This window comes from Sciurus carolinensis, chromosome 17 (assembly GCF_902686445.1).
Source record: "Sciurus carolinensis chromosome 17, mSciCar1.2, whole genome shotgun sequence".
NCBI classification, from domain to species: domain Eukaryota; kingdom Metazoa; phylum Chordata; class Mammalia; order Rodentia; family Sciuridae; genus Sciurus; species Sciurus carolinensis.
In genome coordinates, this window is record NC_062229.1 from 15,500,360 (window position 1) to 15,776,233 (window position 275,874).

Below are 275,874 nucleotides of genomic sequence, written 5' to 3' on the forward strand. Positions count from 1 at the left end.
GGTGGGGTCTGCCATCAGGACCCTCCTCCTCTGCCAGCGACCTTGCTGGTGGTCAGACACCCCCTACCCAAATGGCCACAGCCACCTGAAAGGAAATGACATGTGCAGAGGCAGCGGCGGTGGTTATGAGTGTGAGCTCGGTGCCAGCCTGACCGGCTTGAACCCCGACTCCACCACCTCTCAGCCTCAGTTTCCCCCTCTGCAAAGTGGGGCGATGGCCGTCTCACCTCCCAGGAGGAAAATGCAGTAAGATAATACTATGCTGGCTTCTTGTCACTGTGACAAGATACCTGAGAACTTCAGCTGGCGGGAGAAAAGGTTTCCTTGGGCTCATGGTTTCAGAGGCTCAGTCCATGGTCAACTGACTGCATTGCTTTGGGCCTGGGCTGAGGCGGAACCTGGAGGTAGACGGGCGGCAGGGCAGCCAGGGAGCAGGGGGGGCGGGAGCGAGAGAAGAGCTGGGGCAGGCAGGTCTCCACGGAGACCCCCGGGACCTTCCCTGCCCCAGGTCCTCCCATCACCTCCACTTAGCAAGGGCCACCTCAGTGGACCAACCTGTTGATCAGAGACCAGCGCCCACGATCCAGTCACGCCACGAGCCCCCTCCGAGCTAGTTGCTTAGGGCCCAGGTTCCCAGGCCCGAGTCTGGGGGACAGTCCAGGTCCAGAAAACCACAAACACCTAGGAAAGACAGCGCCTGCGGGACCCAGGTCCCCACCCAAGGCCACACACCCCCAGGGCCGCCTCCGCCAACTCACTCCCACGTGTAAAATGGAGGTGAGAGAAGGTCCTCTGCCTCAAAGGACTGGCACCAAACGAAAGGCCGCAGTGGGTGGGAAGTTCTGCCCTTGCCGGCCACTCGGCTGGGGAGTGCTGAGTGGTGGGCTGGGCCCGCTGGGTCTGAGCATAATGGAGGTGGGGTCTCCCAGAAGCAGAGCTGGAGAGGAGAAGGGACCTGGAGGGAACAGGGGTGATGCAGGGAAGGGAGGGAGCCATCCCTCAACAGTGAGTGGCCAACAGGGCTGTCGACCTGCCTGGAACTTGCCAGTCTTAACCCCAGGGAAGCAGCAACAAGAACCAAGCTGTTTGAGGTTCTGAAGGGCCTCCAACTGCGAAGGATGGAGGACCCAAACTGAACCAACTAATGCAAACGAGCATGTATTGCCTCATGAATGGGAAAGCTGGGGGCATATGTCCTTCAGGAACGGCTGGATCCAGGAGCTCAAGCAGTGTCCTCCAGGTGGATTCCCTCTCTGCCTCAACTCTACCAGCAGCCCTCGCTGTGCAATGCTGTTATCCCAGCAGCAGAATGTGTACCACACCGGCTTCAGCAGAAAGCCCCAGGCTTGAATCTCATTGGCTTAGCTCTGGACACATGTCCACCCAGAACCAATCCCTAGGGCCAGAAGGATGGAATGTGCTGCCCGGCCAGGACCCTAACCCCTCCTCCCGTAAATAACCCCCTGGCCTTATCTCCCTGCAAGGAACTCTCCTCCCTCCACACTGCCCTGCCCAGCTCTGCCCTGCCCAGCTCTGCCCTGCCCAGCTCTGCCCTGCCCAGCTCTGCCCAGCAGGAAGTTCCACAGGCACATTGGCGGAGTGCAGTCCCCATCATCAACGCCGGGGCCTGTGCGGAACACACTTGGGCTCTGCCTGCACGTGTGGTGAGGTTTGCCTGGGGGAGGCAGTGTCCCGAGGCTCTGTCCTCAGGTCAGGGAGAGCTGTGGGGTCAGGCAATGAGGGACAGTTGACGGGACACTAGTACAGCTAGCTCAGCTCAGCTCATGCTTGGTTGCAGGAGGTCAGGGAGGGGGCACAGGGCTGATGTGCCCACCGTGGGAGCCAACCTCAAGAGAGAGAGGCTGAGGCCAGACTCTGCATCTGCTTTCATCTGACTGATAAACCATTCGAGATCTACATCTAATTCACAACTTAGATTCAGCTGGACATGTGGCTTCTTGGAATAAAAGATGTTTCCCAGCCTCCTTTACAGCTAAATATTGCCGTGTAACCAAGTTCTAGCTAAAGGGTAGAAGTAGTTTTTGAGGAAAAGGGGATTTCTACTTTCTGCTATTGGGATGTAGATGCAATGGCAGGAACTCCAGCAGTCACTTTGACATCTCACTCCCTTGAGAATAGAGGCCTGGAGTGGTGGGGCAACACGTAGACGCAACCTGAGTCCTGCATACCACAGGAGACCCGACCCCTCGGGCCTAATCGGTGTTTTGATCGCTTCCTATCTACCTCCTTCTCTAAAGAGCATGAGATGTGGAAACATAACTGCCAACACCATGCAGAAGAGAACGTCCCTTTATTAGTCACGGAGACTCAGGAGCCTGCCCACCAGGAGGAAGCCACGGAGCACGCCCGGGAGAGAGCAAGAAAGGCCTGTGGCTTTTGTGTCACAAGGCTGAGCCAAACCCTGTGGTTGACAAGTCAAGGGCGATTCACAGGCTAGGGGCAGGGTTGGGGGGTGAGGACCAGGCGGGAAGCCACTGTTCCAGCTGAGGGGGGTGGAGTCTTCCCTGCCGCGGGGTTGGGGTGGGGGCGGCGGACTTGATCCAAGAAGGAAAGTCCACACTTTCTCCAGCGGAGTTTCAGCCCCTCATAGAACCAGCTTTAGTCATCTCGAATGTAAGAGAGAAATGGACTTCTTTCCTGTTCAGGATGCTCCCTCCACCGTCGGTCCTCCTGATCACCTGGTTTGGCCTCTGTGGATTCAACCCACTAAGGATCAAAACGATCAGGCACTGGGGAGGCTGAGGAGGAGGATCAAGAGTTCAAAGCCAGCCTCAGCAACTTAGCTAGGCCCTAAGCAACTCAGTGAGAACCTGTCTCTAAATAAAAATTTTTAAAAAGGGCTGGGGATGTGGCTCAGTGGTTAAGTGGCCCTGAGTTCAATCCCCAGTACCAAAAATAAAAAAAAAAAAAAAAGGAAAGAAAGAAAGAAAGAAAAACCAGGCGGGAGACTGTGCCGGGCAGGTACGGACTTCCTGGTCACAGGGAGGTGTAACGACTATTTGCACAGCACCTACAGTGCACTGAGTATCACGAATCATCACAGCTGATTGAAACCCTGCAGGAGGATAGGCCTAGGTTCTGTGCCAATTGTATTTTTTTCCAGCACCAGGGATGGAACCCAGGGCTACACATGCTAGGCAAGGGCTATACCACCAACCTGCATCCTGAGGCCCGTTTATTTCATATTGAGACAGGTCTCGCTAAGTTGCCCAAGCTGGCCTCCACTTGTGATCCTCCTGCCTCTGCCTCCTGAGTTGCTGGGATTTCAGGCGGGTACCACTGCACCTGGCTTGGTGGCTGCATTCTGTGGGTCTCTGGTGAGAGCAACACACCACACAGAACACAGGGCATACTAACGGCTCACGCCACAAGCCAGGAAGCACAGAGACTAGAGACCAGGCCCATGATTCCCTCCAGAGCATGCCCCCAATGGCCTAGAGAACTCCCTCCAAGCCCCTCTTCCTGAAAGTTCTGCCACCTCCACATAACAGCAGCATGGAGACCGAACTGTCAACACATGGCCCTTTGGGACACAGCATCCACACTCACCCCACGGCAGGAACCTACAGCATAAGCCCAGAGTTGGCAGCTTCCTGAGTATGTGGATTATGGGCAGGAGCCACGCCCAGTCTCAGGTGCAAACCCCACCCCCGCCAGTGTTTCCAGTTTGAGGTTGGTTGCGTCTGCGATGCAGAACTTGTGGACACAGCAGGATGCCTGCAGAGACAGAGACCCACACAGAGATCACAGGATTTGGCTCCCACGGTCATGGGGCCAAGAACCCTGGAGATCGGCGGCCTGCAAGCTGGGGATCAGGAAAGCCAGGTGAACGGCAGTCCCCAGACCCTGGAGCGGGGAGCAGGAGGGGCAGAGAGAAGTGTCCCCGTGGATCCAAGACACAAGAGGGCCGACCTCTCTGGCCAGGCCAGAGGGATGGATGCCCCCGCTCCAGCAGAGAGAGGGAATTTCAACTCCCTGGACCTCTGTTCCTCGCTGGACCTCAGTGGACTGACAGTGTGCACACACATTGGGCCAGCTCCTCCGCCTGGGTTTCTCCTCTTCTGCTTCAGACAGAGACGCTCATCTTGGATTTAGGGCACACCTGGTCAATCCAGGATAATCCCATCTCAAGATCCTCAACTCAATTACATCTGCAAACCCCCTTTTTCCAAATAAGGTCACATTCACAGGTTCTGGGGGTGAGGACATCTACCTATCTTTTCTTCTATTTTTTTTAATCTCAAAATTTTGAGACAAGGTCGTGGTCAGTTGCTGAGGCTGGCCTCAAACTTGTGGTCCTCCTGCCTCAGCCTCCTGAGTAGCTGGAATTACAGCTATGTGCCACCACATAGCTTCTACCTTTTTTTCTGGTCACCATTCAAATACTATATGGATTAATGTGAATAGAGCAAATCTTGGTGACAGAGTGAGGTTGACAATATTTATGATTTCCATACATTAAAAAATATAGCACACATACACAAATGTTAAGCTGGGGGTGGCGGCTTGCACCTATAGTCTCAGCTACTTCGGAGGCTGAAGCAGGAGGTTTGGAAGTTTGAGGCCAGCCTGGGCAACATGGTGAGATCCTGTCTCCAAGAACCAAAAATTCAAACGAAACAAAACAAAACCCCAAAATACATTGGTGGACTCTCAGGGGGAACAGTCATGGGAGCCAGAAGTTGGAGGGGGCAGTTCTCATGGCCTATCTTTGTATATCTATTGAATTAAAATAAATTTCATTGAGGTATAAATGACAAGTTGGCAAGCGAGGATATTTAAAGCCCACGTGAATCAAAACTTGTCATCCTTTCTTTCCTTCTCTCTTTCTTCTTTTTTTTAATCTTATTTGAGACGGGCTGTCGCTGTGAGCTGGGACTGCAGGTGCCTGCCACCGTGCCCGGAAGCTTTTTGTTTCAAAACTTAGTGTGTACGCCCTTGTGGAACCACCATGGAATCAAGAACCAGCACTTTGTCACCCGGAAAGCTTCCCAGTACCTCTGTGTCACCCCTCCCGTACCCTAAACCCCAGGCAACCACGAATCTGCTTTCTGTCATCATAGATCACGTTGCATTTTCTAGAAATTCATATAAATGGAATCACAGAGTGGTTTCCTTGTTATTTTATGTTTTTGCTGAGGACAAAACCCAGGGCCTCGTGCCTGCTAGGCAAGCACTCTACCACCGAGCACAGACACCCCGGCCCCGGTGTGGGATCTTTGGCGTCTGGCTTTTTCCAGCGAGGAGAGCGATTCTGAGATTCACCCGCGTGGTTGTACGCATGCGCGCGCGGCTCATTCTTTCTTCTCATTCTGTTCCGCTGTGTGAATGGACCACCTTTTGTCCATCTCTTGCTGATGGACTTTGGGGGTGTTTCCTGTATTAAAAATACAGCGGCCGTGAACCATGAGGTGCTACTCTTTGAGTAAATATGATTTAAAAAAAAAAAATTCCTCTTGGACTGGATCACATGGGAAGTGTGCATGTGACTTTTTAAAGAAACTGCCAAACTGTCTTCCAAACGGAAGGCGAGTCACCGCCGCCCCCCGCACTCTCTGGGCTCCCGTTGCTCCGTCTCGCCAAGACTTGCTTCGCTGTCTTCCTTCCAACCATTGCCTGGGTATGGCTGGTGTCTCCTGGAGGCTTTATCTGCACTTTCTTGATGACAATGTTGGGCATCTTTTCATGTGTTTATCAGCTATTTATAGGTCTCTCTTCCCACATGGACACAATACTAAGTAAAAAGTCAATGAGCAGCTGGGCATGGGGGCACCTGCCAGCCCCCAAGGCTCTGGAGGCTGAGGCAGGAGGATCCTGAGTTCAAAGGCAGTCTCAGCAATTTAATGAGGCCCTGTCGCTAAACAAAAAAAGAAAAAGAAAAGGAAAAACAGGCTGGGGATGAGGCTCAGTGGCTAAGCACGCTGGGTTCAATCCCTGATACCAAAAAAAAAAAAAAAAGAAAGAAAGAAAGAAAGAAAGAAAGAAAGAAAGAAAGAAAGAAAGTCCATGATGCCTCCATTATGATTGTTATTATTTTAAAAAAATTAACACATGTTGGCATGGATGTGGAGAAATCGGGGCCACTGTGCAGAGTTGGCAGGAAGGTTTTGGACGTTTACCACCATTCTATGAGAGATGATAAAATATTTTGCTCCCATGTATTAAGATCCCTCTTTTTAATCTTTTTTCGTTGTAGACGGACACAGTACCTTTATTTATTTATCGTGTGGTGCTGAGGATGGAACCCAGCCGCCCGGCCCAGGTGGGCTCTCGGGCTTGCTCGGTGGCCAGCAGCAGCTCAGCGAGGCGGGCGCTCCTCTCCAGCTGCGGCGGCGCGTCGGGGCTGCGGGGAAGCTCGCCTCCTCGGCTGCCATCCCATCCCTGAGGGGATGCCCGCGTCGCCGGCTCCACTCCACGCAGCAGAGGCTCCCGCCTCCCTCCCTTCTCAAACATGCTCCTCTGGGTATTTGGGGGCTTTGGGTTTTGTTCCAATGATGGTATCAAACCCAGGGCCGCGTGCGTGCGAGGCGAGGGCTCTGCGCTGAGCCACGTCCCCATCGTGCTTTTCCGTGTCTTCTTAAGCGGCTCAGGCTGGCCTCGAACTTGCTTCCGCCCGTGAATAGCTGGGATCGCAGGCCTGCGCCGCCAACCCCATAACCCGGATGTCGGCGTTTTAAAATAGAGCGTGTGGACAGGGAAACTGAGGTCTAGCGGGGCCACGCAGAGACAAGCGGGGTTCGCACTGACAAGCGGGGATGGTTCTGGAGTCATCCGTCTGTTTGGGGAAAGTGCTGTCCAGGCTTCACCTGCCTGAGGGAGAGGAAGGGCCCAGACTGAAAGCACCACACAGAGGAAAGAGAACTATGAATTGTCCTCACTGCTAACTGCGAGGAAGGCTGATGGGCACTGATATTCCAGATGAAAATGGAGATTCTATCACGATTTCTTTCTCTCTTTCTTTTTAATTTGTTTTTGTTGTTCTGGTTGATTGAACCCAGGGATGCTGTACCACCAAGCTTCATCTTCTCAAGCCCTTCGAGATAGGGCCTTACTACGTAGCTGAGGCTGGCCTCAAACTTGCAATCCTCCTATCCCAGCCTCCCCAGTCACTAGGATTACAGGCATGTGACACCATGCCTGGCCTATTACTATTTTTTTCCAAACAGGAGGACCCATAATAGGGAAGAAGTGGGCAGCTGGGGATGTGACTCAGTGACAGAGTACTTGCGTGGCATTCACGGGTCTGGGTTCAAACCCCCATTTGGATGGGTGGGGAAATCAGTGGTCTCCGATGTCGGGTGTGGGGAAAAAATTTTAATTTCTAGTTCCATTTACTTGTCTCGTCCTGTCTCAAGCCTGTTTTCCATGTATGGTTTGTGATTCATTTGCTGTCAAGTGTGGTCTAAATGCACATGTGTGCCTGTGTAATCTGTAAACCAATACACATGTGCGTTAAGGGGGGGCGTGGAGAACTGTCTCCTGGAATGTGATGCACACTCAGAACAAGGGGGTCCTCCGTGATAAACTTCTGTGCTCTGTTGTCTCTGAAAAGCAGGGAGAGAAATGAGAGAGAAGGAGGCTCCCCAGGGACGGTAACCTTCAGCGTAGGGAACCACGTCTGCACAAGAGGCCGGCATGGACAGCAAGCCTAGCATTGGAGAGCACAGACCCTTGTGAGAAAGGTCTAAAGACTTACAGCTCTTAAGCTGTAAACAAAATAAGCAAAAAAAAAAAAAAAAAAACTGACTAAAATGCGCTCTGTTGTGCTGCCCCGGTAGCAATAAGCACACTTAGCACCCAGATCTTGATTTCTAAATACTATTCTCCAATGGAAGGAGTTGGGTGTCCTTGGTTGATTCCAGGTATGTTGCCTGTCTAGTAAGGGCCCGGCTTCGTGGTTCACAGATGGTACCATCTTGCCGTGGTAGAAAGTTTAGAGAAGCTCCCTCTGGCTCATTTTATAAGGATACCGACAAAGTTCATTTTCTGTTGCTATAACAGAATAATTTAGATTAGATAGTTTATAAAGAAAAAAGGTTCATTTTAGCTCACAGTTTTGGAGTTGGGAATTTTGGAGTTGGGCAGTTTCATCTGCTCAGCCTCTGATGAGGACCACGTGTGAAATCAATTCACGACTGAAAATGGAAAGAAAGGACTGTGAGAGTAGAAGAGAGAATAAGGGGGCCAAACTTCTGCAACAGCTAACCCATTCCTGAGGGAAAAACATTCATCATCTAGGAAAGTGGATCCCCTGTCATCTCAGATCCTCCTGGAGGCCCCAGGGCTGTGGCTGCAGAGGAAGGAGCCTCCACATGAGTGGGAATAAACTATATTCACGCTAGAGCAGGCTTGATCACCTCCAAAGGCCCCACCTGACACCATCATCTTGGGGACAGGATTTCTTTCCTTTTCTTTCTTTGCTGGAGACGAACCCACCGCCTCTTGCATGCTGATCAAGTGCTGCACCCTGAGCCCAGGGGTTAGGATTTCATCAGATGAAGTTTGGGGGTGGGGACACAAACATCTGTACCACAGGAAGAGCTATTGATTTGCCTGTGTGTGTGTGTGTGTGTGTGTGTGTGTGTGTGTGTGTCTGTGTGTTTTGTACTGGGTATTGAACCCAGAGATGTTTTTACCACTGAGCTAAATCCCCAGTCCTATTTACTTACTTATTTATTCATTGCTGAGGGTTTTCCTGTTGCCAGGATGGCCTTGAACGTGTGACTCTCCTAGCTAAGCCGCCCTAGTCGCTGGGATTACAGGTGTGCACCACCAGGTCCAGTTCAGAGCTAAGCTCTTGCCCTCTCCTGGGTGTGACCACCCCCACAGGATGGAGCCTCCATAGGAAGAGGGGACGCGAGGACACCCGCACTCTCTCCTAGATAATGCTGTGGGTGCCTGGGTCTTAGTAATTCCTCCTGGTCTTCCCCAGGCCCTAAGAAGCTGCCGAGGGGCTTCAGCTTGGCCCCTGGTCGGGGGTGTGCAGAGCGCATGCGCAGGGCCTCACCTGATGGTGGAGAAGAGGCGGGAAGATGGGGGAGAGGACGGTGGGGTGGAGCCTGGGGCGCGGGCCCTCTCGCGCCTGGAGCTCAGCTAACTTCTAAATTAGACTGTGTTGGGGGACCTAATGACGGTGTGTGGAGGAAGGAAGATGGAACGTGTATTTTTTTTAACTTTTAATTTTGAGATAATTTTAGACTTACAGAAACTTGCAAAAATAATAGAGACTTCTTGTATACTCTTCATCCAGCGTAAACATGGGGTGTCCCGTTATTAAAACCAGGACATAAATGTCACATAATACTGTTAACTGCTCGCTCTATTTTAATTTCACTGTGTTTGGCACCGGGGTTCATTTTTCTGGTCTAGGATCTCATCGGGGACATCATACACACGCCATCCTGGTCTCTCCAGTCAATGTGCTTTTTCAGAGTGTCCTTGTCCTCTGTGGCAGTAACTGTTTTGACAGTCTTTGTGTTTGTTTCCTATGGCCACCATAGCAAATTGCCACAGACTGGATGGCTCGCGACAACAGAAATGTATTCTCTCTCAGTTCTGGAGGCCAAAAGTCTGAAATCGAGGTGTTTGGCTGGCTCTGTCCTTGCAGAGACTCTATGAAAGAACCCATTCCATGCCTTCCCCCGCCCCGGGATTCTGGTATTAGTCAGCTTTCTGTTAGTATCACAAAACACCTGAAACAATCAACTTATAAAGGGAAAGGGTCTGTCTTGGCTCACAGTGTAGGAGGTTCCAGTCCTGAATTAATTAATTAAATAATTAATTGGCTCCATTGTTTTGGGCTGGCGGTGAGCCAGTGCCTCATGCTGGGACCTAAAACATCCTCCCATCCAGGAAGCGAAAGACAGAAAGGGGCTGGGCCCAGAGCGCCCTTCAAGGGCTCAACCCCAGTGACTAAGGGCCCCCGGTAGGGCCCACCTCTTTCCTTGGTGCACCGTGAGCACACGCGGTAGAGTCACGGCTGCACATTCTCATATTCCCGCCGCTCCCTGCAGTACCACCCCAGGATGGCGCCTTGGTGTGCCTGCACTCCGAGACCCTCGGCGGTCTCTGCCTTTGTTGTTAGATGGCCATTTCCCCATATTTGTGTTGATGTCTATTATGTTCTTCTTATAAAGACACCAGTCACTGGGGTATAAGAAAGTACCCACAGGACACTCAACCTGCTTGCTTTCTGTAGGCTGGGTGTCAGCTCAGTGGTAGACCAAGTCCCCGGGTTCCATTCCCCCTGGGTCTTTGTGACTAATTCAATCAACAGAGTTTCTTTCTTTCTTTCTTTTTCTTTCTCTCTCTCTCTTTTCCTTCCTTCCTTTCTTTTTCTTTCCTACCTTCCTTCCCTCATTCATTCCTTCTTTCCTCCTTTCCTCTTCTATTTTCTTTTTGCAAAACTGATAGGACCAGGATTTATTCACGTGTGAAAGACAGAAACAGAAGTTTCGCAGGGGCAAGAGGGAACCCCGTGGGGATTGCCCACAAGATGGAATTTCTGAGCCCAGGTCATCAGAGGTGATCTGCATTCCTTCTTGTTCCCCCTCATGGAACCAAGTTGCCATGCTGTCAGGAAGCCCAAGACAACTGGAGAGGCCACCCTATTACAGTGGCAGCCCCAGCTGAGATCCCTGCCAAAAGCCAGCAGGTAAGTGACTCTGGTCACCACAACTGACTGGCTGTAACTGTGTAACAAATGCAGACTGAGGACCACCCAGCTGAATGCTTGGCCCTGGGTCAACCCTCGGGACCACGAGAGGTAATTATGACAAATGATTTCATAGGGTCCTCAACCTGCAATGGTTTGAGGTATGATTTCCTACTGAGTGGCAGTGAGAGAGTGACAGACAGACAGAAGGAAATACATTTCAGTTTTGAATTTGGTCTCTGCTTAGACCGTCGATATGTGATGCAGTCTTCTTCCGTAGTGCTGGGCAGTGGCAGTGGCCTGAGCTTCCAGGCAGCATGTGGTCAGGAGGGGAAGTGCGCTCCACAGAGTACTGACTGCTAAGCTGGGATGTTCCACAGGTTAGTTGTGTGAAGTGCATTATGGTTTGGATCTGGAGTGTCCTTCAAAGGCCCAGGTGTTGAAGGCTTGGTTGCCAGCCTGAGGTGCTGCTGTGAGATAGCAGAACCATTCGGTAATGGAGTCCAATGGGAGGAAGTTAGGTCATCGGGGTCATGCCCTTGAATGGGATATTGGGACCCCAACTCCTTCCTCTCTCTCCCTTTGCTTCCCAGCAACCTAAAATGAGAAACTTCCTTGGGCAGTGTTCCTACCATGACATACTGTGCTGCAACAGGCCCCAAACTACAGGGCCAAGTGACCATGGACTGAAACTTCTGAAGCTATGACCCACTATAAAGCTTTTTTCCTTCTAAGTTGTTTATCTCATGTATTTTGTCACAGCAGCAGAAAGTTGCCTAACGCAAAGTGCATTTTCCACTTGCAGTATGTTCAGTTTATGATGGGTTTATCTGGACCTTACCCCAGTGTAAATTGAGGAGCATTTGTACTGTTGTTTTACACCACAGTAAATTTGGGGCTGTTTGTACAGCAATGAGAGGTGATATGAAGTCTCTTTCACTGGGGTGAGTGGAGGTGGGGCTCTGGAAAGGGATGAGGGCAATCCCTGCTTGGATTCCTCAGTCCAGGTAAGCAGGTTATTGGTCAAGAGGACTCGAGATTGCCAGGAGGCAAGCAGTTTGGCTGTAGTGTTGGGAAGTCACTTAGCATATGTTGGTAAATGCTCAGGGGACCAAGGACCTAGGGTCTGCAGGAGGGATGGGAATCTCTTTGTAAAGACATATTGTGATATTGAGGGACTGGTTGTGGCTCAGTGGTAGAGTGCTTGCCTAGCATGTGTGAGGCACTGGGTTTGATTCTCAGCACCACATATGAATACACGAGTAAAATAAAGGTCTATCAACATCTTAAAAGGAGTTTTAAAAAGACATTGTGATATTGAATAAGAAACTGTGATTCTTATCTAGGTTTCCTGGGACACAGCAACTAAAACCCTTGGAATCTTTGAAGTGATAAATGTCTTTTAGAAGATAATGAGATAATCTTAGGGGACTAGTTGCTGGGAAAACCAAACAGGTGATCAGAGAATAGAACTTTCAGTTCCACCCCCAACTTTGGTAGAAAGAAGAAGGCCTTAAATTCAAGTTCATCACTGATGACCAATGAATTAATCCATCATGCCTACGTAGTGAAATCTCCATAAAACCCTACAAGGACAGAATTTGGAGATACCACATATAGAGGTGCTGGGAAAGTGGCTTACCCTAAAGAGGAGTAGGAACTCTGCACCCCTTCCCTCATCTCTTGCTGTTTTCATCCATTTTTTTTCTCTTGCTGTAACAGAATACCTGAGACTTGATAGCTTATGAAGAGTAGAAGTTCATTTCAGATACAGTTCTGGAATACTGGGAAATCCAAGATTGAGGATTACCTCTTGTGATAACCTTATTCTTGTGTCATAACATGGCAGAATTCATCACATGGGAAGGATGCAGGGAAAGAGATGGAGGGGGAGAGGGGAAAGAGAGAGAAGAAAAGGGTCAAAATGATCCTTTTATTAGAGACAACTGTCAGAATAATGAACCCCCTCCTGTAGTAATGACAAGTAGGGTTTGTATCTGGAATGTTCCCCAAAGTCTCATGTTGAAAAAACAATCCCTTTCAGCATGAAAGGTTCAGAGGTGAGGTTTTTAGGCAATGTTCAGCTCCCGAGGGCTCTGACCTCCTCAGTAGATTCATCTATTTGATTACGTGATAACTGAATTCATTCAATGACAACTGAATGAACTACTGGGAAGTGGGACATAGTTGGAGCAAGTGGATCACTGGGGGCTTTCCCTGGAAAGATTTATTCTCTGCCCTCCTCCATCTTCCTCCCTCCCTCCCTCCCTCCTTACCAGTTGCCATGAGCAAAGATAAATCTTCCCTCCTTTAAGTTTTCCTGCTGTGTATTTTGGTCACAATGTTAAAAGTTCACTAACACAGACATTTATTCACTCCCGAGAGCAGAGCCCTTACGAGCTCATCACTTCTTGAAGGTCCCATCTCTCTGTTGTCCCACTCTGAAGGTCCCACTCCGTTGTCTGGTGGTTAAGTTTCCAACACATGAACTTTGGGGGACACATACAAACTATGGCACTTGTCATACATATGTCTTCCAGCTGATTTTTCCTGGGTTATATCCTCTTATAATAAACCCATCAAGTAAGTAAAGCCCTTTCCTGAGGAAGAGGCTGCGGGAACCTCGGTAAAGGGCTTTATTTACTATGATGGACTCATTGGTCAGAAGCATAGGTAACAAAATATCTGGCAGTTAGCATCTGAGATGGGGGGCAGCCTTGTGGGGCTGAGCCCTCCACCTGTGGGATCTAATGCTATCTCTAGGCAGAACATGCCAGAATTAAGTTCAGAGAATCAAAGAACGACTTGGTATATGCTCTGTTTGCATATGGTTCCAATGCTTCCAAGGCCTCATGTGTTGAGATTTAATCCCCATTGTAAGGTGTTCAAAGGGAGGTAGCTTAATCTGATAATGGTGTTTAGAGATGGGGTCTTAGGAGGAGATGAGGATTAGATTAGTTCATTAGGGTGGAGCCACCATGATTGAATATGGTGACCTTAGAAGAATAGAGAGACTAAAACACACATATGCACATATGTGATATCTGGTATGAAGACCCTACCAACAAGAAGGCCATTGCCAGATGCTGGTCCTTGAACCTCCAAAACTGTGAGCTTCATAAGCCTCTTTTCTTCATAAAGTTGTCAGTCTTCAGACATTTCCTTATAGTAATGTAAAATAGACTAAAAGGTGTGTGAGAACCACCATATCCCCCCCACCATATTTGGAATTAGAAGTAAAGTATTGACGGTGATGTGAGTATAGAAAGAAAAATAGTCTTGTTTTTCCCATATACATATATCCAACAGACCTGGCCCAAAATGGTGTCCCCCAGCCTCCTTGATCTGAAAATGGCACCACCATTTTGCTAAATATTTCACCCAGTTGCTAAGCCATCTTTAACACCTTTTTTCTCTCCCCAACCCTCATATCCATATATGAGCACAACCCCTTGGCTCTGAATGTGGCTACTTTCCTCCATCTTCACTGCAAGGACCTAAATCCAAGCCCACCTGCCTTTTCCTGCCATTTGATTTTTGCAGGGCTGGGATGGAACCCAGTGCCTCACACATGCTAAGCAAGCACTTTACTGCTGTGCTACATCCCCAGTGCTATCCTGCCTTTTTAAAAAAATTTTGAGACAGGGTCTCATTAAGTTACCCAGGTTGGCCTTGAACTTGTGATCCTCCTGCTTCAGCCCTCTGAGTCACTAAGATTAGAGGTTTGTGCCCCTGCGCCCAGATTTTTGCCACCTGTTTATTTTGAAAGCATTTTAGATTTACAGAATATTTGCAAAGTCGGAGCAGAATTTTGGTATACCCTTTGCTGTTCCAGAACATCCTTGTCCTAGTGAATGAGGATCTGCCCCGAGGTGCTGTGAGACCAAAGGAAGAGGCAGACAGACACAGGATGGAAGAGTGCCTTTTACTGAGCACTAACTGACAGAAGTGTGTCGGGGAGCAAGACCCGTTGAATCCCTGACATTTAGATCAGGAAGAGGGGCATGTTTATGGTTTAGGACAAAAGTGACTTCCTCCTGGCTAGAAAGTACCTGGTTTATCTTAAGTTGATACTGAAGAGTCAGGTGCATCCCTGGAGCCAGGCCCAGCCGTAAAGCTGTGCACGCCACAAAGATGGTTTGGTCTGTTTGAGTTTCCTGGAAACTGCAGGAAACACTGACGAGGGTTATGCTGGGGCAATCATGGGCGGCTACAGCTCAAGCTGGCTGCGGTCAGGTCAAGCTGTCCATGTGTTCACCCACCTGCCCACTCATTAACGTCCAGCACAACCATGACACATTCGTGACAACTAAGAGATTAACAAGTATTGGTATAATCCTATTCACTAAACCACAGGCTTACCTTGAATGTCACCAATTTTCCCTCCGACGACCTCTTTTCTGGTTCAGAATTTCATCCAGAATGTCATGTAGCTGTCGCATCTCTTTAGCCCCCTTCAACTGGTGGTGGCTTTTGGCTCTTTTATAATTCAGTATAACTTTAATGCTCTGGAAGTTACTGCTCAGGTATTTTATAGAATGATCCTCAACACAGGACAAACATCTGGTGTTTTCTCATGACTGAATTGATGCTATCAATTTTGGAGATAATATCAGACAGGTAAAAGGTCCTCCTAAGCTGGCACAGTGGTGCCTGCCTGCAGTCCCAGCAACTTGAGAGGCTGAAGGAGGAGGATCACATGAGCCCAGGGGCTTGGGGACAGCCTGAGCAATAGAGAGAGACCTTGTCTCTCTAGAAAGAGAAAGAAAGGAAGGGAGGGAGAGAGGGATGGAGGGAGAGGAGGAAAAAGAAGGAAAGAAGAGGGAAGAAAGCCCCCTTCATGAGATGGTATTGGAGGGTCCCTGACATCAAAGACTTATCACTGCTGATTGTGACGTTGGACACTTGATTAAGGTGCTGTCTGCCAGGTCTCCCCCCTTCTACATAGTATTCCTCAGAAGTGGGTGACTAATTTTAGTCTATATACAAGGGGGCAAATTAAGAATTAATAAAGAATTGGTGGACATATGTTAATTAATATTTTGAAAGAGGTACTTTGAGAGGATAGGCAAAGTCCTGTCTCCTTAAAGTTTTGTCCACTGTTTGTCCACAAGTGGGCCTTGGCTGCTGCTATGATTACTGCAGTGTTTGTCTAATGATGATTTTCTTTTTTTTTTTTCCCTCTTCCTGTCTCCCTTCCTTTCTTTCTTTTACAAATTTTTTGGGTTTTTTTTTGCAGTGCTGGGGATTGGAACCTAGGGCCTTGTGCTTTCGAGGCAAGCGCTCTACCAACTGAGCTATATCCCCAGTCTTTTACAAATGTTTTGAGACAGAGCCTTGCTACACTGCCCCGGCTGGGTCCGAATTGCTGGGTTCTGACCTCTGGAGTCCCTGGGAATATAGGTGCCCACCAGGGTGCCAAGCTATAATAATAATCTTCTATTTTCATCATTCCTTGTCAATTTACTAACTGGACATCTTCTTTAAGGAAGATTGGTCCCTCCTCTCCTATTTATGTATTCAATCAAGTATTTATATCACTAAGAACTCATGGGTATTAAGTTCTTGGGTCACAATGATCTTTTCAATCTCATATTAGTTTCCATTGTCTTCCACTAAAAACCTCCAAGAGGTTTCCTCATATGCTTAAGAGTAAAATCTAAACGTACCTACAAGCCCCTAAACTCCCTAGCTCTAGTGCTTCATCCATCCCCCCACCCGTTTTTTTCCCCTTACTGGTGACTTAGCCTAAGTCATATGTTCGTATTCTGAGATGGGGTCTCACTAAGTTGTCCAGGCTGGTCTCAAACTTGTGATCCTTCTGCATCAGTTTCCTGAGTAGCTGAGGTTATAGACTTGGGTCACTGTACCTGGATCTTGCTTTGTTTATTTATTTATATTTTTGAGATCTTCTGCTTCTTCTAGTGCTGGTGATGGAAACCAAGGCTAAGCATGCCCTCGACCTCTGAGCAACGTCCCCAGCCTCCCTGTTCATTCTTGTCCTGACCCAACTAGAATCACGAGGCACAGAACAATTCAAAGACAGACCTGTACCTACCACAGTGGTTCCCAAGATTATACTGCCGACTTAGGTTGTGTAAGTACACTCTATGGTCTTTGCACAAAGATGAAATCACCTAATGACAAATTTCTCAGAACATGTCCCTGTGGTTAAGTGGCACTACTGTGGTTTCACTGTGGTCTCTCCATCGCACCACCTTCAACCCCCGAAACTGTGTCTTTGCTTAAATATTCCTCCTCACCTTCACAGGGCTCCTTTCCAACTGCCCTTCCCAAGCCTCCCTTTTCCCTCTGCTCTTTGTAACCCGGAATTCAATAACAAATATTGATTCCTTGTTGACCATCTGTCTTTCTCATTATAGTCCCACCTCTTAGCATACTGTAAATGCGCAATAAATACTTATCATATAAATGAATGGACTAGACTGGAAGAAAAGGGAGAGAGAGGTCCACCGGCTTCCTCTCTGAATGTAATAACAACAGCTGGCACCTGTAGTATATATGTATATGCCAGGTCTTCAGGAGGGCTACACTTTAAGCTTCAGTTTCATGTGTAAAATAAAAATAAAGGATCTATTTCCAAGACTGTTGCAAAGATTAAATGAGTTAATGCACCCGACGATGATACAGGAAGCAGGCAAAAATTATGCTTAACCTTGTCAGTATAATAGGCATAACAGGGGGCTACCTCACAGAATCCTTATGAACTCAGAACCATTTATGGCCCATGTAAAACCATACTTGATTGATGCTATGTATCATTATCATCATCATCATCATCATCATTACCATCATCCCACCAGCCCGCTCCTCTATAAGATGCTTTGATAGAATGCCATCTTTTTATTTTATTTTATTTTTGTAATCCCTTTTCTCGCGCTTGCTTAACCGTCTGGGGATGCTGGTCAGTCTTCACCCACCCGAACTGGGCGATCAGCACAGACCTGGGCCGGCCCTCCAGAACCACAGTTTCCCATCGCTCCGCCTACGGACCTGGACCGCCTGCGGTCTCCATGGAAACCCATCAGCCACAGGAGGGCGTGACAATGCCGAGACAGACAGAATTTTCACCTATCGAGTTTAAGTTTTCTGGAGGAGGAGAACAAAGGGGCCTATGATTGGTTGATCCTTGAGGGAGGGCGGGAACAAGGCGACGGGTAGTGGGAGCTGTTGCTACTTCTACCAATCATGAGCCGAGACGACTTTGATGGACAGGCGTAGCGGGAAAAGGCCCCGAATACGGGCTTTCACCCAACCGGCGGGCCGCCGTCCGGAGAGAGGGCCAATGAGGAGGCGGCGGGGGTGGGGCGAAGGGGCCGGTTGCTCCGGAAGTGGAGGGAGGGGGTGAAAATGGCGCCCAGCTCGAAATCGGAGCGGAACAGCGGGGCCGGGAGCGGCGGCGGTGGCCCCGGGGGAGCCGGAGGAAAGCGGGCAGCGGGGCGGCGGCGGGAGCACGTCCTCAAGCAGCTGGAGCGGGTCAAGGTGAGGCCTGGAACCTGAGGAGTGCGCCGGAGGGTGTGGAGGAGGGACGAGGGAGGCGGAGGGAAGGAGGGAGGGCGTTCGCGGGGTGAGGGGTTGGGGGCGGGGCACCGGGGAGGGGGTTTGAGGGAGGGGGATGGGCGGGGCCCCGGGGAGAGGGCTTGGGTAGAGGGGCTGAGGTGGGGTTCAGATGGAGGAGGCTGGGGCGGATCACGGCACTAGGGCTTGGATGGAGGGAGCTGGAGGCCATCCTTGGGGAGGGGGCTTGAAGCGAGGGGACCCTAGAGGCCTCAGGAGGATTCAAGAGGAAGGGAATAGGTCAGGTTTAGACCCACTTTCCAAAGCCTTGCTACCCTGGCCGCTCAGTAGCGGAGCTTTCTCGCCCCCTTTGCAGACCCCCTGCAGCCGGCTTTGGGCTTCCTCCTGGTGTTCCTCTCTCTGCCCCAGCCCCGACCATTCCCGAGCTGGGAGTTTCTGTACCTGGGTCGGCCTCCCGCACTGAATGAGGGGGAGCCTCATAGATAGGGCCAGGTCTCTGAAGGCTGAGAGCTGGACCCTGTCTGCCCCATCAGACTGGAAACTCCCAGAGCTGTGGCATATTTCCCCATCAGGTTGGGAGTTCTGGGAGCGCAGAAATGTGAATCTCCTGTCGGGTGGACAGCAGAGGGACTGCACCTTCCATGAAGCTGGGGGCCTTGTGAGGGCAGGACTATGTCTCCCCCTTTTGACTGGGAGCTCCTTGAGCAGGGACAATCTCCGCCCTCAGCCTGGGAGCTCCCTGGGCAGGGCTGTGGCTCCGCCCTGAGCCTGGAAGCTCCCTGGGCAGGGATTGTGCCTTTCCTATCAGTCTGGGGCCCGCTGACACTGCTGTTTCCGCCGTCAGACTGAGGTCTCCTTGAGGGCAGTCAGGAGCTCTCCAGACAGAGCTGTCTCCCATCAGATCGGAGCAAGGGTAGCAAGACTGAGGGTGCTAATTCCCCCGCTGGCCAGCTTGTGACTGTCAGTCGCATCAGTCCCTACCTTGGTGATGTTTTGGGGATGCAGGTTTGGTTGAAGTGCTGATTGATAAGGGGAGACTGGGCATTGGTTGCAGGTTAGTCTTACCCTGCTAGGTGCATGATCGGGTCCCAGCCTAGGCTAGGACTGTCCTGAAAGGTCCCCTTGTAGACTGGTGGGTTGGGGACAGGTGGAGGGCATGGTCCTCATCCCAGCCTCCTTGGTGGTGGAGGACACCACCTGGGCAGCTTTCAGGAAGGGATCCAGGTGGCCCAGTGTGGGCCAGGGTGACTGGAAGAAGCTTCCTGCGGGAAGTGATGCTGGATTTGGGCAGGAAGGACCCTGAGACCGAAGAAGTGTAGAGCTGGGAGGTGCGAGTGAAAGCCACCTGGTCTCAGTGTCCCGTCTGTCCCAGGGCTTGGCTACCCTTGACTGTTAGGGAGGGCGGGGAGTGGGCTGTGTGGCTGGGTGGGTGGTCCCTGCAGGTGCTGCTTGCTTCTGTGCCTTGGGTGAGGAGTACACCCAAGGGGGTACAGGTGACTTCAGTAAGATGATGGCTGAAGAGCTCTGGCTGCCCCTTCCCCAGATCAGTGGGCAGCTCTCCCCTCGCCTTTTCCGGAAGCTTCCACCCCGGGTCTGTGTGTCCCTCAAGAACATTGTGGATGAGGATTTTCTCTATGCAGGGTGAGACTGGGGTTGGACGGGGAGGCAGTGGGATAGGGGAGGTGGGCTCTCGCTGACCTGGCTACCGTGTCCCCTTTCCCCCACAGACACATTTTCCTGGGCTTTTCCAAGTGTGGCCGCTATGTCCTCTCGTACACCAGCAGCAGCGGGGACGACGACTTCTCCTTCTATATCTACCACCTCTACTGGTGGGAGTTCAACGTCCACAGCAAGCTCAAGCTGGTAGGGCCAGCCCGCCTCCACGAGGCTCTAGCCCCAGACTGGCCCCTCAAGCCCCTCTGAGCCTGAAGCACCATGTGCGAAACTCCACTGTGTTGGGTTGAACCACACGAAGTTGCCATTTTTGTGGTTCAAAATGGGTGGACAGTAGTTTCATTTGGTTCAGCTTAGCATGTAAAGCCACCCAGGTAGGAGGAGTTAGCTTTATTAGGGCCACCAGGCTGCCACCCTTGACCCCTCACCCCTGCCCCAGGTGGGTGCCTCTACCTCAGTTAATATGTGAGCCTTACCCAGGGGACTGGGGCTCGAAGCTGTATGTCTGGCCTGCTTCACTTGGTGGGGCTCCTGTCGGCCACAGTCTGTCCTGGGCCTGGCCTCTCTGTTTGCCCCACTTGGGAGGGGAGATGTCCCAACCTGTCCTCAGGGAAGGCTGGGGGACACAGGCCCGGGGCTGTTTTGGAACTCCTGCCGGCTCCACCCTGACCCTCATTCCGGCCCAGCAGTGTGTGACCCTGGGCCCAGGCCCTTCTGACCCCCTGATCCTGAAAATGTTACTCAGGTCCGGCAGGTGCGACTCTTCCAGGACGAGGAGATCTATAGCGACCTGTACCTAACTGTGTGCGAGTGGCCCAGTGATGCCTCCAAGGTCATCGTCTTTGGCTTCAAGTGAGATCTGGGGCTGAACTGGGGAGGCCCGGTGGGGAGGGCTGCAGCAGCCTCCAGGCCTGGGCCAGGGGCTGAGAGCGTGTTGGCCCCCAGCACGCGCTCTGCCAATGGCATGCTCATGAACATGATGATGATGAGTGACGAGAACCACCGCGACATCTACATCAGCACCGTGGCCGTGCCACCACGGGGCCGCTGTGCTGCCTGCCAGGACGCCAGCCGGGCCCACCCAGGTGGGGACGGGGTCCTGGGGAGTGTTGGGGCACCGCCCCGTCTCCTGGGCCTGGAGTGAGCCGCGGCCTGTGTTCCTGCAGGGGACCCGAGCGCGCAGTGCCTGCGGCACGGCTTCATGCTGCACACCAAGTACCAGGTGGTCTACCCTTTCCCCACCTTCCAGCCCGCCTTCCAGCTCAAGAAGGACCAGGTGGTGCTGCTCAACACCAGCTACTCCCTGGTGGCCTGTGCCGTCTCTGTCCACTCTGCAGGTAGGTCCCTGGAGCCTAGCGACGGGCGTGCCCTAGGCCCTGGGATGATTTCTGCTCACTGCCCGGCAGCACCACGAGGCTGGTCCCATTCCTGCCTGGTGCAGATGAGGAGACCGAGGCTCAGAGAAGTGAAGTGTTTCCTCCAAGCTCACAGCCAGGAAGGAGGAATGCTGGGATCCAAACCCATCTTCCCCACAGCACTGTCCACTGGAATTTTCCACAGGGCTAGGATGTCCACGGTCACCTCCAGTAACCTCGTGGAACTGAGGGGTTTTTAAATACCTTCATTTGATTTATTTATTTTCATGCGGTGCTGAGGATGGACGCCAGGGCCTCGTGTGTGGGGCAAGTACCGTGCTGCTGAGCTGAGCTGAGCTGCGCCCCCAGCCCCTGAGGTCTCGATTTTCTTTAGTGTTTGCCATTTAGGTTTCAGCAGCGGGACGTGTCTGGCAGTCACCCTGCTGGACGGTGTGGTGCTGTTGTTTCTTAAAGAGAGATGTCAGGACCGGGGCACGGCCCAGCACTGCCTGGCCGGACACGGCACTCGCTTCCGTCCCTAGCACTGCCTGAAAGGAAGAGAGATGCCCGTGAAATGTAGTAACCTGTCACTTGACAGGCCGCGTCTGGGCGGTGTGCTGTTGGGTGATTTCATACCACGTGGACATTATGGTATCTACCTCGCAGACCCAGGCTGACCAGGTGCACCACGTGAGTCAGGAGTGGTTGGTGGACAGACAGTTGTCTTGTATCTTGGTATCAGAGAAATTCCAGTGAGAAATCTCAAGGTGTCCTGTGACAGAGGGACACTTATGAAGTGGGATAAAGCCATTGGCTGGCAGTGGTGCCCTGGTCAGGCCCCGGGGGTTGTGTGGCAATGGACTGACCCTGCAGGTCTGCCCCACACCCAGGTCGCCCCCCTGGGAGATGCTCACCAGTGTGTGAGGGGCATCCTGTGGAGCACCTTGGGAGCCCCCGTGCCCATCCACAGAGCAGGTCAGGGCCGTGGGGAAACAGGCAGCAGGGAGGTCTAGCCCTTACCACTTGGTGTAAATGAAAAATACGTTTTAATTTTGGAAGAACCCAGTCAAATTAAACCATCCCCATTTAAATACCATTAAAATGGTTGTTCCCGGGGAGGGAGGGGAAGAGGCAGGATCAGATGGATGGAACTAAGTCTGCAAGCAAGGAAGGAGGGGCACTTGTGCCCTAGACACCCAGGGGTCTCCCAGCCAGCATCGGGCAGACCTGCCACTAGCCAACGCCTGATGGTGGGCCCTCTGCCCTCGCAGCTGTGGGTCCTGATCTCTGCCAGCCCAGGGGGCTGCCAGGAAGGCTGCTCCTGAGGGCACTCTCCTCAGCCACTTCCCGCTTCCCCTGACTGTCGTCTCCCACGTGCCAGTGCTGTGGTGGACAGGGCTGCGCTCGGGTTATCTCACTGCGTGGCCTGGGACATTCCTCCCCTCACCTCCATCTGGGGAATGCAGGCCCCCTTTCCCAGGTTGTGCTGGGTCCCCAGAGGCCTTGTGCAGGGCCCAGCCGTGGTGCTGGGTGAACGGCTGAGTTCTCTGCTGAGCACCCCGCCCCTCAGGGGAGCCGGGCTCCAGGCAGGTGGGGGCTTGGCGGCCTGCTCCAGCCTTCTAGGTAGTCGGCTTTTCCTCCCTGTGGGCAGTGCTCTCCCAAGGTCAGGGGCTCTGCAAGGCTGAGCCAGGCATGTCGTGCACAGCAGCAACGAGAGCTGTGTGAGGCGGGCGCACCTGCGGCTGGTCTCTGAGCAGGAGCCCTAGGGTCAGGTTAGGAGTGGGCTGAGCTTCAGCTCCTTTACTGCCTGCCCCCACTTCCCGTTGCAGGCGATAGCAGCTTCTGCCAGATCCTCTACGATCACACCGCCTCCCCCCGGGCCCCGCCCGCCCCCCCTGGGCCCCGGAGCCCAGAGGTGTCACCCACCTTCCCCAGCCTCTGCCCTGAGACAGCCCCCAGCCGGCCCTCTGGGGCCCCTGAGCCCTCCCCTGCCATTGCCAAAGCCAAGGAGTTTGTGGCTGACATCTTCCGCAGGGCCAAGGAGGCCAAGGGCGGGCCCTCCGAGGAAGCCCGGCCGCCCCCCTGCCCAGGGCCCTCCGCCCCCCGCTGCCGCCCGGCCCCTGATCCCCCAGCCCCATGCGGGGAGGCAGTGCCTAGGGACAGCCCCCCTGCTGCGGAGGCCCCTGCCTCTGAGCCAGGCTACGTCAACTACACCAAGTTGTACTACGTGCTGGAATCCGGAGAAGGTGCCGAGCCAGAGGATGGTGAGCCAGGAGCCACCTGCAGACAGGGCCCGGGGGGGCCTGGGAGGACCCTCAGTGTCCCACCACCCTTAACCCCACCTCCTGCCTCCCCAGAGTTTGAGGATGACAAGATCTCCCTGCCCTTCGTGGTGACTGATCTCCGAGGCCGCAACCTACGGCCCATGCGGGAGCGGACCGCTGTCCAGGTGGGCGCTGGGCAGTGGGCAGACTGTGGGTGGCCTCCAAGAGTTGGCACCGTCATACCCCTGCTGTCCACCCGCTGCCCCCAGGGCCAGTACCTGACGGTGGAGCAGCTCACGCTGGACTTTGAGTACGTCATCAACGAGGTCATTCGCCATGATGCCACCTGGGGCCACCAGTTCTGCTCTTTCAGTGACTATGACATAGTCATTCTGGAGGTGGGTCTAGGCAGGGTGGACCGAGGCCTCTCCTGCTCTGAGGAGGTGACCCTCAATAGCTGTCACTGTCTATTCTCCAGGTCTGCCCAGAAACCAACCAGGTCCTCATCAATATTGGCCTGCTGCTCCTGGCCTTCCCCTCGCCCACTGAGGAGGGCCAGCTCCGGTGAGTAGGCGGGGACCTCCCCTGACCCGAGAAGGCCATGCCCAGCCCCTTCCCTGCAGGGGTGTGGGCATGGGAGGCCGCCATCCTTCGGGCAAACCCCTAGGTCGCCCATTTTATTAGTGCCCATTGGCTCCACCTCCTTGTCCTCCGCCTCTCCCTTCCATCCCGCTGCAGACCAAAGACTTACCACACCAGCCTCAAGGTGGCATGGGACCTCAACACAGGCATCTTTGAGACAGTCAGTGTGGGCGACCTCACTGAGGTCAAAGGGCAGACCAGGTAAGGTGGAGCTGGTGTGGGGGCGGGGCTGGGGGGACAGCCAGGGCCACAAGAGCCACTCACCCCCTTGCTCTCAGTGGCAGTGTCTGGAGCTCGTACCGCAAGAGCTGTGTGGACATGGTCATGAAGTGGCTGGTGCCCGAGAGCAGCGGCCGCTACGTTAACAGGATGACCAACGAGGCGCTGCACAAAGGTGGGCTCGGGACCTGCGGACGTGCTTGCTGGCCTGGTCGCCCGCCCTCAGAGGCCCTGTCTGAGTGGACGTGCAGCCGGACCCTCCAGCGGACCTTGTGGAATTGGGGCGTGGGGAGGGCTGCCGGGCCAGGCCCAGCCTAAGGACCTCACAGTGCCTGGGCTGGGCAGCTGGAGCGCTGGATGGCTGGAGCCGGCCTTGTGGAGCCAGGGCCCTGCTGGGGTGGTGGCTCACGGCTGTCTCCACCCCTCAGGGTGCTCACTGAAGGTCCTGGCCGACAGCGAGCGATACACGTGGATCGTGCTGTGAGGGCCGGCCTGCCCTGGACACTGACTCCAACTACCTCCGCGGCCTGGGAGCTGGCCGCCTTCCGGGCTGGTCTCTTCCTGGCCGGCCGCCGACCGGCACTAGTGTTAGGCTGCGGGAAGGGGGCTGGGCGGGGCAGCCCCTGGTGGCCTGAGAGTCTGGACGCTCTTTTATTTATGCCTATTTAAGTTGGGAAGGGGCAGAGGGAGGGAGCCCCTGCCCCACCAGCCTCAAGCGCCCACCTTCACCCCGAGCTGGGCCAGCCTGGCTCCTCGTGCATCTGCCCCTTTTCTTGGCTGCAGGGTGGACCTGCCCACCCGAGGCTGCCCCCAGAGCGGGACCCTGCGAGCCGCCCCACTTGTTCTCTTCATGTAGTAAATGCTTTATTTCTGAACCTGGCTGAGCCCCGTTACTGAGCTGGGCCTGCGGGAGCCCCGCGCACACCCCACCGAGGTGCCCGAGTCAGCAGCAGGCAAATATCACAGCGGAATTTATTGTGTTTTAAGAAAGACTACAAAAGGTAGAAAACAGCTCGGCACACTAAACTACCACACGCGTGGACACTTTCACCGCCGGGAGAGGGGAGGCCCCTGGGCACAGGGAGTGGCAGGGCCACCCCAAAAGCTGTAGCACGCGGAGCACACAAAATAGTGATTTTTATACAATAGGTCAGGTTTTCCTATTTTTTTCTTTTTGTTTGTTTTTTTGCCATAAACATCTATCTCACAGGTTGAAAACACTGAGAAAACTCGAACAGATAAGGCCATGATGGTTGGAAAAAAACCAACAAGTTACCAACTCCGCTCAGGCGGCTCACAAATCGCACAATAGTCATGGGGGGCGGGGTCCACGGCACGGAGGAGAAGCGAGTCTCCAGGAGAAGGTTCCTTACAAACCGGCGGCACAGAGGGCGCAGGGCGCAGGGCCTCGGATCTGTGGAGCACCCAGCCTGGCTGGGCGGGCGCGGCGCTTCCCGGCCCTGCGGCAGCCCGCTGCTCTTCTTTGGAAGCTGGAAGCCGCGGCCCCTGCCACCTTCGCAGTGGCCCTCTCTTGGGGCTGCGGGGTGAAGGAGGGCCCAGCTCTGGAGAAGATGCGACACCCACAGCTTTAATTGCACTTATACCAAGAAGGGGGAAGCAGTGGGGTTGCTGGGGGCGGGGTGTCCCGGGGCTGCTGCTGACAGTGGGGGTCCCCAGGTGCCGCCCACCTGCGCCTGCCCCGGGCTCGGCTGGGCCCAGGACAGGCTGTGCAAAGCCAGCGAGCAGAATAAGTTAACAGTTCCATAGGAGAGGGGGCCTGCCTGCCTGCCCCCTGGGGTGGCGGGAGGGCGGGGCTGGGGGGACTTGCTGCGACCTTGGATGGCGGGGCGGGAGGCAGGGGCCGAGCTGGCTGCCCTGTGGGGCACCTGGGCACGCGGCGGGTTCCTTAAGGCACGTCTTTTGTGTCAGAGTTTGCAGCTGCGGCTCCGCCCAGCCCTGTGATTGTGCCGGCCCCACGCGGGGGCAGGGCCCCCTTGCCTTCCCTGTCTCGAGGCCCCCTCCTGCCCTGGCCGGGGCGGAGGGGTGACAGCGAAGCCACAGAAGCTGAGGGACCCTGGCGTGGAGGAACGGAGGGGGCGGGCGGGGCGGGGAGGCTGCGGGCTTAGCTGGAGGGCAGCGCCTGCACGAAGAGGCCGCGCGCATCCGTCCGCGCCAGCTTGGCCGGCGGCTCCAGGGCCTCGGGGCCCAGAGCTGGCGACTCGCCGCCAGCCGCCAGGGAGATGTCCTGCGGCAGCTCGTCCTCGCTCTCCTCCTCCTCTTCCTCCTCTTCGTCTGGGGCACACGGATCAGGCCTGGCTCAGCGCGGGGTGTTGGCGCCCCCGCAGGCTCCTCCACCCCAGCCTCCCTGCCCACAGCCTCCGGACGCGGGCCCTGAATGGGGACATGCCTTGCCTACCTTTGTCCGGGTCCAGGGGGTTCAGCGAGGTGGCCAGGTTGGCAAACTAGAGGGAGGCGAGAAGAGAGAGTGAGGGTTCCACCACCTGGAACTGGGCCCACACTCTCAGTGTCCAGTGGTGCGCACCTCGCCCATGACGGCGATCGGGGTCTCGCCCTTGGCCTGGGCCACGCGGTGCTCGATCAGGTAGTACATGTACTCATCGTAGAGCAGCCGGATAAGGTGGAAGGAGCCGAAGCTGGCGGCGCTGCGCAGGGTCAGGTCCCGGATCACCATGGAGCTAGAGGTGGCAACCGAGAAGCCCTAAGGCCCGGCTCAGCCGCTTGCCCCATTTCCCCTCCGCAATGCACCCAGGCACCGAGCAAGTGTCTGTAGGCTGTTCATCACTGAGGGCGGAGGCTTCTCTAGTCCCACCCCCATCCAGCAGCTGGACTCTCTGGTCCCATCCAATCCAAGCAGGAGGAATCTTCCGGGGCCCCACCATTGGTCCGACCAGTGGCATCCTGGGGTGTGGCCCCGCCGGCCCCGCCCCACCCCGGCACTCACCTGTAGAAGGACCACTTGAGGAGGAAGAGCTTGGCGGCCTTGGGGAAGCCAGCGCTGCCCTGGTAGGGCTTGAGAACCTGGCTCACGACGCCATCCAGCCAGGCTGCCCACTGCTCCAGCGAGTTCTGCTGCTGCAGCGTCACCTTGAAGTCCTGCTCCAGACGCTGCACCACGCGGTCCTCGCAGCGGCACACCCACGAGGCCTGCTCCTGGGGCACAGCGGGGAGCCGGCAGCACGCAAGGCTCAGCCTCGCCACCTGAGGCCCCCTCCCCCTGGGCTGCCCCGCGCTGCGCCGCCCGGCGCTCACCTGTACGTTGGCGAAGTCCACGCGGTTGAGGTCGCTCAGCATCTGGTTGATCTGCGCTGTGTTCTGCAGCACGGCGCGCGCCGCCTGCGCCAAGTGGTTGAGCGAAGTGTAGCGCCTCAGCGTCTGCGCGAAGGCGCCGGCCGCTGCCACCTGCGTGCGGGCCGGTGGGGCTTGTGGCTTCCGCAGAACCCACCCTCTCCAGCCCCCGCCTCACCCGCTGCCACGCCCGAACGTCCTCGGCTTCCCTTTCCTTAACAAAGGAAAGGTGTGCCTTAGGGCGTCCACCTACTTTTGTGGACCAAAAAATCGACTTATTGTATCTGATCAGCACTATTACTATATTGCTATTCCTTTTCCCCCCTTTTTGTACTAGAGATTGAACCCAGGGACACTCTACCACTCAGCTGCATTCCCCAGCGCCCCGTCCCACCCGCCCTTTAAATCTTCTAAGTTGGCCAGCCTGGCCTGGAAGGTGCAATTCTCTTCCTCAGCCTCTGGTGCAGCTGGCGTTACAGGCGTACCCCAGGGTCCCCAGCCAGCCCACTGTTACCACGTTTAATGGAAGGACACAAAGGATCATGTAGAGGGCACCGCCAGAGAGGGCATGCACTTCTTGCTAAACTTTATTTTTGTTTCAGTTATCATTCCCCTGACTTCAGCTCCAGGAGAGCAGGGTACGTGTCCATATTGTTCTGTGCTGTCCTAGCACTGAGAACCAAGTTGGGCACACAAGTGCTCAACAAATGCATGCTGAATGAACGAAGGCATGAGTCCCGTCAGTTCCTCTGAAGAGCTTCCTGCCATCCCCTTCCACCTGGCAGACCCTCCCCACCCCGACCAGCCCACTAGGGGCGATTCTGCAGATACACAGCTCAGGGCTGGGATGTCCCTCACGGCTGAGGTGAGCGCTGCCTGGCATGCCCAGGTCCTGGGTTTGATGCACAGCACTGCAGGGCGGGGTGTAACAGGGACGCGCAGGCCCAGAGCATGCACACCGGCTGAGGCCTCGCACCTCGCGGTGAGCGGGCAGTGCAGGCGCTCCCGGCTCCCCTACAGACACTGCCTTTCGCAAGTCGCTTTATTCCGAACACCGAAAATGCTTTCTGACCAGGTTGTCTGAAGATGACTACTGCAAATTTGCATCTGGCTTTTAATTTTTTAAACTTTACTTTTCTTGCCACCCAGGGGTGCTCTATCTCTGAGCCACAGCCCCAGCCCTTTTTATTTTTTATTTTGAGACAGAGTCTTACTAAGTTTCCGAGGCGGGCCTTGAACTTGTGAGGCTCCTGCCTCAGTCCCCCCAGTCACTGCCATGACGGGGTGCGCCACGGAGCCTGGCTTGGTTTTTATTGTGTTAATAAGCTATTAAGTACAAAACGGCTACACCGGGTCACGCTTCAGAGGCAGGCACGGGGAAGCTGCTCCTTAAAGACAACACTCGAGTCCTCCCTGACACCCCAGGGTCCCCGAGGGCATCCCCGTCCTCCCCAGGACAAGGGTGGGGACAAATCTTCAGCCCCCTGGAGCCCAGGAGCGACAGGACGCGCGGCCGCCCCGCCCTGCGCCTCACCTTCACCCGCAGCATCTCCTCGGGGATGTTCACCATGGCATGGGTGAGCCAGCTCTCCAGGCTCTTGGCAAAGTTCCGGATCGCTTGGGTCAAGGCACCTGTGGGCAGCGGGTGGGCGCTGGTCAGGGGCGGCGGGGTGCGTGGGGGGCAGGCGGGGCGGCGGCGCACTCACTGGGGATGGGCCGCAGCACGTCGGGGATGAGGATCTCCACCAGGCCCTGGTACAGCACGTTGTCACAGTGCTGGGTCCACTGCAGCACAGGCTCGAACTTGGAGAGGAGCACCAGGCTGGCCTTGGGCAGCCGCTTCTCAGCCTCGTCGTGCCTGCGGGCGCCCACCCCGCCCAGGTCACACGGGGGTCCCAGGTCCTGCCCCCAGGAGGACAGAGCACCAGCCGCTGCTGAGGGAGCTGGAGGCACTCCCTGCCTCCTGCGGATCCAGGGCCGCGCTGGCACAAGCCACGGGGAGACGGGGCCAGGGGCTCCTGTGCCCTGCACACTGGGGTCTCCTCCAGGGCGGAGGCGGTGGGGACAAGGGCACGGTACCTACAAACTGCAAGGGCCACACTCTCCTTTCCCCCGCCCAAGGACTCACACGGCCAGTGCGGGCGCCTCGCTGGGCTGGCTGAGGTTGTGTCTCCAGAAGGTCTTCCACAGCGTCTCCACCAGCGTGAACTGCAGGTTCACCATGACGTCGACGATGGCCTGCGGCAGGCGGATGCTCAGGGGCCAGGGGGCCGCGCGGTCCTCCCGCCCACCCACGTGCTCCTCCAGCTGCCCTACCTCACAGTGTTCCCGGTACAGGACCTGGAAGGCCTTGATGTCCCCTGGCCCCACGCCCTCGGGCAGGACCTTGCCCTGCAGGTCAAGCTCGGCGAAGTCAGGGAGGCTCCGAGAGGCATCTAGGGGCGCAAAACAAGGCCTTTAGCCTGTTGCCTCCCCAACCTTCCCTGGTGTCCTACTGGGTTGCCACAATTTCCCAAAGTAGGGGTCCCCGTGCACAAGGGACAAGCAGCTCAGGAGGGCCAGCACCTCGCCCGGGTCTCAGGCCGGGAAGCTGGAGCGCCGCAGCCTCACTGCACACAACGTCCCGCTTGTCTGCTCAGGGGCGTCCCTGGGTCAGCCCTGGGGACCTGGCAGTGAGTCCAGGCAGTCTCCTGTCCCCACCCAACCACAAGGATGCCGCCCAGAGCCTGAGGGCCCCGGAGGGGGCTGTTCCTGGAGAATCGCTCCAGACGCCCCTGGCTTGACCCGCTGCCCCGCTCGTGCATCTACGTGACAGCAGGTGTCTGGGCCTCGTGGACAAGTGAGCACCAGAAGGCAGCCGCCACGTGGTCCCTGTCACGGAGGCAGAGCTGGCACGCACTGGACTCGTAGGCTTTGGTACCGCAGGCCCGTCTCCTTCGTGAGAGGCCCCGCAGCTGCAGGAGAGCTGGGTAGGTGGGCACCCCTTCGCTCGCGGGGCTGGGGTGCAGGGAGCCCACCCGCGGAGTCCACAGACCGACCGACCCTTCAGGGGGACCCTCTGAGCTGCGGCGGCTGCTGGCCTGGGATCTGCAGTCCCTTGCAGCATGAGGGGTGGCAGAGACACAGGGAGGGGACTCTACCCTGGAGAAAGTTTCTGGGGACCAGCCACCTGTAACCCAGGCACAGAGACTGAGGTCTTCTCAAACCCGGGCGAGTAGGCGGCTTGGGGCTGCCCGCCTGGCGGGGAGAAGGCGCAGCGCAGAGCCCAGCCGGCCGGGAGCCCTCACCCAGGAACTGCTGGTACTGCTGCACCTGCGCGCTGATGTCCGGCAGCCCCGCGGCCTGCTGCGGCCCCACGGCCACACCGTTGGTCATGCCCTCCACCTTTTGGATGGGCTTGAGCCTGCGGGAGAGGTGGCAGGTGGGCTGGCTGCGGGCCAGCGGCTGGGCGGGGCGACGTCCCAGCGCCCCATCCTCCTACCTCTGCTTCTGGGAGAAGGGCTGGCCCCGCATGGCCATGTGCTGCTGGTCCTCCATCAGCCGCAGCAGGGGCGAGCTGGCCTTGATGCGCAGGCCGTAGTAGTGGTACTTGGAGTTGCCCCTGGGGGGAGGTGGGGGTGGGGATGGGCGGGCTCCGCAGGCCAGGCTGGCCACCTGGAGCCCCAGGCCAGCCGTGCTCCCCGTCAGGGTCGGGGAGCTCAGTGGTATGTCCCATTGAGCCGGGGCGCTGCGCGGGGCAGCTCGGGCTGTGGGTGCTGGCAGAGGCCTGCACCTGCGGAGGCCTCTGGGGACAGGGTCAGGGTCTGGGTCTGTGGGCGCCTGGCCCTAGCAGCACATACCCCGCCAGCCCTGCCCTGTGGATGGGGAAGCCCAGGCCTGGCGAGGGTCAGCGCTTTGCAGGGTTATGCGGGACTGATGGGTGTGTCAGTAAGCGCGAACTGGAACCTGAGCTGGGGCCTGAGCTCAGGGATGCCCCCACTCCTTCCCGAGTGGCTGCACCAACTCATGGGCCCCCTGAAGGGCCGACTATGCAATCCCCTCGTCATCAAGGAAGCTGTTTCAGACAGATCAGAAACGAGAAGCAAGGGGCAGGAATGGCATGTCGGAGGCGCCTCAGGCCGAGGGGACGACAAACGGGGAAGGAGGAGGGGCCGGGGACGGCAGGGCCAAGGCCGCAGTCTGTGTTAAGGGGCCAGGGCATCTTTATTTACTTAGCCACAGTACTAGGGACTGAATCCAGAAGCCTCATGCTCACGAGGCAGGCCCTACCACTGGGTCACAGCTCCAGCCCTTGCAGTTTTCATTTTGAGACAGGGTCTTGCTAAGTTGCCCAGGTTGGCCTTGAATTTGTGATCCTCCTGCCTCAGTCTTCTGAGGAGCTGGGAGTACAGTAGGGAAGTGGGGAAAAGTGCATAGGGCCGAGGGCAGAGCCTGTACAAAGGCCCTGGGGTAGGAGCAAGGGACTGTCAAAGGAGCTGTGAGGACAGTGGCACAGGTGTGGAGTGAGGGCATGACAGGGAAGCTGAGGCCTGGCACCACTGGGGCTGGGGTGGTCTTGTGGGCTGGGGTGTGTGCTCGCAGCCCAGGGACTGCCGGGGACGGGCAGGCAACCCCACCTGGTGCCAAGCCGCCGGGTGCGCAGCCCCATGAAGACAGAGCGGATGAGTTTGCCGAAGGAGGCGGCGTTGACGGGCTCCAGCTTCTGCTCCTGGCAGTGCAGCAGGTAGTGGCAGTAGAGGGTGCTCCGGGGCAGGCTCACGCCCTCTGCAGTCTCATAGTTGTCCAGGAGCCACTGGACCTGGGTGGGAGGGGACAGAGCGCCCAAGGATCACCCTGCTTCTCTGGGCTCAGGCTGAGCACTCCACGCCCGCTGCCCAGCCTGCCCCACCTCCCGGGGACGTGTCCCACCAGGGACCCTGGCTCGGCGCTGACCGGCACAGTGCCGCTGGCCACGCGGAGTCACTGAAATACAAATTCATGTTGATTTAGGTGGACGGGAGAAGAGCCGCTCTCCCAAGGTCACGAGGCACGGCTCCATCTGTCGGAGTCTCCCCAGGACCACACTATGGGATGGAAGAGGACGCGGGTGGGGCTCGGGTCGCAGAGGGGCGGGCAAGGGGCCACGCGGGAGGGCTCCAGCCGTCCCACGTGCTGCTGCTTTTCTCTTTTCTCTTTTGGGGTGCAGGAGTTGGACCCCAGGGCCCTGCGCATGCCAGATCACGCGCTCCCACCGAGTTCCCCCGCAGCCCAGCACCCTATCTTGGTTGAGGTGGTCTCCCAAAATCTAAGGCTGTGATAAGAGGCAGGCCGGGCCACGCACAGAGCACCCCCCATCTGTCACCTGGTGCCCAGGTTTGAACCGCAGGTGAGGACCACTAGGTGGTCCAGACAACTGGGTGGGTCACAGCCAGTATTTTAAATAGTAAACTTGAAAAAACAAAAAGAAAAGTGGATTAGCAGTCAGGCTGCCTCCTGCATCTGTGCATGCTGGGGACCTGGGGACCGAGCCTGGATGCCGCCGTCACGCGGCAGTGCCGCCCTGGGGGGTTCTGCACAGCTTCTCCCCCTCACTTCCGTCCTCACTGTCAGCTACCTCAGAATGGATGACGCTTCTTTGGGGACTGTCCCAAAGGCCTCACGCATATCACCTGAGTCCCAGAGAGGCTGAGGAACTTGTCAGAGGTCACACAGTGAGGACTCCACTCCAAGGTGGAGTATCTGGTGGCCCGCGACCCCTGCCAGGGACCGGCTGCCAATGCCCACTGCCCGCCACCTCTGCCCGGGGCACTCACCGTGGCTGGCGAGGCACGGGTGGTGTGGGAGTAGGACTGGCTGGCACTGCCCAGCATGTAGCCGCCTTGGATCACGTAGGTGCCTGCTCCGCCGCCGCCGCTGCTGCCGCCGCTGCTGCCACCCCCTCCGCCGCCGCCTCCCCCGCTGCCTCCACCGCCGCCGCCGCTGCCGTTGCTGGCCCCACCCCCGCTGCTGGTGGAGCTGGCGACCACCTGGCTGCCGGACACGTACATGGGCACGGAGCCGCTGCTGGCCACCGTCTGGGAGGTGGCCGGTGTGCTGACCTGGGTGGCCGTGCCTGCAGCCTCGTAGTAGCTGGTGCCCGCTGGCTGCGTGTACAGCGGGGTCTCGGGGTAGGGGTAGGTGCTGGAGCGGCTGGGAGAGGCAGAGGTGGTGGGGGTGAGGGTCAAGGGGACGAGAGCTGGGTGGCCGAGGGGCACAGTCCTGTGGGGAGGGGAGGAGGTCCCAGGCGGGGGCCAGGAAGCAGCAGCCCCTGCGCAGCCCACCTTCCCCTAGTACCCACGGGAGCGGCCAAGTGCCTTATGGGCAGGTTTTCCTGGAACCATTGAGGCGGCCTTAAAAGTAAGAAAACTGGGCTAAAGGGTTTGGTCACCTGCGACACGCTTCCCTCTACCAAAAATACCCCAAAAAAATTGTAACCCTGGGCTGGATTCCCAGTACCTTAATATACGTCTAACTGAGTGCCTACTGTACGCTGGGGCGGTTCCAGCAATGCCCTCAGATCAGATTCCCGAGGGCGGGCACAGGGAGGTGAGGGGTCCAGCTCTTGACCAGGGAGGCCCACATGTACCTCACAGAGGGACACCAAGAGCTCTTGGCCAGAGCAGGAGCCCTTCTCTCCCGAGGCTGGAGCACCCCCAGTTTACCCTCCACAGGGCCAGGGCCCAGCCAAGGGTCCCATGCAACACATGTTCCAGAAATGCCGTGTCAGGGCCAGGCAGCAGCGCCGTGGGCCGTGGAGCTGGCCTAGAATGTGGGGCGCCCTGGGTTCCATCCCCAGCACCACATGCACACAAAACGCTGCTCTGGGAGATGTTTGCTGAGTGAAGGGATGAATCAATGTCTCTGGCAAAGCCAGGGATGGAAGCCCAGGGGCTGCTGCTTTGACTAGGGTGGGGATCCAAGCTGGCAGAGGGCTGGGAACCTGGAAACAGTCTGCCAGGAGGGAGAGACAAAAGACACAACCGAAAGGCAGAACTTCACGAAGCAGAGCAGACAGCGACCACGACCTCCATGAGAGATGCGGGACAGCCATGGAGGGAGAGCAAAGGAAAGGCGCTGCCAGGAGGAGCCAGGCCAGGTGCAGTGCTCCCTCTGCTCCCACCCCTAGGTGGTCCTTGGGGCAGTCCTCCTCCAGGGAATGCCCTATCTGCCCCTACCAGCTGGGGTCAATTGCACAGTGAAGACACTTAGCAGCACTGGAAGCAAATTGATGGCAATTCAGGTGCCAGGACCATACTCCTCAGGGTCAGTTAGAGCGTCACGACCCAAGGACAGAGTCACTCTCGGAGTTAATCCAATCCCAGCACTGTGTCCACAAGGACAGGTGGCAAGGACGAAAGAAAAAATCAGACAAATGCAAAGAACACCAAATGGAAATTCTAGAAACTGAAACCGCAGCAGCAAACTAGTCGTGGAATTATTCCTTGGAGGATGGGAGGGGGATGGCGTGTGGAGGGTCTCCAGCGGGGAGGCTCGGCCCACCTGAGGCTGCTCTGGGACAAGACACTGGCCTCGGAGTGGCTGCACGTGGGGGTGTGAACACCAGCCCCTGTGCAGTACCAGGTGGAGACCACCTGCATGTTGGCCACGTGGGAACCGGTGGCATCTGCACGGAGGAGTGTCATGCAGTGGCTGAAGAAGTTGACAGGGACCCATGTGGACAAACAGGGGGACAGCCAAGGGGTTACACGGCTGGGGGAAGAAATGAGGGGCAGAACATGCCGCCTTTGTTTCTGACAAAGGAAAGACCAGTTTCTATTCCTGGGGTTATCTCTGGGAGGAAACAAAGAAACAGGTGTAGACACCCCTCTGGGCAGGTGGGGGCGCTCAGGAGTGGAAGTCATTCTCAGTGTAAACATTACCTATCGTGTAGAAACTTTTTACCTGGAACACCTGTGTGTGCACATACACCACCTAAAAGCCAGGCTGGTCGAGCTCCGAGCTGTGCTGGTGGCTTTCACAACCTTGGCTCTGGGCATTCCTGGGGCCACTGGCTGCCCAGTGGGGCGGGGGACCCAGCTAGCTGTCACCTAGGGCCCTGTGTCCTTGACAGACCAAAGCCCTGCCCGGCCGCCCTGGGCCCGGGCCCACTTACATGGCACTGGCCGTGTAGCTGGCGTCCCCGCCCTCCACATACTGCACCTGGCTGGAGTACACATGTGGCACCGGGACCTGCTGGAGCTGCTGCACCTGGGCAGGAGGAAGGCATGCAGGGTCAGGGGTCGGCCCAGTCACCTCTGGGAAGGTGCACATCTGGGTTCTCTAATCAGCACACCCAGAGGCTCGGGGGCTACAGCCTTGGCCAGGGCTGGGAATCAGGAAGAGCGGTATCAGGCGGAGACGCCAAGATTCTCTGCTTCTGCTGGGGACAGCAAAGGAGGGGCCTGTGGATGGGCAACAGAGGGCATCCCAGGCAGGGTCCTACATGGGCCTGAGGTGGGCCCTTGGGGCTGAACCAATCATCGGGACAAGGTGTGGTGAAAGCCGGAGCTTGGGACCGCACACGCCGCCTCAGGAGCGGGCCTAGAAGGGGCACAGGTGCAGGGGGCGGAGCCTGGGGCCGGTTTGCGTGACAGAAGCCGCCCTGACTGGAGAGCGCCTTAGGGGCGGGGCTTCGGCGTCCCACCTCCACCCCAACCCTGGTCACAGGGATGGAACCTAGGCCCTGGGACTGGCTCTGGCGGGTCAGAGGCGGGCCCTCAGACCGACCTGCAGGACGGAGGTGGGGTCTACAGGGCTTGAGGGGCCTGGCGGGCAGCCGGGCTGGGTGCCCCCGCCCCCCGCTGCCCCCCGCCCGAGCGTCCGCCACCTACTTTGAGGGCCGTGGCGGCCGTGCTGAACACTAGCACCTGGGGGATTCTCTGGATCCTGACCCTCTGGTCGGGGCTGGCTCGGGCCGAGAGCCCGGGCAGGGGCTCCAGGACCACTTTCTGCTGCGGCAGGAGCAGGTGCGGGGGCAGCACGCCCACCAGCTCCACCCACTGCTCGACGCCCGGCTCGTAATGGGGCAGCGGCGGCTCGGGGCTGCCTAGCTGCGGGGCCTCGCCGCTGCACACCGGTGGGAGCAGCGGCGGCTCCGGGGCCAGCGCGCCCCGCCCGAGCCCTGGCGTGGGCGGCCGGGGTGGCGGCTCTGGCTGCGGCGTGGGCCGGGGCTCTCGCTGCTCTGCCTTCCTAGCGGGAAACTGACTGTCTGAGCTCTGGAGGACAAACAGAGATACTGGGGGGTCACTGGGGACGGCCGCGGGCCGGGCTCCAGGCCTCGCTGCCCACAGGCTGCTGTGCGCACACAGGCGGGGACCCAGGCGGAGATCCCGCCCAGTGCCTCGGGGAGGGCGGGGAGGAACCGACCCAGGCCAGGCCAGAAAGAAGCGGCATTCGAATCCAGATCTCTCAGCAAAACCTGGGCCCTGAGCGCTCAGGGGCCGGGAAAGGGGAGGATTCAGGACGGGATCCGCAGCCCAAAGGCAGAGGTGAAGCCTGGAGCGGGACTTGGGGCCCGGGAGGCTCCAACCATCTCTGCCCTTGAGAACCCCAGGGGCTCCATTCCCCGCCCCTCACGCGGGACCAGCCCTCTCTGCCCCTGGGGTACACGGGGAGACACACACCTCTTGAGCCACATGGACTGGCTGAAGCCCCTGCACGGTCAACTGCTGCACAGGGCCGGCCTTCGGTGCCTGTGGGGTGGCCTGGACCACGGACCTCTGGAAAAGGGAGGGAAGGGGAAGGTAACCACGCAGTGATGGCGCCAGCAGTCCTGTGCAAGCACCCATGCTCTGCGCAAGCACCCATGAACCTTCCAGCCTCACAGCAGCCACCTGAGGAAAAACGCCACCATTCTCCAGCCAAGGAAAAGCAACTTTTTGTTGCTAGGCCCAGCATCAAGGGCCTTCCAGGCTCACCAGGCCTCGACTCTGGGCATCCAATTACAGGCCCCAGAAGCAAGGCCCAGCAAGGTGAGGGTGCCAGGAAGTGGCATGACCTCCCGTTGAACCTGGGACTGACTGGGGCGGGGTCTCTGCTCTTCTCTCCTGCAGGCTCCTTCAGGAGCACAAAGACCTCGCAGGTGACAGCAAGGTTTATCTTTGTTGCCTACACACCAGACACCAGCTGTCCTTACGATGGCACAGTGGCTGATGGGGGCTGGGCCTTGAACCCGGGTTTGGAGGTTTACAGGGGCTCTGGCACTGGGCAGGAAAAAAATCCGTAAATCCTCTGGATGGGCTTTCTGCTTTTCTCTGGAGCTTATGGCTTCCATCTGTTTTTTTTTTTCTGGTTTTGTTTTGCTTTGGTTTTATGAGACAGGGTCTCCCTATGTGGCCCAGACTGGCCTAGAACTCCTGAGCTCAAATGATCCTCCTTCCTCAGCCTCCCAAGCATCATATACAGGTAGAAACCACTGTGCCCGGCTTCATCTGGTTTATGAGGGGCCAGGAACCCCCCAAGTTGAGCAATCACAGCCAGATGGCAGATGGCCCTTGTGGCTGTGGCTGGCAGCTGGGAGCCCAGTCTGCCCCTGGAAGGCCGGGCATGGGTCTGGATACTAGGGCCTGCCTGAGGCCTGGGGAATGCGCTAGGACTCAGCCTCAGGACTTCCTCCAGGCAAACAGGCTCACAGCTCACACGGGCCAAAGTGAATCGTTCAAGCTGCCCTGCCCGAGGCGCCTTCCACGGGTCTGCATTCCACCCTCAGGACCCCCGCCCCCAACACTGCATCTGGAGAGGTGGCGCTGCTCATCAAAGGCTCAGGCTGCAGGGCTGAATGGCCAGAGGCACAGCCATGGGTGGCTGCAGAGGCCAGCTGGCAGGGACCCCTTGCCCTGGCTGCTGCCTGCTTTGGCCAGGCACCTCTTGGGTGACGGAGACACTCTGCTGGACACCATGAACCTGCAGCTGCTGGGGCACTGTGCCTGTGGGGGCCCCAGCTGTCTTGCTGGCGGAGCTATTGGCTTGCACCGGCGACCGCTGCAAGGGAAAGAGACAGGGGTGATGTCAGTAAGCTCAGGGCATCTCTGGGGAACCGGGCCCTCACACCCTCTCAGGAGGGCTCTCTCAGAGGGCAGCAGCGGGTGGTGTCAAGTCAACCACCTAGGCTGGGAACAGGCTGTACTAAACGCGTCCAAATGCTTGCATCCCGCGTCGGCCCTGGGCACCCCCAGGAGACGGTTTGGATCAGAGGTGCTGGTGAGGGACCCACCCTCCCTAGTGAGGAAGGCTGGGACACTAGCCTTGGCTCAGGAGCCACCTGCTGCCTCCATCATCAGAGGAGTTGCAGCCCTGAGATGAGAAAGAGTAGGCTGGGGAGGTCTGGGCTGGGCTACGGGGACAACCCGGAGGACAGCACCTCCGAGGCTCTCCCGGGTCACAGTCACGACGGCAGCATCTACAGATCATGTGCTGGCTCCCACCAGGTGCCGCTCGGAGACTGTGTACTCACCAGAATCCCACAGCATCCCTGCCTCCCAGCTGAGGCAGAGGGAAAGGACGTGCCCAGGGCCAACAGATGGGGGCTACAAAGCCCCTCTCTGTGTTGGGCCATGCTGTGCCATGCTTCCCACAGCAGCTGACGGGCAGTGGGTTGCTCTTCCCCCACCACCTGCAGTACTAGGGACTGAACCCAGAGACTAACACTGAGCTACAGCCCCAGCGCTTTCCATTTTTTATTTCAAGACAGGGCCCCGCTAAGTTGCTGAGGTTGGCCTTGAACTTGTGATCCCCCTGTCAGTCTCCCCAGCCACTGGAATCACAGGTGTGCACCACCATGCCTGGCTGCTCATCTCTTTCACACACAGACAAGCTTGGGCTGGGAAGGCTCCAAGCCCTGCTGAGAGGCCCGGCAGCGTCAACGGCGGAGACAGGCCCGGGCCCTGAGCTCGAGGCTGACGCCTGTGCTCCAGGCCTCCTGCCTGCCTCCAGCACCCTCGCCGATGTTTGTGGGTCCCCACAATCCCGTGTGGTTTCAAGTTCTCAGGAAGGGGCTCCACCCACCCTGCAGATGCCACTTTTGTGTCCTCTAATGCCATTCCCTGAGCTGCACCTGCAAAGGTCACCTCAACCCAGGGAGGATGGCACCCCCTCCTCCCACAGTAAGAGCCCACGGCAGCTCGGCTCAGCCGCAGGGCCAGTTCAGAAGTGGGGAGGACAGGAGCGCTCCAGAGGAAGGAGCAGCACCCGGCAGGGAACCCTGAGTGTCCTATGGGGGTACACGACTGAAGCAGGGAGACAGGACAAGGGACAGTGTCCTAAGGGGTGACCACCTACCTCCGGGGGTGAGTGCACCTGCTGGGTACCGTGGACTGTCAGCGAGACCTGGCCACCCTTGCTGCCTGGCGCTGTGCTCTGCACCACCAGACGCTGCGTGGGGAGAGCCTACAGCCAGGGAAAGAGGAGGACCCATCACCCACGACAGCCCGGGTGGCTTTACAGAGCACCTGTGAGGTGGCAGATGATGACGTACGTGCTCTGTGCCCATCAGCTTAGGGAACCACCCAACAGCCCTAGCGTAGCAGTTATTGTCCCACTTCAAGGGGGTGACACTGAGGTTCAGGAAGGCGCAAGTGCTCATCTGAGGTGGTAGATCAGGAAGCAGCAGGGTTGGAGCCTGGCCCCGGGGAGCCCGGCCGCACGGGCCATGCCAAGTGTGTTCCCATCCTTAGGCTCTGATCGTACTGGCCGGGCTGCCGCTCAGTGGTAGAGCGCTCGCCCTGCACGGGCGGGGCCCTGGATCCCATCCCAGCACCGCCCCCTGCAAATATGCGACTGTACTCTGAGCTGATCAACTGGAGATGGGGTGAGCCCTTGTCCGCCAAACGCGCCTTCTGTAGGACCGACACCCTCCCGCTGCTGGCCTGGGGCTTCCGGCTCTAGGATGCCGGGGCTGCCTACTGGCCCGCCACCCCTCGCCAACCTCACTTCTCCATTAAGACGACTCAGGCAGCTGCTCCCTGAGCGTCCCTGACAAAGGGTCTCATGCTGTGGACGCTGCCACTGGGGCCAGGAGGTGGGGAGCCTCAGAATAGGGCCTGTCCCTCCACCCCGGCGAGGACTGATCCCAGAAGGCTGCAGGGTTGGTTTTCCACCCCGGGGAGGCTTACCTGCTGGGGCACCTGGATACTGGTGAGCTGGAGGGGTGACACGTGGCCCGACTTGGCCTGCACACTGGTCTGGACCAGCAGCCGCTGCAGGGGCAGAGCACAAGGAGCTAAGCAGGCTGGCTTCCCGGGGAGGCCCGGCCTGGGCGGCTGGAGGGCGGTGGACATGCACATCTTGATAAGAGCAGGTGAGCAGATGGCCCGGGAGGGAAGGCGCCACCCCAGAGATCCCGACCTACACGGCCCCCACCAGGCCTGTCCCCCGTCCTACCTGCTGGCTGCCCTGCACCTGCTGAACCACCTGAGTGGGGACGCCGGTCTGGCTGGCCGTGGAGCCTGGGCTGGCCTCTGACACCGTCTCGCTGGCCCGCATGGCGCCCTCTGTGGGAGGGGCACCCAGTGAGCCTACGTCGGCTGGAGGGCACCACACAGGCTGGAGCCAGTCCCGCAAGGCCGGCTTCCCCAGGAGTCCCTGACGGTGCCCACGGGCAGGGACTGCACAGGACCCAGGGAGCAGCCCCCTCAACCCTCCTTATCCAGACAGGGTGACAGAGGAGCCCTGATGCCATGGAAGTGGCGGGCGGGCCTGCTCCCCGCAGGTAGGACCTGCACACAGGGCACGCACTGACCACCCTCCACCTGGCAGTTCCAGAAGGACCACGGTGCTAGACCCAGCGAGATTCCCAGCTTCCAGGAAAGAAGGCTGCTTAGCGTGGCAGCCACTGCCAGGTGCCCCTCCCAGCCTCCCTGACCTCAAGGGACTGGAGGGGGCAGCAAGGGGCTCGGAGCTGCACAGAGGGTACTCACGCTGACAGGCAGCTAAGAAGAGGCAATCATAGAACATGGTGCCCGCCTGCCCGCTCCCCTGCCCCCTGCCTGTCTGTCCAGGGATGCCCGCTGGGCCCTCCTCCCTCCTGGCCTGCCTCTGTAGGAAGAGCAGGCAGCTTTATACCCACAACCTTGGAGAGCTAATCCCCCGAGGGACGAGGGACCAGGGACGCAGACTCCCGCATGCCCTCTTGGATACGGTCCCCTCCCTGTGGGTGCCTGAGAAGGGCCTTCATGGGGCGGGGGCAGCGTCTGGGGCAGGACGGAGGCTGGTACCCAGCGATGCTATCAGGCAGGAACGGGTCAGATTTCATGCACATCTTGCTGGGTGATTAGCAGGGGCTGTAGGGGGCAGGGAGGAAGAGTGTCCCTGAGAGGCCCTGGCCAGGAGACCCTCACCTGTCCTGCCCTGCCTGTGTGGCCTGGCCTGCCCCAGCAGCTCCAGAGGCTGAGGGCAGATGAGGACGGAGGTATGCCGGCCTCACTCCACTGTGATGCCAGGAGTCAAGGCCCCAGCCCCACCTTCCTGGGGGGCGTGCCTGCAGGGTTCAGAGGTCACCCATCCCCCAACAGGACTGGGGGCCTCAGCCTCAGACACGCATATGCTTCTGCTCTACCTCGCACCACACGGGCTCTCCCCGCAGCTGGAGCCCAGAAGTGCTCTCCCTACCTGTCTCCATAAAGGAACAGAAACAGGGAGGGAAGTGGCTTGCTCAAGGTCACCCAGCTGGGAACTGGCAGGCCAGGACAGGCCTCCCTTTGTGCCCACAGGAACCTCACACTATATGCAGAACCCAGAGTCACTGGTTCTGCCTGGGCGAGGCACCGAGGGTGGTGGTGTGCAGACTCGGACACAGGGACATCTCAAGGTTCAGAGCACCCCAGGGTGGGGCTGGTGGGGCTCATGCTCCAAAGTGGGGAGCTGGTCCTCACTGTGGGGGAACAAAAGAGACTGTCCGGGCCACAGCAGGAGGGCTGTCGCATGCAGATTCAAGGACCGCAAGGCCAGGGCCAAGGCAGAGAACACGAGTGTGTCTGTTGGGGGCGAGGGCTGCCAGATGTTGGGAGAAGCCTCCCTGTGGCCACGCGGTGTGACCGGCATTTGGACAATCCCAGCCCTGCTTGGACAGCTGCCTGTGTGGCCAAGTCCAGGGGCATGGATTACTATTTGGCTGGAATCTTCCCTTGCATCTGCTTTAGGCTTCTCTGAGCTGTGCAGGAGGCCTTTACCAAGCGGCCATCCGAGAGAAACCCGAGACAGCCCTGAGTCACGTGAAGGGCCTGGCACACCTGGATGTCCATGCGGCACAGTGTGGGCAGTAAAGAGGGTGGCTGGCCCCAGGGGCGGATCCTGGAGTGGGACTGTGTCTGGGACCTGCTGAGATCACTGGGCATCTGCCCCAGGAAGCAGTCCTGTTTATATCCTGAGTCTGGGGTGGCCCACAGTGCTGGGACCCTCCGCACCCACTGCTGGCCCGGCAAGTAGGCACAATGCGACGCGCCATGAAATATGGAGGGTGAGTCTGGGCTCAGACGTGGGGCTTCCTGTGTGCAGTGCCTGTCCGCCTGTGGCCAGGGCTCGGCCTCCACCTCTGTCTCACCCTTGCTGTGTTTTGGGGAGGGGAAGCTGAGAGGGGAAGTGGGTTGGGGGGCACACTGGGCCTGTGATCTCCACTCTGAGGCCCCTGCTGTCTCGAGCCAGGAAGTGGCAGTCGATTTCCTGTCTGTGAATCTGACGAGGGGCTGCCCCTTACTCCGGGCCCACGCTTCCCCTCTGGACCTCCTCCACCTTACCTGCCTGCACTGAGCAAGCGGGCGGCACGGGGAAGACCACAGAAGTTCGGAGGCTTGCTTCTCAGCGGGGCAGGCTGGACCCCTGGGGCCCACTTCCCCATCAACAGCCAGCGCCAGCTGGCCCCATCCCTCCCGTCCTTCTGCTCCCGGGGATGACTTCACACAGGGGCTCGGGTAGTGGGCAGCTCTGGACTCTGCTCTCATGTCAGCTTCCCTCTGTCCCCTGCTCTGGACACACCCCTTCCAGGACACAAGGAACGCCAGTGTGAGAGCAGCAGGGAAGAGGGGCTGCCCCACCACTTCAGGCAGGCCTGGGGGCTTCCAGAGCCCACGGCACCCCCTCAGCCTCGGGACTGGGTCTGGCTTGATTCTGGCACCGGGGATTGAACCCAGGGGTGCTTGACCACTGAGCCACATTTTTTGAGACAGGGTCTTGCTAAAGCTGCTGAGGATCTCACTAAGTTGCAGAGGCTGGCCTTAAACTTTTGATCATCCCGCCTCAGGCTCCCAAGTAACAGGGGTTGCAGGTGTGCACAGCCACACCTGCCTCAGATTTTAGGTGAAAGTCTGGTGGCAACTGAGGACGGGGATCATGGACCCGTATTGTTCCAGCCCAGGGAAACCTGAGCTTCCTCCCCTCACCCCCAGAGTCACCTCAGCTGGGCTGGCCAGGCCGAGCTGGACAAGCTGCTGCTGGCGCAGCTCTTGCTTGTGGCTAGCCGACGTCCGGGTCTGGGTCCAGGACCTCCCCACCTGCCCGCCGTGACCTCCCGGGGCTCCCGGGCAGTGCTGACTGCTCCCGGCTCTGGAGCAGCCCCGGGCGGGTGTCAGCTTCCCCTCCTGCCCAGGGGCTGGCTCATGTGGCCCAGGCCACTCTGAGATGGGATGCTAAGCTGGGAGGTCCCTGCTGGGGACTGGGGAGTGGCTGAGGGCAGGGTGGCAGCCAACTCCTCTTCCTCGGGACACAGGGAGGAGGCATGGCCTGGCGACCTTGCTGGGCCAGGCTCACTCCTGTGAAGGAGATTCCCGAGCACTGCCCCACCACCGAGCGAGCCTGGGAGGGCCACAGGCTGGTTCCCTGCTTTCTGCCCCCATGGGTGTGCAGTGCCCCAGAGCATGTCACTCAGGTGGCAGGGGTGGAGGCCACCTCCCCTAGCCTCACAGCCAGTGAACGTCTCACCTGGGTCTGTCTGACGGGAAGACCACATAGTGACCATGACCTTGAAGTACGGGGGCCTCCCTGGGGGATTGCCAAGAAGAGCTGGACACTGAGGCCAAGAGCAAGGACTTGCAGTGTTCTGGGGGAGGGGAGGCCAGGACAGGGGCGTTCTGGGCCCGAGGCCACTGCCTCCTCCAGACCTTCCACTGTGGAGATCCCAAACTGTCAGGAAAGACCCTCAGCCGGGAGGACCCAGCCAGCCAGACGCCCGAGGGCTGAGCGGCTCTGGGACACGGCGAGGACTCCTGCCTGCTCCTGGCCACCCAGGGGCTGGGGGGCTGTGATGGCTACGCTAGGTGTCCTCCGCTCACAAAGACTTAGGGACGAGACCTGCCCCGGGATAACGGGAATGGTCGACGTCATCGTTCCCCTCACTTGGAAAGGCAGTGAGTGGCAAGAGGAATGAGGGGAAACGAGAAGGGTCGGGGGCTTCGGGTTAGTGACCCCAAGGAGCGAGCCCCAGGCCAGGGTTCGGGCTGAGTGCGCAGGTGGAGGCATTGCCGGCCAGGGGCAGACTGGGCCTGGTCTGCAGGGCTGCGGAAAGGCCAGCGGGGCTGGAGCAGGCGTGCCAGGGGACAGGTGGCAACAGGCGGGCTGGGTGGGGGGCAGGCCAGGCAATGGGTTTGGCTTCTACTAGCAAGGGCACGGATCACGTGGCACTTTTAAAGTCCCTTGGTGGGGAAGATTTGGAGGACAAGGGGTCAGGTCTCCAAGGGCTGAGAAATCCCATAATTATGGTTTCTCAAAAGAGCACCCTAGCCAGGAGCAGTGGCGCACGCCTGTAATCCCAGGGGCTTGGGAGGCTGAGGCAGGAGGATCATGAATTTAAGGCCAGCCTCAGCAACTTAGCGAGGCCCTAGGCAACTCAGTGAGAGCCTGTCTCTAAATAAAACACAAAACAGGGCTGGGGACGTGGCTCAGTGGCTCAGTGGCTAAGTGCCCCTGAGTTTGATCCCTGGTACAAAAAATAAAATAAATTAAAAAGCATCCTGGGGACCACCAGGTCCTTTTTCAGTCCAGAAAGGATGGGGCAGTTGTGACTCAGGGTCTCACAGAGACCCCTCACCCACGGAGCACATCTAGAAACTGCCGGTCCAGCCTGTGGCTGGGGCCTGCCACCGTGCCCACTGCCCACTGCTGCTGTGAGGTAGGCAAGACGGACACCAAGCCCTCAACCGCCAGACGAGCAGAACCTGCCAACGTTCCTGGGAGCAACACCCCGGTAGGGGGCAGCGGGCGGCGGCCCATGCGGGACGACAGCCCTGAAGCTGAGCTCGGGATGAGGATGGAAGAAAAATGGAAGCAACACCCAGAAAAAGCTGAAGATGAGACCCCCCTGCTGAGTGCTGGCTGGGGCCTCCTCCCGGGCTCGGCCTGGGGAGGTCCGGGAAGGAACCAGGGAGGGCGGCAGAGCCTGCGGACAGCGTGACCCAAGTTCCTGCTCCTCTCCTCCAAGTCCACAGGTGGGATGGGGGATAGGGGCTCTCGGTCACACTCGGCCACTTGGCCACACTGACTGGACCAACAGCCCTGCTCAGCCCCTGGAGCCTCTCCTTAGGGAGGGGAGGTGACACGAGGACCTGCTCTGGGCCAGCCCCCCCATGAGCACCCTACAGAAGCCACGATGACCCCTTTGCAGGTGAGGTGACGGAGGCAGAGAGGCGGGGGGCTGGCGAGCGCTGGCTTCCCACAGGAGTGCCGGGGTCCCCTCCTCCAGCAGCTGACTCAGGATGGGAGGTGGCAGACTGGGATCAGCGCTCTCCTGCCCGACAGCCCCTCTCCCCAGGGCTGGGTGCACCCGGCCTCCATGCCCAGGAGGCGAGGCCCGGACTCCTCCCAGGGCTCCCTGGTCCAGGCGCAGGAGCAAACTTACCGGAGACGGTGACCACGATGTACTGCTGGGACGCAGGGGACGGGGTGGGCGCGCCAGTTTGCTGCGAGGGTGTTGGGGCGGCGGGGAGCTCCGTCACGTACTGCTTCTGGCTGCCCGGTGGCTGCGCCTGGGGCTGGGGGCTCTGCAGCTCGGTGACATACTGGGGCTGGGGGGCGGCCGAGGCAGTGGGTGTCTGGGGGGGCTGGGCCGCTGCCGGGGGTGGCGGTGGCTGGGGCTGGGGCGGGGCCTGGGGTGGCTGGGATGCTTGTGGGGCTGCCTGGAGCTCGGTAACGTACGCCGGTGTTGCCATGCCAACAGTGGGAAAATGAGAATAAATAAGGCTTTTTTTTTTCTCTTCCTTGGGAAGAAAGAAGGAGGGGAAGAGAGAAAAAAAAAAGGAGGAGGAAAAACAAGAATTAATCCGCAGCAGGGACAGCTCCTGGCTCCCTAGAGATGCAGCGAGTTCGTCACTAACTTAATTAAATCCTGAGGCTGGCGGCCAGACAGAAGGGACCCTCGACAGCGGGGGCGCTGGGTGGACAGGCCGGACCTTGACCCGAGTTCCTCCACGCACCCTGGCCCGCATCCTGCTTTCCAGCCCCGGGCACCTGCTGGACCCCACATGTCCATGTCAGGTCAGGCTCCCTAACCAGGGAGAGCCGAGGCCGTCTGGTGGCTCTGTGTGCCCGCTCAGACGCGACAGTGCAGCTCTCACGGGGTAGGACCAGCAAGTCCCAGTGGCTGCCCCCATCCTTCCTTCTTCCCCTGTTCTGGGCATCTTTTAGGGGCTCCTGCTAGCTGGACACTGCTGGGAGCTTCCCTTATGTTGTTTCATTTTTAACATTGCAACAACCATGTCTGGGTTTAGGTTCAGTCTGCTAGATGAGTTGCTGAAGTTCAGAGAGGGTAAGGCACTTGCCCTGGGCCACACAGTAGGGGTGACAGGGCTGGGTTTGAAGCAGAATATTCTGAGCGCTAAGCTGGTAAGTCATGGAAACTCACCATGCTGTCTCTGGGCCAGCCGGTGCCAGTCCTATGTCCCCGACATTTGGGACTGGGATTCTCAGCTGAGTCTTATTCCCAGTTTGGTGTCAGACATGGGAAAATGTTCAAGTCCAAAATGTGCCCCCTGAGCTGCTTGTGGCCACGGAGGCCTTAGGGCCCTCTGCCCAGGGGCAGTTATGGATCTCTGAGCTCAAGCCGGGTGCAAGTGCCCTTCTGAGGCTGGGGGCGAGCAGGAGGCGCAGGCAGAGCAGTCCCTGCAGGCCTCAAAAGCGGGCAGGATTGGCCAGGCAGCAGAGGCAGCTTTTCTGGCTGCTAAAGGTCACGGGCCCTCTTCTGGGTGCTGGGCCAGGCCTGGCCTCTCTCCTGCTCAGCCCCACCTCAGTAGGGAAGGGCAGAAGGCTCAGGGGTCCCATCTCCAGCCCCTGAGTGTTTGAGGGACAGCGAACAAATGGTCAACAGGAGAGGCTGGAGCCGGCACCTTCAAGTGCAGCAACTCACAGCGTCTGAAACCACACGGCTCTTCTGCAGTGACCTCTAGCACCTACGTGCCATGCAGCATCTGTAGGTAGCCTGCCAGCTGCAGGGTGACCAGAGTGGGATGTCCTAGGGGACAGAGCAAGCAAAACAAGAGCCACTGTGTACCGCCCGGCAGCCCTGGTCGGGGACGGGTCATGCCCATTGTGCAAAATAGAGGCTGGGTGGACTGCCGGGGCCTCCCGGCGGAGCTGCCGGGGAGCTGAAGCAGGTCTCTGATCCCAGAAGGCGCCCGAGCTGCCAGCCAGGTGCGGCGTCTTCCTGTTTCTCCCCCAGATACCTAAGCACCAGCCTCAGAGCCCACGCCACCTGCCGAGGCCCAGTCAGAGCAGAAGCACGGGGAGCCGCCCGAGCGCCCACAGGAGGCAAGTGGGCAGCGGAGACCCTGTTCTGCCTGCAGCCCGTCCTCCCTGTCCCAGGACCTCGGTGCTGCACGTCTGATGCCAAATTCAGCAAGTGTCCAATAAGGCAGGGAGAACCGAGCCCTGCAGCCGGCGGGACGAGCAATGGACTGCAGCCACTTCCTGGCTGTGCGGCCTGGGGGAAAGGCCTCCGCTTCCCCACCTACGAAACGGGAGAGCAGCAGGCCTAACCATGCAGGGCTAACTGGCAAGGGTCGGGGCGTGTGGGCGATGGCTGGCCAAGGGTCTGGCACATCAGACGGGCCCTGAGGCCCGGGGATGCAGCTCAGTGGTCAAGCGCTTACCTAGCACGTGCCAGGCCCTGGGTTCCACCAGGAGGGAGGGAAAGAGGGAGGGAGGCAGGGAAAGCGCCTGGGAAATGGCCCCTGGTGTTTCCTGGTGGTTTTGCTGCTGGGATGGAACCAGGGCTGCATGCGTGCTAGGCGAGCGCCTACCACCGAGTCAAGTCCCAGCCCATTTTCCTTTCTCATTTAATTTCGAGACAGGCTGCCCTGAACTTGCAATCCTCCTGCCCAGCTTCCAGAGGAGCTGGGGTTACAGGTGAGCTCCACGGCCCAGCCTGGCCCTTTCACAGGCACAAGGAAAGACAAGATGCCTCCGGCCACCTCCCCTCCTGTGGCCAGAGCTCTGCGCTCAGGCCACTCCGGCAGAGCCCTGGAGACAGCTTCTCTGCTGGCCTGGTCATTCTTGGACGAGGGCAGAGATGGGTGGAACGGCCCCCATTCAGACAGTGGGAGCTATCTTGGGCTTTCCTGCCCAGTGGGGCAGAGGGCAGCCAGCCCTGTCTCCCCTGCCAGGCCCTGGGCAGCAGGAAAGCCCGCCTGCAGAGGAGAGGCGGCCGCCTGCCACACACGGTGAGCTGAGGGAGGGCAGGGGTTGGAGGAAGGTACTTTTCCTGGTGTCACAGGCTGCCCTCTGGGGCTCCTCGCACCAGGGGGCCCAAATCTGGCCCAGCCCAGGCACGGGGGTCACAGGAGCCCATCAGCCCGTCTGCCTGGTGTCACACCCACTTGACGTGAGCCCTGGCGCTGTTTCAACTCAGACGTTCACTAACATTCTTCTGGAGCCCAGTGTGTCCATCTGTCACCTGGGGATGATGGGACTGCCTGAGTCACAGTGCCACAGCAAGGATCCAATGAGATCGGCTCGCCCCCCAGGGAGCACAAATAAGTGACAGGTGCTATTACCATTATTACGAGCTCAACAAATATTCAGGCCTGGTGGGGACAGAAGTAGGAGGAGGCAGAAACAACCCTCGAGCTCTTGGGGGGCACAGGGTAAGCCAACTGTACCATTCATCAGTATCCCCTGGGGACCTGGTTACAATGCAGATTCCTGGGCACCACCACCCAGTCTGAGATGGCTCTGGAATCTGTCTTAGCTGGCCACCCCAGATGCTTCTAGGGCAAGTGGTCCTGGGGTCACTCTTAAACCCTGGTCTAGGCTTCCCCAGCCCTAGGAAAGATGGCACGCTCCCACGAGGAAAGGGCTTTAAAAGCTCCACACCTGCTGGCGCCTTTTCCTCCTAAGGACACAAAACCTGCAGGCCTCCTCCCTGGAGAGGCACTGATGAGGGCTGAGAGCCTGCGTCCCTACAGAGTGATCCATCAGACACATCTACAGAGCATGTGGCATTCCCCATACATGTGAGCATCCTTATGACACGTGGCACATCAAACACAGGAACTGCTAAGCAACCTGCTCCTTGGCAATGAATCTGCCAATAAAAGCATCAGTGGCTGCACCTCCCTCAAAACTAATAGCCGATTTTTGGAGAATATCTGAACCAATTACTTTAGATCATACAAACTTCTATAAAGGGCCAGACAGCAAATATTTTGACTTCTGGGGGCAGAGAGCATCTGTTGCAACTACTCAACTCTGCCTCTGTGTGCAAAGTCTCCGTAAACAATTGGTAAACAAACGAGCAGGCAGTGTGCCAATAGAACTTTATTTCTAGCCATTGAGATTTTTAATTTCATACAATTTTTGTGTCATGAAATATTCATGTCACAAAATATTCTTCTTTGGATCTTTCCCAGTCATTTAAAAATATAAAAATCAAATCCCAGCACCACAGAAAAACAAAAAATAAAAAATAAATAAGTAACAATTTTTAAATGTAAAGATGACTCTTAGCTCACCAGCCAAACAAAACCAGGCACCAGGTCCCAGTGTGCTGAGCCCTGTTACAGGTGCCAGATGCTAACCAAGTGGCATGCATCATGGTTACCTTTGTAGAGTGGCTTCAAGAATGAATCTGCAGGGGGTGGGACAATAAATGTAATGATGCACGCCTTCCTTGTCCTCTATATCTAATTAGTTTACTGTCAATCATTTCCCCAAAACACATGCTAAAGTTGGGTACGTATCTCAACCCCATCAACACTGTGCCACCTGGAGTTGCTGTCACTTTTGACTGGACCCCTGAAATTCCTGTCCTTGCTTTTGCCTCTATAGTCTTCAGGATCCCTTGAAAACACAATTCCTATTATGTCCTACTTCTGCTCAAAAGCTGCCAAAGCTCCATGTCATAGGGAATAAATAAAATCCAGAGTCCTTCCCATGACCTATAGGGCCCTGAAGGATCTGGTCCCTCCTGTTCCTGTTTTTTCAGTCCAGATGTGCCAGCCACACTGATTCTTGGTCCAAGAATATTCTGGACTCCTTCCTGCCTCAGGGCCTTTGCATCACCTCTTCTTTCTGACTAGCTTTCCCACACTCCCCTCTACCTCTGGTTCTTTCTTATAATTTAGGTCTCAGCTCATATGTCACTTCCTCTGCTCTCAGCAGCCCCTGGACTCTGCCAGGAACTCTCGAGCACACGCCCCATTTGCCTTTCTTCCTGGCACTCTGTTTCCTGTTTGTTTATTTTCTTACTCACGGCTCCTCTTTCCTCCACAGTTGGAAAGGTGAGCTCCCCGAGGGTGGAGACCTTGCCGTGCCCATCCTCCTCCCAAGCCCCTAGGGCACTGGTGGGCACACACTGGGGACTCGACTCTTGGAGAGTGCGTGGTGCGGAGGACAGAACACAGGGCCTCACACATGCCAGCAAGCACCCAACCACTGAGCTGCACCACCAGCACCCAGGGGCTCAACTCTTACTGTCCCATGAGTACAGACACCCCAGCTAGGAACACAGTGCACACGGGAGAAACCTCTTTGCCCAGCAGGACCTCGCTCTGTGCAGCTGCTCTCTGACGGCCAGCTCTGGCGGGGCTGTGGCCACCCCTGCCCCAAGCGGCAGGGCATGTGATGGAAGAAGGGGCCACAGCACCTCCAGACACCCTCCCAGGCCCCCACCTGAGCCACACTCCCACACCCCCTGCTCACTCAGCCTGGAACGCCCGAGACAGAGTCTGAGCCCAGGCCCAGGCCCAGGGAGAAGTTTCCCTCCGGCTACTCTTCCAAGGCCAGAGAAAGGCCACCGAAGAGCACGGGGAGTAACACTGTCCTGCCAGAAGTCAGAGTCCTCGTGTCCAGCTTTCTGGAGCCCTCATCGCACAGCCGGCCAGTCAGTCAGCCTTCAAAGCCACTGTGCTCTCCCTCAATTCAACATGACAAAAATAAATACCAACGGTTAATTCTGAGGGCTGGGCAGGAAGTGACAATCATCATAATGACAGCAGAGCCCAACAGTCCGGGCGATCACTACGCACTCGATGCTCAACGTGTATCAGATTATGGGATCCACAGCACAGCAATGTGAGGTTGAAATGATCACTGCCCCTAGCTCAGAGGAGAGAAAACTAAGGCCCAGAGAAGTTAAGCAAACTCGCCAAGAGCACGCCGCTAGAAACGGATGGTTTCAAGGACAAGTAAACCAAGTCAAGCCCATTTGGCTAGGTCCTGAGTTAAACGACCTAGGCTCAGGCCCGTCACCAATCAAAATCACTGGTATGGAGAGAAGGTTGCGACATATCGGTACCATCACTGTGCAAAGACGGGTTTCCTAGGAGATGCTCACAATCCTTCTCAGCAACTTGGTATTTCTAGGGTTTTACTGAAAATTAATCTCTATCTCTCTTAACTTTCTTTCTCTCTTTCTTTTTTAAGGGAATTAATCTTCTGGCCACCACCAGATGTGAACACTTATGGCTACACAACGTCTTAACTTTCAAAAAGCCTTGCCTCTCCTCTCCGAGGGGGCCTAAGCCAAATAAAGCCCCTGAAGAAGTGAGACCCCTACCCACCCACCAGCAGAATCTCAAATACTGGGGGAATGCCTGAAATGATTCTTTTTCTTGGAGTTTACTGACTGATTTAAAAGAAAAGGGCTGCAGTCTGCACACCAACCTCAAGTTCAAAAGCAAGACAGAGAATAAGCAAAACAGACTTGGCCTGGCTGGCTACTTAGAGAAAAAAAAATCTTTCCCAGGTTGGCGGATCTTCTTGCCCCAAAAAGCAGTTGCAAAGATTCTCCTCTAACAAATGTGGACTGCTTCCCCTTCCCTCTGACCGCTGCGCCTGCTCCTGGCCACGTGGCTCTGGAGGCTGGTACCTCCTCATGACATGTGACCCTGTTGATACAAACTTGACACAAAAACATGTGTCTGGCCAAGAGAAGTGGCTTAAGGAATCTAAGAAACTTCCTCTGCCGCCATTTGCCTCCCATATCCAGAAGGGAACACGTTGATGGGTACGGCAGCTAGGAAAAGTCCCATCTCCAGGAACGAGGTCCCCAGACCAGGGGCCACCCCAGAACTAAGACAGCAGCTGAGAGAGAAGCAGCAAAGTTTCAGTTCCTCTAAACCCCTCACAACCCCTCTTCCCTGCCATGGGCTTCGATTTCTGCAAACTAAATCCTCCAGATTAAAACCAAATCTACTCCTGGCCCACAACTTCTCCATGAAACTGTCACCTCCTCACTCCTGCCAGAGAGAAAAAGGCAGGTGGACGAGTGTAGGGCAGTGTCGAAATCAAGACCAGCCAACAGTTAATCTGTCCGACCATATTCAGAAACAGCAGACAGAGGTAGAGGTTCAAGGGTGAGCTGTAAAGAAATTCCTGGAAGGAACTGGAAGTCCCTGTGATGTAGAAAAGGGGAGAGAGTAGTGATTCTCCCCATTTCATAGGTTGTAAAACTGAGGCCTCAAATGGGGCAGGCACTTGTCCAAGTTCGGAATCCAGGGGATAACTACGGGGCTCGAAAGGGACGCGGCACAGGCTGCCTCACATTGCTTCTGAGATCCGGACAACCCGGGCGGTGGCTGCCCCACCCGGTTCCCGAGGGTGGGGGGCCGTCCGGCCCCGCCCACCCACCTTCGCCCCGCCTCATCCCTCTCTTGCTCCGATTGGTCCGACTTCTCTAGGCCCGCCCCTTCGCACCTCCCGACATATAAAAGCCCCCCGCCCGGGCCGGTCGACCTCCACTCGCCGCGGGCCTGCGAGCGCCCGCCCCTCGCAGGGGACGGGCCGCGGGGCTGGGGGGCGGGTGGTGTCGCCCCAGCCGGGCCCAGGCCCCCTCCCCCACGGTCCCGACAGTCGCCGCCGCCATTTTGACCGCCTGCCCCTTCCCCCTGGACTGTGATAACAGCGACACCCGCCGCCCGGGCCCCACCGCCTGCCCTGGCCCGGCCAGCCACCCGGGGCTGTCCCGGTTACCTCGGCTTCTCCCCACTTCTGTCCGCGGAAAGGCTTTTCGGAGGTCTCAGAGGCGATGTTGGGAGGGGGACGGAACGTGCCAGGGTCCCCAGGCCGCGCTGGGGGGGGTGGGGGTGGGGGTCGACCGGGCGGTTGTTGTTGTTGACTCGCGTTGCCGGGTTGCTTGGTCGCCACGACTACCGTGGCTATGGCGCCTCCGTTTCCCTCACCGGGGCAACTGTTGCTACCCACCCTACTTACGTCACGCGCAGGGGCCGGGCCCAGAGTGATTGGCGGTGCCGGGAGAAGTGATTGGACGGCACCAGGGCCTTCCGATAAGCTATTGGTCCCTAGCCACGCTATTCAACGCCCTCTCGACTTCCCGGCACTCTGATTTATCAATATGAATGTCCCTCAAAGGAAAGTGAACCCTTAAAGGCAGCGGAGCCCGTCACTCCCGCAAGGAAGCAGCGGGCTAAGAATAAAGGGGTGGGATCTCTGAAGCCGGGATTGGTTTGAGGCTATAAAACCTGCCTTCTGGTTCGACTAGAAGGATGTCGATCTAGCCCAAAGGTTTGCCGCGCTCTCTGGTTGGAAGTCGTGCGCGTGCGCGACACGCAAGGCCGGTTGGGAGTTGTAGTCCTCTCACGAACTTCAAATGACTTACCAAATAAAAAAGCCTAGAAAGGAAAGATTTCCTTCGCACTTCTCCCTCTCACAGTGGGCCAGTTTCTGGCCTCTCGCACTGACGTCAAGGGCGGAACGCAGTGACGCACGCGGCCCCACTGTGACGTCAGCGGCGGAGGCTGGGCTCGGGGTTCGATGACATCACGGCGCTCTTTCCCCACTGTCCGCCGCCCTAAGAGGGTGGCGTGGAAGTGGACAGTGCAGGCGGGCTTCGAGCTCAGGTCCCAGACACCGAGCGACACAGTCCTCTGCAGCCTCCCCGCCCCACCGGGCCGGGAAAGGTCACGCTGGCCAGGCGACCGCGGCTATCTCCGCCGCTCAGGCGGCGCGGCCGCCCTGGGAAAGGTCTCCCGAAGGCGGGGGACTTAATTAGCTGATCCCGCCGCGGACGATAAGCAAAGGTCAGCGGGCAGCCGCTCCCCGAGAAGCTCGGGTCGCCCGAAGGGCTCCACGCACGCAGCCCGGCCGCCGGGACAGGGCGCCTCAGGGCCCCCGGAGACCGGCGGGTGCAGCGGGAGGAGAGGCTGAGACCGGAGCCCGGGCGGGGGCGAGCGCCCACGCGCAGACCTCCGTCGGAGGGTGCACGATGTCCTAAGGCAGTAGTTTTTAAATATCAAAATTAATTGGGAAAATAATCCGTGATGAGCAAAATATCAAAATGTTAAATAAAGGCAGGATCCTTCGGCGCTGGGATTAGGGATGTGAGTCTCGCAAGCGCAGCATCAGATCTTGTCTTTGACTTTTTTGTTTTAAATCACCGGCGCTGGGGATCGAACCCACACCCTCCCGTGTGCGAGGCAGGCTCTCCACCACGGAGTTACATACCCCGAGTCCTTGCATTCACAATTTTTCTAAATGAGTAGATTATAGCTGCTCTTACCACAGGAGGGAAAAATGGGTAACTTCGTGAGATGATGAATATGTTAATTTGTTCCTGTATAGTAACCATTTTCGTATATACTGTCTATGAATCTTAGGCCGTTTTTTTGGCTTGGTTTTCTTGCTGAGGAGGTGTTTTGTTTCGGTTTTGTTTGTTTTTGTAGAACTCTGGATTGAATCCAGGGTTGCTCTACCACCTAACTACAACCGCTTTTTATCAACTACATCCACTTTGTATTTCACTTTGAGACAGGGTTTCACTAAGTTACCCAGGCCCGTCTCGAACTTGCAATCCCCCTTCCTCAGCTTCCTGAGTAGGTGGGATTGATTAGTGGGTACCTTTGTATCTTATAACATCATGTTGGGTGTTAAACATACTCAATAAAATGTATGTAGGTATGTATGTATTTATTTTTGGGTACCAGGGATTGAACTCGGGCACTCCACCACTGAGCCACCTCCCCAGCCCCATTTTGTATTTTATTTAGAGACAGGGTCTCACTCAGTTGCTTAGCGCCTCAACATTGCTGAGGCTGGCTTTGAACCCATCATCCTCCCCTCTCAGCCTCCCAAGCTGCTGGGATTGCAGGCCTGCACCACCACGCCCTGCAAAATTTGTTTTTACAATATTTTAATTCTTATTTTTTTTTTTGGTGCTGGAGATTGAACCCAAGACTCACACTACCTTTCTACCACTGAACTACATTTCACTCCCAAGCCAAATGGTTTTTTATCTATTTTGATCATCATAATATTTAGTTTTGCATTTATTCGTGTTCTTTTAACATTATTTTGATGACTCGGTTGTTTGGCACCTCCTTGAATTTTATACCCTCATCCCCCTGGAGGCAGAGGAGGGAGGACAAAAAAGCTGAGAGCTTGGAGATTGTAAGCCCAGCGCTGCTGTGTGACATTGAGAAAGTGGCTCCACCTCTCTGAGTCTGTTTCCTATACCAGCCAACATTCTGTGTCCTGGGCGCAAAGCCCCGGGGTTGTAAAAGTGGAGAAAACAGAGAAGTCTGTTGACTTTGCACTCTAGTAAGAGAGACATGATAAGCAATGAGATTAATAAATAAAGCAGGTCCACATTGGCTTCAAAAACAGCATAAGAAGGTGGAGGGGAAAAAAAAAAAAAGGATGCAGCCATTGCCAGTAACCTCGGGGTGAGCCTGAGTGGTAAGAAAAGCGAACCCCACAAAACCCAGGTGGACGGAATTGCAGAGAGGCTCCGGGTGGGAACATCTGGCAATGAGATCAGAGTTAACACTGGCCAGGTAATTTCACGGGAAACCTCCAACAACCCAGCAAAGTGAAACATTCCCCCACCTGACAGATGAGCAAATGGAGGCTCAGGAGAGGGGAAGTAGCTCCCCCCAGGATCCCCTGGCTGGAGGCGGCAGAGCCCGGGCGGCCCATCTCCCTTCTTGGGACTTTCCAGTGCCCTGGGTGTGACCCTAAATAGGAGAGAAAAAGCAGCAGTAGCCCCAGTCTTCCTGGAAGTGCCAGCTGAGCCTTATCCTTGTCAGGTCCCCCAAGAATCAGCAACTCCTCCAGGAAGGAGGCACCCAGGAATAAACCCTGGTTGGCGACAATTCACTCAGTCCTCGCAGCTGCTGCTGTGAGACAGTTCAGGTCCCACGACCAGCCGTGGGATCTTTGTTGTCAGGGAGGGAGCCTAGAAGACCTGTTTTCACATCCCATCCCTCCTGAACCCTAGGACGGGCACAGCCAAGCCCCAAGAGCATTTCTTCCAACCAAAAGATTCCAGAGGTAGCACATGCCTATAATCCCAGCTGCTCCAGAACCTGAAGCAGGAGGATTACAAGTTTGAGGTCAGCCTGGGCAACTTAGCAAGATCCTGTCTCAAAATCAAAACTATAAAGGGCTGGGAATGTAGCTCAGTGGTGGAGCGCTTCCCTAGGAGGTGCAACGCCCTGGTGCGGGGAGGGGGCGGGAGAGGAGAAAAGATTCCATCTAAGTCCATGGCAGGGAATGCCCAAGGGGAGCTCCAGATAATCTTTGTCTCTGATAGCGATTGCATTAGTACAGAAATGTGAAAACCACTGAACTCTCCATCCCTCCATTTCAAAGTCAAAGAGCTAGGCATGAGTGGACACAGTGTCATATGCCTGTAATCCAAGTGACTCAGGAGGCTGAGGCAGGAGGATCACAAGTTCAAGGCCAGCCTCAGCAACTTATTGAGGTCCAAGCAACTCAGTGAGACCCTGTCTCAAAATTTAGAAAAAGGTCTGGGGATAAAGACCTCTGCGTTAAAACAAAACAAAAAACCAGCCCCGGTGACATGCACCTGTGGTCCCTGCTTGCTCAGGAAGGTGAGGCAGAAGGATCATTTAAGTTCACAAATTGAAAACCAATCCCAGCAACATAACAAGATTACCTTAAAATCAAGAACTAAATAAATAGTAGTTTAAAAATACACTTGCACTAGCCAAGTAATCCAACTCGGGAGGCTGAGGCAGGAGGTTTGCAAGTTCGAGGCCAGCCTCAGCAATGTAGTGAGGCCCTAAGCAACTTAGTGAGCTCGGTCTCAAAAAATAAAAAGGGCTGGGGATGTGGCTCAGTGCTTGAAGCACCTCTAGGCTCAATCCCCGCTGTGCCACAAACACACACTTGCCTTGTCATGCCATTGGAAATGCCTCTCCACCAATTCCCTCCTGGAAACACTGGTAAATAAAAGTAAGGATTTCAGTGTGGTGTTGTCTTCCCTGGACATAGGCACCAAAACCTTTGCTCAAGGAGAGTGCCGGCTTAAAGAAGAAATGGAAGGAAAGGGAGAATTAGAGAATCACCATGTTTGCAACAGCAGTGAGCCACTGATTTGAGCAGCCTTCACCTGTGGCTCTAAAAGATCAGGTAGGAAGATATGGAGGACAAGGGAGCAGTGTGCTCAGGGCACGGGGAGTGGCCGGCAGGGGGGCTTGCTGGGTACAGGAGCAGACTGTCCCCAGCATTCGCTGAGGTGAGTCTCCATGTCACTCCAGAAGGACCAGCGAGCCTGGCGGGCCTCCTGCTATGATCCAAGGGAAGTTCACAGCTTCCCCAAGGACATGTCTGTCCCAGAGCGACGCCCATCGGTCTGTCACTCTAACCTCCAGATTACGGGAAATGGAGGGGGGAGAGGAATCAGTTAAAGGACAACATCAGGAAGCAGCAGACAAATCCAGAAGGTGGGGCGGCACACAGGACTGTTGTCCCAGTCTCTCCAACAAGTCACGGGAAAGACAGTGGGGACAGGTGACACCATGGATATTTTGGGTCAAATCACTCTTTGTGGCCTGGGTTGTCCTGCCTGCTGTTCCACGTTGAGTCAGTGGCCCCCCCCACCCGCCCCAGCTGTGACAAACAAAGATGTCCTGGAGGTCAAATTCGTCCCCAGTCGAGAACCCGGGCCCTAGCTGGTTGCAATGACCCAGCCTGTAATCCCAGCAGCTCCGGAGGCTGAGGCGGGAGGATCAAGAATTTAAAGCCAGCCTCAGCAACTCAATGAGGCCCTGAGCAATTCAGTGAGACTCTGTCTCTAAATAAAATATAAAAAAAGGGCCGGGGATGTGGCTCAGTGTTTGAGTGCCCCTGGGGTCAATCTCGGGTACTATAAAAAAATAAAAAAAAATAATAAAAAGCACAGCTACTGAAGAAAGAGGATCATGCATTCCAGGCCAGCCTGGGTACATAGTATGACCAGGTCTCAAAAAAATTTCTGCGCGGTGTGGGCAGGGGCTGGGATATAGCTTGGGGGCAGCGCCCTGGCCTGGCGTGCCCGAGGCTCTGGGTTCCGTCCTCAGAAGCGGGAACAGAATGGCAGAGCAGACAAGTGACAGCCACACACTGCATGTGGCTCTTCAAAACAATGGCAACCTGGTTCCCTAAGCCGGTGACGAGGGAGAGGTCTCCACGCGCTTGTGCTCAGGGAGGAGGGACATTTAAAACAACCACTCCTGTTCAGGTGAGTCCTTAGGCAGGAACCCCACACTCAGGGGTTACATGAATCCACGCGACCTTCCTTTCCGGGACGATTCGTCAGAGAAGACAGCCTTTCTGCTTGTTATACATGAAGTGCAGTGAATATTTGTCAAGCTGGTTCTTTTTATGAATTTTTTTTAGTTGTCGATGGAGCTGCATTTTACTTATTTACATGCGGTGCTGCGGATCGAACCCAGGCGCGTGCTAGGCAAGCGCTCCACCACCCAGCCACACCCCAGCCCTCAAGCTGGCTCTTCTAACAAACTTGTCAAATTATGGACAAGATCAGTAGCATACAGACATATCCCTGTCGGTAGGATGTGTCAGAGGACGCCTGCCCAAACATAACCACAAACAGAGACTTGATGAGAGGAGGCTGTCTTAGCGTTGGCCAGAGGTGGCGTATCTGCGGGCGCAGCTACTTGGGAGGCTGAGACAGGAGGATCCCTTGAGCCCAGGAGTTTGAGGCTGGCCTGAGATAGGAAGGCCCTATCTCAAAAATCAAACGAACAAAAGACCTACTGGAGGAACTTCTTCATTCTACCTGAAGGAAGAGCTGGAGCAGAAAGGGATGATGCATAGAGATTTAAAATCAGGAAGAGAACCTGAGAGGCGTTTCCTAAGTGGCTGGGCTTGGAGGGGAAATGCTCGCTGCATTTGCTAGCTCCAGGAACACGCCTCGGTCTGTGTTTTATTTCTGCCTTTCTGCAGAGAAGCAACTTTTTTTGACAAATATTTTTAGTTGTAGATGGACACAATCGATACCTTTATTTATTTACTTTTATGCAGTGCTGAAAATCCAGCCCAGGGCCTCCTCACACGTGCTAGGCAAGCACTCTACCACTGAGCCACAACCCCAGACTGGAGAGGCAACTCTATTTTCTTTTTTCTATAATAAGCTCATTTATTATCTCAGAGCAGTCTAAAGGGAGGACAGGTCTGAGGTTCTGTGGACATCGCACCTACCAGATCGGCTCCCCATCTCTGCTGTCCCATCCCAGTGTCTCATCGGCCTCTCTGTAGTTGCAAGAGCTCCATCTATCACATCTAAACAGGTTTCTTCCTAGAGCTCCTCCTCCTCCTTTTTCTGTTTTTTTTTCTTTTCTAAACTTATTATAAACTATTTCAAACATATAGATAAGAATAAATGACTTAGGTTTGTAAAATCTTAACATTATGCCATATTTGCTTCATACCTTTTTAATCCTATAAGTTTTTTTTTCTTTTATTGGTGTATTATAGTTATACATAATAGTTGGGTTCATTTCAAGAAACTCATGCATGTATGGAATTAAATTTGCTCCCTTTCAGTCTCCGACGCCCCGCCTTTCCCTTCTCTCCTCCCACCCCCTCTTCTCCTACCTCAGCTCTACTGGTCTTCTTTTCACTGATTTAATTTATTTATTTGATTGTATTTATCAATTTATTTTGGTACTGGGGATTGAACCCAGGGTGCTTCTTCACTGAATTTCATCCCCAGTTTTTTAAAAATTTATTTATGTTTTCGAGACAGGGTCTCACTAAGTTGGTTAGGAAGCAGCTTTTTTGCAGGAAGTTAAAGGAAGTAATAATTGTTCTGTCAAAAAAAAAAAAGCAACAACACAAAAACACAATGTCTCACTCAGCTAAACAGATACACACAAGATCTATTACACAATGCGATCGGGATCACGCTAATTACAGCATTCCCCTACAAACATCAGAAATGCTACATCCCAGCCGAGGAGTGGGGCTCAGTGGTAGAGCCCTTGCCTACACACCCGCCCTGGATTCATCAGGAAAAAAACCAAAAAAACTGGTGATGATGATAATGATGATAATAATGCATCATATTGTTGAAGGCTCTCTGTGCAGGAACTTGCATTAATGAGCTGGCAAAGATCGGGGAAGGGGGGCCGTGGCTGTGGCTCAGCGGTAGAGCACTTACCTAGCACGTGTGAGGCATGGGGTTCGAGTCTCAGCACCACATAGAAATAAGTGAATAAAAGTGAATAAGTCTATCAACATCTAAAAAAATTTTTTTAAAAGATTGGGAAAGGGAAGGGGTCTGAGACCTTAAATGGAAGGGTGAATGTGAACCAGGTGTGGCTTTGCCTGGACGAACAGGTGTGCTGGAGTTGGGAGGAAGCTGGGGAGTTGGGGAGACTTGAGCTCATTGGTATTTGAGGGGCACTATCAGATTGCAATAGGTTGTGGACCAAACAGGAAGTCAAGAATAGAGATGAGATGTCTTTGGGTCAGAAAATCAGACTTTAAAATCTGTACTGTTCAATATGGTCGTGGTTAGCCCTATGTGGCTATTAAAATTACAAGCGGGCTGGGGCGTAACTCAGTGGTAGAGCACTGGCCAGGCATGTGTGAGGCCCTGGGTTCCATCCCCAGCACCCCAAAAACAAATAAACTACAAGTAACTAGAATGAAAATTAGCAGTTTGGTTCTTCACTTACATTCAGTAGCCAAATACAGCTAGTAACTACAGAATTTGAAAAAACTGATAGAAGACATTTCCATCATCTGAGAGGAAGTTGTACTGGCCTATTGCTCTAAAACAAGTCTAAAAACAAATTTCAGGCTGGGCATGGAGGCACGCACCTGTAATCCCTGCTACTCTGGAGGCTGAGGCAAGAGGATCACAAGTTTGAGGCCAGCCTCAGCCACTTAGAAAGACCCTGTCTCAAAATAAAATTAAAAAGGTTGGGGAGGCAGCTCAGTGATGGAGCACTTGCTTAGCATGGGTAAGGCCCGGGATCCATCCCCAGTATAGGAGAAAAAGCAAGAAAGAAGAAAAGGAGATTTTGGCAGAATGAAACTAAATCCCTATCTCTCACCCTGCACGAAACTCAACTCAAAATGGATCAAGGACCTCGGAATCAGACCAGAGACCCTTCATCTTATAGAAGAAAAAGTAGGTCCAAATCTTCAACATGTTGGCGTAGGATCAGACTTCCTTAACAGGACTCCCATAGCACAAGAAATAAAAGCAAGAATCAATAACTGGGATAGATTCAAACTAAAAAGCTTTCTCTCAGCAAAGGAAACTATCAGCAATGCGAAGAAAGAGCCTACACAGTGGGAGAAAATCTTTGCTACTCATACTTCAGATAGAGCACGAATTTCCAGAATATATAAAGAACTCAAAAAACTCTACACCAAGAATACAAATAACCCAATCAACAAATGGGCTAAGGAAATGAACAGACACTTCACAGAAGAAGATCTATAAGCAATCAACAGATATATGAAAAAAGGTTCAACATCTCTAGTATTAAGAGAAATGCAAATCAAAACTATCCTAAGATTCCATCTGACCCCAATTAGAATGGCAATTATCAAGAATACAAGCAACAATAGGCATTGGTGAGGATGTGGGGAGAAAGGTACACTCATACATTGCTGGTGGGGCTGCAAATTAGTGCAGCCACTCTGGAAAGCAGTGTGGAGATTCCTTAGAAAACTTGGAATGGACTCACCATTTGACCCAGCTATCCCACTCCTCGGCCTATACCCAAAGGACCTAAAATCAGCATACTACAGAGATGCAGCCACATCAATGTTCATAGCTGCTCAGTTCACAATAGCCAGATTGTGGAACCAACTTAGATATCCTTCAATTGATGAATGGATAAAAGAGACTGTGGTATATATATACAATGGAATATTACTCAGTCATAAAGAATAATAAAATTATGGCATTTGCAGGCAAATGGATGAAATTGGAGAATATCATGCTAAGTGAGATAAGCCAATCTCAAAAAACCAAAGGATGAATGATCTCGCTGATAAGCGGATGATGACACATAATGGGGGTTAGAGGGGGGCAAGAATGGAGGAAGGAGGGATTGTATAGAGGGAAAAGAGGGGTGGGAGGGGTGGGGGGGAGGAAAAAATAACAGAATGAATCAAACACCATTACCCTATGTAAATGTATGATTACGCAAATGGTATGCCTTTACTCCATGTACAAACAGAGAAACAACATGTATCCCATTTGTTTACAATTTAAAAATAAAAAGGAGATTTTGGAGACCCAGGGAAATTTGAGCATGCACCTACTGTGAGAAGCACAATGTAAGATGCAAAATGTGGCACTGCAATTATGTAGGAAAACATCCTGATTTTTCAGGGACGCGTGCTGTGGTATTTCAAAGGGAAAACTCCCACCCATAAGGTTGAGATGAGATAGCACGTGCATAAATCACTGGGCACGAAACCGAGTGTGTCTCGAGTCCTCAGTGAGGGCCAACAGTCATTTTGAAAGAAGTTTGGAAAAACTGAAAAGAAAGACTTCCAGCTCATTTCATCCTCCGTTGACAAGTGTCCTTAGTGTATAAAGAACTCCCAAAACTCAGGAAGAAAAAGATCTACCACCCCAAGGAATGCGAACCAGGGAAGGTACTAGAGAGTAACGAGAAAATCGCAAATGCTCCAAACCACGGGCGCTCTTGCCCTGCCAGCCTGCAGCAGGGGAAATGCAGGTTTTCTCTACTCGAGACCCTATTTTTCACCTGTCATGTTGGCAAAAATCCAAAGTTTGATACACATTCGGTTAGTAAGGCTATCAGGAAACGACTCTTACCCATTTCTGGAGGAAATATGAATTGATTTAACCCTTGGAGGGGAAATTTTGATGATATATGCAAAAATCATAAATGTGCACAATCTCTGAGTCAGAAGTCCCACTTTGGAGTTTATGCACAAAGGCACTTGCCTATGTGTGAAATGATGTTTGAACAAACGTCTCATTGTGGTGTTAGCCTGAAAGGAAGGAGCAAAAGTGGGTAGGAAGAAAAAGTCTCCAAGAGCGGCAGCAGCTATGGGCATCCACATGGAAGATGATTTTGCAACTGCAGAAAGAATCTACAAGGATGCGTGAAGATGGTGTTGCTGGGGGAAGTGGGATGCAGAGGAATGGGGGAAGAACGCTGCCTTCCACCGGGCGCGGCTCCGGAGGCTGAGGCAGGAGGATCGTGAGTTCAAAGCCAGCCTCAGCAACTTATTTCCCAATACCCCCTCCCAGTCCCCCCCAAAAGAAGGATGTTTTTCAGTGAATTTCTGGCACATGCTACCACATGTGTGAATTTTCTTTCTTTCTTTTTTTTTTCTGTACCAGGGATTGAACCTAGGGACACTTAACCACTGTGCCATATCCCAGCCCTATTTTGTATTTTATTTAGAGACAGCGTCTCGCTGAGTTGCCTAGGGCCTTGCTAAGTTGCTGAGGCTGGCCTTGAACTCTCTCGATCCTCCTGCCTCAGCCTCCTGAGCCGCCGCGATGACAGGTGTGTGCCACCGTGCCTGGCTTGCACGGATGAATTCTAACAACATTTTGCTCAGGGAAGCACGTCAGATGCAAAGGGATAAGTATTGTGTGGCTCCAGTTCCCTCAGGTACGCAGGTAGGGAAACCCACAGACGTGGAAAGCGGGGAGCCAGGGCCTAATAAGAACGGCGTTTCGGTGTCTTCTTGCTCTCTCTCTACTTGCTCGTCTTTGCTTTTGCTTCTACTTGCTGCCGCTGTTGCTGCCGCCAGAGACGGGACCCCGTGCTCCCCACATCCCAGCCCTTACTTTATTTCTTGGTTGGTCATTTTAGATGGAAACTCTGGAGCTGCGGGTGTGGCTCGGCGGGAGAGCGCTTGCTCAGCATGCGCAGGCCTGGGTTGGGTTCCGTCCCCAGCTCGGGTGGGAGACCATGTGCATGCCACAGCATCGGCCTTCCACGCCTCAACTCCCGAGGCTCCGCGTGAGTAGCCACGGCCCGGGATTCCCTGTCCTTCTGAAATTGCTGAATGTATGTGTGTGTGTGTTGTGGACACGCCCGGCCCTGCTCTGACTCTTACAAGGACACCTGTCATTGGATTTAGGACCCACCTGGCAATCCAGGATGACCCCGTCTTAAGGTCATTAATGCACTGCCAGGATTCTTTTCTGCAGTGAGGCCACATTCGGGCTGGGGATGTGGCTGCTGGCAGAGCACCTGCCGGGCAGGGCCCGGGGATGAGGGTGGCGACTACCTTTGTCAGGTCACCATTCAACCCGCCGCACCTGCCGGGAGCTGGGCAGGGTGCTCAGCACTTTGTATAATTTCACAAAACCTACCCAGCAGCCCCGCTGGGTGCAGCATTATCTCCATCTTCCCACTGAACTCAGGTGTACGGCTTTGCCCAAGGTCACACAGGAACTAGGATTCTATGTGAGGCTCAAGCGAGGCCAGACGTCTGGCTTCGTCAGTCAGGTCAGACAGCAAGTGCGTGCGTCCCTCCCCGGCCCCCCCAGGCACCCGCCATACGCAGGAAGGGCACAAGGGCACACCCCCGAGGAGTCACCGCAGGAAAGGCAGAGACCAAGAGCGAATTATTCATCAGCCCTTTAGAAGCAGTACAATCAGACGCGACCCAGGCCTTCTGGAACATGGCCCTTGCCCTCGACACCCACACAGGGCGACCCAGGCCGGGAATTTGTAACGGAGAAAAGGACACAGGGACAAAGTTCTAATCCAGAGGGAATGTGTCCACTAGAATTGACACTTGAGCAGCACTGACCCAGGCTGAAGGGTATTGGAAGAATCTGATGGACTCGTTGAACCTTTCCTGTTGCGTAGACGAGGAAACCAAGACACAGAGAGGCCAAGCGGCTTTCCCAAGCTCACACAGCCGGAAAGGGGCAGAGCTGGAATTCAAACCTAGGCCTGCCTGTCCCCAGACCTCCTCCTATTGTTGTCAGATCTTAAATTGAGATAAAACTGATGTGACATAAAATAAACTGTGGGCTGGAGATGGAAACCTTGCACATGCTAAGCACATGCTAAGCACATGCTCTACCTGAGTCACGTCCCTAGCCCAGGATGAACCACTTAGAAGCACGCAGCTCAACAGTCCTCAGTACACACATGGGTTGTTCAGCTACCCCTCTATCTAGTTCCAAAACATTCTCATCATCCTCCAAAGAGACCCCAGAGCCATTGGCAGGCACTCCCTATTCCCCCACCCTGCCCCCGGTGCTCACAAGTCCTCTCCGCCTCTGGATTTGCCTCTCCTGGACGTTTCTATAAATGGAGTCATGTAATATGTGGCCTCCGTGTCTGGCTGCTCTCTCTCAGCATCCGTTTTGAGGTCGGCTCACGTTGTAGCTTGGCTCAGTACTGTCGGCCCTCGGGGCTTCTGCAGACACCAAGAGCCACAGCTACTCAAGTCCCCGCTCCAGAAGGGTGAGAACTCATATAACTCATGTGCATTCTCCCACAGATTCAAAAACCTCTGTAAATCACTTAGAACACCAAACACAATGTCGATGCTCCCTACACCATTGTTATATTGCACCGTTTAGAGGGTCATGATTAGGAAGAGTTTGCATGTTCAGTGCATACGCGGGTGTGTGTGCGTGTGTGCGTGCGCAGGTGTGTCTGCGCGTGTGTGCGTGCTGTGGGGATGGAACCCAGTGCCTGCTAAGTAAGCACTTTACAATGGGCTACGCCCCAGTCCTGCTTATTATATTATGACCACGCAGGGTCTCACTAGGTTGCTGCGGTTGTGATCCTCCCGCCTCCGCCTGTGATCCCCGAGTAGCTGGGAGCATAGCCTTGTGCCACTGTACCCAGCCACAGGCAATGTTTTTTTAAAAGAGTATTTTCCACCTGCAGTTGGTTGAATTCAGGTTCAGAGGGCCCAACTATTTTTTTTTTTTTTTTTTTTTAGGGCTGAATCGATCCCCTTATGTGGTACCACGGTTTGGATGCAGAGTTTCAGTGTGGTAAGTTCTGAAGATGGTGGTGGTGATGAGCAACGGGGTGCGAATACACTTGGTGCCACTGCACTGCACATTTAAAGTGTGTCCGGGTGGCAAAGCTGATGTTTCCTGTTTTACGCACCGTGGCTGGATGTCCGTGGGACTCGGGGATCTCGTCGTCGCTCTCGCTTGCTGGTTTTGCAGTGCCAAGGGTGGAACCCAGGGCCTGTGCGTGCCAGGCAGTTGCTCTGCCGCCGAGGCACAGCCCCAGCCCCATGTGCTGTGATTTACCAGGCCCTCCAGAAGATTCTGAGGTTCACTCAAGCTTGAGGATGTTACTACAGGGCTGGGGATGTAGCTCGGTGGTGCAGCCTCGCCTAGCACGCACGATACCCTGGGTTCCCTCCCAGCGCCGCAAAAAAAAAAAAAAAAGATCTTGTCTCCCTCTGGAGGATGACTGAGCTCAGCCACATCACACTGTCCCTGGCAAAAGGTTATCACTTAGCGGGGCAAACGGGAAAGGTCGTGTTGCGGGGGCCGTGCCTGCCTTCCTCTGCTGGGGGAGATAAAGGAGGTCACTCAGCTGCCCCCAGGCAGGGTGGGAGAGCCACGGTGTATAAATGGGGGGCCAGGAAGCAGCAGAGGTGCTGATCCACGCTTGCGTCCGAGGCACCGTCTCTGTTCAGCATGGCCAAGGTTACGCTGCTGCTGCTGGCGGTGTGGGTGCTGGCTGGGCAGCTGTGGCTGGGGTCCGAGGCCCGGGCAGCACCCTACGGAGTGAAGCTTTGTGGCCGTGAATTCATCCGGGCGGTCATCTTCACCTGCGGAGGCTCCCGGTGGAGACGGTCAGGCTTCCCGGCCCACGAAGCCACGGGTGAGGCTGGGAGGAAGCACAGGGAGGAGGGAAGAGATGGCCAGGCGGGTCCACAGAGCCGGGAGAGAGAGGCTGGGATGAGAGGCCCCAGGAAGTGGACCCCTTCCTCCCGCATTCAGCTGGGAAGCCCCGCCCGGCCTTGAAGCAGTGGCCAGGGTCTCAGGGATTGGCAGAGCCACAGAGCAGGGAAGCCGGACCACCAGTGCCCAGAGGCTATCCAACCAGTGCTAAGCAAGGCTGCAGGGGACCTGAGTCCAGTTGGGCAGGGAGGGTGAGCCGTGGGGTGTGCGTAGAGCTGGATTCTGCAGGTGAACGCGCAGGTGACCCCCCCACAGTATCTGCTTCCCCTCGGGAGATACGGGCCAGGAATCTTGAGGAATTGTGAAATGGTGTAATTAAGTCAAAACAGATAAGAGCGCAGTCTAAGCAGGGTAGCGGGCCGAGTCAGGCATTCAGCAGGAGGGAGGCTCAGGAGAGCTAGTTCCACAAGAGGCAAAAGAACCGACGTGCAGCTGATGGTGGCAGGGGCGGGGGGGTGGACGGATGTGTGGATGATGGACAGATGGATGATGGATAGATGGATGGGTGTGTGCATGGACCCAGAAGGCACATGGACTGGGTTCAAATGGTAGTTTTATGACCTAGTAACTGTGTTTTCTTGGGCAAGTCATGCTTCATTGCCTCTGAAAAGTGGGGGTGACAATGACAACACCCACCTCATGTAGTTGTCACTGAGAGGAAAAACCCACGGAAGCACTTACAACAGTGACTGGTGCTCAGTAAATGATCGGTGCTATTTTAAGTGCTTATCATGAGCCCAATATCATTGTAAGTTTTCACTGGTATTGTCTTCACTGCATATGAAACTCGAGAAAACAGGAGTTATTTTCCCCACTTGGTTGATAAGGAAACAGAAGCTCTCAAAAGTAAGTTCACCTGGTGACAACTATAACTTGGAGAGGCTATCTCCCAAAGCATGCTCTTAGACATCATGTCTTGGATAAATAAAGAGTAAGAGGAAATAAATGACAGGAAAGCCAAGCTTAGTAAGGTCGAATGATCTGATCTGCCCATTAAAGGCAGAGTAAGAACACCAACCCAGGATGGAGTGGAATCAAAACTTTGAACCACAAGGCAGAATCACAAGAACAGAGAAGAAGCCGAGTCAGTCAGTGGCCAGCATTCTGGGTAGAGTAGCAGCTGAGTCCTGACCCACAACTCTCTCCATCTTTCATAGGGGAGGCCTTCCTGGATGCAGACGCTGATGCAGACAGCCTGGCAGGACAGCTGGACGAAGCTGTGGGCTCCAGTGAGTGGCTGGCCCTCACCAAATCGCCCCAGGCCTTCTATGGTGGCCAACCCAGCTGGCAGGGGACCTCTAGGGTCAGCCGAGACGTCCTAGCTGGCCTCTCCAGCAACTGCTGCAGGTGGGGCTGCAGCAAAACCGACATTAGCAGCCTCTGCTAGACTAGCAGCTGTGCAGCCGGGGGACCCCAGAGCCGTGCCCCAGCCTGCCAGCCACTCCACCCGACTGGGCACCTGTCTTGCTAGTCTCTCACATGTCACATTCATCTTCAAGTCACACAGGCCAGGTGCCGTGGGCTCAGCCAGTCCTCTCACCCCCACCCATCCAACCAACCTACCTTGACCTGGCCCTAGGCCAGCTCAGCTCCTACCTGGCCACAGGGGACCCTGACTTGACATCAACCATGCCTCTGCCTGACCCACACAGTCCCTTGCTACAAACCGTGTTCTTGCTCTATCCAAACTGGTCACAGGGAGACCCTTGCCCGCCGCATGGTCCCAACTGTGGTGGCTGATCCCTGGCCGACCCAAACGACAGCACCAAGCAAACTTTGCAGGCCCCCTCTTCTCTGCCTTACACCCCTGCCCCTGCCCGTGCTTCACGGCTGCGGACCCTGGGGATGGTGGCAGGGTTGCACCCTGGGTTCCCTGACAATCTGCGATGGGAGTGCGCATCAGAACCTTTCACAACCCAATAATAAAGTTCAAAGGACGTGCAGAGTGTGTGCGTGGTATTGTTGGAGGTGGGAAGTGGGGGGCAGGCTTCCGGGTAGCTGGGTATCGCCCCCTGATCCCCCTAGACGCCCCCGGCCACCTCCTCATCCCAGTCTCCAGCCCCAGCCAGCTCAGCCCGGGACTTTCCGCGGGGGCGGGGGACGGGGCGGGACCGAGTCGAGGTGCGGGGGCGGGGCAGGGCTTCGGATGCTGGGCGGGGCTTCGCGACCCCGCCCCCGGCCGTGCGGGAGGCGCAGGGGAGAGCCGACCAGCAGGAGTGCAGGGCCAGGCAGGGCTGGCGGCACAGGGGTCCTGGGGGTCATGCGGGGGGCCGGGGCTGCTCGCTTCTGGCCTGGGCCAAAGCTCGAGCTGCAGCTTTTGCTGTTCCTGCTGATCCCCCGAGCTCGTCCCCAGGGTGAGTCGTGGGCGGGCTCGCGCCGCGCGCGGTCGGGCGCTGCGCTCGCCCTCGCCCTCCGAGCGCGCGTCTCCAGGGCGCATTAGGGGAATGGCGAACGCGGGCGGAGAAGCTGGGGAGAGGCGGCCGCGCGGTGGGAAGCAGAGCCGGGGCGCGGGGGTGGAAGCTCCGGGGGTGATGTGACAACAGGATGTGGCTGGCAGAGAGGAGGAGGAGACGCTTGCCCAAAGCCTGGGCAGGGGTGCCCGGCGCCCCCTGCCTTCACCCATTTCTGTTAGCAACCCCTGAACGCCTGCTGGCCCTTGTTCAAGGTCCCGGAAAGTCCAGCTTGTGGGGTGTTCAGGCGAGAGGGCCATTTGACCCCTTCCTCGGGACCCTCTGCCTCCCTCTCCAGGCAGCCCTGGGCCACTGCAGTGCCACGGAGTTGAACCATTGGGGAACTTGAACTGCTCGTGGGAACCTCTTGGGGACCTGGGAGCCCCCTCTGTGCTGCACCTTCAGAGCCAGAAATAGTGAGTACCCTGGGGTTGTCTGGGGAAACTGAGGCATTGAATGTGGCCACTCAGATCCTAGCCTGCTCTGGTCGAGAAGATTCGGAGTTCTGCTCCCCCATCCCCAATCCTCCCCACTCTCAAGCCCTCCTAATTCCAGATCCTCCCCTTATTTTCTTCTGCTCGACCTTGTACTAGTAACTTTCTTTCTCTGGTGCCTCCCTTTCCTCCCCCTTTAAAGTGGTAGTAAAAGTGGAACATGCTCCCAGGATTCTGAGGAGTGAGGCATAGGGCAAGGAGAAAAGGCTTCAAGTTTTGAAGCTGGGCTTATTGCTGTGTGACCTCAGGGAAGTAACTTGACCTCTCTGGGCATACACACAGTTCAATCTGGTGCTCTGGATTGCAGCAGTGAAAGAGGTAGATCCAAAGCCCAACGTTCAGGGGGCCCAGAGTTAAAGGAAGAGACCTGTGTTCCTTCCTGATAAGTCACATCTGCAAACTCATAATTTCAACTGGGCTAAGTGAGGGAAAAGTAAGGAAGAGTAAGGGCCCTGGAAGTTGGGAACAAGATGCACATAACAAAGCTATTGCCAAGCATACAATTCAGAGGCATTTAGTATACGCTCAGCGTGAGCCGCCAGCCCTGTGCGGCTACAGAACTTCTCCCTGACACCAATGGCAAACCCCAGCTCACCCGTCCCCCTCCGTCCAGCCCCTGGCGGCCATCCATGGACTTTCTGTCTGTCTGGATTTAACGCTGGAAGGTTTGGTGTAAGTGGATCATGGGACACGTGGCCTGGGAGTGTGCCTCCCCCCCCCCCCCGCCCCCGCCTCGTGTGTTGGTGATGTGCTGTGTGTGACATGCCATGCGGTCCCTTCATTGTCTCCCTGGCTGACCAGCATGCCCGAGCGTGTGCGTGTGTGTGTGAGTGCGTGTGTGTGTGTGCGTGTCCCACAGTTGGCGATCTGGTTGTTCCACCTTCGCTCTTGCGAATCCCAGTGCTGCTGAGTGCTCGTGCTGAGTTCTCCCTGTTCCCGGAGAGGAGCGGCTGGCCGTGAGTGCTGTCTGACTTGGCCTCAGCACCTGGGCCGTTTTGCATCCCGGCCAGCAATGGAGGAGGGTTCCGTTCTCCACACCCTCACCCACACTGGTCGCTTTGGAGTTTTCCTTCTTGTTTTGTCTTCTTGACGGAGGCCTCGTTTTGAACCTGTGAAATCCCAACCTCCGGGTGTCCTCAGCCTCTCTCTTCTTCCACGCTCGCACGTCTGACCCCTCAGCCAGCCTGGCAGCTCCACCTTCCCTGTTATCCGTGATCCTGCGATTCTTCCCACTTCCTCAGCACCCAACCTGATCTGGCCTTGTCACTAGCCAGGACTGAGCTATCAGGTGTCTGCTGGCCCCTGGTTTCCATGCCAAACCCCACACTCTTAACACTTGGGTCAGGGCACACCTCTCCTCTGCTCAGGAACACTCTATGGCTCCCACCCCATTCAGAGTAAAAGCCAAGTCCTCCCTTCGGCCCCTGCACAATATGCCCCATCACTTCCCTGCCCTCTCCGCCTCCCCCTCCCACTGTTGCTTGCCCCCCCCCCCCAGCCACACAGGCCTTTCTGCGGTGGCTCAGACGCACCAGCCATTGTCTACACCCGGTCTGAGTGCTCTTTACATGGCTCCATTGTCTATGTATGTTTCTCTTCCATTTCTTCTCCTGGAATATCAGCTCCAGAGGGCAGGTCCTGTCTTTTCGGTCTTAGTTCCAGTCTGCTTCTAGAACTGGGCTATGTCCGCTGTCTGAATGGTTGCATAGACCTGAGTGTGCATGTATCCAGTAGGTGCTCAATAACATAATAAGTAATGCTCCATAACATGCACAGATGTTCCTCCCATTGTATTTTCAACCCATTGTAAGTTGAAAGTGTTGTAAGTCACAGAGCATCGAGCAGGGCTGGGGTGCAGCTCAGTGGCGATTGCCAGCCTCAGGTGACAACCCCCAGGTTCGGTGGCCAGCTCAGAGCACCCCCCTGGGCCTGCACTTGGGCAGGAGCACCCGATGCAAAGCCTATTTTATAAGTAAATGTCAAACGTCTCGTGTAATGTATTGAATACTTCACTGACACTGAAAAGCAAAGGAGTTGTTCTGTATTGCCAGCCCAGGAAAATATCAAGATCTAAAACGAAATTTCGCGTGTGGTGCTGGGAGGGAAGCTGGGGCCCTGCCCGTGGCAAGCAAGGGCTCCGCCTCTGAGCTCCGCCCCAGACTTCGGAATCTGACATGTGGTTTCTCCCGAGTGCCGGTCACTGCTGCACCACCGAAAGTTGGAAAAATCACCAGCGGAGCCATCATAATGGGGGACCCTCTCGATTGTGTCCCCACCACCATTTAGTCTCACTTGTTATCTTATTTGTTCCCTTCCACGCTCGGCCCTCTCAGCATGCACTGTGGTCGCCTTCGTTGTGCAGGTGAGGAACGCAGGCACAGAGAAGGGACGCTCCATCCTCTGGATCACACAGCTCTGAAGCGTCAGGCACGGCGACTCTGAACCCGGCAGAGCCTGGCCGGACCGAGGACCCTTATCCCGGGACTCTGGGTCCAGGCCAGCGCCCAGCTCATGAGCACGTCTCTCCTCACAGTCATCCCAACAGAACCCAGACCGTGGCGGTGCCAGCAGGGCAGAGCTGGGTGACAGTCCCTCGCGAGCAGTTCACCGTGTCTGACGAAGTCCTCGTCTGGGGGACCAAGGCAGGCCAGCGCCTCTGGCCCCCCATCTTCGTAAACCTGGAGACCCGAAGTAACCTGGCGGGCGGGTGGGGTGCTCTGGAGGGGGCGGGTGGTCCCGGAGCCGCCTGCTCACGGCACTGGCGGCCCCTCCCCAGTGAAGCCCAGCGCGCCCCGGCTGCGTCCCGAGGTGGACTTCTCGGAGGATGAGCCCCTGGAGGCCACGGTGCAGTGGGAGCCACCCAGGTGGCCATCTCATAAGGTCCTCATCTGCCGGTTCTACTATCGCAGATGCCAGGAGAGGGCCTGGATCCTGGTGAGTGCGGGGACCCCCTGCCCTGCCCCGCCCGCAGCGAGTCCTGGGGCGTGGCTCCAGATCAGAGCCCCTGCCCGCTCACGAGGCACCCGCCCGGCTCCCGAGCGCCCCTGCAGATGCCCGCACAGCATCTTCCTCCCTCCATCCTCTGCAGCCTGCCCTCCTCTTCCAGCGACGCTGTGTTAGGAGTTGGAAGTCGTCTGGACAGGGTGTAGTCTGCAGGGGGATGTGTCGCTCTGGGCCAGTACCGAGCTGCTCCGTAAGGGGACCCGAACATCCTCAGATTTCCGTCTCTGCCGGGTCCTGAAACTGATCCTCTGATGATAGCCAGGGACGGTGGTATAGGTTTTAGGCAGTTGCAGGCCAGAGACCACTCGGAGTATTTTAGGAACTCAAACCTTCCCTAACCTTTTCTGGGAATGAATAAAAGTCCCGGAATGGCTTCAGGTAACCTTAAAATAAGAACATAGCAGACATTTAGAGAACATCCACAGTGTGTCTGCCCGGCCCTGGGTTCTCTATGAACGCGAGGGCGTCAGATTCTTCAGTGAGCTTTTTGAGGTTGCTGGCTTTGACAGCCACCCATTTTCCAGACAAGCGCCACAGCCTGGTTCTCAATCAAGACTCAGAAATAACTGATACAAGCCTGGCATGGTGCCAGCAGTTCCAGCTACTTGGGAGGCTGAAGTCAGAGGATGACTTGAGCCAGAAGTTCAAGGCCATCTTGGGCGACGTAGTAGAACCCAGTCTCAAGAAAAAAAAAAAAAAGATAGATCGATATCCATTTTATACTTCTCTTTACATAGAGAAGTGAAGCAACTTCCCCAAAGTCACACAGCAGGAAAGTGGAAGACAGGTCCAGAGTGAGGAGACCCCAGAAGGAGTGAAGGTACCCATCCAAGCCCCTGAAGAGCACAACCTGGAAGTTGTCTGTCATTTTCTTTCATATTTCAGTGGCCAAGAACATTGTCCCATGGTGGCACCTGACTGCAAAGGAGGCTGGGAAATGTCCCTATCCCTGGCAGCCATGTTCCCAAATAATACTCTGGGTTCTGTTCCCAAAGGAAGAAAGGGGGAATAGACTTTGGGAATATTCAACTGCCTTAGCCACAGCCTTAGACACAAAGCATCAGGACAGCTGGGCATGGTGTGGTAAGCACGTGGAGTCCCGGCCTCTCGGAGGCTGAGGCAGGAGGATCACTGGGGCCCAGGAGTTCCAGGCCAGTTGGGGAAGCATAGCAAGAACCAGTCTCCTAAAAAAACAAAAACAAACAAACAAAAAAAAACAGAACAAGACCACCACAATAAAGGGCAGAGTTGTTTTCTTTGCAATTATTCATGCAGTTTAGAGCAGGTCGAGATGCAGACTCTGGCCCCTGACTACCTGGTTACAAACTTCAGCTCCTGCTCGTGCTAGCTCTGTGACCTTGGGAAAGTCACTTTCCCCCGCTGGGCCTCAATCTCCTCACCTGTAAAATCGGGATGATACTAGAACTTCCCACCTCCCACTACAGCTGGCTCCTAGAATGGCCAGCTTCCCTCTCTCTGCTTGGGACAGAGTGTCAGTTTTAAAACTGAAAGCCCTGAGTTCTAGAACCCGTTCAGTGCTGGGCAAGCCAGGATGGTTGGTCACTCTGCTGACATGTAAGTTCAAGCAAGTGTCCTCAACTCAGTCCGGGGCCCCACTTCTCCCCCGTCTTGCTCCCAGCTGGAGCCAGAGCTGAAGACCGTACCGCTGAGCCCGGTCGAGATCCCAGACCTGGAGCTAGCCACCGGCTACGAGGTGTCCGGCCGCTGCCGGGTGGACGAAGAAGAGGATCTGTGGGGCGAGAGGAGCCCGGCTCTGTCCTTCCAGACGCTGCCCTCTGGTGAGGAGGCCCCGCTTGCTCTGGGCCTGTGCCCTTGCCCTCGGAAGGTCTAGCCAGTGCTGCCCCTTTCCATCGTTCCCCTCCTCATCCTTACCAGCTCCAAAAGACGTGTGGGTGTCAGGGACCGTCTGCGGGTCGCCGAGCAGACAGGAGCTCCTTCTTCTGTGGAAGGTAAGCTGTGGGGTCGAGTGGCATTTCTCTGCAGGTGTCGGGAAACCCCAAGTAACAGGGACAGGAACAGACCGTTGACTCTGCTGCCCTCTTGAGGTTGCTTCAGGGATTCAGGGTGAGGAGGCTCAGAGGTCCTGGCCCAGCGCTGGGCAGGGAACTCGCCTCCGCCTCTGAGGGACCGGACACCTGGCCGGGTACATGGGTCTGAAGGTGAGGCTGGAGCTCAGCTCTGCAAGGAATAGCGCGGTGTGCCAAGGACTCCGCCGCTGGCATCAGACAGGGGTTGTGAGATTGCAGAAAAGGGCAAGAGAGTTGCTTCGGATCTGTCGAGCACCTACCGTGTGCCCAGCATTGAAAGACCCTGGATCTCGGAAAGTGTGGCAAGGAAAACAAGGCCTGTCACACAATCTAATAGCATTAATTTTAGGGCTGTGGGTGTAGCTCATGTGGAGGGCTTGCCTAGCATGCACAAGGCCCTGGATTCAATCCCCAGCGATGCACGCTGGCACAATTAATCATACATAACACTGTGTCCTACTCCACACTTATTTACTTAGTGCAGTGTAGGGATCAAACCCAGGGCCTCGCGCATACTAGGCAAGCACTCTACCACTGAGCCACACCCCAGCCCCACACTTAAAATTTTTTTTTTAGTTGTAGATTGACCTGATAGTTTCGTTTATTTGTTTTTATGAGGTGCTGAGAATCCAACCTAGTGCCTCACGCATGCTAGACAAGTGCTCCACCACTGAGCCACAGCTCCAGGCCACCCATACTTATTTATATTAACCAACTTTACGGATGAGAAAAATGAGACACAGAGAGGTTGCCCCAGCCACACAGCTATAAGTGGCAGAGCTGAGATTCACTGGTTTTCACACAGGGATTATTAGCTCCATTCTCTTCATTTTATAGTACAAATTTGTATCCCTTTACTATACCAAACTGAAATATGTAGATAACATAATTCATGTATTCATATATTTTAAAATACACGTAAGAGGGCTGGGGATATAGCTCAGTTGGTAGAGTGCTTGCCTTGCAAGCATAAAGCCCTGGGTTCAATCCCCAGACTGCAAAAATAAACAAACAAACAAACAAATAAATAAATAAATACACACAAGAGACCAGATGCAGTGACACATGTCTGTAATCCCTGTGACTCAGGAGACTGAGGCAGGAGGATTGCAAGCCTCAGCAACTTAGAGGGGCCCAAAGCAACTTAGTGAGACCCTGTCTCAAAGTCAAAAAATTTTTTAAAAGGCTAAGGATGTGGCTTAGTGGTAAAGCACCCTGGGTTCAATCCCAGTTCATTCCCCAATATGTTTGTATGTATGTGAATACATATACATACATACATACATGCACACAACAAGAAAATCTTAAAATCGTAGCATTAAGCAGAAAATGAAGAAGAAATAAAGTTACAACATAAATGGCAAAAAAGATTCAGTTCACCAGGATTACATAAAAAGACTTAATCTCTACATACCTAATAACATGGCTTTGAAATACATAAAGCAGATATTGGCAGAACTGTAGGAGACGTGTGCATCCATCTTCATTGTGAGAGATTTGGATACATTCTTCTCAGTGATTTCATGAGAAGATTGAAAACAAGCTAAGATCTAGATTTGAACATATGCTTAACCAGCTTAACCTAATGGATTTATGGACAAAGCATCAGAACACACATTCTTTTCATGCACACACGGAATATTTACCAAAGTCAACCATGTGCTGGGCCATAGAGCAGTTTCCAGGTACTTTAGATGGGCAAGGTGGTTGAAACCCTGAATTAGATCCTCAGGCCTGGAAAAAAAAAAGTCTGGTTTTTGAAACTGTTAAATTATTAGGTTTTCTCTCTAATTTTACAGTGGGGCTAACATTAAAATGTCTCAAGGGGCATAGGACAATTTTGTTTTTGTTTTTCAGGACAGTGTAGCATCCCTGACTATTGTCCATCAAATACCAAACATCGAAGCAACCAAAACTTTGCACTTATTTACCCAAAGCCCCCTGGAGGGCACCATCCCCCTTAGATATACATAACTATCCCTGTGGACCAACAGTGGAAAAATTTGAAATCCCTTAGAAATGTAGAGCACACAGAATAGGGACTCAGGCACAAAATTTAAAGGGCTACCCAAGAACTCACTATTCGAGATAAGTAATACATTAATGCAATATCTTAAAAAATCATATCAGCAAACTAGAGTGCAAGGATCAGGTATCCCTCTTTGTAAATATAGTTTGATTGTCACTGGAACCGAGAATAAGGTGAGGAAATCAAGGCAGTTCACACAAGTGGAGGACTGGATCCTGTCTTTATTGATTTTTGCAGTGCTGGGATTGAACCCAAGACAATGTTCATGGAAATGTTCTATCACAAGCCACCTCCCCAGCCTACATCCTGTCTTTATGTAAAATCTTGATATTTTATCAGTCTTGAATTTTTTGCATTAATTTTGACTTATTTAAATACCATATTCAAGTATTATTTATGCCAGTCACTGGGTTTTTGGTATCCCCCACAACTTAAATTTCATACCCAAATCCAGAGTCTCTTACCTCTCCTCGTCCTGGCCCTGAAACCTCATCCATATCCCACCTCTACAGTGAGTCCCTCTGAGACTCAGTCTCCTCATCTGAGAAATGGAGCTGACAATCCTTGCTTCACTGGCTAGTTTGTCAGGTAACCTCACAAAAAGGCATAGTAGGTGCTTAATAAGCGAGGAGATTTAACCCCTTCTCCTCCTTCTCCCTCAGGCCCCCAGGCCTTGTGTGCAGGTGAGCTACAGACTGTGGTTCTGGGTTGGAGAGAAGATTCTGATTCAGGAAGGGATCCCCTGTTGCAAGTCCTCCGTTCCACCCTGGGCAGAGTGGGCAGGGGTATCGGCTGTCAACGCCACCAGCTGGGAGACACTCACTAACTTCTCTCTGGTCTGCTTGGGTAAGGATTACGAACTTCTCAGAGCCTTGTTGGCAGGGACTTCTGGACTTCCTGAGTAGGCGACCAACACATCTCCTCCCCACCCTCCAGCTCCAGACTCTGCCCCCCCGAGATGTGGTGGTCAGCGGCATCACTGGGAGCACAGAGCTGCTGGTGACCTGGCAACCAGGGAACGGAGAACCGTTGGAGTACGTGGTCGACTGGGCTCAAGATGGGGACCCTCTAGAAGACCTCAATTGGGTCCGGCTCTCCCCTGGGAACCTTAGTGCTTTCTTACCAGGTGAGGCCCCAGGACACCTTGGTTCCCATCTGCATTAATCCATTTTCTGTTGTTTTGACAAAATACCTGAGGTTTGGTACTTATAAAGAGAGGAGAGGTTGTTTATCTCACAGTTTTGGAGACCTGTGAGCATGGCAAGCATCTGCTGCTTCTAGTGAGGGCCTTCTGGCTGCATTACAACATGGAAGATGGCATCATGATGGGAGTATGTGAGAGGAAGAGATCACAGGAAGCCAGAGAGGGTTCAAATTAGGTAGAGAACAAAGACGAAATACAGTTGTTTCATGTGGAAAAATATTTACTAGGATGATGTAAAAATAGTTAATCTGTAAGTACCTCATAACATGACTTCAAAATACATAAAGCAAAACTTGAGAGAACTGCAGGAGACATGTATGAATCTACAACCATGTGGGAGATTTTAACACACCATTCTTGGTAATTTCCTCTTGATAAAGAATGGTCAGGCTCACTCCTTTCTTTTTTTTTCTAGTGTGGGGATGGAACCGAGGGTCTTGTGAAAGTAGACAAACGGTCTACTACTGAACTACACGCTTAGCCCAGACTTATTCTTTTATAACTTACTCTCATGGGGACTACCAGGGTCTCATGAGGATGACCTTAATCTTTTCCAAGGGTAGCACCCCTAGAGACCTAACCATCCGCCACCAGGCCCCACCTCCTAATGGCTCCACCGTCTCAATACCACAGAACCACCATACTAAGGACCAAGCTTCCAACACACGAACAGCTGAGGGGTCACACTTAAATCGTATCCAAACCATAGCACCACCCCAGCTGTTGAAGGAAAGTTGACTGGTGGGTGGACTTGCCGGAGAGAGAGAGTGACGGTTAAAGTGCTAGTAATTCATGCCACAGGCCAGGCTTTGGTACAGGCACTGAACTCAGCCCTGCAGTTGATGAACAGGGGCATGTGCTCTAAGCATTTAATCATTCAAACTTCCTTTTAAAGTTGTTTCTCTTATTATTGTGCTCAGTTTACAGATGAAGAAACAGGCCCAGGGAGGTCAGGCAACATGCCCAAGGCTACACAGCACATAGTGGAAGAGCCACTGTGTGACCCAGATAGTCAGGCTCCTGACGCCAAGCCCTGAGCCATCATGCTGAGACATTTTCCTCTCAGCAATGTCCCCGCCCTCATGGAACTGGCATTCCTGTGGGGTGGGCAGCTCCCCCCACACACAACAAGAAAACACAAGCATTGATTTGGTATAATCAAGGCAAAAAGTAAAACAGGGTAGAGGGTGGAGAGGAAACAGCTATTTTGGAAAGACATGTTAGAAGAGACCCCCCTGGGGAAGTGGCATTTAAGCTGAGGAAAGAGGGAAGTGAGGGAAGGAGACATGCGGATGTTTGAGGGATGTTTGTACAGGGAACAGCCTGTACAAAGGCCCTGAGGCAGGAATGCACCTAGTGGGTTGAAGGGACAGCAAGGAGGCAGAGTGAATGAGGAGAATTGAGGAGGTCATGTGGCAGATTATGCAGAGCCTTTAGGGAAGACTTTGCTTTGGGGCTGAGTGAGTGGGAGCCATAGAGGGTTCTGAACAGAGGAGGGATGTGCCCTAACTCAAGTGCTGACAGGCACCCTCTGGCTGCTGTGGGGGGAAGAGACTATGGGGCGGGAAGAGCAGGAGCTGAAGGTTCCTCAGGGAAATGATGGGACTGGGCCAGGTGGGGGCCAGGGTTGGGGAGAAGCAGGCAGGTTCAGGTTAGGGGGTCCTGGTTAGCAGGGTCTGGGGGACTGTTTCAGTGGGTGGCATCTGAGATGCCCGTCCATGGTCACCGGAGTGGAGCCTTTCGTGGGGTCCAGCAGTGAGTTCTAGACGAGCTTGGTATTGGGAGCCTGTCTGTGGGACGAAGCACACAGGGAGAGCACGAGGAGGCAGTGAGTGAGAGATTCAGGATGGAGTCCCCAAGCCTCCGAGTGTGTATGAACAAAAAGGAAGGAGCCAGGGCTGGGGAGATAGCTCAGTCAGTAGAGTGCATGCCTTGCATGCACAAGGCCCTGGGTTCGATCCCCAGCACAACAAAAAAAAAAAAAAAAAAAAAAAAAAAAAAAAAAGGAAGGAGCCCCGATTCTGGAACGTTCCCAGTTGGGGAAGGCTATTCAAGCAGTAGGTTTTGAGGCAGGAGCTCAGGAGCATCGCAGGAGAGGCGCTGCGGGTGCCCCGCTCCTGTCGCTGCCTTGGAGCCCTCAGTCCGGGGCCTCCCCAGCCGCCTGCACGCGGATTTCCTGGCCGAGGCCTCTTTCAGGTCACTGACCCAGGACGTGCTGGGAAAGAAGACCCCTCAAGGGCTGGGGCTGGGGCTCAGAGGCAGAGCGCTTGCCTGGCACGTGTGAGGCACTGGGTTCCATCCTCAGCATTGCCTAAAATTAAATTAATTAAAAGTTAATCGGGGGGGCGGGGAATAAAAAAAAGTTAATTAAATAAAGGTTAAAAAAAAAAAAGGACCCCTGGAGAGCAGCTTTGCACCAGCGCCCGCTGCGCCCTCCCGCGGCCCCGGCGGCAGCGTGCTCTCTGCTGCCCCCAGAGGTTTCCCGCGGGACTGAACGCGGTTGTCCACCTTGGGAACGTCTGTCTTCTCTTCCCTCCGGTGGCTCGGGATCCGACCCCGGGCAGAGAACCTTCACCCTCGGTCGGCGGCTGCCTTCCGTCCCCACCTCCCTTCTCACGGCCTTGCTGGTTTTTTCCGGGTTGCCTTCCGCATAAATTACCCCCGAATCCTCATCCCAGGGTGTCCTGGGACCCAGTGAAGACACCTCCCCAGTGGAAAGCCAAGAGGGAGGGGAAGCCGATTCCAAATGACATTTTGTCCCTTTGCCACCCAGGGACCTTCAAAGGAGGGGTCCCCTATCGAGTCACAGTGACGGCGGTCTCTCCCGGGGGCTTGGCCCCTGCCCCCTCCGTCTGGGGTTTCCGAGAGGAACTAGGTAAGAAATGAGCCTGGGGGTGGGAGGGGGTCCGGGGACCCCGGCAGGTCTTGCTCCACCGAATTTCTCCCCAGCACCCCTAGCAGGGCCAACGATTTGGCGACTCCAGGACGACCCCCCAGGGACTCCCGCCGTCGCTTGGGGAGAGGTCCCGAGACTCCAGCTCCAGGGCCACCTAACTCACTACACGCTGTGTGCGAGAAGCGGCGCCAGCCCCTCCGTCTGCATCAATGGTGAGCCCGCCTGCCCCTGCCCCTCACGGTCCCTTGGCTCCCCCTCTCCCGAGGGGACGTGATGTCACTAGTTCCTTAGGGGACAATAACCCTCTTGGCTATCAATGTAATGACCTCTCATGGGCCATTAAAAATGAAGACTCCGATCTATATTTATTGACATTGAAAGATACCCATCATATTTTATTAAGTGGAAAAGATGAAAGGGTTATGAAACTCTGTGATATGGGTAAAATAAACCAGTATTGAAGCCAGGTGTGGTGGCACCTGCTTATAATCCCAGAGACTTGGGAGGCTGAGGCAGGAGGATCACAAGTGTGAGGTCAGCTTGGGCAACTCAGTGCGACCCTGTCTCCAAATGAAAAATAAGAACTGGGACAGGGACTCCGTGTTGGCATCCCTGGGTTCAGTCCCCAGCACTGCAGGGAAACAGTGGACAATAACTGGCCCCTCAAACTTGTGACTGGTGTTTGTGACGTGTGTGTTTTCACTGGGTGATTGAGTTTGGACACCTTTCTACATCAATATCTCTTGATCCCTGTTCGCGTCTCCTCTAACAAACCAAAAAGGCTGCTTCCTCTACTTCCTCTTTGGTTGAACAAATAAAAAAGGACTTTTTTTTTTTTTTTTTTTGTACTAGAGGTTGAATCCAGGGGCGCTTAACCACTGAGCCTCATCCCCAGCCCTTTTATTTTTGTTTTGAGAGAGGGTCTCACTAAGTTGCTCAGGGCCTCCTTAAATTGCCAATGTTGACCTCTCACTTGCAATCCTCCTGCCTCAGCCTTCTGAGCCATTGGGATTATAGGCATGTGCCACCATGTCCAGTGACAATTCATTTTGTTTAAAAAGTAAATAAAAGTAGTTCTGGGAGGTCCGAATGTCTCCCGTAGTGTTTGGGGTTGTCGTCTTTCCACTGGGTTCCATACAGCTAGCTGAGGGATGAGATGCTCGTTCACTCTTTTTTTTCTTTGGTGGTGCTGAGGATTGAACCCAGGGCCTTGGGCATGCAAGGTAGGCACCCTACCAACTGAGCTACAGCCCCAGCCCTGCTTGTTCATTCTTTTGTTTATTCAAATGTGTCGCTTTTTGAATGCTTGCTATGTGCTAGGTGCTGACAAAGCCACCAGGAATGTGGCCTTTATGGAGTCCACATTTTTTTTTCAGTTGCCCAGGCTGACCTTGCGCTCCTGGGCCCAGGGGATCCTCCTGCCCTGGCATCTCATCCCGAGTAGCTGGGACTACAGGTGCACCCCACTGTGCCCTTGATTGTTTCTTTTTCTTTTTTCGATTGTACTGGGGATCATGCCTGAAGCATGCTAGGCAAGCAGTGTACCACTGAGCGAATGGGGTCCCACTGACATAGACAAGCCAAATAATATGGAAACAGTGCAGGGGAGGGGTGGTGCAGGGGGCATGGTTTTGGCAAATAGGGAACTACAGTTGGGGGTGTGGTGAACTGGAGGTCCTGGAGGCGGGGTGCAATCAGTCGGTCTGGGGGTCCTGGTGGCAGCGAGCAGTCAGTCAGAGGTGAGGGCCCTGGAGGCAGGGAGTGATCTGTTGGGCTGAGGGATCCTGGAGGCGGGGCCCAGTCAGTCTGGCCAGGGCGCCTGGCTGTTATCTCAAAATCAGGGAGCACGATTTTAAATGGAGGTGTGTTCAGGGAAGACCTCCCTGAGGAGGTGACAATTGAGCAAAGACCTGAAAGAGATGAGGAGGGAGCCACGTGGGTATCTGAGGGACAGTGTCACTGACAGAGGAAAGAACATGTGCCAAGGTCCTGAGACAGAACTGCCACCTCCCCAACCTCTCTGGTCGTGTTCTTCAGTCAGCAGCAGCACCCGGCTCATCACTCTGCCCGACCTTCACTGCAGTCCCTGTGAGCTGTGGGTGACCGCCTCCACCATTGCAGGACAGGGCCCACCTGGCCCCAGCCTCTGGCTTCACCTACCAGGTGGGGGGCCTGGGGTGGAACTCTGGGCTCCCTTTGAAGGCGGGGGACACTGGAGTCATTCCTTGGACTTCAGGGGGTGGACAGCCTTCTGCCTGATGGGGAGGATTATTGTGCGGGGTGCCGGAAGCCCAGCCTGGTGCATGGCAGGCAGGCGCTCGGCCCCTGAGCCACACGGTGCCCTGGAGGCTTTTCCATTCTGCCAAGTGCTGCCTGACTTCTCAGGCAGGGTGTCTCCCCGGGCTTCACCCCACCCCTGACCTTGACCCAGCATGCTGCGAGCTGCACCCCACCCCAAGATTCCTGCATCCGCAACCTCTGCCACCTGTGGGCCCTCCCGCCCCCAGCCCCCAGCCCCCAACCCCGCCTGGTCCTTGAACCCTGCTTCCCTCCTCCTTGGTCGCTCCTCCCCGCCGCTAGATAACACGGTGCGGTGGAAAGTTCTGCCGGGTGTCCTGGCCCTGTGGGGACTGCTCCTGATGGGCTGCGGCCTGAGCCTCGCCGTGGCTGGAAGGTGAGCTGCCAGGCCCAGGGCTCTCTGCCCGGCGCGCGGGGTGGGCAGACGCGGGGCACTTCCTGCAACTCGGACGCTGTGTCTGACCACATGACCTCCCTGCCCCGATTCCTCCCTGCTCACCAGGTGCCTCCACCTGCAACACAAGGTGTTGCCCCGCTGGGTCTGGGAGAAGGTTCCAGATCCTGCCAACAGCAACTCTGGGTGGACCCAGGTAGAGGTGAGCGCGGAGGCCGACTGTGCCAGGGGCCGCGGAGTACCCTGGTCATCCCGGGCACCCCAGAGATGCAGGGGCATCGCAAGTTCAAAGCCAGCCTCTGAGACCCTGAGTCCAAGTCAAAGGGCTGGACACAGCTGCGCTCGAGTGGCCCTGGGTTCCATCCCTAGCACAGGTCCTCTCCTGGGAGGCCTCTGGGGAACGAGGGGTTCCTGGGGCAGCGAGTGGGGGGGAGGGGAAAGGAGGGAGGGTCTCAGTCTGGTCTCTTCCCAGGAGGTGTGCCGGGCCCCTCCTCTGACTGACTCACCCATCCTGAAGATAGAGGAGATGGAGCCGCCGCCATTTCCGGAGCCCCCCCAGGTCTCCACCCCACTTCACTCTGGGTATGAGAAACATTTCCTGCCCACACCAGAGGAACTGGGCCTTCTGAGGCCCCCCAGGCAAGATCTGGTCTGAACCTTGCCCCGAGCTGGGGGCCTCAGGACAGGCTAGAAGGGTGCTCATGGATGCTGCTCCCAGCCCTGGGATAGCCCTCCTGACAGATGAAGACACCGAGGCTCAGAGAGGCTGAGGCACTTGCTGAGGACACCCACTGAGGTTGAAGGACCCCTTCAGAGAAGGACCCCGCCCCAGTAGGGAATGGATGAAATCCGAGAGTGACAGCTACCTCTGGAAATGTCCTGCTAGAACAGAAGTGCATCGGGGCCCAATCCCAGCTCCTAGCTCCCTTGCAGCTAGGTCAGCCATGGGCTGAGTTCTTGACAACAGCATGCGGGCAGAAGGAACCTGAGCAGAAGTGACCTGTGCCAACATCAGTGTGGGTGAGCCTTCAAACATTGGTGGAGGCTCTTCTCTGCGCCTGCTCCCTTTTCTGTGAGTTGGCACATACACTTGCTTGGGCCATACCCCAGGGGAAGGTGAGGAAAGAAATGGAAAGGAAACTGAATCCCTGAGTAACTGTGTGGATCAGAGCCTGAATCCCTGAGGGACCGCATGGATCAGCGCCAAAATAAACTTTTATGTTTTAATAGCTACTGCAGCTTGAGGTATTTTTGTTACAGACTGACTCTGTGCTCTCACTGATTCATAGGAGAATTAAGCCCTCAATTTCCCACCAGGGAATGATGAAGTGATTTCTTTGCTAACAGCGCACACCTTTGAGCTGTCTGAATGCTTTAATGTTTTATTTTCAAGTATAAAGGCTTTGTCACAGGAGGGAGCCAGGGTCACAGGCAGTGGGCAAGGTGGATGTGCAGGCCAGCTGGCTCCCATGTGCCACAACCGGTCTTCTGGTGCCCTGTCTGTGCCTGGAACTCTCTGCTGGATGCCAGGAGGTGAGGTAGCTGTGAGAGGAGCTGGGCACGGGCAGAGGGACGCGGGCTCACATCACCGCGCAGCACTGGCACGTCTTCTGCTTGGGGCCACTCGCCTCTTCACCCTCGGTCGGGGCGGCTGGCTCAGGCTGCCGGGCAGGTGCATAGGTGGGCGCGGGGTGGGCACTGGGGTTGGCGCTGGGCCTCTCCCGCTGGAGCAGAGGCTGGTTCTCGGTGGGCTGCTCTGGGGCTGGGGTCTCTGTCAGGAGGGGTGTGGCGTCCCCTGGGGGTCCCTGGCTCTCAGCAGGGGCTCGGAGCTGCACTGCTTCCTCCTCCAGGGGTCCTTCTTGCTTCTCCAGGGGCTGCAGGCCCTCCTCTGGCATTGGCTCCTGCTTGACCCCAAGGGTAGCCCCGGCCTCGCTCACCTCCCCCTCAGACCCAGTCCTTTCCCCTGACTCTCTCTGCTCTCTTGAACTCAGTTCTTCCTCAGACCCTTGGGTCTTCTGGACCCCTAAGGCTTCCTCACCTCCCTTCCTCTCTGCCTCTGAGGCTTCACCTCCCTTCCTCTCTGCCTCCAAGGTTTCCTCACCTCCTTTCCTCTCTGCCCCCGAGGCTTCCTCACCTCCTTTCCTCTCTGCCCCCGAGGCTTCCTCACCTCCTTTCCTCTCTGCCCCCGAGGCTTCCTCACCTCCTTTCCTCTCTGCCTCCGAGGCTTCCTCACCTCCTTTCCTCTCTGCCCCCGAGGCTTCCTCACCTCCTTTCCTCTCTGCCTCCGAGGCTTCCTCACCTCCTTTCCTCTCTGCCTCCGAGGCTTCCTCACCTCCTTTCCTCTCTGCCCCTGAGGCTTCCTCGCCTCCCTTCCTCTCTGCCCCCAAGGCTTCCTCACCTCTTTCCCTCTCTGCTTCTGATGCCTCCTCACCTCCTTTTCCCTCTACTCTCAGTGCTTCCTCAACTTCCTTCTCTGTTCCTTGCTTTTCTTCACCTCTTTCCTCCTCTGTCCCCAGAGGTCCCTCAACCTCTTTTCTCTCCGCTCCTGATGGGTCCTCCACGCTCTCCTCTGCCTCTGGCTCTTCCCCACCCCTTTCCTTCTCTGCCCTCCAAGACCCCGGACTTTCTTTGCTCTCAACGCTCACGGGCTCCCCAGCCCCCTCCTCTCCCGTCTCTACCTTTCCCTCGCCTCCTCTCTCCTCGGGCTGCTGTGGCGCCTTGCCTCCGTTCCTGGCCGCCTCCCTCCCTGTCCCGGGCTTTGCCTCACTGTCCTGGGCCCCTGCCCCCAGGGAGTCCTCTGCGCTCCTCCGCACCTCTGCCTCCCGGGCCTGGGCGCCTCCCCCCTCCCTCCCGCTCACCGCTGGCCCCTCCAGCCCCTCCATCAGCAGCTCCTCCCAGTCCTCGCTGAGAGCCGCTCTTTCCACCCAGATGAAGGACCCCTCTTCTCCTCCAGGGCCCCCCTGCCCCTCACCCTCAGGGCTGCCCCTGGGAGCACCTTCTCCTTCTCTGGAAGCTTCTCCCTGCAGTCGCTCCTGGAGCCCTGGCGAGCTGGGCCGTGCAGCCTCTGGGCCGGGGCCCCCCAGCCCCTCCCAGACCACCTCCACCACACCCCTGTCCTCCTTCACCCAGGCCGGGAGCTTGGTGCCGCCAGTCCCCCGCCTGTCCCCAATGGCTTCCAGCACCACCTCCTCCACCTTGGCCTCCAGCTCCAGGCCCGAGGTCCCCATGGCACTGTCCTCCGTGGCTCTCAGGCCCTCCCACACCACCTCCACCACACCCGCGCCTTTGGCCTCAACCACAGCCTCCTCGGCTGCCACCGCCCCCAGGACCAACTCTGGCTCCAGGGTGGGGCTGCGTCCAGGGTAGGGACCATTGGCTTCTGAGGAGGACACCACTGCCCCAGGGACCTGCCTCTGGGGTGGCAGAACCCCGGCAGCCTCCTCCTTGGGCTCAGAGGGGGACTCTGGGGATCCGCCCACTAGTCCGGAGGGCAGGGAAGCTCTCTTGTCCAGATCAGACTGGCCTGCGAGTGGGGCAGCAGAGGAGAGGGGAGGGGGGCAGTCAGGTGAGGAAGACCAAGAGGACCCTCGTCCTCATCCCTTTCAGGCCATGTGATCTGGGAGTGACCCAACACCCACCTGCAGGACCTGCATCCATGGTGGGTTGGGAGAGAGGACGACGATCCTGCGGGGATGGCAGAGACCAGGTCAGGTTGGCGCCCAGCCCCACCTCCAGCCTCCCTGCATGCCAGGGCCCATCGCTGCTCAAACACCTTCCGCGGCTCCCCATTGTCCTCGGGACCCAACTCCACGCTGCACCTCAGCCTTCCCCGCCTGTCTTATCTCCCACTGTTCCACGGCCTTACACACAACAGGCGCTCAATCAATCCTGCGCTCGTAAGATGCTCTCTACTAGGGGCCTGCTCTGCCAGCTGCTGGGGTTACAGGCCACAATGAACTTGCAAGCCTTTTGTTATTGGAACTCATTCCAGCAAAGGAAAGCAGGTGAAAACCACGAACACATTTATAATGCCAGCAAGACAGAAGGGCCGTGGAGAAGGACAGTCAGGAAGAGGAGCGAGGGAGTGGTTGGGAGGTGCTGAGGTGCCTCCTGGAGATGTGAAATGCAGAAGCGTCTCTTGAAGGAGGTGACAGAACAGAGACATGAAGGGTGTGATGAACCAGCCAGGAGTCAAGAGGTGGGAAAGGCATTCCAGGCAGAGGAAATAGCAAGTGCAAAGGCCCTGGGGCCACCACGAGCTAGGCAAGTTAAAGGAATAGAAGAGAGGGTCAATGTGACTGGGAAGAATGAAGGAAGGATTGAAAGGAGGAAGACAGGCTCGGGCAGGAAACCGCTCTGCAGGCTGCGGAGGCCAAGCTCCAAGGATGTCCTCAGTGTCTCGCCCTATCTTCCTCTTCCCTCAGGCCTTCCGACAGGCTATTCCCTCTGCCTGTGCTCCCCCCTCTTTTTACATTCAGCTTAGGTGTCACCTCTCCGGGCCACCTTTGAACTTCCTTAGTTCTTGCAGTGCTGAGGCTGGAACCCCAGGGCTCCACCCCCAGTCCCTACGGGCAGTCTTCCCTGTACTGCCCCCCTCAGGTGTCCCCTCTCACAGACTCTTGGTACCCATCTCCCCACTGGGACGGTGAGCTCCCTGAGGCCCAGAACCAAACCTGCATATCTCTACAAAGAAGCTCTAGCTGATACCAACCCCAACGAGAGCTCCCCCCAGTTAACAGGTCTCCTCTCGCTCAGCATCCAGTAAGCTCCTGGAGCTAAGGGAAGACAGGGAGGGGCGGCGTTTGTGGAAAACCCACGGCCCTCTGTGGACAGCTGTGAATATTGCCGAATCTTCTGGACTTCAAGTAAAACCCGGAGAGCCCGAATTTTTTTCTTTTCTCCCCATACTGGGGATGAAACACAGGGCTCTGGGCATGCTAGGCACCTGCTCTGCTACTGTGTCACACGCCCAGCCCTTTTTCTTTTGAGACAATCACAATATCTCTGGTGACCCTTTCACACTTCCAAGGCCAGATCTCAGGGATATCTGCCACATTTTCTGACAACATTGCTCAACAGGGCCATCTTAGAAAGCATCATTTAAAACTTCCCTGTGCCTGCCACCCATGCTAAGATCTCCTGGACGCCCCAGCAGCTCTGCAGTGGTGTGCTGATGCCATTCCCACTTTTGAGATGGGGACACCCAGGCAGGGAAACCTACTTGCCTACACCCTCAGAGCAAAGAAGTAGCAGGAGGCGGCTTCCGAGGTGGCCTGGTGCTAAGCAGCCTCCTGCTTTCTGCTCTGGGCACGCCCCCTCCCCTAGCAACGGCTCCCTTGGTTCCTCACCTGTCTGCGCCAGGTGGGCCTACCCGAGGGTTTGTGCTGGGCACCTGTGGACGCACTTTGCAACAGCTGCAGCTGACTCTGGAGTCTGAGGGAGAGAAGGCGGCTGCTGGGAGCTGGGTCCTCGCAACTTGCCCCCTTGCCCAGTGATCCAGAGGGCCCGGAGCGGCGGGTCTCAAAGCGAGGTGCGGGGTGCGAGGGTGGGGGACACTCACGTGAACAAGCTGTCTTCCAGGTTCCTGATGCGCGCCTGAGCCTGACCTTCCGGCGACTGGGGGTCCTTGGAGTCAGGGTCCTCGGGCTGCTCTGGCCCTTCCGCGGCCCCATCCATTAGCCAACGCTCCCGGAGAGATTTCCTCTGGGCATGGGAAGGGAGCCCTGGGCTGACCCAGACTACCCTACCGCAGGGAGAGTCCCCTCCTGGCCTCTCCCCGGGGTTCAGTAGATTTCTTACTGCCCCCCAGTCACCCAGATGGGACACACATCAGGCTGGGATACATGCTCAGGCTGACCCCCAACACCGCCGGATGGAACAAACACCGCACTGCCAGCGATGGCTTTTCCAGCTGGAACACACACCCCTCGGCAGCCCCCCTTAGCCCCCACCACCCTGCCAAAACCGGGCAGACGCTCCCAAAGGTGAAACCAATGTCCTTCCCTATCGGCCCCTCCCTACCCCTAAGCTGGACGGTGGCTCCCCTGGTGTCCCCCACACTAGGACAAAGACCTCCTCGGTTCCCACGCTCTTCCCAGGGTGGGACAGCGGTCCCCATGACCACCTCGCCCCACCCCTCTCAGGCTGGGACCAACGCCTCCCTCTGCCCCCCGCCCCCAAACTGGCCAGAGGGTCCTGTTGCCCGGCACACCGACTCGCACTGACACCCCGCGCTTCCTGCCCCAGGCCCGGCCAGCGCCCCAACCTTGAGCCGCTCCACGCGGAGTTTCTCCTCCTCCAGTTCCCGGCGCGCCGCGCGGATCTCCTCCTGCAGCCGCCGCTTTTCCTGCGCACAGAGGACCCGGAGCTGCCCGCCTGCCGGGCGGGGCCGGGTGGGGCCTCCGCCCCCCTCCGCGCGCCTCCCCAGGGGCTCCCCGCTCCGGGGCTCCCAGCCCGCGGGGCGGCCCAGCGCGGTGGGCACGGCGGGGAGGGGGCGCGCGCTGACTCAGCAGCCGACCGAGGGGCGGAGGGAGGGCGGGGCGGGGGCGGGGCCGGCCGCGCCCGGGATGCTGCGGAAGCCTCGCCCGCGCCCAATGGGGGTCGGGGGACGGGGGGCACCGGGGGCGGGGCCTTGGGAGGGGAATCCGAGGCGGTTCAGAGCCGGGGGGTCCGAGACACCGCGTCCGTAGGGACGGGGCTGGGGTCCAAATGCCGGATCCAAGGGAGGGTGCTCGTGAGATGGGCGTCCGAAATGGGGGTGCCTCCATGGGGTCAGAGAGACGGGTGAGGAGGTGGGGGAATCGGATGAGGTGCCAAGGTGGGGTCGGAGAATGGGGGTGAAGACGGGTGGTCAGAGACATGGGACGGGGGGATGCAGAAGTGGGCTACAGAAAGTTGGGTTCTAGGCGATGGGGTAGAATGAGAGACCGGCTAGGACCGGCGTGATGTAGGTGCAGGGGCAGGGGGAGCCCTGAGATGGGGATCCATGAGGAAAGACCCCAAGGACGCGGGTGTCAGCCATGGGGTCGTCTGGGAAGCCCGGATTCGGGAAGGAGGCTCCGGAGGCAGGTCCTGGGTTGGCAGTGACTAGACCAGGGAGCTGGGGAGGGGAGGGGGCTGAGGGTTTAGGCGGGGCACCCCGGGCAGGGCCGGACTTGCTCCTGGGGAGCAAGGGGATGATTTGGGGGTTCCCAGGGCGCAGGACCAAACCTCTGGGAGGGCGTCACTTACCGCGATGACCTCTAGCCGCTGCCGATAGAGGGAGCTCTCGGCCATGGGCCTGTGGGGAGAGGGCAGGGGCTTGGGATGGGGCTCTCAGGGCCCTCAATTCCTCAGCGAGCAACCCTATTAAACTCCCCTATCGGCCAAGAACCTTGCGTCCCTGACAGGAAAGCCCAGAGTTTTGCCTCTATTTCCCTTTTGCACCTGGGAGGAGCCAGGGCAGAAGACAAGGGAGGGTCTTGTGAGGGGGTCAGAACAGAGAACATGACTGGTCTCCTAGGTCCAAGATTGTCTCCCTTGGCCTCAGTTTTCTCATCTGTGAAATAGGCGTGAATAGCCTAACTACCTTCATTCATACAGGGAAGCGCATAAGATATAATGCTCCAGAAAATAGCAGCATAGTTTATTATTCATCATAATTTAAATAAGCCCCACGATCAATACTATTTATGCCTGATTATAATAACTATTCGTGCTCTGTCCTAAAGAAATTCTCAAGTCCTTCCAGACCCCCTTGCGAATCCCACACCCTGTCTGGACCTCACCTCCTACCCAGGATCCCTTACCCGCTGGTAGGTGAGGAAATCTGGGGAGAGAAATGGCCATCCCACCATTGCCATGGTAACTCCTGGGCTGCCTCCTCCACCTGCCAATCCCCTCTGTGGGACAAGGGTCACTGGGTCACCCTGCCTAGTGCTGGACTCTGAGCTTCAAGGAGTGGTTTAAGGTTTAACCTGAGTTTCCCCCAGCACCCCTGCTTCCCAGCCTCCTCCTTGGTTTCTTCTGGAAGCTGGAAGCTGACGGGTACTCAAGGCCATTAGGAGCCAGTCATTGTCACATCAGCCTTTCATCATCATGGACATGCATCCAGGGCTGATTTTGGTGCTACATTGGCCACACTTCATCAGACAATATCTAGTGCTGTCCCCAACACTAGCCAGGGGTGGGTGCAGACAGATCCTCAAACATTTATTAATTTGAATACCAACCTTACTAGGGGACCCTTATAGCCTCACTTCCAAGCTCCAGCTGGGACTTCCCAGACCTTCACTGGCTACACCATAAAAGCATAATGGCACTTGCTATATATAGTGCCCTGAGTGCCCTGTGGGGCTTCCGCTGGGCTCCCACAGCCACCTCCGCCCGCACCTCCTGGCCTGATCATGATTCTCTGGCTCTCGTCCACTAGCTGAGCTGACATTCCAACTAAGAACAGAAGCAGCCAACCGTTGGTGAGCACGTCCCATGTGCTCGGTGCTGTTTTAATGCCTCGCCTGTAGCACCCTGTTGAATCCTCCCAATGGAGGCAATAGTGTTATTGTCCCCATGTTACAGACAGGGAAACTGAGGCTCTGAGAAGTGTCGGAAACACTCGTTCAAGGTCATGGAGTCAGGAGAACTTGAGGCACTCACGCCCCAAACGCTGGATCCTGGGAGTGGGGTCCAGGAACCTTCCATTTTGCAGCTAGGAGGCAAGAGGTAAGCCTGGGGGGTCCTGATTTCCGCTGGGGCAGGGGACTGAAGTCATGCTTTTTAGGGTATCCCTAAGGAAGCCCAGACTCCCTGCTTATAGGTTTGTCCCTGGGGGAGGGCTGAAGTCCACCCTCTGCTGTCCTACCCCCAAGATGTAATCTCCCTTGCTGGGGGGAATCAGATTCCCATTGCTAGGCAACCAGGTTTGTAGTTGGTGAATAATGCAGTGGGAGACCCAGAAGGGTGAGGAATGGAATTGGGGTCCCTAGCAGGGGAAGCCCCCTTTCTAGACCTCTTCACAAACCCTGGAACCCCTCTACGATCTAAATGAAAAAGCCTTCACATCTCAAATATTAAAATACTCCACACCACACCCTTTGGTATCGTTTGTCTCTAACTATGAGATGAGATCACCATTGGTGGCCCTGGCCAGCCTGTTGTCACCAGGAACAGTTGGTGGCCATTTCATCAAGCAGATCATCATTTCGATTTTGTAACTGTCTTTCAGAGTTTGGGACCTGTTCGTTTCTCCTGCTGGATCTCAGGCATTTCCTCTCATGCTGAACATTTGAAGGGGGGTGATTTCAGGGGCCAGTATGAAAGTAGGGGACCCCAGCATCCCCACCCCCCATCCTGGCAGTAGCCCCACCCCCAAGCTGCACTTTGGGCTCTTGGCCTGCCAGCAGGAAACCCCTGAAGAAGGTGTCAGGGGTTGGGGAGGGGGCGTCCACCTCCCCCACCACAGTCTCTGGGGCGGGGGTACCTAGGAGCCTCTGAGGCTGCCCGCCTGTCAGATGGGGCTCCAGGCTCCCAGGCAAGGCCAGCGGCGCCTGCCCCCAGCTCCTTCCAAGCCCAGCCCACCAGCCCCCGTGGCCCCAGACACTTACATGGGTGTGGCCGGAGACCACGCCTGGCTCTGCAGGGCCATCTCTGCCCAGAAGCCGGCTCCCCAGTCTCTGAGTTCCAGACCCACTACCGGCTTGCCTGAAGGTGCCCTGGAGGCTGACCGGGCTGGCGGGAGGGGTGCAGGGTGGCTGGCGGAGAGCTGGTCCAGCAGGTTCGGGCCGGGAGGCTGGAGGTGCACCGGCGAGGGGGGCTGGGGGCGCGGGCAGTTCTGGGGAGGTACTATCAGCTATCGGATAAATTATTTACCAGCCACTGGCCTCCTTGCCGCACCGGGCTGCCTCTCGGCAAATGCTGTCACACGTGTGGCCAGGCAAGTGGGCGACAGTGGCAGCTGCTGACCTCCACCCTCCAGCGAATGGTGCCTTTGGCATGGCACGCGAATGTCACTCATGGCATGCACACTAAGTGCGGGGCTCCCATCTAGGACCCTGGCTCCACTAGCGGAGGAAGGGACCTCTGCTCAGCCGGGGATTCTGGAGACCCTAGGCTCAGCACCAGGACATCCCGGAGGCTGGGGTGACCAGGGTAACCATCCACAACTTGCCCCATTGTCTAGACCTCAGTTTCCCCATGTGTGAATCCGTTCAGGTGGCCCCCAGGACCCCAGAGACCCCTTAGGTATAGTTACAGGAGCCGAGTGGTGACAAGCAAGGTGTACAGAACTTCCTACCCAAACCTCCAGGGGCCCCTGTTTTACACTGACATCCCATTCTTAAAGGGCCAGCACCCTCTTTCTCAGCTGACCGCACATTCCACGTAACCATGCTCCTGGGGAAGTAATTTCCGGTATGGGGCAGGGGCCCCTCTGCTCTGCTGCAGCCCTCAGTGCTTCCCCTATCACAGCCCAGGTCGTACTTCACAATTCTGACCTTAACCCTGATAAGGAAGGCTCTTGCCTGCCATGGGCCCCACACTTTGGAGGAGATTCCACTAGGGACTCTTCCCATGGAGCAAAGGGAAGGCACTTCCCAAATCTTGCACCTTCCTCTCCTGGACCCTCCTTTATGGGGTCAAGGGTCAGCTGCTCACAGAGGGGTGTGGAAGAGCTTGGGCACTAGCATGAAGTGTCCCTAGGTGCATGCACAAGGCTCCCTTGCTATGCTGGATAGTTGGGGGTTGGGAAAGAGGGTAGCTGGCTGAGGGCTGAGATCTCCTGCGTCCCACATTCTAGTGCAAAACTTCCAGGAATCTAAAACATTTTAGGTTGAACCCAGTTTTCTAGGCCATTCTAGATCATTCTAGATCAACTCCAGCCCTCATCTAGATTTTGATAAGAAAAAGATACATATTTTCTTTCTTTTTCATGGCACTGGGGATTGAATCCCCAGGCTGGCCTGGAACTCCTGGGCTTCAAGTGATTTTCTTGCCTCAGCCTCCCAAGTAGCTGGGACTAAAGGTCTGTGCCACTGGGTCTGATTTAAATTATTATTTATTTTTGTCTGTTTTTGAGACAGGGTCTCCCTATGTCGCCCTTGCCTCAGCCTCCCGAGTGGTTGACATTACAGGTGTGCACCACCCCAAGTGGCTGAATCATTTTTTAGTCATGGTAAAGCACACATGACAACACTTACCACGAGGGGCATTTAGCACATTCACAAAGGTATGCACCTCTCCCTAACTCCAGAACATTCTTAAAAGGAAACCCCACCTCCATTAGCAGTCACTCCTCATTTCCCCTCCTTCCGGCCTTGACGGCCACCAGTCTGCCTTGTCTCTATGGACTGGCCCCTTCTGGACATTTCGTATAAATGGAGTCCTACACACTGTGGCCCTTGGTGTCTGACGCATCACGTTTTCTCAGTTTGTCCATGTTGTAGCCTGAGGCACTGCTTCATTTCTTTCTTTTTAAAATATTTTTCTAGTTGTTGATGGATCTTTATTTGATTTATTTATTTTCATGTGGTGCTGAGGATGGAGCCCGGTGCCTCACACGTACCAGGCAAGTGCTCTACCACTGAGCCACAGCCGCAGCCCCTTCATTTCTTTCTGTTTTTTTTTTCCCCCGGTACTGGGGATCGAACCCAGGGCCTCGTGCTGCAAGGTAAGCACTCTACCGACTGAGCTATCTCCCCAGTCCTTCATTTCTTTTTATGGTTGAAAAATATTCTGATGTATGCACAGACCCATTCTGTCATTCATTCACCTGTTTTTGGACATTTGGGTTATTTCCACCAGAGAACATATTTTATCTGATTGCAGTTTGATTCTATAGCTGTTAAATAGATGCGTGGCGTGTCTTCTTACCTTTGTGCTCTCGTCCCCAGTACTACTTTGGGGGCAGTTGTGCTGGGCAGTATTGTCCGTCTTCCAAACTTAAGTGTGACTTCCAAGTTTGATGTATTTCCTGTTCCCAGCAGTGGGCTAGGCACCTCATAAGCATCATTAAATGATTCTTTTTTTTAAAAAAATATTTTTAGTTGTAGATAGACACAACACTTTTGTTTTATTTATTGACTTCTTATGTGGTGCTGAGAATCGAACCCAACACCTCACACATGATAGGCAAGCGCTCTGCCCCTGAGTCACAACCCCCACCCCTAAATGATGATTCTTAAACAACTCACGTACCAGACACTATTCCAGGCGTGGGAGCGGTGGGTATGGAGGTGTGTAGAACAAACAGAAAATTCTGTACTGCTGCTCACTTCCTGGTGTGGGGAGGGAGACAGATAACCTACAAATATACAAAGAAATAAAGATGGCTGGCGATAACTTCACTTGAGGAGGAGGTGTTTTCTGTTTTTGTTTCTGGTGTTCTGTTTGGTCTTGGGTTTTGTGGGGCTGGGGGTGAATTGGTAGGCCTCACCCTTGCTGGGCCTCCGCTCTGCCGAGTTACAGCCCAGCCTCCAGGGTGAGTTCTTGAGAACAGGGCTGGGGTGATAAGGGGGAAGAGCTGCTGTTGCAGGTGGGTCCTCAGGGACCAGTTCTCTGAAGAGGTGACATTTGAGCCGAATACCAGGAGTCAGTCATGGGATGAATCATTCCAAGCCGAGGGAAAGAGTGCCCAGACTCTGTGGTGGGAATTCCCATTGAGGGGTTTGAGGGAAGCAGGAGGGTTGGAAGGACATGACCCAGGGGACAGTCAGAAGATGAGATCTGAGCAGTGGGCAGGGCTTTCCAGCCCACGGTAGGGAAATTGGGTTTTTATTCTGTTTGGTGGGAGCATTTGGAGGGAGAGCCTGGACAAGGGTGGAGACGAGTGGACGAATTCAGACTATGTCTGAAGGGAGAGCCAAGGGATTTGCTGACAGATTGGGGGGGTGGAGGCCACCTCCTAGGGCCCCCGCTGAGGAGCTGCAGGTGCAGCCGCCCCCGCACAGTGTGGGAGTGGGGTCGGGTCTAAAACTCAGTGGGAGCATTCCAAGAAATCCAACAGACTGCTGGACGTGAGTCCCAGCCCAGGAGAAAACCCTGGCGGAAGAAGACATCAGCCCAGAGTTTTTTAGGGTCTGAGTTCTAGCAGAAAAGAGTTTGTGTATTCAAAAACAGTAAGAGTGAGAACTTAATGAAGAGACCGTTTACAAAGGTAACCCACGGAGGCCCCGTGGGGCCCGGGCTTGGCAACACCCAGTAGGTTGGCCCTGGAGAGAGCCATGTGGAGCTGCTACTTGGATGTAGCCAGTGGCAGGACCGGGCAGGAGATACACATCCTGAGCTTGCTCTTCTCTCTCCCTTCTATTGAAGCCAGAGGGGAAGAAGCTGGTCAGCCCGCGTGGAACAGACGTCTGTGAAGGGATGCCTGTCAAGGAGGAGGAAACCAGGAGAGGCCAGTGTCCCTTAAGATGAAGAAGGGCATTGGGAAGAGCTAGCAACCAGGCCTGCCACGGAGGTCAGAGGGCTGCAGGCCAAGAGCCGGCTTAGCACCGCCAGAGGAGGAACCATGAAGGGACAAAGCGAAGAGGGCACCGTAGAGACTATTTATTTTGAAAACACATAGCTTTAGTCTCCAACACCTCCCCAGTGAGTTAGGCACTGCCGACCCCATTTTACAGATAAGAACACCAAGCACCTCAGAGAAGGTTCACACCTTGCTCAGGTTACAGGAGGGACAGAAGCCAGGTTGGCTGATTCTAATTAGGCCAGCAGGGTCAGATGGTCAGAGGGAGGAGGCTGGGATTAAGGAGAGGGAAGAGGAACAGGGTGGAAAAAAGGAGGGGCAGGCAGGAATAGGGTGATACAATAGTTGGATTATTGGGGGTTTCTGAGGCTAGAAAGTCCTCCCCATTTTCTTTAGGTAACTTTCTCTTGGATCACCCCAGAATAGTGTGTGTGTGTGTGTGTGTGTGTGTGTGTGTATGTGTGTGTGTGTGTATGTGTGTGTGTGTTGGGGATGGGGTTCTGTTGAAAGTCTGCTTCCATCAGGGGAAGAGTGGAAAATGTCCCTGCAGGTGGGTGGCACACGCGCCGGGGTCTACGATCCTGCCCTTGAGTGACAATATTTGCTCCAGTCAAAGGGAGCTGCTCCCTCGTGCTAGACTGAACGCCGCCAAAGCCCAGGGTGACCGTCTTTCAACAGCAACCGCTCCCGGGCTCCCTGGGAGCGCCGTCTCTCTCCCTGGTTCCTGAGTGTAGGAATGATCTTGGTTGCCCACGCCTCCCGGCCTTCTCGGGGCGGGGAAGGGAAGCCGTTTCTGGGCTTGGCGAGGGGAACAGCGCATCGTTAGGAACCTTGCTGAGGCTAGACCCTGGGAGGGAGCAAGCGGACCGCCAGGCGGTTTCTGGCGCCCCCTCGGGCCAGAGCTGGGCGCCGCAAGGGTGGAACGTAAAGGGAGGGCCCAGAGGCCAGGGGCGTCGCGGGCCGCCAGCAGACACTTTCCGGGCAAGGATGACCATCGGGGGGGACACCCCCACAAGACGACTCCTGTCCTAGAGGCCCAACCGGCTTTCTGCCGGGGACGTGGGACGAAAAAGGTGCCAACGTGTGAGAAGCAAGAGAACCCGGCACGCAGAATGATCCTCCCTGTAGCCAGCCGGGTCTAGCGAAACGCTCTTCAGAGGAGTTCTGCCCCGAGCTGACCCCAGAGCAAGAACTCCAGTTCCCCCTTCAAGGCGCCCCCGCCCCGAGGGCGGGGCCAGAGTCCTCCCGGCAGGTGCCGGAGGCGGTGCCCAGCCCTGCCCCCGGGGGCCGTTCTTGGAGGCCAGAGGCGGGTCAGGGAAGCTGCGGGTGCGGGCGACGCCTTAGAACCACAGGCGGCGACTGCGGCCGCAGGTGCCTCACAGGGCACGGTGGCCTAGCTCTGGGCATCAAAACCCTGGGTCTGGGAACTCAGTCTCCCGAGCTGCTCCTAACCCTGGACACCGAGGTCCCCGGGAGGGAGAGCGGAGCCCTGGGGTCGTCTGAAGAGCAAGTCCACGAGCCCCCTGGGCCGGACAGCGAAGCCCCGGAGCTTGCTGCAGAGCAGGACACGGAGGTCATCAGGCTGGGCGGCGAGGTCCTGTTTCCCTCCTCAGAGCAGGGCGCTGAGGCTCCGGAGCAAGGCAGCGAAGACCTGCAACCATCGGCCGAGCAGGACGCAGAGCGCCCCGGGCGGTCCGCAGCTGCAGGCTCTGAGAGTCCCGGGCCAGGTAGCGACGACCCTGGGCTATCTGAAGTACAGAGCGCGGAGGTCCCGGGGCAGTGCTCATCTCCTGGCCCTGAGACCTCCTCCTCCTCCGGGTCAGGCCCGGAAGTCCCCCAGTTGCGTTTTCCACTGAGTCCTGAGGCACCCCAGCGGCTCGCCGCGGAGCTGCTCATGGAGACGCCCATCGAGCGCGAAATCCGCCGCAGCTGCGAACGCGAGGAGAGCCTGCGCCGGAGCCGGGGCCTGAGCCCGGGCCGCGCAGGCCAGGAACTGGTCGAGCTGCGCGTGCGGCCGGTGCTCAGTCGCCCGGGTCCCGGCCCCGCGCTCCCGCGCGCCTTGGAGCGCGCGCGGGCGGGCGCAAAGATGCAACGAGACATCGAGCGGGAGGCTCACCGGCAGGCGGCGCTGGCTTGCTCCGCGGCCCCTGAGCGGAGCGCCCATTCGCCGCCACAGCCGCTGGGCGAGCTCAAGCGCTACTTCGAGGCCGCCGCGGGGAGCAACTCCACGGCGGCCGCGGAGGGCAGCGCGGGCTCACAGCGGCTGCCGGAGTCTGAAGGCCGGCAGCGCTCAGCCGTGCACGGCCGGTGCCCAGTGCTGGCCCGCGCCCCGCCGCCTATCGCACCGTCACTGCTGGAGCAAGAGGTGCGCGAGGTGCGCGAGCGCGAGCGGGAGTTGCAGCGCCTGAGGCGCAGCGTCTACGGTACCACTGAGTTCAAGGAGCCCGCGCCCAGCCTCACGGGTAAGCCGCGACGCGTGGGACCCCCAACAATCGCCCAACTCCTGGGGCCCTTTCTCTGGCCCTCCGATTGTCAGGGTTGCGCCTTTCAGGCTCCCAGAGTCCTGGGACCCCTCAAGTTTCCCTCCCTTGCCCACCCGTTCTGGGCTGTCTACTCTCCGTGCTCCACCCCCGTCTGGAACGATTCCCAGATCCACACAACTTTGGTCTTGGCGGTGGGGGTTCGTTTTAGGGAACCCTGACTGGACTCTGGCACCCTGGGATCCTCCTGTATTTTCGGGCCCCTGTCTCCACTCTGGGTTCGCCTTCCTCAAGTTCCTGGATCCTCAGAACTGGGCGGAGGCCTCTCTGGGAGGAGGGGGGTGAACACCTGTATGTGTTTAAGGGGTGCGGCCGGCCTCCTCCGTCCTGGCCGCCTCCAGCTGGTGAAAGGAGGGGCAAAGCGGGCTGAGCGTCCCTTCCCCCGCAGCGAGCAGGGGCGATGGAAAATTGGCAGTGATCTGGCCCCCCCGCAGAAAGGCTTCGGAGAACGGCCTGGAGAAGGTGGGAAGCCCCTTCCCCGAGTCCTTGTCGCTCCTTCCACCACTGCCTGTGGCGCTGGGAGGAAAACAGTGCATCCCCGCCCCCGTCCCCGCCCCCTGGAACTCCACTCTGGCCAGGACTTGAAATCCTAGCCCAGTCCCAGGGTGAAGGGAAGGTGGTGGGCTTCGGGTCCCAATTGCCCCACCCACCCCATTCCTGGATGCGGTGCGTGGGTCCCTAAGGGTGGCCTTCCGTCTGTCCCTTTCTTCCCAGGAGGAGCGTAAACCTTGAAGTTTGAATGGACTGAGACCCCTGACTTGAATTAACGTACTGGTCGGAGGACCGGGGCAGGGACACCCAGCAGGTCTTCCCTGACCCCCACCCCGTCCCAGCTTTGGCAGAAGGCCTTAAGAGGAGTAAACTCTCTGCACTGGTGAACTTGAAATCGACCAGCCCAATCTGGATCTTCCTTCACTTTGTGAAACTGACCAGCCCCCTCTATAAAATTGTTTGGTCTCTACTAGGAAACTGACACCATCCACAAACCGTGACTGTCCAGCCCTTTTTAATCTAATTGAACTAACCTGTCTATTGTTAGACGGCAAGGGTCACCGCCCTCTTCCCCCGCCACCAGGCAATAAAGCCCCTTTTTCCTGGGCAGTGCAAGCTGGTTTCTTTTCAGTTCTTTTCGTCTGGGGTGGGGGGAGCTAGGCGGACAGAGAGAGGCCTGAGAAAGCCGCAGGAGGCGTCGGCCGGAATGCCGGAATGCACACTTATCTCCCTGCCGCCCAGCCGCCCGGCTGCTCAGCTGCCCGCCTGCCAGCCTCCCTGACCGGGCCTCCCAGCCTCCCCCGGCCAAACCCACCTGGCCCGGGTCCTACTGCCCCCTGGCGGCCCAGTCACAAAATGTGGCTTTAACTAACTCATGGGGCTGCAGTTCTAGACTTCAACTTTTATTGGTGGTGACAACAGCGTGCTACGCTCTGGACGCCGGCTAGACAGAGGTGAGGATATGAGGCTGTTCCTTTTCTGCTGATGTAAATGGTAGCTGGAACAACAACAAAAAAGGAGGAATGAGATCCAAGCTCGTCTTTGACGTCAGTAGTTCCTGATAATCATCCTTCTGTACTTCTTTCCTCACTGTGAATGAGCAAGTCAGTGAGTGAGGTCAGAATTTCTGCTTTCCAAAAGCAACTGGAAGCCAGACGCAGTGGTGCGAGCCGGTAGTCCCAGTTTCTCCAGGGGCTCAGGTGGGAGGATCACTTAAGTTCAGGAGTTCAAGACCAGCCCAGGCAAGAGAGGGAGACCCAGTCTCAAACAAAGTAATAAACAAAAGCAACTGGAACCCAATTATTTTAAAAGAAACCTAGGGACTGAGAGTAGTTCAGTGGTAGAGTACTTACCTAGCATGTGGGATGCCGGGATTTGAGCCCCAGCATCACATTAAAAAAAAAAAAAAAAATCTACTGAACTTTTGAGAATTGTGACTATTTAGAAAAACCTTTTAAAGGTGTGCAGGAGGGAGGAAAGAAGAGTGGCAAGCAATACCTGTTTTCAATAAGGCCTGTGGCTGTCGATTTGCAAGCCCTGGTTAATTTCATTCCCCTAGGTGGGGTTCAAGAGTGTCAGTGAACTCTCTCAGATGTCTGCAAAACTGTATCGACGCAGCTAATATTTTTTGGCCATAGTTTTACAGCTTCTCAGAAGTGTGCTGAGACCAACGAAGGTGAGGCTCAGGAATATTTTAGAATTGATTTAAACTCTTGGATCTGCCCAACTCTATCCCATGCATAGGGATGGCAAAGATCTAGTGAAATATGAATGAATAAAACCCAGGTACTCAGGAGGCTGGGGGTGGGGAGGGAAAGGCTTATAGGCTTTGCACTCAAGTCCAAGTTCAAGTTCAGTCCAAGAAAGGCCATCCTCCTGTGCCCATGATGCACACACTGACTACATGCTTGACCATGACTTTGGAAAATGTGGAGAGAAAGGTAGCAGAGACCCAGGAATGCCAAGAGGGGAAATGGAAACACTCAGAATCTGTTTTTTTTTTTTTTTTTTTTTTTTTTGGGGGGGGGTGGTTGTCAATGAACCTTTATTCCTTTATTTTACTTATTTACACATGGTGCTGAGGATCGAACCCAGTGCCTCACACATGCTAGGCAAGCGTTCTACCACTGAGGCACAACCCCAGCCCTCAGAACCTGTTCTTAATTCCCAGGACAACTCTTTCTAAGAACTAAGCATGGAAAGAGTGGACAGGATTGCTTATGTGTAGACTAGAAGTTCTGTAATTTTCCTGCACATTAAATCCAACTGAGGCTTATGCCTAGTAAATAGGAATGGGTGGGGCTTGTTGACATTAGGGCTTTTGTTTGAGTGTTGGGAATAGAACCCAGGGCCTTGCACATACTAGGCAGTGCTCTACCACCAAGCTCCACACTCCTAAGGCTGACATAATTTTTTTTGTTATTGTTGGAGATTGTACCCTACCACCAAGCTCTAACCACAGCCCTTCTTACATTTAAATTTTTTAAAAAAAATTTGAGACAGGATCTTGCTAAATTGCCCAGTCTGGCCTTGAACTTGTGATCCTCCCGCTTCAGCCTACCTAGGATTACAGGCATGTGCGACTGCAGCCAGCTGACATCAGTATTTTTTAAAGCTCTCGAGGTTATTTCTAGGTGCAACTAAGTTTGAGAACCATAATGCACATGCAGACCAGTAATTCTCAAAATGTGGAGTCTGGTCCAGCAGTATCATTGATGCTTAAAAGATGTGTTACAAATGCACATTCCACTCACTCTGTCATAGAGTGCTTACCTAGCATGTGCAGGGCTCTCTGGGTTCCATCTCCAGCACCAGAAAATAAAAGAGAATGCACACTGTTGGGTCCCAGCCAGACCTAATGATGAATCTTTCCATATGTCTTGAGGCATGCTGAAGTTTGAGAATCATGAGTGCAGACAGTTTCTGAGCAACAGGACCCAGGAAATTGAGCTTGTTTCTTCCTCTCCCAGTACTGCTGGCACTCACCAGAAACCTTTAGTTTGTAAGTATATTGTGGAAATGGCTTATGGGAGATGGTCTAAAGCTGCCCATGGCTTGTCTGAATTGAGATGTGCTGTGTTAAATATACATCAGATTTCAAAGACTTAGCACACACACAGAAGGGAACATTAACTTTCCTGAATGGATTATATGTTGAGATACTGTTTTTGATATATTGAGTCAAATAAATATACCACTAACACGAATCTGACCTTTCGTTTTTATTTTTGTGGTGCTGGGGCTGTAACCTGGGTCCGCGTGCATGCTGAGGATGCACTTTACCACGGAGCTACACCCCAGTCCTTTTTATTTTTAAAACGTGTCTTTGAGAAAATTTAAAATGACCTTTGTGGTTCACTTTATATTTCTATTGGGCCAGGCTAGTCTAAAGAATCTTACAACTGCAGGAGAACTCAGGGGATACCTCAAATCATTATCTAGGAGCTTCAGAACCCCCTCGAAGTCCTTCAAACCTGGACTGTAGACCAAAAAGTCCTTGATGCAGTCAGAAATGGTCACTAGAAAGTCCTCTGAAAGAGCAAGGGTCTTGGTGTCCAATCCCGTCTCAGTTTACCTCTCACGTCCGTTTTTCCTCATTTGTAAAGGAGGGTTTATGATAATACTATGTGCCAAGAACTATTAGAAAAGCTAGTTCTTTGCTCAGAAGCATAAGGGCACGAATCTGGATCTTTGTGCTGTTTCTGAAAATGCTGGAGGATCCAAAAGCTGTCCGCAGCTGCGATCGCAGGAACCCGATGAGTCCGGGCTCCGCCACTTGCTCGTACTAAACAGGTGAGTTACTTCTCTAAGCCCAGGATCTTCTTTCCAGTCCAAGGATGGGGTGAGGCTTGGAGATTCCACGCTGGATTCCCTGGGGCTATCACACTCCCCGCGCGCCCCAGACACCCGGTCAAGAGCAGTAATTTGCCAGGTTCCTAGAACCAAAATCTGGCGGAGAAAGAGTCTGATATGGCCCGTTGCAAATAGATCGCCAGCACTTTTCGTAGGGCACGTCGGGAAATGTAGTCTTTCACGCTGGAAAGAAACCTTTTCCGGGTCAAAAAGGGAGAGTGGGCGTGGCCCCACGTTTCTTCCTCCAGTGGGCGTTGAATTTCCCTGCTCTCGAAACTTGCGGTTTTCTGGGTTCCGGTTGTTGACAGGCGCTGCTACTTCCCGGTTTGCTTCACGTGCGCCTCTGCGCATGCGCCGACTCTCCCCTTGCCTACGGGTCGACCAGCGTTTTATTTCCAAAAACTACGTTTCCCAGAAGGCGGCGAGAGTGGGCGGGGTTACCCGCCCCAAGGGGAGGGGCGCGGCGCTTGGAGCGGACGCTGAGCCTGTGACCTCTTTCTTTCTTTTATTTAACACAAAACTGGTGTGTCCGCACTCCCGGTTTTGCTGCCGGCCGGACCAGGCTGGACTTAGTGCAGACAGGTCAGCTCAGCCTGGCCCCTTGGGAGGCGAGGCCAGGCTGCACTGGGAGAACGAGTGAGCCCCTCCCCTGGCCCCTCTCTGGGAGTTTGGAACTGTCAAGCTCCAGCCCCCACCTTCTTCCCCAGGTTCAAGGCCCCTGCGCAGTCCACGCCGAAGGCCCGACAGCGCTCGGGGGCCGGGCCGGGCCTGCCTGACCCATGAGAATCTGCACCAGCAGGTCGGTGGCCAGCATATGCGACGGCTCCTCGAAGCCGATGGTCAGCAGCTGTTGGTAGTCCCCAGGAGGCTGCGGGCACAAAATCCTAGGGGGCCGGGGACAGACAGGCCTGGACGTGAGCGCCCCCTGCCCCTCGGGAGCCCCTTTCCTCGAGTGAGAGGCTGTGACTGAAAGATGCTTTGGTTCAGCTGCGGGGTAGGGAAAATCCTGAGGGAAGTTGTTTCCTTGTTGATGAGAAACTTAGAGCAGTGGCTCCCCTGGGTTGAATAATCGGCCGGCCAGTGACTGGGCCAATTACTCTGCTAGCTGTGTGTCCTTGGGCAGGTAACTTAACCTCTCTGAACACCTGTTTTCTTCCTTATAAATGGGGCCACTACTTTAGACCTCAGTGGGCTGTTACATGAGTCTGCATAAAGCACTTTTTAGGCCACAATAAAATGTTCTCGGTATTATCAAGGTAAATAAAGTGCCGAGGAAAGTAGATGATGGGGTCCTGCCCTTCCCTCCAAGCCCATCTTGCCACTACCCTGGCTCCTACCATGAATAAAGGTCATCCTCAGCGGGTCCTAGGGGCACCCATCGGCCAATGGACCACAGCTTCTGGATCTGGGGGCACGAATTGGCTGGATTCTGGCCTGTGTCCTCCCATGTATCTCGATAGCATAGGAAGTAGCTGGGAGGGGAAGAGAGCAGTGATTAAGAGTGATGGGTTTCCCAGCTTTAATTTTGAGGATGAGGTTGAAACTCATCAGAAGTTGCCCTGAAGTCCTCAGGTAGAGATGTGACCCCCCCTTTAAAATTCTTTTATTTTGACGGGAGGGTGGGGTTTAAAAAAAAAGGTGGATTGGGGCTGTGACTCAGTGGTAGAGCACTTGCCTGGCATGTGAGGCACTGGCTTTGATTCTCAGCACTGCACATAAATAAATAAATAAAGATCCATTGACAACTAAAATTGCAAAAAATATATAAAAAATAAAATAAAAAATAAAAATAGGTAGGGGCTGGGGTGTAGCCCAGTGGTAGAACCTAGCATGTGCTGGGCTCTGGGTTCCATCCCCAGTGTGGGGTTGGGGGAGTCTTTCAAAGGTACTTGGTGTTCTGGTTTTTCACTCTGGTGGCGGTTCAAAGGCCCATACTACTGGTGTTCAGCATAGGAAGGGGAGGACTTTGATTTTGATAAAGTGACTCACTAATCCACATGGGCATCTTGTCCTCGATTGCTGGGCTCTGGGGTGGTTTCCAGGTTCCAGCGCATTTTCTTATAGAGGTATCGGGGGAAGCGGCTGGCGGTGTAGGCGGCTGGGGTACAGTATCTGAAGATGGACACTTCGTGGGAAGGGCTGATGGAGAACCTCCCACAGAAGAAGCAGGAGATGCTGGTAGGAGATAGGCAGGCAGATGAGACTGGACCCAAACTCACCCCTGCCCCATCCCCATCTCCTGCCCTTTTACCTCAGGGGGTCAGTCTCCTCCAGGTCCACGAACCCAAAGGAAGCGTACATGAGGACCAGCTGTTCCAGGCGCAGAGTCAGCTGCTGGGAGATCTCCAACAGCTGCACAGAACGCGGATGGGCGTAATGAGATGGGTGGGCCTGCCAGAAGCAACCCCTTCACCCCCAGGCCTGCTTGGGACCCCCAGAAGGAAGGGGTGCAGGGTCTGGGAAAACATCTCCACACACCCCCTTTCGAACCAGCTCCTGCAAGGCTCCATAGATGGGGGGCACACTCCTCGCAGCAGCCTCCAGGTACAGGAAGTAAGGCTCGCACATCTTTAAGAAGGTGGGCATGGCTTTCGCCAGCTGTTCCTTCTGTACTCGGTCCCTGCTAAAGGGAGAAGGGGGCCTTTACCTGGCACTCCTTGCGCCAGCCCCCGGTTTCTCCCTGTCCACTCACTCTCCAGCTGCATCCCTGGCCTCGTTTTAAATCCTGGGGCCAGGCCTCTCACGGTACCTTCCGTTGCAGTGCTTGCTGAATACTGACACCTGAGTACCACAACCGACAGTTGCTCAAAAACTCCCTGTAGGGTGAAGCTCAGAAATCTAGTATCTAAACCAGGCTCCCCAGGGGATTCCAGTGGACAATGACATTTGAGAATCAGAGTCCCTTTTCCCCCTGGCCTGGGAATCACATTATCCTCTGGGGTCCCAAACTGATAGCCCAAGGGCCAAATCTGCCTCAGTTGGGTTTTGTTTAGCTGCACGGGGTTCATTTAGAAGTAGGGAGAAAAAGTCCCAGGGATCTGGCAACCCTCAGGTCTGCGCTGCTTCAGGACAGTCATAACAGTTATGCACCCCAATTCTACACAGCCCTCATGGCTCTGAGGTTGGAATCCTGATCGACAAGCTTCATTTACCTCCATTTGGCTCCTAATGTTTTTGAGTTTGTGACCCTGGTGGGGGCTGCCTACTCTATCTCCATCTCCCTAATCCTGGGGACCTAGGACCCATCCAGGATCACCTGTAGAGCAAGTAGCTTTGGAAGTCATCTGCCTTCTTGAGCAGGTAGCGGAGCTGTTCGGTGATGGGGCTGAACATAGCGTCCAGGGGTAGGCGAGCTGGGGCTGGCCCGCGGTCAGGCGCTGGAGGCTCGGGGGAAGGCATGGAGGCAGGGGCCTCCAGCAGCTGCCCCTGGGCATCCTCTGGCTCCAGCTCAGGTGGGTCCTCAGGCCTGCCAGGCGGCGTCGACCACGAGGGATCTCCGCAGGGCTGAGCCCCAGGTTCCAAGTCGTCCAAGGGCGGCGTTTCTCCAGGGCCCAGGGGGAGCGGCCCCACGAACCACTGCTCGGTAGCCATCAGGGGCCGGGGGCGGGGTCCGCACTCCGTCTCCGCAGCTCACGTTGGCCGCGGGCTCAGTCCCGCCCCAGGAGCCCAGGAAGCCTGGGACGAGTCTGGGCTGGGAGCGCGGCCGCCTCCAACACGGCCCTGCCTCGACCTCTCTGCCGGCGCCGCGCTGGGCGGGGGGAGTTCGCCTCGTTTGAATTTCAACACGCGGGAGGGGCGCGCCTGCACCGCTCCGCGCTGCGCACCCGCGGGGCCCCGCGCACCCGCGCGCTCCCGGCACCTGGCACTGGGGAGGAGGGACCGCCGAGGGCGGAGACCCAGGCCCGCGCTGGGGCGGCAGCATCCTGGGGGTGTGGCCGAGAGTCAGCACCTTTTTCCCTCCCAGCTGGCTTCCTAGGGAGGAGGGGTCTCTAACGCGTGTCCCAACCCGGAGAGAGATGCTCAGGCTCCACCCCTGTGACGCCCAGGCACTTTTTCCTTTCCTTTTTAACTAGTGGAGTTGAGAAACAGCACGTGAACTTAGTAGGGACGTGATGTAGCAGTTACTACTACTAACAGTAAAATAATTTTGCCTGGGAGATTTCCCCTATCCCATCACCTCATCTGGTGGCCAATGGCTTCCACTCCTTTTATGGAACATCCTAACCTGGTCCCAGAACAGACCTCTGCCCCCAACACTTGTAGACCGGAGTCTTTGCAGCAGGCACAGGCCGGCAGTATATAATATTAGCTACGAAGCCACGCACATTAATCACATTTAAAGGTTCTAGGTAAAGAGGTCAACAGGTAGCTGGGGGAGGTGGTGCACGCCTGTAATCCCAGTGATTGGGATCAAAAATCATAGATTTTTGCCGTTGATTTCCTGAGGCTGAGGCAGGAGGATTCCAAGTTCAAAGCCAGCCTGGGCAACTTAGCAAGGCCCTAAGCAACTTAGTGACACCCTGTCTCGAATACATAAATAAATAAATAAATAAGCAGGGCCAGGGATGTAGCTCAGTGGTCAAGCACCCCTGGGTTCAATCCCCAGTACCCCCACCAAAACAAGTCAACAGGTGTCAGATGGCCCCAAGTGACCATAAGCATCTTTGCTGAGCTTGATGGTTCACCTATAAAGTGGGTTTTTATAAGCTCTTTGCCTCATGGGGCCGCTGAGGGGGCAAGCAAGGAAATGCTCATAAAACATGGAGTTAACAGTCACTCAGCAAATATTTGAGCACCTACTGTGTACGCTGGGAGGTTCTGGGAATGGGGAAATGACAGAAAACAAAGTAAATATTCCCATTCTCCTAGAGCAGTTACTACTACTCCCTTCTCTCTGCTGTGCTGGGGAATCAAACCCAGGGAGTCCAGCATGCTGGTGAGCACCGTCACTGAGCAATGACTGCAGCAGCTACAGACAGACAGCTCTTTCCCCTCCCCAAACAAGGCTGAAGTGCTCCTAGGAGGCTCCATGACCCTCCCCCACTCCATTCATAAAATGGACTCTGCATTATTTTTTCTTTTCTTTTTTTAAAATTTTATTTAAAAAACCTTCGGTGCAATATTAAAAAGCAATACAGCCAGCTGGAGCAATGATCGACAGAGGAGAGGGAAGAGGACAGAAGACCCAGGGACCCCACCCCAGATGCTCCCCAGGGGCTGGAGGCCAGGGGCAGCAGGCTGGGGAGCAGGCATGGGTGGTGGGAGAGGAAGGAAAGATCACCCACCAAAATGAACAGGCAGAACAAAACATTTATATAAGAAACATCTGGCTGAACTGAATCTTGGGGAGATGGGAAGCCCCCCTATTTTTTTCTCCAAAAATGTCCTGGGTTGTGGGGAGGGTTGGCCTTTTGGGGTGAATGAGCAGGCCGAGTCCCACCCCATACTCTACTACTGTAGAGTAGGGGATGCGTTGGGGGCAGGTGTGTGTGGGACAAAGGGGAGAGCAGAGAAGGGCGCGCCCTCATGGGAGTCTCTTATGAGGGCTGAGGGTGCCCCCATCCAGCTCATGGACTCTGGGGGTCTTGGGCAAGATGGGGGTTGGAATGGGTGGGGGTAGGGGCAAGGCTGGATGCTCAGCCCAAAAAGCCATCTGGGTCATCATCCTCAAAGTGGCCTTGCTGAAGCACCTTGATATGATGCTCATAGATTTTCAGGGCTGGGCCCAAACGGATAGACAGGCCGGTCAGCACATCTGTACGTTGCATGAGCAACAAAGACTTGCCGTCGATTTCCTGAGAGGGACAGAGGGAGGATCAGAGCCCATCCCTGCTAGGCCCTCTGTGTGTTTGTGTGTGAGACCTGGGCTGGGAACTCACCTGTTCTTGGAAAGCTGTGGCCTGCTCCGGGAAGCCCGCCTCGGTGAAGTACTCCACCACATCCATCACCGTCCACTCCACAGGGTCAGCTGGCTTCTCCTTGCGTCCTGGACTGCATCAAAACAGAGGGTACCAGTAAACACTGATGCCCTTGGGCCGTTTTGCACACTTGGGCCCTACCCCCATGTCTCAAGTGCCCCAACTTACGGACAGCCAAAGGGGGTTCCGTCGGCCCCAGGTAGGGCTGGTTTTCCTGGGGGCAAAGGCACAGGGGATGGGGAATCTGGCCCGGTGGCAACAGAGGCTAGGAAAGAAAAATTATGTGCCTGTGGCATTGACTTGGGACTGGGGTTTCTTTCCAAAAGGCAAACACCTTCCCAGCAGTTCTTACCTGATCCCCCCTCCTTATTCATGGCCGCCATGGAGAACACCTGGCGGCTGCCGCTGCCAGGTACTGATCCCCGCACTTCATCCTGTCCCTGAAGAGGTCCACAGGGCGTCCACTCTTTGACCCTCTCCTTGGCACTCTGAGGGCCCCGCTCGCCATTGACCTGGTGATGCTGGGCACCCGCAGGACGGTCACTCTCGGGCACTTCTGAGCCCTCAGACACATCATCATCATCATCATCTTCTTCTTCTTCATCTTCCTCTTCCTCTTCTTTCTCAAGCACTCGCTCTTCTCCACCTCTCTGGGGCCAGGGAGAGAAGCATAGTGGCTGTTCTAGTCCTAGACCCAGATCCTGGGATCCCAGACCGAGTAGCGTGCCCAATGCCACCTTTCATAACAATACGGACTAACTTTTACGCATTCACTCTGTGCCAGGCTTTGTGTTAATAAAACCCTCACTAGCCAAATCTCACTAAAGTCTCTCAACAACCCCAAGGGGTCGCTACTGTTACCAAGAGGCATTTACACCTGAGGAAACTGAGGCTCGGCGAGATTAAATCACTTGCCAAGGTCACCACGCGCGGAGCCCGCAGGGAACGCGCGCAAAGCGCGCAAAACCCCGGCCACCCGCCGCCCAGCTCCACCCGGGGCTCGCGCCCCCTCCACCAACTTCGCCCGCACCTGCCCACCGCGCAGCGTCCCGGCTCCTCGGCGCGCTCACCTTGCTCCGCGACGCGCGGGCGCTGGCGGACGGCGGCGCCCGTCCGGGCCTGTCCCCGCGGGGCAACGCAAGTGCTCCGAGGCGAGTGCGCTCCAGGCGGCCCCGCGCTGCCGCCTCCTCCTCTAGCAGCCCCTGCACGCGGCCACGGGTCAGGCGGCCGCCGGCACCGCCGCTGCCCCCGAGGTAGCGCACGACTTCCCGCAGGCTCACGGGCCGCGCCGGGCCGCCGGCCCGCGCCGCGCCCCCCTCCGGCGGCGGCTGTGGCTGCGGCGGCGGCGGCTGCTGCTGCTGTGGCGGCGCCGGCGGCTGTGGCGGCGGCGGCAGCGGCGGCTCCCGGGCGGCGACGGCGGGCGGGGGGGCGCGGCGCGGGCCGGCCGGGGGCGCCACTGCCGGGGGAGCGGCAGGCGCGGGCGGCGGCGCGGCCAGGGGCGCGGCCCGCTGCGCGCGGGGGCCCGGCTGCGCGGGGCCGGGCGAGGGGGGCGCTGTGGCGGCGGCGGCCGCGCGGGGCGCCCGGGCCGGGGCGGCGGCAGCGACGGGCGCGGGCGGTGGCGGCGGGGCGGGTGTGGGCGGCGGCGCGGCGGCGGCGGCGGCGGGGCCCCCGCGGGGGGCGCGCGGCGGGGCCGGCGGGGTGGCTCCGCGCCGGGGCGGCTGGACGCGCGCCGCGTTGCGGTACGAGATGCTCCCCTTGTAGCTGACCCGGAGCACGGCGCGCTGCTGGATCAGTTTCTCGAGCTCGGCGCGCGTGCGCTCCGGCTCCGGGCCGTGCCGCCGCCGCACCATCCGGCAGATGCGCTCCAGGTCCGGCCGCGCCTTGCGCGAGCGCAGCGAGTCGATGGTGTCCAGAATCCACTCTTGGTAGTGCGGGGAAGCGGCGGACGACGAGGCGGCGGCCGCCGTGGTGGCGGCCGCCGCCGTCTCTGGCGGGGGTAGGGCCGGGGGCCCCGCCATGCCTCCCGCCCGGCCCGGCTGCACCGTGCGCGCTGCCTCCCTCCCAGCGCGGCGCCCCCCTCCCCGGCTCTCCTCCCTCCGCCGCTGCCCGCCTCCTCCGCCTCCCCCCCCGGGGGGCGCAGCGCCTCGGCGGAGCGGCGGCGGCGCTGCTGTTTCTTTGCAAAAAAAAAAAAAAAAAAAAAAAAAAAAAAAGAGCGAGGGAGCGAGAGAGAAAAAACAGTGAGAGAAAGAAAAGAGAGAAAAAAATATGCACACACTCACTCACTCGCACGCACGCACACACAGACCCGCTTCTGCTGGGCGCGCGCGGGGCCGGGGATGCGAGGAGGGAGGAGGGGAGCGCGGCGCGGCCGGCCCCTCCCCGCCGCCGCCGCCGCCGCACGCGCGCCCTGCGCCCGGGACACTCCGGCCCCCCTTCCTTCCCTCCCTCCCTCCTCCCCGCCGCCCGCCTTCCTCCCTCCCACCCCCACGCGCCCGCTTTTAAGGTGGAGCCCGGGCCCCCCGCCCGCCCCCTTTACCCGGCGCTCTCGTTCACTCCGGCTCGCTCCGGCCCCCCCTTACAACTCCCGCGCGCTTTTTAAGGAGGCGCCGCGGAGTTGGCGCCGGGGCGGGGGCGGGGGAAAGCGGCGGGCGGGGGAGGGGGAGGGGAGCGCCGGGGGGAGGGGAGAGGGGGCGGGCAGGGCGGGCGGGCGGCGCTCGGCCGCCCTCCAGCCATTGGGCGCGGGACCCAGACGTCCCCGGCGCCCAGCCCCCCTCTCCACGCCTCCCCGGCGCGCTCCGCTCTCGGGACCGCACTTACCGGGAACTCGCCGCCCGCGGGTCTGGGCTGCTGCGCTCTTAGAGCGCTGCGGGGACCCTCGGGCCGCCGCCGCCCCTGCGCCCCTCTGGCGCGTCTGGCCCCGCGCGGAAGATGCGGAGTGGGGGGCGCGCGCGGGCTCCCCGCTTTACCCTTCCTGCCAAAGCCGCCCCCGCCGCCGCTCGGCCTCCCGGCGCGCGGGCCCCAGCGTCTCCCTAGAGCGCCCTCTCCGTCCTGGGCTGGACGAAAAGGGGCGCGCCACAGATTTGGGGACCCCGAATTCGGGGTCAAAGGGCAGTTGGTTCCTCTTTCTCTAACGGGAGGAAGGAGTGGTGGAATTCCAGCGAAGCCTGGTTTTACAAGGACTCCAGGCCAGGGCCTGATTAGCCTGGATGCCCTAGTCCGAAATTCGCTTTCCAACCCCCTGGGGTTGTGTGGGTGGGTGACCAAAGTCAGGAACACCAGCGACACTTTTTTTTTAAACAAAACTTTATTGGTAATAGTTTTCAAATATGTTTACAACAGCACACTGTTCAAGAGGAAGTCTCGTCCTTCGCAGCACACAGGTTGAATGCCCCCACGCCCACCTGGGGCCCCACCCCAGGCCTGAGAGCTCCTCTGGGTTTAGGGAGAAGTTTTGAGAGGGACAAATACGGAGATAAACGGGGTGGCTCCCCATCCTTCTATTGAGAGAGAAAAGCACAAATCAGACAGGGGGCGGGGAGAAGTGGTGATAGACAGCTGACAGCTAAGCTAGAGGAGGGGCATCCAGGATGGGGGGCGCTGAAGCTCCTGGGTGGATAAGACAGGCAGCCTCTCCCCAGCAACCCTGGCCTTGAACTCTGGGCCCTGTGTGTGGCGGGGAACTTTTCCATGTCCTTTTGTAGGGTTGCCTTCCCAGCTGAGCTGAAAGGAGGCTGGGCATTAAAATCTAGCTGAGAATAAAATTAAGGAGTTTGGGGTGGGGGCTGCTGCTGGAAGGAGAGACCCTCGGCTTGGTGCTCCCCCTCTATCTTTTGGGGGGACAACTCCTCTTTGGCAGGGAGAGGGGCAGCTGCTTTGTCTGGCTCCCAAAGCCCGAGGGTGAAGAAAGGTGTGTTAGGGGGAGGAGGCAAGGGCTACTACAGAGGCTGACACCCCAGTAAGGAAGGTTGGCAGAAGACCCCCTGGGAAGGGGGATGGGGACGTTAGCAGCTCAGGGCAGAGGTTCAAACCCCAGTTCCTTCCTGTTCAGTCAGTCTGCTTCCCAGCCTTGTTAAAATGGCTTTGGGGAGTGGGAGGGGGACATGAGAGGAGGTGGGGCAGAGGAAGGAGAAGGGAGGCACTGGTGGACCTTAAATAAGATTTTAAATTGTATTTTAGAAAAATTCTAGCAAGCAGCCCAGTGAACGTGTCACCAAAACTCTCCTTCCCAGGCAGAACTGCCTCAAAGGGAAGGCCAGCTTTTCATTCATTCACCCTCGATGCCCAGTGCCAGGGGCAGGGTGGGGCTGGGGACTGGAGTTAAGTTTGGACCCCTCTTTCCTCACCCAGTGCCTGGATACACCAGCAAGACCTGGTCTGACTGGAGCTGAGAAACTCATTTAAAATGGCAGAAGTGGGCTGGGGTGGGGTGGGGATCTGTGGGGGAGAGGGGCAGGAAGGGGAGGGGAATAAGGGGGAGCAGCTGGTGTTTCCATCCCTCCAGATATCTGGGCTTCCTGCTCTCCCTTCCCTGGTGGTGGGGTGGGGATGAAATTAGATGCAAGGAACTCTGGGGCCCTCTGGCTGTTCAATCCAACCCTCCCACCCCCCCCCACAAAAGAAAAAAAGAAAAAAAAAAAAAAAAAAAAGAAAGAAAAGAAAACCCATGGGGATACAGGCACACCCCTAAAACTCAGCAAACTCCTTGCCACACTTCTCATTGATGGAAACCCGGATCTCTTCCTCCTCATAGTCGTCAAAGTTACTCGTGTCCCCAGGGCCTTTAAACTTTGGTATGAAGGGAGCTTCCACCTGGAGAAGGATCAAGAACCACCCAGACCTCAGCAGCTGTCATTGTCATCATTATAACAATAAGTGCGAACGGGCTAACATTCATGAGATATTTACTTTGACTCAGGTCTGTGCTTAGTTATGAATTCTTCTCAGCAACCCAAGGTTAGGATTACAACCAGCTCACCAAAGGGTAAATTACTTCCCAGGGCAGCATCTCTTGCCAAGGCCACAGTGGCCCAATAACCCCAGACCCCAGAACTGCATCTCTTAATCCTCCCTGGCTCAAAGTTGCCTACTTTACAGTGATCCTGAGCCTGCACGTTCTCTTCAAACCCCCCTTCTTTTCTGTCTCTCCACGGGCAGTTCTCCCCGACTCTTGGCCTCCTCCTAACCCTCCGCATGCCTGGGGAGGGGGCTCACCTTTCTCTGGTAGATGGCAATCCAGTCAGTCGTGGCAAACCACTTGTGGTTCTTGATGTCGTTGACCCCATTCTTGAGGTTCCCGAAGCGCTTGGTGAGATCCACCTGCAGAAGGTTCCGCAGCAGGTCCTTCAAGTCAGAGCTGAAGTGGGATGGGAATCGCACCTGGAAGTGGGGGCACAGATGGAATGAGGGGCTGGGGTGGAACCTGAGAGGCCCTGAATGCTGTTTTTGCGTTGAGCAGTCCTAGTAGGCAGAGGTTCCAAACTTGAGTGCCTGCTGGAATCTTGTTCAAACAGCTCACTGTCCACTCTGGAGCTCATGACTTAGGTCTGGGTGAAGCCTGAGAATCTGCACCTGTCACAAGTTCTCTGGCCATGCTGGTTCTGCTGGAGAGGGGACCTCTTAAAAGAACCTCTGCTCTCAGTAAGTGTCATGATGGGTCCCATTTCAGAGAAGAGGAAACTGAGATTTGGAAGGGTTAACAGTGACCCATGGGGGTCATGGGGAGCTGTGGGACGGTGATTCGTTCCAGGTCTGTTGGGGTTACATGCTTAGCTGCTGCTTCTAAGCCCTCTTTGCTGGGCTCTTGGGACTTCTGCAAGTCTCATGCTCATGAGCAAAACTCCAGCCCCCCACCCACAGCTACAACTTTTCTGTTTTTTAAGGCCCAGCTCAATTCTTCTGAAGCATACCCCCAATTCTCTGAACCCACAGTCTTGTATGCAAACAGTCACTGCTTTTACAGCCATAAAAACTGACTTCTATCAGTTCCACTGAGGGCTGGAGATACAGCTCAGTGGTAGAGTGTTTGTCTAGCACATGTGAAGTGAGACCTGCATTCAACTTCCAGGACTGGACAGCCAAACCAAACCAAACCAAACCTGACTTCTAGCCCCTGCTCTGCCTCTCTCATGCTGTGTGACCTTGGCCATGGCCCTTAACCTCTCTGGGCCAACGCCTGCCTCTCTGATATGGGGCACACGTCCCAGGGTTGTGTGAAGGAGATAACACCGCTGAGGGTGCGTGGGAACTGTACACCACTACAAAGAAGGGAATTATGCTCATCTTCCCCTCGTCCCCCCTTGGAATCTTCTTTGGACTTTTCTTTTTTTCACTCTGAGCCACCATCTTAGCAATTCTGCCTGGTACTGTTCTTCCCTCTGAGTGATGCTGACTGTGCTGCTGGCTCAGAGTACCCCACGCTGCAGCTGGTGACTTCTTCCAACCTCCTGGAAAGGAAGATGGCAGGCTCCCAGTTCACAGATGGGTAAGAGGAGGCTCAGAGAGGCAAAATGACTTTGCTCAAAGTTTCGAAGCCAACAGGTGGCAGGGTGGGGAGTCAGATCCAGGTCAGCCCACCACCCCTGCCCAACCACTGGGAATTCTGAGCCAACCAGTAGCTCTCCGGTGGGAGATGCTGGGCCAGGCAGAGATGGCCAGGTGGGTGAGCAGAAGGCAGAGGTGGGGTGGGGTCCCTAAACTCTCAGTCCCTCAGCACCCACCAGGCGCCGTCACTCCCTGCGGCATGACCTCAACCAGACGTGCCCTCTTCTGAGCCTCCGTTTCTGCATCCCTCCCAGGGAGGACAGGGCTTGGTCCACTCTGTAGACTTGAGGTCAAACGGTTCCATCACCTCTGACCTGAACCTCAGGTCACAAGGCTTGGGAAGGAGCGCAGGGGCCTGAATCCTAGTGATGGGAGGGGCTCCCTGGAGGCCAGGGGCCGCACCTGGGAGCCAAACACATTTGCTCTTCTGCTTTGGAACTGGTGAACATTCACGCTAGGGGACACAAGGAAAGGAGGAAGGGCCCTGTCAGGGCAGCATGCTTTTTGTGGCTGCACAGGAGGCTCCGGCGGGTAGAAGTCCTGGGGGTTTGCTTGGTGGGCAGAGGCTGCTGCAGGTGCTGGCCTCCGAGTGGCCAGGACATCCGCTTCACTCACTGGCCTGACTTAATGATCTTCCAGCTAATTCTAGCAACAAGCAGGGGCCGCAGGCAGGGTGGGGTCTTTCCATTTCTTTCAAGGCGCAGCCCCCACATCCTGGCCTCACCTTCCCAGAGACGATTTTCTCGTAGATCTGGATGGGCTGGTCAGCGAAGAAGGGCGGGTAGCCAGCGGCCATCTCATAGATGAGAACCCCCAGGGCCCACCAGTCCACGGCCTTATTGTAACCCTGGAGCAAGAGGGAGGGGGCGCGGGGTGAGGGGAGAAGGGTGGGGATGGGGTGAGGGCTGCATGGGACGGGGAGGGGACGCGGGAGGGAAACGCCTACTTTGCTCAGGATAATCTCAGGGGCCAGGTACTCGGGGGTCCCACACAAGGTCCAGGTGCGGCCTTTCACGCGTTTGGCAAAACCGAAGTCTGTCACCTGTGGGCACAAGAACGGGCAGTTGGCCAGGAGGGAGGGTTCTAGTCATGGCCCCCTGGGCTGCCCCGGCCCAGCTGGGTGGGCACCTGAATGTAGCCCTGCTGGTCAATGAGGAGGTTCTCCGGCTTCAGGTCCCGGTAGATGAGGTCGAGGGAGTGTAGGTACTCGAACGTCAGGACGATCTGGGCCGCATAGAATCGGGCATGGGGCTCACTGGAGGGGACAAGAAGGAGACGTGAGGGTGAGCTTGGTGGCCACACCCCCACTCGTCCAGCAGTGGGTCTGCACAGTCTCCTGCGCAGGAAGACACCCCCAGTCTAGCTATCCGAAATGCGCACGTCGGGCCGGCACGGAGCGGCGCTGGGGTCCAGCCTCCCCGGGAGGCTGAGGCGGAAGGATCCCTTGAGCCCAGGAACTTGGGGCAGTCTGGGTGACGGAGAGGCTACGTCTCAACTTGAAAGAAAAGGGCTGGGGTGTAGCTCAGTGTGGAGTGCTGGCCTGGGAGAGGCCTGGGATTCCATTTCCAGCAACACACACACATGCACACGCGTGCGCACAAGAACAACAGGAGAACGAATCGCAGTCACACGGGAGTGGAGTGCCACCGCCCAACTACCAGGACCTGCTGGGAGCGCATCTCCGCCACATGGCTGGGTTCAAACCAGTAACCAAAGCAAAGGAGACAGGGATACAAAGAATCCAAGCTGCAGCGTCCATGTCCAGAGTCCAAACCAGGCAAAACAAATTCACAGGGATTCAAAACCAGAAAGGACAACTGCCTTAGGCACGGTGATTTATCAAGAAAGGGATGATGGGGCTGGGGTTGTGGCTCAGTGGCAGAGTGGCTTGCCTAGCATGCGGGAGGCACTGGGTTCGACCATTGGCACCACATAAAAATAAATAAAGTAAAGGCATTGTGTTCATATACAACTAAAAAAAAAAAAAGAAAAAAAAAAAAAAGGGATGAGCAGCGCTGGGTGTGGTGGCGCACACCTGTCATCCCAGCAGCTCTGGAGGCTGAGGCAGGAGGATCACAAGTTCGAGGCCAGCCTCGGCAACTTAGTGAGGCACCGAGCAACTCAGTGAGACCCTGTCTCTAAATAAAAGACCAAAGAGGGCTGGGGTGTGGCTCAGTGCTTACCTGCCCCTGAGTTCAATACCTGATACAAAAAAAAAGGTGGGGGATCGGAGAGCTGGGGGGCGGGCTCAGTGGCAGACAGTTTCCAAGGCCCTGGTTTCCATCCCAGCACTGCTGAATAAATAAAGAGATACGAACAATTTTCTGCGGTAACAAAAGTGTTTGATAATGTGTTGGGTGGAGGTTGCCAAGATGTATATAACTCAAAACTCATGGAATGGAACGCTGAAGCTCTCTAGGTACTTTATTGTATGCAAAGTGTATCTACATTTATTTATCAAATAAAATAATATTATAAATCGCAAAAATGCATAAAATTGCCAACCTTCTTTTTTTTGGGCTGGGCTTGGTGGCACATGCCTGTGGTCCCAGTTACTTGAAAGGTTGAGACAGGAGGATTATTTGCACCCAGACTAGCAGACTAGCCTGGGCAACAGAGAGGGACCCTGTCTCAAAATCCTAACAATAACAAAAGGTGTTTTGGTACTAGGGACTGAACCTAGTGCCTGGCATATGTAAGCACGTGCTCTGGCCCCTGACTTGCACCCAGGTCGCCATGACCGGTGTGCTGGCTTCGCTCTGTGGTCGGTGAACCATCAGATACCTCACACGCTGGAAATAAGACCCTCAGGATCCAGAGGCCACTTCCATGTCCAAACATGCAGGACCTTCCATGTCCCCAGAGGGTTTGGTGGCAGCTGCTCACCTGAACCTTCCGATCCGCCGTAGGTGAGAGAACATCTCCCCGCCAGGCACGTACTCCATGACCATGTACAAGTTTGAATTATCCTGTGGGAGGCAGAGGAGATCAAGGCCCCATTTCCGGAGCCCTACGCCCCTCTAACGGCCTCAGTGGCCTTACTGGGCGGGTGTTAAGACAGAAAATGAAAACAATTCGGGCTCCCTGGGGAAGGATGTTCCAAGCCCCGGGTGCTGCGTCTGCCGAGCTATACCTTGCAATTCACTCGGCCGGTGAGGACTATGGCGCAGCCATTATCTACCCTTCTGGAGGGTGAACATGCGGCCCGCTCAGAGGTGGAGGGACCTGGTCAGTGTGCCCCAGCTGGAGAGAGAGGATTCTGCAGTAGCTGTGAGCTTAAGTAACTGCCACGGCTATGGTTTTGTCATCCGTAAATTTGGACTGAACCAGATGCAGCGATGCCTGCCTATCATCCCAGCTACTCAGGAGGCTGAGGCAGGAGGATGGCAAGTTTGAGAGCAGCTTCAGCAACTTAGTGAGACTGAACCCAGAGTGCCCCTGGGTTCATCACCAGTACCGGGGGGTAAAACGAACAAAGCCAAAGTGACCAGGAGAAGCTATAGCATTTCCTCCTAATGAAAACGAGCTAGGCACAGCTGTGTGCACCTGAAGTCCCAGCCCCTAAGGAGCCTGAGACAGGAAGATCGCCTGAGTTTGAGGCCAGGATGGGTAACACAGCAAGATACCATCTCTTAAAAGAAAAAAAAAAAAAAAAAAAAAGGATCCTTGTTAAAAAAGTATTATTACGAATTTCAAGAGGAGAACAACACAGGTCACATGGGTGCAGGCCCCTCTGGGGTGCACTGTGTTGTTCAGCAAGCTCTTATGGCTGCTGGCTTATGGTTCAGGCCGTGAAGCTGGTCCCAAGTGCCCTTTCAGCGTCTGGCAGCCACAACTTCTGATGGCACCAGTTACTCACCAAGGGCCCTCAGTCTGTGCTCAAAACTGTCATGCCAACCCTACCAGGTGGGGACTCTTCTGGTTCCTATCTTACAGATGAGAAAAATGAGGCTGGGGCACGAGGTCCCTTGTGTGGGGTTGCTGCTGAGGAAGTGCAGGGCTGGGAGCTGCTGTCCACGCATCAGGGTGGTGATCTGGAGGGATGGCGTCGGGTGGTTACTTGCCCAAGGACACTGAACTAGAGATCGGCCAGCCCAGGAGCTGCTCTTGGACCTAGCAGAGCTCCGGCCTGGCCCTGGCTGTGTCCCACTCCAGGGATCTGTCTTCCCCAGAAGTGGGCCGCCACTTCCTGTCCTGCTCCCTGGCCCTGGGAACCGGGAGGCTGTACTCCATGGTGGGGACCAATGCAAGGACCTGGCTGGGGGGACCCACCTTGAAGGAGAACTCGAGTTTGACCAGGAACGGGAAGGTGACTGCTTGTAAGATGCGCTTCTCGTTCAGGGTGTGCTCGATCTGTTTCAGCTTCACCACCTGCAGGCAGGAGAGGCGGGTGGAGAGGGCATGAGAGGGGCCTCGGTGCCTGGGACGAGCGAAGCGGGGGCTGGGCTGATTCCTTCAGCCAGAACCACTGGAGCACCTGTGGCCTGCCAGACCTCAGGCGGGATGCTGAGGATAGCAAGGAGGCGGCCAGGGGCTGCCTGTCCTCACGTGGCACACAGACCAGAGCAAAGAACACTTGAGTCCCAGCCTCATGGCCTAGAGGGTTCTGAGCTGTGTTGGGGGAAGCTTGGGGCCTGTGGATACCCAGATAAGGCCTCTGGTACAGTCTGGGGAGAGGGTGAATCAGAGAAGGCTTCCTGGAGGAAGGGGTAGCTTGGCCGGAACTGGAAAGACAGGCAGGCACAGACTGAGGGGTGGGGGGTTTAGAGATTGCCTTCCCTTTGTTGAGAACTCCACTGCACACCAGCCAGGACCTTGAGCTGACCCCTCCTCAGCCTTCAGCTGTCCCCTAACAGTACATACCATGAGCAGCCACCTCAAGAACAGACTCCCTCCCCTTCTCTCTCTCTCTCTCTGTGGTGCTGAGGATGGAACCCAGGGCCTTGTGCATGCAGGCAAACATTCCATCGCTGAGCTACATTCCCAGTCCCCACATCTTTTATTTACTTATTTTTAAAAAGTCATTAAGTCATTGACTTATTTTAATGTATTCTTTTTGTCCTTGTGGAGCTGGGGATGGAACCCCGGGGCCTGTCCATGCCAGTCTCTTGCTGGATCATGACAGCAGCCGGAGAAGGGTATGCCGGGGGCCGGACAGTGGAAGCCCAGGCCCAGTGAGGGAAGAGACTTCTTCAGGGTTGCGCTCGGTCATGGTGTGCATGCCCCAGCGTGGCACAGAGGCAGCGGGCTCCGTGGTGCCGTGAGGGCTGTGCTGGGCGTTCTCCTCTCCACTCACACACCTGCATCCTTGGGGTCCACACCTGTGCTGTCCAGTGCAGCTGCCCCAGCCACAGGGGCTACTGAGCCCTTTGAAGTGGTCAGCTGACCACGGAATGCAATTTAAAATTTCTGGTATCTAAAATGAAAACCTAAATGTGCTCAATGTGGGTACCGGATGATTTTTTTTTTTTCTTTTTCAGCATTGGGGATAGAATCCAGGGCCTCATGCATGTTAGGCAAGCATGCGACCGCTAAGCTATAGCCTTGCCCCTCTGGAAGACCTTTACGGATGTTTTGAACAATTCTGGCATGTGACTCTCGTCTTTGCTGTAAGTGTAAAATATACAATGGATCTCAAGACACTTTAATGAGGGAGGAAAAAATGTAAAGTGTCTCATTAATATTTTTGTTAACATATTTTTTTGGTTGTCAATGGATCTTTTAATTCATTTATTTATATGGGGTGCTGAGGATTGAACCCAGGGCCTCACACGTCAGGCAAGTGCTCTGCCACTGAGCCAAACCCCTGCCCCTCATTAATACATTGGTAACATATGGAAATGATGATACTCTAGATCCAGTGGCTTCATTACAACATATGGCTGAAGTGAATTTGCGGGGCGACGGGTGTGGCTTGGTGGTAGGACGGGTGGAGCCCTGGGACTGACCCCCAGGACTGGAAGGAAACAAACAGCAGGGCTTGGTGGCTACGCCTGTAATCCCAGCGACTCTGGAGGCCAAGGTAGGAGGATTGCAAGTTTGAGGACAGCCTTGACAAGTTAGTGAGACCCTAAGCAACTTAGCGAGACCCGTCTCCAAATAAAAAATTTAAGAAGCTGGGGATGTGGCTAGGTGGTAAAGCCTCGCTGTGCTCAACACCCTGGACCAGAAAAATTAAAAAATAAAAATAAAAAATAAATAAAAATTCACCTGTTTCTTTGAAGTTTTTAATGATGGAACAACTAGAAAAGTCAAAATCCCTTCTGTGCTTTTTGTTCCATTTGTTACATTGTGCTGTGTGACAGCAGTGCCCGGTGTCAAGTAGTATCGCAAAGATCTCACGGAAAGAATGCCCATCAAGACCACTTCCTCCAGGGAGACTGCCCTCCTCCACACAGCCGGGCACATCCTGTGCCACTGGTGGCCGGTGCTGGGGTTGGTCTGGGGAAGCTGTGCAGGGCTCTCCTAGTCCTTGGGCTTGGCATGGCATGGGGGCTCAGGGCCCCCACAGTCATCCCTCAGTGTCCACAGGGGTTTGGTTCCAGGACCCTCTACAGAGACCAAAATCTGCAATTGCTCCAGTCCCTTGATAAAATGTCACAGTACTTGCACAGAACTTTGGTCCATCCTCCCATAGACTTTTTCTTTCTGTAAAATGCTTTACTATTGAGCTCCACCCTCAGCCTGTATACTTTAAATCATCTCTAGATTACTTAGAATACCTAATAAAATATCTACATGTCACTTCATTCATGGGGATTCAATGTAGTACTTTGCATGTGGGAAGTTAAAAGTTTTGTCTTTTGGAACTTTCTAGAATTTTGGGGGTGGTATTTTCAATTTGTGATTGTTGGAATCCATGCTTACAGAGCCTGTGGAGACTGGCTGGTGAGGGGGTGAATGAATGGGCGGGAAAAGCACTCCAGGTAGTGGGCTCAGGATGGGTACAGCCTGGTGCGGGGACCAGAGCATGTGGCCGGCCGGGCTTACCTTCTGTTTGTCGAGGATTTTCATGGCATAGTGATTCCCGGTCTCCTTGTGCTTTACCAGCATCACCCGCCCAAAGGAGCCCGTTCCAAGGGTCTTGATTCGATCAAACTGATCCAAATGGGCTGTGTTCTGTGGGTAGAAGGGTCGAGGGCGGGTCAGGGACGCTTCTTCCCTGTGGCCTGTTAGACCAGGGTCTGGGGTATCCCCTGTGTGGCCGGCAGAGGGGGCCCTGGGGAGCTGGTAGTGAGGCGGTGAAGACAGGGGGCTGGACAGCAAGATGGTGGAGGCACATTCCTCCAGGCGGTGGCAGGGGCCAGATCCGGCTCTGGCCTGGGGCCCAGGAGCTGCTGGCAGCTGCATGGGGGGGGCTGCCAGTTGGACGGGCATGGTGGGTGGGGGAGCCCGGCGGTGTGTGGTCAGGTAGAAGCACGGGCATGTGAGGAGAGAAGGGAGGCAGGTCTGGAGCCCCACGGGGTCCTAAACTTTTAAGTAGGGCAGGGACAGTCATGGGGCAGGCCCGCAGCGCACTCCGCGCAAGGCTCTACCTGCAGGGGCTTACCTGAGCGGGATTTTCCCATTTTTTAAGAAAATCTTCTTTGGCTTTGGCTAAGAACTCTTTCACTGAAAGGAAGAGAGGGGAGGGTTAGATGGAGACTCCCACCTCATGGGCGGCTCAGGTTACTTCTGGGGTATGTCCACTTGTGCACAGTGGGGGTGCACCTGCTAAAAGCCAAAACCTGACCTTTTCCCAGTGCCTTTGGGTACCCTTGTCTGAGCCAGAGGCAACTTTGGGGGATCCTGATCTGGGCTGGGGCCTGGGTACCCCCTGACTACAGAGAAAGTGGGATCCAGCCTCCAGTCCACCCAAAATGGGTACAGGGAGACTCAGGGGTTGCACCTAGGGGGACAGAGAGACGCCTAGGCCGGCTCACCCCTGCGTGCCCCAGTTCTGACCAACATTCCTTGGCCAGGGAGTCCGCCAGCCAGCTGAGGTATTTATAGCCTTTGGGCCTGGCTGCTCCTCTGGCCCCTTCTCTGGGGAGGCCGGGCCTGGGGTGGAGGCCTCTGAGGCTCGGGTAGCAGGCGCCCTTGGGGGGCTCAGCTGTCACCTTGGCCCCCAGCTGGCCCCGTGCCTGTCTTTGCCAATCGTGGGGCCTTGGTCCAGTGTGGGTCAGAGGTAGGCTCACTCAATGCCCACCCCCGAATGGGCCCACATCACAACCGCCTGACAGACACCGCCCTGGCGGACCCCTGGGCCAGCTGCCTTGTCTATACTTTCTCATTCGACTCACTCCACAATCTTTCTTTTATCCATTTTCCATTTAATAGCCTAGGAAACCGAGGCTGGAAACTGCACCCCTAACGACTGAGAGGCGACCCAGCAAAGTGGTTAACAGCCAGGACTTGGGGATGAGAGTGAGCCCAGATGCCTGTCTGATCCCTGATGAGCTGTGTGACTTTGGACAACTGACTTTACCCCTCTAGGCCTTAGTTTTCCTCCTCTGTAAAATGGGACTAATAAGAGCAATGACCTCACAGGATGGTTGTAAATGTTATCTACAATTTTTCGAAATATTTTTGAAATGTAAGTAGAAAAAACAGGGAGATTCATTGAAAGCTCAAATCTTTTAAAGAAATGAAGTCTGCTGAGTGCAGTGGGGTACATAACGTGGGAGGCTGAGGCAGGAAGATCGCAAGTTTGAGGCCAGCCTCAGCAACTTAGTGAAGCCCTAAGCAGCTTAGGGAGACTCTGTCTCAAAATAAAAAGAAGGACAGGGGATGGCTCAGTGGTAAAGTGTCTCTGGGTTAAATCCCCAACCCACTGCCGGGAAAATGAAGAAATGATGTCTGGCTGTGTTGCCCAGGCTGGTTTCGAACTCTTGGGCTGAAGTGTTCCTGCGTCATCAAACTGCTGGGACGAGGGCATGTACCACCAGACGCAGCTGAGTGCTCAGATCTTAACTGCGCAGCTTGATGGATTCTGACATCCCAGATTCATCCTGCAGCCACTGCGCAGGGCCGGGCACTGCTCTTTAGGTGCCAGACTGAACTGAATGTCTTCTTTTCTCTCTTTTTTTTAGTACTGGGGATTGACCTCAGGGGCGCTTTACCAGAGTTACATCCCCAGTCCTTTTTATTTTTTTTTAAATTTTGAGACAGGATCTCATTAAGCTGTCGAGGCTGACCCCTAATCCTGTGATCCTCCTGCCTCAGCCTCCCAAGTCACTAGGATGACAGGCACGCACCACCACACCCAGCTAAGTACCTTTTTCTTTTCTTTTTTTTTTTTTGTCTTTTCTTTTTTGAAACTGGGGCGCAAACCCAGAGCTCTGCCATGCGAGGCAAGTGCTTTGCTGCTGAGCTACATCCCAGTCCTGGCTAAGTGTTTTTGATGTTAAAATTCTGACTTTGCCATGTCAAAGCTGCTACTCTTCCCCTTGTACAGATGAGAAGACTGACCAGTCCTGAGATCATCTGCCTGACCCACTGCCCGTGAGGTTAACTGCTTCACTACCGACTCAGACACTGGATCACGAGGTACTAGGTGCAAGCAGTGCAGTGGGGTGGCCTGTGGACAGAAGTGTCCTCAGCCCCTCACGCTCCTGCTGTGGCTGCCACCCTACGGGGGCCCTGCAATCTTGCACTTTGACCTTGCTTGTCATCTGCCTGCTAGGAATCCCGCACAGCCTGGTGGGTAGCCACCATTCCCCACTGTCCCCAAGACTTTCCGACAGCATTCAGAGAGAAGAGCCCTTCAGGGGATTAAAGAAGGACAGTTGGGAGACCCTGCAAAATGTGAGTGGGCCACCAGCGAGCAGGCAGTAAGGCCAAACTCGAGGCTCTGCTCCACGGGGCTGCAGACCCAAGAGACCGCCCTGAGCCTGGGGCCACGTGGCGCCTTCCCCGGAGACCTCCAAACAATCCCTGGGCACAGGAGGGCTGGAGAGAAGTTCTGGTCCTGCTCCCCCGACTCAGAGGCTCTGGCTGCTGCCAGCGGCCTGCTAAGTGGCCCACAAGCTGCCTGGCTCACCTTCTTGGGCATCCCAAAGCCTGGGAGGGCCTGGGCTGTTTCCTTCTGTGCCACTGAGGCCCTGATGGCTTGTCAGACTTGGGGACAGGTTTGAGGGGCAGTGCCAGGAGGAGCAGGTAGAAAAAGAGGGTTAATGGCGCTGGGCCTCAGCCAGGCGCCCCCACTCACCTCCGCTTCCTGCTTCTCCTGGCACAGGATGGCATAGGGGCTGGGTGGGGTGGGGTGATCTGGGGCCCATCTGGCCCTGGTCAGGGAGGCTCAGGGTGCTGGCTGCGGCTTAGGTCCTTGGAAGGTGTGGCGCAGGTAGCCCAGGAAACGAAGAACCAGGTGGGCCCAGAGGAACAATTGCAGCCACAACTGGAAGGTGACATCTGAGTCCCCACCCTGGTTGCTGCTGGATCCCAGATCCATCCTAGGCTTCCCTGGTCTTTCCTTGGAATCTTCCCTTTGCTGGGAACCAGGAAAACGCAGAGCCTGTGAGCTGGCTTCCTTGGGAAGGCCTCAGGGGACCGGGGAGGAGGAGCTCGTTGCCACGGAAGCATTTAAAGGTACCTGCTCCAGGCTGGCCAAGGTTTGCAGAGGCTCTCCTTGGCAGGAGGAGGTGGGAAGATTCTCCCGAGGATGTCCCTTTGGCCGGCCTGCCTGTCCTGGGGCGGGATGTTAAAGCTAACTTCCCCTTCTAGGGACTTGCACTGCTCCCAAGATGCCAGGCCCTGCCTTCCTGGGTGGGTGCTAGAGTGTCTGGAGGCGGGCAATCAATGTGCCCAGGGCAGTGCCCACTGGGCAGAGGAGAAGGAGTTAAGGCCCTGGCTTAGGCAATAGCCAGAGGCTCCCTGGGGGCTGAAGGAGCCCCACAGCTTATTAATTAGCTGGAAGAACAGCTGGAGAGAAAGGTGGGGGGTGACTGGAGTCACCCTATCTCCTCCTCTGAGTTCCTTTCTATGTGAAGCCCCCAGGTCCTGCTACCCCTGAGAGAAATGGGCACATCTGGTTCTTTGTCTTGTTCCTATGTGGGGGTGGAGAGGGGAACAGCGTCCCGGGATGTCCTTGGCCTCTGTCAAACCTTGCCCTGTGCTTGGCTCTGCTTGCGGCCATGAAAGTTCAAACCGGAAATGAATGGCTAAGCCGAGGGGCGGGGGAGGGGAAGCAGCCTTGACCATCTTCCTCCTCCTTTCCAGATCCCAAAGCAGTGGAGGATCAGTGGCAGGCTCTCGTGTTCCCTGCTGGCAACAGGAAGTGGCTTAGGTGGGTAACCTAGCGGCTGCTACCCTGCCCACACCTCCCACACTGGGGGCAGTGGTGGGTGCCACCAGACTCCACTCTGGTAGGGATTTGCTTTGGGCTCACAGAGAAAACCCCAGGCACCCTGGAAAAGCCAGGGCCACGGTAAGGAACAGAAATCTGGAAATCTGTCCTGGACTTGAATGTCAAATTGTGCAAGGGGCTTGGAGAGCCCCTTGGAAGGAGCCCCGCTTAGGACCTTCTCTCCCCCAGACAGCAACTTCTGCCCTTCTGCCCATGGAAACTTGGCAGTCCTCAGCATTTGGGGTAGCAGTGCCCAGCCTGGGCTGGGAGCCCCAATACGGATTGTCTAATCCTCCTGGATCCCCTACTCTGGGTTGTACCACATCCTAGTCTGCGGGGGACCCCCAACACTGGACTGGACTCACCCCCATTCTGAGCTGGACCCTCCATCCTGGACTAGATGATCCCTGAGTCTCTGTTGGACCCCAACGTTGAGCCAGACCAATCTTCATCTGAACGGAATCCCAACACTAGGCTGGCCACCCCACTGCCTCATTCTGAGTTGGACCCCCACTCTGGGTGGTCCATCCCCTCTTCTGAATTGGGCCATTCATACCCCCTGCTCTTCCCCAAGCCCCACAGCCCAAGGGTGTTAGTAAGGGAGGGGTTTCCAGGACAGCCAGGGGTCTACACACTCCTCTCTACCTGCTCCCCCAAACCCTACTGCAGCCCCTCCCTGACTTGAGGGGCAGAGTGCCTGGGAAGTTGCTATAGCAACAGACTCAGTCTCACCATCGTTGGAGTTGGAAGCCATCACTCAGTCTTCCTCTCAGGGCACTAGGACTACGGTGGCTGGGAAGGCTCAGGAGACCTGCCTTACCAGCTTGGCTGCCCATCCCCAGAGCCCTGCCTAGAGAGGGAGACAGGGAGTTGGCGGGGTGGGAGCAGGAAGAGAAACCCAATCTGGAGACCAGTGGATACAGAAAAGGGTAGATAGAACCCTCTGAATTGCTATTAGCCCAATTGGGCTAAAGGCAAAGCTGTCTTGGCAGAACCTCCTTGGCACCCATACAACTGCCAGTGCACAGAAGATTTCTGACCCTCTTGAGCCTCTGTAGGATGTTAGAGGGCAATAGTTCTTCTCATCCAGGGACCTCCTGTGTGTATCTTTCTCTCAGTGTCCGGATTCACTTGTCTCTGGGGTCTGGGAAGTTTCTGGGGATCTCCCTCTTACCAGCTCTGTCTCTTTCCCTGTGGGCCAACTCCCAGGGGTGTCTTCTAGCTGGTGCCAGTTGAGACCTGAGCCCCACTTGGCTGGCTGTCCTGGAAGCCTCCTGGGGTTGCTGCCCTCTCTCAATTCCTTCAGCCCTCAGCTTCTTACCCTGGCCCTTGCCGATGACTTCGTCATCTTAGGGTGCAGATTTCTCCCATCCCCTCCACCCTGAGCTCATTCTACATCCTTGCTCTCTTGCCTTGGCACAGAGATGGCAGCTCAGGGGATGTGGGAAGCCTAACCAGTACCTACTAAGGCTGGACATCTTCCTAACCCAAGCCGGGCGGGCATCTGCCAGATGAAATGCAAGTGCCCCCTGCAGGATGGCTTGGCTACTGCCCCCACCCCTGCCCCACTCTGGTTACAAGAGGACAAATTCTGACTCCATCCTCTCAGAATCAAAGTGTTTTGAAGCAGTGAGGGGCTTTCCTCCTCACTGATTTCCTTCTCTGGGAGGATACACAGCTTCTGCCGTTTTCCAAAGCATAACCTGGTCCCACTGGCAGAACATGAAATTATTTTAGAGATGTTTCATTTATAAAGTTACACTGTATTTTAATGTGTATCAGAGAGAATGTAACTGGCATAGCGATCCTGTGATTTCACTTTATATTAGTCCTTAGGATAGGATCATGGCTTACCTCTAAACAGAAATAAGTAAATATTTTATTTTATTCTATTTGAGATGGGGTGTTACTATGTTGCCCAGGCTGGTCTTGAACTCCTCAGCTCAAGTGATTCTCTCACTTAATGTCCCTAGTAGCTGGGACTACAGGTAGGTGCCACTGCACCTGGCTTTTATTATTTTAGATTAAGAAAGTATTAAGAATAAAAATCTGGCGGGCAGTTTAAGAATGTCTGTGTTGGAAGCCAGGTGTGGTGGCACATGCCTGTAATCCCAGCAACTTGGAATGCTGAGGGAGGAGGATGACAAGTTTGAGGCCAGCCTCAGCAACTAAGTGAGGCCCTAAGCAACTTAGTGAGACCCTATCTCATAATAAATTTTTTTTAAAAGGGCAGGGGATGTGGCTCAGTGGTTAAGCACCCTTGGGATCAATCTCTAGTACCAAAAAAAAAAAAAAAAAAAAGAAAAGAAGAATATCTGGAGTCAGGCATGGTGGCACAAGCCTGTAATCCCAGCAACTGAGGATAGCAAGTTCGAGGCCAGCCTAGGCATGACACCCTGTCTCATAAAAAACAATGTTTTTTTAATTTGAAAAAAAATGGGGAAATTCTGGGGTCTAGGAATAGCTGGTAGATAGATCTGGATGTGAATCCTGTCTCCGTGACATCATCGATGTCAAGCTCAGATGGCTCATTTGGGAAATTCGAATAAGAGCCCACTATGGAAATCACTAGAGCAGACATGTCTATGGAACCCATCCAGCCTGGCACATACTAGCTGCCCCATAAAGAGTAGCTCTATCTCATTGTGATCATTCACTCCTGAGTATCTGGCTTGCGTGCTGAAAGAATTAGCAGTGCCTTCCGGAGCCTCTGATCTTTTCCTTGGGATCTCTTTCCCGATGCGGCTTTCCACCCCCCACCGCATGTGTTTGGTATGCCTTGAAGGTTTTCCAGGACTATGTCATCTCCCCAACTTTCAACTGAGCCACTGCAATATATAGCTGCCTGCCTCCACCTTCCACCTCCCTGCCGGCCTCACCTGCTGGGGGCCTGGCCCCTCCCCTTCTGCCTAGTCCCCTCCAAGTTCATGCCCAGACCGTTTTTGGACACTGCCCACCTGCTCCTCTGTCATCAAGCACTCAGCTACAGGCACTTGTGTTCCTGTCCCCCGCCCATTGGTAACATGTCAGGCTCTTCAGGACTGCTGTGCTACTCAGGACGCTGCTGTCTGCATGTGTGCAGGAAGAAAGTTCACAGGCTTTCACAGCTTTTTCATAGTTTTCCGAGAGGGGGCATTCTGGGACTTAGACACTGGGGTTTGAGACCGAGAACTGGGAATGTGTTGGATGTGGCTTCCCTTTTCAGTTCGGAATACTTCTGGGTAACTGGAAGGGAATCCCAGCTGAGGTCCACCTTTAGGCCGTCAGTGACAATAATTTAAGAGCTGGAAAAATTGGGGAGGGGGCTCAAGACCATTTCTGATGGCATTTCCAAATACAGAATCTTTTTGTCTCTTTAGATGGAAAAGATACTAACATACTTAGGGTCCAGGGAGTAGAAAAAACCTCTCTCTAGTTGAGCCCTGGGTATGTAGAGAATCCATTTGTCCCTTGGCAAAGCAAATCACTAGATGTCACTCATTACTCTCCTTGACTACCTCCCCCCATCCCCAAGTCCTCTTTCTGATCATCCCAGTTCAAGACGAATGAGCTTTGCCAACCCCAGACACTTCATTCCCAGTCAGAAGCCAGGAATGGGTGAAGAAGCCCCAGGGGACTAGGTGAATGACGGAGCCTCAGTTGTGAAACACCATTTATTGAGGGGCCCACCAACCAGCATACAGCCCACAACAGGGTAGGAGATGGGAGGGGGCCATGCCGCAAGCCCCCCACCCCGAATCCAGGAAAGAGGAGCAATGAATCCAAGCAAGACCAGCTCGAACTTGGCTTTGGAAGCACTGAAGCTCCCAAAAGACATTCTCTAGGTTCACAAACAGTCTGCTACCCCAGCCAGGGACAGACGCTTGCTTGGAGGAGGGAGTACAAGCAGAGAGTCAGAGTGACAGGATGCGAGAGGGGCAGAGGGACCCAGAAAGATCTTGTCCCCCATGCCAAGTGACACAGAAGGGAAAAACAATGCTGGAGGTGGCTCTGGGAAATGCTCAAAGGGGGAGTACGGTGGGCCCAGGGGGGACTGTGAATAAGGTGAGGAGGGGAAGGGCAGGAGAAAGATGGCGGGGGCTGGAGGGGGGAGGGGTGTGGTCACCAAATGGCCAAGGTCTCTGCGGGGTGGAGGCAGACCCCACAGCCCTCCCAGACTGGTAGAAGCCTGGGTAAGGGTCAGGCTGTGGCTCCCATATGTGAGAGAGGTGAGTGAAGAAGTGGGGGGATTAGAATCTGGGGACAGGGACCAGGAAAAGGGGGGGTGGTGTGGTGACAGGGACCCATATGGGGCCCCATCGGTCATACGTGCCATGGTTGGCAGTGACAGCTGGGTGGGGGGGGCACAGTCTTTGCAGTTGGGGGGCGGCCGGCCATCGCAAAAGAGCTTCTACGGAGGTGGAGGTAGGGCCCCTATGCAGGCTCTCAGGCCCAGCATCGGACAGGCCGGGGGAAGGGGCGCTGGGGGGTGAGCAGAGAGGAATGGGGGGGCCCGGTGGGGGGAGGGGCCAGGCAGTGATGGACAAGGCGCGGGCTGGCAGCGCGGGGCCGAAATCAGGGTCACGGCCCGGGCACTCACCGCTCTCCTGCTCGCTGCCCTTCTTGGCGGCGGCGGCGTTGCCCATCGCGGCGGCGACGGTCGGGGCCGGTCCCGGAGCTGCGGTGTGGCGGGTGCTGCAGGCGGCCAGCGGCCCGGGAGCGCGCTGGGCGGCGGAGGCAGCGGCCCCTCGGGCTGGCTGCGCTGGCTGCGGCGCCGCGACCCCCGCCCAGCCCCTGCTTCCCGCGTCTCTCCGCGCCCGCCCGCCCGGGATTCTCAGTCCAAGTCCGCTGCTGTCCGTGACGCCCCCGCAGCCCGCTGCTCATTGGCCTAGGCCTTCCTGACTGACGGCGCCACGGCGCTGTCCATTGGCTCTCCGGCGCCCTCCCGCGCCGCCATAGGCCCTTGGCCCCGTGACGCGCACGGTGGACGCCTGGCCATTCACAGGCTCATGAGGGCCCAGCTGGGCGGGCAGACGCGTCTGATTCGCGGGGTCGCCCGGTAGGGCCCGGGGCTCTCTCTGACAGGCCGCCGATTGGTGGAGGCGCGCTGTCAGGCAAGCCCCCAAGCAGAACGTTCAGTGTCAATCCCGGGGTGAGAGGGCGGGGCGGAGGCGCAGACTGCGGCCCGGGCTGGCCGGGCGGGGCGGCTGAGGCTGGCGGGCGGCCGCGCCGCTCTCCGAAGCCCAAGAGGCGGCCCCGCCGGGCGCCCGGCAGGCCCCGTGTGCGCCGCAGTCCCCCGCCCCCGCCCAGTGCGGCAGCGGCCGCCGGCCAGCCGAAGTTGACGCCACTGCCCTCCCGGCGCAGCCGCTGTCCACCTGCCAGCGGGGGAAGGGCGCAGCCAGCGCCGCGGGTCATAGGTCGCCATGCCTCCGACCGTCGTCTTTCGTGAGGCTTGGCGCTGAGCAACTTGGGGTCCCTACTGGGTTCCCCCTAGTCACTGTGGGAGCTTCAAGGGGATGCTGGGCCTCAGGAGTGAGGAGGCGCTCAGCTCACTGTCCACTCCTTCGCTGTGTCCCAACCCTGGCCTGATGCTAGTAGTTGGAAGCGTCGTCACTGGTTTAATACATTACTTCGCATCACACTTCTACCACGTATCGTCATGCCCATTTTACAGGAGGACTCTGAAGACGACGAGGCTGATTCCCTGCTCTTAATTAATCCCTGTCTGGACAATGCAAAAGGAACCTGCCCTAGGGGAGCAGAGAAAGGACACAATTCCTTAATGTACACATTACCTGAAGACTACAGGGTTTCCCAACTGCAGTAGGGTTCAGCAGTACCCCCAGCTTCCACCCACCAGATGTCAGTAGCACATCCACCTTTCTGCTAGCTGTGGCAGCTACAAGAGGATCCGTTGCCCTGCTTTGTGTTGCACAACCTGCACTTTGCCAGCAGCTGTCTGCACCCATGTCCCCAGGTCAACCACTGTCCATGGAGGGAGAATTAGGGGCTCTTCTGTGAACAAGGAGATGGCTATCCAGCCAAACTGCTCCTCTGGCTGTGGAGTTACACAGTAAGGCTAAGTAAAAAGTGGGTCTCTGTATGTATGTTCTTGGATCACATTCTTTTTGCCAGTCAAGGTCTAAGTCTGAAAAATCACTGGGTTTGACCTATCGACAGAACAGCTGGTTTGCTTAAGTTTTAACAAAGAAAAACCCCTCCTCGACCCTCAGTCTGGAATATAACTCCAAGACTGGTGTAGGACACTGAGCAAAGGGAGAAGGGCCAGCCACACCATTGGACAGAACATGAGTCCACATCACAGCACAGCTGAGGGGAATGCAGCTGCCTTAGCCCACCTGAGACAAAAGCAGAAAGAGGCAGTCTAGATGAAGTGCCTTTTATTTTTAGAGCAACTGAACACTTTTAATATAAAAACCCTTTAATATACAAACTGTAATCACAACAGCATCCACATAGCAGCGAGGGATAGAGGCACAGGGCAGGGAGGGAAGGTTTTCAGGGTGCTGAATATTTCCCTTGCCCGAAATCACTCTATGGCCTATAAAAGCATGTGTCTCAGAGAGAAGACCAAGGCAGCCGGAGCAAAGGTCCTGATGGCAACCCCGAGCCAGACAGAGCAAGCCCTAATATGCCATCTCCTCCCAGGGCAGCCTCCAAGGCAAGCCAGACTAGTTAGGAAATGACAGGAAGGTGGCTGTGAGTGAGAGACACCCATTGTTCCTCAGCATCTTGCTGATATACCTTTGGGAACAGAGTTTTCTAGGGGCTGCTGGGTAAAAATTTTTTCTGGGAGGACAGAAATTGTTATTTGAGCCCCTAACCAGGATTCCTTGCCTGTGACACCAGGAAGCTGATGTGCTCAGGTGTTTGAGAAGGGAAAGGAATGACAGATCCCTTAGCCCAACAGGGCCACAGCCTTGCCAGGCATTGACCAAGAAAGCCTCAAGGCAGGAAGAGCTTTGGGTCAACAGCACTCATGGGAGCTCAGTGGCACAATGGCCTGCAGGTGGAATTTATAGTGTGTGTGGAAAAGAAAAAACACTGAGTCAGTAAGAATGAACAATGAAGTACCTGCTTCTTATAGGCCTGTGCAGTAGAGGTGAGATGATCCTTCTGGGCAGAGACTGGAAGAGACCTGATGCCCATTCTTTCTTTGGAGCCAAGTTTGACAGGCCTGGATGCAGTGGATGGCTCCAAAGTCCTTGAGATGACCCCACACGACTCTCTGGGAGGCCTAGTGGCCCCCCCAGGTATGCCAGGAAATTGGCTGTGGTCCTGGCTAAGTGCAGCCAGGCCTGGCTTCCCACAGTTAGATGCAGTCCATGGAGTTCTCAGGGAGGAGGCCAGGGATGCAGCCAGGGAGGCCAAGGCCCTTGACGGGAGTGCAGTTGAGTGGAAGGCCACAGCTCAGAACAGGGTCCTGGTTCTCTATGGCCTCCAGCCTGTCTGCATTGTTGTCCCAGTTGATGTGGAAACGGGTCACTCGGGGGTTTGAGGCCAAGATGTTCCGCTGGAGCTGAGCAGGAAGAGGAATGTCAATCCTTGTCATCATACCCCCACATTACTCCCAGGACACCCTCTAAACTTCTGCCTTGAGCCCAAAAAAGCAGAGTTTGCTTCTTTCATTTCTACTACCAAACCTGTGTCAAACTCCAGGGACCACCTGCACATCATAGCTTAGGTGTGGGACCCATCTGGTCCTGATTCTATAAGGCATGCCTCTGAGTCACGAAGACCTTTCTTTCTCCCCCTACCCAGCACTGCAGAACAAAGCACAAGTTAAAAACCTAAGTGAACTTTGGCTCTTGATTCTAATGGCTCACTCCCCTCCAGTGCACAGGAACTGGCCTGCCTGAAGCAGGAAGTGTGGAGAACAGGCCCCACCTGAGAGAAGTCTGGCTTCAGGGGTGGGTTCTCCCGCAGCTCTGGGTTGAGGTACTCATTGTTGACGTAGTAGCCCACACGGATGAATTCCTGTCCATGGTAGGTGCAGGTGATGAGGACAACAGTCACACCCACGGCGTCAGTCTCAGGGATGAGGGAGGGGTTGGGGGCATCAGCCTGAGGGAGATATTCTGGGTCTTAGCACTACCATAGTCATTAACAAGAAAATTCCCAAGCGACCTGTATTTATTTTATTTGTGGTGGTAGGGACTAAACCCAGGGCCTCATGCAGGCTAGGGACTCTGCCACTAAGTTATATCCCCAACCCTCAAGTGACCTGCATTTTCTGAGCAGAAAGTATGCTCTCTGCCCTTAGGGGCTTTTCAGTTGAATGGGACAGAATTGATCATACGAAAGACTATAAATTGATGACTACTGGATGGGGATGTAGCCCAGTGGCAGAGTACTTGCTTCGCCTGCATAAGGACTTGGTTTCCATCCCCAACAAAAATAAACCAATTTAAGTAACAGTGACTGTAATAAGAAGAGAAAGGGGTGCCCAGGAGGACACCTGGGCAAGGGGAGAGTAGCATAAGAAGAGGTCAGGTAGATACCAGGCCACCCAGGGCCTGCTGGGCCAATTAGGAGCTTGGGAAAGAGCAATGTGCAGCAGGAGGTAAGTGCCACACCACTCTTGGGTTTGAAAAGAAGACTGGTAGTGTGGGATGGTGTGATCAGTAGAGGGCTGTACTGGAGGCAGGGAGCCAGGCTGGAGGCATCCTGGAGAGAGAGCGGCTTAGACCCAGCTATGGAAAACAGAAGCAGACAGATTTGGGGTATGTGGCTGTGGACAGGATAACTGGTGGGAAATAAAACCAATGCAAAGGAAAACGCAGGGCCCCTTATTCAAAAGCTATTCAAGTTTCAGGTGGGACAGCAGAACATTACAAGCATGGGGCCCTGTGCAACTGCCCAGGCTATATGCCCATGGCCCTGGTTTTGGAGTAGAGTAGATGGGGCTTGTTGACTGATTTGGTGGCACTGTATGAGGGGGTTAGAGCGGATGTGGCAGTTTGGATTAGGAAGTTACAGCAGAGAGGGAGGTAAGTGAATGGATTCTCAAACTTTAGTGTTCCTAAGAATCATATGGAGAGCTTCGAGTCTGCTTTGCTGAAAAGTCAGGTGATGCCAGATTAGAGAGCCATTTGAGAGTTACCTTTCATCCTCATTATTCAGACTCTGTATTTGCAAATTTGCCGACTTGCTAAGTTATTTGTAATCCTAAAACCAACATTTGTGATGCTTTCATGGTCATTTGCAGACAGGAACAGAGCAGGGAAAAACTGGAGTCACCCAATGTTCATGTTCCAACATGAGGCCAAGTAAGGTAACACTGTGCTTTCTTTTTTCAGTTCTCTTACTGAGAAGGCAGGCCCTGATTTTGCAGTACTGGGGACTGAACTTCATGCATGCTAGGCAGGCACTCTACCACTGAGCTATACCCCCAGCCCTATGGAAGCCCTTTTTTTGATGCCATATTTTCTGCATTGTGTGTGTGTGTGTGTGTGTGTGTGTGTGTTGTTTTTGGTACCAGGGTTTGACCTCAGGGACACTTAACCACTGAGCCACATCTCCAGCCCTTTTTTGTATTTACTTATACACAGAGTCCCATAGAGTTGCTTAGTGCCTCACTAAATTGCTGAGGCTGGCTTTGAACTCGTGATCCTCCTGCCTCAGCTTCCTGATCTGCTGGGATTACAGGCACGTGTCACCACACCTGGCTTTTTTGTGCTTTTTGTTGGTGAGTTTGCTGTTTTAAAATGACCCCCAAGGTCAGCATGGTGGCTCATGCCTGTAATCCAGCTACTTGGGAGGCTGAGGCAGGAGGATCACAAGTTTGAGGTCAGCCTGGGTAACTCAACAAGATCCTGTCTCAAAATTTTTATAAAGAGCTGGGGATGCAGATCAATGGTAGAGCACTTGCCTAGCATGCATAGGACTATGGGTTTAATTTCCAGTACCAGAGGGAGAAAAAAAAAAAAAAAAGACCCTGAAATATAGTGCTGAAGTGCCCCCTAGGGTGTAAAAAGGTCTTTTGAAGATAATTTATATTAGATAAACTTCACTTAGGCCTGAGTTATAGTAATGTTTGAGTTCCATATGAATGAATCAACCATATATATTAAATAAGGTATGATAAAACAAAAACACATGAAACAAGGTTACACATTGACAGGTTGATGAAAACGTGATTTGAACCTAAGTCTGTGTTTCCCCTTAGGGGTACTAGTTTGGAATTCACTAATTCCTGGTGACGTTATACTTGACTCCTGTGAATAATGAGAAATGACTATAAATTAGTGGCTCGTGGAAACAGGTGAGACACAGAGGTGGGTAGGAAGGAGATGTCTGCAGGACATCTGAGATGTCAGACAGATCCTAAGCGCTGAGCGAGGATTTGAATGTGAACTTCTGACTGCTGCTTTACACTGTGCTTTCAGGTAAAAGACATTTCAGAGTGCCTGCCTAATGTGTGTAGGACCTTGGGTCCCATCCCAGGGCACCCCCCACCCCCATGTCTTGAGAAGTCAAGGGCTAGGCTGTCACCTTTCTTACCTGAAAGACAAACATGTGTCTTCCTGCTGGGACAGGGCCAACCAGTACTGAGTCTAAGATCTGATCGAACTCCTCGCTCTCAGCAGAGCCAACATAAATGATCTTCCACTCCAGGTCTGCAAGGACATGGTAGGGACGAGGGTTAAGGAATTGAAATAGCTCAACAAAAAGAGAGCAGGAAAAGGGTCTTCTTGTGTTAGTTTTGCAAAGATTCTTACATATTCAAAGATTCCGTGAACTGGTGTACACTGGGTAGTAAGTACAGGCACTACCATACTGAATGCTGGGACAGGCATGAAGCTCTACTTCCAGTGGGGACATTTCTCCTGTGGGCCTAGCTTTGCCAGATGACCTTGACTTTGGACCTTAGGGGGAACTTGGGTCTCTTAGAGCCTGAGAGTGAACGGTATGGCAGAGGCTGAATTAAGAGTCACATGACACAGTGGGAGGGGAGGAGGGAACAGCAGGGAGTTGGGCCATTTCAGGGCTCCGCCCACTGGGTGCTGAGATAGGAAGCAGCATCCTCTTTCACTCACAGGGACCGGTGCCACTGAACAGAGTGGATCCCTCGACAACTGGGGCAGGGCAGCAGATTCCAATCTGGTAGGACAGCCAGGAGGCAGGAGGGGCAAGGCAAAGCTGCTGGGGGAGCCAGCCCATCCACAGGTCTTCCAGACTGGGCATCAAGTCATGCATACTATGGATATTTGGGTGACAGGGGCTCAGTCAGTGAATGTGGTATTACAGGATTAATCTCCAAACCCTAACTCTCTGCATCCCATCCTGTAGGGGGGCATGATTCCTGAGTATGATCAGAAGGGTTTAAAGAAAAAAAAACTAAGGAGACCCTGCCTGTCAATCAAGTCCCGGTGATCACTGCCTCTTGCAGGAGGTCCAAGTGTATCAGGGGCAAGGTTATGCTAGTACAGGGAAGCTTGGCAGGAGACGTAAAACTTATTTTAGGTTCTTTGAAATTACACAACCCACAGCTCCAGTAGCTGGGGGAAGTTTCACAAGCTGTGATTTTCACAGGAAGCAAACTCTTGGAAGCTGCCCTGTCCCTTGGTCCAGCATCACACAAGCATCCAACTTTGGAAGCACATCGACGCTGAGACGTGACTACAAAGGTTTGTCACTTGAGCCCAGCTCCTTCCTCGATACACCCACTTCCTGTTCCTTTGCAGCTTCACCCAGTCCCTTCTACTCAGGAACCCTAGGTCTGTGTAATATGGGTGACCATTTGGCTTCCTGGGGTTCAGTCAGACACCAGTCTTATTATTTGCAGGGAGGAAGTTAAGCTTATGGATTTATATTTATTTACTTTCTGCAGTGCTAAGGATTGAACCTAGAACCTTGCACATGCCAGGCAAGTGCTCCTGAACTCCATCCCCAGACCTATGAGTTTATTTTTTTTTGAGAAGTGTGATATGAATGGAATAAAACTTAATGGAAGGACAGAAAAATAAGCTAGCCTTGCTCTTTCTCTAACACTGCTCTGTTATTCTGGTATATTTCTTTCAGGCCTTTCTCCCATAACTAATGACGTTACATATATGTATGCATTTATTTAATGTACTGGGGCAGGGATTAGGCAAAGAGGAGCCTGAAATCAGAGAAGCCTCCAGTGTACTGAAGGCACCTGATATTGTCTAGTCCAAATCAATACTTGTTGGCAAAACCTAAACAAAGAATGGGTGGATGCTGGTCTGAAGAATGTACTGCATGCCAGAGGCAAATGGGCTGCAAAGGTTCTCTTGACATGAGCCAGAGAAACAGAAGGATGAACTGAAGGCCACAGAGAAATACTGACTTCAAAGTGAGAGGAGCTGATAAAACCACCTATGGAACACAGGAGACGACTGAAATGAGAGCCTACGAACTGGAGCTGTCTTTCATTTGCTGATGTGTTTTAAGCAGGTGTGTACTTAACTGACTTCATTTCAAATACATCCAGCCCTTGCCATCCACGGGTCTGTATCTGTGGATTCAACTGACTACAAATGGAAAGTATTAAGAGAAAAAAGTAGGGTCTGAGAGTGGCTCAGTGGTAGAGTGCTTGCCTGGCATTCACAAGGCCCTGGGTTCCATCCCCAGCAAACACACACACACACACACACGTGCACACACCAAAACATTTGTATTGAACATGTACAGGCTGTTCTTTCTTGTTATTATTCCCTGAACAATACAGTGTAACAGTTATTTCCACAGCATGTACATAGTATTAGGAATTATAAATCCTTTAGAGATTATTTAAATTATATGGAGGATGTGCTATGCAAATATTACACTATTTTACATAAGGGACTTGAGCATCTGCGGATTTGGGTAACTGAGTGGGTCCTAGAACCAATCCTGATGGAAGATTGTATACCCTCTCTTCAGAATTGGATATGGGATATGAGTCACTCACACAACAGAAACTCACATTTATCAAAATGTAGGACACAACTACGTACGTGTATCATGTGCACCTACGCCTCAGAACAATGTTGATGGGTAACTTCACTGCACTACCTCTTGTCTCAAAAGCTGACCACTGCGCGAGATATACCTCCTCTATGTATGAAAACAAAACCAATGTCAACAATGTAACCAATAATATGGGGAAAATGACTGGCTAAACTAGTTGGAAAGTCTCTTTCTTTTGTAGCAACCTAGGGCCTCATGACGCACATGATAGGCAAGTACTCTACTGCTGGGCCTCACGTCCCACTTGATAGGCAAGTACTCTACTCTACTGCTAAGCTATATCCCCCATCCTTTTTGTTTTGAAACAGGGCTCATTAAGTTGCCCAGGCTGGCCTCAACTTTGTGATTCTCCTGCCTCAGTCTCCTGAGTAGCTGGGATTACAGGTATGTCACTGTACCTAGCTTTCTTTCTTTTTAAAACATTCATCATTTTGTCTTTGTTCCTAATCACAGATGAAACTCTGTCTCACCACAGAGTATAAGCTCTGGGTCAGAACATCTGGCTTCTATGACTTATTCAGCTGGTGCCTATTGAATTTCTCAACTAAAAGGGGGACAAAGCACACCTAATGTATTAAACACAGATCTATGCCTTGAAACTATCCATTTCCAGATGTTGAGAGGAGAGCATAAGGGGCTTAGCGCTCTTGGGAAATGAAGGTCACCTGACTAGGGGCTGGAGGACTTCCTGTAGTACTGGGGATTGAACCCAGGGGTATACTACCACAGAGTCATATCCCCAGTCATTTTTTAACTTTTTGAAACAGGGCTTTTATGTTAAGCTGCAAAGTTTGGCCTACGACTTATGATGCTACTGCTTCAGTCTTGAGTCACTGGGATTATATGTGTGCCACCTTCCCCAACTGGGGCTGGAGGTTCTGTAAGAGTTCAATTAACAGCACTGAGAGGAAGGAAAGAAACGGGTTCTCTATACTTCATGGAAAGAAGGCTATGAGGAGGAAAAAAGCAAGTTGCCAAGTCAGTCGTGGAGAGCTGGAACTAGAGTCTGGAGTCCCTACTGGAAGTTGTTAGGGAAAGTTTTCTTATCCAAGCTTATTTAGTAACAACACCATTTTATTATGTATTTTGAGAGTGTTCATTTGGCAAGAAATTTTATCGTCATTTTTACTTATGCCTCACCTCTAAAATAGGCAAGGTTGGGTTGGTGATACAGTTCAGTGACAGAGCATGTGCTTAAATATGCATGTGGTTCCTGGTTCCGATTCCCTAACACCAAAACAAAAACAAAAACAAACCCAAACAAACAAAATGAAATTGGGCATGGTGGTACACACCTGTAATCCCAGTGACTCAGGGGGCTGAGGCAGGAGGATCAAAAGCTCCAGATCAGCCTTGGCAACTTAGCAAGACCCTGTCTCAAAATAAAAATAAAAAGAGCTGGGGACATAACTCAGTGTCTAGTAGAGTATTCCCAGTACCCGCCTCCTGAAAAAGGAATGGTTTCTTTCTCTTCCAGGATTAAAACAAAGAGAAAGAATCTGGACTCAGAACTCAGAGACAAGCTCTAGTGTCAACACATCTACAAACTGACTGGGAGACTTGAAGAAGTCATTCTGTTTCTATTAAAAAATGACCAGCAGGTTGACTGTAGCCTTTCTGCTCTGAGTCTATAAATAAGGAATAAAAGTACTGGGTAATGACCATGCAACCAATTTTAAAAGCAAGAAGCACAAACAGGCTGATTGAAACCTGATCTCCTGCCATCTGGGAACTGTGAATCCCTTAACCTATTAGCTCCTTACATCTCCTCCTGGCTTTTTAAATTAAATCTTATTCCGCAGTGTCATTCTACACTTTATTTATTTATTTACACCCTGCCTTGTTCCAGAAAGGATTTAACTTGGCTTATTCTATAGTTAGTCACAAGTAGACTCCTTAATTTAAAAAGGAGCAAGAGAAACCAGGGAGAAGCTTACCAAGTGGCCCACCCAAAAGCATACACATTTTACTATACCAGCTCCAAGTTAATTCAAGTGCCCAGTTTTTCTGGCAAACCACCCACCTGCCACTGAGAGGTGCTAGTTAGCACAGTCCAACCTCACAGATTTCCACCTCCTCACCTGCTACCTCTTCTTTAGTCAACAGTAGTGAAATGATCTAATGGAGTACTTCCTCCTGAAAGCAGGACTTGCCTTATAGTGGTGCCAAGGCTCCCTAGGTGACCTTAGATTTTGGGTGTGCATAGACCTCTATTTGAAAGATCTTTTGCTCTTTGTGACTCCTGTCTTCTCATCTGTGAGATGAGAACCATGTCCACCTTTATGTTGCATAGATGAATAAGTCCCTCTGTGAAAGCACCTTGGGAAAGATGCACAAAAGGGTGTGACCTGCCAGCTGACTATTTGAAGCTGGATCACATTGGCTTGGTTCAGTCCACCCACTGCCCAGAATAGGTCAGATCATCAAAAACTATTAAGAATGGCTTGCAGTAAGTCAGCTGGAATCTGGAGGGAAACCTCTGGGAACTGGCTAATGCCTGCCTGTCTGGCTATGCCACCCTTCAGATCTGAGTGTGTTCATCTAAGCCCATAGGTAGAGAGGAGCCTGGAAAGAACCCAAGCCGGGAAGATCAAGTTACATTAAAAAACTGGAGTTAGAGATCCCACCATCCCTCCCCAGGGAAAGCTTGTGTATGGGGATGGGAGGAGACTAAAGAGGAAAGCCAGGTTCTGGGGCATATGCACTGGGGTAGACAACAAGTAGCAGTTATCTGGGGAAAGAGCTGGAATTGTTAAAATATTAGTAGGTTGGAGAAGGAATTTCTGGGAGACAAATGCGGAGATGGGGTCTTGCCATGGGAGAGAGGGGTCCTAACAGGAAAAAAGGGTGACAGGAGGGGAGGGTCTCCCTCGGGGAAAAAGTGAGGAAGTTGGGTGAGAAGGGGGCTAGGGGTTAGAGTCTCCATTGGGAAAAAGGGAGGTGAGCGGCTCATCACAGGGGAGAGAGGATGGGAGGGAAGGTCTCCAATGGGAGAACCGGGCGGGTGGCTGAAAGGGGGATCTGCATAGGGAATATGGGGTGGCTGAGTGTCTCCTGATTAAAGAATGAAGACAGAGGTCTCTACAGAGAAAACGGGTTGGTGCCTAGGAAGAGCGCCACTGGAGTGGGGTGGGAGATGAGGTCTCCACGGGAGGGGTAATGGTGTAGGGGGAGACTCCATGGGGAGGTCAGGGTGGGCAATGGGGGAAAAGGTGGTCACCAGGAGGTCAGAATTCGTGGGGATGGGGGTGTGTGGTCTCCCAGGAGAGGTTAGGTGGGGGTTCATGGGGAGATCGGGTTGACCATTAGGGCGGTTCTCCACGGGAGGTCGGGGTCGGGGAGTGGGGGGTCTCCGCAAGGCCCAGCCTCACCGTCCGCCAGGGCCTCATTGCACTCGAAGCTGATCTCGAACCGGAAGGGGCTGTGGAAAGGGCTCGGGTTCTCCAGCACCGCCACGTTCAGCACCGACACCTTGGCCATCACCTCGCCCGGCCGCGGCTGCGGCTGCAGCGGAGCCCACTTCTGTGTCCGGTTTGGGCGGAGGGCGGGGGGGCGGGAGACACTAAGTAGACAGAGTTACCAGGAGTCGCTCCCGCCGCCCCTCTCCGCCGACTGAAGAGCTCCCCTCGTCCGCGCGCCGCCTTCAAATACCTGGCCCCACCCTCCGGCCAATCATCGTCAACGCTCTCCGGCGGCGCGAGCCCACCGTCAGCCAATACCGGAGCGCGAGACGGCGCGCGCCCAGACTCTCCGCACCAATCAGAGCAGCTCCCTCTTCGTGCAGTGCAAGGGAGGCGGGACCACCTCCAGACTTCTAAGAGTCTCCGCCGGGAACCAATCCCTAGAGTCTCCGATTCGGCTGTCAAGGGCGGGGGTGGGTGGAGTCAGAGAGCGGAACTTCTCTTGGCCAATCCCGAGGGTTCCCGCACCAAGGCGAGTGGCTCGTCCCTCGCCCCGCCCCTCCGGAAGACGCCGTCTGCGGAGGGCAGAGCCTCCAACCGCCTAGCGGTGGCGCGCGGCTCTCGCTAAAGAAGGCGGGAAGGGCGGTTCTCGCGCTCGCAGTGATTGGCAAAGAAGAGTAGGGAGCGAGCAGAAAGGAGGTTTTTGAGAGCTGATTGGCTCGATCGTCTTGGGGGGTGGGAACAGAGGAAAACTTGCTTAGGGATTTGCCGGAGGGGAGCAGAAATTGAGCGCCGGGGCCGTGGAACGCGGTGTGTAGAGCGGGGAATATTGGCCACCTCGGCCCTTGTCGGCAGGTGAGCGTTGCCGGGGTCTGCGCTGAGGGGCTCCTGCCTGTGAGACCCCGCTACCGGGGAGTCGGTTGTGAACGTTGTGAACGTTTGACGCTCCCCTGAGGGGAGACGGAGCGGCGGTAACGCAGCGCGCTTGGGCGCCGGGCGCCGGGAGGCGGGCCGGGTTCGAATCCCCCTCGAGGGCCATTGGGAGGTTTCCCGTGGACAGGACTGAAAATCGGATGGATTCGAGTTCGGGGATGTCAGAGTTCGAGACTAGGCTCTGCCGGTCGGCCTGAGGCGGCGCGCCCTTGCCGGTTGAAGGGGCGGCAGTGAAACTTCGCCGCGTGGTTCATGACTCCATAATGCGACCGGAAACCTGCTGCCCCGCGCCTCCGGGCGAGCCCCCTTCGCCCCTGCCAGCCCCGCAGGTGACCGGGCAACGTCGCGCTGGCCACGTGCCTAGTAGTCCATGTTTTAGTGACCACGCGTTTTAAAAAATGTTGTGTATCTTATATATCTGTGTATCTATGCATATGTATTTTATATGGACATGTAGTTTAGTTGTTGATGGACCTTTGTTTATATGCGGTGCTGGGAATCGAACCCAGGGCCTCACACAGCCAAGGCAAGCGCTCTACCACTGAGTTTTTTAGTAATAGGTGGATACGATATCTTTTTATTTACATGCGGTGCCGAGGATCGAACCCAGGCCCTCACACGTGCTAGGCAAGCACTCTTCCTCTGAGTTACAGCCCCAGCCCAGGAATCACATATTTTTAAAAGAAAAGATCAGAAATTAGCACTTTTTAAAAATCCAGTGTAATCACAGTGTTATTTCGGTAGTTATTTCAGTGATCAGTATTAAAAAACACTAATGAGGATGTCCTGCATCCTTTTATTCAGGAGGAAGTCTTGGAGATCCCCGTCTCTCTCTCTCTCTGGTCCCGGGGATTCAACCAGGGGAGCTTTACCACTGAGCTCCATCGTCAGCTCTATTTATTTATTTATATATATATAAGTAAATATATATATTGCAGACAGGGTTTCCCTACCTCGCTTAGGTCCTCTCTAAGTTGCTGAGGCTGGCCTCCAACTTGTAATCCTCCTGCCTTAGCCTCTCAAGTCGCTGGGATTACAGGCAAGTGTCACCACCCCCGGTTCCATGTGTCTTGCAGCAAAACTGTAATCAGACATGTGTATCTCCATTTTCATTGGAAGTAGTGACTTTTTAGGTTTCATAAAATTTACAGTTGAAAATGTAGATTCGTGTGTGTGCCTCAGCTGTTCCCAAAATACTTAGAAAGTTTTCAGTGAGCTTAAATTTAATATGGGTTTTTATAATTTAAATTTCAATTAGTTAGAATTAAGTGTAATTGAAAGTTTCACTTTACGGTTTCACTAGCCCCAGTTGGGTGCTCATGAGCCCCTTTGAGGAGTGGACAGTGCAGATCTGGAACAGATTCAATCAGGTCACTCCCAGGATGAGAACATTTTATTAAGGACCTTAATATGCTTTGTTTCTCATAAACCACCTGGCTCCAACTTCAAATTAGTCAAACTAACCTTTTTGTTAAAAATCTGACAAGCTAGGGCTGGGGAGGTAGCTCAGTGGTACACCACAAAATAAATAAATAGTTAAAAATCTGACAGGTCACTCCCAGTGCAGAGCCTCTACTGAGAACCTCTTCTCTCAGCTCTTGGCCTTTTCATTTAGGCCTCTGTCAGGCCCCAGACCTTGCTCCTCACAGGGTGTAAACCAGAAGAGCACTGATCCCAGACACTAGCATCTCTGGTCTCTCTAGGGTCTTAAGGCCTCATGGTGCTAGGCATTTTTTTTTTTTTTTTAAATCTACATGTCATTTTAAGTTTAAAAAAAAATGTTTTGGACTATTAAAAATACTTTAAAAATTTCTTTTGAAATACTTTGGCTGGAAAAAACCTCATAATTGGCTTGATTTCTTAGTAATCTTGGGCATAAAATTTCATTTCCAAATTATTTACTGATGTAATTTTTGTTGTTTACTAGGTTTAATAGTGAGTGAAACTGCCATGTTGTTTTCTAGATGTTTAATTAAACATTTATTCATTGCAACTTTGTAGTTTTCCGTTTGCATTGTGGAATGTTTTGCTTATCAGCCCTAAGCACTGTCTGTGGTGCTAATGAAGAAAATGCCCCTGTTCATAATGCATTCTTAATACAGTTAGCTAGATGATCTTCAGTTGTAAACCAGATCATGTCATTACCCTGCTTAAAACCTTCAAAGCTTTATCCGACTTAGAATGAAACCTAAGATCTTTACTATGGTTTAGGAGGCCCTGCACAGTGACCTCAGCTAACCTCTTGGGTCTCATCTACCAGCCTCCTTGTCACTGCTCAAAGCCCTGCTGGCTTTATTTCCTGTCTTTCAACACACCAAGCTCATTCCTGCTGCCAGGCTTTGCACTTGCTGTTCCCTGTGCCTGGCCAGTGCTTTCCCCAGATAATTGAAAGTTGCCTCATATCACGCGTGATTCAGCTCAGTGTCCCTCTCAAGCCTTTCCAGACCACCCTGTTTTATTATCTTAGAAGCACATCTCAGAATCTGCGCGTAGGTTGCTTTTGCAGTTGTGCTCATTATCTCATCAGCCCTCGGTAGTCTGGAAGGTGATTGAGAACAGAGATCTTAACCTGGCTCACTTGGACCTCTCAGAGTTGTGTCTCCAGAGTGTAGCACAGGACCTAGCACAAGGAAAGTCTCAGTAGATTTTTTAAAAAAGAATAAATGCATATAAAGGGCTCAGCATTGTTCTTGCAGCATAAAAGGCACCCAAAATCCACGAGTTGCTATAGTACATAGAAGTAAGCGGATAAATCTTTATTAGTCTTCTTAACACTTCAGGTACACAGACACACTCAAAAAAATACAAGAAATGCTATAACAAAGTATCCTTTTACGCATTGCTAGCTTAAGAGGTAGAACATTAGAGATAGAATTATAGGGCTTTGTATATCCTTATATCAAATGCATTCCACTTCTCTTGTCCCCAAATATAACTACAATTCTGACTTCAGTGTTTGTGCATATTTGTATATATTTGTGTGTGTCTTCAAATAATACATGGTACCATTTGTCATTTTCTACAGTTTTATATAAATGATGTCTGCAGAGAAGACTCAACATAGCAGGCCTGAGGTTGCTATCCTTAGAAACTGTGACCCTTGGCTGATATCTAGGAACCTAGATCTCAGGAAGGCTCCTACCATTCTGGAAATGATTGTACAAACCATGTGGCTTATGTTAAACACCCGCTTTCCTTCTGGAGTCTGAAGTTTTGGTACACGATCAGCCCCCAACAAATACCCTGGTCCCCGAGACGCTCTCCAGCTTCCCTGATAGGCAGTGTGTCACGCGGGCTGATACTTCTGCTTTGGGAATTAAGTGCATTGTGTGACTCCACTCAAAGAGCAGTTTGTGCCTGGTTTCCTCTGTACTTCACCCTGTGCACCTGTACTCTTTGTGCATTGTGTCCTTTCACTATTCTAAATCAGCTGTGTGGAGACCACCATGCTTAGCCTGTGAGTCCTAGTGAATCGTTCAACCTCGTGGTAGTCTTGGGGGTGTCCCTGAGGCAGTAGGCATGGGGTTTATTCTGACACCTGGTGCTGGGATGAGGCAAGCAAGGCACCTGGGGCTCAAAATTTAAGGAGGTGCTTATTCTCATGGCCACGCAGTACCTAACCTGTAGTTGGCACAGCCCGGAGACTGAGAGTGCCTCAAATGTTCACCCTTGTCACTTCTCTTACTTTACCCTCCTTCCTACTCCCAGCCCTTCTAGTTGAAACTTGCCTTTTTTTTTTTTTTTATTCAATGTTATGTTTGTGAAATTTATCTATGTTGAAAAATGTATATAGCGCTAATTCTTTTATTTTTATTGTTACATAGCTGTGCTGTCTGATAAAGTAGCCACATGTGAATATTTAGATTCAAATTAGACAATGAAAAGTTAAATCCCTCAGTCACACTAGTTGCTGTTCACATGCAGATATCTGTGGCGAGTGGTTATTTTATTGGACAGCATAGCTAGAGAACATTTCCATGATCCCAGAAAGTTTTGTTATCCCCTTTACCTCTTGGTTAAAATTTAGAATGTTTTCAATTTTCTGTTATAAACTGTGCAGCTGGGCGTTGGCGGGGTACACACCTGTAATTCCAGCATCTCGGAAGACTGAGGCAGGAGGATCACAGGTTCAAAGCCAGCCTCAACAATTTAGCAAGACCCTAAGCAACTTAATGAGACCCTGTCTCAAAATAAAAAATAAAAAGGCTGGGGATGTAATTCAGTGGCTAAGTGCCCCTGGGTTCAATCCCTGGTACCAAAAAATAAAACAAAACACTGTAGGCACTGTACATTGTTGTTTGTATCTCTTCATGTACATGTGCAAGAGTTTCTCTTGGATTTATACCTAGAAATTTAATTGCAGGATAATAGACTATGAGAATACTTACCTTTCTAGATATTGCCAGATTTGCTTTTGTTTTTGTTTTGTTTTGGTACCAGGGATTGAACCCAGAGGTCTTTAACCTCTAAGCCACATCCCCAGCCCTTTTATAATTTTATTAGAGACACAGGGTCTTGCTGAGTGGCTTAGGGCCTCCATAAGTTGTGCAGGCTGACTTTGAACTCATGATCCTACTGCCTCAGCCTGGGATTACAAGTTGTGCCACCACACCCATCTTAGATATTGCAGTTATGATTTTCAAAATAATCTACCAGCTCTTGCTCCCAGCGATAGTGTTCTTATCACTCATGTCCTTATCAACACTTGGTACTGTAAGAGTGTCAAATTTTTGTCTTGATGGGTGTGAATCAGTGGTTTTAGTTGGCATTATTCTTTGTTTACTAGTGAGGCTGCACTGTTTTCATGTATAGTGACCATTTGCCTTTCTTGTATGAATTACTTTTTCATGTCTTTGCCCAATTTTCTTCTAAATTGTCTTCAACTTGCCTTTACCTTCTTATGGTATCTTTTTTTTTTTTTTTAATTGTAAACAAATGGGATACATGTTGTTTCTCTTTCTTATGGTATCTTGATGTTCAGAGTTTTAAGAATTATTGTCATCAGAATTAATCTATTTATAGCCTGTGGATTTTGTGTCTTGCCTCCCCTGAGGTCAGTATGACCTGTGTTTTCTTTTGGAAGTTTTACTTTTCATATTTAGCTTTTAAAAATCCACCTGGAGGGGGCTGGGGGTGTAGCTCAGTGGTAGGAGCGCTTGCCTAGCATGTATGAGGCACTGGATTCAATCCTTAGCACCACATAAAAATAAATAAAATAAAGGTATTATGTCCATCTATACCTAAAAAAATTAAAAACAAAAACCAAATGTCCACCTGAGGTTTATTTTTGTTTATGATGTGAGATAAGGCTGTAACAGTTTTTTCCATATAGTTAACCAGTTGTCCCAGCTCCATTTATTGATAGTTCAGTGATTCTCAACGTGTGACTCCCTGAAAGGAGACAAGAACGTTTGGGGGTCTACTACACATCCTTTGCCTTCTTCATTTGCGCTGCGTTGTTTGTATTTTCAGTACAGAAGTAATGCTGGGCAAAACTGCTGGCACCTTAGAAGAATCAAGGCACTGCCATCGCTGTAGTTGCCATTGTGTTCCTTATTGCCACACACTCAGTATTAAAACAGCTGCACCTAAGAATGTCTTTGGGGCTGGGGTTGTGGCTCAGTGGTAGAGCGCTTGCCTAGCATGTGTGGAGCACCACATGAAATTACATAAACAAAATAAAGGTATTGCGTCCATCTGCAACTAAAAAAAATTTAAAAAAAAAGAATATCCTTGAAGAAGTGAAGACCGTTAATTAATTTTAATTATGGCAAAGTTTATCCCTGTGAGCAGGTCTTTCCGAAATTCTGCCTGGTGAGATGGGAAGGTCTCATAGAGCACTTACATAGTTGTGAGGCAGAACTGGTGGATTTTTTTCATGAAATATCATTTTTATGTGAAATGACTGATAGGCCATGTTCTCAGAAATGAATGAAATGAGCTGGTCACTTCCAGGCCAACACTTTGTTTATTGCCAGTGATAAAATTTGAGCTTTCAAGTAAAACTTATAAATTCAGAAATCTAACTACCATGAGCTTAATAAATACTTTTCTAATGAGATCAGTGGTGATATTAGCTAATATGATTTAAAAATGTATAGTGAAATGTAATAACTTTTTCCCCAGAAAATATATACAATTTTCCCCAGAAAACTAAGATGGACAGTGAGTTTTAATGTAACAGTATGAAAAGTTTTTGATACATTTTCAGAGTCCACATTGCAACTAACTTTAATAAACACCAATTGTTAAGTACAGTAACAAAGCAGAATATCCCCCAGTTATCTGAAAAGGTTGTTAAAACGTTCTGACCTTTACCAGCTATGTGTTATTAAAAAACAAACCAACCAACCCAGAACAGCCTATTGCAACAGATTGATTGCAGAAGCCTAAGTAGGAATTCTGTGGTCTTGCTGTACACAGTAGTTGCATGCCTAGAATCTCTGACTCAGGAGGCTGAGGCAGGAGGATCACAGGTTTGAGGCCAGCTTGGCCAACTTAGTAAGACCTTGTTGCAAAATAAAAATAAAGCGGACTGGGGATGTAGCTCAGTGGCAGTTTCCCTGGGATTAATCCCCAGTGCTGGTGGGGGAATCCAGCTATCTTCTATTAATCCAGACAGTAACTTAACAAAAATTGTTATTTTTCATGAAATAAGGTATTTGTTAATGTTTAATGAATTTATTTAATTTTTTAATTTTTTTGGTATGGGGATTGAACCCAGGGGCACATAGCCACTGTGCCACATCCCCAGACCCTTTTTGTATTTTATTTAGAGACAGGGTCTCACTGAGTTGCTTAGGGCCTCACTAAATTGCTGAGGCTGGTTTTGAACTCATGATCCTGCCTCAGCCTCCCAAGCCACTGTGATAACAGGCCTATGCCACTGTGCCTGGCTATTTACTTTAAATAAATTTTTGCTGTAATCTCTAATATAGTAAATATCAGTAGATATAATTCTCATAAATAATAGCACTTAAGGATCCTTATTGATTTTTTTTTTTTTAAGAGGACAAAGAAGTACAAAGGCCCAAAAATTTGAGACCTTCTGAACTTTTTTTTTTTTTTTTTTTTTTGCAGTGCAGGAGATGGAACCCAGGACTTTGCACATGCTAAGCAAGTGCTCCACCACTGAGCTGCACCCCCATTCCAGAGGCCTTCTGGACTAATCCATCCTTTCCCTGGTGATTCTTAATGCTGCCTGTGTCACAGAGCAAGTTGCCATCTATTCATAAGTATTCCATGGGCTTGTATGTCTTCCTGTGCCGGCACCATATTATGTTACATGTTACCACACCATAACCAATCCTGCACACAGACAACATAATACAAAAATAATATGTTTAATGCAAAAAAAATTTTTAAATAGTGCAGAGTTGAAAGAAAGTAAAAATTACCCACTACAGATAGACTGTTAATATTCTTGTGTGTAGCTTTACTTTCTGCATATATTGTTTATAATTCATATTTGTATACATATCCTCTTCTATACACATACAGTATATATGTATCTATACTTTTGTATATACGTGTTATTAAAGAAAACAAAACAAAAATAGGATCTTTACCTTGTCTTTTGTATCTGTCTTTTTATATTTATTATTATTATGAATATCTTTTCAGGCTACTTAATGTTCTGCATCATCAGTTTTAACGGCTCCACAGTATTCTGTGTGTGTGATTGTACATGATTTATGTAACCATTTTCTATGTTGAAATTTCAGATTGTTCCATTTTCCACTCTTAGAAGCCTGATTTAAAAGTGAATTTCCAGCTAGCTAGGTGCAGTGGCACATACCTATAATCCCAGCAAGTCACCAGGCTGAAGCAGGAAGATCACAAGTTCAAGACCAGCCTCAGTATCTTAGTAAGACCTTGTCTCAAAAAGAAAAAAAAAATACTGGGGATATAGCTCAATGGCAGAGTATTCCTGGGTTCAGTCCCCAGTACCAAAAATAGTGAACCTCTTTGCAGCTGAGTCTTCATGCTCATGTGGGAGTCCTTAGGATCAGGTCTTAGGAGTGGGTGGCCCAGAGTGTGAGCTGGGGCCACTCGAATGGGGGCAGAAGGTAGTGGCAGGCAGCTGGGCAGGAAAGGAGAGAGAAGCTAGTGCGAGGGTTTCAGTCAAGGAGGGTCCTGGTGATGCGAGGAGTGCTGCCGTGGAGGAGGAGGCAGCCAGCAGAGTCCTGGCATCACTCCCAGTTTGCATGACATGCTTGTCGGGCAGGGGTAAGAGGAGTGGACTAAGCCTGTGCTGGTTGTGGAAGTGGAGGACCAGCCTTAGCCCACTTTGCAGCCCATCCACAAGGTCACTGAAAATGGGTTTCCTTGAGGACTGAGAGGTCCCAGTGCTTTCAGTCCTTTGATGATCTCAGAAGGGAAATATACCCTGCAGATCCTTTGTCTTTAAGACCTTCCCCATGGCTTGACTCATTTGTCCACTGTGGACAGCCTAAATGCTAGTTGGCGGGATCATCTGAGTATGCCATCTTTTACGACATTTGGGAGCCAGATTGTCAGCGTCCTTTATCATGTGCCTTGTGGGGTTGGTGGGCAGTCGTGAGTCAGTGGGCAATTGCAGTTGATGCAAACAGCCACAGAAAGAGCCCCTGGGATCAGAAGACCAAGATGGAGGCCTTGGTCCAGCTGTCCCTTATTAGCTGAGTGAACGTGGGGACAGTCTCTAACTTTCCTGGGCTTCAGCTTCTGAAAATTCAAAATGGGGCTGTGTAACATTGCCTTACTGGATCATTGAAAGGATTAAATTGGGCAGTATGTGTAAGCATCTGCAGGGTGTAGGACGTTTTGAACTTCCTACTAACCTCATTTGAGTGTCATTTAAGTATTCCAATTTCAATTTCCTCCTGTGATAAATAGCGATAATAGTATATAACTTCTGAAAATTAAATGATAAAATAGGGGGATAAATCTCTTTATAAATGTATGTTGCTGGGCAGGTTGCCTCAGGTATGTACAGGTGCTACTAACAACCACCTGGGGGTCTGACATTGTCAGGCACAGCAAATTTAGACTGTATCTAGTGAAGAGGAGAGTACAGGTCACAAAGGTGCAACTGACCATACTTATAGAATGTCATTTTATGCAGGATTAGATTTCAAAAACAAAGCAGGAGGTCTAATCATAAACAGTTAAAGTTAACCTCCCTTAATTTAGGGAGTGAGGGTGTAGCTTAGCATTTGCAAGGACCTGGGTATAGGTCCCAGTAATGCTGCCCCCCCCCAAAAAAAAATTAGAAAATCTCTGAACTTGTCCACAGAACACCTCTCAGAAAGTCCAATAGAATCAATTCATCCTCCAGTGTAAGAACAGATTTGCTTTCCTTCAGTTGAGTCAGTTGAAACATTAACTAATGTTTTGGGGCTTTGCTGAATTAAAATCAACACCACAGGGCAAGAGACATGTGGAAACTGAGACTTTTGGAGGGAATAACAGATTCACAACCCCCATCATTCTTATGCCATGCTTATCCTGGGTCTTATACTGTTCAGTCCTTATTCCTTTAACATATTTGCTATTATCTGTGTACCAGACACTTAGGCACTGGGACCAATACTGAAGAAAAAACAAAAAAAAACACACTAAGAACCCCTGTCCTCATGGAACTTAAATTCTGTTGGGGAGGTAGACAATAAATAAATAAGCAAAAAATAGCTTGTTAGATGGAATATTGTGGGAGACAGAACAAGGCAGGGGTTAGAAAGTTCTGGAGTGGACAGTTGCAATTTAAATGGAGTGGACTGGGAAGGTCTGCTGGGAAACTATGATTTTCCCAAGTTCTGAAGAAGGGGAAGGGAATCTTGTGGCTATAGGGGCAGAGAAGGGGGTGTGAGCCCGCAGAGATCAGCTAGTGCCAAGTCCCTGAGGCCAGCAGGAGGGTGCCTGCATGTTTGAGGATGGTGAGTAGCCGGTGAGGCTCTAGTAGAAGGGAGCTGTCAGGAGTCATAGGAATGAGGGTGGATGCTGTAGGGTCTTGTAGGCCATTGTGCTGACCTTGGCCTTTCCTCTGAGAGTCCACAGAATACCAAGATCACTAGTTTCCGTGTTGATAAAAACCCGAAGAATGGACAAGGGGATCTGATCAGGGGACTGTTGTAGTGTTCCTTGTGAGTCAGTGCAGGCTTGAACCAAAGTGGGGAGAACTAATTAATTCTGGCTATTTAGAAATTAGAGCCACCATTGCTGTTACTGTCATATTAGATGTGGGATATGAAACAAGACGAGTTCAGGGAAGCTCCAGGGTTTTCAGCTTGTGGGGGCTGCGGTCAGGAGCTAGGTTGGGCACAGGTTAAGTTTGAGAACTAACAGACACTCAGATGTGGAGCAAGTAGGTGGATATGCATAAATTTGGAGGCTGGAGATTGCCTTTGGGAGTCACCAGGATATAGGTAATATTTAAAACCATGAGACGGGAGGCGGTTTTCCAGGAAGTGAGTGTTAGTAGAGAAAGGTTCAGAGGCTCGAAACCCTGGGCTGGAAAACATTAGGGGGTCAGGAGTTGGGAAGGAACCAGCAGGGGGCTGGGCTGGGAAGAGTGGAGCAGAGAGGCATCTTGGACTCAGGTGTTTAAGGCTGAGGGGCCCAGAGAAGGATCCACTCACCACTTGAGCAGTCATTATTTTCTGAACAGTGGCAGATGTCTCATATCTGGACAATCTGAAACGCACACGATGGAATTCCACTGTTGCCCGGTCTGAGAATTCACCAGCCAAGCAGCTTGCAGGAGTCCAGGACAGGCGCTCGGCATAGTGTAACTTCCCCATGCTTTGCCCTAACAGCCTAGGGACAGACATCCAGCCAGGAAGGGCTTCTCTGAGGCACAGCATGCAGTGGCTGGCCAGAGACCTGGTGTGTGATGGGCCCGATGGAGCTCTAAATAGCAGTGCACCTTGGAGCATTTGTGAGAATTCAAAGGAAACCACAGGTGAAGTGCTCACTCAGCCAAACCTGGAAACAGAATTCTGTGAATGGCCAGATTCCGTGAACAACCAGACCCCTGCCTCAGGTGCTCTGAGTGCTAAAGTACAGGGACTCAGAGCCCAGGGAGGATGCCCCTGTGCATACCTGTCCCCCCCGCACCCCATTCCTCATCCCCCACCAGTGAATCACACCACTCTTGTCAGTCCAAGAAATCTTAATTTCTTTATTGTTTGACTTTTTGACTCAACAATTTTTTTTAAACTTTTTGTTTTTTTCTGAAACGTTCTTGTTATGAGCCTTTTGTTTTGTTCTCGTTAAATGCACTCGACCCAAAATTGGTTTGGCATATCGAAAAGGAGACCGAGGAGGGAAGGACTGGGGGCATGGGAGGGGGGAGGAGGCCCGAATGAACAGAGAGAAATCGAGGATGAGAATAGAAAGAGGAACACAGAGACAGCGAGAGACAGGGAGTGGCAGAGACATGAGAGAAGGGGAAGGCAAGGAAACCCAAAAGAAAAAAATCCAGAGAAAAAGAATTAACAAGATTTAGGAGCAATGAATTCAGGAGCTCAAGGAAGGGAGTAGGAGAGGAAACCAAGACCCTTCTCTATACCGTCCCCGCTGAGGTGGGGGCGTCAAGGCACCAGGTCTGGTTGGGGTGGGGGGACACCTAGGCTGTCTGGGTGGCTTTGCGCTGGACTGCAGTGGTGTCCAGCCCCACCAGGGGGCCCTGCCACGCGGCTCTGGGGCCTCAGAATCCACCTTGGTGACTGATTCCAGCTGGAATGGGAACCAAGGGCCCAGCTCTACCCTCTCTCCCTGTGATTGTCGCGTCTGGAGAGATCAGGGAGGGCTGGTCGGGGAGAGGAAGCAGGACTCCTTACGCTTCTTTTCAACCCCCCAGGAGCTCTGCCTTGCCCACCTGTACTTCAGCCCTCACTGGTGTTGGGGGCAGTCTCAGGCCTGGTCTGGGCCAACTCTGTCTCCCCTAGGCCAGCCCTTCACAGACCTCTAGCCACCCCCACCCCCAGAATGGAGCTCCAGGCCCAGTGGAGTTGAGGAAGGCCAGGGAGCCATCCATGCCCTCCTCAGAGTTGTCTGGCAGGACTTGCCCGTCTTTCCTTCCCTGTCTAGACCGCACCCATGTTCTTCTGGTGAAATGGGTTAATTCTTCTTACCAAAAAGCCAGAGATGGAACTCTACCCCACCTTCTCCCAACACCTGTTTCCCTACATGGGACAAACCACCATCTTTGGTCTGACCCCTTCTTCCCTAATTGATGGGGACAAGCCAGCCCCAGCTCCCCAGGAGAAGGAAGGGGGCTTTCTAGCAGCAAAAAGGGTCCCTCCAGCCACCTACCTGTCCCCTTCCCTCCAGTTCCTTCCTAGAGCCTCTCCCCCTTAACCCAAATAAGTTCATGGCAGCAGCAGGCTGAGACCCAAAGATGTCTGAAAACTCATGGCACTTGTGAGAAAAGAGGGAGGGGCAAAAGAGAGGTCAGAGCAGAGGTGGAGGGGCCACCTCTGGGGAAATGGCAATGAGGGGCTGCGCTAGTGTGGCAATGGGGCTGCGCTACCCCCAAAGAGTTGGGGTAGGGGTCTGGGAAGGCCAGGCGGACAGGCTGGAGAAGAGGGGCTGGAGGATGGGGAGGCACTCAGGACGCATCCCAGGCCTGGAGCTTCCAGGTGCTAGGAGTCTGCAGAAGAGGTCTCGGACAGGGGCCTCCTGGTCCCAGGCTTGGTCCCAGGAAGGGAAGGTGATCTCTCACCTCTCCCCTCCTCCCCAGAGAAGACCGCCTCTCCACGGCCAGCCCGCCCTCCTCAGCCACACCGCCCCCCTCAAACCCTGTCCTCCACTACCCCAGCTCTTCCCCCGTCCTCCTCTTCAGATGCTAAGTCAGCCTCCTCTTCCCCGCCTGCCTGGAGTCCCAGAAGCAATGTACAAGAAGCAGGAACTCAAAGGGGTAGCGCAGCCATCTTGGCAAAAGCATCTTTGGGTGTGAGGGTGTCTCCCCCGGGCCAGTGGGGAGGGGAGGGGAGACAGGCCTCAGGTCCTGGGGCAGGCAGTGAGGTACACGCCCCAGGAGGGCAGGCGGAGCAGGAAAGGAGGTGACGGAACGGGTGCCGGGAAGGACACGGGTTCTTTGTTTCGCTGTTGCTTCTAGATTTTGTTTTCTGTCTCTGGATTGTAAAAAGCTGCTCTGGCGGCCCGCCCACCCCGGCTGGGGATGCACACATACACGGAGAAGTCCTGGCTGCCGGGGCCGCGGTGCTGCTCTGCTCCGGAGAAAGTCCGGGCTGGCCTGGGCCGCAGGTGCCCGGTGGCTTCAAGTGATGAGATTTTTTCTTTCTTTTTTTTTTTTTTTTTTGTCTTTTTTTTTTCTTTTCCATTTCGTTGAAATATTTACAGCAATGGGGGAGGAGGAGGAGGAGGAGGAGAGAGGAAAGGGTAAGAGGGCCCCCTAGGGAAAGATCCAAGCCCAGGACCCACTCCCCAGGGAGATCCAGACCCAAAATCTGCTCCCCAGATAGCCGAGCCCACAGGACTGGAAACTGCCCAAATATGGCCACCCCTGTGGGCTAGGGGCCCCGCGGGGAGTTGTGCTTCATCAGGAGTCACCCCAAGGGAGGGGGTCATTGGGTGCACTCTTGGAGGGCTGAGGGGGCAGGCTTGCTTGGGAGGCAGGGACAAACAGCAAGGGGGAAAGGAGCTTCGGAGAAAGTTCAGCCTTTAAACCACCAGCGACCACTGCCCATCTCCTCGGCCGGGGGTTTTCCCCTGGGCCAGAGGCCCGCATCCAGGGAGCAGGAAACCACCCTGCAGGAGGAACCTGTCTGTCCTTCTGCCCCACTGCTCCCTTCTGGTGCAGCCAGAGAAGAGCAGCTGTCAGGCTGGATCCAGTGGGGCCTTTGGCAACCTCAAAAGCTGCCCCTCCATACCCAAGGAAACCAAGTCCCTCACTCCCTCCAGGGGACAGGAGGAGTAGGGGAGGGAGGAGTCAAGAAGTGGGCTGCACCCTGCTAATTTCTCCCTCCTCACTCCCCTGGGGGACTCTGGGCTCCTCCTCTCTGCACTTCCCCCAAATAGAGCTGGTGCGTGTGGCTGGTGGGAAACCCTGTCTGTGAACCCGGCACCTTGGGCCCCCACATCAGAGCCCCCGGAGGGGACTGTAGGGCCCGTGGCCGAGGGGCGCCTGGAGAGAGTGGCCCACCAGCCACTGCCTCCATCAATCTCCCTCTCCCACCAGAGCCCCGCCCAGGGTTCCTTCCCTGGTCTGGGCCACCAGCCCCTGGTCCATGAGGTCCCCTCAGAGACTAGTGACCAGCTGCATCTGCCCATCCCCATCAGGCCCTGGCCCCTCGAGGCCTGGGGCTGCCAGGTAGCCCTCGTGACTAGGCCTCCGCACCTGGTAGTAGCCCTGCAGGGGGTTCCGGGCCACCAGGGCCGGTGGGCGCGAGGTGTAGTAGATTTCTGGGGGGCCGGGAGGTGCGGGTGGGGGTGGGGGCAGGGCCTCACTGGGTCCCTCGGGGCTGCTGTCCGGGTAGGAGGGCGAGTCCCGCAGGTTGGCCCCGCTGGCATAGAGGGAGTCCCGGCCTGGAGGGGAGGAGAGGGGCCGGCTGGTGGCGCCGTCCTCTGCTGTGCAGCTCTCCGACTCGTCCAGATCACTCTGGTACAGCACCGACTGGGCCCGGGGCAGCAGCAGCGGCTCCTCCAGGGCCTTATAGAGAAGTTCAATCTCCGCCCGGTCAGCACCCCCGGGCCCGCCGGCCTCTTCCTCGCCACCACCCCCTGGTACGGGTGGCACAGGGGGCTCGGGTGGCGGAGGGCCCTTGGCCCCGCTGCTGCTCCCCCGCAGGTTGTTGTGCACCAGCTCCGAGATGATCATCTTCTCAAAGGCGGCAGCATCGGCCAGGTTCCGGCCTCGGGGTGGCTCTGGGCCCCCGTCGCCTGGAGGGAAATCCCCACTTCGCAAGGAGTAACTGTTGTTGAAGTTGCCGTTAAGGGGCAGGGTGTCCATGCCGCAGGCTTCCCGGCCTCCCAGGGGATGCTCTGCAGGGCAGAAGGGGCGAGTCAGGAGGAGAGCGGCCCGGTGGCTTCGGCAGGGAGAAGGGTGCCGTCCCCAGGGGGGAGGAGCTCGGCTGGATGGCTCTTCCCTGGCTCACCCCGTCCCTTGGGGACTTTGGTTTTACGCTCCCTCTCTTCCTCACCTGCTACAGGGACAACACCCCAGCAGTAGGTTGGGGGTCCCCTCCCAGCTGGAGGGCCTGGTTAATTGGACCCATTTCCTGTGCTCAGACCCTCATCACCTGGGTCCAAACTCAGTGACCACATCCACCTGGGTGCTGGGTGGGTAGGGCACTGTGAGCTCTCCTCGTCTCTAAGGACACCATCTGGGAAGGCCACTAATTGTTCCTCTCCCCGCTTTGGAAGTTACCAGGAAACAGGCATACTCACTGGGTTCCCGGTAGCTCCCTGCAGGTGCCGACCCGGAGAGAGAAGGAGAGAAGGCCAGGGTGAGGTGAGCACGCAGAGTCAAGCCCAAGTTCAGGGGAGACCGCGTTGGGCCAAATCCCACGGGCCTCCCTCCTGGGCTGCTGCCTCTTCCCAGTGCGCTCACCTGGGGAGTTGAAGACGGGGGGCGAGGAGGGGTTGAAGCCCACCGACTCTGCGATGAGCGTGTTGTAGGGACTGGTGCCCCCACGGGGCTGCAGCACAGGGTTGGTCAGCAGGTGGTTCCCCATGGTACCTGTCCAAGAGTTCAGAGGTCACACGGCAGCCCGAGACATCAGGCCAGGAGCCTTTGAGGGACAGGAGTGGGCAGAAGGCTGCCTTCTCACCTCGGTTCAGGGTGGGAGTGCTGTTGATGTCGCCTGCCATGAAGGAGGACTCCGTCTGTTTCCGCACGGTGTCATTCCACATCCTCCGAATTCGGCTCTGAAAACAGCCCAGACATGAGGGGGTCCTAGGGCCACCCGCCCTCCAGCTTCATTCTGAGACTGCTTTCCAGATGAGCACCATCGAAGTCCAGGCTGAGCACTTCCCTGCCTGCTGGGTTCAGTCCCAGGGAGCCCTGCTTGGTGGCCTGCCCTGCCCTTCCCAGTACCTGGGTCCCTGTGTAGTAGCGGGTGTTGCTTCGCATGGCTGAGGTCTTAAGGGAGCCGTGCGTCCCCCCCGGTGGGGAGCGGATGCAGCAGTAGGAGTGACGCAGGCACTTGCTGTACTCCTTGTGCACCTGGGGGTGAGGGGACAGTCAGCTGGCAGGAGATGCCAACATTCCTTGTGACCAGCTACCCACAGGCTGCCCTGGGAGTCCAGAGACTGAGCTCCCACAGGGTATGATCCCTGTCCCAGTGCCTGGCAGACCACAGAAAACTTGCTGTCATCTGTCCCCAAAAGCCAACCGCTCACACTTTCTCTCACTCTCTTCTACTTTCTTTTCTCCACTTCCACTAACCATTTCTCATTCACAAGCTCAGCAGATCTTTAATGAGCATCCTGGGAAGCCCTAGGAGAAGTACAGCACACAGTGGAAACAAATCCCTACCTCTCAGTGCTTGTATTTTAGTAGACAGAGACAGAATGTAGATAAAAATATAAATGCCAGTTGTTCCTTGGTATCTTTGGAGGATTGGTTCCAGGACCCTCCTTAGACACCAAACTCAGCAGATACTTAAATCCCTTCTATAAAATGGCATAGTATTTGCATAGACTCTATGCAATCCTCCTATACGTATATACACATACATATATATGTATGTATACATATATGCGTATATATATGTATGTAAAATATATTTTTGGCAGGACTGGGGATTGAACCCGGGTCCTCAGGCAGGTTAGGCGAGCCCTCTCCCATATATTTTAATTCTTCTCTAGAGTACTTATAATACTGGACACATGTGAATGCCACATAAATAGCTGTTATACTGTATTGTTTAGGAATTAATGACAAAAAAAGTTTGTACATGTTTAGTAAATACACAATTTCTTTTTCTCGAGTATTTTTTGAAATTTTTAAAAATTTTTCAGATGTTGATGGACCTTTATTTTATTCATTTATTTTTATGTGGTGCCGAGAATCAAACCCAGCGCCTCACTGTGCTAGCCAGCGCTCCACAACTGAGCCACAACCCCAGCCCCTTTCTCGAGTATTTTCAATGGGCAGTTGGTCACATCTGCAGATGCGGAACCCAGGGATACTCGGAGGCCTGTGCACGCCACGTAGGGTGTCTGACAGGTCAGGTGCTACGGAGAGATCTGAAGCTGGGAAGGGGCGTGTATCAGTGTGTGTGTGAAAACAGATCAGGGAGGCCTCATCAAGAGTGAGATGTTCTGGCCAAGAAATAAGGTAGCAGCCCTGCAGATACCTGGGGAAGGACATCAGGCCAAGGGAGGTACAGGGCCACGTCCTGAGGAGGGTCTTATCTAGGTGACCAGATAAGAGGTGAGTGAGACCAGAGGGGAGGGGAGCCAAAAGGGGCCAGGTCCAACGTATGGGCCTTGGGGTCCCTGCAAGGACCTTGCTATGCAAGGGCACCAGTTTGATTGGCTGGGCCAGCCATCAGACAGGACCTTTTGCTTGTTTCAGTGGCTGGGGGTGGAACCCAGGGCCTCCTGCATGCTGGGCAAGGACTCTACCCCCAAGTCCTGCCCCCAGCCCACAGGATGGCTTTGAGCGGAGCAGGGGTAGGGTCAACCTCCCTTGCACTGGGATTCTGTGGTCCCCAGCGACCTCACCATCCCCCACAGTCCAGCAACCCCTGCGCACATCTCCTACGGCCTTGAGGATGAAGTCGAAGTCGCCTCAGCTCAACGTCCTCAGCTTTGGTCTTACGTGTGCCGCCTGCACTCCCGTCTTCAAATTCCCCTGCTACTGTTCTCTCTTCCACGTATGTTTTTTTAAGTTCCAGATTTTAACACATTTATTTAAAAAGGGACCTTTCTGTCACCACAGAATTCGCAGTTCCTTCTAGAACTATCAAAGTAGGAATCAGGGAGGTGCCCAGCTGTCTCCCTTACCCAGGCCTATTCATGACCCATACTAGTGGACCGTGCTGTCCCCGGGTCTGCTCTGCTTTCTTGTTCCTAAGCTGCTGTACCTGTGGTACACACTGGAGGCTCAAAGGGGCGCCTGAGTCCCCTGACCCTCGCCTCCCTCTCATGAGACAGGCAATGTCTTTGAGGGAGGCTCCACCCGGGCCTCTGCCCCAACCTCACCTTTTTCTGTAAGGCGCAGTGAAAGACAAAGATGAAGACCCCCTGGAAGGCGTTGAAGGTGGTGAAGAGATAGGCCATGACCACTGACTCCTTGTTGATGAACAGGAGGCCAAAAGCCCAGGTAAGACCCAACAGGAAGAGCAGCGCGATGGCCCCCAGGGCCCAGGATCTGGGGGTGCGGGGGACAGAGAGGTCAAAGTACCCGGCAGGAGAGACAGCCTCAGCCCCGGCCTCCCCCAGAGCCCTGATGCCCCATATGGTGCAGGGGGCTTTTGGATGGGCCTGGGCACTGTCTGCCCACCTTGGGCTGAAGAGGTCTCAGGATGGGGCCTGCTTGGCTACGTTCTGACCCAGCCTCGGCCTGATGGGGAAGCGCTGGGTCTAAGTCAGAGTTCTGCAAACTTGTCAGCCCTGGCTGGCAATCATTTTTGCCATATTTCCAAACCACTTACACTACATTTCACAGCCTGTTCTTCTTTCTATTTTTTTCAGTACTGGGATGGAACCCAGGACTTCTGCATGTCAGGCAAACGCTCTACTGAGCTACCCCCACTCCCAATTTCCTTTAGGTTGCTTTTAAGTGAACCTGACCTCACCTTGGCCCTTATGCCCCTGGCGGCCAGGGTGGGAAGCGCCATCAGTGTGCTTTCTCGTACCATTAGGTCGGTACAAAGTGAATCCATCCATTGTGATATTTAAAATCACGTTTCAGGAAACCCAGGGAGCGGTGAGGCTCATGGTGGGGTCCCAGGGGCAGGGTGTGAGGAGAGACTCACTTAATGTTGTCTAGGCGACTGGAGTCGGGCTTGAGCACAGAGGAGCTTCGGATCATCTTGTGCAGGGTCACCATGAGGAACACCAGGTTCACCTGGGGGCAGCGCAAAGGGAGGGGCTGGCTGAGAGTTCCTCCCCCCTCCCTAGGGCTGAGGCCTGCTGGAGCCTCAGCTTGACCCCCCTTTTCAGGGCCTTCTGCTGGGAGAGCCCCAAAGTGTTTGCTGCACTGCAGTTGGCTGACGGGCGTCAGCGCTGAGAGGACAGGACCACAGCCTGCCTTGTGCTCTTGGCCGACTGCTCAATTCCGACATGGATTTCAAACCAGCGCCTCTCAGGGAGTGGGTAGGGCAATGGGGTCAAGGCTAGCCTGGATGAAGGAAGGAGACCCAGGGCTTGCAGCGTGACCTTCCAACTTACCACGATGACAAAGGAGACAGGCCCGATGAAGCTCCAGATGAAATAATTGTCCACTCGCAGCCAGCAGCTGTCAAGGAAATGAGACCAGAGTAGAGAGAATTCAAGAGGCACTTCCCTCCTGACCCTGGGAGGCAGACCCTGCTGGCTGCAGCCTCCAGCATCAGGAGCGAGGCCAGTGGCCCATGAGTCCCAGCCCAGAGGTGCCGCGGAACAGAGCCGGCAGGAGAAAACCCAGGGAATGACAGTGGACACTCACGCCTTCTCGGTGCCATAGCTGCGGTAGTCGATGGCCGCGGCAATGCCCACCACCAGGGCTGGGAAGCAGTAGCCACCCAGGTAGTAGTACTTGGTGCGGGAATACTCGCTCTCGAACACCTCCACCAGCAGCAGGTAGAGGTGCACGCCCTCCAGGCACAGCCAGGAGAAGGCCGCCAGGAAGAAGTAGTGCAGCAGGCCAGCGAAGATGGGGCAGGCGATCTGTGGGGAGCGCACGGTGAGGGGGTGCCGGCAGCGCGCCCGCCCCCTGGCCCGGGCCCCAGCCCACCTCATACTGAGTCTTGTCTATCCCGACCAGGAAGAGCAGCTCGGCCAGGAACAGGTTGATGCACAGGTTCTTGTGGATGGTGTTGCGGTCGGTCTGCAGGCCCCGCAGGAAGCAGAAGGTGGAGATGCAGATGGCTAGGCAGACCAGGGAGATCACGATGCCCACCCAAGTGATGACCGACAGCAGCAGCTCGTTGATGCGGCCCTGGTACTGGGGGACAGGGGCGAGGGCATGCTCAGGGCCTCTGGCTTTGCACGCCGCTAGGCAAACGCGGGGCTCAGCCAGGTGCAGCTGTGGGCAAGGTCCCAGGCAAGGTTGTGGGCCACAAGGACCTCCGGTGCTGTCCGCCCAGCCACCTTGCGGGCCCCACCCCTCTGCAGGAGGCACGCTCACTTCCTCGTGCTCTGGAAGGCTTGTGCAGAGATGACAAAGGTGACACCAACTTGCTTCTCCAGAGTGTCTTGGGAGAAGGTGGGACCATGACCAGAGAGAACCAGATGCTTCGCCTCATGCCCCAGGCAAGACTGGTGGCCCCCCACGCCCACGAGGCTGGCCTTCCCCCGCATTGCCCATGTCGCGCGCTCTCTAGGGTGCCATGCAAAGCTGGGCCAGCGGCAAGCAGCCCGCCCGAGGAGCAGAGCGCCAGCCAGCTTACGATCTCTCGGTGAGCCATGAGCACAGCAAAGTTGGTGAGGTGGCTGCAGGCACACGTGGTATGGGTCTTGTTGGACTCCACCAGGCGGCAGCCCTGGGTCGACCAGTAGCCCAGCATGGAACGCTCCGAGTAGTTCCAGAAGGAGCAGTTAGCATTGAAGTGGTTCTTGGCCTGTCGCGTGGTGGTGGCCAGGGGTCAGGACTGCAGAATCCCGTTCCAGTCCCCACACCACCCCCGGGATAGTGACAAGGATGAAAGAAATGCCTAGGACTTGGGACCCTGGATGACAGTCAGATCTGAGGACAAATGGTCCACACTGCTGAGATAGTGGTCTGAGGGAGGTGCCCCGAGGAGAGGCTGCAGCTTGTTCCTGGGGTGGGGGACACAGTAGGAGGGATATGCAGTCCAGGAACAAGAGGCTGCTGGGAGCCCCGTGGAGGGAGGGAGGGGCATGCCTTGGCCTACCTCTAGGTGGGCCACGGTGAAGATGACCGGGTCCATGAGGAAGACGCGGCTGGACTCCTTGTTGATGGACGCCGCGATGACCTGGGAGTTCACCACCAGGGAGGCGCCCCCCGGGCCACCGGTGCCGGCTTCACCCGCCAGCTTCACCGTGGCATTCTCCGTGGAGAGGAAGAGGCCCAGGTTGTTGTAGAGGATGAAGACAACCTTGACCACCCCTGGGAACACAGGCGCAGGGGGATTCACAGTGATGGCAGTTCTCAGCCGGCAACCCCGTCTGGGCTCCTGGCTTCCTGGTGCTGCTGGCTCCACAGCCCTCAGCATGCTGGCCACTGGGAGCGCTGAAGGCAGGCTCTGGCCCAGGCAGGGGGCTTCAGGGAGCCCTTTCCATGAAACCCCTGATCAGCTACAGGCAGTATGGACAGCAGCTTGGTGGCCAGGTCACACAGGCCCGGTTCTCTGACCCACTCTTACTCCCCGTGTGACCTGGGGCAAGTCCCTGTCCTCTTTGAACCTCAGTCTCTAGTGGCACATGCCTCTCTGAGGACCAGTTGGGCTACGGCCCAGGAGGCAGCTCTGCCAACCCAGAGCTCCACAGGGCTTTGAGGGACCCACAGAGTCCCTGAAATTGTATACCGAATAGACGTTCCAAACCATCACCCTTCATAAATTGAGCAGAGACTAATGTGGGGCTGGAGGGCTGAGGGGTACACGCTGTATCTCCACCTGAACCCCAGTCGGGGACACTGACCGTTGCGGCTGTTCTGCTTGATGGTGTTAGCGGACAGCTGGATGGAGTTCTCGCTGGGGTACTCCTGGGGGAACACCAGCTCCTGTACCTGGCCCTCTGTGTTCAGGACAGTGACCTCCAGGACTGTGGGGTGGGGGTGACAGTACACACTGTTAGGGTCTGTCCCCAGGCAGGCTCAGGCTGTACCAGGAGGCCCGTGGTCGAGGGCCAGGGAGACCAGCATCTTCCTGTGGCCTCTGGGCTGGGCAGGCCCCAGGACTCAAGACTCACACCAGAGCTAGCCCTTGGGGTGGCAGTGACACTCACCCACATTCTGCTTGGCAGCCAGGAAGCGGGCAGGCTCCCTGACGTTGTCCGCCAGCAGGAAGGCACCCTCCTCCAGGACGTCCAGGAGCATGGTGGCCGTGTGCACCTGCTCTGTGGCATTCATATCCTTCCAGGACTCGAGTGCCTCTGGCCGGAGCAGGTTGTCCACTGTCTCCACCACAGCCTGCGGGGGCAGGAGCACGGCACTGAGTCACTGCTCAACGCGCACCCCTTCCCCTTCAGCAAGCCTGTGGTCCTCAGTGCGGCGCGAGCCCCGTGCGTCTCACCTTGATGTAGTCCTTGCAGGTTCTCTCTCGCTTGTGCATCTAGGGAGGGAGGGAGGGGGTCAGGCCAGCTCCGGCACCACGCCCCAGCCCCTCCCTCTGGGCCCCTGGCGGCTCACTCGTTTCTCCCGCCAACCTGGGGCTGGGCCTCAGCAAGAGACATTCCTCTGGGACCCCAACGCCCCAGGACCATCCAGGGCAGAGCAGGAATGAGACCCAGGGCCCCTGTGGGGGCAGCAGCCCTACTCAGAGGTACCAGGCCAGCCGCTTCGGGAGCCCCTGGGCGTGGCCCGCGGCCCTGTGCGGGGCCCCACCTTGTTATAGTTCTTGCCCGCCGACTCTCGCTCGATGGGCCGCAGAGCCTGCAGCTGGGCATCCAGGATGTCCAGCAGCTGTTCCATCAGCTTCACAGAGGAGGAGACGTCCCCTGCATAGATGGAGCCCCGGGTGTGGCGGGCCAGCTCGCTGGCAATGTTGGCTGCATTTTCTCCACTCTTAATCTGCATGAGGTGGGGAGGAAGAGGGGCCCCAGGTCTGTCCGGAGCTGTCCCACACCCTACATCCCCTCCCATCTGAAGGCCTGGGCGGGAGCCTCCCAGGCCTGCTTCCAGAGCTGCCATCCCCTGTCTCCCCAGTGGCTTCCACTACCCCTGCTGGGCCCCGGACCCAGCTGTCCAGGACCCAGGTCCGAGTAAATGTGCCTGCCTTTGAGGGGCAACGGGTGCCGGTACCTTCTGGGCCACCTGGTTGACCCAGGGGGAGGTGCAGTTGCTGAGGTCAGGACCCCGGGGGTTCCAGAGCCCCAGGGCTGGTAAACACTGGAATGAGGCGATTCCTATAGGGACAGACAGGAAGGAGAGGAAGATGGGCCAGAGACGGGAAAAGGAGGAGACAAGGGGCACAGGGAGGCAGGGGCAGGGAAACCAGATGTGAAGCAGGCCAGACGGTGAACAGGCGTCACTAAGGTGACGTGAGTCCCCCCCTCTTCTCCTTAGCGGCTCTTCTGTTCTGGCCCACCAGTTAGAATATTCCAGCAAAGCCTACTCCATCCCCCACTCAGTCCCAAGACGAGGCCTGGCCAGGTCTCCTCACGCCACTCCCTGCACGTCTGCAGATGCAGCCAGGCGCCTGAGAGCTGCAGGGCACTGGGGACCCTGCTGTACACAGGTCGCACCGAGTCCTGCCCTGAGAGCCACACTCCGAGGAAGGGCAGGTAAGGGCGCCCATTCCGCGCTGTGGGAGTGCGTGTCCCCTTCCTCCCCGGCCAGCCTGAGCAGGTGGCCGCTGCCCCTGCACTCACCTCGAGTCCCCTTGGGGCAAGGCCTCTCCACCAGCATGCCCTGCTGGGTAGCCGGCCACTGGACGCGCCGTACCTCTCGGGGTTCGCAGAAGAGCTCGGGGGACACGTGCAGATTGGGCGCTGGGGGTCGCCGGGTACTGGGGGCTGGGGCTGTGGCTGGAGGCAGGTCTGGTCCCAGCTGGTTAATGGCACCCACTGGGTGTGTGGTGAGGGGTGCCCGGCGGAGCGGGGTGGTGGCTGCTGGCGAGGCCGTGCTGGTAAGGGGGGTGGGCCGAGCTGCTGTGGTGGTGCTGAGGGGCGGGGAGGTGGCTGGGCCTGGAAGGCAGAGGGGACACAACACAGGGTCACCCCACACTCAGGCCCCAAGCACAGGTCCCTGGCCATCCTACACCTTCTTCACCTAATAAGGTGGGAAGATGTCTTGCCCCACATGGTCTGGGAGCCCATCTTCCCCAGCCTCTGGCTCACAGAGGTCCGCTATGTTCATGGGACCATATAAAGTATCAAAAGGAAATAAAAGTGCACTTGTGCATGCTGAGGTCTGAGGCAGTGCAGCTCAGTGGTTAGAAGCCCAGAGTCCTGAGCCGGGTGTGGGAGTAGGGGGACTAGGGGCTCTCCCGAGGCTGCTGAACACAGCCGACCCCCATCCATGTTCCAGTTGACTCTGGTCTCCGTTACCTAGTGACACCCCTTTCCCTCTGGGGGCCCGAATCCCTGCTTTTGCACAGGACACTGGATTAGGTAAGGCTCCCTGGAGCCACAGGGCTGCTCAGAGCTGGTGCAGGACAGCTGGGGGCGTGAATGAGGCTGCAAATGACCCCGCCCACCCTGTTTAACATCAGCAGCTCAGCTCTGTCCTGCTCTATGGATGTTGGGTGGACTAAATGTGCCCAAGCTCCCTGGCATCGGCAGTGCAGTTCAGTGGTCGGGAGCCCAGAATCCTGGGTTCAAACCCTCCAATCAGCTACCTAACCACCCAGTGCCTCAGCTTCCTCGGCTGTAAAGTGGGGCGACCATCACTGTGTCCTCTCCTGCGCACACCAGATACGTTAACAAGGAAGTGCTTTGTTCCATCTCCATGGCTCACACTTGAGCCACCTCCAGACCCGCAAGAGTGCAGCGCCCCCGTCCTGGGACCAAGATGGTGGGGGAGGCACCGAAGCAGGCTTTTGGCCTGGGAGCGAGCCATCCTCACCAGCACTGGGGTCCGGTGGCCCAAACTCCAGGCTGTAGCGCACCACAAAGTAGTTGTTCCAGACGTAGAGCTGGTTGTCACGAGGGTTGTAGTCGACAGAGGACACGAACTGGTAGGGGTTGGGGAAGGCGAGGCTGACCGGCTCCTCACGGTTGGCGTTGGTGTTGAAGGCGTAGTCCACGCGGTTGCCAGCGGCCTCGCTGTCGTCGTCCACGTACACGGAGCGCAGCACGTAGAGGACGCCACACACCATGAAGGCGTTGGATGCCGAGCGCTTGTCGTAGCCCGTCTCCCACGTGCCCTCGAAGCGCAGCGTGTAGGGGTTGAGCTGGCTCACCACCAGCCGCCCGTTGTTGCCCTCGGTGGCGTAGATGACCCACAGCCCGTTCTCGTCCACGGCCAGGTCGATGTCCGTCTTGCCCCCCCAGCGGTAGGGCGAGGTGTCGTGGTAGTTGGCGGTGTTGATGACCGTCTCCCCACTCTTGATGCGCGTCCGCAGGTCGTACTTGACGATGTTGCGTGTGCGCTCCTTGTTGTAGAAGACGGCCCCGTCGTAGACCACGAAGCCCGTGCCATCCACGCGGTTGGGCAGCCGGTAGGTGGTGGTGTGGCGCGCGGCTACATAGTCCTCCCAGGAGGCGTACTCCGTCAGTGTGTCCGTGCGGTAGGGGATCCAGGGCATGACATAGATGCGGTCACCGGCCTGCAGAGGGTCCTTGCACCACGCGCCTGACTGGTGCTCTGACTCGTGCGTAGAGGTGGGCTCCAGCACCTTCTGCAGGGTCCCTGGGCACACGAAGACTGGGTCGGGCAGGTGGGGGCGAGATGGAGAGGAGCAGAGGCGAGAGGGGAGAGAGGAGAGAGAGGCAAGTTGGTCACATGGCTGGGGCCCAGGCTGTCCCCTCCTGCTGCTGCAGTCATGGTTGCTTGGTAGGGCTGGTGATGGGAAGGGGATTTCTGGGCTGGGACCCCTGCCCTGCCCAGCTGCCCCTGTCCCTGGAGCTGTCACCCTGGAGGCCATCAAGAGCAGGATTAGTGCAGGGAGGCAGTGCCCTCTTCCCTTCCCTGGCTGCTAGAGACCCCACAGGCTGGGGGTGAGGGGGTTGGCAAGACCCCTCCCAGAGCTGGTTCTGGTGTGATTGAAGGGGAGGGGGTTCTCCCTATTGCAGTGGCTCGTGGCCTTGAGGATCCAGGGATCAGCCCCTGGCCATTCTCCCTCCTCTCTGCCCCTATGGAAGAACTGGTGTCCAGGGTCCCATCCTTCACCAACCACACCAGGACAGACTATTTCGTTTTACACTTTCTTCCTCCTGCAAAAACTGCAAGGTAGACGGATGTTTGCATAACCACCGTGGGTGCCAGGAGCGTCCCCCATTCCAGGGTGGGGGAGGCATGGGGTGCCAACTGTCCTGGGGCTCCTGAGGCATCTCGTGCCCCCCCGCCCCCCACCCGTACCGGGAAGTCAGGCAGTTCCCAGGCTAGGCTAGGAGGAGTGCGGCCCTCCCCAGGGGGCCCAGCCCTGCCCCCAGCCGGCAGGGTCTCTCATGGGAGTGGGCTCAGCAGCAGACACTGACACTGGTGCACAGGGTGTGGGAGTGGGTGGGGACATGGAGTGACGGGACTCCCGGGAGAGTGGGGAGGGGAGGGGTAGGAGAGCTGCACGGAGGGAAGAGAGACAGGGGGCTCCGTGAAGTCCTGGCTCCGAGGGAGGCTCGCCGGAGACCACCTGGGAAGAAAGGGTTAGTGCTGGCGGAGGAGAGAGGGGGTGAGCAGAGAATTCACTCCAAGGCCCAGGCCCGACTGAGGGTCCCTTCGGGGGGACAGTCCCAGGTCCAGCTTGGAGGGGGCAAGGGAGGGAACCAGGTGCTAGGATAAAGACCCAGCCCGCCCCCCCAGCCCCACCACCTCCCCTGCCCCGGACCCCGATTTACCTGCGACCATCCCCGGCTCGGGAGGAGGGACCAAGGCAGCGCTGGTGTCAGAAAGGTGGGGGGCCCCGCCCCACCCCCCCATTCCCTGAAAAGAGGAAAACCTCAACTGCATCTCGTTGGCCACCGCTGGCCTGCCCGCCCTGCCCCTCACAGCCCAGCACCACCTGCGCTAGCCTATCCCTTACTGATCCAGTGGGTCAGTGAGGCCAAGCCCCCTCCTCCTCCTCCTCCCCGTCCAGCAGGGCCCCTCCTCCAGGAGGGCCGGCGGCTGCCTCTCCCCTGCTAGCACCACAGGGGAGGCAGGTCAGGGCTCAGGGCTGGGATGGGGTCTGCAGTGAATTCTCTGCTCCTGCTTGGCCTGTCACCAAAGCGGCTGGCCCCAAGGGGGACAGGGAGGGCTGGGACTTGGCACCAGCTTGTGGGACAACCCCAGTGACCAGAGGGGCTTGGGCAGGAGCTGCTCCTTAGCCTCCACCTCCCGTCTTGCTCTTCAGCAAGAGTGGGGCCCGCGCAGCCCTCCCTTCACAGCGTGGGGACAGCCTGGCTCCAGAGTCCCCAGGCACCAAGCAGCCAGGAGCACATCCCTTTGTGTAGGAGTGGAGTCTGGGGCACAGAGCCTGCAGAAGCCAGACCAATCCTGGCTTGGGCTCTGGGGCCCAGCCACCTCCCTATTCCTGATGTCCTTCAGGCTGACCTGCACCCTGTGTCCAGCACACCTGGCCTTCACCCTTTTCCTCTGTGCCCCAGGGTCTCCCCTTTGCCAGCCCTCCTGCCAGGTGTGTGGCGACCGGCCCGTGTTTGTGTGTGAAGGGGTTGGTGGGAGTGGGAGGTCTCAGAGCCTGAGCGGTCAGAGGGTGTTGGGGAGGAAAAACGCAGTTAGAGGCCATCCCGGGGAACGGGAGATGAGGGAGGGTCTGCCTGGGGCCTTGGACAGCAAGGACCCCTCCCAGCACCAAGCTCCCAACACCTCCTCTCCCCTCCCCATCCCAGCCACCCGGCAGAGGAGAGATCCGGTGCTGCGGTTCCAAACCAGGGGCCTGCAAGAAGAGTGGCTGGAGCCTAGGACGAGACTCCAGGAGAGAGCGAGCAGAGTGCAGGGGCAGCCCGGCTGAGGGGGAGGCTGGGATGGGGAGGGGAGCAGCTCGGAGGGACCCCACCTCCCTCACAGGGGATGCTCCACAGACCACCGTAATTTCAAGGCCAAAGGGATCCTGAAAGCCCCTCTCATCCCTATCCCCTGCCATCCACCTTAGAACTGTCAATTTCCAGAAAGTTCCTGGGGAGGAAATGGTTGTCCCCAACAGGCCGCCCGGGAAGCCCTTCAGCTGCAGCTCCCCTGCCCGGTAACAGACAGCCCCGCCACGTGGAGCTCTCTGCGAGAAATTACGGTGCCTGTGGAAGTCCCCGGTGCACGGCTGTGCCCACCCCGCCCCCTCCCTGGTCCTCGGACCACAACAGCCCAGAAGAAACCCTGACTGCAGCTTTGCAAGTGTGAGAGAAACAGAACACGCCCGCCCCACTCCCTCCCCAGGAGGCCCGCCCCCGCCCCGCCCGTTTATGGCAGGCTGCCCCCTCCCGGCGCTGGGGACGGCTGACAGCCCTCCCCAGGACTGGCCCGGCTGGCCGGGTGGGGTGGGGGCGGAGGACTGGTGCTCCATGCTCCACAACAGCTCTGGGCCTTGAAACGCCAACCGGAAGATCTCAAGCCACCGAGAGCCCAAGAAAGAGGAGGAAAACAAGGGGTCCCCTCCAGCCCGCCCCCCTGAACCAGAAGCAGGTGGCAGAAGGTGCCCGGGAGAGGGAGGGGGGAGAGAGAGAGAGAAGAGAAGGAGAGAGGGAGAGTCACCCGTGCCCGCGGGGGGCTGGGGAAGGGAGTCCCTCGCCCCCACCCGCCCTGGATGCTTACACTTCTCCTGAAGGAGGCAAAAGAAGTGAGAGAGGCCGGGTCCCCAGCATAGGCTGGGGACCAGGAAGGAGGGACAGGGACAGACGAAGGAGAGAGGGAGGCAGAGAGAGAATCCTGCCCGAGCTCAGAGAGGAGCTTCCGCGGTATCTGGAGGGTGGAGATGGCCAGGGCCGGCCCCACCGGGAGGACCCCCTGGGGCGGGGCGGGGAGAAGACAGGGCTGGGCGGGGCGGGTCACATGAGTATGGCGGGGTGGAACAAAGTGTGAGTTAGGGGTTAGCATTGGCAACAGTGCGTTTACCTTTCTGCTCCACTTCTACTTTAAGCATCGGAAGAGAGAGAGAAAACAAATTGAAAAAAAAATGTGCAAGAAAAAAGAGAAAAAAAAAAAAAGAGATTAAATTGCTTTTGTTTCTTTTCTGGCCACACGCCCCCTTTTCCTTTCCTTCCTTGCTCCTGCTTCCCCAGCCCCTCAGTAGCATCAGTGCGACCCCCGCCCCCCAATCCTTTCCTCTGGGGCAGAGTGGGGCAAGAGGGTGCTGGGAGACAGTCAGAGGGGACAGGGAGGACACAAGGGCGGGAAGAGACAGAGAGACACAGGGCAGGTGTAGGCAGGCAGGAGGACAGCACCCTAGCGGGCACCTAGGTGCAGACGGCAGGCAGGGGGAGTCCCAGCTGGGAGGTGGGCTTGGTTGGGGGGCACCAGGGAGTGGGGAGTGGAGGAACCAGGAGGCTCCCCTCCCACCCCGCCTGCTGCCCTCCTGCTAGGACCAGGGGTTCAGTGTCTCCGGGGGCCTGGGCACCCCTCCCAGCCAAGAGGGCAGGCTGAACTCCTCCCCTGTGCAGGCCTCGCCCTGTCCAGCTGCGTCCCCCAAACCCTCACAGCTGGAAGACACACAGAGAGAGGGCGGCAGAGCCAGACAGACGACAGAGAGGCGGACAGACAGATGCCTCCGGGCCTCAGAGAGCCAGGTGGGGAAGACAGAGGCAGAGAATCAGGGTGGGGGACACAGATTGGGAGGACACTGGGTGGGGGCAGACACGCTCCCACACTCCCCTGGGGGCAGGCCCCAGGCTCCGCCTCTCTGCCCAGCCCACCCGGGGCCCAGGAGCCCAGAAGTCCGCCTGCCCGCGGCCCTCCATGGGCGGGCGGCACCTGGGGGAGGAAGGGGCACGGTTAGACTGTGCTCAGCTGCAAAGCAAAACCAGCATTAGTCCAGTGGTCTGGGGGTCCTCACACATCAGTGTCCCCTCCCCATGGACGCCCGCCACCCAGCCCTGACCCGCCCTCACCAGCACTGGAGTCACCCCGGCCTCTGAAGTCCAGGGCCGCCAGGCTGCCCAGGCTGCTCCCCTCCAGGCTACGCATCCCTGGCCCCCTCTGAAGGCCGGAGCAGGGACGTCCGCAGGGGCGGGGTCGGCTCCCTTCCCAGCGCCTCACCTGGGCCTGGCACTCAGGACGTGCTCAGGGAACGTCGGGACGAGGCCCCAGCGCCTGGCTCCTCACCTAGCTCTGGCTGCCCCTGACCTCAGCCCCCTCTCCTGGGGCCGGCAGCTAGCTCACGCGGCCCCAGCTCTGCTTGCCCCACGCAGGACACGGGTGGGCCTGTGGGGCGTCTGCCGCATGGCTGAGGCGAGGCCCGCCGTCCCCATCAGGCCGGCGGCCGCCCGCCCTGTGCCTGTTTGCCTGGCCTCTGGGGGTTGTGCCCAGGGCCACACTCAGGCACTGGGCTCCAGGACATCTCTAAGGACATCTCTTCAGCAGGCCCTGCAGCGTCTTCCCTCTTTCTCTACCTGAGTGGCCTCTTCTTGCTTTGGACTCCGCCTGGCCCAGGGAATCTTTCCTGGAGTTCGCCATCTGTTGCTGTCTTTATTTTTATTACCATAGCAATAATAGTAATTGGTAAGAGGTAATGAGGAGTCACAAGAAAAACAACGACTAAGTGTCCAGCACTTATCAGGTGCCAGGAAGTGTGCCAGGAGACTCACAGGCGTCTTTCAGGAACCCTGTCTACAGATGAGGAAACTGAGGCTCAGGGAAGTGAAGCCCCATGGTCGAGGCCACGCACCTGGCAGAGGTAGCCCTGGGGCACACACCGGCTTCACTCCCACCTTCTCTCTACTCCTCAAAGCACCCTGGGAAGGCTTCTGCCCCCTCCCCATCACAGGTGAATTGAGAGGCTCAGCTGGTGGGAAGAGCATCCGTACCATGACTGAGCACATCTGGAGCCAGGCACAGGGCTGGGCGCTGGGTGAAGACGAAGCCTCTGCCTTCGGGGAGTTTACACTCGGCACTCAAAACTCTGCTCCTGGGAGCGGACACTGTGGCCGGCTGGGGCCAAGAGCTGCTCACACATGATCGCCCGGACTCACGCCTCCTTCTGCAGAGGCCCAGAGAAATTAAGTCATTTGTTCCAGGTTTCAGAGCCAGAAAAGTCCAGAGCCCCGCTGAGCCTCGAGCCCACCTGACTCCCCCTCTGTTCTATGCTGGCTGCCTCCCCCCACCACCCTGCTGCCCCAGCCACGGAGCGGGGCAGTGTCCCCAGTGCTGTGGGGAGGCTTCAGGGAGCAGATGGACATCCCCTCAGATGGTGGCTGAAGGCTCTGGTGCTGAAAGGAAAGGGCGAGGACTAAAAGAAGAAAGTTACGGAAGCACATAAGTGATCCTGTTTCCCCTGGTGGCGGCGTGTCACCTGCGAGGAGAAATCAAAGGTTTGGGGTGGGGAAGGCCAGGGTGGGAGGGGAGAGGAGGGAGAGTTACAGGGTCTCCTGCTCCCCTGCCCCTGCCCTCCCTCACTCAGACACCCTGGTGGCCCTGCCTCCTCCCCACTCGGCCTGGAGACCCTATCTCCGGGTTGGCTATGTGAATCCAGGTGAGGGAGAAGAGAGGAAGGGATGATGGGGAAGAGGGAAGGAAGAGAGAGGGCAGGAAAGGAGGGTCAGGTTAAGGGTGGTGTGTGAGGAGGAAAGACCCTGTCTTTGTCTGCTACCCTTGTCCAGGTGCAAGATGGCCAGGCTCCTAGTTCCCCAGATTCCTTCCTCAGGCTTCCTGAGGGCAGTTCTCACTCCAACATGGCAGCACTTCCTTTGTAGACAGGAAATGCTATCATTGTACTGGGCAAAGCAACCAGGAGACAGGATTCTGTGGACGATGTCTCCCGCCCTTCACACCAGCTCTGTCACTAGGTCTCAGAGGGTGATCTGCCTCCTTAGGGGGTAGAGTCCAGCTTCCATTGCTGAGAAGGGGCAGGAGTTGGGGCATGTGGGGGGTCATGAGAAGGAAAAAGAAGTTGAAAGAGGAAGGGAGGTGAGTGAGAGGGAAGAGCAGGTGTGTAGGGTTGGTCAGAAAGGGAAGAGATGTGAGGAGGGAGACCGGAAATTGAAGGAGTGATGTGGGCGTGCGTGCCAGTAGGTCATGGGAGTGTAGCCTTGAAGTGCTTCACAGCCTCAGGGCACCCGGAGAAGAGGGGCGAGTGGGCAGGGCAACAGGGTGCCCTCAGGAGACACAGCGGTCTGTGGGCAGGGGAGCAGGCACAGGTGTGGATGGGAGTATCCAGGAGAAGAGCGTGGGGGCAGGCCTGGCTGTCGCCCTGTGCCCGACCCTTGCGTATGTGCACACGTGTCTGGCAAAGGTGTCTGCTCCTTGCTCTCTTGTGGGGAGGGGCCCGCGTCCTCGTGAGGAACAAGATGACTCACTGTAGGGCACACAGTCGTACTGCACCTCCAGGTACTTGTAGGTCCCCGGACAGGGGTCGGGAAAGGCGTCGGACCCGGCGACCACCACGCACTGGGTGCGGTTGTTACACCTGCGGAGGAGAGAGGAGGAGTTGAAGATGCACCTAGGCCCTGGCGGGGCTCCGGGAGGGAGGGGGACGGACCCCTTCAAGTCTGGAAGGGGCCAGGGGACCAGAGACCACATCCAAAGGCCCGGAGAGCCGCGGCCATGCTGGGAGCTGGGATGGAGGAGTCACCCCACCACGCTCGACCTGTCGCCACGTCCCGGGAACGTTTCCTTAGATTAACTTTAATGTCCCTGCACTCTTCACTGTGGGACATGTGAAGCCTGGAAGGTGTCACAGCATCCAGCTGTCTTCCTGCGACCACCTCATGAACGCATCCCACCCTGTACACCCAGGAGAGGTTCTGGACCCACAGGGAACACCCTGCCCCCAGTCCCTGTCTGCTTGCCAGAAAGCCTTCTCGCCGGCGGGCAGTAAAAGGGGTTTCTCACCGTTGTCTGTACCCACGGACAGTCCCCATGCCTTAGAGGAGGCCCGGGCCAGGCCAGGCAGGACATACTCTGAGAGACTACGTGACCATGGGGAGCAGATGGAGTCGTGTCCCCTGCAGTCCTACCCCTACTAGTGACTGGGAAGGGCTACACAGGTGTCCTGGTGGGAGGCATGGGAGACCCAATCCCACTCCTTTTTATAAAAACACAACACTGGCCTCAAAAGTAGTGAGTTACCACGACGCCCAGCCATTCCCCTACTAGGTAGGTGCCCGAAGGATTTAAAGCAGATATTCAAGCAAAGCCAGAAGACAAAGTCACGCTGCACTACCCACATCCACCAACAGGGGGAGACAACCCAGCTGTCACCACAGGACAGAGGGGTGAACAAAAGCCTGTCCACGGGGCCACAGAATATTATTTAGCCCTACAAAGGAATGAAGTGCTGATCCAGCTCTAATACGGCAGAACCTTGACAGTGAGGTCGAGCACAAGAATCGCCACACAAAGGACCACACTGTCCATGACTGTCCATGACTGTCCACAACAGTGCAGAGCAAGGCAAATCCACGGAGAGAGGAAGCAGCTGTCTTAGCTGGGGCTAAGAGGGAAGGGCAGTAAGGGCAATGTGTAGGGGACAAAATGTTCCCTTTGGGGTGAAGGAATGTTCTGGAACTAAGTAGAGAAAGGGCTAAGAGTCTTAGGTGATCAACACAAACACTGAGTGTACTACATGTCATCGAATATGTTTGCTTCAAAATGGTTAATTTTGATCAGTTAAGAATAAAGAGCTGGGGTGCAGTTCAGGGGTGGCGTGCCTGCTGGGTTCAATTCCTAGCCCCCCAAATAAGCTAAGCAAATAAATACCTAAAATGGTTACTCTTCTGTCACCTTAATTAAAAGGATAAAAAACAAAGTAGTCCTGGGATCCTGGCTGGAGCCTGCACGCCCTGCCCCTCTAGAACGGGAAGCACGTGTGACCAAGTTCTAATCAAGGGGAGAGACTGGGCCAGGCGGGTGCCTTAAAGGACTGGGCTCTGGGAGGCAGAGGCACCAAGGCTGGCAAGCAGGTGCGGAAGGGTCTCCCCAACGAGGATGGCGTTCAGGCCAACTGTTCGGGCGTGCCTCTGTCAGAGCTGCCTAGCGCCAACCCTGGAACCACAACTAATCAAAGAGTTTCTGGACTCTGATGGCGGATAGCTGGGCTGGGGACTCAGGAAAGGAAGCAGAGTTGAGGCCCCATGTCCTGCCACACGTGGCTCTGGAGGCCTCCAGTGACCACGGCTACCTCCCCCACTGTGCGGGACCTGGGGCAGACGCTGTCCTGGGTGTGGAGATGGAGGGGACGGCACAGCCCTGGCGCTGGTGCTCAGTAGGGAGGAGGATTCCCAGGAGCCTGGGAGGAGGGGGCCCCCGACTACACCTGTCACCTCCTGACACTCCCTGGAGGCTCCCAGTGACCCTTCCCTTCTCTACCATCCTACAGGTCCTGGGGTGGACCCTGAATTCTCAGGCATTTGGCAGTCAGTGAGTGCCTGCTGTATACCCGGCCACAGACACAGCAGTGACACAAAACTCCCATCCCCACGGGGCTGACAGCCAGTGAAGGAAGACAGGAAGTCGACACCACACAGAGGCAGGATTTCAGAGGGAACGTGGACAGCCGCAGAGCCAGGAGCGGGGTCGTCAGGAGGATATGGGGGTCACTGGGTGAAGGGAGCCACGTCTAAGGGCAGGCAGAGGGACAGCAAGGGCAGAGGCCCCAGGAGGTCCTGGGCCAGTGGGCGCAGGGAACAGGCTGGCATGGCCACAGTGGGGGCCAGGTGTGGGGCGGGAGATGACGCTCTGCAGGTGAGATGGAGCCGGGGGTTCTGAGCGGGAGGGACCCGGACCTGACTGTGTTCACGGGGGCTGCTGGCTGCAGGGGACAGCTGACCAGCAGCAGGAGGCAGGAAGGAAGGCAGGGCGGTCCTGCGGCGGCTGCGGGGAGGTGGCCTGGGGCAGTGCGAGGTTCCCTGTGAGCCACAGGGCAAGCTCATGGCTCTGGGTGGCCTGCGCAGTCTTGCTCATGTGGCGCCCCAGCCTGGGACAGCCGCGCACCGTCATGCAAACACCCACTTAGAGACTCACAGCCAGCCACACGGGAATGCAGTGGTCCCCGCACAGCTGATCACACACACACACACACACACACACACACACACACGCTCAGCCACACTGGGAATGCAGTGGTCCCCCCACAGCTGATCACACACACACACACACACACACACGCTCAGCCACACTGGGAATGCAGTGGTCCCCGCACAGTTGATCACACACACACACACACGCACACACACGCTCAGCCACACTGGAATGCAGTGGTCCCCCCACAGCTGATCACACACACACACACACGCACACACACGCTCAGCCACACTGGGAATGCAGTGGTCCCCGCACAGTTGATCACACACACACACACACACACACACACTCAGCCACACTGGAATGCAGTGGTCCCCGCACAGCCTGATCACACACACACGCACACACACACACACGCTCAGCCACACTGGAATGCAGTGGTCCCCGCACAGCCTGATCACACACACACACACACGCACACACACGCTCAGTCACACGGGAATGCAGTGGTCCCCGCACAGCCTGATCACACACACACACACACGCACACACACGCTCAGTCACACGGGAATGCAGTGGTCCCCGCACAGCCTGATCACACGCACACACACACACACACGCACACACGCTCAGCCACACGGGAATGCAGTGGTCCCCGCACAGCCTGATCACACACACACACACACACACGCACACACGCTCAGCCACACGGGAATGCAGTGGTCCCCGCACAGCCTGATCACACACACACACACACACACGCACACACGCTCAGCCACACGGGAATGCAGTGGTCCCCGCACAGCCTGATCACACACACACGCACACACACACACACGCTCAGCCACACTGGAATGCAGTGGTCCCCGCACAGCCTGATCACACACACACATGCGCACGCACACACACACACGCTAAGCCACACTGGAATGCAGTGGTCCCCGCACAGCCTGATCACACACACACACACACGCATGCACACACACACACATGCACACACACGCGCGCGCACACACACACACACATGCTCAGTCACACGGGAATGCAGTGGTCCCCGCACAGCCTGATCACACACACACACACACACACACACGCTCAGCCACACGGGAATGCAGTGGTCCCCGCACAGCCTGATCACACACACACGCACACACACACACACGCTCAGCCACACTGGAATGCAGTGGTCCCCGCACAGCCTGATCACACACACACACACACGCAAACACACGCGCACACACACACGCTCAGCCACACTGGAATGCAGTGGTCCCTGCACAGCCTGATCTCACACACACACACACGCACACACACACGCTCAGCCACACTGGAATGCAGTGGTCCCCGCACAGCCTGATCACACACACACACGCACACACACACACACACACACGCTCAGCCACACTGGAATGCAGTGGTCCCCGCACAGCTGATCACACACACACACACACACACACACACACGCTCAGCGCACATCACCCTCCCACAGGCACACTCGGCGACCCAAGGGCACACACAACGCACACTCACGCACTCACAGATGCCCTTGAAGACACCCAGGCCTGCGCGCCACAGATCTCACCCCTGCGTGGGGACACGCTCCACCCTCCTCCGGCCTGGACAGAGGCTCTCCCTGCCCTGCCGGGCCCTTCGCAAGCGCCCGTCTGCCCTGCAATCTTGCAACAAGCTTCTGGAGGTGAGGGGTTGGTCTGGAGGGCGGGGCCGGGGTGTTTGTGGGCGCAGGTCGGAGCGGGAGACAGGCAGGTCTTATTTGCGCCCAGCACCTAGTAGGTGCTCAGGAAACAGGCGTGTGAGAGAGGTGACCGCAGTGTGGCGTGCGCAGCGGCCAGGGGCGGGGCTGCTCACCTCTGCGACATGATCTTGAAGGCGTCGGGCAGGTAGCACTGCACGTTCTCCATCTGGAAAGGGTCGGCATCGCAGATCTTGTCATCCGTGCGCCCGTAGTTGGCGTTCTCCACCATGATGACGTCGCTGCCCGGGCACCGCAGCTCGATGGGGTATCCCTCGCACGCCAGCTCCCGGCGCATCAGCCCGAAGGGGAGCCCGGCCCGGCTCAGGCCTGGGGGGAGGCAGGGCCAGCGTCACACTGGGGCCGTGAAGGGACGGTCCTGCCAGCTGTCCCCAGGAGGGGCCGCCTCCAGTTCTGCTGTGTCCTGGAGGCTGACTCCAGGAAGCTGTCTATGCGGCTGGAAAGTGGGCTTCTCGGGGTGCCTGCCGTGTGGCAGGGTGGTAGCCTGGCCTTGAGTCTAGCCCCTGCCCCCCGAGTCCCTGGAAGGCTTCGCCCGATCAGAAAGAGTCGGTTGTCCCGGGGGCTGGGGGCCACGCTGGGTAGCCCCTGACCCCACATATGTTGAAGTCCCAATCCTGAGGACCTCAGAATGTGACGGTCTTTGCAGTGGTAACCCAGTTAAAACCAGGCCACTGGGTGGGCCCAACCTGATACTACTGGGGTCCTTATAAGAAAGGAGAGTTTGGGCCCAGAGACCAAAGGCTGACCAGTGAGGACAGAGGGGAGGCCGGGCGTCTGCCAGCCAGTGGGGGGCCTCAGGGGACAGCCCTGCCCACACCTGATCCTGGACTTCTGTCCTCCAGAACTGAGATGACAGCCTACGGCACGTGATCCAGCAGCCCTGGCCAATGAGCCCACTGTAATGCCACTTAGGCTGGGAACCAGGTGGCACGGCGTCAGCTGACCACGTCCACCTGATGGAGCCCCATTAAATCCCTGCACCGGGCTGGGGCTGGGGCCAGTGGCAGAGCGCTGGCTAGCGCGTGTGAGGCACCGGGCTCCATCCTCAGTTCCACGTGAAAATAGACAAATAAAGCACAGGCGTGCTGTCCACCTACAACCATAAAAAATCAAGGAAAAAAGACCCTGCACTGGGGCTCCGCCGAGCGCCCCTGGTTGCGTGCTGTCACCTCTGTGGTCGGGATAATTGGTGCTGTCCACAGACCACTGGGAGGGGACAATTGGGAGCTCCGCGTGCAGGACTCTGCTGGACTCCCCCAGGCCATCTGGATCGGTGTCTGCAGCTGTGGCAGCAGCTTCCACTGAGTCCTGAGTCCCTCTCAGAAGTGCCCGGCCTGGGGGTGGGATGGGGGGCACCTAGACTTGCCGCTGGTATCAAGAGGGGTCTTGGGAACCTCTTATAGTTTCACACCACGCCATGCAAGGAGCAGAGGAAGCCCAAGACTGCGTTCACGTTTCTGGAAGAAACCACAGGGACTGGCTTTGCCACTTCCCAACTATGAGGCAGGAACTCTGTGGCCCAGGAATCCCGCCCAAGCCTGCCCAGTCAAAACCTGAGACCAGGAGCCCTTGGGGTCACGTGCCACCAGTGACCCTGACGCATGCTTAAGTGCGACAGCCATTGCTGTAACCTCCACAGGCCTCGGTTTTCCAATCTACAAAATGGGCACCCACAGCCCAAGGAACTGAGCCTGAAGGATGCTCTGAGAACAGTGCCCAGCACAGGAAGAGGCCCTCAGACAGGGGCCTCCCAGGGTCACCCTGATAACGAAGGAACAGCCACGTGCCCTGGGCAGGCTCGCGGTGTGGGGTATCCTGCTGTGTCTGGGATCCAGAGCGCGGACTCAGGATCCAAAGAGCCTGGCTCGACATCCTAGCTTAGCGGCTGCCTGGCTGGTGGCCCCATGCCACCCAAGTCCCTGGGCCTCTGTCCTGCCCCCAGGAGCAGCGAAAACAATTCCCATCCCTGGGGCCTTCGCAAGGGACCCGGGTGCGTGCGCGCAGGCAGCGTGGGGAGAGGACATGAAAGGGCTCACGTCGTGCAGGCCAGAGGGCACAGCCTGGGATGGCCACCTTCCTGGACACGGGTCCCGGCCAGGTTTGCAGGGTGCAGAGGGAAGAGAAGATGCAGGGCGCCCAGGCGCTGGGGGGACTCTTGCCGTGGGAGCAGGGTGGGCTTCTCAAAGTCTGTGCACGCGGGCCGTGGAGCCAAGATAGCCCCCTGTGGAGACGCGGTCCCTCCAGCGCCAGCTGGCCTCCCAGGGGTTGTGACGGCGAGGCCCCTGGGGTTTTTTGGGGTGAGTTAAGTCCCAGTTGGGAGAAAGTTTTACATGAGCTCCTCTAGCACCATCTGCTTCCCCGTCTAATTTTAGCCTTCCCGGGCCTGGGAGGGAGGGCCGGGGGTGGGGGGCTGGCTCAGATGGGTCTGGGGGTGGAAGCGGCCCCTCCTGGCGCAGCTGGGACCGTGGGGCAGAACCCAGATGGGCAGAGAACTCGGGTGCCAGGGAAGCCTGGGCTGCCAGCTGACCAGGCCAGGTCAAGGCCCTGGGGCACAACTGGACAACATCCCTTCCACCTCTGTGGCTTTCCAAAGGACAGGGTCACCAGGCAGAGGGTCCAGGGGAGCAGATTCCACAGCCGGTGCCCTTTACACAGGGCTGGGGGGCAGGCAGGGGCCCAAGGCAAGGCCAGTCACCCATTTTTGGTCCTTTCTCCTGGGCCTGCCCCTTACCCCTGCCTGGGCCCACCGTGGGGTGGTCATTGAGTAACTGCGGGGTGGGCGGGCAGGTTGCGGGCACCGGCTGTGGCACGTCAGGATCCCCGGGCCAGCACAGGGCCGAGCTGGGTAATTAGTTGTTTTTAAATAAACGTCAGCGGGCATGCTTTAATTAAGCCTTCCTCCCGGGGAGAGTCTCAGAGATGTAATCAGAGGCAGGGAGGGAGCGGGAGGAAGAAAAGAGAACCGGCCCCCAGGAAGGCGCGTCCATCCTGGGGGCCCCGTGGGACGGTCCCTCTGCTCTGGCCAGCTGGCTGACTGGGGATGCTGGCAGGACCTGGGGACCCTTCAGTGGAGCTGGGGATGGGTGTGCAATCACCAAGGCTTCCTCTGGCCTGGGCCGGGGAGGTCTGGGGACAGTGTGGGACTGTGGTTCTCTACCAAGTGGTCAGAAGAGATTTCAAAATGTCATCTACCTTCCTGGCCAGAGGGAGATATGGCCCCTCTCTGGCTCCAGCAGACCTACCTTGGGTGGCCGAGGTGACCAGGACGGCGGTGACACAGAGACTCCAGAGCACAGCAGCCAGGCGGGCCATGTTGGCGTTCAGGGGTGCGTCCTGGGCTCTCAGTGGCCTGTGCGAAGGGCCTCGCCCTGCATCACCAGGTGGGCACCACGGCCTGGCCCACCAGCCTAGGGGAGGACAGCGGGAGTGAGGGGGGGTGGGGTTCCCCCGAGGAAGAGTGTGTTGGGGCCACTCCCCTCACCTCCTGCCGAGGGCTGAGGGCTTCCATCCACAGCCTAAAGGCTGATGTCCAGCACCCACCTGGACCGCCTCTATCTGACAGAAGCTGCCCCTTGGGTGGGAGGCTGCCCACCCTGCCTCCCGGCACCCACCAGGTCTAGGCAGCTCGGACCAAAGGGACTCCCCCTGTCCCCTCTGGAACCCTTGGGGTTTGTCGCAGGTGCCAAGCGCTCACCTACACCTGAAGCCCCTCCTGCATTTCTAAACTGATCCTCAGGTCATCTCGGCCAGAAAGCATCCTCACCTGCGAGGAGGGGCCAGGGGCACCCTCCTGGGTGGGGGGCTGGCAGCCTCAGCCTCCCAGCCTTGGCAGGACTCCAGCCTCACCCCAGCCCCCAGCTTCCTGTCTCTCCTGCTCTGTAGCTAATTAGAATCCAGCTGGCTGGCGCCACAGATCAGGGACCAGGGACACCCATGCCCCCTCTTTCCTTCTGGGGGACCCTCGGGGTTAAACTGGAGACTGGTAGGCGGCTCCCCGAGGGCGGAGCGGGGGTGAGTGTGCTGCGGCACTTCCACCCTGGCAGAGCTGAGCTGGGGTCCGACCATTTCCTCCTCCCCGGCCGCTCGTGGTCGCACCTCTCCCACCACAGGCCCTGATCCCTGCCCTCGGCTCCCCGCACTGGCACCAGCAGGGTACCCCAGGGAGGGCCCCCAGTGCCACCGGTCCTGCCAAGACCTTGCTGGCAGCATCCTCTGGAGCCCACGGCACCCGGCCTGTCCCTGGGGTCGTGATGCTGACATGGCCCAAATCGCACTTCCATCCAGAATCTAACCATTGTTTTATCCCAAAGTCAAAGCCCCGCAACGCCTGCCGACCAGCCGACTCTGAGCCAGCCCTGCCCCGGGCCTCACTCTTTCTTCTCCACCTGCAGCTTCTGCCAAGTTACCCCGCGGCCGGCTGCCTCAGGTCTGTCCAAATGTAACTGCTCATCTGGTGGACGAACGTCCCCTCGCGGGGGCCATTGGACTCTCCGTGGCTGCAGCCCCGTGGTTTAGAACAGGCCCAGCACAGCCACAGATTACTTGCTGGGTGACACTCAAGCCTCCACTCCCTGCCCTCTGCCATTCCCGCGGCTCCATCACAGGTCCTGTGGGCTCTGCCTGCAAAGCCTCTGCCCGCCTGCCCCCACTTCCAGCTCCCCAGCACCACCACCACCCAGGACCAGTACCCTGCCAGCTCCTGGTCTCCCTGCCTGCCCCATGCCACCAGCCACTCAGCGCTAAGGGACCACATGGTGACGTCCATCCACACACTAGCTTCCCCTTGAGCTAGGTTGCAGGCAGGCTGGCGCCCTCAGCTCGCTAATCCCTGTTTCCTCTTCCCTCTTGCTCTTGGAACCTTCCAGAACACAAGGCTTTGGGCTCTTCCCTCTGACTGGATGCGCTCCCAGAATCCCTGCACATTAGCTGCAGCTTCTCCTCATCAGTCAGGGCTCAACTCCAAGGTCACCCCAGCAGAGCGACCTGCCCGACCCCCAAATAAGACAGCCTTGCCCCCCACACAGAGCCTGGCCCTGTTTGTAGCCCACAGCTCCCTCTGCCCCCAGGTCCCCTAGACTACAAGCTCCTTGAGGCAGGTGCTCAGTGGGCACTCTCCCAGGGCAGGACCCCTCCAGAACTCTGTCCCACATGTGGGAAATGGCAAGGGGTGTCTGGCAGCCCTCACACCCTGGGCATCTCCATGGCACGCTCTGCCCATCCCCTCTGCCCGCCTCCAGGAATCCCCCCTTGACATCTCACCCAGACGCCGCCTGGAGCACCTTCAGGTCACTCTGCAGCATTTGGCACTGGGGTGGTGGCAGGTCCCTGCACTTCCTTCTTGCCCCCCACCTGCTGGCCCAGGTTGGGTCCAAGGAAGAGCCAGACCCTGGGTTGATGGGCGCTCGCCTACCTGGCTCTTAGCGCTTTCTTCCTCCTGAGGCAGGAGGAAGCGGCCTGGTTAGGGGCCGCTAATCTGCAGGGTTCTGGTCCGTCTAGCAGTCTACACAAACAAGGGGCTGACGGGGGACCCATCAGAGCGTGCTGTCCACAGCACGAGGAGTGACCGTCTGGGGTGGCTCCTCTCCGCCTCCCTGGCTGTACCCCGGAATGCAGAGGCCCCGTGGAGCCCCTGGGCCCCTTCTGCTCCAGCCTCTGTGCTCTTGAGCTTCCTCTCTCACCGTCGGCACCTGCACCTCCATCTGGGTCTCCGAGACATCTTTGGTCCAAGCAGACCAAAACAAAGCCCCTCGGGGCTCCATCCATGTGCCCGGCCTCCCAGGCTTACGAGGCAAAGTGCTCGACTCTTCTCTCAGCCTGAATGAGTTCAGGGCGAGGCCTGGGCCGTCCACACCTGCAGAACACCCAGAGGCCACCCACCCATCCGTCCTCAGCAATTGCCCTCCTACCCTCTGCCCCCAAATTCCAGGTTTCCCTGGAAAGAGGGGCACTTTCATTAAAAAAAAAAAAAAAAAATATATATATATATATATATATAGAGATAGATAGATAGATAGATAGATAGATAGATAGTTTTAAACTCTTTTGGGGGTGCTGGGCTGGAACCAGGGTCTCCTGCAAGCTAAGCAGGCACTCTGTCCTAGACCGCTCCTCAGCATACCACCAGTGGCCCTCAGTGGTGTTCCCAGACCGTTTTCACCACTCGCAAGGATACGATTGGCAGCATTAATTACACTCTGTGTTTACATTCTCAGCCATCAGCACTATCCAGTTCCAAAGCATCTGACCACCAGACACAAGCTCTGCCCAGCTCCCCACCCCTCCCCACCCCGCTCAGCCCCTGGTGACACCAGCCTGCGTCTGTCCTCTGGATTTGCCTGGACATTTTGGATCAATAGAATCATATACACTGTGGCCCTCTGTGTCTGCCTCTTCCCCTCAGCTTAGTATTTTCCGGGACTTGGTCTCTCGTATGGCTGAATAATATTCCACTGCATGATGGACGTGTGTGTTTATATGTTCATTGCTAATGGACACGGGTCGATTCCAGAGAGGGTTTCTTTTCCCCTCATGGCTTTATTGAGGCATGATGGGCAAATAAATAAAATCCGTATATATTCCAGGTGTATGACATGACATTTTGCTACGTGTACACACTGTAAAGTGATTTCCAAAATCAGGTTGACGACAGACCCAGCGCCTCCTCACCACCTTGCGTTTCTCTGGGGGCAGGAGCACTTGGATCCTCTCGGCAAATTTCAGGTCTACGAGACACCATTAACCACCTCACCACGCTGCACACTAGGTCTCCAGAGCTCACTCATTTTATAATGAAAGTCTACTTTCTTTTAAACAGGGTCTTGCTCTGTTGCCCAGGTGGCCAAGACCTCTTGGGCTCAAGTGATCCTCCCATCTCAGCCTCCTGAGCAGTCAGGACTACGGGCATGTGCCACTGTGCCTGGGTGAGTATGCACCACTTAGTTGTTCATTGCATTTTGGAGCCAGGCAAGCGCTCACCGCTGAGCTTTATCGCCAAACCCAGTCCCTGCGTCTGAACGATGCCTCCTGTCCCGCCAGCCCCGGCACCTCCATTCTACCTGCTCCCCCTGAGTTCTACCGCGTTCAGATTCCGGGCTGAGGCTGTGCAGGATCATGCAGCTGAGGCCTGCCCCGTGGTAGGGATGAACGGGGCCCTCAGCCACCGAGTGCAGGGTCTCCCTGAGTTGTCAAGGCTGGCCTTGAATTTGCCATCTTCCTGCTTCAGCCTCCTTAGCTGATTCCAGGAAGGTGCCAACAGGACTGGCGCAGAGGGGTCTTCTAGAAGGTGACTGCAGCATGGTCACAGCCATTACCCTGGTCTCCTCCTGCTGCCCTGTGCTGCCATCTCTGCCCCTTGGTCTTGGCTCAGACACGCCCTACCCAGAGACGTGGTCGTGAGTGGCCACCACTGTGTCACAGGCCCTGCAGTCACTGCCGCCCCCTGTAGCCTGTGGCATCTCCCCGTCTGGCTGGCGAAACGGGGTCCTCTCATGGGCAGTCGCCCGACAGGATGATCCTGCTCAGCACCCCACCTGGCACACAGGGGCCAAGCGTCCCTGATCACAGCCACCATCGTATCAGCCAGCATCGCTTCTGGCACCGGACAGTAGGCGCTCTGGGTCCTGGGGTTCAACCACCCCTCGACCACGACTACTCCGCGGAGACCCCGCCGCACGCACTGACACGCACGGCCCCTCCCGCTCTCCCAGCCTGTGCGGGCGGCCATCCGCGGGGCCGCTGTGCCAAGCCCTCCACTGGCACGGACGGCGCCCGCGGAGGCTGTGCGGGTTCATGCAGACGCCACCCGCCTGGGTGTCGCCGGGTTCTGGAACCACCTCCTTCACCAACTGGAGCGCAGATCGGGCAGCTTCCACAGCAGAATCGACTTCCTCACGGTTCTGGAGCAGAAATCCACGCTCCAGGTGCCGGCAAGCTCGGTCTCCGCCCAGGCGCCCTGCCCCGCTCGCGCGCGCCCTCCCACCATGTCCTCGCGTGGCCTCGCCTTCCCGCTTCTCCAGGACACCTGGAGTCGCCCGTCCTGAGGACCTCATCTGGCCTTCACGACCTCTCTAAGGCTGCGGGACGGCTGTAAACGGGCACACCAGGAACCAGGGTTTTGTCTGGTGGCTGGAGGGGACAGTTCAGCCCTAACACCAAGCATCACCTCATGGCTGTCACTTCAACCTACCCGGGAGGATGGAGACTCCGAGGCTGTGACTCAGTTTCCCTAACTGCTGTCTCCTAGGCCCTGCGGCACACAGGAGGTCCCCAAAACTACACACTGTAGGAACGCAGGGTGCAGTTGGGGGGGAGCAGCTGCCCTTCACCTCGGAAGCCAGGGAGCCACCAGCCCAGCTCTGGGGGCTGGAGTGGGGGACTGCTGTGACTGTGCCCACTCCATCCTGGGGGTTGAACCTGCACCCCTGGGGCCCAGTGACACCGCGCACCAAGGCCAGACACCAGGAGGCACCCACCCGTGGGAGGCCTGGGCCGGACTGTCCCCCCACAGAACAGGCTGATGCCTTGAGCCCCCGTGTCTGGGAACGTGGCCACATGTGGTGGCAGAGCCTACAGAGCAGCCACGTTCAACTGAAGTCACTCCTGCCGCCCCATCCCACAGGACTGGTGTCTTCATGAAGGGGACTCCGGAAGGGACATGCACACGAAGGGCAGGCATGTGAGGCTAGGGCAGCGACCTCGGGGGACTCTTCTAGGAGCCAAAGGATGCCAAAGATGAACAGGGACCCCAGCAGCCGCCAGAGGCCTGGGCCAGAGCCCCCCTCACACCCGAGGAGCCCACCCTGCCCACACCCTGCCTGCGGACTTCGGGCCCCCAGCACTGCGAGACGAATCTCTGCCCACAGCAGCCTCAGCAGCCTCCTTTGGGGGCGAGGACACTGGGGGAGAGGGGACAGGAGGCAGGGTTCTGGGGAACGGGGTCAGTCATGTCCTCTGCTGAGGTCCTGCCTCCTGCGGGACAGGGCTGTCCCCTGCCCCTGTTCTGAGCCTTGTGCCTGTATCCCACCTAAGCCTCCTAACAGCTCAGCAGGGCAGCTGCCTGTACCCCCATTTTAGAGGAAGAAGGTTCCAGAGGGGAAAACACATACCGGGGACACCCAGCTGGCACGGACCTTCAGCCCTGTGAGCAGGGTGACATCAGATGGGCTGCACGCGCTGGGGTTCTGCAGCCATGAGCCCGTGTGCCCAGCCGGGTCTGCCCCTGCACCCCTCAGAGTCTTGGTGACCCATTTCAGCGGGGGAAACACACCTTCCACTCAGGACGGGACCTGGACCCCAGGTCGGGGCCCCACTCCCGCCACCCCACGGGCCAGGCCTGCCTGTTGTGTCTGAGCCACGACTCTCAGTCAAAGGTGGTGCAGCAGGGCCTGTCCTCGAGTGCCCTGGGATGGGAGGGATGGTGACAGGAGGAGAGCCGGCTGTCGAGGGGAGGAGGCGCCTCTAGCCTGCCCTAGCCTGCGGTTGCCGTGGCAACCCTGTGCTTGAGTGGGTGGGAGTCTGAACGCAGGGGGCAGGCGCCGGGAAGGGGGCTCTGGGCCACCTGCGCCTTGTCTCCTGCTCCGGCCCCTCCCCAGACCCAGCACCCGCGAGCCCACCTCCTCCAGGAAGTCCTGTGGCATCCACGAATAGTCAGGACCAGCTGGGAGTCGGGATCTCTGGGTCTGGATCTTGTGTGGCCTCTGACTAGGTGCTTGGCCTCTCTGAGCCCACTTCCCCAACCCTAACTCGGGGACTGTGCGGAGACGGGGCAGGTAGCTGGAGAGTCCCGGCATAGGACTTGCCCCCGGGAAGGGTCCCGTAGCTCAGGGAGGGCAGGATCGCTGCTGCATCTCCAGCCACCCTCCACATCTCAGCAGGAACCCAAAGAGACCCGGCCCCCCCTCCCCCACCGCGTCCCCTCCCTCCGAGTCCCCGCACTTCTCACGGCTCCTGGGACCCTCTCTGCTCCAACCCCAGCATCTCCCCTCTAGACCAGCACGGTGGCCTCCTCCCTGGACCCCAGCTCCAGCTCACTCTCCACAGCACCTTCCCTCAGTGGCAGCCAGAGGGCGCCCGTGAGCTCAAGTCGCGGCCCATCCCAGGCTCAGAACCCGCCTGGCGCACTCGGAGCCGGCTGAGCCCTTCAGGACCCACGGCCTTCACCCTGTGGACCCCACACAGTCCATCTCCGGGCCTTTGCTGGGCTGCCTCCTCCCCAGACACCCGCACGCTCTTCCCTCCGCTCCTGGTCTTTTTACTAAAGTGGCCCCTGCATCCCACGCTGTCCTGGCCCTGCGTCTTCATTTCTCGTGGTACTTACACAGCGCCGCACACATTTTATTTATTTGCTGCATTTATTTGCTTATTTCCTCTCTCCCACCAGATGTTGGCTCAGCCGGGCAGGGTTGGTGTGCCTCTTGTGCGTCGCTGCATCCCCAATGCCTAGCATAGCACCAGGCACAAGGAGGAACCTGATAATTGTTCAGTGTCGCTTTAAAATGTCACCCTGGACATCAAGTAGCCCTGGACTGCTGGGAGGTGGGAGCTGTTCAGTGCCTCTCTTTTCCCCTGGCTGCCTTCTCCTTGATCTCCCCCATCAATCTACCACCTCTGTCCATCCAGTCTCTACCCTGACACTAGAATGATCTTTTCAAAATGAAAACTCAATTGTGTCCCTCCCTGCCTACAACCCTCCATGGCTCCCTATTGCCTCTGGTACCCTCACACGGCATCTTGGTCCTGCTCCTCTGCCACCTGCGCATCGCCTTCTCTCAGCCCTCCTCCCCCAAGGTGCCTGTTCCACCCTTTCTCTCTCACACTGGCAGTGCCAGGGCCTTCGTACCTGCTCCCATCTCCCTCCAAAGGCTCTGCCCACCGGGTCCACGCTGGCATCTGAATAAGCACTCACGATATCCTGGACCTTCGTGCTCTGCCCCCGAGTTCAGTTTGGGCTCCGCTGTGACAGGTCTGCTTTCCCCACCAGCTCGAGCTGGAGGGAAGCCCACTGTGGACATTCCGGCTGTCACTGCATGCCCAGCCCTGGGTAGGGAGGAGGTGCTTATTCCTTTGTTTAGTGAGTGAAGATGAAACGGACCCAACGAGCCGGCCTCCAGTCAGCCATCATTTCCAAGTTCACACCTGGCCACAAGTGCCACAGAAGACGCGATGCCTGGAGGGCAGGGGAACACATGACAACTGTCCCCAGGGTGGCCGGGAACACCTCGCAGGAAGGGGTCTCAGGGAGCTAGGTTCACCAGGGGAAAGAACATCCCAGGCAGAGGGAACGGCATGTGCAAAGGCCCTGAGGCAGGGATGTGTTCAAGCATGGCTGGAGCCCAGGGAGTGACCAGGAGAGGGGCTGGGGGGAGGACAGCAGGGGTCACAGGTAGGTCTCATGGGCCCTGGGTGGGAGCCATTGGGAGTTCTGAGCAGAGGAAGGATGGGATCAACTTGGGTGTTCATGGGTTTGAGAGGGAGGCTGGACAGCGGGGGCAGTGCAGGGTGTTCCCCGTCTATCCACCTGTGTTTCCCATCCACTGGGCTGCCACAGCTGGAAACCACAACTTCCCCTTTGGTGGGTGTCCTCCACCCCAGCCAGTCATCTGCCAGGTCTGAAGTGACCTCTAGAGCCACAGGCCAGCCCGGCTCTCATGCCAATAGCCCCGGATGGCTGCACACTGCCAGTTCCCACCTGGATGGCCTCCCTACCCTGCAGCGCCAGAGGCCCACTCAACACTGCGACCTGGCACAGGACCCTGACCTCCCTAGGCTGGGCAGCCCAGGATGTGTGGGGACACACTCGCCGAGGCCAGCCTCCTCCTCTGAGCCTCACTTTTTTCTGACCTCAGGGTGGCCCTTCCTCCCCAGCCAGCCTGCAGCAGAAGCCCCTCCTCCAAGGACCCCTCCCTGACTGGCACAGAGGCTGGCTTCTCCCTTGGGCCCCCCTTGAGGCGTTAGGACCATGGAGCCTGCGGTCTGTTTCCGACCCCAGGGGCTCCTACTAGCCCCAGCCACATGCCAGAACGCCAGGAGCCAGGCTCCAGGCAGAGGGTGCCCAGGACACCCTGGTCTCCCTGATGCCACCAGACATTGGCAAAGAAGGGGCAGAGTATGGAGTACAGAGAAGAGGGAGGCAGGGCAGGCATGTGGCAGGGCACATAGTGTGCGCTCCAGGCTGCAGGACACATGCCAGGGCCCCTCCTCGGAATTCTGTCCCCACTCAGGGAGGAGGGAGTGACCCTCACAGTGTGGCTGGAGGCTTAGAAATAATATCTGGCATGGGGCTGGGCGTGGCTCCCTGGCACGGTGCTTGCACACAGTAGGTGCCATGGGCACTAGCCTTGAAGATAAAGCTGGGGTGGGGGGCACGACTGAAAACAAGGTAATGGGGAAAAGCCACCTCAGATGGAGAAGGCGACACTTCAGCAAAGCCCTGTGAAGGTGGAGGAGAAGCCAGGCAGATGTCCAGGGAAGGAGAAAATGGTCTAGGCAGGGGCACAGCCTGTGCAAAGGCCCTGGGGCTAGAGGGTGCTTGCAGGTTTGAGGAAGGAAGTCAGTGGGATGGCCAGGCAGAGCTTGGGGAGAGTGGGAGAGCCAGGGCAGGGCGGTGCCAGGGCGATGCCAGGGCGGTGCCGGGTCGGTGCGGGACTCGCCATATCCTCTGCAGGGGGGAAACCAGAAGTGCCCTTCACCACCAGGGGCCACAGCAGGGGCCACCAACCACGGCCTGTCCCACTGGTGAGCTGAGCATGGCTTTTTTAAAGAGTTGAAAAGAGAAAAACAAGTAGTCGTCAGAGCCCGAGAGCTTGGCATCTGGCTCCTTCTGGAAGGTCGCCCACCTCCCACCCTGAGGCCCCAGAGCTCGGTTCGGGGCTTGGTCCTCCCCACCCCGATGTCCACCAGCTCTCAGAGCTGGTGGGGCCGCTAGCTGCACCTAGTGGGTGGCCACCCGACGTGCTGCTGGGCACCCTTCAGCACCCAGGACGGCCCTTCCCTGCCTGCAGCTCCGGGGACACAGGGAGAATCTACAGGGCTTCCTGGCCTGCCCACCTGTCTGGTGGGGTACTCTTGTCCCTGAGGGAGGGGCACTGGCTATTTTCGGCCTCCCTATCTACTGCATATTTACCTCCCCCTGCTTTCAGGTGGGAGGTGGGAACGCGGGCGGGGCTGGTGGTTGAGCTCCCTCCCCTGGCCTGGGTAGATCAGTGAGGGTGAGGGTCCCATCCCAGGAAAGGCTGGGCTCAGTGCCACAGGGCCTTGACCCAGGGGCTCCTAAGCCTTGACAAGGGCAGGGTCCCCGGTTCCCCCTCCAGTATCTAAAGTCCTGCAGTGACACAGCCGCTCCGGGGCACCGCCTGCCCACGATGTCCTCACAGCCCTGGGCACCCGAGCACCCAGGAGGCGCCTCTGCGCAGGTGCAAAGTGGGTCTGGTTCAGGTCCAGGTCTAGAGGAGGTCACAGGGAGGGGCTTCGCTCTTTGGGGAGGCTCCTCCCACTCATCCAGGTGAGGTCCCCCCGTTTTCTTTGCAGTGCTAGAGATGGAACCCAGGGCCTCGCACCTGCTGGGCAAGCACTCGACCACTGAGCCACATTCCCCAGCCCTTCTCATTTTTTGAGACAGGGTCTCCCTAAATTGCCCGGGCTGGACTTGAACTTGGAGTCCTCCTGCCTTAGCCTCCCAGGGATTACAGGTGTGCATCACCATGCCCAGCCAGGTAAGGTTTTTTGAACAGCTACTGTGTACCAGGTAAAATTCTAGGCACCTGGGATCCCAAAGCAAAATGAATAGCAACATCCATGAGCACTTGGATCCTAGTCAGGGAGACAGACAGTAAACAGACAGACACAATAAATCAGGAAATTACGGAGCATGTGGAAAGCCATCAGCTCTACGGAAGCCAGGGGGCTGTGGGAAGCTGCAGTTTTCAGCAGGGTGCCCAGGTAAGTTACCGCAGGGGTGACCTGTGGGGCAGGTGAGGGAGGAAGAGGCTTGTGGGGGGGCTGTAGGTGGAGGCACGCAAAGGCCCTGGGGTGGGATCTTTTAGACTGTTGGCGCAGTGGGGAGGCATGGGGCAAGGAGAGGAGGTGACCCAGAACAGGGCACACTACATCCAGTCCCACACCTGGGGCTGAGACACAGGGAGGATGCATTCACCATCCGGGGTCCCCTTCCTCAGCTGGACCTAGAAGGGGAGACGCAGGCCCGTTCCTCAACTCCAGGCACAGGAGTCCCGGACTGACTAAAACTGATCACATGTTGCTAGACTACAAGCTCTATGGGGACAGGATGTGGTCACTGTCCCCCCAGTGTCCCCGGCAAGGCGCCTGGTAGAAAAAGCACTTGGAAAGTCTTTGCAGATTGCAGAGTGCCCAGCCTGGCTCCAGGTCCCGGGCACCCCTGAGCACACACCTGCAGGTGCACAGAAGCTGCGGACAGCCCACGTGTGTGTGCAGACAGCCCTGAGTCCAGGGAGCCACACGGACAGTCACCCCCTTCACGCCACTCACCAACGCCAGCGCACAGGGGACCCCTCTGAACACAGGATGAGCCGAAGGACACCTGGCAACCCGTATGCTTGACACACACAGACGCACAGGACAGGTACACACAGACGCAGACAGACACCTGACAGAACTGTGCTCCAGGGCCAGGCACCTGGCCTCGCTTCCCTGAGACCCACTTTCTCCTTCCAACACAGGGGCTTTGCCTCAGCTGGGGAGGAAGGTACCTCAGACCCCTCCAGGGTCGCCAGGAGCCCCTCCCTGTCCTCCCCAGGAGGGGCTGGGGGAGGGCAGGCGTCTGGGTCTGGGAATGGGATCCGCATGAGAGGAGCCCACACAGAAACTAGAGCCTCCAGTGTCCTTGGCCACATGTCTGGCTGGGGAGGCGGGCGGGCGGGTGGTGGGGGGCAGAGACCAGGAGCTCCAGGATCCACGGCCCGGCGGGTGGGGATGAGCGGGACACTGCGCCTCCTGATGTTTGGGGGCTCCTGGGAGGTGGCACCCCAGCCCGGCCGGCCCAGGCTCTTCCGCGGGCCTTCCCTGCAGGCCTGCTGGGTCCCCCGGGGCCCCCTGGGCAGCCTGGGAATGGAAGCCTAGCTCCGTCTCCAGGCCCAGGCGCACTGCTCCCCTGGCCCCACCCTCCCCACCCTGGACGCTGTCTCCACACTCAAGGGCAGGCAGCAGCACAGGTGTCCCAGGGCATGCAAGACCCCTAGAGGGGGCTGACACAGGTGCCCCACGCAAGGAGACAGGGCAGGCCAGAACAATAGGCACGGCGTGGCCCCAGCGAGGCCCCATGGGAGGTCACCAGGGGAGGAGGGAGACAGTGCAGGAGGGCCAGCACCCACATGTGGGTACACACGTCGTGGCTGGTGACTTGGGAACATGGGTACCATCACCGCCAGCCATGGAATTAGTTCCCTTTTCCGCTTTCCAGATGATTTTTCATCTCTGTAATTAATGGGCAAGTCAGTTCTGAACGGCATGGCAGGCAAATTGCTAGTTAGGAAAATCACGGATAATTTTCTCGATATGATAATGAAGGTTGTATTCCTTCTCTTATTCTCCCTGTTTTCATCCTACTTTTAAGTAATAAATTCGGCATTAGTGGGAAGGGTGTTGGGAGAAAGAAGTCACCTGTCCTGACAGCTGGGATCTGACCCAGGTCCCAGCAGAGTCCTGGCCCCTGGCTGTGGGACAGATGGAGAAGAGGAGAGGTGGGAACCCTCCATGGAGCGCCCCAACAACCCAGTGTCAATTCAGGATGCCAGGCCCGGGACAGCAGGCGGAGGGCAGGAGCCCCAGGCTGGAGTTGGGTCTAGGGTCAGGTCATGGATTCCTGCCCGCCCTTGGGGTGCTGAGAGGAGCAGAAACCAAGAGCCTCTCCCCAAGCGGCACTGGAGGTCAACAGGCCCAGAAGCCACATCCACCCTCAGGTGTCCTCCACACCTGTCTCCAGCCATCCAGCTTCCTCTCCACCGTGGTTCCTACGGCAGCTAAGGCAGCAGGGCAAGCAGAGAGGGGGGACAGGAGAGAAAGCCAGGCGGCCAGCCATCTTGGCGGCCATTTTGAGCCCCTCCCCCACCGAAGCACACCACATGTTTGGATGTGGGAAGACAGACCCGGCTCTGGGTCCTACAGAAGCCGGAGGAAAGGGCCTCTGCCGAACTGGGATGGAGGGAGGGACACCCACGGCCGCTGCCAAGGCTGGGGGCGGGGCAGAATGGCTGGGGGAGAGGGGCCTGGAAGGTACAATGAGGTGCTGTGCAGAGATGGGCTGCGCGCTGACCTAGACTGGAAGTGTAGGGTCAGGGATGTGGGGTGGGGGGGGCTGTGTGCAAGAGGGGTGCCGTCTTCAGGGTGCCAGCGGTGCACGGAGTGATGCCTTGCCCGAGCATTTCCCACCCATGGCTGGAGCACACATGACATCCCCCCACTTCGGCCCGGACTTCAGTCCCGGGACCCTCAAACGGGACGATGACAACTGAACCCACACAGCTCTTGCCTAATGTACCTTGGGGGAGGAAGAGGGCTCGCCCTTAAAGCCCGAATCCCCGTGGATCAAGCCTGACAGCCTCCCATGCTTAACCGGGTACCACGGACAGAAGATGCTGCCGGGCAGCACCCTCTCCTTCTGACAGCGGCGGCCCCCGGCTGCAGCCGGCTCCACTCCCAGACAGACCCCTCCCCATCCCCCGCGCCACTGCCTCCCGGAGACAAACAACCCCCAGCCCAGCATCCTGCGGTGCCAGCCCCCGGACACGGCTCCTCTGGGGGCCGCGGCCCGCGCGCTGCGCGCACACGCACCCTCTCCGCTCACACCCAGACACCTACACAAACAGGGCGCCAAGCACCCGCGCGCACACGCACCGGGGACACGCAGGCACCGCCGCGCCACTTCCCCACAAAGGCTGGCGCGCGCGCGGGCACACGCAGCCACGCGCGGGCACACTCGCGGTCCCCTCCCCCCGCCAGGCACCCTGCGGCCGCCCATCCGCACCCCAGCGCCCCGGGCGCTCCGTGGGGGCCGCCCCTCTAGGGCCCCTAGCCAGTGGGGGTGGGGTGCGTGGCAACCCCGCCGCCCCTGCGACTCAGGTGCGGTGACCCGCGGCTCCAGCATCCCCTCCCCCCTCGCGGCCAGGACAGGCCCGGCTCCCATCCTTTCCGCGCCCCTCCCGCCCCGCACACCTGGCCCAGGTGCAGCGGCCCCCTCGCCCTGGCCCCGCAGACTCTCACCTGTCCGGAGCTTCTCTGGGGTCGGGCCTGCGCGTTTCTCCCGCAGCTCCGCGAACCCGGGCCCCCCGCCCGGCACATCTCCCGGAGCCGGGGCGGGGGGAAAGCGGGTGGAGGGTGGCGGGGCGAGGGCGGCCTCCGTGTCCCTTCTTTCCTCTGGCCCAGCACCGCCGCCACCGACCAAAAATTAAAAAAAAAAAAAAAAAAAAAAGGGCGGATTACACAGCTCCAAAGGCGGCCCCCTCGCGGCGGCGGCGGCTCGGGGCTGGGGGCGAGTGGGTCTGCGCCCCTCCCGGGGTGGGAGGCAGTGAAGGCGGCGGGGCGGGGGCGGCGTCAGAGCTCCGGGGGCTGGGGCGAGGCGGAGCCCCCCGAGGCGGCGCCAGCAGCGGCCCGCATCTCCCCCGCAGCTCCGCGGCCCCGACGGAGGCGGCACGTGTGCGCCCAGGCGACTTCCCAGCCCCCTCCGACGGCGGCGGCGGCCGAGGGGTTAACGGGGCAGCCGGGGCGCCCCTGCAGGCCCCCGCCGCCCAGCGGCGCCGCTCCGGGGCCCGCGCGGCCCCATCCGCCGGGGCCTCCTCGGCAGACGGCGCGGTGGGGGCGCCGCAGCGCCGACAGCTCCCGCGCCGACGGCTCGTGCTCCCCGCAGTGGCCGCAGGGGGCTCGGGTTGGGGGCTGGCGGCGCGGAGCTTCGCTGGGGGGGCGCGGCTGGAGGCGGGCGCGGCGGCGTCGCGCCCCCGGGGCGGCCGGAGCGGGGGCGCCGGGCCGGGCCCGTGGGCACCGCAGGACGCGCGGACCGAGCCGGCGCCGGGCACCAGCAATGACAAGCCGCCTGCTCGCCCCGCTCCCCGGCGCACCCGCTCCGGGAGGGGGGCGGCGGGCGCGCGCAAAACCCGGCCTGGATTCCCCGCCCGGGACTGGCTGCGGCAATCTGCCGAGGAGCACCGGGAGCCGTCCCCAAAACCCGGACTGGATTTTCCTTCTCTTTGCTGCCACCCTCCTGCCCCCGAAAAGTGGGGAGAGGAAAAGCGACGTGCTAGACCCCTCGGTTGGAACGGGCAGTGGGGGAGGGGAGACAAGGCGTAAGGACGACCCGGAGCGGATTTTCCAGCAGTGTTGAAGGAAAGGAGCCCAGCCTGGAGAGCGGGGAAATGGGGAGATCTGGAAGAGTTACGCAAAACCCGGGTAGGATTAGCCAGAGCGGGGAGGAATCGGGTGGGGGGAGGGAGCTGCGACACGGCCAAATGCACCCGGGGCACGCAAATTTCGGGCCGGATTCTTCCTCGGGAGACGGAGTAATGCGTCAGGCCTATGCAGTGGGAACAAGCAAGACCAGGCCTAGAGTTCCTCGGACCTGGGCTCGTAGCGGGGGTCGAGGAGGGGGCTGCTTAGTGACTGAGGCGGCGTGGGCTGCCCCCGTCTTCCTGGCAGCGACGTGCAAGGGGGAGGGGCAAAAGGAGGGCTGGATTCCGTACGAAGGGATCCGGCGCGCTGGCTGCACCGGAGCGGGCAGGTAAAAGCGGTTTGTGGATACAGGAGCGATGCAAAGGGAAGGGAGTGAGATGAGGAGGCACCGCTACCCTGGGAGACCAGACCTACAATAAAAGGCGAGGGAAGGACGGAAAGCCAGGACTGGAGCGCGCGGGGTGGGATGAGACACTCCCCACCCACCCCCACCCCAGCAGAAGATCCCTGGCAACCGCACAGGGGTTCGGAGCTGACCGGGCAGCCCGAGCGGAGGGGAGTGTTAGGGGGAGGTTAGTATCTATAAACGCCTCAAACGTCTGGCTTTGTGGGGGGGTTGAAAATTGAATTTTAGGTTCCCAGCAAGAGAAAAAACCCGGTATGGAACTTGACAGGACAGCAACTACACTGAAGCTGGTGGACTTAAAGAAGTAGGGCAAGGAACCGGCTTGGGTTCCTAAGCATCGGCTGAGTGGGGCGGGGGCAGATTTGGGGCTGAAGCTGCAGAGGGAGCCTCATATCCCCTCTCCGGGGTGGGGAAGGCTGTCGACCTGGCTTGGATCCCCGGAGCCAGGGCTTGACTGCCAAGACCCACAGTGGGGGCTATAAAACCGGGCCCCAGGCCAAAAATAGGCACTTCGGCAGCACAGGCAACTCAGTGCAGCGAGTGGGGGGAGGCCGAGTCTCGGAGGGGAGAGGGTGGGGGAAAGTCCTGAGAGGTAAGATCCGGTTAGGATCTTGGGAGACAGGACCTGGAAGCCAGACTGCTGGCTCCATTTTATGAAAGATGGGTGCAACTCTTAAGACTGATGACTGGGAAGGAACAAAACCCAGGCTTTGGATCCTCAGGGAAGGGAGTGCGTCCAAATGAGGCCTAAGTAATGAAGCTGGCAGCTCATGTAAAGTTAAAAGACCAACTGAATCTCAGCACACTGGAAGTATTGGGGGAGGGGACAGCCAGGCAGCAGGACAGGTAAATTCTGATGTAAATTTTAGAGGAAGGGGACCTCCTGAATATAGAACAGGGGTAAAAAATCTCTGTTTCAGGAAAGAGAATGTACTGCTAACCAGGATTTCTGCAGAACAGCAGGGGAATGGGGAAAGGGTTCGAAATTAGATGGGGAAAGAGCTGGAGGCTGGGTGGTCAGTACATAAAACTTGGGTCCGACTTGGATGGGGACAATGAGTATCTTAAAAAGCCTCAAAGTATTTGCAGGGCGGTTAACGAGGTCTCCAAGAGTCCTTTCCAAGAAGTGTATCCTTGGTGGCTGAAAGAGAGACAGGGACACCAGATTTCTAGGCTGGCTAGGTGACCAGGGATCACCTCTACCATAGTCTTCCTTCCAGGACTGGTCAGGGATTCTCATAGCTCAGAACCTGAGCCAAATCTAACCCCAAAATTTCAGGGCAGGATGCACAGGTGGGTCACTGATTCCCCCTTGGTGCCCAAGAACATCATGGCTGCAGAGGTTGGACCTTGAATGTAAATGATCACGCCCAGACAGATGGATCTGGGAGACCCACGGGGCATCACGGAAGAGGCTGCTGAGTGCAGAGGGGATTTCATCCATTTGTGTTTGACTTCAGATCTGTTGGGTATGAGGGGGGTCCCACCTCTCCATGCCTCAGTGTCCAACTCTGAAATGTCCGCAGACCCACGGAAGTCTTTGAGGTGCTGAGGAGTGGACGCAGTGCCTCAGGGGGACAACCAGGACACCCTTCCCAGGCATCCAGGTAGCCAGCTTTTTGTAAACCCAACGGGGCTGAAGCTGGGGTGTAGCTCAGTTGTAGGGAGCTTACTGAGCATATGTGAGGCCCTGAATTCCATCTCCAGACCCGGAAAACAAAACAAACAAACAAAATCCAACAGAACTGAAAGGGGGCAGAAGGTGGAGGCCAGGAAAAGCGAGGCACTTTCGGAGTCCCCTGGCTTCAAGCCTCTTCCTCCACCCCCAGCAGCCCCGGGCGCAGCCCACCCACCTCCGCCTTCACAGCGACAGTAGGAGGAGGTTCTAACTTGCGCTCTCTGGAGGCTTCGAGAGAAGGTGGTCTTTACCTAGATGAGGGGAAGCGGTGGCATTCTTCAAGGGACCCCGGACTCAGTTTGGAAAATTCCCAGCAGGACCGCTCCCCAATACCCCCACCCCCCGCCCTTCTCCCAATGCTGGAGATCAGCCGGGCGCCCCTTGCGGTGGCCGGGATTGGTTCACCAGCCTTCATCCTATCCGCGTTGCCTGAACTGGTGGGCAGAGGGCTCAAGAGGCAAAGGACGTGGAGAGGTTGGGGGCGCGAACGAGCCCTGGTACCCACCAGATCCTCTGGCTGCGCAGTCGCAGTGGAGATCGCGCCCGCCGCGGGGCTCCGGGGAACCAACGCGTCTTCGCGCGCGTGCGCCCGCTCAGACTGGCCCCGGCCGGCACCCGGTGCCCTGCACTGCTTGGGTGGGTACCCGCACTTCTGGTCTCCTACTCCCGGGCGCTGCTCACTTCCAGCATCCTACCTTGTGCCTTGGCACAGCCAGGCTGAGCGCCCCACGTGCGCCACGCCTAGGACTCTTCACATTCTGTACATCTGGTCCCACCGAACCCCTGTGCCCAGTGTCCCGATTATGGGTATTCTCATCCTGTGAACTCTTCGCCTGGGCATCCTACCTTATGTGCCCCCTGTGCCAGGGGACCTGTATGCCTATGGTGTTTCCCCTTCCCCTACATCTTGGGGACCCCCATAATCTGAACTCCTAGCACTCTGGATACCCAAAACTCAGACATGACCTGTGCCTCTGCTCAGGCCCTGTACTGACCGTCCTGCTTGTCTCAGTGCTGAGTGTCCCTTTGCCTCAGGCCTAGCCCCTAGGATCCAGTCCTCTTCCCCAGGATTCCTAGGTCCTAAGAGCATTCGTGACCGATCCCTGCAACTTATTGGAGGGTAGGCGAGGTGTGGGGAGAAGGTACATTTCTGGACTCAGGAGGAATCAGGGCAATGCCTAGGAATCAGGGCAAGTGCCCCCAACCTGGTGTTTCCTAGAATTCCCTGGGCCCAGGATGGACGTTTGACCCTTCCGTTCATGAACTCCTTCCCTCCAGTTACTCCTGAAACACAGGGCACCCCTTGCCTGCTCTTGGGCGCCAAATGCTGTGGGGGACGTGGAGGACACCCTTGCACAAGGCACACAAGACAGGGAGCCTTCCTGGGCTCACCCCTTGTAGTGGGCAAGCTGAGCACAGAACCCCTGGTGGGGCTGGCCCGGGAAAGGGAGCGGGGTGCTTGGGCGCCGTCCAAGCCTTGAGGGGTTGGTAAGAGGGGCCTTCCAGAAGCTCCCTGTCCCTGCCCCTTGGGAAAATTCCGAGCCTCATCCAGGTCCACCCTTAATGCCCACCTGAGTGAAGAGCAAGACAAAGAAGTCCTAGAAATGGCCTGGGAGGACAGGGTGGAGGGGGGTTCATGCCGGCCGCTGGCCTCGTGGAAGGTGGGACCTTCGCCATTCCACCAACACGGCGGAGCTCTGGCGAGGACCTGGCAGTGGACAGGTGTCTGTCCTCTGGAGAGCAAACCAGCCATCAGACAAATAAAAGCGGTGTAAGAAATCAGATGGCCAGAGTGCCTTGGAAGGTGTGTGTGGCGGTGGTTATCTTCAACAGGGAGGTAAGGGAAGGCCTGTCCGAGAAGGCGGCATTTGAGCAAAGATCTGAAGAGGTGAAGAAGCAGCAAGAAGGGTCGTTGTGGGGGAAGGGCATACTAGGCAGAGGGAACAGCCCTTGCAAGGACCCTGAGGCAGGGCCCTTCGATGGATCAGTGAGGGCCTGTGTGGGTGGATAGAATGAAGGAAGGGGAGAGAGGAAGGAGTGGAGGATGGGGAGGCGACGGAACAGATTGGCTTGATGGGCTGGGAAGTGGGAGCTATGGAAGGTTCTTTTTTTTTTTTTTTTTTTTATGGAAGGTTCTTGAGCAGAGGAGGGATGAGACCTGACTCGGGTGTTCAGAGGCACCCTGTGGTCACTGTGGGGGAACAGCGTGAAGGTCAAGAGCAGTAGCCAGACACCAGGAAGGAGGGGACTGGCTGATCCAGGTGATAGATGCTGGCAGCTGCTGGACCCCAGGACATTGCCAGAGAGGCACCAGAGAGGTGAGAAGCTGTGTTTGGAAGGTGGAGGGGATAGGTGGGGAATGGAGGGAAGGAGGCGCTTCAGGGTGTGAGGCCCCAGCATCTGGGAGGATGGCGAGTATGGAAGGTTAGATTCAGGACTTCCATTTGGTCTGACGTGTCCAGTCGGTGCCAGGGGAGAGGCCCAGGTGGGCTGAGCCATGACCTCGGTGAGTACTCACCATCTCATTTATGCATCATGACAAACCCGCGCCATAGGGACTTTCTTCCCATTTTACAGCAGGGGACACTAAGGCTCCATAACTCACCCGAGCCACTAAAAATGGGAGTCACATTCTGGAGCAGATCTGCTGGACCCCAGGACATTGCCAGGAACCGCTCCCCAGCCTGCAGGGGACAGGGAGAGGGCTGTGGGGTTGGGCTCGCCTGGCCCCCGGTTCCCTCCCACTCATTCTTCCACCTTCGGACACCCACAGGTGGTGAAGGGTCCTGGCTCCAGGCAGGATCAGGACTGGGGCAAGGCAGGCGAGGCACTGGACTGGCCTGGCAAGACGTAAGAGGAGGCCAACAATATCAGTGACTCAGATAGGTGCCACTGTTGTGTGACATTTCAAAACCCCAGCTTTCCTGCAACAGTATCCATAATGATCAACTTTTAAAAATGACGGCAGGGACTGGGAATGTAGCCCGGTGGCAGAGTGCTCGCCTAGCACGCAGGCAAGGCCCTGAGATCCATCCCTGGTGAAGAGACAGACTCACTGACAAGGCCATGATGGAGCCAGAGTGTGAAGAAAAGTCACCCAGACCGAAGCCATTTGTTTTAAATGGAAGATTTTGATATGTTGTTCATTATACGTGGGTCTTTTTTTTTTTTTTTTTTTTTTTTTTTTGCATGAATGTTGATTCCTTTAAAATATTGTGTTAATACATGATTTATCTTGAGAACTGACTTTTTTGCTTTACTTGGCTCACCTGAATCCTGAGCAGGATGTGAGATTGAATCGAAAGGACAGTCTGTCGCTCTTCCCAGGCCCATACACTTGACCAGAGAGGCTAAGATTCAACAAGCAGCAAGAAGCAAGAAGAAGAAAGAAAAGAGCATCAAAGGGTGATCTATGCAATGAAAGAAAAAGTACTGAGGAATCACGAGGCAGGGTGTGGGTGAGCACGATTTTAGGCTGGGGGCCTCTCTGAGGAGGGGACATTTGAGCCAGACCCTCAAAGCTGAAAAGGAACCTGCCATGTGCGAACAGCAAGCGCAAAGGCCCTGTGGTTGAAACAGGCCGGCCTATTTGAAAAGCACAGCCTCAGAGTTCACGGAGGTCTAGATTATATTCTTGACACTGGGAATGTAGGGAGAGCTTTGAGCAGGAGGATGTCATGATCTTATTTGTGTATTTAAAAGACTATAGGGGCAGTTCTTCAAGAAGGGCAACATAAAAGTGACCATATGATCTATCAGTTCCACTCCTAGGTAGAGAATCTAAAGAACAGAAAACAGATACTCGCATGTGAATGTTCATGGCGGCACTCACTATTCAAAATTGCCAAAAGGTGGAAACAACCCAATCTCTATCAGTGGATGAAAGGATAAAGAAAATGAGATAAATTTAAAAAGTCCAAAGCCAGATGCAATGGCAAGCGTGATGGCCTGTAGTTGCAGCTACTTGGGAGACTGAGGCAGGAGGACCATTTGAGCCCAGTATTTTAAGACCAGCTGGGGCAACATAGCGAAACTCCATCTCAAATAAAAGGAAGAAAGGAAGGAAGGAGAGAGGGAGAGAAGGAAGAAGGAAGGTAAGAAGGATGGAAGGAGAAAAAAAGAAAGCGTCCTGAGTCAGGCTCCGAGGCATAACTCTGTAATCCCAGCGCCTTGGGAGGTCGAAGCAGGAGGATCACAAGTTCGAGGCCAGCCTCAGCAATTTAGCAAGACCCTGTCTCAAAGTAAAAACTAAAAAGGGGCTGGGGGTAGAGTGCCCCCGGTTTAACCCCAGTACCAAGGGAAAGAATGAGAGAAAGAAAAAGAACCTGGCACTAGACACGGTGAATGTACTCAACACAGTGGATCGTCCTCTTGGAAATGGTTAGTGGTTAATTTTAAGTTACGGTTATTTTACCTCAGTTAAAAAAATTATAGGGGTGACAGAGGGAGTGGGGAGATTAGGAAAGGGTCCCCATGGTCATTTAGGTGAGAGGCTGGTGACGGAGGCCTGGAACAGCCTGCTAGGGAGGAGGGTGGTTTGGGCACATCTCAGAGGCAGAGTGCAAGGTGTCCCCTAGCTTTGCACCCCCTGGACTCTGGAGGCCCAGACGGTGCCTCCTGACCAGCCCACCCTCCCTGCTCCCGGACTGCCCTGTCCCTTTTACCTCCAGCGTAACCGACCGTGTCTGCTGAGTTTGTACTTTCAATGTCGCCCAGAGGCCGGTGTGACAGAGCTCGGCCGGCCGACCTGGTGCTGGAGAGGTGGTGGAACTTTGAAGAGGCGGGGCCTGTTGGAAGGTCTTGGGGCGAGGGGGTGGGCCCTTGAAGGAGACCGGGAGGCCTGGTCCCTGCTCGCCCCCTGTCTTTGCTTCCTGGCCTTAAGGGGAGAGGATTTGCTTCCCAGGTGCCCCTGCCCCGATCTGCCCCAGGGACAACCGATCATGGGCTGAAACCTCCAAAACTGTGGGCTAAAATGAGCCATCTTCTCTGTGAGTTGGTTTGTCTGAGGTGTTTGTTACAGGGACACAAACCTGAGGAGCAATATCCTCACCCGCCTCCACCCGAATGTCAGCTTCTTGAGGCCAGGGATGCTTGCCTTGTTCACTGCTTGTGCCCAACTCAGAACCGCCCCAGGCACATCGTAAGTCATCAGGAGAAGGCGAAGGAGTGGAGGGAAGCCACCCTGGTTCGGATCTGAGCGACAGACGCGCGCGGGTGGCGGTGGCGTCCAGGTTAGGCACCGGGGAACCAGTTGGGCTGCGCTTCCCTCCCCGGCCACTAGAGGCCGCTGCTCTGCTGCTCTGCGGCCGCCAGGTGAGGAGGCCCCGCCCCTCCAGCCCAGGTGCGCGGGAGGCCGGGCTGCCCGGACAGCGGGTGGAAGGTGGGTGCAGACGCAGAGCTGGGGGAAGAGTTGGGGTGTGAGAAGACGGAGCGGGGGTGAAAGGAGAGAGCTGAGCGTGTCTGAAGTGGGGTCTGCTGGATGGAAAAATGCCCGGGAGGTTGGGTGGTGAGGAGGTAGAGCGCTTTCCTAGCATGCGCGAGGCCCCAGGAGCAGAGCCAGCCCGGCCCGGTGTTGGGTAACCTGTGCCTGGGGTGTGACCCCAGGGCTTAGCAGAGAGGAGATGTGGGGCAGGGAGGTGAGGGTGGGGTGGGGCGCGGGAGGTTGGGTAGCCAAAGCAGGGAGACCAGAAGACAGGTGAGCTGGTGAGGAGGCAGGGCAAGTCCCCGAGGCCTTGCGGGGAGATTTGGACAGTGCTTGGGGAGGGCTGGGATGATTGGGGGTGAGACTGGTCTGTGGGTGAGAGAATCCCAGAGAAGGAGCCCGGAACTTCTTGAAACTTGACCATTTATGTGGAGGTGGCGGGCAGGAGTGGATGTGACCTCTCAGGAGTGAGATGCGCTGCCAAGGTCATCCTAGAAGCCACGTAGCTTCTGCGGAGGGCACTGGCTCACTCTCCTTCCTGCACTGGTTTCATTCTCCCTGTGTGTGTGTGTGTGTGTGTGTGTGTGCATGTGTGTACACACCGCACTGCTAAAGGTCGAACCCAGGGCCTCCCACGTGCTAGGCAAGTCACTAAGCTACCTCTGCAACCCTTTCTATGTTTTATTTTGAGACTGAAACTTGCTAACTTGCCCAGGTTGTTCTCAAACGTGATCCTCCTGCTCAGCCTCCCGAGTCACTGGGATCACAAGCCTGCGCCACCACACCCGGCTTCCTCCTTGCAGTTCTCGTAGCCAGGATTCACTCTGCGATGAGCTGAGTTGTAGGAAGTCAGAGGGAATGAGGCACGCGCCGCCCCACCTGGACAAGGCTGTGTGGGAGGTGGAAGACAGGCAGGGATTAAGAGAGGGCACAGAGGCCATCTTTGGTCAAGGGACTCGGGGAAGGCTGCTTGGAGGAGTGACGTGGAACCCTGCTGGCTAAGGGTAGAAGACCCCCCTGGCCTGAGGAGTGAGAAAGGTCCCGAGTCTCTTGCCAAGCAAAATGACCCAGACTACAGTAGGGCAATAGGGAACAGTGGGGCCTGAGGCAATGTAGGATCCTGCCAGGGCTACGGGGTCTTGGGTTTGGGGTCAAAGTGGACGACAGGACTGCAGGATCTGCAGGATGGAGAGAGCTTGGGAAGGGGGTTGGAAAGGGACACAAGGGGAGGTCAGTGGGTGCCATGAGGTGGAGTCTGGGGCCACAGGAAGGCAGAAGGTGACTCCCAGCCTTGCGTGGGCCCTGTAGGACATGCAAAGTCGAGTGCCAGCAGTTGAGAGAAAATAACACTAATGGGGGTGTGGGAGGTAGTGGGGAGGGAGGGCGCAGCTGTGGGGCTTAAGTCACACTCCAGGGGCTACCACATGGGAGAGGCTAGAATGGGTTCTTTAGGAGAAGCTGGAAATTAGGGTGGTCGTGTGTTAGTAAGCTTTATGTCACTGTAGCAAAATGCCTGAGATAAATAAACTTACAAAGAGAAACACGGCTTGGGAGGTTCCAGTGTGAAAGCAGTTGACTCTGTTGCTTCCGGGCCTGTGGCGAGGCAGTACATCAAGGCAGAAGCATGTGTGGGAACAAACTCACTCACCTCATGGTGGAAAAGAGAACAAAACAAGATGAAAAGACTAGGCTCCCACAGTCCCCTCCGAGGACACACCCCCAGTGACCTGAAATCCCCCACTACGTCCCACACCCTAAAGTCTCCACCTTCAAGAGCACCAAACTGGGGACCGAACCTGTAACACATGGGCTTTTGGAGGACACTTAAGATCCAGACCACAGCATCATGTGGTTCTCTGAGCTTAAACATCACCCAGGGATCTACAAAAGTTCTATTGCTACAACCCAGCAATTCTGCTCTGGGGTTGATTCCCAATGGGAACAGGAGCTTAGGTCTGTCAGAAGTCACATACACCAATGTTCATGGAAGCTTCATTCCTGATTGCTACATACTGGACACTACTCAAGTGGCTATCAACTGGCAAATGGAAAATAATTTGGGGTATTCTATTCATAAGGCAGAATACAATGCAGCAAAGAAAAAGAGGCTATTAATGCATGCAACTTGAGTGAATCTCAGGGAAAGAGGCAAGATACAAGCAAAAGACACAGCATGATTCTCTTTTTGTGATGTTCATGGACAGACAGAAGTAATCTATAGAGAGCCCAGAGCACAGGGTTTCCTACCCATGTCACCATTGGTGTTTGGGCTGGTTGTTTCTTTGGAGTGTGTCCTGTGTATTACAGGACATGGAGCAACAGCTCCAGTCACTGCCCGCCTGGTGCCAGGAGCACTCCCAGTTTGACAAACGTCCCTTGGGGGTGGAGGCGGACTTGCCCTCAAGTCAGAGTCCTTGAGACAGGGACACTTGGGGGCAGGAGCTTTCTGGTCCCTGTCCTGAGGTTGGTGAGTGATGGCGGCGAATGAGTCACGTCAGAAGCCCGGGGATCTTTCCTCTGAAGCTTTGCAGCCGTCGCAGTACAAGAATAACCCTACTATGTGGGTGACGCTTGAAAACATGACCCTGAGTGACAGAAGCCAGGCACCAAAGGTCTCGCCACCGTCCGATCCCCTGTAGACGGAATGTTCAGGAGGAAAGTCCACAGACAGCGAGAGCAGATCAGGGCTCACCAGGGGCCGGGGGGAGGGGAGAAGGACGTGAGCCACCCAGAATGTTCTGGCCTGGGAGGTGACGGCCTCCCAACTCTTCAATGCACAAGACCCACCGCGTCGCACTGCGTTTTCTTCTTGGTGCTGGGGCAGGAACCAGGGCCCCGCGTGCCCAGCACGTGCTCCCCGGCTGGGTGACACCCCCATTCCCCGATTGTACTTAAGAGTTAATTCTGTGGGTATTTTACCTCAAAAAGAAACGTGAACCCACACTGGCCAAATCCACCCAGCTTGGGCCAGCGGGGCCCTGGGGCAGAGGCCATTTGGAAATGGAGGAGGAGGAGCGGCGGCGAGGCCGGGCCCTCCAGGAGCAAGGCCGAGGGACTGACGGGCCTTCTAGACCTCGGTGAGCCGAGGGCTGAGGCAACTTGGAGGCAAAAAGTATGTCCGGGCTCAGGGGAGTGCTCCCTCTTAACCCAACCTGTCAGCCCTGCTGAGAAATCGGCGGGCAGGGCAGAGGCCAGCAGCAAGCTGTTGACAGGAACGCAGCGTCTGACGAGCGAGGAGAAATGGCAACCACTCCGCTCCATCCAGCAGGCTTCTGGGGCAGTGCTGGACGTCCAGGGTCTGAGTTTCATCTGGCTTCAAAAACACTGAAGGAGCCAAGAAAGTTGAGACTGCAGGAAACTGAGAGGCCGTTGACTGAACGGTGGCCATGTCCAAAAAAGGAAAAAAAGGCCCGTGAGTGTTTGCATCCATTCCTGCTGCTATAACAAAGTGCCTCAGACTGGGTCATTTATGAAGAACAGAAATTTGAAGTGGGTACGGTGGCGCTCACCCGTGATTGCAGCTGCTCAGGAGGGTGAGGCAGGAGGATCACAAGTTCGAGGCCAGCCTCAGCAACTTAACATAATAAAAAATAAATAAATAAAAAGAGCTGGGGATGTAGCTCAGTGGTATGATGCTCCTGGGTTCAATCCCCAGTACTGGGAAGATTTTTTATATATATATATATATATATATATATATATATATATATATATATATATAAAAATTTATTGGCTGGAGACTGGGAAGTCCAAGGTCAAGGCACCAGCAGATTTGGAGTTTGGCAAGGAATCCCTCTCAGCTTCCAAGATGGTGCCTTGTTGCTGCGTCCATCTGTCCTCACATGGCAGAAGAGACAGAAGGGTGCCGAGGGACTAACGTTCTCGCTCAGGCCCTTTTCTAAAGCCATTACCCCCACTCAGTAGGAAGGAGCCCTCCTGTTCAGCCACCTCCCGACGGGCCTGTCCCTAGAGACTCACTTCCCGTAGTGTTCCAGCCTGTCGGCGTTGGAGGGACACCTGCATGCACGTCATAGCCGCGACCTTATTCAGACAGAGGGTCTTCGCAGGTGGAATTAAATTAAAGACTTTGGCAATGAGCTCGTCCTGTACTAAGATGGGCCCTAAATCCAGTGCCCAGTGAGTGTCCTTATAAGAGATGGGAAGAAAGCCACGTGAACTTGGGGCAGAGTTTGGAGCCAGGGGGCCGCGAGCCAAGGAGCCACCGGAGGCTGGGGGAGTCAGGAAGGGTTCTCCCCTGCAGCCGCAGAGCGGTGCAGCCTGCCTACACCCGATTTCAACCTCTGGCCTCCAAATGGGATAAGTTTCCATTGCTTTCAGCCACCGGTTTGAATCAGAGCAGCCCCAGGAAGCTATCGCAGGCCCCGTGGGGCAGTGCCACAGACGCTTCTGAAGCCCTGGAGGGGCCGAGGGTAGGAAAGGGATGAGGTCCCACCGGGGCTGACCAAGGGGGTGCAGCGAGCGAATGGATGGGTAGCAGCAAACAGGGCTGACTGGAAACTCTTCATAGCAGAGGTGAAAACACAGAGCTGGCCTGGAGCAGGTCACCACCCTCAGGGGACAGCAGGTAATGTGAACACTCCATGCAGCTGCATTAAGAAGACTGCCAACATTGGCAGTAGTTCAACTCCAGCATCCGGGGCACAGTAGGGAGTGGCGGGGACCGGGACAGATAATAATGATTACTAACATTTATCAGTACTTGTGAAGTCTTTTCCTTATGTCGTATTAATTCATTTAATCCATAAATCTACTCGAGAGGCAGGTGTTAGCCATTATCCCCATTTACCAAGTGGGTTAACTGAGGCCCAGGAGCCGTATCAGGGTCCAGGCAGGAAAATGATGGTGTTTGCAGCTTGGGTAGCATGAGCATCATTTAATGAAGGGACACGTTTACAAAGGTGTGGACAGCTGTAGGGAAACACAGGAAGGAGTGTGTCCTGGGTTAGCAAGAGCAGAGATCTCTTTGCACCTCAAGCAGTCTGAGCCCAGGGTCTCCTTAGCCCCTTTCTATATGGGAACCCAGCAACCCAGGCTCGCTGTGCTCCTGGGAGCCGCCCTTGCGGGGAGCAAGGCCTCAGCTTTGTAGAGGGTGTATCTTGTCTTTTAAAAAATATGTTTGAAAAATTTAATTGACACATAATAATTGTGCATATGTATGGGCTTCGGGTGACATTTTAAGACATACATACAGTGTAAAATGATCAGATCAGGGTCGTTGGCATATCTGCCATCTCAGACATTTATCCTTTGTGTTGGGAACATTCAAAACCCTCTCTACTCACTATTTTGAAACATACAATTAATTGTCGACAACCATAGTTCCCCCACTGTGCTATAGAGCAATAGAAGTTGTTCCTCTTATCCAGCTGCACCCCTGGACCTGCTAGCCATCCTCTTGCTATCCCCTGGGGCTGCGGCTTTTGATAGAAAACCAAGAACCAAGATTTTTATGCAAAAATCACCTGATATTTAAAAGCTAGAGATTCATTAAAATTTCTTCTCATGGGCCGAGCGGATCCCATCCATGGACCGAATTCAGCTCTGGGTGTCCAACCCCTGGGCTCAAGCGGTGGACGCTGAGGGGGGCGCAGGCATGGGGCTGGGGGCGGGGCGGGTGCAGAGGTGTCTGCGTGACACGTACAGGTGTCTGGCTGGGGTCTGAAGGAGCGGAGTCTCTGAAGGCTTTTAAATAGCTGAGTGACTCAGTCGTGTTCCTCTCGCCGCCACCCCCCACCCAGGCCAGGAGAGCTGGCTGTGGAGCAGGCTTCTCTGGGGGCGGAGGGACCCGGGATCCAGAAATGAACGAAGCACAGGGAACGGGCCCTTCCTGCAGCGCGCTCCGGCTGGGCGCGGGGGTGGAGGCAGAGGGTTCGCTAATGTCGCAGACCGAGAGCACCAGCTCTGCGTTCTGGGCGCCCAGAGTGTGGCCGGCAGGGCAGACGTGGCCCTGCCCTCAAGGAGAGGGGCCAGGAACCAGGCCCGGGTAGACAGGGCAGGTCACTGCAGGCGGCGATGAGGGCTGAGCCTGCGGGGCTTGGCGAGGGCGGGGGGGGGGGGTCTCCGAGGGACAGTCCTCGCCTGGCAGGCACGAGGCCCTGAGTTCCACTCCTGTGCTGCAAAAAATCAAAATTAATCCAGGGTGGTTGGGGGATGGGGATTGGAGCGCGCAGTCCCCACAGGCCGGGAGCAGAGCGGGTGGGCAGGCAGAGGAGCCCTGGCTGTTTCACAAGCCACCCCGGGACCCCTGGACCCTGCAGCCCCGCTGGGCCGCCCTCTCAGAATCGCCCCGGTCGCACCACCAGGAGCAAATCCGCGGCTGACATGATTCCTGACTCCAAGCCCGAGAAGAGGGAGAAAGGGGAGGGAAAAAAATCCCATCTGCTCTCCCTGTGATGGAATGAGATTTTTCACCCAGCGCGTCCCCCGCGCCTCTCCTCCCATTTCCTCTCCGCAACGGCGGCCACACGATATAAATCGCTGCAAATGGGTTTTCCCGGTCGGTCGCCGAGTTGTTTTAATAATGGTTCATTTTCTGCTGCGGGGAGGGGAAAAAATATTCCATGGAGAAATTGGGGATGGGGGGAGCTCAGTCTCTGTGCGTGAGACTGTGCCGATAGGTGCCATGTCCCTGTCATCTCAGAGAAGATTCCTGAACATCCAGGTGACCTGCTGGTCCGAGCTCCAGCTCATCCCCTTCAGCTGGCCAAAGGGGTGTGTTTGGAAACCTGGGCACATTTGCCCAGCATCTCCTGGGTGCTGTGCCCGAGCCAGCCAGGGGCGATTCGGGGTCGATAAGTCTCCAAGCCATAGCCTCCTGGGATCACGTTCTTGAAGCAGAGGGGAGTGACGTCAAGACAATTCTGCAAAACTCGGTGACTGCGGTTGTAGAAGTCGCTCTGAAGAGGGCAGGTGCCATGGAGCGGACGGTGGCATCTTGGTGACGCCAGCATCCCCCTGTGAAGGGACCTTCAGGCAGACGCCTGAAGGAGGTATGTAGGTGGACAGAGGGGTTGCAGAAGGCCAGCCAGGTGCAGCCACGCTCTTGGCAAACGTCTGCAGGCTCTGGCCTGGGAGAAGTCAGCTCCCTGGGGTCAGGAGTGGGGCGGGGAGTGGTCAGAGACCTGGAACTCCTCCCCACCCCACTCCCGGTTCTAGAAAGATCCGCATTCCCCCTGTGTTAGACTTGACCATGGCCGCCTGGTGCACATAGGGCCCTGCCGTCCCAGTGCCAGCAGCTGGTGTAGAGACAGAAGCTCAGCAGGTCTCGTGGTGCCTCGGTCCAGGCTGTGGCCAACAGCAGAGACTGGCTGATCTCTTCACAACCAGCGCTTCTTGCTGACGACAGTTCTGGAGGCTGGAAGTCCTGGACAAGGTGCCAGCCTGTTCGGTATAGACAGAGAAGTCGAGTTTTTCACTCCAATGTCACAGTGCGGACATAGAGCACCTATCCCCTGACTGGGTCTCCAACCTCCACCTCCTGCTTCTTAGTACCACTCCCTTGGGGGTTTGGATCTCAACACAGGTATTTGGGGGAAGGGGAACATTCAGAGCATAGCATTTGGTTTGCCAAGCCGCCTCCTTCCTTCCACCTCGCCTGTCCTGTCCCCTTGCTCCCTGTGATGGTTTAAATGGTAACCCCCCAAAAAGATATGTGTCCGTGTCCTAATCCTAACCCCAGAACCAGTGAACATGATTTATTATTTTTTGAGAAAAAAAAAAAAAGGGTTTTGGTTTTTTTTGGGGGGGTACTGGGTTTTTTTTGTTGGTACTGGGAGTGAACTTACCACTTTAGCACTGAGCTACATTTTATATGGAGAAAGGGCCCTGCTAAGTTGCTGAGGCTAGCCTTGAACTTGTGATCCTCCTGCCTCGGCCTCTCAAGTTGCTGACGTTACACAGGTGCACCACCATGCCCTGCTTAAAAAAAAAAAAGTCTTTAAAAGTGTGATTAAGAATCCCCAAATCTGGGGCTGGGGGTGTGGCTCAGTGGTAGAGCACTTGCCTAGCATGTGTGAGGCACTGGATTCGATTCTCAGCACCACATATAAATAAATCAATAAAACAAAGGTCTATCAACATCTAAAAATATTTAAAAAAAAAAAAAAAATCCCCAGCTGAGCTCATCCTGGATGGAGGTGTGCCTGAGATCCAGCGTCCTTAGCGCAAAGAGGAAGGGAAGCAAAGGGAAACAGGGAGGAGCACCCAGGGAGCCGGTGCCACGGTGCATACCTGTGATCCCAGTCACTGGGGAGGCTGAGGCAGGAGGATCACCACAAATCTGAGGCCAGTCTGAGCAAGGTAGCAAGACCCTGTCTCAAAAAAAAAAAAAAAAAAAAAAATTAAGGACAGGGCTGGGGACGTAGCTGAGTGGTAGAGCACCCGCCGCCATACGCGGGGCCCATGGTTCCATCTGCAGTCACACACACACAGTCCTGTGAAGATGGAGGCAGAGATTGGAGGGATTCAGTTACAAACCAAGGAACACAGGGAGCCCCTAGAAGAGGCAGGAAGCCTCCTCCCGGGCCTCCAGAGGGACACCTTGACCGTGACCCAGGGGAGGACTTCTGGCCTCCAGAGCTGGGAGAGAGTCCATTTTGGTTTTGTTTGTCTCCCGTTCCGGCGCGTGGAAGCCCCCCTTTGTGGTCATTTGCTCTAGAGCTGTAGGACACTCACACATTCTCATTCTCCTTCCCAGGAGCTCTTGCTGGTTCCGGTTGCTCTCTTCTGATCCTCTCCATCTTTCTCCAGTCAGGCCTGCGCCCCACCCAGTCAGAGGGGGGCTCCGACCCGCCCAACCCACCCAACCCAATGGTCGCTCCTCAGCAGCCAGGATCTTGCACTTCAGAACTTCCCCTCCCGCCTTTATGGCCGCCCCTTGTTCATGTGATCTAGGTACAAGTTTAGGAACACCAAAGACTGTAAGAAAATACCAAGAGCTCTGAGAAAAGCAAGGAAGAACTCTCCCCCCTGAGCTTTCAAAGGGGGCCAGAGCTGCCAACGCTTTGACTTTGGACTCCTCGTCTCCAGACCTGTGAGGGCATACATTTCTGTTGCTTTAAGCTCCCAAGATTATGGTAATGTATTATGGCAGCTCTAGAAAATGAATGCAGTCGGGTTTTCCAGAAGTGCTTCCTGAGACACTCTTTAAGTCAGCTTTGCATCTCTGTGACCAAAAAACCTGACAAGAACAACTTAGAGGAGGAAAGGTTTATTTTGGCTCATGGTTTCAGAGTTTCTGTCCCTGGTCAGCTGACTCCGTAGCTCTGGGCCCAAGGTGACATCCAGAAAGCAGTGAGAACTCTGCTCACAGGGGCAAAATATAAACCCCAAAGCCACACACCTCCAGTGACCTACTTCCTCCAGCCAATAATCTACCTACCCCCCAGTTACCACCCAGTTAATCCATTCAAGTGAGTTAATCTAGTGATTAGATTATAGCTCCCAGGAACTAATCATTTCACCTCTGAACATCTTTTTCGTTGTCTCACACATGAGCTCTTGGGGGATCCCACATATCCAAGCCATAACAGACACTCTGATCTGAGGACACGTGTTTTTCCTGTGAGGTGATCGCAGGAAACACTGGGGAAAGAAGAGGTGAGAGGTAGCTAGGAAAGAATGTAGGAATAGCAGGTCGTGCTGGGATCCCTAGGGCTGAAACCCCTCTGAGCAGCTCTGAGACCAAACTCAGCATTATCTCATGAAAGGGTGAGGGAGCAGGGTAATTATCCTTCAACTCCCAGCCTTTACTGGTTGACAGATGCTAGCAGAGGGAATGAATTCTCCAGAACTTTTGGCAAACAGTCACATATGCCGGTGATATGAATCCATCACCTTGGCGTGCATGGGTGCAGCGACGGAGACAGCTTTACCCTTGGGCGTTCCCTCTGAGTGTGGCTGGACTCTGCGACTTGCTCCGAGACCATAGAATGTAACCAAAGTGATGGATGTCACTGCCAAGGTCAACTTACAAAGAAGATAACCTAACCTTGGTTCTCTGACGGAATCGGCCGCTTGCTGTGAGCTGCCCATGTGCTGGGGGTGCTGGGGAATGGAGGGGGCCTCTGACCAGTTGCCAGCGGAACTTAGTCCTGCCCACAACTCCTGCGCTTGGAAGTGGATCCTCCCCAGTCAGGACTTCGGATACCCCAGCCTCGGCTGCCATCTTTTTTTCTTTAATTGGATTGCCTCCATACCCACTTGATTCGTTTCTGAATTTTTTAATTGACAAATAAAAACTGTGTATACTTTTGGTGTTCTGCATGATGTTTTGAAATATGCATACATTATGGAATGGCTAAATGGAACTAATTAACATATTTATTTTGGATGGTTCCTGACATATGATGGTTCCGCTTCCCATTTTTCAACTTTATAATGATGCAAAAGCAATATACATTCAGTAGAAATCATATTTTGGATTTTTATCTTTTCCCAGGCCAGTAACATGTATAGTCCCATCCTCTCACAATGCTGGGTAACCCCAGAGTCACATCCCACCAGCCCCAAGAGCATCCTGGGAAACCACCAGCCCCCTACCAGGCACTGTGACTGAGTCGGCATGTTCGGAGGTTAGTGTATTAAATGCACCTAATTAATTAAACCTAAATTAATTTCCACATGGTATTTTCCGCTTACAGCAGGTTTATTGGGCAACGACCTCAGTGTTGAAGAGCTGAAGACCGACCGTATCACATTCTGTGCGTGTGTGCGCCTGCAGGCATGCGTGTGGTGAGAACATTTAGCATCTTGGTAATTTTCGAGTGTGTGATATATTGTTATTACCTACAGTCGCCATGTCGTCAATAGATCTCTTGAACCGCTCTTCCCGTCTAACTGAAGTTTTACGCCCTTTGACCAATGCTCCCGGGTCCCTCCCCGACTCCGGTCCGTAGGAGCCACCATTCCAGTCTCTGTGCCTACTTTGCACTTAGCACCATCTGCCTGGCAACTCTAGGGCTGAGCCGGGGTGCAGAGGCACCCAGCAATGCCACATCTGGATTTCTGGTTCCCAGGACCTGCAAAATAACAACCATGTGTTGTCTGAAACTAGTAAGATTGGGGGTAATTTTGGAAATGCCAAGTAAGGTTGGGACCTGGGGTTTGCGGCCAGCCTCTGCAACTTAGTGAGCTCCTAAGCAAACATGATTGGTGAACCCCCTACCTGGTCCCTGTGGACTCCCCTCTTTATCTCAGTCCTCATGTCCAGTCCATGAGCTGACCTGTCAACCCCAACTCCAAATCTGTCTGAATCTACGGGCCTGTCTCCACCTGCTCTGCTACCAGCCCAGAAGGAACCTCACCGCTCTCCTGGTTAAAGCAGAGGATTTCTCCTACGCATCTCTATCCAGCTGGTCTTTCTGAATCACAAACCAGATCCTGGCACATAGTAGGTGCTCAATAACGATGGAATGAATTAAGGTGTTGTTATGGTTTGGAGCTGGAACGTCCCCAAAAGTTCACAGGTTGGAATCATGGTCCCCAGTACAGCAAGGTCAAGAGGTGGGGCTTTTAGGCAATGGTTAGGGCTCTGACCTCATAGTGGATTAATCCATTTGCTGGATTACTCCATTGATAGCTGAATGGACTGCTGGGAGATGGGACCTAGGGGGAGGAAGTAAGTCACCATGTGTGTGTGGGAGGGGGGATGCCCTGGAAGGATTTACCTATCTCCTGGCCCTGCCCCTTCCTCCCTTTCCCATCCTCCCTCTCCTCCTCCCCCTTCCCCTCTCCCTCTCCCTCCCTCTCTCCTGCTCCCCTCTCCCTCTCCCTCTTCCTCTCCCTCTTCTCCTCCCCCTCCCCCTCTCCTTCTCCCTCTTCCTCCCCCTCTCCTCCTCCCCCTTCTCTCCCCCTCCCTTTCCCTCCCCTCTCCCTCTCCCTCTTCCTCTCACTCTTCCTCTCACTCTTCCTCTCTCCCTCTCCCTTTCCCTTTCCTTTTCCCTCTCTCCCTCCCTCTCTCTCCTTCCCAGCTGCCACAAGCTGAGAAACCTTCCTCTACCCTGCCGGTCACCAAGATGTTCTGTCTCACGTCGGGCCCAGAGTAATGAAGTCAGCCGACCATGAACTGCACCTCTGAAACCATGAGCCAAAAATAAAGGGCTCCTCCTCTCAGTTGTGCTTTTCAGGTATTTTGGTCACAGCAACAGAAACAAGCTGACTGACATGGCTGTTGAGTCAGACCAGACGGCTCTCCGTCGCCTCCCAGGGCCACCAGAAGGCACCGGCAGAACCCTGAAGCAGCCACTGCCTGCGTGTCTTCCTCATGCACACGTTCAGCCAGCGCCACCTCCTCACGCATGGGGCCACTCTCATTAAACTCCTACTGTATGCGTCGGACATCTGAGCAGCCAACAGGCATGTTCTCATTTGATCCTCAAAATGACCCCATCAGGTAGGCCAGTCATGGTCCCCGCTGGGGAACGGAGGCACGGGTGACTCAGCCAGTCCCAGGCAGGGCTGGCGTCTTCGTTAAAACCCAGCTGTGTGTCCAGTGTGCTGATTCTCTCACTTCCGACCTGACAGGCAGTAGGTGGGTTTGTACCCCCTGGCTCCGTGGAAGGTGGCTTTGTCTTTGTGATCTGCACCAGTGGGCAGGGCCATCCCCTGCCATAGGGAGGATCCAGTCTGGCTGGAGAGGAAAGGTCTCACTAGCCTGACGTCAGCAGGAGAGAGGGCTGGGGCGCCTGGGAAGCCTCAGTTCTGTCCAGAGGGGTTCCAGGAGACGCGGGGCTGCCGTTGATGAAGGGCACTCCCGGCTCTCCCTGTGCCCTGGCCTGCAGGGGGCTGGCCCTCGGAAGGCCCGAGAAACATGGCCCCCTTGCTCTTGCCGGGAAGCCCTGGGGAGCCTTGGCACTGGGCCTGGCTGTCTTCCTTCCCGCCTGTGGTCACCTCCCAGGGCTGCTGGAACAAAGCACGGGAAGCCGGGTGCCTCGGCGCCACAGGGCCTTATTCTGTCAACAGTGCCCGAGGTCATCAGGCTGGAATCACGGTGTTGGCCAGGCCGTGCCCTCTGACACCCGTAGGGGAGGGTCCTCCCGCGGTTCCGTGGCTCCTGCCTCCTGGTGGATGCCACCAGTCCTTGGGTTCCGTGGCTTGTGGTTGCCTGACTCTCACGTCTGCCCCGACGTCCCTTGGCCTCCTCCCGCACTTTACCGTGCCTGTGTTTCTCTTCTCATGAGGATACCAGTCATCTGGGAGGAAGGCCCTGCCCTACTGGAGCGGGAAGACGTCATCTTAACTAATCACACCTGCAGAGACTCTGAGTCCAAATAAGGCCACATTCGGAATCACCGAGGGTTGGGACTTCGACATTTGTTTTGGGGGACACAATGTAACCCATGATACAGACCTTCCTCAGTAGTCATTCCCCTGCCGTCTCTTCCTGAGTCTGCTTGGGGACCCAGTGCAATGCATACCCTTCTCCTAGTAATGAAGGCCAAAAAGCCCATTTTTTTGTTTGTTTGTTTGTTTTTATGTTGTAGTTCTGGGCCTCCATTTATATTCTGTTCATTAATAACAAAAACAAATAAACAAAAAACCTCAGTGAACAGTGGCCCTATCCTGAACATTTTTGAGATGCATAAGAATTCCTTATCATCACTGGGCATGGTGGTACACTCCTGTAACCACAGCACCTTGGGAGGCTGAGGCAGGAGGATCGCAAGTTCAAGGCCAGCTTCAGCAACTCAGCGAAGCCCTAAGCAACTCAGCAAGACCCCGTCTCTAAATAAAAATAAAAAGGGCTCGGGGTGTGGCTCAGTGGTGAAGCACCCCTCGGTTCAATCCCCCGTATCAGGAAAAAAAAAAAAATTCTTATCATCATTTGGGAATCCATTGGACTGCAAGGATCAAAATACATGGCCTCGACAAAAAGATTGCTTTTTCCCTACAAAACAGGCTGGAGTGAGGTACCTGGTACTGCTGGATGCCAGCAGCTTGATAACACTGGGCTCAGCATCACCCGAATTTCCTGGCCTGTTAGTCCCTTACTGTCACTTGTGTGACCATTATCACATGAATTGCTGGTTTAAATTCCCACTTTGTAGATGAAATGATTAAGGCCACGTGGTAATCACATGCCCGTCCTTCCTCAAAACACCCACCAGAGGTCTACTTGGGTGCCATGGACCAGAAGAGTATCACACAACCACCTCTAGTCGCAAGGGAGTCTGGGAAGCAGGCGCTCGGCAGGGTGCATTGCAAGCGGTGCCCTGTGAGCACAGGAGGCTGGGGAAGGGCCTCCAGGCCCTCCCTGTCTGTGCACGCCCTCAGGACCCGCACTGTGCTGCAGGCTCTGTCTGCACTGTCCTGTGTTGCTATGACAGAATGCGGCACGACAGACAATTGACAAGGAATAGACCTTTATTTCTCACAAGTCACAAGACTGGGAAATCCACCACCAAGGTGCTGGGCTCTGGTGAGGGCCTTCTGGCTGTGTCATCCCATGGCGGAATGTGGAAGGTCAGGAGACGGAACTTGCAGGCTCAAGCCCTTTTACAATGACATTAATCCATTCATGGGGGTAGAGCCCTTCATGATCCAAACACCCGCCACTAGCCCCAATCTCCCAATACTGTTGCACTGGGAATTATGTTTCCAACATGTTTTGGGGGGACACATTCCAGGCCTCAAGGTAAATGGTAATATTATTATTATCATCATCATTAGTATTTTGTGATGGGGTCTTGCTATGTTGCTCAGATTGGTTTCAAACTCCTGGGCTCAAGTGACCCTCCTGCCTCAGCCTCCAGAGTAACTGGGATTACAGGCAGGTGCCACTGCACCTGGCTGTTAATTATTTCTATAAAACAATCATAGTGGCATTATTTTTATCTCATGGAATATTCACATCTGTGAGACATATACTATAATCATCCTATTTCACAGATGAAGAAAACAGACTAAGACAGGTTCCATAGTACCTCACTCATTCATTCATTTAACAAATATTTATTGAACATTTATTATGTGCCAGGTCATTTGGACACTCAGGATATAGGGGTGAATAAAACTAATACGATCCCTTTGGTATTAGCTCCCTGGAGGTAGGGTTAAAGTTCTAGCTGGGTGGGGAGGATACTCCCCAAATAATACAAATCGCATTAGTTCCGTGGGCCAGACACTGTTCTGTCGGCTTGCCAATCACTAAATCACTCATCCAATAGCTGAGGAGTCAGGTTTTATTACTATTCCCGTTTTATAAATGAAAGAACTGATGCACGGAGAAGTTAAGTGACATACCCAGGGTCACACAGTTAATAACTGTGAAGCCAGAATTCAAACCCTGGCCGCCGAGTTCCAGAGCCTGAGTTCAGGTAGGTAATATAATGGCAGGTGGCAATAAAAGAGGTGACAGAAATTGACTTGACTCAATGGAGTGATCCCACAGGATCAGGTATTGCTAGGTGACCGGGGAAGTCCTCTCTCTCTCTCTCTCTCTCTTTGGTACTGGGAATTGAACCCAAGGGTGCTTAACTCCTGAGCTGCATCCCCAGTCCTGTTTATTTTGAGAAAGGGTCTCTCTAAATTGCTGAGGCTGGCTTTGAACTTGTGATCCTCCTGTCTCAGCTTCCCCAGCAGCTGGGATTACAGGCTGAGCCAACCCCCCGCCCCTGCGGGCAGGGAAGTCCCTTCTGAGGTGACACATGAGCCCAGGCCTAAATAAAAGGAAGGGGGAGGCATGAGGATCTGAGGAAAGAGCCCACCAGCAGGAAGTCCCAGAGGAGGGAGCATGGGGACTTCCGTAACCTGTTTGCACAGTGCCCTCCTTCCTTTCAACATCAGGACAGTCCCGTGTGTGAGATTTCTATAATTACTGTCATTTGACAGATGGGGAAACTGAGGCTCTGGGCAGTTAACTGAGCTGCCCAAGGACGCACAACCAGGAAAGTGGTGGAACTCAGATCTAAACCCAGCTGCCCAAATGCAAGGGAGCGAAAGGGCAGCAGGCAGGGAGGACTGCCTGGAGGAGGCACCCAGTCTCAAGGAGGCTGCTGGGAGGAGGGACAATAACGCTCTGACTGCAGCAAATAAGCAGGTTCCCCTGGCAGTTCTTCCAGGACGGATTTCTAGGCAGTACGCCTTGGCCGGCCCTGCCTAGAATTCCTCCAGCCCCCTCTTTCTTAAGCCCAAGCAGCAAGAAGAGCTTCATTAGCTCCTCAGAGGCCCCAGTAGCCCTAGGGGGATGAAAAGGACCCGAGAGGGGAGCCGTCCTAATTTTGGCACACCTGGCAGGGGGCCCAGGCCACTGAAAGCGAAGCGGCTGGGGCCGGCTGGGCAGGCCCCTTCATTGTGCCGGCTGGATCCGCTGTCTGGGCTTCAAATGCAAAACCGGAGTGGGGGGCGGGGGGTGCCGGTGGCCTCTGCTCCTCCTTTAATAGACCAAAGGACTCTGGCGGCTTAGCTCTTTTTCCTAATTTAAAGATATTTTCAGGCGTTTGGGAGCTCCCCTATGGTGAAGCAGGAAGGTTGGAATGGGGGGGCCTTGAAACTCTCATCCTGGTTGCCCACGGAGGAATAGGCTAGGAGGGGGGCGACAGGTTGGCTTGGGGCCAAGGGTGGGGCACTTGGGAGGTAAGGAGGCCCGTGTAGACTCTCCTGTGCCCCAGTTTCCCTGACTGGAACCTCTGCATGTCACCGCGGAGGCAGACGGGTGCAGTCTCCCTCAACATCCACGGCTGCTAAGGGGGCTCTCTGGGGGTCAATCCTGGAGGACTCGGGAGACAGATGACTTGGAAGACAGATGGAGGAGGCACGTTCCCTCTCAGTCTGGCACCCCTGATGCCAGGGTGGGAAGGAGGGTAGGGATACAGGCCAATGGGTGCAGCCACTCCATGTAGGAGGATGGGGGCTCCTGGGCGCCTCTCCACCGAGGAAGGGTGCGCGGAGCCAGGAATGCGAAGCGGGGCCGGCGGGGTGGGCCTGCCTTCCCTCGGGTCGGCCGGGCTGCGCTGTCTCCTCCCCCTGCCCTCCCCGTCCCGCCCCTGCCGCTCTCCTACCCGGGCCGGGACCCCAGCTCCCTTCCTCGCCCCCGGACCCCGTTCCCCTGCCTCCCACGGTGCCGCCTCCCCGGGCTGCCTTTCGCGTCCCTCCTCCCGGTTCCCAGCCAGCGCCGCTCCCGCCCTCCTCCCTCCGACTGGCTCCCGCCTCCCCGCCGCCGCCGGCCCCTCCGCCCGCCCTCGCTCGCTCGCTCCCGCTCCCCTTCCTGCCTGCACCCCGGCCGCTTCCCACCTTCCCGGGCAGGAGCGCGGGCCGCGCCCCCTCCCCCGCCCTCCGCTCCCCTCCCCCCCGCCGCCGCCATCTTGCAGGGGGCCGGCCGGGCGCCGCGCAGGCCGCGGAGACAATGCATCTTTCACCAAGCGCCCCCTGCGCCCGGAACGCTGGCGAAGCGCGGCCTGGACCTCGCAGGAGAGGGGCCTCTCCCGCGCCGCTGCCCACCCGGGGCGCCCAGCGGGGCCCGAGCCGCGGCCACCCCGGGGCGGGGACACAGGGACGCGGCCATCGACGACTGGGCCGCGAGCGCTGCGGCTGCACCCGGCTGGCTCCTTAGAAGTGGGCGTCGCGCGGCCGGGCAGCCCCGGCCCGGCGGAGGGCACGGCCTGACCTGCACCCGGACGGCGCCACCCGCCCGGCGGCCCCGGCCCTGCGCGTCTTGGGAGCCACGTGCCCCGGAGCCCGCGCGCCCCGCCCGCGTCCCCCTCGCCTCGTCCATCTTGCCACCTCGCTCCCCGCCTTTCCAGCGCCCGCCTCCCTTCCTCTCCGGTCCCCTCCCCGGCTCCCCGCTTTCCCTTCCCTGCTGAGCGCTCCCGGCCCGCACACCCTGCCCCGCGCGCTAAGGGCCCGGTGGCTGGCGGCTCGGTGCTGCTTCCTGGGGAGGCCGGTTCGCAGCCAGGGGAGGTGCGGGAGCGACTGGGGAGGGGGCGGAGGGACGACACACGCACACGTCCCGGAAAGTGACGGCGGTGCTAATGGACTGTCCAGGCAGGCCCCCGGCAGTGCCCGACCCAGCGCCTCACCGCCCTGGATAACCAGCCGGGCCTCCTGGCACTCCTGAGGGTCCGTGGACCCCTGTCATCTCTGACAGGCCTAAAAGGGGCCCTCCTGAAGAGCCGGGCACAGCTGGGGCGCCTCTCATTCATCGCCTCTGGGTCTGTGTAGCTTGCTCCCTGTCTGAGCTGTTGCCCAAGAGTAAGTAGTTACCGCCAGGACAGAGATTCCCCGGGTTCCCCTATAACACCACCCAGACCCCCAGGTCTCCAGGTGTTCTGAGGTTACACCACCCGCAACATGACATTTTTCCTTTAAGTGGAAGAAAGTCACACTTGGGTGTTCTTGCCCTTGCCCCATTTCATGACTGTGTGACCTCTGGCAAGTCACTTAACCTCTCTGTGATCAGCTCCTCTATTGTAGGTGGAGACTGATGATAGTCATTGTCATCCAAAGAGGAACCCAAATTCACTCAGTTGAGGATGATAACTATCTTCAAAGAGAACCCTGAATTCACCTGTTTTCTGTGCAGTCACCCAGGTCCTGCCCCATCACTGCTTGCTGAGATTTACCAGTTACCTTGGCCAAGGTCTCTGCTTCTGCCCTCTTCTCTCAGGGTTCCCATGGAGGCCCAGAGGTACCTTTGAAAACACAGCGGACTTCATGTTGCCATGGCTCTTAGCGGCCTGGTCTAGGTCCCTCTCCCGTGACTTATTCTGGCCCAGCTACACTAAGACTTTGCAGGAGCTGCGCCCACCCCTTGGAACCTCCTTCTTAGATCCCAGGAGGCACACTGCCCCTTTCCTCAACCACGGCTCCAGGTCAGCACTCCTAGTCACTCCCCCCAACCCCTTCCCAGCTCTCCCACTCTGATGTTGCCCATTTATTTGTTTTCGTCTGCCTTGCTGCTCCCCCTGAACACAATCTCTTCTTTAACCTTGACCTTTGTCCTCTGGAGTGTGGCCCACAATCTCTGGCACCTACTAGATTTTCAAATATGTGTTGCACGAGGGAACTAAATAAATAAGAATGTTGTGAGCCCTTAAGGATATAACTAATGTAAGTCCTTGGCATGTCACAGACATTCAATAAGCCAGGGCACCTGCCTTCTTCATGAAGTTGGAACTGGAAAAGGATCTGTGGCTGCCCAGCTCAGGACTTGGGAGATAATTTCAAGGAGGATAATTGCAAATATCAAGAGAGAGGTATTTGCAATACATATTCTGACAAAGGACTCATCCACAATAAGTAAAGAGCTCCTACAAATCAATAAGAAAAAACAATCACATTTATAGAATGAGAAAAGACTTGAGCAACTAATGAAAGGATAGCAAAACGGCCAATAAGCACATGAAAAGATGCTCAACATTAGGGAAATGCAAATAGAATGAGATGCTTCAAGAAACCCATTAGAATGCCCCATTGATTCAGGAATCTGAGGCAGGAGGATCACAAGTTCAAGGTCAGCTTGCATAACTCAGCAAGACCTCTATCTCAAAACAAAATAATATAGCTCAACGGTAGAGCATGAAGAGCACTGTGTACCACGTATGAGGAGGGCCTGAGTTCTGTCCCCAACACACACACACACACACACACACACACACACACACACACAGACACGCACGTGCACGAGGAATAGTAGGTAGTAATTTTCAAAGATTTCCATCACAGAGAGTCATTCCATCATGGCAAAACTCTTTTTGTAAAGTATGGATGCTTTTCCGGTGAGAGATGAGGCCTGTGTCCCCATCCTTTGAACATGAGTGGGTCTCGCCTCTGCCCCCACCGCTGCAGCATAAGGCGGAGATGCTGCGGAGCACTGGCGGCTTGGTGGTAGAGACGTTCCTGACCTCTCTCCCATCTTTGGTTCTCTCGGCATTCTCTTACTTACATGCCAAGCAAGCAAGCTGCCACCGGGCCACACCCCAGCCTGGGGTTATTCCCTGGGAACCTACTCGCCCTATTGTGAGGAAGCCCAGGTGACATGAGGGGACCGGTGTTCCAGCCAGAGCCTCAGCTAGGTCTCGCAGACAGCCAGCCTCAGCCAGCAATCTCTCAAGGAGGATAGGGCCCTTTCGGGGACACTGGCCCCTGTCCGAGGCTGAGGCCCAGACACTGGGACGTCCCCCCCGGCCTCCCGTGCGAATCCTCGACTCAGATCCGTGTGAGGCACTACCTGATCACTGTGTTAAGCCTCTGAGTTTTGTGTCATTTGTTAAGCAGGATTAAGTCATTAATACAACAGGGAGGGAGGAAGCCAACAGAGAGAGCACATTAATGAGCAGGTGACAGCCGGCGGTGGGCACTGGGCCTGTCCTGCTGGGACCGTGTGGATCATGAACCCCAGAGACGTCTCTGCAGGTGAGGAAGTTGGGCCATGTCCCCGGCTTCCTCCCCTCAGTGGGTGAGGGCCTCTCTGGGGGTGGTAACTGCCTCGAAGGTCAGACCCCAAATCTCTCAGGCTGGAGACGCTCTCTGGAGCAGGCGGGGCAAGCCTGTGCTGGTGAAAGCAGTCCCCATGCCAAAGAAGACAGGCAGGCCCACCCGGGACTGCACAGGGTGCCATTTCAGGGGGACAGAGTGAGGGTCTGGGCGACAGGAAGACCCGCTGAATCTCCACAGTCTGGATCAGGAAGAGGGTCGTGTTTACGGGTGAGGACATAGTGACTTCCTGCTGACTGGAATCTACCTGGCTGCTCTTAAACCGAGTCAGGGGCATCCCTGGAGCCAGGTCCAGCGGTGAAGCTGCCCACGCCACTCTGATGACTGGTCTGTTGGAGTTTGCTGGAAAGGCTGCCGGAACCCTGGCCTGGGTTACTCTGGGGCAGTCCTGGTGGCCAGGGCTCCAGATGGCTGCGGCCACGTCAAGCTGGGTCCACAGGCACCTACGTGAGAACTGTCCACCAGAGCTTCAGGTGATGTCAGGAGACCCAGGAGAGTGGACGGGGCATTGAGCACAATCACTCCGTGTGCTTTAAACAACATCCCATGGCACACACGGTTCTGAAACCTGCTTTTATCATGTCGTCCTTTTTCTTTTCTTTTCTCTCTCTCTGTGTGTGTAAGAGAGAGAGAGAGAGAAAGAGAGAGAGGCAGGCACTCTACACACCAGCCCTATTTTTTCCCCCTCATACAGGGTCTCACTAAGTTGCTGAGCCTGACCTCGAATATTTTTTGTAAATATTTTTTTAGTTGTAGATGGAGACAATACCTTTATTTTATTTATTTATTTGTTCACATGCAGTGCTGAGGATGGAACCCAGTGCCTCACACGTGCCAGGCAAGCGCTCTACCACTGAGCCACAACCCAGCCCCTGGCCTTGAATTTTTGATCCTCCTGCCCCAGCCTCCTGGATAGCTGGGATTCCAGGCACCGACCTCCGTGCCTGGCTTCATGGTGTTGGTTTCTTAGGACTAGTGTAGTACATTGCCACTTACTTGGTGGCTTAAAACAACGGAAGGGTACTCTCACAATTCTGGAAGCCAGAAGTTTGAAATCGAGGTATTGGCAGGACCACATTCCCTTGGGAAGCCTCGGGAGGAATCCTTCCTTATCGCTTCCAGCTTCGAGTGGCTGCTGGGCTCAAGCGGTCCTCCCATCTCAGCCTCCAGAGTCTGGTGTGCCTCACCACCCCAGCTCCCTGCCCTTTCTCCGACAAGGACCTTTGCTGGACTTAGGGCCTTCCTTAAAAACCCAAGATATCTGCACCTCAAGATCTATAGCTTCATTCCCTCTGCAAAGATCCTACATCCATGCAGGTACTAGGGGTCGGCACTGGGAGGCAGCTTAGGGGCCACAACCCAAGCCACGCCAATCACAAGACATTTTACTGCTTTTTTTTCCCCTATTTTTTTAAGTTTCATTTTCCGTAATCTGGACCATCTTTCATTTACCCTGCTTGCTGTTGATGACGCTTATCTTGTTGCCAACTGCTTCTTGGTACCGAGGTGCTGTCTGTACACATCTGATCCAGGAGGACAAATATTTAACATACTTATCAATAACTCGGGGTGTTCCCATTGGTCGAGGGACTGGCTGGTGTTGAATTCTAAGCAAAAGAAATCAGTGACATGTTCCCCGTGTGGACGCCGAATCTCCTTTTCCTCTTCCACCCCCTGGCGGGGGGAGGGGGCTCTCGGGGATGGGGTCCCCAGGTCCTCTGGCTTCCAGTGGGGGTCAGCCAACAGGAGACACTGGGAGGGGGTGGCAGGCAGGAAGGGATAGAGAGATCCACCTGGAACCTGTCTGGGAAGCTGGTAGGCCTCTGACCCAGGTGTGGCCCCTGGGGGGTAATGGCTCCCGTGTCACAGGGGCCAGGGTCAGCTCGTGATGTTTTTCTAGTTTTCCTGGTCTCCCGACCTTGGCTAACTGTGGTAACCACAGAGCCTGCTTGCTATGGAGACCCCAACCACATGGCTTTCCTCTTGAGTCTCCCCAGCAGCTCTGTACCTGAGATTGACGTCAGGGGTGCTCTGCCACCAAGCTACGTCCCCAGCCCTTTTTTATTTTTTATTTTGAGACAGGGTCTTGATAAATTGCCCAGGCTGGCCTCAAACTTGTAATCCTCCTGCCTCGGCCTCCTAAGTGGCTGGAATTGTGGGTATGTGGCCACCACGACTGGCTTGAGTGTTTCCTCTGACAGAAAGGTTATTTTAAAGAGAATTTAAAGATATTTGGCTTTTTTTTTTTCTTATTATAGGCAGAAAACAAAAAGATCATGAAGATGGCCTCCATTCCGAACTGGAAGAAAACACTATTGATCTTTTGGCATTTATCTTTACAATCTTCCTCAGGGCAGAATTTCTGGGACAGACAGAGCTGGAACTGAGTCCCACCTTGACTGCTATAGGCTGTGTGATCTTGGGCAAGTTTCTCAACCTCTCTGAACTTCTGTTTCCTCATCCCTACATAGGATAATCATAGCGTTTACTTCATTAGATTACAGGGAGGTACAAATGCCCAGAGATTGATAAATGTTGGCTTATTATTATGTGTAGAAACAGTATCGTTTTTTGAAACCCCTGTTCAGATTTTCTATATAGATAGCAGGATCTCAGTTCCTTCTTTTTCTTCTGGTCTTGTTCCCAAACCTGGAGCCTCAAGAGGTTCTTCCTAGGCTGACCTGGCATTTTTTCCCCCCAGTGCTGGGATTGAACCAAGGCCTGAAGCACCTAGGCACGTGCTTCACCCTGGGGCCACGCCCTTAGTCCCTGCCATGCTTTTTGAGATCTTATACTCTTTCTGAAGTCCCCTCACAACTTCAAGTGACTGTTTCTTTGAGCACTTAGGGAGTGCCAGGCAGCTCGCTAAATACTTGACAGATGTGATTTTTTAACTCTCCCATTTTACAGATGGGGGAATCGAGGCCCAGCTGTCACTGGAAGAAGAGGCAGGTTTCATTTCGGCCTTCACTGGCATGTCTGACGTGAGTAGCTGCCTGCTTCTGGTTTGGGTTTTTATTTTTTATTTTTATTTTTATTTATTTATTTATTTATTTTTGTGGTGCTGGGGATTGAACCCAGGGCCTTGTGCTTCCAAGGTAAGCACTCTACTGACTGAGCTATCTCCCCAGCCCTATTTTTTATTTTTTAATTGTAGATGGACACGATACCTTTATTTCATTTATTTGTTTTTATGTGGTGCTGAGGATCGAACCCAGTGACTCTGGGTGCTCTGCCACTGAGCCCCGGCCCCAGCCCCTGCTTCAGTCTTGTTACTATCATGTGTCAATTAGGAGCACACTGGCCATCAGTAAGGGCCACAGCCATCAGCTCAATTGCACTTCAGGGAAACGCAGTCACCACCCTGAACATGCAGACCTTGGGCTTTCAGGGCAGGAGGAGATCCCCTCCTTCCTGGAGCTCACCCATCAGGGTCTCAGGCCTTAGACTGCGGTGAACGTTGCAGTGTGCACTTGAGGGCACAGGGCATTCCTGCACTTGGATGCTCAGTGAAGTTCCAGACAGTTACATGTGCCAGAAAAATGTCCGGAGGACCACAGACGGTGTTTCTGGTGATGCCTTGTCTAGCAGGGGCGATCTGGGGGCGGGTGCAAGAACGGGACCAAGGATGCCAGTCCAAGAGGCTAGGGACCGAAGTTCTGGCTCCAAACGCCTGCCCTGGAACCCCAGATTCGTCGTGCACTGCGATGTGATCTCGGACGAGGGACCTCACGTCCCTGCCTCGGTATTCCCGTCTGTAAAGCAGACCTAGTCTTGCGGTGGGAACTGGGGAGCTATGTAAGGCTTCTGACAGCCACCGGCACCCAGCAAGCGCTCAATAAATGAGGGCAGCTATTATAATAATTTCCGGGGGCTCCTTGGGGGAGCGGCTGGGGGGAGGGTGCAGATTCCGAGCCCACAGAAGCAGAGCCAGGAGAGCCCAGGAGAAGCCTTGCAGCCGAACAGCTGGCCTCTGCCCCACTTCAGAAAGGCTGCCTGGGGTGAGGTGTCCGCCCCACGCTGCTGCAGCCCCAGCGAGCCTGTTAATTGCCTCTCGGGGTCACGGGTCTGAAAACCCCCTCGGAGGGGATCTCTGCCCGGCCCTCGGCATATTCATCTCATCTAATCTCTCCGCAGGCGGGCGGGCCTCTAAATCCTCCTTAATTCTCGTTTCCTGCTTTCCTGGGCAGGAGGCCCCGGGCAGGGCTTAGCTCGCGGCGAGCGAGGGCTGGGAACTGGGGCGCTTCGGCGCTCGGCCCGCCCCGGTCACGGAGGAGGGTCCGCGCGGTGCCGGCGGCGGGACCCCCTGGGAGGGCGATGGGCAGGGGGGCCCCCACGCGGGCAGGCGCTGGCCCCTCCGGCCGGTCGTGGCCTCCACGGCCCCATCGGGGCTGAGGGCATCGCGGAGCTGGCCGGCCGCCCGGCTTTGCCGCTGGACGTCTCTCCTCGGAGGAGCCGCCGCTACTGGAGGAGCGCCCGGCCCGGCCGCCTCGCTCTGCCGCGGTAATTAGGCTACGTCCGCGGAGGGCGCGCGGCTTTAACCCGACCTGCCTGCGCTTCTCGGCCCCCGGGCCATGTGGGTCCGGCGGGCTCCGTGGGCGCCCGGAGGCCGCGGTTCCCACCTTTGAAGTGAGCCGGGGCTGAGCGGCGGCGAAGCCAGGGCAAGGCAGCGGCTGGGCCGCGCGGGCCGCAACGCCGCGCGCGAGGCTCTGCAAAGCTCCGGGGACCCAGCAATCTGGACCCCCATCCCGCCTCCGGCACCCAGCGCGGGGGACCCTGAGCTGCTGACTTTGCCTCCTGGAGCTGTTTCCTGGCCTGTCGCCTGTCAGCTCCCGGGCTGGGGTCGAGGCTGAAGGCGTGGCAGGGCCTCCTCCCCGGAGCTGTCCTCCTGGCCGACGCGGAGACGGCAGTCGACCGTACAAGGGCTCCCAGCCCCTAGGTCCCGGGCTGCTGGCCGAGTACCTGCTCTTGCCCAGGTGGTTTGGCTGCCATGTCTCTGGGGGACCCGGAGGTGGAGTCTGGCCAGCTCTCGTCCAAGGTCAGGGTCCAGGCTCGAGTGTGCCCTGCCCTGACTCAGTGGTCAGACGTCCCTGGTGCACACCTGATGTGTATGTAGCACACCTGGCAGACACTTTTAAGACTTCCAGCCCCTGGTCCATCTTGGTTCTGCTCAACCAACGTCAGAGGCATCCGACACCTGAGGCCATTTTTCCAGATGAAACAGGAAGTTGGGAAGGTGACAAGAGCGCTGGTTGTGGGCCCTGTCTCAAGCACTTCACATTTATGAACTCAATTTTCACAAAATTGTGACTCAGGGGCCATTAGTGCTATGGGCCAAGTTTGTCCTGCTGTCCCCCTTGTGGGCACAAGGTAGAACTGTGCTTCCTACCTACCTTGTGAAGGACGCGATCACGTGGCTGGTTCTAACCAACCAGATGTGAGTAGAACTGACTTCCATCATTCCCAGTCTGGAGCAGTTAATTGCTTGTGCGATATTCTCCAAAGCTCCTATTTCTTTCTGACATGGCTGCAAATAGTGACCCAGAAAGTTCTAGAATATGGCTGCTTCATCCGTGAATAGAATGAACAGAGGCTCCCAATTGTCCCAAGTGAACACAAAACATGAATGAGAAGCCTTGTGGTCTCCAGTCATGAGATATCGGGCTTGTTTGTTTCCGCTGCATGAACTAGCCTATCCTGACCTTTGCAAATTGCAACCCCCTCTTACACTTGAGGAAAATGAGAACAGACGAAGTAAATCACTTGTCCCCTGGTGATCCAGCTGTAATGATGGAGTCAGGGTTAAAATCCAAGCCGTCTGGCTCCAGAGTCTGCTTTTATTTCTAAACTGTCATTCTGGGGTCCTAGAAGAACATACAGAAGAATCATAAACTGCACTGGCTTCTGAACAGGGTTGGTCTCTGCTCTCCTGTTGCTGCTGATGATTTGGGGCTTTTTGTTCCTATTTCTCTCTCTCTCTCTCTCTCTCTCTCTCTCTCTCTCTCTTGGCGAGGACTCTGCCCCAGCTCTGCTCCCAGCCCTGTTACTTCTCTGGAGCACTGGCTTCCCAGGTAAACGACACTCCCTTGTTACTTTTTGACAGCCCCTTCCTTCCCAAGGCTCACTTTCGTCATCCAGCTTTCACTGCTTTGTAGGAAGGAGCGAACCTGAGAAGCAAGGACCTCGTGGCCCACGGTGTCTGCCTTGGACATCTGGAACGGGGTTGGATCCCCAGGCGTGGCTGGGATCACCTCCAGCTCCTCCTGCCAGCGTGTGCCCAAGCCCCTGACCCTCCGGCCCCCACCTCCATGTTTGGGATGTGCTGGCTTCTCTGTTCACCACCTCTCCCGGGGGAGGCCTGGGAGTCTGGATGGGAGGACCGAAGGCCTTCTCCTTTCCCAGCCCCCCATCTAGAAAATTTAGTTCTTTCCGTTGGCCTTGCTCGCTGATCCTTGACCTCTCTGGTCCTGGCATGCCTCCACCCCTCCCCTGCCCTCCTCCACTAGGCTCATGGGAGCCCCAGCGTCTCCTCCCCTGCTGTCCCTGAGAACTGCACTGCTTTAAAGGAGCCAGAGACCACAGAACCACTGGACTCCAGAGACCTGAAGTGAGCCCCAAGCTGAGGTTTCAGAAATGTTTCCTGACCTCTTTACCTCCCAGACTGCTTCCAGGGTCTCTGAGGTCCCCGCTGCAGTCCCCAGAGAGCCAGAACCTCAGCCTCTACGCGCTCAGAGACTCCTGGGAAAACTAGCCAGAAAAGGCTCAGAACTCCCCCAAGCCACCCTCAGCTCTCCCTGCCTCAACCCGTTAACTCGACACTTACTCTACATTAAACACCAATTGGACCAATTTTCTGCTGTAATTAAACCTCTGCAGACGCGTTCCCTGCTCATCGGTGATGAGTTTATTAACCTCCAGCTCTGAAAGAATGTGGGGCAGAGAGGAGAGAAGGACAGAAAAGAGTTTGCCCTGCGACTGGGAATGGGTGCTGGGTAGGCTGGTTCTGGCCCTGTCCCCTCTCCTCCCTGGGCTCTGGGCAGGAGGCAGGATGCAGACATGCTTGCAGAAGCGTTGCTGTGTGACATGGCCTGCTTCTGTCATGGGGAGTTGGAGATCTCTATCCCCCCCGCCTTGACCTGCTGCAAAACTGTACTCACCCTTTTAGGGAGCATTGCTGGCAGGTAGCACGTCCGTCCCTGGGAAGAGCGCCTCTCCAGCTCAGGACTCTGGGCTCTATGTGGGATCACTTGTTGTAGAGCATGACCTTGGCTACCCTGGTCATCGCAGATGACATTCCCATCTGATCAGTGGTGTCACTGAGGCCTCTTTGCTTGTGAATCCAAGAGAGGTCTCAATAGTTCTTGGCAAGGAAACCCAGGTCCTGGAGAGAGACCTTCAGAGTCAACAGGAGAAGTCAGTCAGGACAGTTCTCAGGTTTGTCTGAAGAGAGAAGTTCATGGCTGGTAGCCACAGGGACCGGAAGCTCCGTGCTCTGCGTGTACAAGGCAGCTTGAACGTCAGTTCCTCCCTGTCCATCAGAATGGGCGGCTGTCAGGGGCTGGGGAGATAGCTCAGTCGGTAGAGTGCTTGCCTTGTAAGCACAAGGCCCTGGGTTCGATCCCCAGCACCCAAAAAAAAAAAAAAAAAGAATGGGCGGCTGTCCCTTTCGGAGCATCCTCCGTTCCAGCCTGAAGAAGCCAATCTGCTTTTGCTTTTTTCTTTCTTTCTTTTTTTTTTTTATTAATAACTTGATATTTTGGAGCCATTTCAGGTTCAAAGACATATTTGCACAATTCCCATATATTTTTTCTACCCACCCCATTTCTCCCTCTGTGGGCTTTTTGGACCAGTTACTTGTTACCACTGGGGAACCTGGTGATCCATTATTATTTGCTAAATGCCATAGTCTACATTAGGGTTCACTCTATGTCGCGCCTGCTAAGGATTTTGGCACATGCGTGGTAGCGTGTCCACCGTTACAAGATCGTAGGGATGCTCTTGCTGCCCTACAAATCCCTGAGCTCCAGCTCATCACCTCACTGAACCCCTCCCCCGGGGCAATCGCGGTCCTTTCTCCTGTCCCCATAGCTTTGCTTTTCCCAGAGCGCGGTGTGGCTGGGGTCTAGTGCGCAGCCTTCTCAGGCTGGCCTCCACGCTTAACCACGTGCCTTTAAGACTCCGATCCGCCCGGGGCCCAGCACCTCGGCTCAGTTCCTCTCTTTGCTTTCTCGGTGCTGGGAACGGAACAGGGCCTGGCCCTTGCTGCGCAGGCGCTCTACCACCGAGCCTGCCCATCATGTCTTTGTATTGCTGAGCGATAGTCCATTGCTTGTTGTGTACACATGACAGCAGACTGCATGTTGATCCATCGTACACAAGTGTGGTGCAACTTTTCATGTCTCTGGTTGTGCACGATGTAGATTCACACCATTCCTGTGATCTTGCAGGTACATAGGGGAATGGTGTCTGTCGCCTTCCACCGTTGTGGAGAGCCGTCCTTATTGAGCAGAATCAGACGCGGTTGAGCCGTGGGACGCAGAGGCCTGGCTTCTAGGAACTGCAGGAAGCATGTGGCGCTGCGTGGGAGTGGTTCCCTGTCTCCTTCTGGAATTTTCCCCCTTAGGAGAATGACTCCCCTAACTCCACCCTATCCTGTCCATCGCAGAAGAAGCTCTTGCCGTCCTGGCCCCCTTTACCTGTATGTTATAAATAAAGGAGAGTTGAGCGACTCCAGGTTGTTGTTGTGAGAGGCCAGAGCTGCTTGTGGCTGTGCCCGTCAGGCCCCCTCTCATTTAAAAAGAGTATTGGCTCCTGTGTGTTCATTGAGAAGATAAGTTTTTTGGGCAATAGATAGAAAAACCACCAAGGTCATCCTCTGGCAGTGAACCCTTTTCTCATCCATGTGGGATGTGGCAGAGAAACCCCCCACACACCATCTCTCCTTCTCCTCACCCCTTCCCTCCCCTCATTTCCCTCTACACAATCCAGCGTTCCTCCATTCTGCCCCCACAATATGCATCAGCACTCACTTATCAGAGAAAACATTTGGCCTTTGGTTTTTTGGGATTGGCTTATTTCACTTAGCATGATATTCTCCAACTCCATCCATTTACCTGCAAATGCCATCATTTTATTCTTTTTTATGGCTGAGTAATAGTCCTTTGTGTATATATACCATTCTTTCTCCATTCATCTATTAAAAGGCATCTAGGTTAGTTCCACAATCTAGGTATTGTGAGATGAGCTGCTGTAAACAGTGATGTGGCTACATTACTGTAGTATGCTGATTTTAAGTCCTTTGGGTATAAACTGAGGAGTGGGATAGCTGGGTCAAATGGTGGGTCCATTCCAAGTTTCCTGAGGAATCTCCATACTGCTTTCCAGAGTGGGTGCACCAATTTACAGTCCCACAAGCAACGTATGACACTCCATTACTTTTTAACAGCCCCTTCATTCCCAAGGGCTCAGTTTCGTCACTCAACACTCATTGCATTGTAGGGAAGAATGAACATGAGAAGCAAGGACCTTGTGGCCCAAGGACTCTGCCTTGACCATCTGGAACGGGCTGGATCCCCACGCGTGGCCGGGATCACCTGCAGCTCCTCCTGCCATTGCGTCTCCAAGCCCCTGACCCTCTGGCCCACCTCCATGTTTGCACCTCTTGTCACCCTCACCTATCTCAGGGACCAGACACCTGGGAAGTGCGCGTCCAAAGCTCTGCTGCCAGTGGGGTTATGGTGTGGGCGCTACAGAGGAAGTCAGCGTGCGATTTGTCAGGTGGAAAGGAAGCAGAGATCGTCATTGTTCCTGTGTTCAGGGCAAACAGGAACCCTAATCTGTGATGAATAACCGTTGCAAGATTCAGCTAGAAACTTCCAGGCGTCCTCCTGCCAATCCCCCAATCTGAGGTTGAGATCGGGCGGAGGAGATTGTCTGCAGTGACCCTCTGTGGCTCCCGTACTTGCTGACTTCTCGAATGCTGGCCTGACTTCCTCCAGAGGTTTTGCAAGTGTCCAATCCCCTGCATTAAACCCCTTCCTACTGCAATACCTGGAGTGGCTTCTGTCTTCCTCACCTCAGCCTAACCAGGGAAATGGGATTCTCAGTGGGGACAAATGTCGGACTACTGAAAGGAAGCACTGTAGCCTGGGGCACATCTTGCTTGATCATGTGGACATACAACCGTCCTCCCCTCTCTGTTCCTGGCCTATGTGTGGGATGATTTGTCTTCTGACACTAGCAGCCACCAGGCCAATGCACAGAGAAGTCTTAAGAGTTTCCCAGCCCTCCATCGAGAGCCTCCTACATGGGATCCTCGTCTTCCAAGTCATTAGTGTTATACTTGGAGTCCCATATCTCTCCAGACCATTCCTTTTTGCCATGTGTGAGGTCATAATTATTGTTCTCCCAAATTCTGGTTCTCCCCTTCCAGACATAGAATTCAATTCCTTGTCCCCCTGTGATTAATGACATATCACGGTAAATAAATTTTGAGTAGAACCAGTATGTGTCACTTTTGGACTGGATCCTGTAATTGCCAGTGTGGGGCCTTCCAGAACTCTCTTTCCCTCTGGCATGGCAACTGCATCATTCAGTGAGACATCTGCTTCATCAGCCTGGATCCTGGGGCAAGAAGCAGCCACACCCACCCCCTGCAACCCATTGCGTCCATGTAATATGAGCAAGAAATAAAGTTTTGGGTTTTAAGTCACTGAGATGTTGTTTTTATTTTGTTACTGCACTGCAACTTGACCTATCCTGACTCATACTTCATGAAGGATGACTTTTATGTTTGTCTTTCAACATTATGTTTGGATCCTTCAAAGGCATCTCAAATCTTCTTTGTCCAAGTCTAGACAAAAGATAATTCCCCACACTGGGCCCTCTTTTGGGTCTACTTTTTCAGTAAATGATGTCCAGTGTGTGGGTCACAAACCCCAGGGTCCTCTCTGGCCAATCATATGTCTCCCTTATCTTCCACAGCTACCACTGAGCTCCACAAACTTCACTTCTTTAACATCCCTGGTGGCTGCCTGTGTCTCTCCATTGCTGCTGGGATGGTTAGTCTCCCATGTCTACCTGACTGGGTGTTATGGTTCGGATCTGGACTGTCTCCTCACGTGTTAAGCAACACAGCAATGTTCAGAGGTGAAACGATTGGGTTGTGAGGCTGTGACCTCATCCCTGGATTAATCAATTTGGTGAATTACTAAATTGAATGTACTGCTGGGCTTTGGGGTGCGGCTGGCAAAAGGAAGTCACTGGGGTTGTAGCCTTGGGAATCTGTGTGTCCCTGGCTCCTCCCTCCCTTCTTCTGTCTTTCTCTCCTCCCTGACTGCTATGAGCTGACCTGCTTTCCTTCCTTCGAGTCAGCAGATTATGGATTGAACCTTAGAAACTGAGCCCAATAAATCCTTCCTCCTCTAAGTTGTTCTCAGGTATTTTGATCACAGCAACAGAAAGCTGACTAACACACTGGGCAGCAGGATGTCCAGGACATCTAGTTCAACATCATTTCTGGGTGTGCCCATGCCTTATTCAGTTTTGTGTTGCTATAACGAAATACCCAAGACCAATTTATAAAGAAGAGAGGTTTAAGCAGCTTATGGTTAGGAGGCTTGGAATGTCAAGAGCAGGCACTGGCATCTGGTGAGGGTCTTCTTGCTGCATCATAACATGGCAGAGGGTGCTTATGATGAGACAGAGCACGTGTGCCAAAAGTCACTCCATGAGAACCCATCAATCCATTAACCCATGAATGGAACCAGTCACCTCCCAAAGGTTCCACCTCTGGAAGAGATTGGCATCTAAATAGATGGACTGAGTAAAGGTGGCTGTGTCGAGGGGCGGGCATTGTCTAATCCCTTGAGGACCTGAACTCACCCTTTGCACTCCTCTGCTCCAGACACAGCCACCTGCTCTTTCCACTGCTCCTCACATGCACCGAGCTGTCTCCTGCCTCAGGGCCTTTGCACATGCTGTTGCCTCAACATCCTTCTCCCTCTCCTCCAACTTCCCCATGTTCACACCTACTCAGCCATCCCCCTTGAACACCTCCTCTCTTGCCCAGTCTAGATCCAGGTTTTGTGACTTTAGAATTTCTTCACCATCAGCATGAGGATGGGCTTGTGACAGGGACTCAGTGAACATTTCCTCATCCATTTGACAAATCTGTGCCAGGCACTGTTCTAAGCACTGGACGTGTATTCTGTCATTCCATTCTTAGCATGGCCCAGTGATGGAGGCATGTATGCAATTTCTCCAGCTGCTATAACAAAAGATCCCAAAGTAGGTGGGTTCAAGCAACAGAATTCACATTTAAATAGCCACAGGCAGTTGACTCTGGACCCAAGGTTCACAAACGAATGCCCAGAGCCTCATTTAGGGGGCTATATGTTATTGTAAATAAAGTTTTATTAGTATACAGACTGAGCCATTTATTGCCTTAAATAAAATTTTATTGGCCCACAGAGGTGGGCCATTCGTTAATATGAATAAGGTTTTATTGGCACAGGAGGGGGGACCATTTGTAGTTGAAAAGAAAATTTTATTGACACATAGACTTGGCCCACTTGTTATTATAAATGAAATTTTATTGGCTTATAGGCTTGGGCCACGGGTCATTGTAAATAAAGTTTTATTGGCACGCAGACACGCCCATTTGTTTACACGATGTCTTTTCAGCGCTGGGCAGAGTGGAGCAGCACGTGGAGCCTGTGGAGCTGGGAGTGTCTCAACTCCGTCCTTGGCAGGAAATCTCTTCTGACCCCTCCTCGGGACTTGGTCTGGTCATGCCCGCCACCCCTGCGCTCTCTGTGATCCTGAGCAAGCGCGCCTTTTCTCCCAGCCTTGGCTTTCTCATCAGTAAGATGGAGGGAGTGGTCCAGCCTCCAGACCCTGAGCAGTGCGCTTCTGCCTTCAAACCCGCCCGGCTGGTGGCCTTTAGTCACGGCAGCCCGATCCGAGCGAGACGGGGCCTCGGTGCTCCTGCAGCCTCGCGCCCGCCCTGACTCACACATCCGCGGGGCGGGGATTCAATGAAGTCATACGCATGAAGCTCCAGCCTGAGCCTGGTACACAGCACGTGCTCAATAAATGCTCCTTATTCCTGCTCTCCTCTCTGGCTTTGGGAAGGAGATGTCCCTGCTCTGTAACGAGAGCTAGCCTCAGGGTGCCGGGGGTGTGAAAACGGGTCAGCCCCTGCAGACGCCCTGGTGGCGGCGGTGGCTCCTACAGCCGGGCCCACGTCGTCCTCCATTCTGCCCTCACCCCTGCCCTGGCCGTTCCCCCTTCTCTCTTCAGCCTCGCCTTCACCTTCCTTCCCCCTTCCCTCTCACATTTCTCTCTCCTGCTTCTCTCGCTGCTCCTCCCCAGCTTCCCGCCACTCGCTTGCCCCGAACCCGGGAATGGGAGAGGGTTCCGGCAGAAATTGCAATCTCCTCTCCTCTCATGTGGCTCCCAGATAAGACAGTAAAAATCCGATTTTCAGCAATTTGCTTCATTTGTGAGCTCTCCAGCGGCTCCCGTTCTCCCCCTGACACCAGCTTAGCAAAATTGCCTGGGCGGAGTGGATATGTTTAACCGCTTAGCCGTCGGAGAAGGTGCAGGAAAAGTTCTGCGAGGCCCTGGCCTCGCTCTGCGCCCCGGGCAGTGGCGGGTCAGGGCTGGCCGGAAGGACCCGCGAGCTCAAGGCTTAAACCTCTCAGGGACTTAGGTAGGCAGGAGGGGACTTAGGGAGGTCCCCAGAAGCAGAGCGGATAAGCTGTGTGTGGGGGCGGGGATCCACCCAAAAGGAGGGAGGCTGAAGGGGAGCCCCAACTTTTCTTTTCTTTTCTTTCTTTTTGGCGTGCCAGGATTGAACCCAGGGCCTGGCGCCTACTAGACAAGCTCTCTACCACTGAGTTACATCCCAGGCTTTAAAAAAAAAGAAAGTATTTTCAGACAGGGTCTTGCTAAGTTACCGAGGCTGGCCTTGAACTTGGGATCCTCGTGTCCCGGCCTCCAGAGTGGCTAGGGTTGCAGGTGTGCACCTCCTTGCCTGGCTGGAACCTGGTTTTCTTTCCTCTCACCCTCCAGCCTCCCTCTGGTGTCTACCTTTGGGTTGAGTTCAGCCCAAAATCAGAGGGTGAGGGAGCCCAAATTGTTGTCCTGGAGGTCAGCTCCCAGGCACAACAGGACAGCGAGTGACCTGGAGTGGAGGGGACGGAGAATGACCAGCACAGGACCACATGTTCTGTCTTCCTCATCCACCTTAGGGACTCCCTTTGCTTTGCAGCCCAGAGGCCAGCCCAGGAACCAAGGGTACCTCTCACTAAACGAGAGCAGGCATGCAGGAACTATGGACACTTATTGAGCACTTACTGTGTACCAGGTGCATGCTGGGTGCTCTGTGTGTGCTCCCTCATCGCGTGCCCCCAAGGACTGGTGAAGGAAGCCTTTTTCTTGTGAGGACGGGCATGAGTTAAGGCCACCGTGAGGCTGCGGTAATAACAAGGCCCCATCTTAGTCTGTTCAGGCCGCTGTAACAAAATACCACCAACTGGGTGGCTTTTAAACAATAGAAATGTATTGCTCACAGTTCTGGAGGCTGGGAAGTCCAAGGTCAAGGTAGATTCCATGTCTGGCAAGGGCCTGCTTTCGTGGTTCATGGGTGGTGCTTTCCCACAGAGTCTTTACAGGGTAGAAGGCTTCAACAAGCTCCCTTGAAAGTGTGTGTGTGTGTGTGTGTGTGTGTGTGTGTGTGAGTGTGTGTGTTGTGAGTGTCTGTGTGTGTGTGATACTGGGAGGGAAGCCAGGGCCTTGCATACAAGCTCTCTACCACTAAACTACATCCTCCGTCTTTTCAAACTTTATTTCGAGACAGGGTCTTGCTAAGTTGCTCGGGCTGGCCCCAAACTTGTGACCCTCCTGCCTCAGCCCAAATAGCTGGAATTACAGGCATGTGCCACACCCGACCTGAATCTCTTTTCCAAGGGCACAGACCCATCGAGAGGGTTCTGCCATCCTGGTCTGGTCCCCTCCCCAAGGACCACCTCCTATAGCGTCACTTTGGAGCCTAAGCACCAAAGTATGAATGGAGGGGGGGGGCACAAACGTTCAGACCACAGCAACCTCCAAAGGCGGGTGCTGTCACAGCCCAGTCATTTGCTGTTTGGCACATGCAGTCTCCAGTGCCGTCTGAACTTGGCATCACCCTCTCAGTATCCAGGGTCTCCCTGAATTGCCCAGGCTAGCCTCAAACTCACCATCCTCCTGCCTTAGCCTCCTAAGTAGCTGGGATTAGAGGTGCATGCCACCATGTCCAGTTCATTTCCTTTTATTTTGGTGCTGAGGATGGGACCCAGGGCCTTGCACGTGCTGGGGAAGCACTCTGCCCCTGAGCTACACCCTTGACCCCAGAAGACCATTTCTGGTTCACATAGTAGCCATCAGCTAGTGTGTGACCTGCATTCCACAAGGTCGACCATCTCTCCCTAGATCCTCAGGATGTCAGAAAGGGGGTTTCCTAAATGCCTTGTCCCTGTGTAACAAGGGCCATCAGCCTCCCAGCCTGCCTTGTCTATGGCTTCACCAGCTCAGTTCTACCTGTTAAAGCAACACTGTGCATTTAAAGTTTTAGCACCGAGTTGTTAGTTACAGTATCACTTTGGCTGTTGGGACAGAAAGGTAAAACCACGGTGGTTGGAAAGTGGACACACACACTGGGTGTGGTTGGTTTCGTTCCAGGTTACCTTAATAAATTGAATATGGAAATATTGCAAGTCACACGAATGTTTTGGCCTCCCCGTGCATACCAAAGCTCTGTTCGCACTGCACGGGGGTCTACTTAGTTTGCAATAACATTATGTCTAAAAACCGTACATACTATAATTTAAAAACACTTTATTGCTAAAAACAAATACAATCATCTGGGCCATTAGAAAAATGGTGCCGGAAGACTTGGCACAAATCTTCAGTTTGTAAAAATGCAAGCTCCGCAGGGACAAAGTGGCCTGTAACTTTATTCAGCTCTCAACAGTCTAGGAGGGAGCGGTCAGGGCTGGGAAGGTGGCAACATCGCACTGGGGCCCAGGTCTTTTTTGTCTTCTCTTCTACCATCTCTAGGGTAGGACAAGTTGACTGTCTATCACTCCACCCTGCAGCCAATGGGAAGGGAATTGATCCTCCCCGGAAGGTGCACAGGGCAGCGCTGCTCACAAGCCATTGGCCAGAATATAGTCACATGATCATAGCTTCAAGGAAGGCTGGGAAATGTAGTCTCTGTGTTGGATGACTGTAGGCTCCGCTAAGGAGCATGGAGGTGGGGCTGGGGGCGTGGCTCGACGGTAGGGCGCTTGCCTAACCTGCTTGAGGCCCTGGGTCCCCTCCCCAGTCCCGCAACCAAAAAATAGACGACGACGACAACAACAACAACAAAAAGGAAAAGAAAAACCAAACAGGGAGGTGTTCTATTAGTATAAAATACAAGGAAAATGAACAGAGAGGGTCGGGGGGGTGACTATTCCAAGGGTATGAGGTTCCTTTTGGGAGTGATCAAAAAAAGTTCTGGAATGAGGTAAGGGTGATGGTTGCACAAATTGTGAATGTGCTTCATGACACAGAGAGGTGGACCTCCAGGTAGTTGCAGTGGTAAATTTTATGTTGTGTTTATTTTACCCCAATAAAAAACGATGGCTTATAGACCAAAGGGAAGTGTATCCCATCAGATCTCAATGGTGGGAGAGACAGAGAGAGAGAGGGAAAGAGAGGGAGGGAGGGAGAGAGAAAACTGCAAACGATGCCAACGTCAGGATGCAAATTTTTGCTAGAAGAAAGAATTGCATGTGCTAAGGCCCTGAGGTTGGAACTTGCTCGGTGTGTCTGAGAAACATGGAGGAGGCTGGAATGCAGTGATGGGGAGTCAGAGGAAAGAGATGATGGCAGGAGGTGATGGGGCTTTATAGGCAATGGCGAGGAGTGCAATTTTTCCTTAAAGAATAAAGGGTCGAGCATGGTGGCACACGCCTGTAATCCCAGTGGCTGGGGAGGCTGAAGCAGTAGGGTCGAAAGTTCAGAGTCAGCCTCAGCAACAATAAAGCACTAAGCAACTCAGTGAGACCCTGTTTCCAAATAAAATACAAAATAGGCTGGGGAGTTGGCTCAGCGATCAAGCGCCCCTGAGTTCAATCCCCAGTACCCCCTCCTCAATAAAGAATAATGGGAAGCCAATAGAGAGTTGTGAGCACGGGAGGGATCAGCTGTGACTTCGCTTTTAAAGCAGTCACACAGGCTGCTAACCTATGGGGCTCTCAGCCCCAAGAGGGCTCAGGATCCCCAATTCCATGTTTCCTGGGCATAGCTCCCCTGTCCCCCATCTACCCTCCATCACCCCCGCACAAGCATTCTCTTTCTCAGTTGGGAATATTTACACAGCAACACCGATCACCGCCACAGCTGGATATTGCTGGAACCCAGGATGCTAAGCTGGATATTTCAACCAAGCAGGTGCGACGAGCAATGAGAGGCACCAGCTCGCCCGCCTTCCTTCCTCCCAAGCCATGGCCTCACTGTGTTGCCCAGGCTGGTCTCAGATTCCTGAGTTCAAGAGATCTTCTTGCCTCAGCCTCTTGAGCAGCGGAGATTACAGGCCTACCCTGCCCAATTCTGCAGATTTCCTTACTTTTAAAATAATTTCTACTTTAATTCATAAATACCAGTATGTATTTTTGGGGTGAAATGTGATGTTTTGGTACACATTAACATTGTAGAATGAGCATCACCTCCATGGTTCCAAGACCCACTGTGGATACCAAGATCTGAGGGTGCTCAGGTCCTTTACAGAAAATAGGGCAGAACTTGCATAGAACTACCCACATCCTAGGCCTTAAGTCATCTTTAGGCCACATAAAATACCTGGTAGGACGTAAGTGCTCCTTAAACAGTTGTTCTTGTGTTGTTTAGCGGACAATGACAAGAAAAGAAGTTTGTCCATATTTAGTTCCATCCATGTTCCATTCAGATGCGCTTGTTTCCCAAACATTTTTGCTCCTCGGTTGGTTGACCCCTTGAATGTGGAACCCACAGGTGGGAAGGGCCAACCGTACTTATTTCTTTGTAGTGAGAACATTTAAAATCCAGTCCTTCAGCAGTTTTGAAATGTGCGATACATTATTATTATTAACCGAAGTCACCAAACTGCAACAGATCAATGCAACTCACCCCTGCAGTGCAGGGAAGCTTTGTGCCCCCAGCTCCCAGCCCTGGGGAACCTCGGCTCGGTTCTCCATCTGCAGATCGGCTTTTTCGGCTTCCGCCTATAAGTGAGAGCATGCAGTATTCGTCTTTCTGGGCCTGGTTGCTTGCACTTAACCTGGCCTCCAGCTGTACCCCTGTGCTGCAAAGGAGGGTTTCCCTCTTTTAAAAGGTGGAATGGTATTCCGTTGTGAATGTGCCACGTTTTCTTTGTCCACTCCTCTGATGATGGACACTCACACTGCTTCTATATCTTGGCCACTATGAACAGTGCAGTAATCAACAGCGGGAGGGAGACAGGTGCCCCCGTGACACACCGATTTCATTTCCTGTGGATGCACAGCTGTTTCAGGCTGGTGGAACGGCGTGGGTTCTGGGACTTTTTTTTTTCCGTGGTGCTGGGGATGGAACCCGGGGCCTCATGCATGTTAGGCAAGTGCTCTGCCACTGAGCCACATCCCTGGTCCAGTCTCACCTCAACCATGGCCTGAGAGGGTGGGGGAGGGAAATCAGGAGAGGATTTGGTGAGGAGGGCTTCTTCAGAAGGGCTGGGCTGTCCCTTCGTGGTCTCCCCTTCACTGGAAGGAAAGGGCAGCGTGGACCCCACCCCAGCCACGGAAGGGGAACGTCAGGAGATGACTTGAAGGATGTCTTGTGGGTCCTCCAGACTTTGGGGACCTCATGGCCCAGGGAGGATGGAGAAAAAGGGCTCCTGTCTGCTCTGGTGGGTCAAAAGATGAGGGTACTGCCAGGGATTACCCCAGGGGTGGGTGGCTTCCTGCAGATGGCGCCAGGATGCCAACCGCAGGCGGGTGACTGGCTTGGAGGAGGGGATGGGTCCCAAGGGTCTAGAAAGGCAGGGGACAGGCCAGAGGGGACCTTGAAAGAATCTGCAGGGAGGGCTGTGATAGAGCGCTCACCTAGCACGCACCGGGGGCCTGGGCTCCATCCCAGCACCACCAAGAAGAAGAAGAAGAAAGAGGAGGGGGGAGGGGAGAGAATCGGCAAGAGAAAGTCTCCATTCCAACCCCTCCTGGGCCCAGAAAGGTGACATCAGCAGACAGCAGAGCTGGTTCAATGACCCAAGGACGCCGGCATAAAATACCAGGAGCTGGTGGCCTAGCGCAGTGGAGATGTCTCGTCTCATCATTCTGGAGCCCAGAGTTCAAAATCAAGGTGTCAGCAAGACCACACTCCTAGCAAGGCGGAGGGGTCAGGAGAAGCCCTCCTTCCCTCCTCTAGCGCCGGGAGGCGCCAGTGTCCCCAGTGGCTTGAGGTTGCTTCATTCCAATCTCTACCTGTCACGGCATGACCTTCTCTGGGGGATGTCTCCTCTGTGTGCTGCTGTAAGGACACTTCTCATTGGACTTAGGGACACCGGAGAATGCAGATTCTTACCTTGAGATTCTCAAATAAATTCTATCTGCAAAGATCCTTTCTTTAAATAAGATCACAGCCACTGGTCCCAGAAGCTAGGATGTAGACACCTCCTTCAGGGGACACTCTTTGACCCCTACATGCCCTCTTGCTCCCTGAGATCAACCCCTGAACTTGAAAGAAGAGGAATCAAGCAGGGTGGAAGGGCCTCTGTATCACCCAGAATCCCAAATCCCAACCTCGAGGGTGGGGCACAAAGGAATAAGATTTGCCTGTGACCTGGATGTGTGTCAGGTGCACACCTGGAATCCCAGTGGCTCAGGAGGCTGAGGCAGGAGGATCTCAAGTCCAAAGCCAGCCTCAGAAAAAGCGAGGCCCTAAGCCACTCAGCGAGACCCTGTCTCTAAATAAAATACAAAATAGGGCTGGGGATCAGCTCAGTGGTCGAGTGCCCCCAGTTCAATCCCCAGTACCAAAAAAAAAAAAAAAAAAAAAAAAAAAAAGGAGTAAGATTTAAGTCTAAAGCACAGTCTAAAACTTGGGCGTTGAAATTCTTATTCTGAATTGAGGCCAAGCTGCCATGTGACCTGAAGGAATCCCCGGGACCCTCTGTTACCTGAGAAGAGTAGAAAGAAGCCACAAAGCTAAGATTTCATTCCCCTGGAGAACACTCTACAGGGGCGGCCACTGATTCATTTGCATCACAGTGATTTTTTGACTTCCAGGATTCTTCTAGAAGGTTGTTTTTTCTCTCTCCTTCCCAATCCTTCTCTGCCTACACCTCTCACAGTCCACGAGTCTGAGTCCTCATCTGAGCTGGGGCCCTGCCTGCCTGCCCTTCATTCACTCAACATGTATTGAGCACCTGCTGTATGCCAAGGGTGGGAGTGGAGGCGACTGCAGAGTCAGGAGGGAACAACCAGAGAGGAACTTCTCTTTCGGAGTTGACATTTGTGTAGCGAACCAGACAAGAGACAAGACAAACAAGGAGTGGGGCCCTGGTATGTTCTAGAGTGGGGAGTGCGATGCAGAAACGTAGAGCAGACACTGGGGTCTGGGTTGGCAGGCTTCCCAGGAGAGGGGGCATGCCGGGGGAGACCTTGTGGAGGTGAGGAGGGGGAGCCACGGAGACATCCCGGGGAGGGTGACGCAGGCTTTGAAGATGAAGGCAGGGGCCACAAGCCAAGAAATGGGGGGCCACCGCTAGATGCTGAGAACGGACAGGAATTGACAATGTAAGCAACTCACTACCCCCTGAAAAAGCGGGAAACGGATCCCCTGCGGCCTTCAGAAGGCAGCGCAGCCTGCTGACACCTTGACCTGGCCATGTGACACGTGCGCCAGACTTCCAGAACTGCAGGATAATACATTAGTGTGGTTAATGCTAAGTTTATCGATGGCACCGCGGGGGGCGGGGTCTCAGCAGAGGAGGGGGCGTGGCCTCCGACAGGTGTTCACGGGCGCCCTCTGCAGGCTGCGGAGAGAACGGACTCCAGGGCAAGGACCCCAGGCCCTAGAGTGATGGGCCAGGTGGGGTCTGTGAAGGTGGGGCAGGATGAAGTCCAAAGTTCAGATGTGGATGGATGGATGGATGGAGAGAGAGAGAGAGAGAGAGAGAGAGAGAGAGAGAGAGAGAGAGAGAGAGAGAGAGAGAGAGAGCTCTCAAAGACGACCTGAGGCTTAAGACCTGGAAATCTGTCCCCACCTCCCCCTTTCGCCCCTCCAACTCCCCGGCGTCCTCCAAGCGTTCCTCTCCTCGGAGGCCTTGACCCTGCCCCGCAGCCTCTCTTTGTCTCATCTGCTCTCTCTAGTCTCAAAACCAGAAATCAGATGGGGACTGGAAAGGGGCCAGGATCTGCAAGCCTGGAGACCCCCGAGGGGCTTGGGTGACCCGCATTTGCGTGCCCCTCCCATCCGAGCCCAGCCTGACCAAACCAGCTCCCCCGTGCACCTGCTGGCCTGAGCATCTCTCTCTCTCTCTCTCTCTCTCTCTCTGGAATTTTCGTTCTCTTTTTGGTAATCGAATTATCCCATCTCTGCCTCCCGCCGCGGCGTGGGCGAGGAAGGGCCCGGGTCGCAGCGCGGGATATTAAACCATCCATCATTCGCCAACGCCGACTCCCTCGCGCCGAGACCCTCCGCTGGGCTCAGCCCCTCTGTGAGTCCCGAACCAGAGGCAGCTCCCACGCAGGCCCCTAGAGGCCGGGGGTCCCCATTATCCTGCGCCTTGGAAGAACCTCGCAGGTCTTACCTCCACTTGGGCGGGCGTCTGTCTAGTGGCAACAGCCCCGGTTGGATCCGCAGACGCACATCCAATGGAGGAGCCGCTCCACGGCGCCGGGCCTCGCTTCCCCTCCTGGAAGATGAGGTGAGGTTACATTTCTCTAAGTCACTGGGGTTCATCGTGAGGGTCCAGGAGCTAATGCTGGCGGCAGGATCTGGCACATGGTTAGTCCTACTTAGGATTTCCTGCCATGGTATTGTCCTCCACTGGTGATAGAAGTCCAAGGGTTTTGGTTTCTGGGACGATTTGAGAGGTTCACGCATGCGTCATCCCACAGCTGCCTCCTCATCCAGTTGCAACTGGCATTTTTTAGAGGGTCCTAGTCGAGCCTTAAGGGGGACTGAACCACCCAGATTTCAAGGCACTTGATTCAGATATCAGGGAAGGCCTCTGTATTTTGCACTGGCCATTCCCTCTGCCCAGAATGCTCTTCCCCTAGACAGTCACGAGACTTCTCCTGGCCTGCTTTGGAGCTTTGCTGAAATAAGTCCTTCTCCAGCAAGTGGGGCACAGGGGCATATGCCTGTAGTCCCAGCTACTTAGGAGGCTGAGGTGGAATTTGAGACCCAGTCTCAAAATAAAGAAAGAGAGAGAGAGAGCGAGAGAGCGTAAATTATCCTCCACGGTGAGGTCACCCTATTAAAATTGCATGTGGTGTCCCCACCCAACTCCTCTGGCACCATCTTCCTCTCTGCATGCACCACCACCTCATCCACTGTACACGGGCTCTTGGATCTGTTTGTCTATCTGCCCCACTGCAGTGTCAGCCCCAGGACAGGGTTAATTCATTCACTGCCCATCACGGAACGTGGCATGAAATAAACATTCAGTAAATATTTGTTGAGTGAATGAATGATCGAATTCCACTTGGCTGTTCTCAGGGGCCCCACAGGCTGCAGCCAGCTTGAAGCTGCTCCGGTCTGGGCCTGTCAGCCATCCTGGGCGTCCTGGGGGTGAGGAGTGCATTGCCCAGCCGGCACCCATCATCTTTTTGTGGACCTTTTTTTTTTTAATGGAGATGAAATTTCCGTAACATAAAATTAACCATGTTAAACTGGGCACAGGTGGTGCAAGACTGTAATTCCAGCGCCTGAGGAGGCTGAGGCAAGAGGATCGTGAGTTCAAAGCCAACCTCAGCAACTTAGCAAGGCCCTAAGTAACTCGGTGAGACCCTGTCTCTACATAAAATATAAATAGGGCTGTGAATGTGGCTCAGTGGTTAAGCTCCCCTGGGTTCAATCCCTGCTCCTCCCCTCCTGCCAAAAAACCCTAACCATGTTCAAGTGCACAGTCACAATGCAGTGTAACCAGCACTGCTCTGTAGCCTCGGAGATTTTTCTTCACCCCAAAATAGGAACCACATCCATTGGCAGTCACTCCCCATTCCCTCCCCTCCCCCCAGCCCCTGGAAACCACCAATCTGTTTTCCATCTCTGGATTTATTAGCCGGTTCTGGACATTCCATACAAATGGCGTCATAGACCGATTCACCTGGCTTCTTCCATTTGGTATCGTGTTTTCAGCGTTCATCCGTGTTGTGGTATGTGTCTCTGCTTCGTTCCTTTTCATGACTGGACAACATTCCACTGTAAGATGCAGCACATTGGTTTCCCTAATCATCCTTTGATGGTTGTTTCCACCCTTTCTGTGAACAACTTCCTCTGGGCAGAGCAACCTCTGTCCAGCACTTTTGCGCAGTGAGCAGCCCTCACAACTGTTCTTGGCAGTCTTGCCTGTGTGAGCTATTTCCTGAGCAACTAGAGGCAGGGAACACTGAGAAGACCAAGTAACCAGGAGCTGGACTTTCACATCCAATAGGCAAATCCCCAAACTCTAAACCTGAATCACCTCTGGAGAAAGATCTGCCAGGGATCCTGGACACTCTGCGTGACAGCCAATGCTCCCTCCTCCCTTCTCCCTTTTTTGATCCCCGTGGTTCTGAGGATTGAACCCAGGGCCTCGCACTTGCTGGGTAAATTGCCCACCCCTGAACACGTCTCCAGCCATTTTCAAGTTTTATTCTGAGGCAGAGCTTGCTAAACTGCCCTTGGACACTCCCGCCTCGGCCTCCCGAGGAACTGGAGTCTGGGACGCCCCCAGCTGGCTCGCCCGGCTCCCTTCTGCTCCCTGCAGGCCTCCCCGGCAGCTGCAGGCGGAGGGGCGCGCCTGCCCTGGGCGCGCGGCCCTGGACCCCCGACCCTGGCCTCCTCTCCCACCGCCCCCGCTCCAGCTCGGTGGCTATTTTTATTTTTCCTTCTTATTAAATTTCCAACTTCTGCAAACACCGCGGCCCCGGCCTCGCCGCGTCCCCTCCCCCTCTCCCCTCCGAGCGGATTTGATTCACTTGCGTTTTATTAACAGATTAAAAAAAAAAGAAGAAGAAAGAAAGGAAGAAAAAAGAGCAAACCCGAGCTGAGGCCGCGCTCTGCCTCCTCGGCTTTCTTGGAGGTTTAGGGCGACCGAGGCGGCAGGTGGCCTCCCTGTGGCTAATCGGGGGAGGGGTTGGGCCCTTCCTGGGCTTTGGGGGGGGGCTGTCAGGCCGGTGCGTCCCCAGCCAGAGCCTTGTCCCAAGGCTGCTCTGGACTCCGCTGCCCCTCCTGCTCAGGCCCTGCGGAGAGAAGTCAGAAAAAAGAGCCTAAATAGGCGGCCTGGGGCTGCGGAGGGACCGCCCGGGCCCACCTACCCTGGCAGGGCTGGCGGCCTCCTTCCCAGGACACGCTCATCCTTTCTTCCTGCCCCGGGGTTGTTTCCCCCGAAATTCTTTGTGGCAGTCACCATGGCAACCAAGAACCCAGCCACACTTTAGTTCCCCAGGATGCAGGATGGTGGTGGTGAGGGGACCCACCTTCCTCCCCTCTTTCCCGCAGCCTGGGCCTTCCTTGGCCCACAGGAGGCCAGGCTGCCGGGTTCAACTTGCCTGGGTGGCCCTGCCTCAGTTCCCTTTGGGGTCAGTCAGTAGTTTGAGAAATTTCTCCACTGGGCCTAAATGGAATCTTTCCATTTTTGTCCTCTCTTTCCCTCTCTAGTCCCCTAATTAGTGTGCCTTGGTTTGGTTAGTCAGGTTGGACACTGCACAAAGGGGCACCCGGTGGTCTCAAGCCAAGCTACAAGTTTGCATTTCCCCCTTGCGTCGGGCTGCCCTGTGCCCTGCCTTGCCATTGACTCTCCATTGGCTATTAGCAGAGACAATCGTTTTACAAAAATATTTCAGCCCTGGTCACACAGCCCAAGGCAGAGGAAGAAGAGAAGCCCGGTGAGAAAGTTGGGGTTCTGACCAACGTTAGCTGGAGCTCCTTCAGCAGCTTGGAGAGCCAGCCTGGAGGAACTCCCAGCGGGCAGGGAGTGGTTACCAGAAGTCTCAAAGGAGCCCCGCCTGCCGCCCCCGCCTGCCGCCCTCACCTGCGATCCCAGCTACTAGGGAGGCTGAGGCAGGAGGCTCACAATTCAAGGCCAGACTGGGCCACTCCGGAAATAAAATAAAAGGGCTGGGGTAGAGCACTTGCCTAGCAGGAGAGAGGCCCTGGCTTCCATCGCCAGTGCCGCAAAATAATAATAAAATAAAAAGTCCTAGAGAAACCGAGAGGCTGGTGGAGACCGCCAGACCCACCCAGTCCTGTGGCCCCTGAACCCTGCCTCCTGTGGGGTAGCTCCGCCCACCGGGAGGTGGAGCCTATGTCCACACCCCTTAAATCTGGGCTGGTCTACCCGTCTGCTTTGATCAATGGATCCCGGCAGAAGTGACAGGCAGTCCTGAATGTGGACCTCTGGACGTCCAGTACGTTTTTACTCAGCGTCTGGACACCTGGCCTGTGTCCCATGTCCCAGCCCGAGCCACCCTGCTGGAGGACGAGGGACATGGAGCGGAGCTCTGTCGTCCCAGCTGAGTCCATTCAAGACCACCCTACAGCCAGCCAAGTCCCCCGCCTGTGGAAGAGCCCAGCGTGGGCAGAGGTGACCCGCTGGATTGGGGGTTGGTTCTTTTTCTTTTTTCTTTCCTTCTCCCCGCCCCTCCTGGCCTGGCTGGAGATCAAACCCAGGCCCTTGAGCTTGCTAGGCAGGTGCTCTACCGCTGGGCGACGTCCCAGCCCTTTATAAAATTTGATGTTGAGACTAGGACTTTCAAAGTCATCCACGCCGAACTTGACCCTTCAATCCCCCTGCCTCAGCCTCCCAAGGCACTGGGATTACAGGCATACACCACTTCGCCTAGTTTCTCCCGCAGCATCGTGGGCAACAGGTAACTGGCGAGGAGCCTGGCAGGCACAGGTGTGTGGCAGGCAGAACTTGCCCTTCCCTGTGAAAGAGTCGCACTGAGATCCTGGGGGCTGTGGATGGATTGGGATCACCTTCCCTTGCTCAGGGGCCCTTCCCCGTCCTTCATTTCTTACTGCTTCTCTGATCACATCCCCTCCACTCCTCTTTCTCCCATTCCCTTAGTGACACCAGCCTCCTGGCAGATGCTCATGGTTCTCCAAGCTTGTCCCGACCTCAGGGCCTTTGCACTGCTGTTCCCCCAGGGGAACCCTCCTGCCCTTTCCATGGGAAAACGCCCCTCACCTCCTTCAGGTCTCTGCTTCCTTTGAGAGGCCCTCCCTGGCCAAGACAGGCCTGCCTCCTCTCCAGTCCCTGGCCAACCTCCTACCAATCACCACCAGCTTAGGAGGCTAACGTGGACACAGGGGTTGAGAAGGCAGTGAAAAAATTCCTCATCCAACTTCCCCAGCCAGGGTGGATCACGCCCCAGACCCACGGTTTCCTCGGGAGTTGCAAAATAGCGCGTTCACGGTGGATGGAAGCGCCTCCCCAAGCTTGCGTCTGCCTCCTCCAGCCTGGGTGGCAGGGACGGAGCCGTGAAGTACCCGGGCAACATCTGCCAACATCTGCGCGAGGGCCTGGGCGCAGGAGCCGTGGAAGGAAAGGAACCGACAGGTGTTTGTGGTGCGGCACTGCAGCCCCTGCAGCCTCCTCGGGAGGGCCGCGCCTGGTCCCTGCACCGCGCAGCCCCGCCTCCACCGCCGCCCCCGCACCCGGACTCTACCGCGGTGCTTTGGGGACGCAAGACAGCTCGTCTCGTCTATAGGTATCAGCACTGCCTTCCTCTTCACTTTTTTTTTTTATTTTAAACCTCCCCACAATTCAAACATTTCTCTTATTATCTTCTGCCGAGGGAAAAAAATTAATAACACGGCGCAATATAAAATACTAAATTAAAGGCATTTTGGAACCAGCAATTATTTCATAAGCTTCTCTTTTATTGCCGTGCTAATGTGCCTAATTGCTGTCTTAATGAGGACATTAATTTCTGGCTAATGTGATGTTATTATAGAAATTGCAGTCAATCTCTTAAAAGGGGAAAAGTGCTAGAAAGCTGTCCCACGAGGCAGGGGCTCTGGTCACCCTAGGGCTGAGGGGCGAAGGAGAAGGGAGGAGACGGTGCCGGAGTCCCCGCGGGAGTGGAGAGTCCTGGCTGCCAGGAGCCGAGAGGAGGAAGACAGGGAGTGGAGGCCAGAGAGGGCAGCCCAGGGAGGCCCTGCCTGACAGCCAGCTGTTGTCACGCCCGGGGACCTGGGAAGATGGAACTCTGAATAGAGGAATGTGTTCCAGCAATCGTAAAGCTTAACATCAGTGGCAGGCGCTGCGGAAGCATTTTATATCTTAATCCTGCAAATAGCCCTATAAAAAGATAGAACCATTATTCTCATCTTCTAGATGGAAAAAATGGAGGTGCAGAGAGGTTGAACAACTTAGCCAAGGTCACACAGCAAGGTGAGATTTGAACCCAGACCCTCTTCACCACTGAGCTAGGCACCACCCTTCCCCCACAGTAACAGGAACTTCATTATGGGGGAGAGGACAGTTCCCAGTGAGGGCAAGTTTCTTCTCACAAGTGATGGTGATGGTCAGAGTGGGCCCTGCAGGTGGGTGGTCTGAGTTGGAGTTCTAGATTTTTCCCCTTATGTGAGTGCCAGACCCTCACTGTGACTTGGTTTCCTCATCTATGGCTTGGGGCTAATCATGGGACCTAACTCAAGGGGATGTTTCAAGGATTTGGCAAGTGAAAATAGTGTATTAGTCAGAATAAGGACATGCTGGTAGCTGTAATGAGCATTCCCCAAAGGCCAGCAGCTAACATGCTAAATAAATACTTCTGTCTCACTCACACGTGGCTGCTACTCCTGGAAACCCAGGCTCCCTCTATATTATGGCTTCACCTTCTTCCAGTACCTCAGAGCCTCCGGTGAGACTCTGTGTCCAACCAGCAGATGACAGAGGAAGAGAGAGAGCGAGAAGGATGGAGCCAGAGGTTCAAGAAGCCAGAAGGCAGCAAACAGCACATCCACTTGTGTTGCAGCAAAGGTGAGGAAATGGGCGTGGGGTGGAGCAGCCCAAGGGTCCCTTGAAGTTTTGTCTCTGTCTCCATCTCTGCAACACCTTGTCAAGCATCTAGCAGGCGAGGCCAGGCAGACGCACCTGGTAAAAACGCAAAGAGCTGCTGTTCCATGCAGAGCGTTGCTTCCATAAACAGAAGAGAAGTGTCTAAGTCCATCTTCTGTTGCTGTAACAAAGTGCCACAGACTGGTGATTTGTAAAGAATAGAAGTTCATTTGGCTCATGGTTTCTGGAGACTGGGAAGCCAAGCTCGGCCTCCTTGCTGCAGCATAACAGGGCAGAGGACATGCCACAATGAGACAGAGCAAGACGCCAGCTCAGGTCCTTCTTCCCCTCCCTGTAAGCCACTGATACCAGAATGCAGGTGTGACACACTCAGGTGCAGTCACCAGGGTGCCATGGGGAGGCCCCTCCCCCACGCACCCTTCTTAACTTTGTTTAGCTCATGGATGTACTTGGCTGTAAATAGCCCAGTGCACTCACAAAAGTCGGGTTCTACCATGACCAGGAATGGGAAGCCACACAAGTGGCCACAGATTAAAAGCGGAGTATAAAATAGCATGGCAGGCGAGTGCTGGCCTGTCCTCCCGGGGTCTGTAGAGACACTGCGGCCGGCGACTTGTGGTCTTTGCCAAAATGTCGGATTAGGACGCTTCAGAGGGCTGCCGGGGTCATGGGAGTCGGGCCTCATGGAGGCCTCTGGCGTGACTGGAGAGGCTGAGAATGTAGGCAGAAAACTGTGACGTTGGTGCTCTAGCTCTCAACTGTCCCCAAAGGCCGGCGTCAAAGGCTTGGCCCCGGCAGCTGATGGACCAGGAGGTGGTGGAACCTTTAAGAGGCGGGGCCTAGGGGACGTCTTTGGGTCACTAGGGGCGGGCCTCCAAAGGGGCGGGTGAGACCCCAGCCCCTTGCCCTCCCTGTCTCTCTAAACCCCAGCCCTGAGGAGAATGGTCTTGCTACACCAAGCACTGGCCCCCATGATGTGCTGACCCCGACACCCCAGGGGTCTACCAGACCGACACCTCCCAAACTGTGAGCCACAACAAACCTTTCCTCTTTATAAGCTGATTGTCCCAGGCATTAGTTACAGCAGTCCAGTGCACTCACAAAAGCCGGAAAGCTGGCTCATGCACTCCATGCCACCAAGGACGGAGTGGCTGTTCCAGGCCTTACAGACAGGGAGGGAGGAGCTCAGCCGGTTTCTCTCTGGCCCCTCACTGTCGAGACCTGCTCTGCTGTCTGCAAAGGAAGATCTGCAAGAAGGAGGCGGTGGAGTAGGATGGAAATTGTCCCAGGACCCCAGAGGCTCTGAGCAGCGGTCCTCTTCCTGGACCTCAGTTTTCTCATCTGTAAAGTGGGGCCCACAGTAAGGCAGGCGAGAGAGACCATTTGTAAAGTTCTGCTCTGAGTCTGGGTTTCCAGAGAAATAGAGCCCACTCTTCTACTTACAGTGGAGTTATGTCCGTTAAACCCAGTTGAAGGTGGAATTTGAAAATGCATTTAATATGCACCTATCCCACTGGACATCCCGTAGGCCTAGCCGAGCCTACCTTAAATCTGCTCTGAACACTCACAGCAGCCTACAGTTGGCAAACCATCTGCTAAAGCCTATTTTAGAATAGAGCGTTGGGTATCTCATGTGATGTATTGAGTTTTGTACTATGATAAACAATACTTACACAGGTAGGTTCCGCCATCATGATAATAAGCGGAACCACTGGAAGACCAGAGGTCAGGGGCCGTCTCTGTGCGGGGGAGGGGATTCTTCGTGTGTGTGTGTGTGTGTGTGTGTGTGTGTGCACGCGTGTGTGTGTCACTGGGGATGGAGCTAAGGGTCTCATGCATATTCGGCGAGTGGTCCACCACTGGGCTACCCGCCCCCAGCCCTTTCTGTGTTTACTTTGAGGCAGGGCTTTGCTCAGTTGCCCAGGCTGATCTTGAATTTGTGATCCTCTTGCCTCCGCCTCCGAGTAGCTGGGAGTACAGGCATCCACCACCGTGCCTGGCTGAGGGAAGGGCTTGGTCACTGTGCAGTGGCAGAGACTTGGTAAATCCAAAGTCTGCAGGGCGAACCTGGGGACCCAAAAGAGAGTGGCAGTTTGGGCACAAGGGGCAGTTCCTTCTCGCTTGGGGAAGGCTGATCTTTGTTCTGTCAAGGCTTTCCGCTGGCTGGAGGGCCCACCTGCTGTATGGAGAGAGATCTGCTTACCTGGAAATGCACCCAATTGGGCGTTAACCTCATCCATGAGAACACCTTCACAGAAGCACGCAGACTGTTGGAGCAGCAATCTGGACACCATAGCGCCGCCAAGCCCAGGCATGAGGTTAACATTTGCTCAGCTCCAAACTCCCCTGTCCTATTATCATGTAGCTCTTTTGGTTGGGCTGTGTGCCCCCCGCTGGGTCCACTTTTGGGTTCCCATACACCCTGGGTCTCTCTGCTCGAGGCTCTTGCACAGGTCTGCCGGGCCTTCAGCCAAGAAGTCCTGGGAGCTGACACTCCTGGGAGCATTCTCACCAAAAGAGCATCTCGGAGGATCAACACCCCTGCTCCCGCCCCGTTGGGTGGGGTGACTCTCTGCTGCCCCCAGCGGTCCCCAGTGGAACTGAGCCTTTTCCCTTCCTTGCCTCACCCGGGTTTTCTGGACTCGCCTAGCAGATTAAACTCCCTGCACCAAATCCTTACCCCCGAGTCTGCTTAGGGGGAACCTGAAGTGGGATTCCCACGTGAACTCTCCCACTTCCTCAGCAGCAAGGTGGCCGGGTGGGAGTAAGCAGAGCTTCTGTCCATAGATGAGGTGCCAAGAGCGCCCCCCACCGGAGCGAAGCGTCCCGGGCTGACTCCCCCTCGCGCCTCCCTCTCCAGGACAGTCCTGCTCGGCTGCCCTGCACCCGCCCGGCCGTCGGATTCCCTCCCAGCATCTGCACGGACACCCTTTCTTTCCCCTTCACAGATAGGGACCCCTGCGGATGCACCGTCGGGTTTCTTTTCTCCGTTAATCACGCCGCGGACGCCCTCCCTCCAGCCGCACACCCGGACCCGCTGCGCAGTACTGGAAGATGGCCCAAGATCCCCTGGGCAGAAGGGGACAGGCGCCGAGTTCTCTGCCCGGAGTCCCGGGTCTGGGCTAAGGGGGCAGAAGACCACACCCGGGTTCCTCCCGTCCACTCCCGCGCCTTGGGAACCAGCGTGGACCCGCGTGGACAGCGTGGCCGGCTTCCTCTGAGCGGCACACCCAGGCCTGCGACAAGTCCCCTTCCGTGCCTGTTTTCCTTGGACTAGACATTTCACTGCCCTGGGCCTTCCTCACAGCGCAATCTGCAGTCGGCTCTCTGCCTGTCAGTGACACGCTGCTGCTGCTATTTTGCTGGCTTTGGGTGGCCTCCTCTGGTCCCCCCCAACACACACGCTCAGGCGACCCTCCCTCCTGGTCAGGGCTCCCCCAGAGTAGCCATCCTGGTGGGAATCCATTAGCCACAGGTCAGACGAGAACCACAGGGACATCTGCAGGGACGAACAAGTTCCCTGGGAGGACATCTGGCCCTGGAGTCCTTCACTAAAGCTTGAATTTTATAGTTTTAAAAATAATAATGCCATGTTCCTGCAACCCAGGTAAGAAGCAGGATGGAGGACACGCCTTCCGGGAAGACCCTCCCAAGCACAGAACCGGCACGCTCGAGGACTGCGGCCCGGGCCTCTGAAGAAGCAAGAGTGGCAGAGGCCTGGGACGGAGGAAGCCCAGGATGGAGGAGGCCCAGGATGGAGGAGGCCTGGGATGGAGGAGGCCTGGGATGGAGGAGGCCTGGGATGGAGGAGGCCCGGGATGGAGGAGGCCCGGGATGGAGGAGGCCCAGGATAGAGGAGGCCTGGGATGGAGGAGGCCTGGGATGGAGGAGGCCTGGGATGGAGGAGGCCCGGGATGGAGGAGGCCTGGGATGGAGGAGGCTGGGATGCAGGAGGTCAGTGGGGTCAAGAGGCCCTGGGAGTTAGTTTGGACTCTATTCTGAAAGCTGAGAGCATCCCTGAAGGTGTGTGCTCCTGACTGGCACTTTAAGATGGCTGTACCCACAGAGCCTCTCGCACCGGCTGGGGAAGATGAGAGCTAAGATCACTCTGGAAGGCCAGCCCGAACATCCGAGGCTGATTCTCACCTCCTCCCTGACTTGGCAGTAGCCCTGCCTCCTCGAGGTCCCCACCAAAACTCCGACTGCCATTCAGTCCCCACTGGGAGTATGAAGAGGGCAGAGCTGATCCAACATGTTTGGAGGCAGGACCTCCAGGAGGCAATTACGGATCAAGGAGGCCATGGGGTGGGACCCTTGTCCAGTGGGATTTATGCAAGACAAGGAGAGACCTGAGCTGGGCTGCTCGGCTATTCTCGCCACACGATGTTCTGTGCCCCTTTAGGGCTCTGCCTTCTCCACCAGCAAGAAGCCCTCACTAGATGCAGTCACCCTATCTTGAACCTCCCAGCTTCCAGACCATGAGATAAGCAAACCTCTTTTCCTTATAAAGAACTCAGTCTTTGGTGTTTACTCATAGCAATGGAAAATGGACTAAGTCAAATCCCAAACTGGAAAATTCCCAAATACCCATAAGAGTAGGATGAACAGATTGTTTGTGTGTGGTCTGGTAAGAGAATAGTATGCAGCAGTGAAAAAGAGCAAATCCTTGCTTTGCACAACATGGTTAACCATCTTAAACTTAATATTGGAGAAAAGAAACAAATCCAGGGCTGGGGCTGGGGCTGCGGCTGAGCCGTGGAGCACTTGCCTCACATATATGAGGCACTGGGTTTGATCCACAGCACCACATAAAAATAAATAAATAAAATAAAGGGATTTTTTCCATCTACAACTAAAAATATTGAAGAAAAAAAGAAATGAATCCAGAGAAGGGCCTATGACTCCATTTATATGAAGTTCTAGAACAGGCAAAACTATTCTGTGGTGATAGAAATTGGGATTGTGGGTCTCCTTGATCAAGGGGACAGCGGCTGGAAGTGAACAGAGCAGTGGTAGGGACAGAGAACGTCGTCCTGTTCTTGATCTGGTGTTGGCAACACGGTGTGCTCATCATCTTTACACTACTATGACAAAACACCTGAGGTCAGCTACTGATAAGAAGAAATGGTTTGTTCCGGCTCATGGTTTCGGAAGTTTAGTCTGTGGTTTGTTGAGTCCCTTGCTTCCGGGCCTGGGGTGAGGCAGAACCCCTGGTGGGAAGGAAAGAACAGAGAAACGAAGGGACCTGGGTTCCAATATGTCCTCCAAGGGCACGTCTCCAATGACCCAACTTCCTGCCACTTGGCCCCCCTCCCAAGGGCTCCACCGTGCTGGTGACCAAGCCTGCAGGCACCAGCCTTTGGGGGACATGCATCCAAACCGTGGCTCATGTCAACCTCCTGAAAGTTCCCCGAGCCCCTGAGGACAGGCACACTTTCCAGAATGTTCGTTGTGCTCCGATAAAATGATTTTGAGAGGCTATAACAAGCCGGAGACACCCGCAGCCGCCCGAGGAGGACCCCTGGGGAGGTGGCTCCTTTCCTCCCTGGAGTCCGGGGAGCTGCTGCCGGTGGAGGTGCAGAGGCGACACCGGCTGCGGGGCTGGAGCCCACGCCCAGGCCTACGGCTCCGAGCTCCGGGTAGATAGCGGGCGTCAGCCAGGGCGGGAGCATTTACACCTCGGCGATCGGCAGATGCCAGCGTCTTGGCCTTTTTAATATTTACTGTCTGGTGAAGACACCCCTGGCTCCGGCGACGCGCAGGACTAGCCTGCAGAGGCGTACTTTCAGACAACTGTCTGGGCCCTACGGTGCCAACTCCTGAAAGGGGACCCAAGGACATAGAGCTTGACAAGGCTCGGTTCCTGTCCCCATGAGTCAGTGATTGCAGGGGAAAAGAGACGTGTAAATCTACTAAAAAAAACAAGTAAATAAATAAGAAGAAAATGTCTGTGGGGTGCCCGGGGAGTTCCACTCTGGGTTACTCCTGAGCAGGGTTTTGTAGAATGAATAGGAGTTTTCCAACAGAGTGGGCGGGCAAGCCAGGCAGAAGGAAATGTGTGTGTGAAGCCTTGGGGGGTTGGAAAGAACGGGGCAGGTTTGGGGAAGAACTCGCCAGATAAGAATAGCGTGGGGGGGTGCAAACTGTCAAAATGAGGCCTCAGATATGCTTTGTTATGAGAAATATTTGGGTTGACGAACGACACTTAAATAACAAATGATTTTTGTGTAGGAGTCCAGTGCTCTGACTTGGGTCGTGGCTTTGGTGTCTCCCCAGAGGTCCCTGATTGAAGGCCTGATCTGCAGAATGCTATTGGGAAGTGGTGGGCGAAACCCTCAGGAGGGGTGGTCCAGCGGGAGGGAGTGAGGTCATCAAGGATGTGTTCCCAGAAGGGGTTGTGGGACCCCCATCTGTCCTCTCCTCTCTGCTCCTGGACTGCGACACAATCACCTTCTCTCTCCTACGTGTGTTCCCACCATGATGTGCCACCACCTACTCCCCTCACCAAAGTAGAGCAGACACAGGTGCTATGCCTTTGAACCTGCAAAACCATGAACTAAATAAACCTTTTTTCTTTACAAGTTAATTGCCTCTAGTATTTCGTTATAGTAACATGAAGTTGACTAATACACCCAGATTTCCAACATTTTTTGAAAAAATTAGAAAATCTGCTAACACTGGGCTTGCATCCTCACAGGCATCCATTGACCAGGGCATGATGGAAATGTGCTTTTCAGTTTGCCACACTCCCCACTACTCCTTATTGCCTCCCAACACCATAATCAAGGGTCAGTGACCATTTTATCATCAAGCTCACAGTGTTTACTGATCTTACAGGAAGACCTACCCATACATAGCTAAATAGCTTTTATTTAAAATGAGAAAATAAAAGAAATCCGAGAGGACTGTCTCCCACCCTCGCCTGGCTTTGCTCTCTCCTCTCCTGTCCAGTGGTGGAGTTGGTAGCCCAGATGTTCGTACAACTATGTCACCATGCTTTTGTGTGTCAGTTAGTGTGGATTTTGTCCCTCAGGCTGCCAGAAGCTATTGAAAAATCTTTATTTATTCCATCATTTGACTAATAGTTCATGGCAGCTCAACTCCCAGCCCTTCAGCCTCCCCATTTCCAGCCTCCTGCCAAGGTCTAATGCCAGGGTCCCTGCGGCCTCGGCCCTGGGCTTTCCTGAAGGTTTTGAAGCCTGCTCTGTGCTGAGCGCGGCAGCCTGGAGGTGCCAGGGGACGGATCAGGGCCCCCAGCAGGCCCGAGCTCCTGCGCCCCATTGGCCTTGCCCACACACACCCCGCTGGCTGCCTACCTGCTCGCTCTCCTGTCCTGCCGGCCTTTTCTGGGGTCTCCTCCTCGAGAAAACCCTTGCCTCCTTGCCTCGTCCCCTGACACCGAGGCATCGCTCTGTGCGGGCGACAAAGGCTGGGTTTCTGTCCTCGGGGACTCGCCTGCTGGGAGTGCAGAGGGGCCGCAGACCCTGCTGGGGGGCGGGCTTCCTCCTGCTCCCTCGTCCTGGGGTTGAAGAGCTGGGCGGAACCGGGCGTCTCCACACATGATTCTAGGTGTTGCTGTGGCTTGGACGTGATTTAATGTGTCCCTCCGGGACAGCAGGACAGGAGAGTGAGCAGGTAGGCAGCCAGCGGGGTGTGTGTGGGCAAGGCCGACGGGGCACAGGAGCTCAGGCCTGCGAGGATGTTCTTCCTCTCGAAAGAACAAAAATAAAATAAGGTTTAAGAGAAAGAGGGCGGAAATTTAATTTGACTCTAGTGCTTAGAGGGGGGTCTTTTGGGGGATGGATTAAAAAAGGCACCAGGTGGAGCCCCCATGATTGAATCTGGTGGTTTTATAAGGAGAGGAGGAGGGGCTGGGCTGTGGCTCAGTGGCAGAGCCCTTGCCTAGCACGTGTGAGGCCCTGGGTTCGAGCCTCAGCACCATATATAAATAAAAGTAAAGGCCATCGACAACTAAAAAAATTTTTTTAAAAATATAAAGAAGAGGAAGAGATCAGAAGCTATGCATGCACACACCTGTTCTTCCTGCCTCCTGCCAGGTGATGGCCTGTGCTGCCTCAGGACTCTACCCCTAAAAAGGCCATCATCAGATGTGAGCCCTTGAACTTCCAGAACTGTGAACTAAATAAACCTATCTTCTTTATAAAGTCACCCAGCCTCTGGTATTGTGTTATAGTAATGGAAATAGACCAAAACAGGTAGCCATAGGAGAGAAGAAAAATAAAGTAGGGCACAGTGGTTTTAAAATAAATCCACACACTTCTTAATGTTCTTCCTTTCAAGAGAAGAATGGATGGGGCTGGGGATGTAGTTCAGTGGCAGAGCATTCGCCTAGTGTCATAGTTTGGATCTGGAATGTCCCCAAAGGCTCATGAGGCAAAGGCTTGGTCCTAAGCTCGTGGTGCTATTGGGAAGAGGTGGGGCCTGGGGGGGGAGAAGTGTCACTTGGGGCACGACCTTGAAGGGTAGGTCTTCCCTGACCCCTCCCCTTCCCCTTCCCCCTCCTGGCCACTGCAAGGTCAGTCGTTCTTCTCCACCAGGCAATCCTTGCCCTAATGTTCTGCCTTGCCAAAGGCCCAGAAAAAAATGGATTGAGTTGATTTCCTCGGGCATTTTGTCACAGTGATGGAAAGCTGATTAACACACATGGCATGTGTAAGGCCCTGGATTCAACCCCAGTGCTGCAGAAAAGAAAAGAAAAAAGAAAAGAAAAGAAGGGAGGGAGGAAGGGAGGGGAAAGAAAAGAAAAGAAGGAAAGAAAGAAGGAAAAGCTGATTGGGTGTCTGGGTGTGGCTCAGGGTGGCTCAGAGCACATGCCTGGCATAGGCGAGGCGGGTTCCGGGGCGGACGGAGCCCACTCCCTCCCAGCCCCTCCTCTGGTGCTGGACTGAGCGCCCTCCCGGCATAGCTTCAGCCTCTGTTCTCGTCAGCTTTTTCGCTGCTGTGACTTAGTGATCTGAGCAGCACAATTACAGAGGAGCAAAGGCTTATTTGAGGGCTCACGGTTTCAGAGGTCCCGGTCCATAGACGGCCGGCTCCATTCCCCACACTCGAGGTGAGGCTGAACAGCATGGAGGAAGAGTGTGGCAGAGGGAAGCAGCTCACATCATCAGGAAGCAGAGAGACTCCACTCTCCAGATACACAGTATGTTCCCCAAAGCCTCGCCCGACTCCCACCTCCTCCAGCCACACCCGCCACTTCAATCAACCCCATCAGGGATGAATTCACTGGTGGCTAAGGCTCTCACGACCAGTCATTTCTCCTCCGAACCTTCCTGCATCGTCTCACACGTGAGCTTTTGGGGGACACCTCACATCCAAGCCATGACACTTTCCCTCTTGGCTCTGTTGCTCTAGAGGAAGGTGCCCACCATGTTCTGAGAGAACTCCAGCAGCCCTCCGGAGAGTCCCACGTGGTAAGGAACCAAGGTCTCCCCGGAGAGCGCCATCTTGGAAGACAGTCCCGTTCCAGACTCACTGGCTGTGGTCCCCAGCCATATCGGCTGCAACTTCATGAGGGACCCTGAGCTAAAAATCACTCAGCTAAGCCACTCTGAGATTCCTGATCTTCGGAAACTCAGATAATAATCGTTCATTGTTTTAAGATGCTAAATTTGGGGGTGACCCCTCACAACACCAGTAGGTAATGACAGGCAAGGAGAATTTATTTAAACGTGTGGTCAATGCAACTTGCTCTCAAGTGGCGACTTTTGAGGAAAGATCAGGAGAAGTGAGCCGAGTGGGTATCTGGGGAGGAGAATGCTAGGCAGAGGGAATTCTCAGGCCATGCAAAGGCCCTGAGGCAGGCGCAGGCCTGGGGTGTGATGGCGGAAAGGCCAGAGTAGAAGGGAGCAGGGGAGATGGGGCCAGAAAGAGACTGCAGGGGCGGCAGAGGCTCTCAGTAGAGGGGAGACTCCAGAGCTGGAGGTTGTCCCAGTGCCTGGGGGTGCTTATGGCAATCAGGGACAGGACAGGGCCAGGTAAGGACCCACACTGTGACAGCCAGTGACACATCATGAGGACCTGCCTGCTGAAAATGATCAGGCGTAGGAGAATTTCGAGCAGGGATGAGAGCGTGGCCCGATCTCTCTCTCTCTCTCTGCCCCGGTGGTGCTTGGGGTTGAACCCAGGGCCTTGTGCATGCCAGGCGAGCACTCTATTTCTCTCTCTCTCTTTTTAAGACTGTGGTTCTGGCCATCGAGTGCAGGGCCTTGCACCTGTTAGTCACTGATTCTTTTCTTTGAAAAGATCTTTCTGTGCAGATTAAAGTGTAGAGTCTGCTAGCTTTTCTGTCAAAAAGGGGGGACATAAACACAGGGCACTATGCTCCTATTTGCAAGTATCTGCGTGAAGACGCTATGGAAAGACACGTCTGATTCTGACAATTCCTGTTATCCATCCCGGGTTTGCAAAATGGGCCGCAGGGCGGGGCGGGGCCTGGCGAGAGACCTTGCAAAGAACACGCCTCTGGGCCTTCAAAGCTCTGAATGTGTAGGTCTCTATATTACTGATGGGACAAGGAGTGGTTGGCTTTCCATTATGTGAAAAGAACCGGAGAAAATCAACTTCAGGTAGGAAGGTTTATTTCAGCTCATGGTGTCCAGTTCCCTCATGGTCACTGGGCTGTGAGGCAGGACTCAGCAGGGAAGCCCCACAGAGCAAAGCCACCCACGTCAGGGGTGAGGAAGCGGGGAGAGAGAGGAAGTGACCAGGGTCCTGATGTCCCTTCCGGAGCACCCCCACCATCCACTTCCTCCTAAGAGGCCCCACCCGATGGCACCATCCGCAGGGGCCAAGCCATCCTACAGAAGGGGTGGCAATCTGCCCCCTGCCCCTCAGCATTAATCTCCAGGACAGACAACTCAGGAAACTTACACCAAAACCCACAAATAACCCAATCAACACATGGCAAAGGAACTGAACGACGCTTCACAGAAGAAATACGATTGACCAAAGACATATGAAAAACATTCACCAGCACTAGCGATTAGAGAAACGCGAATCAAAACTGCCCTGAGTCCACCTCGCTCCCGTCAGAACGGCCATCGCCAAGAACACAAGCAAGCTGGGGTCGTGGCTCCGTGGTAGTGTTCCCTGGCGTGTGTGAGGCCCAGCTTAGCACCCAGGTAAATAAGTAGAATAAAAGATCCATTTCACAACTAAAAAAAATAAAAAATAAATAATAAAAAAGAATACAAGTAACAATAAGTGTTGGGAGGATGTGGGGAAAAGGCGCACGCGTACGTGGCTGGTGGGACTGCACATTGGTGCAGCCACTCTGGAAAGCAGCGTGCAGGTTCCTCAGGAAGCTTGGAATGAACCCACATGTGACTCAGTTGTTCCCCTCCTTGGCATACACCCCAAGGAGTTAAAATCAGCATGCTGCAGTGACAAGTCCAGTTCAAGGTTTACAGCAGCTCAGTTCACAATAGCTACGTTTATGGAACCAACCTGGGTGTCCCTCAAGAGAAGAGTGGAGAAAGAAAATGTGGTACAGATACACAATGGAATGTCACTCAGCCATTGAAAGACTGACCTTATCACACTTGCCAGTAAATGGATGGAATGGGAGACTATCATGCTAAGTGAAATAAGCCCATCCCCAAAAACCAAAGGTTGAAGGTTCTGTCCGATTTGTGAATGCTGACTCACAATAAGGTGGGGTGGTGGGAGAAGAAGTTCAGTGGATTAGACAAAGGGGAGTGGAGGGAAGGGAGGGGGCACAGGAATGCGAAAGACAGTGGAATGAATCAGACATAACTTTCCTATTTCATATATGAATCCGCCACAGTGAATCTCCACATCATGGACAACCACACAAGACTGGGATCCTAATTAGAATAAGATACACTCTGTGTTTGTATAAATATGTCAGAATACACTCTACTGTCATGTATAACTAAAAAGAACAACAACAGAATTAAAGATCCAAACCAGCCAGGCGTGGTGGCCCAGACCTGTAATCCCAGCAACTGGGGAGGCTGAGGCAGGAGGATCACAAGTTGGAGGCCAACCTTCGTCACATAACAGGACCCTGTCTCAAAATAAAAAATAAATAAGTGAAAAGGGCTGGAGATATAGCTCAGTGGTAAAGAGCTCCTTGGTTTAATTCCCAATGCAAAAAAAAAAAAAAAAAAGATCCAAACCATAACAGACAAGTAATTAGAAATCAAAACGGATCATCTTGGCTGTAGAGGACAAGGAGGGAATTCAGAGAGGCCAGGGTGGAGAAGGAGTCTGATGTGATTAGGAATAAGAGTTGAGGGACTGGGATGGGGCTCAGTGGTGGGAACCTTGCCTAGTAAGTGAAAGACTCTGGATCCCGACACTGCAGGAGAAAGGAGGGGGAGGGGGAGAGGGGGGGGGGGGGGGGAGGAGAAGAAAAAGGAGTTGCCTTGCGGAGAATGGCGGTCACACTGCGGGCTGGGGGACCCGTTCTCAGGGCTCCCCTTGAGCTGCTCTGTGAATACCTGTCCCAGCACATTAGGAGGTGACCTTCTTGGGTCGACTGCTATCTGTTTCGTGGATTCTTTCTTCTAATTCCATCTTGAGGTCTCTCTCTCAACCGTGGCCATAGACAAGCCCTGGCCCTGCCTGGCCCTGGGTTGCGGGCTTTCCCCAGGACAATCTTTTATCCCGGTGCATGGCTCCACGCCTGGGTGTCCCACTGTGGCCAGGTGTCCCTCTCGCAGGTGCTAGTTTGGACTGGGAGATGCCTCATCTGACCCGTGTCTGCTTTATCTCTACTAAAGAGCCCCCGTCCTGGGAGGGCGTCCAGGAAAGATGCTGGGCTCAGCCATGTCCTCAGGTAGGACAAGGAAGCCACTCGGCCGCGGTGTGACATACAGGATGGCTTCCAGACCCCGAAAGAGGGCGGCTGGCCCCGCTCCGCCCCCACAGTCCTGAGCCCCGGTCTCTGTCCAGCCGGGTCTACGCCTCCATCCCCGGGCCCGCCTTTCCCAGGGGCTTCGGGGGAGAAGGCGGCAGAGAGAAAACCCCAGGGACCAGCACTTTCCAGGGGCCTGGAAACCCCAAACCAGGTGATTCTGTCTCCCCACCCCCTCCGGGGACAATCTGGCACTGTCTGGAGACACTAGGTGGTCACCCCTCGAGGGGCGGGTGGAGGCCAGGGACGTCTCAACCCCCTGCAGGGCACGGGACGGCCCTCTGCCACGGAGAAGGAACTGGCCCGAGGTCGCCAGCGCTCTGCCTCGGACGCCCTCCCCAGCGCCGCCTCGCGCCCTCCGCCTCCGGCTTTTCCTCTGCGGCCAGGCTGTGGGGCTCCCGGGCCTCAGAAGTGTCCAAGTTCTGCCTTCGGACCCTCGTGTGCAGCCAGGGCTGAGAGCCCGCGGGGCGAGGGACAGAGGGTCTGCCAGGCCCCGCCCCGCGCTTCGCCCCTTCTCCTGAGCGTCAGGGGCGGGTCTGCTGCCGCCGCCAGGGCTCAGGAGCCCCCGCCGCGCATCCCTGGCCCTGGGCAGCGGGAGAATGGCATGACCTTCCGGCCGGCAGGGCACTCCCGAGGTGGCCTGGGCCTTCTGACGCCTGGTGGAGGGAGGCGGGGACCGGGTCTAGGCCAACGAAGACTACACGTCTCAGGCCAAAACCCAAACGCATTTCAAAAAGGGAACTGGCTTCTGGGAGGGAGAGAGAAGCGACCCCGGCAAGAGGGAAGCAGGGCGGAGGAGGCGGTCCCCAGAGCACAGGCACACACGCAGCCTCCCACGGGTCGCCCTCCACACAAGGTCGCCCTCCACACGTGCAGACTCACAGCCCACACGCACACACGCACACACCACGGGGTCCCACGCACTCACATCCTCACGTGTGCGCACACACGCACGCACACACCACGGGGTCCCACGCATTCGCATCCTCACACACATGCACACACACGCACACACACGCAGCCTCCCACAAGGTCGCTCTCCACACAAGGTCGCACTCCACACGTGCAGACTCTCACATACAGCCCACTTGACACACGCACCCACGCACCACGGGGTCCCACGCACCACGGGGTCCCACGCACTCACATCCTCACGCACGTGCACGCACGCACACAGGCACACACACATGCACACGCATACACATGTACACACACGCACACACACGTGCACACACACACACACGTGTTCTCCAAACACCACTGGCTTTTCCCCACCTTTCCCCTCCCCTCTGCCAAAGCCGCCCTAAGACTCTGTAAATGTCACCTGCTGCGGCAGCTCTGGCCCTGGGCAGGGGAGGCCGGGGAGGGGAGCAGCAGGCCCACCCTGGCCCTGGCCCCGTGTCGCCTCGCCAGCCTGAGGGTGCCCGGCTCTCTCTGCTCAGAACGGGGCCGTCTAGAGACCAGAACCCTACTGAAGCCAGCACCTCCCAGAGCCAGCACCCATGGGCCACCCAGGAAGAGGCCCAGGCCTGGAGTGGCCAGGGCAGCTGAGGGTCTTTGCTTATGCTTTCCTGGAGGATTCCTTCTGCACGTTAGGCGAGTGCCTTCTGTTCCGGGCACAGGGACGCCGCATGGACCAAGATGAGAGTCCCTGCCTGTCTGGGGACGTGGCTTAGCGGCAGAGCGCCTGCCTGGCATGCAGGGGCCCCGGGTTCCACCCCAGCACTGAAACCGCAGCCCAACCCAAAGGCCAGTACAGAAAACAAGCCCAACATGGGGAGCAGACATCAGAGAAGGGCCACCAAGCCCACCTGAGGAGCAGGACTCAGGGAGGGGCTGACCTTGGGCTGGGACTTAAGTGAAGAGAAGGCCAGAAGGCCCGGACAGCGCACCGAGGCTAAGAGGCAGGCGTTGGGCTGGCCAGGGTCAGGGATGCCGGCTTCCACAGCAGGGGGAGGGCAGACTCCTGCGGGGACCGAATCCAATGCACAGGGTCCTGGGAGGGTTCTGAGCCAGGACTGACGTGATGGAGCCACAAAGTTGGTGACTTAAAACCCCAGAAACGTATTCTCCCGCTGCAGAGAGAGGCCACAAGTCCACAACGAACCTGTCAGCAGGGCCACACTCCCGCCGAGGCCCTAGGGAGGATCGTCCTGCCTCTTCCAGTTCTGGTGACTCCGGGTAGCTTTCCTTTGCTGGTGGCCACGTCGCCCCAAGTGCCGCTCCTGTCTGAATCTCTCCCTCCTTTCTCTTATAGATTCCAATCTCGAGGGTTTCCTCCTGGGACCCTTGACTGATGACATCTGCCAAGACAGGTCACATTCTGAGGTTCCAGCGGACATGATTTTTCTTTTCTCTTTTCTTTTCACATCTCCAGCCCTTCTTAATATTTAATTGAGAGACAGGGTCTCGCTGAGTTGCTTAGGGCCTCGCCAAGTTGCTGAGGCTGGCATGGAACTGGCGATCCTCCTGCCTCGGCCTCCCGAGGCGCTTCATTTCTTCAAAACGGGTCTCGCTGTTTTGCCTGGTCTGGCCTGGATCTCCTGGGCTCGAGGGACCCTTTGGCCTTGGCCTCCTGAGTAGTTGGGGCTACGGGCGCTCCTTCTACCTGTGGCTTTTATTGACATGCGGGGGAAACAATTCACTTGGTCTTTACGAGTGGGGTCTCAGGCTGGGTGCATTCCTGGGGAACCCCTCCCTGACAGTCTCCTTGCCCTCTGCCCTCAACCTGGCCTCCCCTCTGGGAGCCCCAGTGTCCCCAGGACCCCAGATTTGCGGTGTAAGGGGACCCAGCCCCTCAGTTCTTCTTGCCTTCAGCCTGGGACAGCTTCAAGGGCTTGGCACCCCATCACAGGCCCCTGGGGAGAACAGTGGGCGCCCAGCGCTGTGCTCCACCCCAGAGATGTTGCTGGAAAATAACTCATTACACCCGTCCCCGAAGCCAGTCTGGCAGGGCCGGGCGAGGCCGGGGGAGCGTGGCCGGTGGCACGCGCACACACGGAGGCCCATATATTTTTAATTCCACAGCCATGCTTTGATTAGAGAGCTGATGTGTTGTGCACGACCTCGGGGACCTCATTATTTTCTTAACTCAAATAAATACGGCGTTCAGCAAGCAGGGAGGGGCGTGGGTGGAGGGAAACTTCATCTATAAAAAGAACTCAGGTCTTAATGAGCTTTTAGGACTCACCACCACCCCAAGGCCAGTCTAGAAACAGAAAGCCGGACCCTGGCCTCGGACTGGGCGGCCAGGGTTGGCTGGCGAGGAAGCAGGGGCTTGGCCATCCTGCTGGGTTGTCTGTGGGATGGGGGAGGCTGCGGCCTCAGGGAGGCTGAAGGAACCTCCAGCATTCGTGGGCTCAGGCCGAGTGGGGGGCACAAGGACCTGGTCCTGGAAAGATCTAGAACTTCCCATCCCCAGGGCCCCTCAGGCTGAGCCCACAGGTGTGAGCAGGAGCAAGGGAGAGGTGGCCTTGTCCTCGTCTATCAGCCTCCTTCAGGGGAGACTGGTGTGAGCAGACGGGGAAGCCGAGGCAGAGCCCGGCCACTGGGCCGCAGGAAGTGTTCTTGGCGCCCTCCCCATCCACCATCTGCGCGGGTCACCATCTACGCCCGGACGGGGACAGGCGAGACGGGAGCAGGGGCTGCCCTGCTATGCTGCCCAGGTGATGACCACTGGGCTCCCGAGAGGACAGGGTGACCCCCCAAGTCGCTGTCCCATGCATCACCTGAACAGCAGAGAGGTTTCCCAAAGCAGGTGACAAAGCCAGTTTCAGGTGACAGATGAAGTAAGTGGGCAGACATGAGCCTGGGGCTCCCTCGGCATGACGAAAACTCCTGAGAGCCAGGTAGAGACCCAGGGCAGTGAGGCCAGGGCCTCAGGAGGAGCGGGGACACGGGGAGGAGGGGAGGGGAAGGGAAAAGAGGGACAGGACTCACGGCGGCAGCCCCGGATGGGGGCTGGGGACAGGAAGACCCAGGCAGCGGGTGGACAGTGGGCAGCAGGGGGCACTCCCGGCCCCTCAGTCTAACATAGCAGCCTCTGCCTCTGTCTTCTTGGTGGCTTTTCCTTGTCACCCTCTGACATTGCCGGCCCATCAGAAGGCCACCTGCCAGGACGCAGGGCTTGGTCTGCCAATTCCCCTGCTGCAAACCCTCCCAGCTGGGCCTCGGCCAGCCTGGATCTGACACGTTAGGGGCGTAACCTCCTGGGCTGCAGCGGCCCTTTCCTAATTTGGGCTCAGAATAAAAAGAGAAGCGAAGGAGGAAGGAGGAGAAGACGACCCTGCCTTCCCTCCATCCCCAGGACGCCCTGCACACCGTCCCCTGCCTGGGACTCTTGTCCCCAGGTAGAGCTGACCTGTCACCCCCCATGGGTGGAGCCCATCCCACCCCCCTGCTGGGACAGCCATGAGGTAGGTTTGTCCAAGTGACAGTCCCTAGGGAGCCAGCACCTGCGAGCCCTTGCGGTGACCTCCTGGGACAGGGTCATGGCTTCCAAGCCCCTGTTTTGTGAATGGGGACACTGGGGCGCAGGCAGGTGAAGAATCCATTTAAGGCACGAAGCCCAGGAGCTGTGACCCAGCTCCGTCTGCAGAGTCCTTGTGCTTAACCACCGAGCTTCACCACCTCCCGCTCTGTCCCCGCCTCCAGGACTCCGTTGGCACTTTTTGCTGCTTTGTGCGCTAAGGAGCGGAGTGAGCACCCAGCTGTGCGGCCCCAGTGTGGCCAGTGCAGTTCTCCCTGGGCTTCGGTCTTCCCTTCTGTAGAATGGGTATCGGTCTGTACCTACCCTGGACAAGACGTTGAGGCTTCATGTGGGGAACACCGGCTCATGGACACCAAGGGAACGAACGGCTCTGGGCACCTGTCACGGTTTAGATCTCGGATATTCTCCGCCTCCACAGAGGTTCATGTGTTGAAGGTGCTGTCCTCCTTGGGGTGCCTTTGGGAGGTGGCGGTCCCTTTAAGAGGCAGGATCTGGCGGAAGG

At 55.6% G+C, this 275,874-nt stretch overlaps 11 protein-coding genes and 2 long non-coding RNA genes across 26 annotated transcripts; 5 read left to right on the forward strand and 8 right to left on the reverse strand.

Annotated features, from left to right (window-relative positions):
• The first annotated feature begins 18,030 nt into the window (after positions 1–18,030).
• Positions 18,031–25,243, forward strand: Dcaf15 (DDB1 and CUL4 associated factor 15). The gene is made up of 13 exons (XM_047531080.1): positions 18,031–18,178; positions 19,758–19,855; positions 19,942–20,077; positions 20,634–20,740; positions 20,834–20,973; positions 21,055–21,225; positions 23,073–23,507; positions 23,601–23,692; positions 23,777–23,905; positions 23,986–24,071; positions 24,246–24,350; positions 24,428–24,543; positions 24,797–25,243. Exons 1-13 carry the CDS (start codon positions 18,047–18,049, stop codon positions 24,850–24,852), a joined length of 1,803 nt encoding a protein of 600 aa, XP_047387036.1. The 5' UTR covers positions 18,031–18,046; the 3' UTR covers positions 24,853–25,243.
• Positions 25,244–25,328: 85 nt separating this feature from the next.
• Positions 25,329–54,314, reverse strand: Rfx1 (regulatory factor X1). 2 transcript variants are annotated; one of them, XM_047531078.1, is made up of 21 exons: positions 54,078–54,314; positions 46,513–46,870; positions 41,070–41,179; positions 40,802–40,885; positions 39,969–40,076; positions 38,556–38,672; positions 37,316–37,411; positions 35,806–35,900; positions 33,467–33,911; positions 32,291–32,472; positions 31,156–31,275; positions 30,962–31,077; positions 29,991–30,109; positions 29,803–29,912; positions 29,381–29,532; positions 29,209–29,306; positions 27,639–27,788; positions 27,331–27,539; positions 26,911–27,064; positions 26,785–26,830; positions 25,329–26,660 (listed from the first exon to the last, which is right to left on the reverse strand). In XM_047531078.1, exons 2-21 carry the CDS (start codon positions 46,820–46,822, stop codon positions 26,491–26,493), a joined length of 2,991 nt encoding a protein of 996 aa, XP_047387034.1. In that variant the 5' UTR covers positions 46,823–46,870; positions 54,078–54,314; the 3' UTR covers positions 25,329–26,490. The 2 variants fall into 2 exon arrangements, with proteins under 2 accessions (XP_047387034.1, XP_047387035.1); XM_047531079.1 differs by having other exon boundaries at positions 33,467–33,842; positions 54,078–54,313.
• A 13,699-nt stretch (positions 54,315–68,013) lies between these two features.
• Positions 68,014–69,667, forward strand: Rln3 (relaxin 3). Its single transcript, XM_047530217.1, has 2 exons — positions 68,014–68,200; positions 69,438–69,667. The coding sequence occupies exons 1-2, from the start codon at positions 68,014–68,016 to the stop codon at positions 69,665–69,667; spliced, it is 417 nt and encodes a 138-aa protein (XP_047386173.1).
• An 815-nt stretch (positions 69,668–70,482) lies between these two features.
• On the forward strand, positions 70,483–86,329 carry Il27ra (interleukin 27 receptor subunit alpha). Its single transcript, XM_047532266.1, is given in 15 exon segments — positions 70,483–70,634; positions 71,029–71,146; positions 73,758–73,915; positions 74,001–74,158; positions 75,867–76,026; positions 76,124–76,197; positions 78,967–79,150; positions 79,241–79,254; positions 79,256–79,430; positions 82,282–82,383; positions 82,458–82,616; positions 84,442–84,567; positions 84,985–85,078; positions 85,205–85,298; positions 85,569–86,329. Coding segments are annotated over 15 exon segments (1,893 nt in total). The 5' UTR covers positions 70,483–70,540; the 3' UTR covers positions 85,752–86,329.
• On the reverse strand, positions 72,724–76,265 carry LOC124969350 (uncharacterized). The gene is made up of 3 exons (XR_007105960.1): positions 76,121–76,265; positions 75,319–75,411; positions 72,724–74,610 (listed from the first exon to the last, which is right to left on the reverse strand). It is a non-coding gene; the product is annotated as an uncharacterized LOC124969350 (long non-coding RNA).
• A 143-nt stretch (positions 86,330–86,472) lies between the features above and the next one.
• Positions 86,473–94,801, reverse strand: Palm3 (paralemmin 3). Its single transcript, XM_047531723.1, has 7 exons — positions 94,678–94,801; positions 92,327–92,375; positions 91,362–91,442; positions 90,657–90,799; positions 90,445–90,529; positions 88,735–88,780; positions 86,473–88,619 (listed from the first exon to the last, which is right to left on the reverse strand). Exons 1-7 carry the CDS (start codon positions 94,716–94,718, stop codon positions 86,677–86,679), a joined length of 2,388 nt encoding a protein of 795 aa, XP_047387679.1. The 5' UTR covers positions 94,719–94,801; the 3' UTR covers positions 86,473–86,676.
• A 5,047-nt stretch (positions 94,802–99,848) lies between these two features.
• On the forward strand, positions 99,849–103,540 carry Misp3 (MISP family member 3). Of its 3 annotated transcripts, XM_047530159.1 has the most exons (3): positions 99,849–100,996; positions 101,463–101,536; positions 101,789–103,540. In XM_047530159.1, exons 1-3 carry the CDS (start codon positions 100,429–100,431, stop codon positions 101,804–101,806), a joined length of 660 nt encoding a protein of 219 aa, XP_047386115.1. In that variant the 5' UTR covers positions 99,849–100,428; the 3' UTR covers positions 101,807–103,540. The 3 variants fall into 3 exon arrangements, with proteins under 3 accessions (XP_047386115.1, XP_047386117.1, XP_047386116.1); XM_047530161.1 differs by lacking the exon at positions 101,463–101,536; XM_047530160.1 differs by lacking the exon at positions 101,789–103,540 and having other exon boundaries at positions 101,379–101,515.
• A 2,434-nt stretch (positions 103,541–105,974) lies between these two features.
• C17H19orf67 (chromosome 17 C19orf67 homolog) lies at positions 105,975–109,091 on the reverse strand. The gene is made up of 6 exons (XM_047532245.1): positions 108,675–109,091; positions 107,897–108,041; positions 107,670–107,770; positions 107,408–107,593; positions 106,756–106,890; positions 105,975–106,302 (listed from the first exon to the last, which is right to left on the reverse strand). Exons 1-6 carry the CDS (start codon positions 109,007–109,009, stop codon positions 106,128–106,130), a joined length of 1,077 nt encoding a protein of 358 aa, XP_047388201.1. The 5' UTR covers positions 109,010–109,091; the 3' UTR covers positions 105,975–106,127.
• Positions 109,092–110,509: 1,418 nt separating this feature from the next.
• Samd1 (sterile alpha motif domain containing 1) lies at positions 110,510–113,509 on the reverse strand. Its single transcript, XM_047531490.1, has 5 exons — positions 112,407–113,509; positions 111,689–111,986; positions 111,505–111,601; positions 111,298–111,409; positions 110,510–111,213 (listed from the first exon to the last, which is right to left on the reverse strand). Exons 1-5 carry the CDS (start codon positions 113,352–113,354, stop codon positions 111,055–111,057), a joined length of 1,614 nt encoding a protein of 537 aa, XP_047387446.1. The 5' UTR covers positions 113,355–113,509; the 3' UTR covers positions 110,510–111,054.
• Positions 113,510–115,974: 2,465 nt separating this feature from the next.
• On the reverse strand, positions 115,975–134,051 carry Prkaca (protein kinase cAMP-activated catalytic subunit alpha). Of its 2 annotated transcripts, none has more exons than XM_047531946.1 (10): positions 128,066–128,316; positions 125,426–125,487; positions 124,867–124,995; positions 122,149–122,247; positions 120,763–120,845; positions 119,005–119,131; positions 118,823–118,918; positions 118,601–118,723; positions 116,548–116,712; positions 115,975–116,145 (listed from the first exon to the last, which is right to left on the reverse strand). In XM_047531946.1, exons 1-10 carry the CDS (start codon positions 128,133–128,135, stop codon positions 116,020–116,022), a joined length of 1,080 nt encoding a protein of 359 aa, XP_047387902.1. In that variant the 5' UTR covers positions 128,136–128,316; the 3' UTR covers positions 115,975–116,019. The 2 variants fall into 2 exon arrangements, with proteins under 2 accessions (XP_047387902.1, XP_047387903.1); XM_047531947.1 differs by lacking the exon at positions 128,066–128,316 and adding an exon at positions 133,782–134,051 and having other exon boundaries at positions 115,976–116,145.
• A 1,514-nt stretch (positions 134,052–135,565) lies between these two features.
• On the reverse strand, positions 135,566–145,774 carry Asf1b (anti-silencing function 1B histone chaperone). The gene is made up of 4 exons (XM_047531784.1): positions 145,549–145,774; positions 139,706–139,821; positions 137,090–137,266; positions 135,566–136,721 (listed from the first exon to the last, which is right to left on the reverse strand). Exons 1-4 carry the CDS (start codon positions 145,655–145,657, stop codon positions 136,515–136,517), a joined length of 609 nt encoding a protein of 202 aa, XP_047387740.1. The 5' UTR covers positions 145,658–145,774; the 3' UTR covers positions 135,566–136,514.
• Positions 145,775–157,661: 11,887 nt separating this feature from the next.
• On the reverse strand, positions 157,662–200,720 carry Adgrl1 (adhesion G protein-coupled receptor L1). 9 transcript variants are annotated; one of them, XM_047530763.1, is made up of 24 exons: positions 200,556–200,720; positions 186,566–186,730; positions 183,419–183,632; positions 178,888–178,997; positions 175,493–175,507; positions 171,356–172,156; positions 170,161–170,475; positions 169,592–169,695; positions 169,175–169,360; positions 168,864–168,902; positions 168,577–168,760; positions 168,271–168,393; positions 167,523–167,737; positions 167,058–167,228; positions 166,403–166,612; positions 166,115–166,335; positions 165,859–165,925; positions 165,444–165,535; positions 164,668–164,836; positions 162,554–162,682; positions 162,288–162,384; positions 162,068–162,196; positions 161,905–161,922; positions 157,662–161,499 (listed from the first exon to the last, which is right to left on the reverse strand). In XM_047530763.1, exons 2-24 carry the CDS (start codon positions 186,633–186,635, stop codon positions 160,757–160,759), a joined length of 4,422 nt encoding a protein of 1,473 aa, XP_047386719.1. In that variant the 5' UTR covers positions 186,636–186,730; positions 200,556–200,720; the 3' UTR covers positions 157,662–160,756. The 9 variants fall into 9 exon arrangements, with proteins under 9 accessions (XP_047386719.1, XP_047386718.1, XP_047386720.1 ...); XM_047530762.1 differs by having other exon boundaries at positions 175,493–175,510; XM_047530764.1 differs by lacking the exon at positions 175,493–175,507.
• A 1,503-nt stretch (positions 200,721–202,223) lies between these two features.
• Positions 202,224–206,962, forward strand: LOC124969329 (uncharacterized). 2 transcript variants are annotated; one of them, XR_007105957.1, is made up of 3 exons: positions 202,224–202,306; positions 205,951–206,136; positions 206,592–206,962. It is a non-coding gene; the product is annotated as an uncharacterized LOC124969329 (long non-coding RNA). The 2 variants fall into 2 exon arrangements; XR_007105958.1 differs by lacking the exon at positions 202,224–202,306 and adding an exon at positions 203,704–203,747.
• The last annotated feature ends 68,912 nt before the right edge of the window (positions 206,963–275,874 follow it).

What these genes read in the sequence shown, in the direction of transcription:
- Prkaca (XM_047531946.1), bottom strand. Translation starts at nt 128,135, where the DNA reads ATGGGCCCCAGATCACCCCACCCCACCCAGCCCCTATGCCATCCTGTG. An exon ending in ACCAGCAGGGCTACATTCAG is followed by an intron (nt 118,919 to 119,004) that starts GTGCCCACCCAG and finishes TTGTGCCCACAG; the next exon opens with GTGACAGACTTCGGTTTTGC. An exon ending in AGAAAATCGTCTCTGGGAAG is followed by an intron (nt 116,713 to 118,600) that starts GTGAGGCCAGGA and finishes CCCCACTTCCAG; the next exon opens with GTGCGATTCCCATCCCACTT.
- Misp3 (XM_047530159.1), top strand. Translation starts at nt 100,429, where the DNA reads ATGGAGACGCCCATCGAGCGCGAAATCCGCCGCAGCTGCGAACGCGAG. An exon ending in GCCCGCGCCCAGCCTCACGG is followed by an intron (nt 100,997 to 101,462) that starts GTAAGCCGCGAC and finishes CTTCCCCCGCAG; the next exon opens with CGAGCAGGGGCGATGGAAAA.
- Dcaf15 (XM_047531080.1), top strand. Translation starts at nt 18,047, where the DNA reads ATGGCGCCCAGCTCGAAATCGGAGCGGAACAGCGGGGCCGGGAGCGGC. An exon ending in ACTGAGGAGGGCCAGCTCCG is followed by an intron (nt 24,072 to 24,245) that starts GTGAGTAGGCGG and finishes ATCCCGCTGCAG; the next exon opens with ACCAAAGACTTACCACACCA. An exon ending in CAACGAGGCGCTGCACAAAG is followed by an intron (nt 24,544 to 24,796) that starts GTGGGCTCGGGA and finishes TCCACCCCTCAG; the next exon opens with GGTGCTCACTGAAGGTCCTG.
- C17H19orf67 (XM_047532245.1), bottom strand. Translation starts at nt 109,009, where the DNA reads ATGGCTACCGAGCAGTGGTTCGTGGGGCCGCTCCCCCTGGGCCCTGGA. An exon ending in AGGAGCTGGTTCGAAAGGGG is followed by an intron (nt 107,771 to 107,896) that starts GTGTGTGGAGAT and finishes CGTTCTGTGCAG; the next exon opens with CTGTTGGAGATCTCCCAGCA. An exon ending in GAGGATGACCTTTATTCATG is followed by an intron (nt 106,303 to 106,755) that starts GTAGGAGCCAGG and finishes CCGGCCCCCTAG; the next exon opens with GATTTTGTGCCCGCAGCCTC.
- Samd1 (XM_047531490.1), bottom strand. Translation starts at nt 113,354, where the DNA reads ATGGCGGGGCCCCCGGCCCTACCCCCGCCAGAGACGGCGGCGGCCGCC. An exon ending in GAATAAGGAGGGGGGATCAG is followed by an intron (nt 111,602 to 111,688) that starts GTAAGAACTGCT and finishes TTTCTTTCCTAG; the next exon opens with CCTCTGTTGCCACCGGGCCA. An exon ending in GGAACCCCCTTTGGCTGTCC is followed by an intron (nt 111,410 to 111,504) that starts GTAAGTTGGGGC and finishes GTTTTGATGCAG; the next exon opens with TCCAGGACGCAAGGAGAAGC.
- Rln3 (XM_047530217.1), top strand. Translation starts at nt 68,014, where the DNA reads ATGGCCAAGGTTACGCTGCTGCTGCTGGCGGTGTGGGTGCTGGCTGGG. An exon ending in CCCGGCCCACGAAGCCACGG is followed by an intron (nt 68,201 to 69,437) that starts GTGAGGCTGGGA and finishes CATCTTTCATAG; the next exon opens with GGGAGGCCTTCCTGGATGCA.
- Adgrl1 (XM_047530762.1), bottom strand. Translation starts at nt 186,635, where the DNA reads ATGGCCCGCCTGGCTGCTGTGCTCTGGAGTCTCTGTGTCACCGCCGTC. An exon ending in GGCTGCCAAGCAGAATGTGG is followed by an intron (nt 168,394 to 168,576) that starts GTGAGTGTCACT and finishes CCCACCCCACAG; the next exon opens with TCCTGGAGGTCACTGTCCTG. An exon ending in TAGACAAGACTCAGTATGAG is followed by an intron (nt 166,336 to 166,402) that starts GTGGGCTGGGGC and finishes CGCTCCCCACAG; the next exon opens with ATCGCCTGCCCCATCTTCGC.
- Palm3 (XM_047531723.1), bottom strand. Translation starts at nt 94,718, where the DNA reads ATGGCCCTGCAGAGCCAGGCGTGGTCTCCGGCCACACCCAT. An exon ending in CTGGAAGACAGCTTGTTCAC is followed by an intron (nt 90,530 to 90,656) that starts GTGAGTGTCCCC and finishes TCTCTCCCTCAG; the next exon opens with ACTCCAGAGTCAGCTGCAGC. An exon ending in GGCCCACCTGGCGCAGACAG is followed by an intron (nt 88,781 to 90,444) that starts GTGAGGAACCAA and finishes CCATCCCCGCAG; the next exon opens with GATCGTCGTCCTCTCTCCCA.
- Asf1b (XM_047531784.1), bottom strand. Translation starts at nt 145,657, where the DNA reads ATGGCCAAGGTGTCGGTGCTGAACGTGGCGGTGCTGGAGAACCCGAGC. An exon ending in CAATGAGGCCCTGGCGGACG is followed by an intron (nt 139,822 to 145,548) that starts GTGAGGCTGGGC and finishes ATGTCCTTGCAG; the next exon opens with ACCTGGAGTGGAAGATCATT. An exon ending in TGAAGCCAGACTTCTCTCAG is followed by an intron (nt 136,722 to 137,089) that starts GTGGGGCCTGTT and finishes CTTCCTGCTCAG; the next exon opens with CTCCAGCGGAACATCTTGGC.
- Rfx1 (XM_047531078.1), bottom strand. Translation starts at nt 46,822, where the DNA reads ATGGCAACACCGGCGTACGTTACCGAGCTCCAGGCAGCCCCACAAGCA. An exon ending in CCCGTGCCTCGCCAGCCACG is followed by an intron (nt 32,473 to 33,466) that starts GTGAGTGCCCCG and finishes CCTCCCACCCAG; the next exon opens with GTCCAGTGGCTCCTGGACAA. An exon ending in TGTACCGGGAACACTGTGAG is followed by an intron (nt 29,913 to 29,990) that starts GTAGGGCAGCTG and finishes CGCCTGCCGCAG; the next exon opens with GCCATCGTCGACGTCATGGT.